We start from the raw sequence: 288,358 nt of genomic DNA, 5'->3' as shown, positions 1-288,358 counted from the left end.
CCATGCTTCTCTGTTTTCATAAGTTATTTATTAAACCTAATTATAAATGAACTTTTAAAATGCTAGAGCTCTCTCATTTTATGTTTGAAATATTTAATTTTTAAAAACATTAAATCAACCCAAGCATAAAATGACAGTAATTTATCATGTTAGACTTATTTAATTTCAATATTGAAAAATCTTTTAGAAGTAAGCTTGTCTAATTCCCTCGTTTCATAGATAAATTTAAATCCACTTAATTTTTCACTATTTCTTACTTTTTTGTTTCAGGTTACAACCAAAAAGCCATGTAATAAAAATAACAATATGCCACTTTAAAAAGCCTACCAGAGGCTATGAATTTTTTCTCTGAGCAGGATTTGTAATTTCAGGAGCTTATGAAAGAAGATAAACTTTCATCAGTTATGTAATTTTGTTCAGTGATGCGATAACAAAATATTAATTGTTCAGGTTGTTTCTCTGAACTATTCATCTCTTAACTGGATCCACCATTTTAATAATGCTCTCATTTTACAGTTTCTAAAAGCCTTACAATTTCAGGCCGAATTTAACATGGCTCAAACTCTATCCGAGATAAATAATGAATAAAGTCTAAATTAATGATGCCACCGTTTTCAGCAATACCACAAAAAATACCAGAAATGCAACTTTAGTGAGCAGAGCAAGTTGTTACATCTAGCTAGCCAATTCTTGAGAACTCAAGTGTCAGCCTTCTTCAATTCAGAAAACAGAGGCCTCTTAAGTTTAGATTGGGAACAAATGCTGCCCCCCTGTTAACAAGCCCGTGGTAGAAAGAATATTTATTTCCTGGTTATACATTTTCTTTACCTCATACCAAACCAAGTCTGATTTCCTTTGCCACATCCAGACCTTCGTCAACTCAGAATTGAAAATAAAGAGGATTCAGTTCAGACTGTGCAAGTTTTAGAGTACGTCCTTATGAGCCACAGTTTTAGTTCTAAAAACCAAATTAAAAAGACCTCTTTCCTAAGGCTATATCTAAAATGAGAATTAAAAATGCCAGCCTTAACTCTTTCACAGGATTGTTTTGAAAAATATCAAGTATTACATGCAAAATTTAGTTTGTCCTACTATTATTAACATCCAGAGAGTTGGAGTTTGGAAATAATCCCAGAAGTTACTTACTGGTGCATCCTCCCAGTGCACAAGCATCTTCTCTCAGACCCTGTCAAATAGCTGCCCAGTTTCCATGTGAACACGTGCTTGAGCGGGAGAGGACAGCCTCCTCCGGCTGCTTGTTCGGATGTTGGACAAATCCTCTTGGGATGAGCATTCACTGGCCTCAGTTAAGCCAGAGATACTCAGAACTGAGTCATTTTTCAGACCCCTCTCCCAACCCACCATTCTCTGATGTTTTTCCTTTTGAAAAAAAGACATTTCCTTTATCCAGATAAAGATAAATCTAATCCTGTTTGTTTTCAATAATATTTTACCACTCGTTGAGTATTTACCACGTGTTAGCATCTGTACATACACCATTTTGGACCTTTATCATTATTGACGAGAAGGCTGTTATCAGTTTGCTATTTATGGGTAGTTTGTCTTTCTCACTGGTTGCTCTTAAACTTTTATTTCCTTAGTATTCTGTAGGTTCCCAATGGTATGTCTAGATGTAGATATACTTTCATTAATTTGCATTGGACTCAGAGTACTTCTGCAATCTGAGAAATTGTCTTTCATCAGCCTGGGAAATTCTCGGCTACTGTTTCTCTAAATGCCACCTCTCTTCCAGTCTCTCCCTCTGGAACTCCTGCGAGGCTCCTACTGGATTTCTCATTCTGTCTCCATGTCCCTTAACCTCTTTCATAATTTCCACCTCTTTATCTTTGCACTACATTCTCGTAATTTCCTCACATCTGTTTCAGTTCACAGATGCTCTCTTCAGCTAGGTCCAATCTGCTGTTTAACTCACCTCTTGAGTTTTTGTTGTTGTTATGACTGTTTTCTCATTTCTACACATTCTATTTGATTCATATTAACTATGCCTCAGACTTTGTCATAGTGTCCTGTTCTTTCTCTGTGACTTTTACTCTTTTATCTCTCAAATTATTTTACAATATACTCTATAATCTCATTCAGAGTGTTCTTTTAACTCAATTACTTGGGTTGCTAATTTTTCTGTCTGTTGTGTCCACTGGTTTTCTCTTAGTGGCACACTTACTTTTTATTGTGACCTCAATGGCAGTAGAAATTGTTTTTCTATGGACATGCTACAAGTCACAGCTAGTGGAAGTATTACTACAGCACAGCTTCTGCCAAGTGCTCCAGAGATCTTATGTTCAGGTTTTTGCACTTCTTTAAGAGTCCTAGCTTTGTGCAAGAGTCTCTATATCCACTTGTACATTTAAAACACCTCAGGACTTATATCTGGTCCATTGCATCAGTGAAGGCTTTTTGCAGGTTTTAATATCTTTTTTGTTTCTGGCACCAGGGATATTTTCCCTTTCTACACTCTTAGAGTCCTCTTCTCAACTAAACATACCTTCAAATTATTTAAAATTTACTAAGCTCATATAACCTGCAGGCACATTTAATATATGGCATCCAGAATAGAACAGTTTTCAAAAAACGGCTACTTACTCTAATTTGGACACTAAATCCTTAATCTGTTCTAGCTGCCACATCATACTGTTGACTCATATTAGGCCCTACTCACTTAAAACTCATAGATCCTTGATATGGGAACTACTACTAAAACAATTTTTTAATTGAAAAATGAGACTTCATATTTATCTGCATTGATTTCTTTTTTACATTTTCACACAAAACTGAGTCAGTACTACTCAGCAGGTTGGAAACTTTAAAACACACACACACACACACGGCTTTTTGGGAAAAGAGGGATAAGATTATTTCTATGCATAATGTGTGTAATGAACCCTATTATTTCTTCCTGTGCAGCACCCCATTCTTATAACAGAACCCCTCTACTTATGGGAAATTTATTCCACGTAATTCGGATAGAGATTACCCTGCACAGGAACAGGGGATTGGTTCTGAGACAGGCATTTACCCCAAGTTATAAGACTAAGAGCCATCCCTAGGATTCTTGCTGAAACTTTCCCCCCAAAAGGCTCTCTCTCTTATGAAATTGTAAACACTAAATACCATGTAAGCCTGGAGATGCTGCAACTACACAGAAAGAAAATGTGTCTGAGAATAAAACTGATAGAGAAAAGCAGAGCCAAGATACTAGAAAAGACCCTGTCTTGATACCGTAATTTACTGTAACTGCAAAACCTCTGAAATTCTCATTACACAAACCAATATTATTCCATTTACGTTTCTCAAACTGGTTTGAGTTCCATCTGTCTTTTAAGCAAAATCTTAACACAAAGTAAAGTAAGCTTAACTGCTCCTTATAGAAAGTTATCAGAGAGCTCTTATATTCCACAAAAAAAAAAAAAAAAAAAACCACCGTCTCTTTTGTAGCACTCATATCAAATTTTGTGAAAGTACCTGCTACTTTGAAAAGACAAGAGGCTTAGTTTGCAAAGGCTTTAAGACTAGATGCTTTTCTAAATAGACTCATGGTGAATCTTGAAACACATCTGCAGAAACAAATTAAAAATCACCAACTATGTTCACAAAATAATTTTATAGCATTTGAAAAAAAAATGTCTATTCTTTTCTCAACCAACCTGGTTCCAAATAATGTGATTTTCTCCTTTTCTCTTCACTACTCTCTTCCCCTTCCCCAAATCCCGGCCCCAGTTCATGGAAAGATTCATATTATCTTCCAACTCTATTTTTCCACTAGCTTTTTGAAATGCAGTCATATATTTCTAAAAATTATTCTAAATCCAATGGGAAAAAGTATATGCACTAAGATATACACCACCATATATAATTCTTTTAAAATTATTTTTAAAAATAAAGCAGCCAAAGTGTTCACCAAGAATGGAATAGTCAAGTAAACTATATTCACAGCATAAAACGTTTTACAACCATTTAAAATGAAGTTTACAAGGACTACGTAACATAAAAATGATTTATATTAGGTTAAGTTTAAGAAAAGAATATAAAATTAAAGACACATAATTACAACAGTGTGAAAGACATCTGAAGGATAAAGGCTTGAAGGAAATACAATATAAATGTGAAAGGCAATTTTGTTTTGGTAATGGCCCTGGATGATTGTTTTTCTTCTAATTTTGGCAATCTTCTAACTTTTCTTGAAGGACCATGTATTGCTTTTCTATTTAAAAAATTAAGATCAAAGCAGAGGGAGAAGTTGTCCAAGTAGAACCCAGAATCATTCTTTCTTGAAATATCCAAGTCTATTGCATATCAGTCTGAAATAATGCTCCGTTTAATATATTGATCTTTGACCTATCCCTTTAGCTATCACTTCAGATGGTGGTAACAACAACCATCATAAAAAACAAGCTTCAAGACAGCAGCCTAAGCACATGCATTTATCACCTGTCCCTACTGAGAACCCACTGAAATAAACACAAAGAAGAGCCAAGAGAAATAAACCCCATGACGGTAAAAAGAATAAAGGAGATCATCAACAAAAGAAAGGTTTCAAAATTTCCTGCAGGATAGGAGAAAATGGGATTAAGTCAAAGGATAAAATAGGTAGAGAGAGCCACAGCCTAGAATCTGTTACTGGGGCCTGGGAAGCCAATCTGCCTGATAGAACCTGAGCTGTCCACCTTATACTGTATACAGAACTGAGAATAAGTGTGAAAATAGATTAGTTGAAGATCTGTATATAAAATAAGTAATAGATGATATCACCCTCCCCCTCCCACAAGCCCAAGCACAAGGCAGTGAGCCAGGATTTCCCTCCAGCTAAAATACTGGATGGATAATCACTCATGCTAAGGCAAAACCTATCAGTCACAGATTCCCTTCCCCCGACCCCACCTCCACGCAAAGATCTCCCACTCTTTTTTTTTTTCCATATTTTATTATTTTTTTACATTCTACAATGTTGTTGTAGAGCAGTTGGGAGGGAGGGGGAAAGGGGAAAGGGGAAGGAAATGGGATGGAAGAAGGAGGAAGGAGGAGGGGTGGGATTGAGGCCTGTGGCACCCACCTCATTCCCACAGGGGAGAACGGTGGGCTTCCAGTGGTGGCCTGGTCATTGCCGGGCTGGGTGCAGATGTCAAGAGGGTGTGGCAATAGCCCTCGCCCCCCCACTACTACCCAAGCCCAAGAACTCAGGGCCCTTCTTGCTGGTCAGCACTGGGCTAGTTGAGTGTGGGGGGGGCATGGCCGAGAACCTCAGCCCCCCACCACCCCGTCTCGGGAGAGCCGGGTGTGCCTCCTGTAGCTGCTCAGTGTCATCACTGGGCTGGTTGCTCGTGAGGGGGTAGGGCGTGGAGATCTCCCACTCTTAATTCTCATTTGAGAAAGAGATCTAACAAGAAAACAGTCCTTCTTACACACAAAAAAGTCAGAAATTATGTCAGATAAGCACCTTTCTTAAACATGAACAACTTTAAGTTTTAGCAGGCATGTGAGGGGAGAAAGCCCAAGATAAGCAAACAGAATTATTCACCCAGGAGAAACAGATAATTCAGAAGATGACTTTTAGAAAGCTCTAATTTAGTATAGAGAAATTCAATAAGATTAAATTATTACAAAAAGGACAGGATCTATGAAGAAACAAAGTAATTAAAATGTTCTTAAAGATTAAACATGATTGCTGAAAATAAAATTTTCAAGAGAAGAATTGGAATATATAGTTACAGAGAATTTTCCAGAACAAAAGAAAAAGAGCTGAAAAATATAAGAATAAGTAGAAAAAGAATTTACCAAAGATAAAAAAGATTTCCCAGAGATTCAGGACATCAGTCTAAAACAATGTGGCAGCCAGAGAGCACTAATCAAACTTCCTTGAAGAGAAAGCCCGTTAGGAGGAGTATAGTTAGCTGACAGCCTCCAGCTGCTGCACCTTCAGCACTCGTGCCAGAACCAGGTTCTTCCCAGGAGCTGCTCCAAGACACAGACAGAGCACCACAGCAGGGTTACTAGAGTACCTCCATTCCTACACCATGAGTGACTAATCTAATGGGCAATCTTTGCCCTGGGAATTGCCATTGCCCCAGCTAAGACTTTCTCAGAGCTGCGCTGTAGTCTAAAACTGTTGCTGTCCAACTTCCTTCCTTCCCTTTCTCCATTCACAGATGTCAGACCTGAATCAGTCCAAAGGTCCTTTCCACCTAATTCCATAGAATCTCCCCTTAATCCTTCACAGGTATTCTTCATAAATAAATCTCTTTAATGTCTAATTTCATCTTGTAATCTGTTCCTCAAAGGATCTGGACTAACACACAATGAATGAAAGAAGTCTCACATGTAGACACATTACATTGTGATTTTCGGAACACCAAAGATAAAGAAAAAGGCTGGCTTGTTAGTTCAGCTGGTTAGAGCAGGGTGCTTGATAACACCAAGGTCCAGAGTTTGAACCGTGTACCAGCTGGCACCAAAAAATAAAAAAGAAAGAAAGAAAGAAAAAAAACTTTAAAAATTTCTATAGGAAAAAAACAGGTATACACACAAAGGGAAGAAAATCAAACTTCCTTTAGACTTCTCATTAGCAACAATGGATATTAAAAAGCAATATATTGATATTAATTAATTGATATCAAAAGAACAATATACTCAAAATTTTCACCTAGAATTTTTTTTTTTTTTTTTTTTTTTGGTCAACTGGCCTGTACAGGGTTTGAACTTTTGACTTTGGTGTTATCAGCACTATGCTCTACTGAGTGAAATAACTGGCCAGCCCCTGACTTAAAATTCTATACCTGATAAACTAATACCAAAAAAAGGGAGTGGGGTATTACATTTTCCAGATATCAAAGCATTCACAAATTTTACATTCCATACATCCCTTCTTAGAAAATTACTTGACAGTGAATTCCAGTGAAACGAAAGACTTAAATACATAAATAAATAAATAAACAAACCAACAAGTAAATAAATAAATAAAACATCAAGACAAGGGATCCATGTGGAAAAGAAGAGCAAACCCAAGAAATGAGTAAAAAGGCAAGCTCTGTTCACAAACGTAGAGAGCAACCAGTCTGATTTGCAGCAGGAGGACAAAGTCCTCCAGGACAAAAACTTTAAGCAAAAAAAAAAATTATACCCAATGGAAAAGATATGAAAGAGAATGTTTTTTAAATCAGGATATAGTAAGGATATGAAAAGAAAAAAAAAACAAAGAAATCACATTAGAAAAGAGAGATGAGGTATTGTGTACTTGGCTCAAGTATAAAGCAAACTAAAATGTGTCATTACTTTAGGCTATTATTGATAAATGGGGGAAGAAAGAGGTAAGAAAAAATTACTCATTTGACCTTGAGATTTATGAACATTCTCTTCTGAGTGACCCAGAAGTTACACTGGGATTCATACAGAAATATAAACTCAGTATACGATTTGGCCTGATAGTTGTGAGAAATGCCCTCAGCCATCCAATGCCAAAGGATGGACACAGAACACCAGGTACAGCAAAACGAGACTTTAATAATGGCCTTGCAAGTCTGGGTGTCTGTGAATGGGACAGGCACAGGGAAAGCGCTGTAGCAAGCAATTTATTCCCTAGTGTGCAAGTCTCTCCCCCCACTGCCTCACTGACTGAGTACTATGGGATGCACAATCTTCCAAAAGGATGCCTAAAATTTATTACCCCCCAGCAAGGAATTCCTTTGTCTGGGGACTCAGGACAAGCCTGCAAAAAAGGCCTGCCAAAGCCCTGTGCAGGGAGAAACACCAGGGAATGAAGAAAACAAAAGGAGCTAGCAACTAATTACCATCTCAAGGAGAGCCTTATCTGTTTAGCAACTCTCTGGGAAAATGAAGAAAACAAAAGGGGCTAGGAACTAACTACCATCTCAGTAAAACACCCTCAGGTAAGTCATTTCTGAAAATGAATCACATTTTCTTACAATAGTGAATAATATTTAAATAATTATAATGATGTAAATGCTATTTATTGATTTTCAAATTTTAGATCACCTGTGGACCACACATAGAATATAGGTTATGCTGACGGACATAATATAAATTATTAGTAAACTTGAAAATAAAAATGTGTAGCTAAGTGAAAGGGTACTGGTCAGGGCAGGGGAAGAGGGAAGGTTAAAGAGAAAGGCTAACACAGGTTTAAATATATTAAAATTACAAAGGTAGTTTTGTTGCTGGAGAAAGGAGAGGAAAGGACCCGCGAGGAGCAGCTGTCCCTGAGTCAGGGCCACCCGCCCGGCACCCTCCTTCCCGCGCGTCCTCAGACACGTTCCAACCGTCTGTGGACACATGGCAGGTTCCTGTGACGTTCTAGGCGTGCAGACAGGCCTCACCAGGCGCTGAAGTGGCACCCAGATAAAAATCCTGAGAATAAAGCAGCAGCAGTGAGAAAATTCCAGCCACGTGGCATCGATGACAAACACGGCAGAGGAGGGCTCAGCGGTGGAGGCGGGAGGTCGTCTTGACAATCCGTTCGCGTTTGGCTTCACGTTCCGGAACCCAAATGATGTCTTCAGGGAATTTTCTGGTGGAAGAGACCCGTTTTCATTTGATTTCTTTGGAGACTCATTTGAGGACTTTTTTGGGAATCGAAAGGGTCCCCTGGGAGGCACGGCGTCGTTTTTTTCCTGCCTTCAGTGGATTTTCTTCTGACACAGGCTTTACCCCACTCGGCGCAGCAGGTCACGGGGGCGTCGCTGCATTCTCTTCCACGTTGCTTGGTGGGCGTGGGATGGGCAACGTCCGATCTGTATCAACTTCCACCAAAATAGTTAATGGCAGAAAAATCACTACAGAGGGAATTGTCGAGAATGGTCAAGAAAGAGTAGAAGTTGAAGTTCAAGTTTAAGCCAGATAAAGTCGTTAACGACGAATGGTAAGGTGCACCTGCTGCGCTTGGAGAACAGGTAATTCGTCGCACGCATTTAACAGAAATGTCGCTATAACAAGCACCATTTGAGGATTAACAGGAACTTTTTTTGAAGATTTCAAACAAACTCGATTTTCAGTATAATTGCACGTGATCTAAAGTATTTACAAACAGCTCATCGGAACCCGTGTTTGTCACAGATTTTTGAGTTTATTGTTGGGACCACATAATAGGACCTTTTGTGTGTGTGTGTGTTAAAAATTGTTGTAAATCTGTGTAGGCACTTTGCTTTTTTATTAAACGTAATCCAGGGTGAGCCGTGACGTTTTAGTAGCGGTCGGACAAGACATGGACTTGCTTTTCCACTGTGTTTGAAATATGAGCCAAGTAGTGGGCCTGCTGTGAAGTTAACATTGTCAGGACGAATCTTATACAGAAATAATTTCAATTCTTTTCAATATACAGTAGTGAAAGATATTAATGCATTAATAGTAACACATTTCTGGTTTAATATAAATTAAGGATGTTATACTTGTGCATGAATGCTGGCCACTAGTTTTGACAATTGTTCAAATATGTAATGTTAAGCTTAGGTTAGAAAAGTAAAGCTGGTAAACTAAGTCTTTGTCATTAGCTTAAAAAAAAAAGATAATAAATGCGAATGTGGTGCAAAAGTAAATTGAAAAAATAAAATTACAAAGGTAACAATACAAAACTTAAAATTGGGATATATATCAAAACGAAGAGGAAAGGAAAATGGAGATAACAGTATAAGTGTGTTAAATCCAAATTTTCCATCTCAAAGAATCAATTCAAATTGATGAATTTAATCAAGTTGATAAATCAGGAATCACAGGTATATCTTCTAAAATTCTAGAATCAACAGAATTGAATAGGAAAAACAGTTTAAATTGTTTTAAATTTTAAACAATTTAAAATTCTTTTAAAACAAATAAGAAAGTAGGATATATAGCTGGGGATAAGTAAATGGGGAAAACTTACTATTCATCCTAAGATACTCTCTATCATTTGATTTGCTCCCATTTGGTTATATTACTTTAATATAAATATTTTTTTTCTTTTTCTTTTTGTTTTCTTTTTTTTTTTTTGACTGGTAAGGGGATTGCAACCCTTGGCTCGGTGTGGTCTGCACCACACTCAGACAGTGAGCGCACCAGCCATCCTTATATAGGACCCAAACCCGGAGCCTCGGTGCTACCAGTGCCGCACTCTCCTGAGTGAGTCACGGGGCCAGCCCCTAATATAAATATTTTTATTATTCATTTATTATCGTTCATTTATTCTAGAAGCCCAGAGTATTTTAAGCTACTCAGCCTATATCAAGCCTTGCTGTCTTACACTATGTTGTCATCCCATGTTCTCCTTGCCTTCTCTATGGTTTTGTTCCTCAGTTTATTCCTACTCTCTATTATGTTTGATTTGCCTTCTCCTGTCCTTCCCTTCAATGTTAAGCCATGACAGGTCTCCCCTATCCTAGGGCAAACAAAAAGAGTTCAGTTGATTGGAATGTCCTGTATAACTCCTGTTCTATTTCACTTCTACCTTTCACTTCCCAACTTTAAAAAGTAGTCTTTATTTCTCCTGAAATCTGGTTTTAAACACTGTATTAGTCTGTTTGGGCTGCTATGACAAAACACTGCAAACTGGGTGGCTTATAAATAACTAAAATTTGTTTCTCACAGTTATGGAAGCTGGGAAGCCCAAGATCAAGGCGCCTGCAGATTAGATGTCTAGTGAGGGCTTGCTCACTGTCTGACAGATGGTGCCTGCTTGCTGCATCCTCACATAGGGGAAGGGGTGAATCAGCTGCCCTGGGCACAAATCCTTGTATAAGGGCACAAATCCTATTCATGAGGGCTCCACCCTCATGACCTAATCACCTTCCAAAAGGCCCCACCCCATAATACCATCACTATGGGAATTAGGATTTCAACATATGAACTGTGGGCAAACATTCAGACCATAGCAAGCACTAAATGTAATGATGCTTTCATAGTCCTCATTCTACTTAATATCTTATCCAAGCATTTCACATGGAGACTTTCTTTTTAGCCTTTTTTTCCTGAGGTGAGAGTGAGAATGGAAGGGGAGTGAAAACATCTCACAAGACCAGTGTTCCAAGCAACATCTGGAGAAATGTTGCGTAAAGTGTTCTAATTACAAATTCATCACTGCTTTGTTCAAGAATACTTAATCTTCTGTCTTTTGGCACTGAAGAAAAAATCTAACTAAAAACAACCAACTGTTCAACACAGTATTGAGATACTTATCAGCTATACTTCATTGCCTTTCCTTCCATAATATAAACTTGTAAGAAGACTAATAATAGAATACAAACTTGATTTAGGAAAACACTCTAAAGATATCAAACTGGGCCCAAAGCTAAAACTGATGACATATTCCCTCAATACAGCTTTCTTGTAGTAAATCTCAACATTTCCCACAGAAAACAGTAAATATCTTACAAATGAAGAGGAAAAACAAAAAAGAAAACTGTACAAGAAAACTAGTGAATGAACTAAGAAGATAAAGATTCTGAAATTCACCATTAGACAATATTCTGGTTTTCTTTCAAATATAACCAATTTTGACTTTTAAAAGTATATTAATTTGTTGCTTTGGGCCATTCACATCTATTTGCAAGAAAGAAGGCACATTTTTGGTAAGATAATCAAATCAAAAAGACCCATATAAAGCTTTAGTTTTGAATCTCAAAGTTATAGGTACAAGGAAAAAAAACTAATTAAGGGAACCATATTTATAAAAAAAAAAACTAGCTGATTTTATTATTATTATCAATACTAAACAAGTCTTTAAATCAATTAAAATTTATTTAATTAAGCATAAAGTTACCTTCACATTTGTCTACAACCAGAGTAAATACAATTCTTGGCATAAAGACGCAGGCTTTGGAGTTTAAAACATCCCCAACTGCAAGATTACATATATAAAATTCCCATTATTGTTTATGTAATAGTGGATTAGTTAATCAAATTAAAATAATTATACTATCTAGGATAAAATAAAATGAAAATAATTTACTCATAAAATTCATATTTAAATCATCTTTATTTACAAAATACTATCCTGAGAATTATAATTCCATTAAGTTTCAATTTGAGCAAAAGTTTAATCATTTAAGTAACAGTAGTTACTTAAACTAAAAATGAGAGATAAGTCAAAAATTATTTATGAAGAGAGACCAAAAATATTGTCAGGCTTCTTGTTGTGGTTCTGGATTTCAGTAGTAGGCTCATTTGAAGGTGGACTCGACCTTGAAGGGAACTCACTCCTACTTTCAGAATGCGGGGGTGGAGGGAAAAATCCAGCTCTTGGAGGAACATAAGGAGGTAAACCCCTCGGTGAATAGACATTTCTCACTGTTCAAAGAGATTGGAAAAAGACATTTTTTAACTTTAAGAACCTGTACTGCAGCCCTAATAAATCACTAGCATATAATTTCTAATACCTATCTTTATATTCAGAAATGAGGTAACAAATTAAGTTTTACAGTGTTGAGAAAATGTATTTTCTTCAACTACACATGATTAAAGGGATTATCACTAATTTTAGACACAATTTTTGTCCTATTTTAACACTTCAAAAAAATTAAGTTTTTTTCAAAAATACAAAATATATAAAACTTACTTTAAAAAACATTTTCATGTAATATAATTTTCATCAGATTTAAAATTCAGAACAGTTATTCCCAATTCTGATTTGATATTATATATACTTCAACATTCCAGTTAGATCAAACATCGTCTTAAAATTCCCCAAATAAAATTCATTTTAATTCACCTTAAACTTTAAAAATAGAGGAGGAATGAGGGAAGGAATGATTACAAATAGATTTTTGCCTAGTATTTGGTAAGCGTATATTTATTCTGCAGAAATCTATAGTTTTAAGTGGTAAAGTATAGATATAATAGTAATAAATTACTACTTTTTTCTTATGTGAGACTATTAAAAAATTACAACAAATTTAACGATTAGGCCAAACATGATAAACACATTTTAGGCTTTCATTAAGAAGTATTACATGGGAACTACTTATGAAAAAGACTTTCAAAAACACATCGGTAGTAGTTTTAATGCTAAAATATAAATTATAATTATTTTACCTAATTGCTATAATAACCAGTTCATTTCAAATAATATACAAATAATTTTAGTTTTAACTTTAAGACTTGCAAAAGCTAATGATTTTCTTGATTACTAAAATATAGAAATAATTTCATATTATTAAAATGAATCAAGTTGAAGTCTTATTACAGTCTACTGTTGCTGTCTGCCTTCCCAATTTGGAAAAACATTGAAATCTTCTTTGCTTTTTGTTTTTGTAGCTGGCCGGTATAGGGATCTGAACCCTTGACCTTGGTGTTATCAGCACCATGTTCTAACCAAGTGAGCTACTGGGTGGTCTGCCCCCAATTTGGAAAAGTAACGGTATACTCACAGAACATGAAAAAATTTTTTCCTCCACTGTATTACTATATAAACAGATAGTAAACTTAATATCTCTTATTTACTGTATAAAACATATTACATTTTTAAATAAAGCATACTTGCAAATGGAGGAGGTGGCTGAACAGGGAAAACCCGTGGTAGAAAATAATTTCGAGGAACTCCATACATGCTTCCTGGAGGAGGTGGAGGAAAAGGAGGTTCTCTTCTCAAGAATGGACCCCTTGTATCCACTGGAAACAATGGACCTCTGATTGCAGGAAAAGGTGGAGGAACAAAGCCAGGGCCAGTTGCTTCACTTTCAGCAGGTAGAGATGAATTAGGCACATTTACATTCTATAACAAATTGACATATGGAAGTCACCAAAACAACAGCAAAATTTGCAATAGTTTTACTGAAAATCTTAGGCTCAGAAAGAAAGCACCTGGGCACCTACACAGAGCAGTTCATGACAGTCTTAGAAATCTCCAGAGGAAGATTCAAATGGTTTTCTGTATTAACATATACAGGTTTTTAGCTATCACAGATATTTTAATTCAACAGAAAATAGCTTTAATCAACAAAGTAATATTCTGGCTAAAGATAAAACAGAAATATAATCCAAGAGTACCAAAGTATACTTCATTTTATCAAGCACATACTGAAAAAAAAAAGGTATGATGCTTATGTTTATATTTTCAATACTGTAAATGTAACAAACAATATTGTAAATGTAGTAAACAAAAATATACTTTAAAACATTCAAATAAAAATCCAAGGGGGAAAATCCGAAATCCTGTTTGAATAGTAAACTAACTCAAATCCCTAGTCTACAAGTTGTACTTTATCACCATAGGTTACAATCCAGAAAAGAAACAGCTTTAATGCTAAGTAGGAAGTACATTTGTTAAGAGAGAGAAGCGGCTTTATATCAAAAACTAGATTATTAGCTATATTTCTATTCTACTAAGCCAAGAGATTAGAAGGCTCCTGAATACATGGATAAAATAACTTTCAATACTTACACCAAGATCGTCTTTGGTATCATTTCTATTGGATTCCATTTGAGAAGACACTGGACCATCTAGACATAAAAGTTAAACCATGAAAAATACATGATTTATCATTGCATTCCTAGAATATTTCAGATCACAAAGGAGACTGATATTTTCCCACCCCCCTTGTTGGCACATAAACCAGTTTGACACAAGCATCCTATATTGGGGCCACAAGAAGAGCTTGAGGTTCCTGTAAATTTTGGCAGATGCAGAGTTCTGCAATAGCATGTGGCAGTGATTTCTCCAGCTTGTTCCTTAATCCAATCCTGCTGCAGCAGCATCACAAGGAGACATCTGGGAGAAAACACTGGAAAAAAAAATATTTTTTCCTCCTCTCCCTCCTTCTCACTCTTCTGTCTTTCCTTATTCCTCCATCAAGTAACACAGACTAGCCACTTGAATTTAGCCACTGTTTCTAAATAAATGTTCCAGGACTTTGTTATCATCAAGAACTGCTCTGTCTCTGAGGACATAAATTCAAACAACCCCCTCTGACCACATCTACCTATTCTCTATTAGCTTTCCCACCTAGTCACTCTCACTACACCTGTCCTTGGATGTCACTGAGGCTTTCAGTCCTCTGAACTAACTCTCAGTTTCCTCCTTTTTTCACTTCCTTCCCTAATTAACTAGACTCCAAAGTCCATCACTAGTCACTCATCAATATCCTCATCCTGTTGGCCATTTTTCACTTGTGCACAACAACATTCCAAGCCTAAATTAATCCAAATCTCTGCTTCCACTTTGCCTGTACATGAGCCACCTATCACTGCAGCAGATAAAAAAAAAAAATCACAAAGCCATGCACATGTTACCACCCAAGCGGACGCATCTCCACCATAATTCCAGTTGCACAGTCTGGCCTTCCTTCTGTGCCTTTTAAGCCAGTTTTCTCCTCAGCAATTTCAAACCTCCATTCTCCTCAAACCTACCACACTAGTCACTTAGAAATGCTCTTTCTGTGATCAAACATATAAACAGCAACTCTATTCCTATGACCTTTCCTCCTATTATCATGTAAAAGAATCCTTCTAGACAATCTATGATCCTGATCCTGTGTTGAGAATCCTTCTCCTCCAGCTTCATCAGGAACCTTCCTCTCTCTGTTGGCTCCCTCCTCCCTTTCTGCTAGATCCAAGTCTCTTCTGTCTTTTTAAAAATGAGAAAAAGAAAATCCCCCTCCAACTACCTCTCTCCTTCACCATCAGGAATTGTTCTATGTATACACTCATACTGTTCAGAATTCCCTTCACTTAGTCCTCATTTTACTGCAATCTATTTGTAACATCCACTGCTCCACTGGAATTACTTCCCCCAAGATCAAAAAGTCTCTTTTTCCTTTGCTACATTAAAATAGACACTTTTAGTCTTTATTTTACATTACTTCCCACCATTGCTGTCTACTCCCCACCTCTTGAAATGCTCTCAGCCTTCGATTTCAGTGATCAGACCCATTCTTCTCTTTAGCTCTCTTTTCTAGCTGCTGCTTGGCAGGCTCCATACCTCTGACCATCCTTAAATGGTGGCATCCTCAAAGTTCCACCCTCAGCTCTATTCTCTTCTCATTCTCTCTTTGAGAAATGCCATCCACTCCTATGTCTTTAATTAAATATCTACTACTAATGACTTCCATATCTATTATTCAGATCCAGATATTTCTCCCAGGACTTCAAAGTTTGGCCTGCCTACTTGAATAGTCATACAGGTGTATCACAGGTGCTGCTAATTTTGTAAATTCAAAATGTAACATAATCTTTCCCATCAAACTTGCTCCTTGTTCCTTGTCTCAGAACAATGAATGGCACCTCTTTTCACCCGGGTGCCACAGCCAGAATCTTGGGCATCAGTCAAGACTCCTCTCCAACACCTCCCACACACCTCCAAACCTAAATCTTTCCAATTCTCTTTTCTCTCTGTCTGTTCACATTGATCTATCCCCTCTGCTAAATCACGACCATCACTCATCTAGATTCCTGTCAAAGTCTCCTAAAAAGTTACCCCACCTCCAATCCTTATCATTCCTTCTCATCTATTCTCCAAAATGAAACCAGAGAAACTTCTCTAAAATGCGACTATAATTATATTATTTCACTGCTTAGGGTCCTTTAATGTGTTCTCATTATCCTGTGAATAAGGTGCAAATTTCTGAACAGGGTTTGAAAGGCTTTGCAAAATCTATACAATGCTTATCTCTTCAGCTACTTGTTTCAATATAGTAGTCCCCCCTCATCCACAGGGGATACGTTCTAGGACCCCCAATGGATGCCTAAAACCGAGAATAGTACTGAACCCTATATATACACCATGTTTTTTCCTATATATACATACCTATGATAAAGTTTAATTTATAAATTAGTCACAATAAGAGATTAACACAATAAATAATAATAAAACAGAGCATTTATAATGATATACTATTCACAATTTCATGGATAGAAAATTTATTCTTACTGTGTATCTTCACAACCTCAGGATACAATTTTTTTTCTTTCCTTATTAGGTCGAGAATGTTTGCCTTTTCACTTAATGGAAGCACTTTCAGGCTTCTCTTTGGCACATCCAAATTGCCAGCATCACTACTCTTGTGCTTTGGAGCCACCATTAAGTAAAATGAGGGTTATCTAATCACAAGCACTGCGATACCTTGACAGTGGATCTGATAACCAAGAAGGCTACTAAGTCACTACGAGGGCAGGTGGTGTCTACAGCATGGATACCTTGGACAAAGGGATCATTCACTTCCCTGGGGGGGTACAGGGGGACAGCACAAGATTTCATCATGCTTCTCAGAATGACATGCAATTTAAAACTTATGAATTGTTAATCCTGGAATTTTCCATTTAATATTTTTGGCCCATGGTTGACGCTAAGTAACAGAAATCACAGCAAGTGAAACTGCAGAAATGGGGGGCGGGGGCCACTGTATTCACTGACACACACATTCCATATTGCGGCCATAAGTTACCAGGCACCTATTAGGCCTCATGGCTAGTTTAGCATCAGCATAGCCAGGCTAAGCAAGTTCCCCTCCTTCCCCCCTCCCCTTTCCCTTTTCTGCTCTGGAAACTGAGCAGCAAAATTCCTCTCCTGGGAAGGGGTAAACATGACTGTTATCATCAAAGGAGCATCTTATGGGTTGCTGTAGCCAGCTTCGGGCTGGAGCCCTTTACACTGATATAGGGGCAATATTAATTAGAAGCCTATGCCCTAACCAACCAGGTGTTAGTGGACCATGAGGGCTGTGTCACCTTGCATACCACTGATTTCAAAATTACCCATTACTCTGCCAGAACCCTCAAAGGCTTATAAACCCTGCTTTCTTTTGTTTGGGAGAACAGATCTGACTCAGTCTCCCTCCACATTTGTGGAAATAAAGCTGCTTGGCTGAAATGGCACCTGGCTTGGGTCTCTCTCTCCCTTTTCTCCATCTTGCCAAACCTAATATTTATTGGTGCCCAACGTGGGGCTGGGTAGTTTGGCTTCAAGGCACCCAGGCCACGAACCTGGCAAGGCACCCTCTTTTCTCCCTTTCTCTGAGATCGCCCACTAAAAGGAGGCATAACTGACGGCAACTTGAAGGCCCTGGAGATTTCTCCCTTTCTCTTCTGCTTCGCCTCATCTATCCTGTCCCGAGACTCAAGCCAGCTGCTTTTCGCCACCACATTCCATTGCTGATTCCTACATCCAACACAGACTACTGATCACTGCTTAGGTGAGTGAATTCTTGTTTCCCTCTCACTACGGGACCCCATTCACAGACAGTCCAGGACTGTCCTCAAAACCCCGGTGCCGAGGTGGCGGCTCTCCTCTCAGCCACAGTGGTGTCTAGACACCTCCACATTTAGGGACACCTAGTGTTGTTGGTTTGCCTTTCACTCTCAGATCCTCAATGATTTCCAGGGACACCTGGTCTTTGCTGAAGGATCTCAGGGACCTGAATTTCTCTTAACCCCTAAATTTACATTTCATCTCATGGGCAATCAGGCCTCTCATACTACTCTCACCTGATATCTGCCCAGAATGACATTTTCTTCTGCAACACTGCCTGGCCACAATACAAATTGGATAATGAAAGCCAGTGGCCAGAACACAGCACTTTTGATTTCCAAATTCTCCACAATTTAGAAAGCTTCCTCAGGTGCAATGGATAGTGTTCTAAAGTCTGCTATGCCCAAGTCTTTGTTTACCTTCATTCTCGACCCTCTCTCTGTTGCTCCTGAACTACTTTCCAGATACTTCTTTTACAAACCAATCCCAACTCCCCATCTTGGGTAACCACTCCCTGTCTTGGGGTAATGCTATGTGGCCCATGGCAAAACTGACCACTCTGTCACTGGATCACAAACCTCACCACTTTGCATCAGGCTACTAGGATAGACACAGAATATACAGCAAATTAGGCTATATGCTCCCATCACGCAGTCTTACAGGCAAAGGAAAAAAAAGTTCAAAGGAGCTAGTCTCTGGCAGGGTTTGTTTAGAAACCACAGGGATCATTTAACAACCTTCTATGTGTAACATTCTGAGCTACAGGTGGAATGTGGAATATTTCCTGCAGTGACTGAAACAGTTTCAACTTACAGCCTGCAATGGAACTCAGTAGCTAATGGTTGAAAAGGAGTAACTACAGCTGCGAAAGTAGTGGAGGAATAGGCGACCCTCTCTTTTCTGTGTTCCTTCGCCAAATGCTTCGCTCCCTAGTTATGCTGAACGTTGTGTACTTTGCATTCTTCCTCACTTTTCTGTTCCCTTTTCAAGCATCTTCTCTCTGTAACACTCTTTTTACGCTGTTTGTCTAAAAGGTACCATTTGGGTGTAAAAAATGACTCAAGGATAAAAAAGCCAACATTTTGTATGTTTGGGAAAGGTCAGTACACTTGGGTTTGAACAACTAAGTTTGTGCCTTTTGGTCATTTAAAATCTGGTGACCAAAAAGTTTTCTCACTGAGTTTCTCTGGGCAAGTCTGAAAAACAGAAATTGATCTACAAAATTACAATTGGCTACATCTCTGGACGAAACATATCTGTACACAGAGTTCTGCAGACGTTAAAAGACTGCTAAAGAAAGGAGTTAAAAGTTTAAAATCATATTGCTATGAAAAATGTTTTCAGAATTATCAGCTTATATCTTTGCCTGGGTTTTCTAATCAAATGGGATTATATTTGACTTTGCTAAAGGCATTTAAGGTTAAAGTTATTTACCCAGCCCAAAACAAAAAGATCATTTTAAATCAAATTATGCATATGTTTTTCTAAAAATTTAACATTAATATCAAAGGTACTCTGATGCAAGGTTAGAGTTTGCTCTCCTACATTACAACAACTAGATTTCCTGAAAACACTTAACTGCTCTTAATAGAAAATTGTAAGAGGTTTTTTATCTTTTAGATAACTGGCCTAAAAAACTTATTCTGTTTTACCAAAACAATTTCTTGTGCTCTCTGCCTTTGAAATCCTTTGTAACTTTGGTTTTATTTTTATAGCAATTTGTAATCTTATTTAAGTATTTTAAGCCTTTGTTATTTGACAAACTTTCCAAAACCAAATTCTGAAAACTCAAACTTTTGACTTGAACTAACTTTGAGAGGTTCCAAGGGCCCTGGAGCTTCTCAAAGGATATATAGAGAGAGGTGTATCAAAACCAATTGGTTTATTTGATAAATTAGACTATATGGAAAGCATTGTCAAAACAAAATATAATGTTTGACCCTCTCTGTGTTATACTAACAGGTTATTAATATGTGTCCCAAAATTGTGTAAGGTTCTTGGAAATCCATCTCTTGATATAAAAGTTATCAGTCATAATCTTGGTTCAGTTATAATTTTAAAGTGTTTATGTCCTAAACTAACAGATACAGGTTCCTGACAACTTTGAGTTTGTACCATTATTCTAATGAAAAATCTAATGGGTTTATAAAATTACTAACCACGGTCAAAAGAACAAAAGTTAATTACCTAAAACTGAATAAACTGATAAAAAATGGGGTTTCTACAATTTCTTTAATGGTTCTTTTCAACAATTAAAACATTTCCTTCTCTCTCTACTAGATCCCTCCAGTATTTAAAAACTATTCATGAATATTGTTATTTTATGACAATATAGTTACTTACATAAGTTCAATAAGAATCTGTTCTTCGTATAACAGAACACAATTGGAGACACTGGTTATTTTTCCAAGGCTTTGATTGGAATGTCAGATTTTCAGATATGACCAAACTGCCGGGCTACTGCCTGCCCCCAGCACTGCACCTCCCCCCACTTCTCTGAGATGTAGCAGAAACTGAGGACATTATTATGATTCAAACAGAGAATCATATGATTCAAATAGAGAAGCAATTAAAATCATATACTACAGATCCTTCTCAATATATAAAAGAAAATTCTCACTTGACATGACATTTATGTTATTCTCTCTTCTACTCTAAACCCGGAAGAGTGGAACAAGTCTGGACTGCAGCCCAAGCCCATACAGACAACATGCACACTCAGCACCCAACTCAGTATCCTCTGGGTCCCGCAGTTGTCCCACAAACTGACCCAAATTGGAACTATCAACTAAAATCTCCAGATAGAAGAAGGAGAGGTCACATGGCTCACATGTCTCATAAAAAGGATAAAAAAGGCTTCCTTAAAAGCAGTCAATTATAACAAGATCGAGTAATTTACTCAGGAACCTCACAAAAGCCCTGCATTTTTTATGTCTTGCCTCACCAAGGCTGTAACATAATATACCAACCTTGACCATGAAACAGAGAGGAGGAATCTAAAACTCAAAAACTAAAACATGACCAAATCAAATGCCAGGTGCTGGCTGCTGCTATCCAGGAAAATCAGAAACGACAAACATCTCAAGGCTCAGGGTAAGCCTCCCATCGCTCCCCCAGGTAACTGCTCCAAATGGTAAACCAGGTCTAGGCAAGTGCCTGCCCAAACCCAAGGCCCCTGTCCCCTGTGTGGTGAGAAGGGGCACTGGAGAGTGAACTGTAGTAAAAGGGTCTCTGGACCTGCTCCAGTCCCTCCAAAAGCCCCTACTGAGCCCAGTTTGGAGCTATCTGACTTGCTGGGACAAGCCGCTGGAGACCCTGACTGACGGTGCCCGGGGCTTACAACGCCTGCTGCCATGCCTATCACTGCCTCTGAACCCCTGGTAACAGTAACAGTAGCAGGGGCAAGCTCATTTCTTTCTTACTACATATGGGGACCACACACTCGGTGCTTCCAGAATATTCAGGGCCAACTTTTTGATTCTTCCATTTCTGTTGTAAGGGTGGGAAGAATTCCATGCAAACCAAAGGTCACCTCCCCTCTACCTTGTATTCTTTTTGAAGTAATTTTCATATACTAATTTATAGTCATTCCACATTGCCCTACTCCTATTTTCTAAAGGGACAGCCTCACCAAGTTCCAGGCATCCATATACTTTATTCCAAACCTACCTAAACCTTTTACCCTTATGCCGCCCAGACGTGCTTCTCCCCTCTAACCCCCTACCCACTGATATAGTTGACCCCAAGGTTTGGGATACCACTACTCCTATCCCTAAACACACATTCTCCCCCCCCCCCCGCCACCCTCACCACTATAAATACAAGTAAAAATATTTCTGTGCTCCCTCACCAAGCCCAGCACCCAGTCAGTAAAGAGGGACTCCAGACACAAGCACTCCTGGCCGGTCTTAAAAAAAAAAAAAAAAAAAAACCCCATCTTCCCAAAATCTGTCACCCCCTTCTTGCTACAGAGTAGTCAACACCAGCCCAGTCACTATCTGGCTCTCTTGGATACCAGAGGAACAGGCTGCTGCAGATGAGCACCGGCACAGCTGCCTCAGTCCTCGACCTCTTCTCACTGCTGGGCCTCTGACTCTCTTCACACTTCGATCCCACTGCTCACCTTACTATACCTTGTATTGCTCTAACTGATATGTCTTTTAAATCTGATTACGAATCCCATTACTACTCCAGACACTCCTTACTTCCTTGATTCTGTGCTAAAGGATCTAGACACCTTCCTTTATATCCTACATCTCAACCTCTTAGTACCCTTTACAACACCCTCCCCCCACCACAGCAGATGGACTATGGGCCGTGAGTTATACCTCCAGGGAGAGTTCAGTAACTTCCATTTAAATCAGCTACAGTGTTTTACTTTTATTACCTGCATCCTCCTATTTGCCAAATATACTCCACAATGCTTGGGCTACTCCTTCTACTCATCCTTGCCACAAATATTCCCACTCCTCAGTCCAGCCATCAAATCAACAGCTGGATCCCTTTCATAAACCTTACACAACTCCTAATCCAGTCACATTCTCCCCTGTCAACTAATTGCTGGATCTTTCTACCCAAACTCAACAAACTCACTCACAGAATAGGATCCACCCTGGTTTGGGAAAACAACATCTGCTTCTCAGGCTCCGCATTCATCTGGAATAAACCACCTCTTACCACCACCTCCAAACCAACAACCACATACCCTCTCTGCAGACGGAGGTCACCGTGTGTCTTACAGAAATGAAGGCCTCAGTGGAAATGCTCCGACCAGCCCTCCTGCCTTGCTTTTTCTCCCTCTCAACACGTCTTCCCAACTACAACTCATCACAGACAGCACCCACTTCTTCCTCTCACTCACAAACCAAAAGCGGTTTTGTCTCTTCCCCCACCAGCATTCCCTACCAGCCCCTAACTGGCACCACCCTCTCCAGATCCTGCTCAGCCTGGGACCTAGAAAATTAACAAGTCTCACGGCTAGTGCTTTCACCTACAGTTTCTGTCTTACTACCCCACGTGTCTGCTTCCTCTGCGGCTCCTCATCCTACCTCTCTCTGCCTTCCCTTTACCTGGCCTGGCACCTGTCCCTCAGTGTTCCAGCTCCCCACTATTACCTGACTGCCAAACAATCAAACTATTCAGGTTCTCCTTCCTGCAACAGTTCTCTCTTCTACGGCCCGTCATAATTGGGCTGCTCCACTCTTCATTCCCTTACTGGCTACCCCTAGGAATTTCCACAGCTCTAGGGACAGGAATAGCCGGTGTTAACAATGCCACAACCTATTTCCAATGATTTTCAAAAGCCCTCTCAACGCTCTAGGTGAAATGGCCTCCATCCTTACCACCATTCAAAATCAAAGAAATCCACTGACAGAAATGGTTCTTCAAAATAGATGGGCTTTCAATATCCCAAATGCTGAGAAAGGAGGTACTTGTCTCTTCCTAGAGGGAGAATGTTGTTTTTTATGTGAACCAGTCTGGAATAGTCTGAGATACAGCAAAAAACTACATAACAGGACATCTCAAATTCAACAAACAACAGACACATCCTGGTCCCAATGGCTCCAGTGGGCCCCCTTTCTAACCCTGTTTCTAACTCCTCTTGTGCTTCTAGTTCTAGGCTTCACAATTGGATTTTTTATTCCAGATGTTCATCACATTCATCAAACAGACCACGGAATCCATCACTGCCCAGCAGGTCAAGACGGCCCTCACACTTCAAGCCATCCAATACCAATGATTACCATTGAGCCCCCTAAATGCTCCTAATGTTCAACGTCCTTAATCCGCTCAAAGAAAATATAGACGAAAGAGACCCCCATTTGAACTCCCCTGTCCCTTCCTTCATATATATATATATTCACAAAGGGAGGAATATTAGGCCTCATGGCTAGCTTAATATCAGCACAGCCAGGTTAAGCAACTTCCCCCTCACTTCTCCCCCTCTTCTTTCCCTTTTCTGCTCTGGGAACTGAGCAGTGAAGTTCCTCTCCTGGGAAGGGGTAAACATGACCATTATTATCAAAGGAATGTCTTGTGGGCTGCAGTAGCCGGCTTTGGACAGGAGCACTTAGCACTGATATAGAGGCGACACTAATTAGAAGCCTATGACTTAGTGGACCACAAGGGCTGTGTCACCTTGCATACCACTGATTTCAAAATTGCCCATTACTCTGCCAGAACCCTCAAAGGCTTGTAAACCCCTGCTTTCCTTTGTTCAGGGGAACTGATTTGGCTCCGTCTCACCTCCATGTTAGTGGAATAAAGCTGCTTGGCTGAAACGGCACCTGGCTCAGGTCTCTTTCTCCCTTTTCTGTCTTGCCCAACCTAACAGCACCTTTCCCTCTAAATCTTTAAAGATGCTATTCTCTCCTCCTAGGACATCATCACCATCACCTTGCTATAGCTAATTCCTCCTTTAATTCTCAGTTTGCATGCCACTTCCTCCAAGAAGTTTTTCTTGACTCTCCCACTCTCGAAACACTAAAACTCATCTGGGTTAGTGCCCCACATGCCCCCCAAACATTCTGTACTCATAACTGTATAGTGTAACTTCCTTTAGGCCTTTATTAGACCTCAAAGTATAAGGAACACTGAGCTCCTGTCTCCTGTTTACCACCAAAATACAGCAACTACCATAATGCCTGTCATATAGTAAGCATTCAATAGATATTTAGTACATCAGTGGTGGGTTCACAACTCTCTCATTTCAATAAAGTACAGGGATCAAGACCACAGCTCTAGAGTCAGACAGACATGGGTTCAAATCCTGCCTCTGATACTTTCTGAGATCTTGAGCACCTTTTTGGGCATCCGTTTCTTTATCTATTAAATAAGGATAAAAGTATCTACTTCATAGGATCATTGTGAAGATTAAAGGAGATAATTCATTCTCATTCCATAAACGTTTACTGAGCACTAGTGCTAGTCAACACGTTTCGATCATCTCTCTCACCAATCTCCTTCATGTATGGATATAAACTGACATAAACATAGTATAACTGCATATATTGACTAATAATGTATTATGCTTATATAAAACTTTTCTATTTACAAAACACTTCCACACATACTAACTCATTAAACACTCATAACAACCTTGTTAACTGATAAATATGTTTTACACCCATTTATCCATCAATGACTCATGTGTCTCTTTTCTTTGTCTTTGCTTATGCTCAATTAATTTTTCAAATTTCCTCAAAAGCAGCTCAAATGTCACCTCCTTCATGGACTTTTTCTTCATCCTTCCGCTAGACTGTGGTTCTGTCTTTCTCTCAACACAGCATACTCTCTAATGGGACTTATGATTCTGACTAGTATTAGTTAAGCATATATATTTGTCTTTCTCCCCTATTTAATTACTAACTTCTTACAAACAAAGACTACACCTTACTATAACTATATCCTATGCCATTTCATGCAGGGTATCTTCTAAAGAGTAGGTACTTAAAAATTACTTGCTAAATTAGAAATTGTTCAACTAGAAAAAAAATGAGACATGTTAAAAATTTTAAGTAGCGTCAGTTTAGAAATGGATGCTTAATCACAAATATACTTTCATTCCACTAAGCTTGAATTAATGAGGGGAAACAATTTCAAAAGCTAAACAGAAAGATTAACTTAATAATAACAAACTAATAACAGAAATCCAGACTGTGGGTCTGTTTCTTTGCTTGTTATTTTAAAAATATTGATTTTCTAAAATAATAAATATCTCAATGGGATAATTCCACCCTCCCAAATATATGCCCTTTCCTGAGGAAACATTTTACCAATAAATTTAATTTGCTACTTTTTGAAAAATCTTTTGGAGACTGGCAGGATACTAAGTTGGTTAGAGCGTGGCCTTGTAACACCAAGGTCAAGGGTTCGGATCCCCGTACCAGCCAGCCACCAAAAAATTAAAAAAAAAAAAAAAGATCTTTTTATTTTCTTAATGTTATACATTTTTGATTGATATACTGGATACATGTATTTCCCGACTTTAGTAGATTGTTATGAGTAAAAGAGTGCATGACAAATAGTAGATTGCTCAGTAAATGTTAATTAAATCTATCTAAGTATGAAATATTTAAACAAGGTAACTGATTAAATCATCAACAGAGAATGCATCCAAATTATATTTCTGATGGATTTTCATATATCCATTCACATGTGCTTGCCTAATTTCTCTTATTACTAAACAGGATCTATGTAAGTGAATGGAAAAATTAGAGAATCAGTCACAAAACAGAGTAAAGCTGACCATCATAGGTAAATAGATTACCATAATGCTCAAACCAACCACAAACGTATATTTGAAAGCCAGTCTGTGTATAACAGAACAAGAAATATAAAACCAGGAAGTATTCAGGAAAGAGATTTTGGCTTTAAGAGCTACCAGAGACAGCAATTATTAGTCCTTTGTTCAGCTTCCAGTTCTTCAGTATGCCACCGTATTTTAAAAAGAAAGAAAGAAAACACAAAGAATTTCTTACCCACTTTATCCACAGAAGGTATATTAAAACTTCTGAGTTCTGCTGGTCCGGACAGCCTACCAGAATTAGAATTAAATCTGTCTTGCCTTTGTGGAAGGAGAGCTGGATCAGAACATGGTTGGCCTAGAAAACAAGTTTTTAAAATATCTTTATGACTATAACCATAAATCAAGTTTTCTTAAGTTTCATATATTGAACTTAGACATTTCTCCTGTTTCCTATAAGACCCATATTCCTGCCAGACAATAGAAAACAATTTTAGAAAAATTATATATTTTATTATAGACATAACTGCCTTTGTAGTAAACACAAGTATAATTTCCTACTTTGGATTCTGAGAGATTCAATTGCTATGTGTAAACTAGAATATGTAAAAACAGAATTTAGTGATATAAATTCATTTATCTTTCAATTGTAATAGTAGTGGATGAAAGTAAATACATCAATATATCAAAAAAGACTAAGGAGACAGCTACCAGCATAAGATTAAAAAAACAGGAAATGTAAGCATAGCAAGAAATTTAGCAGAACAGGTATCAATCTGTCACCAAAGCAGAGAGAGTGCCATTTGGAAGTCATCAGTGGTCAAATTTTCAATAACATCAACATTTTGGAATTTTGCATGTATCCCAAACTAAAGGGAAAGATCTCTGACTTGATGAGTAGAAGGTTCACACTGCTGAAATTAAGGACATCTGGATAGACACAAATTTGGACACAGACTATGACTCAGGTACTTCTACAGCCACCCTCCTTTGTCTTTAAGGGTCATTTATGATAACAAAATGGTAATTTCTGGGTCCCTGTAGAACTCATCATTCTCGAAAAAATATAAGTCATCTACTATCTCATCCTTGAGAGGTGATGGCATACTTTGATAGATTAGGTATGCATATGTCTAACTCCAAATTGCCTTTCATGACTGTCATAGGCAGTGGTTCATTATGTGAATTTCACAGAATCAATCAATGTTGGATATGTCACTCCTCAAGATATGTCACTGCTCCTCTCATTCAGCCACATGGAACCTTACTGACACACCTTTCCCACACAAAGCCAAAAGAAACCACCTGGCATCAACCAGAGTCAATGAACAGAATTATATTTTATGTGCTTCTAGGGGTCAGGGAATGTGATTGAGGACAGAAAGATCTAGATAGTCTTGAAAGTTCACTTATATCCCCTTTCAGAACCTTAGCAAAGAGCTGTCTCAGCAAGTATGAATTATCCCAGTGGAAGAAAACGCCAATACTAACCACTGTGTTCTCTCTTTCTACTTCAAACATAGGATTAATTAAATGGTGCGGAGTTGTGCAAGGGGGTGAAATGGGGAAACCTGAAAACTTCCAAATCTTTCTTAATCAGGTCTCAAGATACTATATCATTATTTTGCTTCTAAAGTACATTCCAACACGTCAGCAACCTCAGAAAAAAAAAATTGTCACAAGATTACTATTTTATAAATTGTATACCTAAGTTGCCCTCACTGGCAAAAGTAACCATTCCTTAAATCTACCAGGGCCTATTATTATGAGGCAGGCACTAGTGATACAATGTTGATCTTGAAACACTCCATGTCCTTACCATCTAATGGTGATAGAAACAAGTAAATACAATATGAGTAATGTCTTAATAAGAGCAATACAGATAATATAAGAGGTAGCCTATCTAATTCTGATTGGAGAAATCAGAAAGGGTGTCACAAAGGCGGCAAAGCCTGCCCTGAAAGAAAAGTAAGGATGAACAAATAAACAACGTATTCTGGTCTCTCTCTGTCTATCACCCCCCCCCCAAAGCTATGCGGAGGCATATGATCAATGAAAGACTGAACTGAAATATAGCAAATAAGGATATGATGGTTCCTTTCTTTCTTTTTTGCTTTCATACCTTTGTTTTCTACCACACATAGAAGAGATAATTAAAAGAAAGAATAGGAGAAGGAAAAGGATCAGAGAAAAAAAATGAATGAGGGGTGAAAATAAGTGTACAGGGCATTCTGAAGCAGTTTCACAAACTAAAAACTGCATTGGAGAACTAGCTACTCTCATATACTTTATTCATAACTACTCTTAAGGACAACGAGACAATATCTAGTAAAACTGAAAATATACGTATCCTATTACCCAGCAGTTCCATTTCTTGGACTCATCTCTAAAGAACATATGTGCGAAAAAGGTGTTAACTGCAGCGTTGTTAGTAACAGGGAAACACTAGAAACACTCTAAATGCTCATCAACAGGGACTGAATAAATATATTGTGGTTAATTATATAATGAAATGCTATACAGCAATTAAAGTAATAAACTTTATATATATTAACATGGAAAGAATTCAATAACATAATGCTGATAAGAAAGCTGATAAAACAGAAATGAAATTATTTAAAAATCATATATGTACTAAAAATCTACAAACACTAAACTCATAAGTAGTTGCTTTCAGGAAAGGAAGAAAGTAATATGCCCAGGAAAGGAAATGGAAAAGACATCAACTCATTTATACAATGTGCTATTATTTCCTTTTATGTTTTAATTATACATTTCATACACATAAACACACATATACATATACCCCCCAAACACATAAACATACATATATCTGAATCAAATATTAATATGTAAATTCTCAGGGGTGATATGCAGGATTATGCTACACTATTTCCCCTTGTGATTATTTCACCTCTCTGTGCTCTTCATCTGTAAAACGGGAATAAAAGAACAACAATCTCAGAGTTTGAGAATGAGTAATAAAAAGCACTAAACATCTGGCACAAAGGAAGCCTTCAAAAGTAACTGTAATAATAAGTTTAGTATATTAAAAATGTAACTCTCACTGGTCTCATTCAAATTTATGACCACAAATTTCAAATTGATGCTCAACAATGCCCTATAATTATACTACATTTCACTGATATTTGAGTTCCTTCACTCTCCTAAATGGCTACTGTGTACCTTTTTCTCTCTTCAAATCTCTGACAATCCTCTCCTCTCCCAACTCTCTCAGTTAATGATCTTGCCACGTCAAGACAACTGAAGCAACTGGACACCACCATTTATCCTCACCCTGTCTCTACGTTTGTGCCTGCTTGCTCTGCTTTCCTTCTTTTTACAATGGATAAAGTGATCCAGCTCTTAATCTGTCCAGTTACACTCTGGATCCCATTCTTTCTGTTTACTACTCAGGTGTTGTCACTTTTATAACTATACCCTTTTCCATACATCATTAATTTCTCCTCCTATCCTGGATTACTACCATCAGCAAATAAATATGCTCTTTATCCATCTTTAAAAAACAGAAACACCTCTCCCTCCAGCTATCATCTCATTTCTTTCATTCAAAGCAAAACTTTTCAAAAAGTTGTCTGTATTTGTTCCCACATCCTAATCTCTCTCAACCTACTCTCTTCAGGAAGACTGACAAATTAAACATGGATTTTTAAAGTTTATATAAACATACACAGCAGTAACTTGTCAACCAAATACTAATCATTAGAATTTATAAAGGATCATTATAAAAGAAGATCTAAGTGATTAAGAGATACATATACTCCCAAAAAAGGGGTAGCCCTCAAATTTGGGAACAACTTTGAAGTAAAAAATCATCCTCTGAGAGGATTAAAGCATAAATGAAGATTTTGTGACACCTTATTAAGTTTATGAAGACTCCAAAACTCATCACGGTGATCAAAATGAGCCTAACTGAACACAAACTATAATTCTAAATGAATCTTGTCTGAAAGAATGTTCTCAATGCAGAAGGACAATGTTCTACAAGTGTCTACAAATCAGAGCCAGTTAAAAAAAAATCTATGCCTGTGCATCCAAAGTGATCCAAAATATTTTGAATTGCTCAGCCTGTTTTTGTTTCTCAAAGGAAAAGTTAAAACTGTCCTCATCAATTTGGCTGAATTTCTCTTATTTGCTGAGTTCTTTAAGAAAAAGAAACAAAAGAGAGTTTTTAGATATCCAAGGCTGGAGACCAGACTTAACTCACAAATATACCACCAAGGTATAGTTCCTTAGTCTAGTTGCTACCTCTTACCTAAAATATTTATCCAAATCAGTACAAAAGAAGCAATGACAAAAATAACAAGACACATACATACTCCTTGTTCTTTTAAACAATTAAAACTGAGAATATCAAAGCTCAAAAAAGTATGAAGAGGGTTAAGTAACATATCTCCACTTAATTCATATCTCTCTGTTATAGGTAGCATGATATTTGCTGAGGATTAAGATTCTTCATTCTTCTCCATTACTTCTCCATGTAGGAAAAAGATGCTGTAAGACTAGATATAGAACAGAAAAACACTGCAGTTGGAGCTCTGAAGATCAAGAGGACCACTGAGAGATCAAGAATTCCAAAGAATAAGAAAATGATAAAAACAACAAAACCTTGTTTCTTTAACTTACCTGTAGTTTTCTTAAATATTCTTAAGTTAAACACACTACCAAAATAAAATATTTACATGAACTTAGACACAATTACTATATCTTTCTTGTTAGATTAATAAATACAAGGGTACTTCAAAAAGTTCATGCCTATTTTTCCATGAACTTTTTGAACTTTTTGTTGAAGTACCCTCATATAGTCATTTACACATAATGAATCACTACTCTGATTAAATCACTACCCTATAAATTATTCGTAACTGCTCTGTAGATACAAGTCTCAAGAATCAGTTAAAAAGCTAAAAGCCAAGAATTCAGCAGATTCATTCCCTCACAGTCAAGAAGCTTCACTTAAATTCTAGCATTACTTTTCTTATTTCATTTATTTGCTAATATTGTTGAAACATATTTATACAAGGAATGCAAGTGTTTTAATATTCACACCTCTTAAACTTTATTAGTAACTACCAAGAAAGGGAGTTATGTGAGCACATTTTAAGATTTTCTAAAATCTGCTTTAAATTATTATTCTCCAAGATTATTTAATATATGCACAGCTTTGTAAACAAAAGCAAATGCAAAGAAAGCAAGGCAATTACTTAGGAGCCATCTGTTGGAAAAACTGCACCAAGAAATTATACATTCCTTTCTACCATAAAGTAATTCTAAAATCTAAGAAATTATATTATATAAGTATACTTTTTAAACTACAGTTACAAAGTAAGTAAAAATACATTATAAAAATATAATGGTAGATTGCATTCATGACCTCAATTCTTTCTGTAATGTGAACAATTACCTGTGATTATTCTTTTTGGAAATTTGTTATTGCTGTTTCCTAAAATGTATCATTATTTTTCTTAAGACAGGGCACACATATACTCCTCTTTTCTTCCATTCCTATATGTTTTACATACTGCTGACTTGCAAATACAAATAACTGTCTTACCTGGTGGAGGGATCATCGTCCTCCGGTGCTGTTCCCATGGAGGTGACAAGGATCCAGTGTCAGAAAGTGCTCTATGAGAATCAGTTGACCTATCACAGCTTGATTCTCCTCTTTCATTGGTAATCTGATTGTCCAGAGTATTCTCTGGGCCTCCTGAGCCTAATTAAAGAAAAAAAAAAAAATACAATCCTGTTGTATCCTAAAAAGTATTATAAGACCTATCATCAAATAAAATCAAGAAACTCTAAAAAGTGAAAACAAACTGATTCTAACAAAGTTTCCCTACGATATATTTAGACTATAATTCTATCCTACAAAGCCATTTTTAGGACAAGGGGAAAATCATTTTGCCATGTGCGTAAACAAACATTTAACGATAAAGTTCATTTTTAAATGTTATTACCAGCATCATTTTACACATAAATCAGTGATTAAATCATAAACTATAAATACAAAGTCTGAAAAATAAAGGTGTAGAAAGTAAACTGCAAAGTAAAGATTTCTACAGCAGATGAAATAAGATAATTATAAAAGGCAGTTTTTGTTGCTTAAACTAATATGTCAATAGTCAAAATGAGCATGATTCCTTTAAAATGGTCCTCTTAGGGCTGTATACCTATTCAATAATTTTGCTACTACTCAAAATATTTTTCAGAATAACTCGTCTGGAAATGTACTCAAATTAACTTAAGAGCCATGTAAAAAACTGCATCTCAAGGTTGTAACATGACTCTCTACTTCTGCCCAAAAATGATTAAATCGACCTGATTAAAAACTTTATATCCACCAGGTACATTTAGCTCTAAATGGCTTTCAGTAATTTCTAAATATCAAATTCACATTCAAAAAGAGAACTCACAAGCTCTGAAGGCAAGTACAAAACAAGAGTTTTGAAAACAACAGGACTATTGAAATAAACACTTTAAACAAACAAGATAACATTCATTTGGATAAGAAAACCTGGCATGTTTATATTTATAAAGGGAAGAATCATTTTAAAGTTCCCTTCCTATGACCACAGAAGTTATAGTACCTTAATTAAAAGCACATATTCAATTAAAATGAAAAAAGCAAATATAAAAAAAAAAAACTTTAAACATTCAGTAACAAAATATATTAATAATTTCATTTATCTGTCATTGAAGGGAAAATGATGTCTTCTCAAAATTATAATGTCCAGAACTCAAAAGCTTATTCCTTTCAAGGAACAGCTTAGAAATAAAATTTTTTTCAAAAAAGCCTTTCTAAAATGGTTCCCCTAAAGGAGCTGGGGGATAGGGAAAGCTTGGTCAATGGACACAAAATTACAGATAGATAGAAAAATAAGTTCTAGTGGTGTATAGTAGGGCTAGTAATTTATAATTAACAATAATTTATTGTATGTTCTCAAATGCCTAGAAGAGAGGAGCTCAAATGTTCTCATCACAAAGATACAATAAACTTTTACGATGGTGAATATGCTAATTACCGATTTGATCAACACATTGCATACATGTATTGAAATATAATTCTGTACCCCATAAATATGTACAATCAATATATGTCAATTAAAAATAAATTTAAAAATAAATAAATAAAATAAAATACTTCCCCCATTTCAGTACCTCTAAGAGAGGAGACCAAAATTAATTTGACCTTCTCTTGGTGATTTGTACAAATCAGTAAAAGCACTAATTTTTTTAATATACAGTAATATTTTCTTAAAATTTTCCATCTATTTCCTTTTATAGAGTCAAGAGTCAACTATCATTTTTCCTTACAATTGTATATTTTATTAAATTTCCCAAAACTTTCCTTCTTGCTTTTTCATCCTTCTAATCAGTTCATTAGAAAAGGAAGGCTGGGAAAAGCAAAAAATGTGCAAGAGTCAGTTAGGCTGAATTCACCTAGAGTGAAGCACAGAGCTTTAAGGGAGACAAAGGCTTTCTCCTGACTGCTTCCTTCCAGAGGACCAAAGCTACAGGCTGACTGACTCAACCAGGTGAAAATTACAAACTTGAAAATGCTAAAGGTTCAAGTTTGTCATTCAGACCAAAAGTTATATACAATTTACTCTAAAAAGAAATTGGTTTCCTTTACTCAACATTATTCAAACTTTCAAATTTAAAAAGATGAAAAAAGGAAAGGAAAGAAAGGGCAGTCTTCATCCTTCTTTCTTTGGTGGGTCATAAAAACTTCCAGTCCAATGCAACTCTTTTAAAACCTAATGATAACTTACCTAGAAGTTCCGTAGTTTTTTTTCTTTTTAACAAATAGTAAAACACCTATACGAATAATCTAAACACATTGTATCTTGAAAGCAATTAAACAGGAGAGAAGAGGAGAAATCAAAGGTAAATTTTGCTCTTAGTCCAAATATTCAATTGACTACAAGCAACCCTTGACTTATATAACTCAACTTCCAGTGATTCACATTTGTGGTTTAGCCAATTATACCCTTATTTCTAGGGCATTATTTTCAGACTGCTAGCTGCTACCCATTTGTGGTATGTGAAATTAACTTAGTCTTAATTAGCATTTTTTTTTTAAATGAAATAGAATAGAACTGAACAGAAAATATGAGAAAGCATCAAAACTGTAATGGTAAGTATTATTTCATGTAACTGGTTTCAATCATATTTATGTCGGTGTGTGAAATGTGACATGATATAAAATATATTTCTTAATTGAAATAAAGGCTAAAATTTGGGGTAAAAAATGGACTTAAGGCACTAAGCGCTCAGCCTATAGCAGACATGTGAATTCCAAAGTTAGTCCCCTTCCTGAATGGCCCGATGCAAAGCTCCCCTAAGGCTGTAAGTTATCAGTCTACAGAGCAGCCCTTTTCCGTAGGACCTTCCAGTTCAAAACTAACACAAGCAAAGTATCTCTCGGAAGTGACCCTGGGCTAGGGGCCCATCTGTGGGGGGACCATGAGGTGGGAATGAACAGTTCTAAGTTGAGCAAACTGAGGATGGAGAAAAAGGATATAAACATGATCATAAAGTAGGAAATTGATTTTCTCATATTCTTTGAAGCCAATTCCAAAGGAAGAGTTCTAAAAATATTTAGAATAATGGCAGCTTCAACTGAGAATTACACAGCCTCTTTGAGAGAACACTCAGATGAGCAGTATCCATTTCAGTGTATGAGCTTTGGTATGTTGAGTTTAGGTCAGTGTTTTGATTTAGTCTCATTACTTTATGTTCTTACCTCAGATGCAATCTGTGAAAATTACCGATAAAAGGTTTGGGGACATTTCACTGGTGAATAATGCCAACAGCTCTTACAAAACACAGACTTGGGACTGAAAACCTAAGACTTTTGATATGGGAATAAGTAGGACTCTGTATCTTTGAATTTTGCCACAAATCAAGGAAAAACTTTAAAGCAACTTGACAAAGTGAAGAAAGTATGGTAGTGATCAAAAGAGGAAAACTTCAGGCACACAGGAGTTTTCAAAGGCACAGGGCCTTTTATAACACCACGGTGATGCTGATGATGTAACTGCAGAAAGGCCAACAGCTAATACTTAGCCTTGAGGCAGCTAAAGAAATTCTCTACATGTAAGGGAGTAACAAAGCTGCCAGTCCTGGGTTGGTTTCTCAGAAACAACTTAGGTCTCCCTAAACGTTCCCATTAAAACTCTACCTATAACAGTACTTCTGCATTCTTTGACTCTAAAAAGTTAGATCGTTCACTTTCTGATTTTCTACAATAAAAAGATGATAAAGTAAAAAAAAAAAATTTTTACTGTCTACATTTGATAATGTTTCACCAAAACACAATTTTATGCTATGTTATACTGTTACTGCATTTTATGTATTCTTTGTTAGGTTTTATATTATGTAGTGTAAGACATAGTTTTTAAGAAGTCAAAATATGGTTTAAAAAGATATGCATCAAGTCTTTTATCAAAATGCAATCTAGTATAACAATGTTCCTAAGAGAAAAACATATTAAAATTAGATATCACAGAGCTCCTTTTCCAAAAAAAAGTAACCCTCAATAAGTGCAAGGAATGCCTGTACTGTCCAAATGTTTATTTTACAGATCATTTTAAAGGTAAGTTGAGATGAAAATATAAAGGAAGAAATCTAGAGTAATAAAGATGCTTAAACAATATACCTCTTCCTCCTCCTCCCCCTGGAGGCAAAGGTGAGAGTCTGAGTGGACCCTCCAACAAAATTGGAGGAGAGAGAAAAGCTCTCGTTTCAGATGAAGGCCGACCCAATGGTGAGGGACCATATGGGGAATGCTCTGGAATAATTAAAACAGCACGTTTAAATTCATAGTTTCAGTTAGCTACACTACACAGTTAGAATTTTATTTCAACAATTACTATCAGGTAATCCTATTGACAATTTAAGTTTAATTCATGTCCTAAACACTTACTATGCCTTTGGTTTTGCTAATATAGGACAGAATTAAATATGACCACTGGTGTTTTTAAAGTTTGTCTACCAAATAAGACACATTAGTCAATAAAAACATTATCCTCTTGTTAATTAATACACTTAAATAACTATACATATTAAACAAAGGATACTGATGATACATTTTGGAGTTACAGGAGGATTTGGGGACATGAAGTTTGTTTTATTTTGTTTTTAAAGGCAGTATGCTTCTAGACATTTCAGCTGGTGAAGGCTGCAACATTGAAGTGCTCAGTTTAAATCAGAGCCAGATAGGCTGTGTTGGGCCACAAATAGCTTGAGTAAAGCTCAGATTTTAGAAAAATCCATAAAATACTCTGAAGCACCAGAAATTACTTTTGATTCAATACCCATGAAAAGTCAGTTTACATATACTAATTCATCAAATAAATCATTATTTATTTATAATCCATAAAACCAAGAGTTCTATCATTTTACAAACTTCACCACTCCCAAATAATGGTTATGCTTCCAAATGTCAAAAATTAACAAAAAACAAACAAACCTATATATATACCACCAACATAACACTTTTTAAACATGTTAAGTTTTATTGAGTGTAACTGATATACTATTCAAATCAGTTACAACAAAAGATCAAGGCATCATTTATCCTCCCTGAGATTTTTACATTGGGTTTAGAGAATAATTCCTGCTGTATACTTCCTCCCACTACAAACTTTGCTACTACTAAAAATTCATAATAATCTCATATTTTCTAAATGTAGAAATAAATTTCAAATTTAATGAAATTTGACTCTCAAAAGTGATTTTTATAACTTTCCAAAGGTTACTGAAACGGGATTCTACCAATATAAACTTATTTTCACTGCCTCAGAAGCTTAATTCTAATTCAGTCAAAATTATTTTTTAAAAGTTAAACTATTTGGAATAGTTTGAGATCATTACAGATCCTAACTCAATAATGAATGGACCTTAAATACCCCTTACAAAGAACTGGTCCTCCATTGGGAGTAATTAAAGTAATCAAACTCATTTTATTAACTTTTTCCCACCTTTTAAATTGAAAGTTTTAAATAATTATAAACCAACTATTTTGATTCTCATTTTTATAATTCAAGCAAATTCCAAAGTATAGTTAATATGTAAACAGTCACAATGCTACATTTAAGCACTCCTTAAATCCATTCTCCCCCCCCCAAAATAGTTACTTTACTATACGCCAAGCACTTAGCTTTTCAAGGAGCTCAACTATATATCACCTATATATCAACTATATATATATAGCTCAACTATATATCACCTTACAAAATCCCACTGAGAAAGGGAGCGATAATTTTCATTATTGCTAGAGAAACAAAACCCAGAAACTTGGAGGCTGTCAGAGACCTTACACTAGAACCCTGGCTCCAAAATCTAATTTATTAATAATAGTGTTAATTTACATTAATATAAACTATGTGTGCAATATATAGATATATAGATATATAGATATATTATGTATTTTAAATGAGGGGTTAAAAAAAAAAGACTACCTCTGCCAAATGCTGTATTTGGAACATCAAGTGCATAAAGATCTTTTTCTAAAAGTTCAAATTTAAACTCTTTTTCAGTTAATCTGCAAATAAAGAACAAATATCTCTATGTTACTCATCCATGAGGAAAACCCACATTTCAAGAAAAATGCTACTGCCAAGTACAAACTACTCTTCACTATCTCAGTATCTGCATAGAAAAAACAGATGCTCAAAAATTATTCTGGACCAAAACTCCTTTATTTCCCACCACTTATTGTAGGGTAACTGGTTTCTTGTTGCCTAGGAACAGTGATGTTTTGTTGAGATTTGGAATTGTTTTGTTTCTTTTTCAAGATCAGACTACACGAGTACTATATCACAAAATCCAAATTATCAAAATGGAAGAGTTCTCCAAGTTTAACAAGTTCAAGTCTACATTTTACAACTAAGGAAACTGAGGCTAGGAGTTTAAGTGATTTATTCAAAATGAAAGTTCCAGGATTAAAACACAGGGTTCCTGGCTCTGCAACAGGTATGCTTTCCATTGTAATGTGATCTGCATGATTCCAATATTAACATAAAATTGGAAATACCATTAACTCTTTCTACTATTTTAATCCTGAACTTTTTATCTTAAAAATGTGACGTTTTAAAAGAATCTTATTCTAGTTCTTTGACTGTCAGATCTGAAAAAAAACACTTAATCATTTTATTTTAATTTCTGAGAGTAGAAAAGACAAGCAAGAGGACTAAAACTAATATTGGATAATGTTAATAGTATATTCTGGCATGAAATCGTAACACTCTGGGAAGACTATTACTATCCTCATAGAAAAGCATTTACTCTTTGAAAAGGGGTCTTTGAAAAGTTCGTGGAAAGCTTCATATTATCTTTTAATTTCATTTTTCCATGAACTTTTTGAAGTACTCTCGTACACTGTACACTTTCATTCTCCCTTTCATTTTATTATGGTGAAAATATGCTATCCAATACAACAAAACCAGTGGATGACAGAGATAATAAACATTTATTTTGTCTACTTAACCATTAAAAGATGCGGTACTCTGAGTATTACTATGTCAGAGAGATTCATCCTTTCTCTTTCCATCCATTTTTACCTCCCTTCACCTATACTGGTTTAAGAAAATTTTTGTTACATTTTTTTACAGAAGCATCTGTGAACAGTTTCCTTCAAGTGCTACTTCAGTGCCCTCTCTAAGTATTTCAAACAAAAAAACTAGCCACTCCTAGTAAAACTAACAAATATTTCACAATGGTACATGCTGAGTTCACTGCAAGTTTTCTTATTTACCCTTATAAAAGCATAACCTAATTAATATATAACAACTCATTGAAAGTTTTTAAAGTGTTCTGACTTAAGATACTTACTTTTGTCTCTTGTAAGCATTTTCTTTCTTTAAATCACTGAGGTATCGTTCAGCAGTCCGAGCTGCCAACTTTAAAAAAAATGAATTTAAAAAATACATTTATACAAACTTAAAATAAAAGATAAGTATAGGTATCACGGTAATGGCATACAAATATCACAGTCACTTGAGTAAATAACCATTTCAGTAAACTCAATGCAAAACATTTTAAATTTAGAAAATTATTTAAAAAGGGAAATTAGTTTCATGTAAGCAGAAGACATGAGCCTACTAAGACTGGAAATTAATCATGTAATTGCCAATGAAAGTAGCTATCAAGATGTAAAATCAAAGATTAGCATTATTTGATTCTGTAAATATCCAAACAACATGATAAAAGCTATATAAGAGGATGCAGGCTTAGGGCAATGGGAATGGAAACTCAGGGTCATTATGTATGATAGTATTGGCTATGCAATAAGGTACTTATCTATGGAGAGAAATCACTGGAGTTCTGTGAAACCATAAAAATCTAAAATAGTTTCACAGCATGCCAGTACAGGCCACTTTTTTTTAAATGGCTGAATATAATCAATGCATGTTGCACGTCTATTAGGTATACAGCACTGTACAGATCATATTCCTGTAAGTCTTACATTTGTTTAATAATATTTTACTTAATAAAAGGTTAAAAATAAGAATATATGTTATAGAAAACAAAGCTTACATTTATAATAAATACCAAGAACATGCATATTCCCCAATAGTTGTTGGCAAAGGTTAAACCTGTCTGCTGTACTGCATGTTTGTCATTCTGTGGATTCTGAAGATGAGGTGCAGCAGTGTGTGGAACATCAGATGAAAACTAATGCAACCCAAGAGGGTAAGTATATCTACCATACTCTATAACCATAGCTTTTTTACAAGTAAAAGGAACCACACTATCATATTTGGGTTCACTTAAAATTGTGAACTACACATTAATTGACTTTATCTGGCCAAAGAATAAATTATGTAAATATTCACAAAAAGCATAGCTTAAATATATTTTAGCATTCCCAATCAAAAACGATTCCATGTGTAAATCTTTTTCCAACATGTAATCATATAATCAATTCTGTACTAACAAAAAAGAATGTAATGCCAATAACAATTTTAGTTAGTGAAATATACCAATTCATTTAACTTTTAACAATGCAGAACCAAAATTACTTCCAAATGTTTTCTACACGGTATACTGGCCAGCCGCAAAAAAAAAAAAAAGTGTTCTAGATGGTACAGAATAACATGTCTAAGTATAAGGCACAAAAAATCAGAGTAAGCTACCAATATTAAAGATAAATTACAAAAGATATATATATATATAAACAAACTGATGGCAAATGATTACAGGCTTTTGAAAAGCTTACACCCAAAGGTTAGGTAAAAGTGTAATTTCAATGAATGATCATACTATATTCTAAAACGCTGTATTAAAATATTGAATAATTATAATATGCAGAGCATTTTGTTAGGTGCAGGTATTAAGGAGAAAGAAATAGTCCCTATCTTATGGAGCTCAAATCTTGTGGTAAGAATATGAATGACCACAGTAAAAAACAGGATACTTGCCATGAGATACATAAAAACAAAGTACTACTTGAGTTCAAAGGAAGAAAAGATTAAATCTCATAGGATGGAGCAAAGATATGCTTAATGGAGAAAGTAATATCTGAAATTATAACAGTAGAGAAAATAGAAACAAACTAAAGTTTTATCAAATGAGAAAGGTTCTCCTAAATTATGAAACATTCATAAAACTCTATGATATATTAAGTTAAAAAAAGCAGGTTATAAACATTTAGTAAGATATAATATATTCAATTCCTTTTTTAAAACATATGCTTTAATGTCTAAATGCATTAAAAAGTATGGCATAAATGAAAGTGATATTGATGATTACTTCTTTGTACCTCTCTATATGGTCTGAACTTTTAATAAGTATGTATAATTTTTATAAAATCTGAAAAATATCTTTTCAGTAAGACAGAAAGGGCATATTTTCTGCATGTTTTAATTTAAAGTCAATGCCATATTTACTAAACAAGAAACTCAATGAACAGTAACAGAAAAAGTACAAGACAGAATCTGAAAGATGAGAATTTTGATCTCTACCCTTCACTCCCTAATTACCTGACATTTGGCTGGGATTATAATGCCTATGTTACAGCGTTATCAAGTAAATTAAATGAGTAATATATGTAAAATGCCTTTAAGTACAGTGGCTATAATGTAAGAGACTTTAATAAACATCCTCTTCATCTTTAAAAAATAATCTACATGTAAGTATTTAGAAAGTGGTGAGGAGGGATGAAGAAGACTAAATTCATTTCCAAGCCCAGCTTAATTCAGTAACAAATCTTTATGTGAACCCTCAATATCAATGAAGCACACAGAATCTTAGAATTGGGAAGGACCTTGACATTCAACATACTTAATCTCTCACCATATGCTGGAATCTCCATTCCAACATGTCTAAGAAACATCTACCAAGCTTCAGTATAACAACAATGATAACAACAGTTAACATTTACTGAGTGCTTATCATGTGTCAGGCACTTGGCAAAAACCTACATGAATCATCTCATTTAATCATCGCAATAACCCTATGAAATAGGTACTACTGACATCTCTATCTTATAAATAAGGAAACTGGTAGTAAGTGATGGAGCCAGATACAACCAAGACAGGCTAACTCCAGACCCTATGTATTCATCCACTGTGCAAGCTGTCTCCCCTTGAAGTCTCCTAGTGACAGGCACCACACAGGCTGGCCATTACGACAGTCCTACATGTTAGAGAGGTCTTTCCTATAATTAGTCAAAATCTGCATTCTTACCACTTCCTCATACAGTTCCTCTGGGGCAAAGACATATTATTTCTCACGATGGCCCTTTTCTTAATGTATACCAAGTAATTCAACACCAAGAATCACATAATAGAATTGTCTGACTTTTAGAACCAGAAGCGGCTTTAGATAGCACTTAGACTGATCCCGTGGTTTTACAAATAAGCAAACAGGTCAGAAAGTATGTCCACAACTAACCAGTGGCAATCCAGTGCCCAAAAACAATGAGTCCATGAACATTATGTCACCTCCCCCAGAGAGTATAAGCTCCTCGCAAAGAAGCAATGTGCTGACAGCAGAGAAGAAAAAATCAGATTTTGTGAAAAACTGTTATAACAAAGTATTATGTTCCTTGTGAAATTAAAAGAAACTCATTTTTAAAAATATTACCTTATTTTCACCTAAGTTATATGAATAGTGTATCTTTTGAAATGAAAAAGCATAATTTGACAAAAGAGCCGTAGGGGAACTTAAAACTCACCCAATTATCATGCGCTTTTTTCTCATAGGAAACAATCTGAAAAAGAAAGTCATTAAAATACTACTGACAACTATTTTTCTTAAGAAAAATACATTCACATCTATCACTATGATTTAGCACACAACTCATAAACTCAAAAATAACCCAAGCATCTCTGAAGAGTCAGAAAGCAACACTTTAAAAGGAAATTTTCATGTAAACACGATCTACTCTACTATACTTTGAAAATAAAAACTGAATGTAAAGATAATTAAACTTTTTGTCAGTGAACTTCTTTATGCAATGATCAACTACAACAGGAGTGGCCAATTAACAGATAACTAGCATGACCGAAAATGAGACCTTAATGCAGATGATATATGTTTGTTTATGTTATGCAATACACATTCCCAAAGCAGCAAGAGACATGGCAAATTTTTTTTTTTTTTTTTTTTAAAGATGATTGGTAAGGGGATTTTAACCCTTGGCTTGGTGTTGTCAGCACCACGCTCTCCCAAGTGAGCTAACCAGCCATCCCTATATAGGGATCCGAACCCATGGCCTTGGTGTTATCAGCAGCACACTCTCCCAAGCCACAGGCCGGCCCAGACATGGCAACTTTTTTTTTTTTTTTTTTTTTGTCGTTTTTTCGTGACCGGCACTCAGCCAGTGAGTGCACTGGTCATTCCTATATAGGATCCGAACCCGCGGCGGGAGCGTCGCCGCGCTCCCAGCGCGGCACTCTACCAAGTGCGCCACGGGCTCGGCCTGACATGGCAACTTTTAATAAGATTTCTTATTACGGAATCTCTGACTCCCTGGAAATGTTCCATAGCCACATGCAACACCTCAAGAGAGGTGTACAACTGGTCAAGTAATTATATTCCTGCACCAATTCAAACAAATTAGATTTATTTTAAATTACACACACATACATACCTGCCCTTGATAAGAACGAATGGTTCTCTCCAATTCTTCTTTAAGATCTTTGGCTCGGCTTCTATAAGGAGCAAATAATTATCCTACTATTAATATATAAAAAGAAATGACAGAACATACTCTCTACTAAAAAAAACTCCATACTAAAAAATATTAATTAAAACACCAAAGTGCTCTGTATCATGTAAAAAATAACTCCAGAACTCAACATGTTAAGAAATAATCACCTTTGAGAGGTTCCAAACTAATTTTAACATTAATTAAGCCTTAAGAGTACTACTACTTGAGTTTACCTAAACCAAAGGTCATGCAAAGAATCATATGGTATAGTAGTCTCCTATTTTTAAGAAGCATAATCCTGGCAGATTTATTCAGAAATCTATCATCTTCATAGAATTATAGAAAATTAATGACCTTTGCAAAGTAAGATGTTATTATTACCTTTATAAGACTAACAAGATAATTCCTTCTTTCAGATAAAACTGAAGCTTACTCTTCCTAAGGTAAAATAAAATATCACAACTATTAGGGATACTGTTGAATCTTGCCCCTTTTTTTCTCTAGATTTTCTATTATTTCCTTGGATCCAGTGAGGATGGAACCAAGGTAAAAACAAGACTTACAGTCTTATATACACTTCTTCAGAACACTAACTGTGGCTCACTCTTCTTTTTGTGGCACACTTATTGAATTCATTAATATTGTATATATTCTTCCCCATTTGAACCAAAGATAAAAGACCTAGAAATTAATATCTATTCATAAATTTCTTGACATTAACATAAAATAGGATTGTCCATATTCAAATGTGAGATATTTAAAAATCACACACCCTGAAAAGAAAACATTTTTTTTTCCTTTTTATATCTTCTGTATAATTGCACAATATTATGAGAGAAATCTGAACAAAAAGTAATACAACAAAAATATGGGATTTTTTTGGTTGCTTTATTATTTTTTCTGGTATTGAGTTTTTAGATACCCTCCTCACCCCAAATAGAAAGGGAGAAAATGAATTAATACCTATATGTCTCCAGTTCTTCAGCTGCATGGCTGATCTTTTCATCTACCTTGGAAAGTTTCTCCTCCTTCTCTAGCCGGTAATTTTCTTCTACTGTTAATTTCCTTAAAACAAAAAAGTGTTTTATTTCTTTCAATACATGTCATAAAATAATCAATTACATCTTTTTAATTGTATCAAATCTGTGCTTCCCATAAAATGATTTCCATAATGCCACTAAAAAATCACATGCAAGGAAAAAAAGTACCAATGTAAATATTCCTGTTGTGGAATTTAATATTATAAACTCAAATTGCAAAACATCATGTCTAACATAGTACTATTAATATAATAGTCTCAACAGTTTTCTATATCAATCTATCATGAAATAAGATTATCAAAGATAAATATTAATAAGAACTATTATGACTATATAGCATTTACCAAACCTTCCTGTATAAAGAAGCATGCTATTTGTTAGACAAGTCGCCAACTAAAAAGGTGTTTCAGTAATTTTTAAATTAGTTGTTAAAATAGTAATTAGGTTTCCAGGCCAGTTCACTAAAACAAACAAACAAAAACAACTTATAATGGACCCAATATTAGTACTACTCCTGTCTTTTTATAGTAAGAGTAGGTAACTTATTGAGCCATTAGTATGTGCCAGAAACTGTTCTTAGGCCTTTCAATGTATTATCTTATTACTATAGCAGCTCTGCAAGATGGGTACTATTATTATTCCTATTTTACAAAAATGAAAATGAAGACCAGAGAAACTAAATAATTGGAACAAGTCAGAGAGCTTGCAAGTAGTGACTCCTTAATGCTATATTACTCATGTTGTTTCACATAGTGCCATTAATAACACTGATCCCTCAAGAAATATTTATTGAATATCAAGGGAAAACACACTTGGAGTCCTAAATCGATGACTCCTCTCTTTCATGAACTCCAGGAAGGAACATGACAAACTACTGAAGAAATCCTATGGGGCAGCGGGAAATATTCCATATTCTACACACTACATTACCTTTGCTTAGAAAGCACTCCTCCAGGTCAGTAATTTCATAGGTGTTATAAGAAAATAAAAGTCATCTACTTAGGAAAAGTGTGAAAGCATAATGAGTATGGATATGTAAGAGATGTGTATTTTTACAGACTGTGTAGATTGAAGATAGCCAGAAATTCTTTGACACCCCTCCCATTGAGAGGTGAGGTCTATGTACCCTCCCCTAGAATTTGGGTGGGCCTATTAAAGATGGAAATTACACTGTAAAAGTAAACCCAATGATATGACTAAAACATAATCACATCTCAATTCACATATGTAAAGCAACACAAGCTTCTAGGTTCTACCATTTTACTTCTCTCCAATATTAAATTTGGGAAAGTGCTAGTACTGCACTATATCAGTCATGAAAAACATCAAACCAGCATCTAGAAAATGACTATACCAAAATTATACTGTATGAAGACAAGAATTTAACATTTTACTGGTACTATCAACTCTATATTCTACTCTTAAAAATATCCAGTTGCATAATTTATTAAATTTGAATAGTGAATAGTTTACTTTAAGTGTAAGAATGGAATACATGATATTTTGAGAATTCAAAACATTTCAAACTAATGAATAAAGTCACAATGTGAACAACAAACACAGTTAGGATACTATTCAGCTTCCTATCCTTGCTTTGAAAATCTATAGTAAACATCTTTTTCTCTTAGAAATTTTAAACATTACTCATTAAAATCCTATAATCAACCATATACCTGTATTTTTTGTTCAAAATATACACTCAAAAGTATTTCTCTCATCTCAAATAATCTTTTATGTCTAAGATTTACTTATTACATCTTTCATTTTAACCTAAAAAGAAGGGTCCATTCCTAGGTTTTCTGATTAAACTATGAGGCTCTACTGCCACCCTTCCATTTAGTTAAGTTTAATTTCTCTTTCATACCATGAGCAGTCTCAAATGGCCCAAAGGTACATGATGTACAGCAAGTTTTTAATTTTGAATTGAATCCAAAGCATGATTGAGGTATAGACCTTGGCAGTGAATGAACCTAACCAACCACCCAGCATCTTGATCTCAATGGAGTATTAATATTCACTAGCAGTTTCCAAATATATAGAGCAGATTCTCGTTTCTATAAAGTTACTATAGAGCCACCACAAATCCTGAATTAGCAAATACTGGATCATTGCTCTTAAGGGTAATATAGGGCTAAGTTCCTGCTAGCCTATGGTCACAATGCTTTTATCAACCAATCAGTATATAATCTTATTTTATATGTGCTTCTGTTTAAAGACACCTCATTTAATACACGTTGTTGATTCGTTAACATTGAACTCATGTACAACAGCCTTATAACTGACCCCTAAACAAAGTTAATCTGACACATGTATTTCCTCCATAAGACACATCAGAGCCTTCTTGTACTTAGGAAAACTAGACAGCACTAATCTTGGGGTATATTTTCAACAGCTAATCAAAAAAAAAAAACATAAAAATGTGAAAAATGTGGCACTAAATATACTGTGAAAGGGACACTTATTTATACAATAAGAGCTGAAAAAAGAAGGCAGAGCATGACCTTAGCTGGCAATATGCACACTGGGTAACTCAAATTTCTTGTCATTCTGAGCATGTCCACAAACAGCCCTGAAATCTCTGTGAGTACTTATTTGGGGCTACAAATAAATTTTAGCAAGTAGGCGAATTTGCAAATACAGAATCTATGAATAATGAGGATAGACTGTAATGACTTTCATTAAGTTCCTAAAGGGCCCTGAAAGTCTGTTACACTTTATTGCCCTTTATGATAAAAATATATGCTTCAGTGGTTTTTTTGCTGTCATTGTTGTTGCTATTTATTTATTTATCTTTGGCCATAAAACAAGTCTTAATACATTTAAGAGACTAATATCGTAGAAAATGTTATCTGACCATAATAACAGAAGAAAATTTAGAAAATTCACAAATGTGTAGAAATTAAACAACACTCTCATAAATAAACAATGGGTAAAAAGAAAAATCACAAGGAAATAAGAGAGTACTTTGAAATAAAAATCAAAGCACAATACATCAAAATTTATGGGATGCAGGAGTCATGCAGTGCTTAGAGGAAAATTTATACTTATAATATTAAAAATAAGAAAATATTAAAAATAAGAAAAATCTCAAATCAATAATGTAAACTTCTACCTTAAGGAAATAGAAAAAGAAGAGCAAACTATACCAAAAGCAGATATAATTAGGAAATAACAAAGATTACAATAGAAATATATGAAATAGGGAATTAAAAAACACTAGAGGAAAAATCAACAAAACCAAAAGTTGACTCTTTAAAAAGATCAACAAAATTTGCAAACCTTTATCTAGATTGACCAAGGAAAAGAGAGAAGACCAAAATTACTAAAATCAGAACTGAAGCATGGGCATTATTACTGAAGCATGGTTTTTTGTGATGGTAAGATTTAGTTTCTTTTTTTTTTTTTTTTTTTTTGTGGCTGGCCAGTACAGGGATCAAACCCTGGACCTTAGCGTTATCAGCACCATGCTCTAATCAACTGAGCTAACTGGCCAGCCCTTTAGTTTCTTTCTCTTTCTCATTTGCATTTTTGTTCTACCAGTGGGTTTTGTTCTTTCTTGTGTATTTGTGGTAGTGACTATCATTCTTCAGATTCCAGATGCAGGAATTCCTTGAGGATTTCTTGTAGACTGGTCATGTGGTAGTGAACTCCTGCAGTTTTTGCTTGTCTGGAAACATTATTTTTCCCTCATTTCCAAAGGACAGCCATGCTGGGTCTATTATTCTCGGATGGCAGTTTTTTTCTTTTAGTGTTTCAAATATGTCATCCCATTGTCTTCTGGCCTGTAGTTTTTGTTGAGAAGTCTGCTTTTAGTCTGACAGGGGCTCCCTTACAGGTGACTTGATGCTTTTCTCTTGCTTCTTTTAAGATTCTCTCTTTGTCTTTGAGCTTTACCAGTTTGACAATAACGTATCTTGGAGAGGGTCTTTTTGAGTTGAATTGGTTTGGGGATCTTTGAGTCTCCTGGATGTGAAGGTCCACGTCTCTCCTTATACCTGGGAAGTTTTCCATTATTAGTTTGCTAAATAGGTTTTCCATGCCTTTTCCTTTCTCCTTCCCCTCTGGAACACCCATGCTTTCAATGTTTGTGTGCTTAAGGTTGTCTGCTAGCTCTCTCAGATTTTCTTTTAAAATTCTTTTTTCCTTTTTTTGGTCCACCTGGGTTATTCCAAAAAGACTATCTTCAAGATCAGAAAATTCTTTCTTCTGCTTGTTCTAGCCTGCTGCTTAAGCTATCAATTGTGTTTTTTATTCCAGTGAGTGAGTTCTATGAGTTCTGATGAGTTCTTTCACATTCCGTGGATTCCATTACATTCTTTTTTAACATATTCATCTCTTTGCAAATTTCCTCCTTCATATCCTGGATTTCTTTTTCTCATTTCATTATGTTTTCTAACTGAATATTCTCCCATCTCAATGAGTTTCCTTAAGATTGTTGCACAGACTTCCTTTTCAGTCATTGCAAGGGTTTCCTGCTCTATAGGGTCTGGTATTTGAGAATTACTGTATTCTTTTGGTCGTGTCATATTTTCTTGGGTATTTGTATTTCTAATATCTCTACGCTAATGTCTGATCATTTGGTAGAGCAGCTGCTTCTTCTATTACTCTGGAGTGGGTTTTGAGGAGAGAGACATCCTCTTTTTCCATTCTCCACTCGTGACTCTCCTTGTGTCACTGCAGTAGAGCATCTGGCAAGCCACATGCACAGTGACTGTGGCTACTGCTGTGGTGATGAGCCACTTTTGCAGCAGCCATGACTGTGGCAGTGGTTGTGGTGGGCCACCTGTGCTGAAGTGGTGTTTTTGGCATGCTCCGTTTCTTGCCTGCTTCTGGGCAGAGTGGATGGCTGTCCTTGGCTCCTGACTAGGATCCTAGGCATGCTCCATTTCTTACTTGCTTCCAGGCATTTGGGGCAGCTGTCTTCCTATAGGGGTATTTGAAATATGGAGTCTCCAGATAGTTATCTCAAGGATCTTCTGTATACCTGCACATTTAGGCATCAGCATACACATACACACATTTTTCACTCCAACATGTAAGGGAACTAAACATATTTATTGATATATTCAATAAATACTTATTGAACAGCTATCATGTGCCTTATATAGTTCTAGGCACTGGAATACAGAAGAGAAGAAAATAAAGTCATTCTCAAATGGAGTAAATATTTAAAAAAATAAAAACAATCATCAGAGGACAATAAGGGCTATGAAGAAAAATATAGCAAGGTAAGAAAGACAGGTATTATTTTAGTTAGGGTAGTCAGAGGAGGATTCTTTGAGGCAACATTTGAACCTAGACTCAAATGAAATGAAGAACTGAACCATGCAAATATATAAAGGAACATCATTCTAGGCAAAGAGAGCAAGTGCAAAAGGCCCTGATGAATAAATGGGTTTGGCATGCTAATGATCCTCAAGAAGACCAGTGTGGCTGGAGGGGAGTGAGGGAAAAAGAAAACGAATAAGCAAAAATTAAAGACATAGCCTGGGGTCAGAACTTAAAGGGTCTCACAGATCAAGATAGAGACTTTGGATTAAATTCTGAGTGGGATACGAAGACATTTGGGGGTTCTGAGCAAGAGACTGACAATATCTACAATTTATATTTTAAGGGTCATCCTGTGCATTGCATAGAATACACAGTGCAGGAAGTTAAGGGTGGAAGAAGGAAGATCACTTATGAGGCTACTTTAATAAACCTGGTCTAAATGAAGATAGCTTGGACCAGAGTAGCAGTATGGGAGGTGGTAAAAAGTAGTCAGATTCCGTCTATAAGAATCCTGACAAGATATGATGATAGAATGAATATAAGATATAGAAGAGAGAAGTCAAGAATGGCTTGGACATCTACCCTGAACAACTACGCAAATGACACTGCCATTTACTAAGACAAGTTACACGTGGGCAGGAGCAATTTGTATAGGGGAGAGGAATAAGTTTTACATATATCAGACATGGAGTTAACGGGTAGCTCAATCAAGCGTGTCCACTCAGATTCCCTGACCTAGCCTACCAGTATTAGAAGGTTTAGGTAATAATTTGCTGACTACTTATTGGAAGTTAAAGAAGATTTTGTGAACTAGCTTGGAAATCCCAACATCATTTACATCATATTCTTCTTTGAAGAAAAAGTATTTCAAGATCAAATAACTTTCTTAAAAATGAATTGATGAAATATAATCCAACCATAAATTGAGAACTTCCAATAATTACAGAAGCTGAATATGCAACATATACCTTTAAAGCTATTTTACTTGCCATCCAATGGAATTAGCAACATCATTTTAATTACCTGTGGAGTTTCATTTCATTTTCTTGATACAGTTCAGTCATTACTTCAAGTTTCTGCTGAAGCTTCTGATTCTCACTTTCCAACTGTGTATTTTCTGACTGTAAAGATGCTTGTTCCATCTGGATATTTTTAATATGCTCTATAGAAAATTTTTAAAAGTCATAATAAAAAGAGTAAATACTCTAAGTTGCACATTAACATTTCAAAAAGATAAAAATTACTAAAAATAATAATTATAAACTAAACTGTAACAACAGAAAATCTGTAAGATATTTTGTCTACCTAAATGCTTTTTAATATTTTAACTTAAAAACTATATAAATTGTTTTAATTTTTTAAAAATTATTTATAGGAGTCCCAAAACCTTCAACATTCTGATTCTAGCATCATTCTGGGAGCTAAAAGCCACTAAAGTTCTCAGGAAGGTATTTGAGATGAGAGTATTGAAGACAGATATTTTAGTTCAACATTCCTTGTAAAACTGCTCCCAATATAAATACAGCTTGTTTTTATCTAGTAAAAACTTGACCTCTCAATAATACTTAAGTTCTACCCAGCCATTCCTTTTAAGCCAAAATTTTTACATATGCTATAGGTCAAGCCAGAAATCTGGATCTTCCAATAACAAATGCTCAAAGTCTTCCTAGCTTAAACCAGATCAAGACTGGGGAGAAAAATATCAACTTTAGCTTTGTTTCAACTGTTAAACCACCTAAAAGAATCATCTATAAAAATGAAAATTAATAATTATAAATAATTATAAATGGTTTACAATTAGTGCACCAATTATTTTTAAAAGCTCATTTCTCTTCCAACATTTAACCTCAACTCTGAACTCCAAGATTAAAGTACTAACTCTGAACTCCTCTAAATTTAAGCTATGGACACAACTTCAACTCTGAACTCCTCTAAGATTAAGGTACCATTGCCCAAAACACATGTATGAATCACCACCACAAGTCTTAATACAAGACAAAACTCATTCTGCCAAAGGAAGGCAGTTTCAAAATCATGTAAACAAGCATGAAAATTTCAGTAATTGTATGTAATGGTATATAATTATTCTAAAATACCCATTAATTAAATGTACACACCAAAAGGACAATTTAAATAAATATGTTAACATTAAATGATTAAATGCATAGGAAATTGTGCATATCTGTCTTTCCACGGATATTTTTAAATCTACATCAGAAAAAAATTTACTGAGTTAGGCTTTAAGCAATTGCCAAGAACAGTCTCTTAACAAAGAAATTAACATTGGGTATTCTCTCTGTTAAAACTGAATCATCCCTACTGCAAACAAAACAAAACTATATATCAACACTTAAATCTTTATTATATTTTTATACTTCTACTCCATTTTGTTTCAAATTTTCTGTATCCTAAAAGAGCACTGTAAATAATTACCAAAAAAGGGAGAAACAGTTTAGAAGAAAACCTTCATGCTAAAACAGAAGACCAATTATAGAAATTTACCTTTCATGACCCATTAAAAAAAAGAAAATTAGATTTGGAAGAAGGGTACAGGCAAACATAGGGTCTCCAAAATATTAGTTTAAGAAAAAAAAAAGATTTGCCAAGAAATTGTATTAAGGAATGGGGTAACTGGTGAACAAATTCCTTGCTACTATGGCACTATCCACACATATTTTCTCACTGAAATTGTTAATATACTAAAACACAGCTTCCTGAAAAGAAAGCTTCATATCTTTTCCTTCTGTGAATCTCCCATGGCCTTTAGTACTATGCTTTACATATAGTAACTTTTTTTAACTTAATACTAATGTTTTTCAAAATCCAAAAATAATCCAACTACCAAAATCATGTGAGTAAGGCTATAATAATTTTTTAAATAACCTTCATCTTCAGTGGTACAACCATTTAAAACAGTGTTTTATTACAAATATGGTTCATTTATTGTAAAAGTTTTTGAAAGTACTGATAAGTGAAAAGAAAATCTGCCCATAAACCCATACTCAAAGAAAATCATTGCTGACATTTGAGTATGTCCTTTCAGTTTTTTTTATGCAGATGCATACTGTAATTTTAAAAACTTTTTCTAAAATGAGGTGTTATTTATACCAATTTTAAAAAATTGCAAACTGACAGAACTTGTTTACTTTTTAAAAATACAAATACTATCAGCAAAATAAATAGAAGTGTTTTCAATAAAATTTTCATTTCTATAGGTTTAACATCACCCCTTTATGTATTAATATATTATGTATGTACATTAAAGGAACAAACCATACTGCAAGTAGTACCACTACTGAAAATAAATTTGGCGATTAACAAAGATTAAAAAATATAAGTTTCAATTTGCTATTTTTTAACATCTAAACCATACCAAACATATAACACTGTAATTCAAAGATAAATGCGGCTTTACACATTTTCAAAAACAATTTCATTATTTTAATTTTACATATAGAGGAAATTGATATATTTTTATCAACAACAACAACAACAAAATCAGGACTGATTTTTCACAAATAGCTAACAAAAAGCAAAAGTAAAAAAAAAATCAATTGGATCATCCTAAAATCGATTCAATTAATGATACCATTCTCTATAAGGATATGTATTTATTTAGAAAAACTGTAAAATTATATAGATTACCCACCTGTAAGCTCTTCCTTTGTTTTATCTGCTTCAGATAATTGAGTGCAAATTTGGTTTCTTTCTCCTTCTAGGGTTTTTAAAGAAGCACTTAACTTTAAGGAATAGAAGAAGTAAAAAAGGAACATAAGTCAATTACACAATAAATAAATAAATAAATAGATAGATAGATAAATAAATAAATAAATAAATAAATAAATAAATAAATAAATAAAACCTCAATATACCATCCCCAACCCTTTTGAAACTATTTTATTATTTTGATGAAATTATCACGTAGAATGCAGAAACCAACAAAGCAGCTTCCATCTTAGAAAGCTAGTGAAGTTATTAATAGGTGTAAACCTTAGAACAGGGACAGAGAAAACAGTGAATGCTTTTCACTGGAAGCTTACAACAGTGGCTACTCTCACTTTATTTATTTTCAACACAAGTTTTGATTAAGGAAGCCTTCAAACTACATTACTAAGACTTCACATAGATCAGCAATGATCTGTATACCACTAGTAGGGTGGAAAAGAGAAGGAATAAACCAGAAGAAAATGAACCTAGTATTTACTTCTCAGAATAACTTATGGGGCAGTAGGGAAAAGAAAATACTGAGACCAGAAGAAAAGGAATGTACCAAGGGAATTATGAGATAAAGCAGAGTAAACATTTTAAACATATTCCTTATCTGAAGAAATGAGTGCAGAACTTGAAAGTGTTCATCTTGATAAATTGTAGAAATTAACTATATGAGTTTTTAAAGTTAACATAAAGTATAAAAGCAATTGATAAGGAAAATTCTGATCACTTCCTAAATACACCTATATGGGAACAATAAAATGGACTTTTAAAATAGTTACTAAGGACATATAGGTTTAATCCGTGTTCTATTTCTTCCTCCATATTCTTTGCATTTATGTAATAATGCAAACCTTAGCAGCATGAATCAGTTTCTTCAAAGCTCCTTTTGGCTGATTATCTATAGTGAAAAACAAAAACATAACAATGATTTTGGAAAACAGTCCAGTACCACGACAAACATCCAAATGATTTTATTAGTCCATTCAATCCCTCTTCTTACTACAATAAAGAATTTGGTATAAGGCAAAACAGTTGGGCCTGCTTCCAGGAAGCTAAACAATAAAAGCATTGGAAGTGCCATATCATTTGGCAAGGTTCTTCAGCACTAACTCCAAGAAAAGAGTTATAACAAGGATTCAGTATTGACCTAAACATAGACCACAGTCTGAACTATTCTTTGATTCTTACAGCATCCAAATATGAGTGGAATTATAACCCAAATTAAAATAACAATAAACAAGCATGAGTTTTCTCTATTAGAAAAAGAATTATTTCTCACATGATAAAGTAGAAGTAAAAAAATACAAACAGAACTTTATATATTTACTTTGGGAATGTAATTTTCTCCCAACATATTAATGCTACTGTAAAAGAAAAATTTTTTAGATAATCACACCTGTTCCTCCGTAATAAATTTATTAATTATACAAGGGATGGGGGAGAGAAAAGAGAAAGGACATAAAAGAGGTACCTCTGGAGGATACTGGGGGAAGGGGACATGAGACCTTTTGTACCATATTTGCAACTCCCTTGAATGTATGAGAATACTTCAAAAACTCTGTGGAAAAATAGAATTCAAAGATAATCCAAATTTTTCCATAAAGTTTTCAAAGTACCCTCATATCATTATTTCAAAATAAAAAGTTGGTATTTTTGAGGGGGGTAATTTTAATTTATCAATATACAATGTAGTTGATTTTCATGTCCCTTTTACCAATTCCTCCTTTTCCCTCTTTTTTTTTTTTTTTTTTTTAAGAGAAAGGAATCAGCTTGAGAACACAGTGAGTGGCTATAGTGAACCTAACTTTTGCCAACTCCAGACTGCAACCAGCAATGGCAATAACAATTTGGGATGGCCAAAGGTTAAAGTACTGTAACCATCTGAATGAACTCTTTGACTACAGCAAAAAAAGTATCCCGAAGTATTCATTTATGTAACAATCATTTTTCAGACCAGTCACCCAGCCATGTGATTAGCTTACAGTACTGGTAAAAAGAGACATACAAATGATTATGATGCAATTTTGAAAACTGCTGTAATGAAGGTATATGTAACATATAAAGAGAAGAGAGGGAAAAGAGGCTGTAAGTCTGTCTGAGGAGTTGGAGAAAGAAAGATTTACTGAAAAGGCGGTATTCAAACTGAAGCTAAACTATAAGGCATGATGAGAGAGGGGCAGAGTGTTGCAGACAGATGGACAGAATGTGCCAAAGTACAAGTGTATAAAGAACATGTACACATGGGAACAAAAAGGAAATAGAAGAGCTAATCACCACTTTAGCAAAAGAGGATAAGTCATGACTTAATACCTAAGTGAGCACCATTTTGTGATTCACTCTTCATTTCCAGTTCCAAGTTATCATCCATTACTTCTTCTCCAAGCACAGCAGCCCAATCTTTCATCTTTAGCAAGCGTTCAGTCAGAGACTTGACATTTAGCAAAAGGGAGGAAAAGAGAGAGAGTAATGCCTCATGCTCATGGCTTTATAACTTCTGAATGCACAGTTGTAGTTTAAAAATCGACCCACATAAATAATATATGAACTCTTATTTTCCACCTGTTAAGATATATAAATAACCTTAACAACTACAGCATTTATTGACTATTAAACTCTATGATTAAAACCCAAACAAGTTATTCCTAAATCAGATACAATACTTAATAATGGACCATTCTTGCTAAATATATCATCTGACTACAACGTAGTAAAATATTTTCTTGTATGACATTTCTCACATATCACAAATAAGAGTGGCCATTAAGATGAGAATAAATTTTGTGTGATATCAAACAAATCTGCAAATGAGACATATGATGTATAAACAGATAACAGATTTTTACTTTATTCAAGTAAACAACTAGCTAAGGAGTTTGAAATAAAGAAAAAGATATTAAAAGAGAATCTAAAAGGAAACATTACAGGTTTTCCAAGAATGCTTTTTAAATTTTCTTGAATAAAGGAAGATTTACTAACACTATAAATAATCAAATGGCCGGACCCATCTAAAAAACCCACCCTGCTCTACAATTTTCATCCTTCAATCTCCTCCCTCTCTTCAAAATTCCAGGCACAAATAATATGGCCTAGAGCTTTGGAACAGAGCTTGAAGTTAGCATCTCATTCTTGTTCTGTGTAGGAAGAATCCCAAGCCCATTAGTAAAGTAAGTTTAGGGTAAAAATGTAACAATATGCCAAATTATTTTTTTTTCCTTGACCAGTAAGGGGATCACAACCCTTGGCTCAGTGTGGTTTGCACCACACTCAGCCAGTGAGCGCACTGGCCATCCCTATATAGGATCCGAACCCGCGGCCTCAGCGCTACAAGCGCCACACTCTCCCAAGTGAGCCATGGGGCCGGCCCACAATATGCCAAATTCTGAATAAAACTCCTAAAGCTGGGATCTTGAAAACATTCTTAGTAGCAACAAAACTAGCATAAAGGCATAGCTTTAAATATGTCAACATCTACTTCACTGTGTGGACTACAGAATATTAGTTTTACATCTCATTACTTGATACTCACACGGGAGTATCTGTGTGAAGCTTGAAAGGGTAAGATTTAAAGACTATGTCAGGAAAAAGAGGTTGGGAGCGGGGACAAGAAGTACAAAAGAGTAAACAAATCCTAACAGTAATATCAATCATTTTATTCCTATGATTAGGGTCAAGTTTCAATTAAATTTATTTTTTTTTAAATATTCATCTTTGTGAAAATACATACACAAGCTAGTCTAAGTATTAAAAACATTCAGTCAAAACATGTAACTTTAACTATCTGTCCAATTTCTCAAACTCTTTCCAACCTCTTCTTACCAACAGAAGCAGATGGTGGCCTAAAGAGAAAAGGTAAAAACTATTCCTCTTTTTTTCTATTTAATAAATACCTAGGCTAAAATTCAGAAGAGAGGAAAAAAGAACACACTGAATGTTGATATATATGCTACAAATCTGTAAGTCTTCAAGCAGTATTTGAAAATCTGGCCAAATACATTATGAAAATAAAAGGTGCTAAAAACAAAAGTTTTCAAATTTTAGAGTTAGTATAAAATTCTAGACAAATCAGTCACTTAAACCAGTAGAGCCACTTACCTTGATGTGATTTTCTTTATCACTCAGAATTTGCTCTGCATGTACTTTGGAGTCTTCAAATGTTATTTTCTGTTTATTAAGTTCATTCACTTGTTCTTTCAATACTTCAGCTTCTTGCAAAAGCTGAAATTGAAATTTAAAAAAAAGCAACTTATCATACTTAAGTGTAGTTGCACTTATTTATATATTTGGGTGCATTGTTAAGAGATATTGAAAAGGCATTGTGCTGCCATGTTAAAGAAAAAAGACATGGTTCCTGTTTTCAAAGAATTTTCAAAATAGAGGTGTGTAAAATAACAGACACAAACATTTTTCAACTGATTTACATAATAAATTTATATCAGCTAAAAGTTTTTCTAACTTATATACACATATCTGTTAGATTTGGTCATTTCTTACCATTCCTTATATCCCATATAATATGCCATACCTCACTTGCATTAAAAAAATTTTTTTTAATCATTGTGCTGTCTTATAGTTAAGATAACTAATCTTTAGGAATACCATTAATCTAGAACAGATCAATTTCTTCATAAACAACATTCTATATAAACACTTTTTTACAGAAAAAAAAAACCTTTCTGAACATGACACAAAAAGTAAAGATCGTGACAAAAGATAGACTTGACTATAGAAAACTTAAAACCTTCACAAATCAAATTATGACACAAAATTTAAAAACAAATAACTAGAAAGGAATTCTTAAATGTAGCAAAGGGTTAATAACCTTAGCATACAAATAGCTCTTAGAAGTCAGTAAGAAAAATAAGCAAAATAAACAAACAAATCAAAAACTGAGCAGACAATTCACTAAAGAAATGGCCCCAATATAGTCAGCCCTCCGTATCCATAGGATCTGCATCTGTGGATTCAACCAAACAGGAATCAAAAATACTTGGAGGGAAAAAATTGTCTCTGTCCTAAATATCTACAGACTTTTTTTTTTTTTTTGCCATTATTCCCTAAACAACACAATATAACAACTATATACATAGCATTTACATTGTATTAGGTATTTTACATAACCCAGAGATGATTTAAAGTAGGATGTGCATAAGTTATATGCAAATACTATGCCATTTTATAAAGAAACTTGGGCATCCTCAGGTTTTGGTATCCAAGGGAGATCCTGGAACCAATCCCCCATGGATAGACACCAAGGGACAACTGTACTCATGTATGAAAGAAAAGTCCATATTTATTTAAAATCCTTAAAACTCTATTCTATCAAACAGTAATTACTGGATTTCTCTGCAAAATTAAGGCTTTATTAGCATATTTCCTACCACACAAAGAACTAATCCTTTTCTATACACACAACAAAACAGATGATACTGACAGGTAAAAACAAATGAGGATTAAAGAAAAAATTTGGATTTGGCGATTAGATGGTCTCCAGTAAGTAACTACTAAGGAGGTTGAGTATACAACATATAGTCTTAAAAGGTTAGGAAAGAAGTGTATAGAACATGGCATCAGAGAATACAGAACAGTTTTTGTTTCAAGACTTTGGTGATTAAAAAGGAGTTAGATGAAAGCAGTTGTAAAGAGTAAGAAAATCTACATGAAATTTTTTCTCAAGGTAGAAAAGGACACTTTTGATTATAACATGGCAAATTTAACACAGTGTTTACCACCTCTGAAATCTACTAAGATAACAGAAAAGAGGTTTTTCTTGTTTTTTTTCTTTGAAGGCATAAACTCACAAGGAAAAAAGAATAGGAGATGAGACAAAAGATAATTGAAGAAGTAGAGAGTGGAAAGAGATGGAAGTGTGGTAAAAGACTCAGCAGACCAGAGAGAGCTGAAATCCAAACCAGAAGATGGGAAAGCAAAAAGCAAGCTGATTTGAAACAACCTAGAAAAGCTCATAATTAAAAGGCACAAGGACTAGGGGTATAAAATGGACTGGAAAAAAAAGAGGACTGGCCAAAAGTCTGTATAAAGAGCCCCCCATATTATCCCAGCACATGTATACACACACATTCTTATTCTGATTCTCTCTCTCATTCATTCTCTGTCTCTGTCTCTCTCTCTTTCTCTCTCTCTCACACACACACACACACACACACACACACACACACACACACAGGTAAAAGTCTAAAGAGTTATTTTTTAGAGAGGTGGAATCTGATACTCTAGGACATCCAGCCCAGGTGAAGGCAGGAGTAAAATACTGAAAATATAAAAGTATTAAGTGAAAGTCGACTTCCTGAACAGTATGATACCAGCATTCCTCACCTCACTGAGCTGCAAGACTACTGGCAAACAGGCTTACACGTCCCAAATGGGAACTGTGGAGGAATCATCCCCGTGAAAATGTTCTTCAGATAACAACAACTGGGAATCTTCCAATTAGAAACACCCTAGCCAGATTATTCTACAGAAAAGCCCACCGGTGACACACATGGAGCTTCTAATTAGATTTAGATAGCTTCACTATTACTAAAATCAACTCAAAATGGATTAAGGATTTAAATATACACCCTGAGACAATAAAACTTCTTAAAGAAAACATAGGGGAAACACTTCAGGAAATAGGACTGGGCACAGACTTCATGAATACGACCCCAAAAGCACGGGCTACCAAAGGAAAAATAAACAAATGGGATTATATCAAACTAAAAAGCTTCTGCACAGCAAAAGAAACAATTAAAAGAGTTAAAAGACAACCAACAGAGTGGGAGAAAATATTTGCAAAATATACATCTGACAAAGGATTAATATCCAGAATATATAAGGAACTCAAACAACTTTACAAGAAGAAAACAAGCAACCCAATTAAAAAATGGGCAAAAGAGCTAAGTAGGCATTTCTCTAAGGAAGCTATACAAATGGCCAACAGACATATGAAAAAATGCTCAACATCACTCAGCATCCGGGAAATGCAAATCAAAACCACATTGAGATACCATCTAACCCCAGTTAGGATGGCTAAAATCCAAAAGACTATGAACGATAAATGCTGGCGAGGCTGCGGAGAAAAAGGAACTCTCATACATTGTTGGTGGGACTGCAAAATGGTGCAGCCTCTATGGAAAATGGTATGGAGGTTCCTTAAACAATTGCACATAGATCTACCATACGACCCAGCCATCCCACTGTTGGGAATATACCCAGAGGAATGGAAATCATCAAGTCGAAGGTATACCTGTTCCCCAATGTTCATCACAGCACTCTTTACAATAGCCAAGAGTTGGAACCAGCCCAAATGCCCATCATCAGATGAGTGGATACGGAAAATGTGGTACTCTACACAATGGGATACTACTCAGCTATAAAAACGAATGAAATACTGCCATTTGCAACAACATGGATGGACCTCGAGAGAATTATATTAAGTGAAACAAGTCAGGCACAGAAAGAGAAATACCACATGTTCTCACTTATTGGAGGGAGCTAAAAATTAATATATAAATTCACACACACATACACACATACAGACACAAACCGGGGGGGGGGGGAAGAAGATATAACAACCACAATTATTTGAAGTTGATACAACAAACAAACAGAAAGGACATGGTTGGGGGGGAGAGGGGGAGGGAGAAGGGAGGGAGGTTTTGGTGATGGGGAGCATTAATCAGCTACAATGTATATCGACAAAATAAAATTTTTAAAAAAATAAATAAATAAATAAATAAATAAATAAAAATAGATAGCTTCACTATTAAATGAGCAGACAGCTATAAATCACCAAACATCTGAAAAAAGAACCTTTTAGATAAGACATAGACCAAAACAGAAAATAAAGGAACTCAAAGGAAATCAGGCAGCTCAGGGAACAGAAAAATACTTTTAAAAAACCCTACAAATGTCCTCGGCAAGATAAGACAATTATATCCATGAAACAAGAAAAAGGCATAATCAAAACAAAAAGAATCACACAAGTGAAAGGTATCAGAAAAAATGAAGTTCCACAGAGACAAAACAAATAGGACATTTTCAAATAATTATATAAATTATCCCCCCCCAAAATGCATGAAATAATTCAACTAAATTTCCCAGAACTACATCAAGAGCAAGAGTCTCCAGACCGAAAGTAACCAATACAGAGTATGAAAACAGACACACACCAAGGCACATTATCAAGAACTGGAAACAATGAACAGATATTAAAAGCTTCCAGGAAAGAAAAGAGCAGATCACAAAAAAGGTTCAATAATCTGAATAGCACTTGACTTCTCAAAAGCAATACTGGAAAGTGACAACAATGAAGCGATAACGTAAAAATTTTGAGAAAAAAAAAATTTCAACCCAGAAGATATCTAACCAAAATATCAAAAAGTATGAGAAAAAAAAACAAAACATTTTCAGGCATGCAAATTCTAAAAAAAAAAATTACATCCTAGACCTCTTTCTCAAGAAGCTAATCAAAAGAACTGGCCACAAAAGAGCAACTCTTAGATACAGGAAAGAGAAGATCCAACATGGAAGAAAGACAAGTGGAATATTCATTAGGAAGGTGAAGTGAAATCTCAGGAAAACAGAAGCATAACAGACCTAGAGAACACGTTCTTATTGGACCAGGAAGATACAAGGCCCCAGGAAGAACTGCTTCAAGAAAAAAATGAAATAAATAAATGAAATACTTTAAACCAAAGCATCTGAATGCATGAATAAGATATTTACAACTCTGGAAGAGAACATACAGATAAATTACAGATAGATACGCAGAAAACAAAATAATTATAAGTCTAGAGAAAATAAAATGTTGGATAAGACCAAATATGTCATCAGAGCACACCAAGTGGCTCAGATATGAGTAATGTTTAGAGAATCAAAATAATGTTATCTCTGGGGCCGATCCCGTGGCGCACTCAGTAGAGTGCGGCACTGGGAGCGCGGCAACGCTCCCGCCACGGGTTCGGATCCTATATAGGAATGACTGGTGCACTCACTGGCTGAGTGCCCGTCACGAAAAAAATAATAATAATAATAATAATGTTATCTCTGAAAAATTTTCCTACAAAAAATTATAATTATACTGGGAAAACAGAAGAGAAGAAATAATATGCGGGTGTGTGGGAGTGTCTATACAAGGTACTTCAAAAAGTTCATGAAAAGATTTGTATTATCTTTTAATCCTGTTTTTCCATGAACTTTCTGAAGTACTCTCATAAATGTGGGGAAGAAAGAGGGAAAAACCTAAATCCTCATTTGATCTGCCACCAGAACTTCCATTTTTAGGGCCCTGAACTGTAACTTCAATAATCTTCCATGGTATTTTTTGCCTTCAGTCTGGCTTTGAGGAGTTGGTGATAAATGCTATTTGCTATCTTAACTAAAATGCTAAATGCCCTGGCTTATTTTCACTCCTGAGGGAAGAGGGTGCGAGAAGTATTCATCTTTGTATTCTGTACAAAAGAGACACCAATGTACGTGTGGGAAATTGTCTTGCTCTCGTGTTCTCTGACACTAGCATGGGTCAGTCATGAGTGTGACCAGAACTTAATTAACTTTTACAAGTTGAAGAATCCCTATAGAATACAAACCTGTTTCTGGCTTTCCTGAAGTTGGGAATTTTCATTCAAAGCAACTTTTATTGCCACCTTCAGACGTTCTTCATTCATTTGAAATATTTTGAAGGTTGTTTTGGCCTAAGCAAAACAAAAAATATCAAGTTTATTACAATTAATTTAACTTAATATAATAGCTCATCTTTACATATACCCCCTAGAACATGGAATTAAACAAAGGCAAAATGATGCCAATATTAATAACAGAGGCAGCATGGTATACAGAAAAGTGGCTGGCCTAGAATCAGGGTCTAGTCCTGGCTCTGCCACTAACTTGCCATGTGACCTTGGACAATGATTTAATCTCTTGTAACCTTCTATGTACTATGCAGCAAATTTTGTTAACTATTTATTCTGTGTCTCCACTACTAAAATTTAAATTCCATGAGGGCTTTTTTGTCTATTAATGTTAAGTGCCAAGTACCTTCAACAGTGTTCAATATATAGCAATAGCTCAATAAATACTTATCCATTGAAAAAATAAACTTTTTCTGAAGTAACTCATGGAAAAAAAACTCATGTCTAAGACTGCCTATTTCTCAAATCCTAATATCTTATTCCTTAATAATAAAAACAACAATAAAATTATATGATTTTCAGAAATATAATTTTAGAAATTAGTCTAACAGACCTACTACACGAATTCGACTTACTTCAGCTACTTGTGATTTGATGCATTTTGATTCATTTTCTAGGGACTGTATCTGTTTCGAAATATCTGCCATCTGTGAAGACAGTATCAGTCAATAAACAAGTATTTACCAAACTCTCAGTTTCCAAGGTGCCACATATACATATTAGATACATTGTTAACCTGGCTGGCCGGTTAGCTCAGTTGGTTAGAGTGCAGTATTATAACACCAAGATCAAGGGTTCAGATCTCCACAATGGCCAGCCGCCAAAAAAAAAAAAAAAAAAGCTAGATATATTGTTAACTTAACATTTTTGCTCCATAAGTGAGGGCTCAAATTAAAAACCTTCTCAGTTCATTTAGCTAGATGATTAAAGGAACTTTATATGAAAGTTACATAACAATAGTATCTCAACTTAAATATTATTTAAGCTCAACATAAGTCCACCAATATCATATTTTACTAAAGATATGATGCTCATACATCAAGATTTTCCTTAAGCCAGATTTTAAAATAGAAAGACTAAGTTATAATGTTCTTAACATACCTTTTAATAAAAAATATCCACTATGTATGTGAATATTCAACTCAAATTTATTTCTATACACCACTTCCATAGTGCATATAGAAAATTTCTGTAAGAATATGCAAGAAGCTTAACATTTAACATGATAACATCTAAGAAGTGAAAAGAGTGTATATGGAAAATTTTGCTCTCCTGCATTCTTTGCATTTTTTACAATGCATGTAATACTTTAACCAATATATTAATTTTTGAAAAAGAAAGTTACTGAGTATATTTTCCTCAAATATAAAAACCTACCAATTCATCTTGTTCAGAGTGTTTAGATTTCTGTTCTTTTAATTCTTTTTCTAGAAATAGTATTTCATCCTCAAGTTTAGATTTGGACTTGTTCAGCTTTTCATAGGTTGCCTAAAAGAGAAAGCCAACTTTATAAAACAGATATGGGAATTTTTGATTACAGGAAATCAGATCAGTATAATCAAACATATATACTAAAAGTTAAATAAATTTAGCTTATATATTTGTTCATTTTTATAACATTAAAATAACAACAACTCTAGGGATAAGCAAACTTCTTCTGTAAATTGCTAGAGAATAAATAATTTAGGTTTATAGGCCATGCAAACAACTATGTCACTGTAGTGAGGAACAAAGACAATACCTAAACAAATGGGTATGTCTGGGTTCCAATAAAGTTTTATTTAAAAACAGATGAATAGCTCACTAAGCATAATTTGCCAACCTCTGCTCTTAAAGCATTAAAAATTAAAAAATGAGAAATAAATCCAGTTTAATATAAATAAAGACATGATAACATAAAAAAATTAATTCAAAAACCAAAATAAATAAGATAAAATTAAGATTGCTTCATGGTAATATTCCACATTAAATTAAGACATATTTTCTATGACCTTTTTAATTTAAAATTATTAAGTTACTGGATTACTTAAATATAATTTTAAATACTTTACTAAACATACCTCTGATATTTGTGATCCTTCAACAAACTTTAAAAAAAAAACCCAAAAAACCAGAAGATTCTAAGAATTTAATGCAGAACTTGTTTATATATATTTTCCCAAATTTATCTATTTCGTTATAGGAATTCTCTGACTTGAATGAAAATTACTCTATTGGTTTGATTTTATTTACACATTCAACCATGAAAATTTTTTTAAAAGCATCACATTATAGTTTATAATCAATTATGATTACTATTCCTAAAAAGAAATACCATGTTAAAAAAATTTCTAAAATCAGAGAAAAATTTCCAAAATGTTCAATTCAGCGAAAAATTCAGCTAATTTTACCACTAGATTATCTAAATTCATTGTCTTCAGAATAAATTGGTATATTTTATTTTACACCAATATGACAGCACTTCAAAAAGTTCATGGGAAAATGGAATTGAAAGACAACAAGAATCTTTCCATGAACTTTTTGAAGACTCCTCGTGCTACCAAGCTTGAGTAAATGTCTTTGCAACCCAGTTTTTGCTCGTTAACTTGCCAAATGCCTTCTGAAATTATTTTTATTTATCAACATAATAAATTACTACCGAGATAGTAGTTAAAACAAATAAAATCTAACAATTTCAACAAGTTCTTGAGGCTATTAATAGGTAACAAATGAAGAAAGAAAAGATTAAGAAATTCATTTTATTTGAAATCCAGTTTATAACTTCCTTGGATTCTGCTAGGAAAATTCTGAATCATGACTCATTAGACTTTCTGATGATTACAGACATCAGTGATGGAAAACTGCCAAGCTGGACTGACCATGTACACCAAAGGCACAAGGTCTACTGTTTTATACTTCAATGCTAGCAGAAGCAGGCTTCCCCTCCTGTCCTTTGTCACTACTCTGCTTTTTATACCACTTCCATTTCTGAAGAGTAGTAAGGCACTCCTATCACTCTAATCTGTCTTAGTTTAGCTAAATTAGAAATTTCCATACTTTCTTTCCTTACAATTATCCAACTTACATCTAGCACAGTAAAGACAACTGAGTATTTCTCTTCCAAACTCCTCATTCAGTGACATTATGTTGTTAGCTTAAAACTGGCCACGGTGGCAGTATTTCTACCCCAGAACTCAGCAAATGCTACAAATAAAGTTTTCTGCTTTTTAGAGAGCTAGTTGTTAAACATTTACCAGCACACCACTACTTCTAATATAAACTTTGGTCTAACCTTTGGCTAGCTCCTACTATCCTGGAGATGATGTAACAATTTACATACTTTATTATTGCCAATCATTCCTAAATTTATGAAAATAAACCCTCTTTTTCCTTCTTGGGGCAAACTGAGTCAAAAAAGGAATGGTTACCATAATGCATTTCCCAGGAATGAAGAATAAAGAGCTCCACATACAGTTCTTCTATATAGCTCTAGATTCCAACGAACTGAATGTCTCACTCAAAACAAGTTAGCAACAGCAGCTCAAATTTTTAAAATATTTTGTGCTACCTACTAATGTTCTATTTCCTATATTTAACTTTTTTATTTAAGTTTTAACATACAGAGATGCTCTTTCACATTTCTTTAAAGTATTTAGTTTCAAGAAGATATATTACTTTTAAAGTTTATGTTATTTAGTAAGAATCTTTTCTCTGATTTTTGAAATTAAACCATTTGATTTTTACCTCCAAACTTTGTGCCTCTGTTGACTCTTTCTCAAAGCTGGCATCCTTCAAAGCTGACTCTAAGCCTTCATACTGAAACAAAACAACACAGTAAGTAAAAACTCTACAAATTAGTTCAAATTTTATCTGGACATATGCCTAGAAAGCAGACAGAATACATTTCTACATGTACATTAAATTTATTTGGATTTACTTAGCTTTAAGTTCTTCAAATCTGACCATCATAACAAACAAAGCCAGAGCAGCTAACACATCACAACTCACCAGCTGGGGCAACAAATGGCAGAGCCTCACCATTAAGACTAAGAAAGTTGTCCAATAGCTGCTTCTCAGAGAATACAGGATTATAACTCATATTAGCATTCTTTACTTAAAAGAAGGTGAAAATTCTAATGGCAAGGTTATACTAAAGGTTATCCAAAGGTTTACTCATAAAGTATATTCTTATGTAAGTTGTCTATTATCCCCTCTGACAAGTAAATCTCCTCTTTAAGCCTGTTTATTAAAAAGAAATTTATAGTAACTGGTCATCAGAAATTTTCACTTTTAATTCATATATTTCAACAAATAAAGCATGTAGAGAATATAAAATCTTTAAAAGATACAGAACAATCATCAACAAATGAAAAATAAGGACAGTAAAATATACAATGCTATAAGATTAAGCAAAATGCACTTACTTCAATGCTTAAAAAGAAGTGATTAAATTGAAGACTAGGTTGTTTTGGATCAACCTGCTAAGAACAAAAAGCGCTAGACAAAAATACCAAAAACAGGGGGCCGGCCCCGTGGCTCACTCAGGAGAATGCGGTGCTGGCAGCGCCAAAGCCGCGGGTTCGCATCCCAGAAAAAAAAATAATAATAATACCAAAAACAGGATCTGTCTAAAGGCCTCAGAGAGCTATCAAAACAGTAAGAATTTGTTACAGCAGAAGGAATTCCCAGGAAGACAAGTCTAGCATTTCTTTTACCCTGAAAGTAGAGGCTGATAGGCTGAGAAACTGAACACAGATTTCAGAAGAATCAGAAGCTGAGAAGACAAAATGTCGAGTTCAGAACCTGCCAAATAAGAGGAGTAAGGTAGGTCAGGCTTTAGGATGGGACCCTGCGCTTGGCTGAATAATGACCTTTCTAAAGATGCTTATGTCCTACTCCCCAGAATTTCTAGGTGTGATTAAGTTAAGGATCTTGAGAAAAGGAACGTATCCAGAATTATTCTGGTGGGCCCAATATAATCTCAAGGGTCCTTACAAGAGAGAGGCAAGAGGACCAAAGTCAGGAGAGAAGATGATGTGAAGACAGAAGCAGAGATTGGAATGATGCTACTATAACCCAAGAAATTCTGGCAGCCTCTAGAAGCTGGAAGAGGCAAGGAACAGATTCTTTCATGAAGCCTGCATAAGAAAACTGACTTGCTGATATTTTAATTTTAGCCTGTAAAATTAGACTTCAGGCCTCCAGAATTCTAAAAAAAATTAGTTTGTGTATTATAGCACTAAGTTTGTGGTAATTTGTTACAGCAGAAATAGAAAACTAATACCAATCAAAACTGGCTACCTGAAAACAAAGTCTAAATCAGAAAGACTGCAATATTGTGAAAATATATATTTTGTCTTCATCCATCTCCTGGCACACAACTCCTAAAACCCATAGAATCTCCAAAGTGCTGTCTTATTGTATGCTTATGAGTTGATCATTGGCTAGCAGCCCCTAGGTAACTTCAGGATGGGATCTGGTCACAGAAAAGACCAAGGCATTCCCACCCCAGCAACTTCCAGAGAGGGGAGAGGAAGTAAAGGTTAAGTTGCTCACCAATGGTCAGTTATTTAATCAATCACACCTATGTAATGAAACACCCATAAAAACTCAGAGTGATAGGATTTGGAGAGCTTCCAGATGGCTGAACACACGGGGGTAGAGGTTCCTGGAGGGTGGCATGCTCAGGGACAGCAAGGAAGCTCCGTGCCCCTCCCCCCTTACTGCACCTTATGCATCTCCATCTGTATCCTTTATACTATCCTTTATAATAAACCGGTAAACTAAGTATAAGTGTTTCCCTCAGTTCTATGAGCCATTCTAGCAAACTAATCAAACCCAAGGAGGGGGTTGTGGGAACCCCGATTTATAACTGGTCAGTCAGAAGTTCCAAAGGCCTGGGCTTGAAACTGACATCTGAAGTGGGACAGCCTTGGGGACTGAACCCTCAACCTGTGGGCTCTGATACTATCTCTAGGTAGATAGTGTTGAAATTGAATTGAATTAGAGGATATCCAGCTAGTGTCCTATGGAGAATTGCTGGCTTGATTGCTGGTTGCGTGAAATCTCTACACATTTGGTCACAGAAGCCTGTCTTTTGTGTTGATGATTGTGTCGTAAGAGCAGGGGAAAAAACACCTCATTCCTAAACACAGACTAATCCTTTGAACTGAGACCCAGCTTCCAAACATCTCAATCTGTTATTAAAGTAATTTAAGACTTCTAATGTCCCTAGCCTAGTTGCCTATGAGAAGCAACAGTAAATCTTCACTGGAGAAACACAACATTGCCCACAGCTTCAAAATTAGCTCTGCAATTTTTATTATCCTATCACTGATACTCAGTATAAAGTAACCTGGCATTCAGGAAGAAAACACTTGTCTGAGAACCAAAAGAAAAAAATGAGCAATAGAAATAAACTCCTGGAGGGCTGGCCAGTTAGCTCAGTTGGTTAGAGCATGGTGTCATAACACCAAGGTCAAGGGTTCAGATCCCTGTAATGGCCAACTGCCAAAAAAAAAAAACAAGAAAGAAAGAAACTACTGGATTATGTACATAATGGAGTTGTCAGTTGGACATTATACTAAGGGAGCTTAATATGTAAAAGGTACTAAAAAATAACATTGACCCAGAGAAAAAGAACTACAAAAAGAGCTGCACTGAAAGAGTAGAACTGAAAAAGGCAATAAATAAATATCTCAATGGATGATTTAAAAGAGGATCAGATATAGATGAAGACAAATGGAAGATAAATCAGAAAAAAGAACCACACTCAAATGTGGACCAAAAAAATGGAAAACCCAGAAAAGAACATAAGAAACATATGGCAAAACAAAAAGTTAAAAATACACATATTTAGAGTTCCACAAGAAAAAAGGGGCAAAAACAATAACTGAAAAGGCAATGATCAAGAGTGTTCCAAAATGAATGAAAGCCATTAAGAAATAGATTCTAGAAGCATCATGGACCCCAAGAAAAATAAATAGAAGAAACCACATCTAGACAAACAATAGCAATACTGCTGAAAACTAAAGACAGAGGAAATCATAAAAGTAGCCAGGAAGTTTCTTATAAACTTAAGCTATATCTGCCCTAATAACCCACCAATCCCAATTCTAGGAGATATTTACTGAAGAGAAATGAAAACACATACCCACACACAAAAAAATCTTGTACAAGAATGTTCACAGAAACTTTATTCATCATAGCACAGAACTAGAAACTAAAACACGCCAAGATGTGAATGGATAAACAAATTTTGGTATATTGATACAATGTACATTTACTTAGAAAAAAAAAAGAACTATGAATATATGCAACAACACAGTGAATCTCAAAAGTATAATGTGGACTGAAAAAAAGCTAGACACTAAAGAGTATTTCATTTATACAAATTCTATAAAGGACAAAAACTAATCTATGGTGCCACAACAATTCAATTGAGGAAAGAAAAGTCTTTTCAACAACTAGTACTAGGACAACTGGAAATCCACCTGCAAAACAATTAAGTTAAAGTCCTACTCACACCATATATAAAAATTAATTCAAAATGGATCAAAGACTTAAACATAAGAGCTAAATCTATAAAAACTTTTAGAAGGAAACAGCTGTAAATCTTTGTGACCTTGGATTACACAATGGTTTCTTAGATATGACAGCAAAAAGCAAAATAAAAAATAAAAAATAAACTGAACATTATCAAAATTAAAAACTTTCATGCTTCAAAAAACACCACCAAGAAAGTGAGGAGACAACCTACAGAATGGGAGAAAATATTTGCTAATACATGTCTGATAAAGAGCTTGTACACAGAATACATAAAATCAAAACTCAGTAATAAAAAGATAAATAATCCAATTTAAAAATAGGCCAAGAAACTGAATAGACTTTTCTACAGAGAAGATACACATATGGCTAATAAGCACATGAAAAGATGCTCATCATAAGCCATCAGGGAAATGCAAATCAAATCGACAGTGAGATACCACTTCACACCCCTAGAATGGCTATAATCAAAAAGATAACAAGTGTTGGGAAGGATGTGAAACAACTGGAACACTCACAAACTGCTGGTGTGAATGTAAAATGGTGCAGCCACTATGGAAAATAGTTTGGCAGTTCTTCAAAAAGTTAAATACAGACACAGCAATTCCATGCAGTATTAGTCAGTTTTCTGTTGCTTATAACAGAATATCTGAAACTGGGTAATTTATAAAGAAATGGAATTTATATATACATTTCTTACAGTTTTGGAGGCTGGGAATTCTAAGGTCAAGGGAGTACATTTCTTCTGGGTGGGAACTCTGCAGAGTCCTGAGGTAGTGCAGGGTATTACACGGTGACAGGGCAAGAGCATATGTTAACATGCTCACTCGCTCTTCTTAAAAAGCCACCAATGCTGCTCCTGTGATAACCCACTTATCCACTAACCCATTAATCCATTAATCCACGAATGGATTAATCCATTTGTAAAGTCATAGCCCCGATCATCTCCAAAGGCCCCACCTACCAACACTGCCACATTGGGGATAAGACTTCCACATGAACTTTGGGCAGTACAAACATTCAGACCATAACCATAGCACACTCCTAGGTATATATTCAAAAGAATTGAAAACATATGTCCACACAAAAACTAGTACTTGAATGTCATTAGCAGCATTATTTATAACAGCCCAAAATGGAAATAACCCAAATAACCATCAACTGATAAATGGATATATAAACAGTGGTATGGAAGATTACTTGGCAAGAAAAGAAATTAAGTACTACAACAGAGATGAAACAACAATTCTTTGGGGTATACACTTAGGAGTAGAATTGCTATGCATGAGTTTAACATTATGTTGAGTGAAAAAAGCCAGTCATGAAGATTCACATGTTGTATAATTCCATTTATGTGAAATGTCGAGAACAGGCAAATCTATAGAAACAGAAAGTAGATAAGTTACCTGGGGTTTTGGGACGGGGGGGATTGGGTGAAGAATGAGCTCAGGGGTTCAACGTTTCTTTTTTGGGTTAATAAAAATGTTTAAAGGTTGACTGTTGTGATGAATGCACAACTCACAAATATACCAAAAGTCATTCATTTACACACTTTAAATGGGTGAATTGTATGGTATATGCTATGGGTTGAATATGTCCCCCAAAGGGTCATCTATTAGAAACTTAATCCCCACTGTGACAGTGTGAAGAAGGAAGGAGATCTTATTATGGTAATTGAAAGGTGGGGCCTTTAAGACATGATTAGATTGTGAGAACTGTACCCTTATTAATGGATTGATTCATTCATGGAGTGATGGGTGTGGTTCTGATGGGTTTATAAGGAGAGTGAGTGAGCAGATTAACTTTCTCTTGCTCATGCCATCTCTTGCCATGTGATACCCTGCATCACTATAGAGTGACCACCAAGAAAAAGGCCCTTGCCAGATGTGCCACCTAGACACCTCCAAAGTGTAAGAATTAAATTTCATTTCTTTATAAATTACCTGGTTTCAGGCAGTCTGTTATAAGCAACAGAACATGGACTAACACAGTATGTAATTATATCTTAATAAAGCTGTTAGAAAAAATATATATACCATTAACAATAGTTTCCAAAAACATCATATACCTGGGAATAAATCTAAGAAAAGATATGCAAGACCACAACACAAAATGTATAAAACAATGAGAGAATTTTTAAAAGACATAAATAAAAGAATGTACCACAGTCTATGAGTAAGAACTCAACACTATAAAAATGTCAACTTTTTCCAAATTGATATATATAGTCAATGTAATCCCAATCAAAGTCCTAGCAGGCTGTGTATATGCATGCAAATGTGCGCGCGCGCGCGCGCGCGCGCGCGTGTGTGTGTGTGTGTGTGTGTGTGTGTGTGTGTAAAGTGATGAACTGAATTAAAATTTAGACGGAAAGGCAAAGTGCCAAGATAACCAACACAATCTCGAAGAAAAATAAACCTGGATGTTTATGCTGTCAGAGAGCAAGACTTGTTATAAAACTACAGTAGATTAAAAAAAAACATGGTATTGGCACAAAAATTTTAAAAAAGACCAACAGAACAGAAGTTATCACAGATCACAGAAACAAACTCATGTATTAGGTCACTTGATTTAAGAAGATGAAACTACACAATAGGTAAAAGAGGGTCTTTTCAATAAACGGTATTAGCTAATTCAATATCCATAAGAAAAAAATTGAATCTTGACAACCCCCTTCCCCAATTACACCATCACAGATTCAATTCCAGATAAAGCAAAGATTGTTATGGACTGAACTATGTCTCCTACAAATTCATATGTTGAAGCCCTAACCCCCAAAACCTCAGAATGTGACTGTATTTAGAGACAGAGCACTTAAAGAGGTGATTAAGTTAAAATGAAGCCATTAGGGTAGACCCTAATCCAATCTGACTGGTGTCCTCATGAGAAAAGAAAATTTGGACATACAGACAAACACCATTAATGTGCACATGTACAGAGGAAAGACCTATGAGGATACAGCAATAAGGCACCATCTGCAAGCCAAGGAAAGAGGCCTAAGAAGAAACCAAACCTGCCAATACCTTGATCTTGGACTTCTAGCCTCCAGAACAATGAGAAACTAAATTCCTGTTACTTAGGCCACCCAGTCTAAATGAGAAAAGTAAAACAGCAGGTTTCTAAAAGAAAACACAAAAGAGTATTTTCATATCCTTGTGTAGGTAAAAAATATATTAAGTAGGAAACAAAAGGCAGTCATCATAAGAAAAGATTGACAAATTCAACTATGTTAAAATAAACTTCTGCTTACCAAGACAGCATTTGAAATAAAAAGGTAAGCCACACAGTGGAAGAAGATATTTGCAGTACATATATCTGACAGAGCACTCACATATAAAATACAGAAAATTCCTACATATCAAAAAGGAAAAGGACAGATAACCATACCTTTAAAAATGTGAAAAAGACTTGAAAAGGCAAGTTCACAGAAAGAATATCCAAATGACCAATAAATAAACATATGAAAAGGTGCACAACCTCATTAGTCAGGGAAACACAAATTGAAATCACAATGAGACAATACTATATACCTACTACAAGGGCTAAAACTAATAAGATATATTAAGTGTTGAAAATGAGGAGCAACAGAACTCTTATACTCTGCAAACAAAGCATTAATACCTTAAATTGATATAAAAGCATGAAGTTCCCTAATGTGAATGTTATTTTCAAAAATATCTTACCTCCTCTTCAACAACGCTAAATTTTTCAAGTAGTTTACATTTTTCTTCAATTAGTTTAGAAAGCTTTACAGCAAGCTTTTTCTCTCTTCCTAGAAAAAAAAGTCAATATTAACATGAGTGAATTATTTACTATAAGTTTTTTAATTATATACAATGATGAGATCTAAAATAGACAAAAGAGCTTACCTACATAAAGCCGGCTTCTAACCTGAAATAAATTTTTAACAAAAATAGCATTAAAACAAATATACATTCATGTAAATCTTATTTATTTAATTTCTACTGCCAACTTAAAAATAATGGGTTTCTATTGCCCTAGTATGAATATCAATTAGCCAAAAATGTTCTATTTCCAGTGAGGAAAACGCTACATATTAAAGACTGTGTGTTAGCATATTAAAAGCTCTGAAATAATTTTTACTGTAAAGATACCTATGTAATTTCATTTAACCCATTGTTCCCAAAACATATCTGTCCCTAAAACAAACTGCTTCAGGAAGCCCCTACTATCATCTCCGCTAATGCCAATATCCAAAGTAAAGCACACCTGAGAAACGTCACCACAGAGATAATAGACCTGATCTGACTCTAAAGAAACAGCAAACCAAAACTTTTTCTTCTTTAAACTCTTTCTTTCAAATAATGCAGTGGAAAAAATCCATTTTTAAGAGAATCAGACTTAGGGCTGAGGTAACATAACCAGGTAGAAAAGACAAATGGGGACTTAAATCATCTACAGAACATCTATAGAGACAGAATTAAAAGAGAAAAAATGTAGAAGTCAAGGTACAGTAGAATGGGTATAGATGTAGGGTAAATTAGTCAACTAAAACATCTGATTGAGAAATTCTCTCAAAAAGTAACGAGAATCATAAAGAAATTGAACAATAAAAGTTAAGAGATATGGAAGTCAGAAGTAGAAGGGCCAACATCTGAAAAATAGTAGTCCCAAAAAGAGAAAAAAATTTTAAATGCCGGAGAAATTTCCCACAAGTAAAAAAAGCTGAAAAATCTCATATTAAAAGAATTCAGAGAATTCTAAAGGAGAAATAAAGGTAAAAAATCATATCTAGACATTATACTGAAATAAGAATATCAAATCAAAAGATTAAAAAGCTTTCATAGTCAACAGATCACTTACAAATGAATAAGAATCACACTGACATTAGACTTTCAATCAGTAACATTAGATACAAAAAGACAAGGGAATAAAGTTTTTAAAGTACTAAAAGGATAGAACTTTGGACTTAGAATGCTTATATCCGAACAAATTATCATCCCAGTGAGGAGTTAATTCAAATATTCTCAAGAATTCAAAATAAAGTCTCAGAAGACTGCCTAACAAAGACCCACACTAAAATCAACCTTGAAAAAAAGTATTCAAACATTAAAAGAACTAAATCCAGGAAACTCTGCAAGAAATATGTCAATTAAGGGTTACCAAATACCTTGGTAATATTTGTTGTTGTCTTGAAGGTGGGAAAGGGGAGGAGGAAAAAGTTAAGATTAAAAAAGAAGAGAAATATTTCTTTAATAATCCAGAACTGAAAGTCTAGAAGGTACCAACATGACAGAGGTTAGAAAGTGGAAGAGGAGACCAAGGGATATGAGAGAGTGCCGAGCTTCTTAGTTTCCTGGCAGAAAGATTTACTTATCAATGTGAAAAGAATTTAAAAGAAATATATAAAAAGTGGAACAAATTAATAAACTAAGCTATAAGAAACTAGTCCAAACATCAATAATCAATAATCACAATATATGTGGCTAGACTGCACTCAATAGTGAAATAGAGATTGCCAGATCAGATATTTTTAAAAATTCATACAATACACATTAAACAGAAGACCATGGAAAGGAAAAAGACATCAACTACCACTCAAAAGAAAGTTGTATGCCTATATGAAGATCAGATAAAAAAGAACTTACAACAAAAGCATCACTATAGTTACTGAGGGTCACTAAATCTTGATAAGGTTATATTCACCAAGAAGATATAGCAATTCTAAACATAACAATAACCTCATGTAAAGCAAGAATTGACAGAAAAACAGAGAGTGATAAATCCATCATAACAGTCTTCATTCTTGATAGATGAAGGAAATAAACAAAAGATTAATAATACATAACACACAAACACCACAGATAGTCAATTAGGCAAGCTTGACCTAATGGATAGATACCGAATGATATACATGTATCTGCTTTCAAAAATAATCAACGGAATAGAATAATGAGTGCAGAAAAGGTGCAGAATGAGTGCAAGCTAGGCCACTGCCCCAAGGCCCCACCAGGGTTCTAAGGCATGGAGCAGGGGGAAGCTGAACTCAGCCGCACTAGGTAAAGAGCACACCAAAAACACCATTTCCACGCAGGCAGTTGTAAGGGCTGCCGCACAAGCAGCTCATCTCTATAGCAGCAATCAAACACACTGTGCAGAAGCACGCCAGACTCTCAACTGCACTGACAGAAGGAGAGGCACCAGTGGAGACCAAAAAAACAAAAAAAGAAGAGGTCCTCTCTCTCCACAAAGCACACTCCAGAGTAATAAAAGAAGAATCTGATTTACAATAATAGGGGAGGACTTGATCACATCTATCTCAGTACTGGACAGATCATCTAGGCAACAAACCAACAGAGAAACAGTTAATCTATCAGATGGAGAGAACAAATGTATGGTTATTAGAGGAGGGAGGGGAAGGGAAAGTGGAAGGAAGGAGAGGGAGGGGGAAGTGGAGAGATTGGTTAAGGGGCAAAAATAATAATATTTTTTGTAACAATGAATATGCTAATAAAAAATAAATTTAAAAATAAATAAATAAATAAAATGTGGCATGGCAGATTCAGTAAATGGAGCAGGAAAATAGTTATTCCTTGGGGAAAAAAATTACACTGAATCCCTACCCCACAGACAAAAAATTAACTCAAGATGGATCAAGGACTTGAATGTTAAAAGCAAAATTTTTAAATTAAGAATTTCTGTTCAGCAGAAAAAAATTCCAAAGAAAAATGAAAAGATATTTCATATTGGGGCATTTGCAATACACATAACCAACAAAGATAGCATCCAGAATATATAAAGAACTCCTATAAATAAATAAATAAATAAATAATAAACTACTCAGAAAAATTGGCAAAAGACATAAACAAATATTTCCAAGAACAACAAATACATATGGCTAGTAAATTTATTAAATCTCATTAGTGATCAGAGAAATTCATATCAAGACTGTGATAAGTACCATTTAATACCCACTCAAATGGCAAAAATCAAGAATTTCAACAAGAAGTGTTGGAGAAAACATGAAACAAATGGATCTCTAGAGTTTCTTACACACTGCTGATAGGAGTGCAAACTGGTACAGACAATTTGGAAAAGATTTTGGCATTACCTCTTAAAAGTAGAACTTCCACAAAACGTATAATCTAGTAATCTCATACCTAGGTATATTCCCAAGAGAAACTCTTACAAATATACAGCAGGAGACAAGTATAAGAATATACACAGCAGTACTGTTTGTAATAGAAGAAGCCTGAAAACAACCCAAAGGCCATAAAAATGTATACATAAACTGCAGTATATTCTTATAATGTAATATTCTAGAAGAGTCAAAATGGAAAGAACTATAGCCCATTCAAAAATATGTATGAATCTTAACAATATAGGATAGAGTAAAAAAAAGTTCCAAAGAAGACATATGGTAAGATATCAACTAAAATTACATACTATACTTTTGGAGGATAGATGTAAATATGACCCCCCCACTCCCAATTTTACATGCATGGGAATAATCAACACAGGATCCAGAACAGGGTTACCTCTAGTGCAGGGAGGCAGGGAAATGAAATGAGGGAAGGTCACCTAAATATAAGTGACAGTCAATGTTAAGTGACACATTCACAGATGTTTAGTATGCTGTTAAAAACAAACATAGATCAAAATAAATAAGAAGAAATAAAGGTAAAGTTTTAGTATTAGTGAAGAATACTTCTACAAAGAAATTCTTAAAAATTTTTATACTGAAAAAAATTCCTCTGAATCCATATTCAGTTTCTAGTAGCCACACATTAACATGAGTAACCCACATAACTACAACCTAACTTCTTTCCTTAAAATAACAAATGTTTCTCATATTACTTGTTCAACCTAAAGCATAATGAATATTCTCTTAGAATAACAATGGTTACTTACCGATTGAAAACCTCTCCACGAAAACAAGAGAACAATAAAAAATCCAGTAATTGCCACACATGTCACCAATTCCCATGGAAAACCATAGAGATTAGGGCCTGGCCTCAGATCTTCAGGCAATGCTGCCACAATCTTCAAGACAAAGAAAATTAAGTCCTTAAAAATGCACTTTTGATAAAATATTGATTGCAAACATAGGTACAAGTTTAGATGGTCCACTCTTTTCAGGAAATGGGCTGCCAGACTGACACCAAACAGAAGGTATCAGAGTATATTTTTCTGGCAACTTTCAACCACTATCACACTAAGTGTTGAAGAACAGCAGGGGTGAAATGGAATAGTTTCCAAACTGGAGTTCTACTGAGTGCCGCAAAGCTTCCAAGGATGAGAACAAGAAAGAAAGCCAAAGAAAATAGCCAAGCAACCTGGGATTCAGGTGCTCTTACCCTGATTTCAACCAGTTTAGGTTTTATCTGTAGAGTATACTAATTTCCACATAAGATTTCCCTACAGGAAAAAATAAAATGGATCTGCGGCTTAAGAAAAAAAAAAGAAAGATAAGTTTGAAAACTGGGCTGGCCTGTGCCTCACTCAGCAGAGTATGGTGCTAACACCAAGGCCACGGGTTCGGATCCCGTATAGGGATGGCTGGTTTGCTCACTGGGTGAGTGTGGTGCTGACAACACCAAGTCAAGGGTTAAGATCCCCTTACCGGTCATCTTTTAAAAAAAAAAAAAAGTTTGAAAACCACTGATAGAGTTCTGGGTTTGGAATTTGAATCCTTCCACTCTATCTCTGCGAGTCCCTTCCTTCTCTTATCCGTAATGAGAATAATGCTGTTTGGACATGCAGGACAAGTACTCCATATGGGGTAACTATTCCTATTATTTCTCCTCCAAAGACCATTATCTTACAACCATGGCCTTTCCACATTACTTCTCTCCCCAGCAGGTCATCAGCTCAACAAAGCAAGACTTTTGCAGTTGCTTCTGTATTTTACCTTTCTCTGGGTCAGCTCATTGCTCATCTCACCCAATTGGGTTATTCTGTTCTTTGTTACCAGACCTCACATATTACTCATCACAAAGAAAGGAGAAAAGCAAGGGCAAAAGAGAAAAATACCTTTTTCCGATCAACCTGAAGTAAGATCAGGTTTGATTCCTTCCAGGCTTCAACCCAAAACATCTATAGCAAATCTCCCTTCTTAGGCCATTTCTGCCTGGAAAAGCACCCTTTAATAGTTACTCTCTCCAAAGTCTTTTTTATAACTCTAGTCCACATATACACTCCTTCCAAGTTACTATCTATAGTTCATTAATCTGTATCAAATAAACCTAATTATACTTTTTTGAAAAAAAAAAAAAATCCCTTTACCCCAATCTCTGCTTCTGCCTCTTCCTACATTACCCCAGTAATGTAGTAATTACCAGTTCACAGAATTGTGGTATCACAAAGTCAATCAATAATTAAAATATTTATTTTTGTCTCTGGGAAAAAAAGGGGGAATTCAATACACAATACTGGGTAGAAAAGAAGTTTTCTTCACAATTTACATATTCTCCAAACATCTTGCTTTTGGCTAACTTATTCAACACCTGTGACACACACTACTTCAAAAATCTAATAATATGATTTCTTTACAACACCATACACTTTAAATGACAATTCTAAAAGCATCTCTCATATCAAACATGTAATTATCTTTAGTACAGTGATATTTCTTAGACTTGATAGTATTTTATTAGCTCTTCTACTCTAAAAGGAGATGGTAAATTCTAGGCTTAAAGCCTTAAGGCTGGTTGGATCTGATGGACTGAGGAAAAGCAATGAATCTAAATTTAAAGGATTCACCTCAAATCCATTGCTCTGGTCTTAATTATTTTGGCTTTCTCATGGGGATTTTTCACCCTTAATTTTAACTACAACATAAAACCTTATCTCACAAAAATACAGAAAGAATAACCAAACTTATCAAACATCAACAAATATAATGCAATACAGAATTATATGTGATTTGGTAAACTGGTAAAGTTTAAGAGTGATGGGTAACTCTTCATGAGTTACCCTCTATAAAATTTGGTAGTGATTAGTCACAGAATACTTAAAACTTATTCCCTTCCCAAAACATCAATACTAAGGATTTCAAGACCAAGTATCTTTAAAAAATCAACTAATCAAGCTGACATAATGTACTGAGATTAAATTAAAATTGTTTTTCATCTCAAATAAACATGATATATATTAATAAAGAAAACAATAGAATGTCATTGTACAGACTCTTAAGATACCTGATTATAATGCAAACTTATATGAAGGTACACCTCTCCAAGATACAAACTTGAAAATAATTTCCCCTTTACACATTAGTCATGCTAAACAATTGAGGATTTTTTCCTGCACTTAACTGTAAATCCACAAAAAGTTTCAAAGAAAAACAAATTCATTCATTACTCATAAACAAGTTTGATGAAAATTATTTTTAATATGCCTCTTAATTTTCTTAGGACTTTATTTTATATAAATATAAACTGGTTACCATTTTTTTGAAATCTCCCTTTAAAATGGGATCAAGAGAGACTTAGATTCAATTGGTCTAAAAAGAGCTAAAGTAGAATGTTAATTAAGTCTGACCAAGGAGAAATTGGATCTGTAAAATGAATAATTATCTCACAAGAAGCTGTTAATATTCATCATTCATTCATTCATCCATTCATTAATTCCACATTTATTCACAAGCTATATTCCAAACACATTTTTTAACATACTTTCCTTTAGATTTTATCCATTTTCATGTTTTAACTACCACTTTAAAGATAATTCATTGATGATAATTTTAATGATAATCTGTGATTCCAGCTCTAAGTTTTATGATACCCATTTATTGGATAAATCGAATTGGATGTCCTGGAGAGGTCACTGTACAGAAGGACCATCTGCTACAGTCTGTGTTCTACTGAAGTGGGGAAACCTCCTGCAAATTGTTATAGTATTCCTTGATATGGGGAGAGAGGTAGGTCTAGCTGGTATGTAGTATTGTTCAAGTTTCCTACATCCTTACTGCTCTTCTGTCTAGTTGTTCTATCCACTATTGAAAATGGGATCTTGAAGTCCCCAATTATTATTGTTAAATTGTCTATTATTCTCTTTAATTCTGTCATGCTTTACTTCAGGTATTTGGGGGCTATGTTAGATGAAATATGATTATAATTGTTACATCCTGATGGATTGAGCCTCGTATGTCTCCTTTGTCTTTAGTAATAATTTTTGTCTTGAAATTTATTTTGCCTATTGGTACAGTCACTCCAGCTGTCCTTTGGTTACTGTTTGCATAGAATATCTTCTTCCATCCCTTTACTTTCAACCTGCATATGTCTTTAAATCTAAAATTTCTTTTATAGAAGGCATGTAGTTGTATCATTTTTTTTTTCCATTCTGCTAAATGATAAATTGGACTTAATCGAAATTGAAAACTTTTGTGCTTCAAAGGACACCATCAAGAAAATGAAAACACAACCCACAGAATGAGAAAAAATATCTGCAAATTATATATCTCATAAGGGTCTAGTACCCTGAATGTATAAAGAACTACTATGACTCAACAATTAAAAAACAATCCACTTTTTAAAATGGGCAAAAGGAAATGGATATTTCTCCAAAAAAGATATACAAATAGCCTATAAGAACAGGTAAAGATGCTCAAAATTATGAGTCATTAGGAAAATGCAAATGAAAACAACAGTAAGATACCACTGTACACTCACTAGGGTGGCTAATTTTAAAAATTGAAAAAAAATATATCACAAGTGTTAGAGAGGATGTGGAAAACTGGAATCATCATAAACTGCTGGTGGGGATATAAAATGGTGCAGCCTCTACAGAAAACAATTTGGCAATTTCTTAAAAAGTTAAACATGTGGTGAATATGAACCAACAATTCCACTCCTGAGTATATACTCAAAAGAACTGAAAACATATATTCATATAAAAACTTGTACACAGTAGCATTATTCATAATAGCCAAATGGTATTAACAACCCCAATGTCTATAAACCATAACATAAATATGGTATAGCCACACAATAGAATATTTCTCAGCCATAAAAAGGAATGGAGCACTATTACATGCTACAACATGGATGAACATTGAACATGCTAAGCGAAAGAAGAAATACACAAAAGGCCACATATTGCATGACTCTATTTATATGAAATGTCCAGAACAGACATTTTCATAGAGACAGAAATTAGATTATGGTTATAAAGGGATGAGGGGGAAGGGAGAATTGGGACTGCTAATAGGTATAGGGTTTCTTTTTGGGGGTGATGAAAATGTTCTGGAATTGTGGTGATACTTGCACAACAGTGAATATATGAAAAACCACTGAATTGAACACAATAAAAGGGCGAACTTTATGTGAATATATCTCAATTAAAAAATCAATTAAATAATTTTTAAAGCTAAAAAAATAAATAAAAACCAGAGCAATCTTGTGTCATCTTAAATGCCACCACCCTTAACCCAGGCCAGTGTGGTAAGGGTGGTGGCATTTAAGAAAAAAAAAAAAAATCCAGGTAAAGATGTTGTTCACCGTACTAGGGAAAATTGTGGCAAAATCTGGCTGCCCCTCTCCATGTATCTCTCCATTGACTGCCCTATAAAAACTAAGTTTTCACCATTTTTGCTTTTAGTGAAGAAAGGGAAATACATGCAACTAAAATTATGTCTCACCCCATGTTTCTCTTCTTATATACCCTATCTAAGTGAATAGCTACGTCGCCATAGCCAGAAACCTGGGAGTCATTCTAAATTCCTTCTCTCTCACTCTTCATATCCAATCAATAATATATCATACCCATTGTAGCTTTCAGCTCCTAAACATTTCCCCATTCAGTACCTCTTCTCTATCCTTACTACTCTGTCATCTCTCCCTTAAGCCCTGTTTCGTTTTGTTTCCTTGACATCTAACCTACATGCTACTAATCAAGAAGATCTACCTAAACCAAAAATCTAACCGCCCAAAAGCCTCCAACAGCTGTTCTGCACCTACAGCCTTTGGAACTTACTTATGTCTCCAGCAAACATCATTGCATATCACCTCCTGAGCCCACTTTATACTCTAAGTAATACAGCTTCTACTTCCCAGCACACACCATGCTGTTTCATGCCTCCTCTGCTTAAACTATTTGCTCATCATGGAAAGATGTTCCTAACCAAGAAAAAGTAACCTCTCCTACCCATCAATTTCCCTAGCATTCTGTGTGTATGTTTCAGTAAGCACTTCAGTTTCTACTTTTTTTGTCTTCTCTCCTTTTACAGACAGCATAATGCTAGTTGTCAAAACTGTCTTAGTTCACTTAGAATTTCTACAGAGCTATCCTTTACACACACACACACACACACACACACACACACACACACACACAGTGTATACATATATACACTATAGTTGAAAAAAATGAATGAAAAGAAAGGCAACAGTACTTTTTAATTCACACAGCAAGAAAACATAACCATAACTGCCTCAGTATTTAGATGGTCTTTTTAAAACGTTAATACCGTTTTTAAAAACACAGCGACATAAACGCCCCTAAACATGTCAACAGAGACACCTATAAACGCTGGAGAAAAATCTCTGCAACCTGATTATAAACTGGACCTGAAAAAATTTTTGAACACTGAGAGTTTTCTATCTCTAGACTTTACATTAACACGACCTCTTACACTAACAAGACACAGACGGAAGCGAAGAACAATCTCACTTACTATAAAGCATCTCAAAAGGACATTCTTTATGGAAAGAAAATGCAGAATTAGAATCCCACCTCCCCGCTCAAGCTTAGGTGTCCTTTCAAGAAAACAAGAAGTTTCATCACTAAACGGAACTCATTTCCGAGGATCAGTCCTCAAGTTTCTCACAGTTGGAAGAACCATGTGTCAATGACTCCTGCTCAAAATAAATAACATAACGGGAAGGCTAATTCGTTTTAGGAATCGGGAAACATTTATCATATGTTTGCAAAGTCCAGCTTAAGCAAATGCCTTCTTCACCTTCCTGATCTCCAGGTCCCTTTCCATCACACGAAAAACCACCCAAGTACCCTACGAACCTGGTCACTGCCTCGGACACAGGCCGGAGCCGGGTGGCAGGTGAGGACTGGCTGGCTTCGGAATCTCCGACCACTGCAGCTTAGACCCCAAAGCCAAAGTCTGCTGCTTTCTTCCCCCGGCGGCCCCCGGGGCCACGTAACCCTGATCGAGCCCTGACTCACCCTGTGTAGCTTTTCCAGTACCAGCCCCAAGTACGGCTGAGGGGCAGCCCTGAGCACCTCCATGGCGCCAAGGCTGCTTTGGCTGTGGCTGCGGCAGCCACGGCTTGGCCGGGCCACAACCAGCAGCTGAGAAAGCACTGCGTTCTGTCGGGAACGCGAACCAGCCCCCGGCGACAGCAGCAAACCACTGCGCAGCCGGCTGTGCGGGGAGCCGGGGAGCACTGGCGCCAACAGGCCTCAGGCGTCCAAGATGCAGACCCTGGTAACCTAGGCCCCTTTGTTACGTTTTGCTTACGTAACACAGGTCTGAGCCCGCCCCGCACGAGCCTGTGACGCACCCCCTCCTCGCCACCCCTCCCCTCGGCTTGGTACCGGCCAGGCGGCGGTGAACTTCCCCTCCTCCTCCGCGCTAGCTTCGTAGACGTGTCCTAGTTGTTCGTTCTTAAAGGGGCCGACGCACTACCTGGCGAACCACCCACCCCTGGAAGTCGAGGGGCTCGGGGCTGGTGAATGGGATTTGACCTCAGGCTCTGCGCGATGGTGTGGGCTGCAGGGCCCAAAGACCAGGACTTTGGCCCAGGACCCCTCGCCTCGGATGGCCACAGGTGGAAGCTTCTCCCGGGGGCCCCACGGCGCGCCCCCTTCGGCCTAGGGGCCAGCACCAGGCACGTCCCCAACCACCAGAGCTTTCCACTCTCAGCCCCTCTAGAGCTTGCTATCTGCGCCTCATGGAAGCCCTGACGGCGTCGTACCCCGAGGGACCCTGCCGGCCCGGAGAAGCCGTCTGCCGCCTTCATTCCAGTCTGAAAATGGCCTGCGGGGCACGCACGGTGGGCCCTGCCAACCGTGTCCGGACTTTGGATTTTGGACAGGAAGGCATCTCGGATCAGCCATAGTCTGGTCAAAGTTTAACCTCTCCCAAAGAATATCGATCTGGTCTCCTCTGCCGAATGGAGGGCTCCGGGGGTCTACTCACTTACCTGAGTGACCTGGGCACTCACTAGGCAGAACTATCCTAAACTACTTGAGCCCCTAGTTACCCAAATGCTAAATCAAAACCGGGTGAACCTGGGGCCAGCGGGTGCTGTTTTCCTCTGAGAAGAGGAGCTAAAAGTAGCAACTTGTTCTCTAAATTTAGGACCCTATTTTTAGGGTTGTTGAATGAAGTACAGAGGGCTGGATTTGTTTGTGGGAGACGGTTTTAGCTGACAAGGGTAAGGGGTAACCTATCACTTACATACAGGTATATGTCTTTCTTCCCATCATAATCATTCTCATCAAATTCTGCCTTCTAATTCAAGCCTTCAGTGAAGCAACTCAAAAAGGTGTGGATACCTCTTCCTAAACAAATCCCCCAAGAAAACTCAATAATGAACAAAATCTTAAATACTTAAGAATTTTCCCTAATGCAAGCTTTTGCAGCAACAAAACTGTTATATCATTATAAATAAAAAACAGGCCCAAGTTTACAGCAAGCGATTTTTCGTGACAAAAATGCGGCCTAGTGTTTCCAAACTCAAATTGCTATCTCTCCTTGCCACATCAGCCTGAAGAGTTTCAGGAACTGCCAGTATCAGAGAGTAGCAGAAATTGCTTAATAATTCTCCATTTTTAAGGTATTACACAACCTTCATATACATATTGGACAGTGTAAACTGAAATTACATTATGCGAATAATTATTAAAATCAAAACAGAAGCATAAACAAAATTTTACGTTTAGAATTTCAAAGACTCTTAAAACAACATATGTCTTGATTAGATCATTGTATTACTCAATAAAATTCTAACATGAGTCTGAACATTTTCAGGGGATTTCAGAATCATTTGCAGCTGTTAGGACTTTTGAGAAAAAAAAAAAAAAATCCCTTTGCCTTCCCTAAGTCAGCCTTTGCCCTTTCCCAATTTCCAATAATTACCATTCCAAATATTAGAAACGTAGGTTAGGGACAAAATAATGAATGAAATGTAAAAAAGGAAAAATCCAAGTTTCCCCCATAACAAAAACACAGTAAAGCTCAACAAATTTTAAGTGCGAAATTCCAAACCTGATTTCTTTTCTATACACTTAATAGTCGTATAGAAACTTACCTCTTCCTCCAAATCTTTCAATTCCATTTCTTAAAAAGCTCATGTTAAAATATCATAACATGTAAGTAAAGTTCTGCTAAGCACCTCATATCCTTGAGAAAGATTTCAGGTTCTAATATATCCTGCACTATTCTGTTTCCACGTTGTGATCCTGTTTTGACACTTGTGTGGTAAAGGGGTGCTACAGGTGGAGTTGTGACTACCAACCCATAATCTAATTTCATGGACCTCACTCTTTACTAAATATATATATACACACACATATATATGGATGTATATTTTTTAATATATGTATCACTACCCTCTTAAAGTCAACAATTGGAAAGAAAAATCCTGAATTTGTAACTGATAAAAACTAAATTGAATGCTTTATTCTATAGTCTATTCATATAGAGTACCTGATTTCAGCCACATGAAAGATGTTCAAAGATTGTTCTAATAGACTTGAAATTTTACTGTCTTAAATAGGACCTGCTTTGAAGGAGATGGAGAACAAATGCTGTTAGTGTTTGTGACAGCTACTAGAAAACATCCAAGAACACTGGAAACACGCTAACCTGTAAACTTTATCCACAACCTAGACACAGATTTCCCTTATGAGGGGCCCTGTTGCAAAACTGTAAGTACTGGTTACTCCCATTTAATTAAACAGGCAATGTCACAGGCTATAAGATCTAGTCCTTTGGAAGAAAATCAAACAAAATCGTTGAAACTCTTCATTCTACATACTAGTGATATAAGAATTGTTCTCAGAACATATTGAACAAGAGCTGGGCAATTTCCATTGTTTATTCCACGTGTAAATTAAGCATTTTAGTTAAGAATATATGAATGTTAGAATTCAAAGAGGCTCCTCAGTTGTGAAATAAAGTAGATAAAAAAGTCACATTCATGCCTATTACTTGAATAATACAAAGAAAGTATATTCTGTACAAAATCTACTTGAAATTACCAGTGAATTGAAATAATTACCTGAACATTTAAGCAAGAAGAAAAGGAAACCCTTTCACCTAAATTTAACTAGAAAATTGCTCAAATTTTACATTTACTGCAGTTATTCAAATCTATATTATGGGTGCTTAATAGATTCATTCAGATTGTTAGAATTCTAGATCTGGCAGGTACTCTTCAGAACATTTAGGCCAAGGATTATGAATTTAAAGCTGTATAGAGGCCAAGAAGTTGAAATAAATGTAGAGAATTGAGGGCCGACCCCGTGGCGCACTCGGGAGAGTGCGGTGCTGGGAGCGCAGCAGCGCTCCCGCCGTGGGTTTGGATCCTATATAGGGATGGCCGGTGCGCTCACTGGGCGGCCGGTCATAAAAAAAAAAAGAAAGAAAAAAAAGAAAGTGATATTGAAAACAAAAAATGTAGAGAATTGAAGAGTGCATATCTATGTAAGTACTTATTCAGCCTGAGCTTCTTGTTGCCATATAAGAATGGGAGATTATATAATACAGTCTTCAGCTTTTTCCAGAGAACCCAGAAATTCAGAATTTTATATGAACTCACCTTATAAATGTTGAAAACTGATTCATAATTTTCTTAAACAATGCATAAGCCAGTTTTGACCAGCAGCCTGTAATCTAGTCTCCGCTTCTGATATTAGAGTTTTAAAACTGAGACTCCTTCCCCAAAGAATAAGTGACTTTCCAAGATCACAAGATAATTAACATAAATTTTAATTCAATATTTTCATGTCTGAAAAATTTCAGCCAAAATGGTTCAAATAAAATGTATTGACTATGTTTACTGAGTCCACAAAAACAGCATACTTAGTATAGACTATTAAATAAACACTTTAGATAGAGGCAGATATTATGTACTGATTAGTAAATTACATTTTCAATTCTGTAACTTCACTAGTATAATTTGCAGGAGAGGGGATTAAGAGGTGGGGGCATGTCAGCAGGACATACCAATAAGTAGAATTAATTCCATAGGGAGTTAAAAGTTTTATTATGACTATTTTTACAAATATCATTAAATTAGTTTTTCTTTTGTCCTAACCTGGAGCAGACTTTTGACTAACATTTTAATCAACATCTTCAAGACCAAATCATACAGAGAAAATTAATGACTTCTCTAGGCTTATTTATCATGTAACGTCAACTCTCTGAAACCCGGCAAAAGAATAAAGTGAAAAAGAGGCCTCTGGAAGCAAAACAATGTATGTTATTAAGCCCAGTTTTCAGAAAGAGTCATCACAGTCAGTGGCACCACCATCTTTTGGTCACCCTAACTAAAAACCTTACAACAGTTATCCTCACTTTTCCCTTTGATTCTCCTTGCTACTTTCAACCAATCATTAAATCCAATGGTTTCTATCTACAAAAGATCAGTCCATTTTGTCCTTCCAATCATTTCAACAACCACCATCAGATGATATAGGCCAGAGGTTTAAAAATGTGGCGAGGGCTGGCTGAGTGGCTCACTCAGGAAAGTGTGATGTTGATAAAACCAAGGTCAAGGGTTCGGATCCCCGTACTGGTTAGCTGCCAAAAATTTTTTTGAAATTAAAATGTGGTTAGTGGGCCAAACCCAACTCAGCTTTCACACAAAAAATCCAGATTTCTAGCTTTTTTTGAAAATGAGAATATCTGGGGGGAAAAGGCTGAAGGTAAGTAGTTATATCCTTTAGACAAATTTATATCCAAGTTGTGTCCTTTAGACACCCCGAGATTTAGACTCTCACCATTTATTTACCATACTAATGCAATAGCTTCTTGACTGGGCTTCCTGCCTCTGGTCTTTATCCCTTCAATCTTAATTTGACGATGTTCACAGAGAAACTTTATAAGTGAAACTTTTTTATTTTACTGCTTAAATTCTTCAATAGTGACCCCATCGTTTACAACATAGAGTTGACCTCCCTGTTATAACATGCAAAGCTATTCTTGATTTGATCCCTGTATACATCTTCAGCCTCACTCTATGTTCAATCAGACGGAATTGGTTATAATTCTCTGAAAAAGCCATGTTCTCTCCCACTTCTGTACTTTTAAAAATGCTCTCGCCTCAACCTAGAATGCCCGTCCCTTCTTTGTCTGGCTAACTCCTGCCTTTCCTTCAAGATCAGCTCAGGCATGATCTCTGAGACACTTTCCCAGGTTTCTCCTTCCCACTGTCTCTCTACCTACCACTTCCAATCAATCTGTAAGGCAGCTCCTCCTGTACATCAATAGCATCCTGTGGCTATTATTGTACTGTGTTATAATTACTGCTTTTATCTGTTTCTTCCAACTAAAGTGAGCTCCTTGAAGGCCACCACTGTTAAATTTCATCTTATAAATGAGAAAAGTGCTTCCTCAATTACTTCTATGGTAACAGTAGATGAGAAAAGGAACTAATATTTCTTAAAGGCCTCCAATGTGCCAAGTACTACAGCTGGATCCTTTTGCAATATCTCATTTAATAATAAGATTTATAATAAATGGAAAAGTGAAAAAAATGTGGAAATTTAATTGCAGCTTGGTTATTTCAGATATTAGTTGCTTTTGTGTACTGACATTACACCATTTTGAGGTCACAGCTGTCGTTCTGATACTAATATTTTGCTTAAGACTCATTTTTACTTCATATTATTTCTGAGTTAACTCATTTAGTATAACTTTCCTTCATTTGAAAAAACAGGGAGGGCGGGGAACATTGCTCCAAATCAACAAAGCTTAAGGAAAGATTTTTAAAAATTTTTAACAATATCCATGCAACAAAGCATTCGTATAAAGAGAGATTTACATGTAAGATTTCATGGAAAGAGAAACATTATATAAAGTTTTTATAGGGAAGGTTCACTCAAACAAATTTTGCAGCCACTCCTGTATTTAGTAAAATAGGTAAAATTATCGTAAAAGATTTAAAAGGCCAACTTACCCTTTCCGTAAGAATTACAATTGGTGAAAAAGCAGAATTCATGAAATCATAAACATCAATTTGAAATAAATATTTCAGAATCTGAAACTCGGAAGCAGCTTCTGTTGATTTATAAATAAAAATATGTTATCACTTGATATTATGTAACTTCTGAATCTAATTTCTTCTTAAATTTATGCATTAGAGAACAAAATACCTGTTTCTTACCTTTTTGAGGAATGGTTAGCAGGGTATTTTCCGTAGATCTGTCTATTTCCACCTGAGCAGGCCCTTCTGTGTCTACTGATGAATTTGATTTTTCATCATTGCTTTCAGAAGACAGTGTTTTGAAATGTACTTCTCCATGAATTTTCATAGGTAACTCTATTTTAGAGACCATACCTGCAAATAAATAAAGAGGAATGTATTTTTTTTAATACTTGCTTTGTTGTGGGCTTCTCTTCTGTTTTCTAGGCAAGTCATTTTTTGAACCTTTCTGGTCATTGTGACATTTCGTAGAGAAAGAATGCACTAAAACATAAATTGCAGCCTGTATTAGTTCCTATTTCTGGTATAATAAATAACTGCGAACTTAGTGGCTTTAACCATACAAATTTATTCTCTTATGGTTCTGGAGGTCAGAAGTCCTAAAACCAAGGTGATGGAAGGACTGCATTCCTTCTAGAGCATCTAAGGGAGAATTTGTTTCCTTGGTTTTTCTACCTTCTAGAGGCCTACTGCATTCCTTGGTTCATGGCCCCATCCTCCATTTTCAAAGCCAGCAGTGTAGCATCTTCTAATCTGTCTCTCTCTTACTCTGACCCTCCTGTTGTACTCTTATGAAGAACTTTGTGATATTAGGCCCATAAGGATAATCTCTACATCTTAGTTCCTTCAATTAATCACATCTGCAAGGTCCTATTTACCATGTAAAGTAACATATTCACAGGATCTGGGAGTTAAGACATATACATCTTTGAGGGGCCTTTACTCAGCCTATCACATAACCCTTTCCTTTATTCCTTGGCCCAGGAAGAATTATAAAAACTATATATGATTCTATTCTCCACAAGGTCTTTTTGTCTTAAAAACAAAACTAACATAACTGTCAACAACTCTCTATAAGCGTATGACTAAAAATGGGACAATAAATAGACCCCCTTAAGATTTCATTCCTTTTAGACACATTAATTGTCCAAGAAGGTATTATATCTAAATGACAATTGCAAAAATACGTATCCCTGCCTTTCAAGAAAATCAGTGAGATAGATTTTTCTTACTTTAACTGTTCGAGAACCAGAGTCAAAATGACCAATATTATTTATGGTATCTATAGACTACTTGATATTGGTGGTTAATTGTATTTAATAAACAAAACTAACAGGTAGTTGCACAAAGAAAGGCAGAGTTAGAACTTACAGAAATTAATTTCCAAGTTCAAAAATCTAATCCACTGGATCATGCATATCTACAATACATATTTGCTAATATGCATTATTAAATATAAAAATCATATCACTAAAACTTTCAATGGGGTTACTCCAAAGGCAGAAGAACCACCCCACTACTAAAGAAACCATATTAGCCATTTGCACAGGAAGATGCCAATATTTTTAGGATATTAGAAACAACTTTAAAAATAATAAGGTGTTAATGAAATGTCATGCATTATTGTAATTTTTCTTTTCTCTTGTAGCTTTACTAATTTCAAGTTCCTTTGTTTCCCCCTATATCCTATATCTAGTATATTACACTATTATATGTCACATCAAATCATATCATATATCATATCAAATCACATCACATCACACCATTCAAGGAAAGTATTAAAAGAAACAATGAATAAAGCTTTATAAACTCCACAATCAAACAAATACTGTACATTAAGTGAAAATTTTGAAGGAAAATATCATTTAGAGTAATTCTTATTAGCATTTACAGTATGTTTTATATTTTAGAGTACACTATGTTATTTGCTAATTTACTAGAGTGTGTTGTATAAAACAAATATAGAAATGTGAGTCCAAGATATATTTTTGACACCATTATTTAAGATATCTTAGTAATTATTAATTTATTTTAGAAATTATCAATAAAATGTTTGTGGGATTAAAATAATGCTATTTTGTATGTTTGCATTGGCATCGTAGAGGAGAAATACTGTACTATAAATAGAATATAAAAATAACAACTATAAGCTATTCTCATTTAACTGCTAAAATACATACTTCTGTGACTACATACAAGTATATGCTTATTTTCTCTTTATCAGACCCAATACAGCAAAAGGCAATGCTGAGAAATCAAGTTGAAATCAATACTAAATTGTATTTTGAATCATCTCTATGCCATGAGTGTGTCTGGCAAAGACAATATTGCATGTAAGATTGATATCTCTTTAGTTTGGTGATCTCATGAAGGTCACATATTGCTTCAGTAAGATAAACATATCATAAATTACTATAAAGGGAACTCAAGAAATTATACATCTTACCACTCTGCTTTTTTTTTACAGAAATCAGGTAAATCTCTTCTATCAGATAAAAATTCATGTTATCCAACTGATAAAATGATCTTTACTTTAAGGAAAAATATAAGTTTTATTTTGCATTTCAATGAAACAATGCTGATAAGAGATTTAAGTAAAATGTTCCTGATCTTTCTGCTTTTATGCTACATATTAAATCTCTAAATGAACTATAACATACCTGAATTCAAATTTAGAATGAAAATATGTATGCATATCCCTTGAGAATTTTCATTTAAAAATGATTACCCTTCCCCAAGGTTAATAAAAAGCTTCCAATTTGAAACATATATAGGTCAAAATTCGCCATGTTTGTAATGTTGCATCATATACTTATATCCATGCCATGTCAAAATAGCCATCGATTTATTTTAATGAAATTAATTTAATTTTCAAACAGTTTAAACTGATCACTTGATTGAACTGACTAATCAAAAAAGGTTTTAAAAAGTTCTAACTAGTCCTATCCTGAACTACAGTATTAAAGTAAACTGTGGAATCTATTTCTCACATTATTTTTTAAGACAAGGATAAAAAAGTGTCAGTGTAGTCCTGAAAAGCAATAGTAAAGAGTGGTAAGTGAATTATGCAATGTCTAATTTTGCTCTTTGAGTTTATGATTCTTAACATAGCACTTTGATGCTGCATTTAAAATAAATATATTTTAAGAAAATGAATATTCCCTATTGCATTTTAATATTTAGTTACAGTTTTGAAGTATTATTTTCACATGAATTAAACCTAAGCTTTAAGAATTACATTATGGCTAGCCAGTTAGCTCAGTTGTTTAGAGTACAGAGCTGGTAATACCAAGGTCCAGAGTTTGATCCCTGTACTGGCCAGCCACCAAAACAAATAAACAAAAAATTTATGTTACATACAGATATGCCTTTTTTTTTTTTACAATAGTTTATTAACAGAATTTTAAGTCAAATAAAATAATTTTTTTTAGTATTTAACTGTACTTTGGAAACTTATTATTTAAATAGGCCTAATTGGAGTCTTTTTGTAAAACAGTTACTAATAATATAATATAAATAACTGTTTCCTAATTTATGTTTTATAAATTCTTATATCAGCATATTAGTTTCTTTGTAAATGCAGTTATCTCAAGTCTCAGCCTTTCACAAATACTAATTCATAACCAGTGATTCATTTATCTTATGCACTGTTTCTAATTAAGGCAAGTTTTCATTTGTTATTCCCTGAAAGAGTTGCTGAAATTATTGGAGAAGATTGGCTGTTTAAGCTATTTCTCCAATATCCAGAAAATATGATTTGTGGCTTTATTTAAATCCTTTTGTAGAATTTTTTTTTTAAAAATTTTGTATGATTAAATTTTATTTTAAATATTGGTAAAGGGCCACAAAAAATGTTTACATTATACAATGATTAAATAAATAAATAAAATTTTATTGTAAAATACCTTAAGATCTTCTTGGAACACCAGTGCATCTCCAATCATTCTGTTTCCCTTGAGATTTTATTTAGTAATATTAAGATTTAAGTCCCAGAGTAAACCAGAAATTGATAAAAGGGTGGTTGTTGATTATTGAGTATTTTGAAAAACTGGGTTTCTGGACTTTTTCATCTGATTTGTACTTATAAAAATAAATTATGTTAAAAAATAAAATACAGTGAATTATATTATAGATATTTTTATACCTACCTGACTGACTATATCTGCTTTTCAACCTCATAACTTTCATATTATCTGTGGGATAATTTTCAACTGAAAATTCTTCTGTTTCGTCATTTTCAACTACATTGTTTTGATCCAATATCTGTTTGGGAAATGGCAATTCTGCTTCCTTTGGAATGTTCTGGAAGCTCCAAAGGTTGTCAAATTTATGCAAGAATTTTTTGAAATATGGTAAAGTATCAGAATAATGTGTTTTCTTTAAAACTCTTTTCTTGTCTATTTGATGTTCTGTTTCTGTAATTTTCATCATTTTTATTTCTTGTTTCTTATCAGGGTCAAATGCACTCACTGAAGGATGTTTATGTTTATCTCCCCCAACATCTTCAGTTTTTCCATCATCTGATATAATTTTATCTTCATTGACATATGCAAAGCCTAACCTACCAAAACCAAAATCAAACCAACTCTGCTTGAGAACTGAGCTATCATTAGTGATTATATCTTCTTTTTCTGTTAATATTTCTGTGGCTTCTTCATCAGGTGATACGGAATTGGGAACATCTTGTAGTGGTGTATCATTTTCTTTGAACAATAATTCATGCCCTGTATCCTTATCTCCAAAACCTAAATAACTTGTAAATCCACCACCAAACCAACCACTGGCTTGAGGTTGGAGAAGATGCTCTGACTTAGATGCTTCAGACTGTTTCTCTGGCACTGAATCAAATTCTGATTCAGGTTCTTGCTTATGTTCTGTTTGGGGCTCACCATTATTTAATTCCTTTAGGTCATTCTCATCTTCCACTGCTATTTTTCTACTTTGCAATGAGCTTTCCTGTACAGGTTCTATAACTAATTCAAAAGCCCTCACTTCAACTTGTTCTCTTCCCAATCCAAACCATCCTCTTACTTCAGGCACAGCTGAGGATGGTGAGACATGATCCACTTCTGGAATATGATCCTGTTCCACACTTCCAGCTTCTATTTCTTCCCAGTCCTTTGATTCGCTAGTAATTCTGACGTCTTTGAAAACCTCTGATGATGGAAATTGGTCTTCAAACAAGGTGCTTTCAGAAGTTGCATAAAATCCAGGTTCTATTTGAAAATCATTTTCATATATACTAGATTTTTGGTCTTTATCTTCTTCATATGAATATATATGTTCACCATTATTACTGTTTAACTCACTATCTTCATTTTCAAATGTGTAGCTTACTCCAAGACAAAGAAAGTCAGATTCCTAAAAGAAAAAAAAATTATCATAGACATATATGAACTAAAGATCCTTGTTTCTCCCTGAATTACTTAAAATAGACGACTGTGATTTTCCCAAGACCACACAACTAGCTCAACAGCAGAACAAAAACTAAAATCAGATCTCCTAATCTCAAATACTTCTATCACAACCAACTTTTGGGGATTAATGATATAAACCTAAATGAAAATCCTTTTACATTATGATTTATTTGTATTAACTAGCTGAAAAATTTGAGAAGCAGAGACAATCCATGCTTTGAGTATATTCTGTGAATAAACTCAGATGAAAAGACATGCATGTCCACAAAATCTTGCACCTCCTAAGAATATGCTGAGTGGACACATGCATCTGTGCAGTGATTTGAGAGAGGGTGCTAGGTTTGAATGTGTCCTCCAAAAGCATGTGTTGAACTTAATTCCCAATGCAGCAGTGTTTTGGAGATGGGGCTTAACAAGAGATGATTAGGCCATGAAGGCAGAGTGAATGGGTTAATGCCATTATCACAGGAGCGGGTTTGTTACCATGGGAGTGAGTTACTTAAAAAAGGATGAGTTCAGCCCCCTCTTGCTCTCTCTCTCTCTCTCTCACTCTCTCACCCTTCCACCTTCTACCATGGGAGAATACAGCAAGAAGGCCCTTGCCAGATGCCAGCACCTTGATATTGGACTTCCCAGCCTTCAGAACTGTGAGAAATAAATTTCTTTTCTTTATAAGTTACCCAGTATCTGGTATTCTATTATAGCAGCACAAAATGAACTAAGACAGAGGGTAATTTTATAGCATATGGTCACAGCTCAGACAGATTAAAGACTCTGAAGCATGAAGTCCTGGTTAAAAGCTGCACTAAAACATTTAGACTTCTTTTATTGAGATATTGTATATAGCCAGCGGAAGTGGGAATCTACTTGCTCATCTCACAGAACAACCAAATCATTAAGAAGAAAAATGATGAAGCCATTTTTTAAAAGTCTGAAGGCTAGACAGAGTGATGTATATTGCTCCTTGGATATTATCACTATGAAATAAAAATGAAGTTCATACTTTTAAAGAATAAACTTCAAATTTGCAATTTTACAATATTGCAATATAGTAGGTGATTAAGAACAGACTCTGGAGTCAAACACTCTGGGTTCAACTCCTGACCCTGCCATCTACTAGCTCTGTGACCCTGGCTAAATTATATGACTATTCTATGCCTTACTCTCCTTATCTATAAGGTGGAATAATGACAGTACCTACCTTTTAGGATTGTTGTTAGGATTAAATTAGTCCAGTTTCTCAGAATAGTAACTGTCTCCAGTTAACACTACCCTACCCTAGCCCAAAGTTATACTCTCCCAGATATAGCCAGTGATGCAGAAGTAAAACTCCCAACTCCCTTCCCTCTATTCAGGACAACTCTGAAGGGCCATCCCAGCTTCAGAGCTCCTTATGGAATTGACTGAGACCTTTGTTGCAACTGCATCACAGTTCAACTTCTCTGTCTACCCAATCCTGATTTTCTTTTATTCCTTCACAGGTGCTATTTTCAAGAGTACTCCCCAGTAAACTTTTCAGATGCAAAGATTCAACTCAGTGTCTGTTTCCCAAGGAATTTGTCATAAGAATTAGAGGCATCTGTATGCTTATTATGTGCCTGGCACTATGCCAGGTGCTGGGATTCTGTAGTAAAATAGGAAAAAAACTGTAAATTGCAATAAGCACTATGGAGAAAATAAACAGGAATCTGTAATTAAGAAGCAATAATTTCTTTAGAATCATCACGGAAGGCCTGTGTCACTGATTTTTTTTTTTAAATTTGCAAACGGTATACTTTTTTCCAGCTTTATTGAGGTATAATTAGTATACAAAAACTGCACATAGATTATAATTAACAATTTATTGTATACTTTCAATTAGCTAGAAGAGAGGATTTTGAATGTTCCCAACACAAAGAAATGACAAATGTTTGAGGTGATGGATAGGTTGATTAACCTGATTTGGTCATTACACGTTGTATACATGCATTGAAATATCACATAGTAGTACCCCATAAATATGTACAATTATTATGTGTCAATTAAAATTTTTAAAAAGAAAAAATTAAGGTTAAAAAATAAAAGTAACAAACTATTGACACACACAACATTTTAGATGGATTTCAAGGAATATATTCTGACTGAAAAAATTTAATCCCAAAGGTTATGTATAGTATGATTTCATTTATATACTGTTCTTGAAATGACAAAATCATAGCGATGGAGAACAGATTAGTGGTTTATAGGGGTTCAGGAAGGGGTAGGGAGGGAGCTGAGTGTTGTTATAAAAGGGCAGCACAGTCGTTCCTTGTAGTATGGAACTGTTCTATATCTTGACTCTGGTGGTGATTACACAAATGTACACGTGATAAAACTGCATAGAACTAAGCCACACACAAACACAAATAGTTGCATGTAAAACTGGTGAAATCTATATAAAATCAGTGTATTTTATCAGTGTAAATTTTCTGGCTGTGATATTGTACCATGGTCATGCAAGATGCTACCACTGGGGGAAACTGGATGAAGGGTACATAGGATCTCTATGTATTATTTCTTACTCCTGCACAGTAATCTACAAATATTTCAAAATAAATAGTTTTATTTTTAAAAAACTGCACATAATAAATGTATAGTGAGTTTGAACATATCTCCACAATACAGGTACTAAACTATTCATTACCTCCAAAAGTCTCCTTGGAGGAACTGATGTTTAAGCTGTGCCCTAAAGGATAATAAGTAATCAGCCAAGTGAAGAACTTGTGGAAAGCATTCCAACCAGAAAAAACATCCTATTTGGGTCCCTAAGCTGGGAAAGAACTTGGCATGTTCTAAGAACAGTGGAAAGGCCAGTTTGGCCAGGAGCGTGGTGAATGAGGGACAAGATAGAGTCAGCAAGGAGGGCAGAAGTAGACCACATGGGCCTATGAGGTCAGGGTAAGGACTCTGGGCTTTATTCCAGTCCGGTGAAAAGCCATCAAAGGGCTATAATCAAAGGAATGACATGATTTCATTTTTTGTTTTTGTTTTTACAAGGTCCATTGTTATTTGGAGAATGAATTGGAAGAGGGCAAAAGTAGAGGCAAGGAGAACAGAAGGCTATTGTAGTACTATAATCAAGAGATAATGGTGCCTTGGGTTAGGGCTATGATAAAAGTGGAAATGAAGAGAAGACAATGAACTCCAAATGTATTTTAGAGATAGAACTAACAGAACCAATTACTCTACAGTAAATGGACAGTTAATCCCAGAGTTTGAGCTGGGAAAGAGCCAGAAAATGGTTTGTTTAACTAGACAGACTCAATTCACACTGACCTCATTTAAGGTAAATTAGCTTAACCTGGAATCTGAATTAAATGGGTTAATCAAGTTCATATATTGAAAAGACACATTCTGATTCCTTTTAATGTTATTAAGCCCAACATTATCAAACTCATTAGAAACTCCAGGAGCAAATGAGGTTGTACAATTATGAGACCTAGGGAGTGTGGTGGGAAATAAACTTTGGTACTTGTAGGACAATAGTGTTAGTAATTATATGTAACATACAGCACTAAGTGCTGTTCTATGTACTTTTTTTTTTTTTTTTTTTTTTTGCTGCTGACCGGTACAAGGAATCTGACCCTTGACCTTGGTGATATAACACTGTGCTCTAAGCAACTGAGAAACCGGCCAGCCTTGCATATATTTTACATCTACTAATTTGTTCCACAATAAAGTTGAGGTAGCATTATATTATACTCATCACCCCATTTTACAGATGAGGAAATTGAGGCATACAAGGCCACATAGCTAGTAAGTGGCTAAGCCAGGCTTTGAACTCAGTCCATCTCCAGAATTCATTCTCTAAACCACTACACTCTACTGGCTGTTAATTGCTCAGAAAGCTAAATCCTTTACCATAATCAACTTTGTCTTGCTGAATTTTATTCACATATTCAAACTATTCCTAGAGTAAGCTTTCAGACCAAGTATTATGTGCATTCACTATACAAGGTACATAACCAAGTGGTACTTAAATTGAGAAAACTGATTTAGCCAAGAAATTTTAAATTCGATTAATAACAGAGAATGAGTTTACTCACTGTAGCTGATATTTGGATTTCCTCAGTTATGAACACCTCTTCAATTTTGACTGCTTCTCTGGGAAAATATCCAAAATCCTTTCCTTTCTATCAAAATGAAGAACAATGATTATCAAGGAAGAGTGATCAAAGCAGTAACTATTGAGCCTAATTTTGTCCCATGTCCTTGGCTTTAATCTACTTCAAATCACAAACATTAATCACAAACAACAATTTACATCTAAAAGAAAGTGAGTGAAATCATATTCTTTTGTTATTCCGAAGAACAGCATTCATTTAAGAGAACAAAGAGCCAAACAGTAAAATGCTGCTGTTTCAAACTTCAGAAGTTAAAGCATCCCACATACGAATTTTCCTCCTTTTTCTGTTCTTTAATGACATTCCTTGCCCAGGTGGACCAAAGATTTACACTAGTAGACCTGGTGCTATGGGTCACATGTGTCCCCCCAAAGTTCATGTGTTGGAAATGTAATCCCCACTGTAACAGTGTTAGGAAGGTGGGAAATCTGATTATGATATTTGAATGGTGGGCCTTTGAGAGGTGAATGGATCATGAGGACTGTGACCTTATGAATGGATTAATCCATTGGGTGAGTAATGAGTTATTATAGCTGTGGACTGGTGGCTTTATAAAGAGAACATGAGAGAGCTGGCCATTCTTGTCATATGATTGCCTGTGTCACCCTGTAGCAAGTTCCCACCCAGAGAAAGGACCACTCAGATGTACCCAATGGACTGTGGACTCCCAGCCTCTGAAACTGTAAGAAATAAATTTTGTATTTCTTACAAAATATTTACTTTATTATTACCCAGTTTCAGGTATTCTGTTATAAGCAACAGAAAAAGGACTAATACACCTGGGAAATCAAAAGGCAAGGCAATGGCAGCAGTAACCAAGCTAGATGGAGCTGTAACACATTCAGCATTTTCAGGATGTCAAAATCAGGTAAGAAGTTTAAACTCTGATGGGCCACAGATGAATTCATCAAGATAGTAAAGGTCCTTGAGTCCTTGGGGGAGGATTTGGTTCCATTCAGCTTTTCTGAGGCTTCCTTGATAACAGAGAGCCTCTTAACCCAGCTCAAACACACTTAGGATGTCCCCTGAGAGTGAAGGCTGCACACAACCTCTCTCAGGACATTTCCTATCTTTGTTAAAGTTTAAAGAACACATTTCTTTTGGTCCTCTGATCTAGCACCATTAAATCTCAATTGTGATTCTTCCAGCTCTCCAGGTGCCACAACTATTTGTGGGTCCACAGTGTGGCTCCTTTAACATATATCTTCATACACTAAAAACACCTAATGCACAGAACTAAGTGTGCCTGAAATTTCACCCTGGCTCTACACATTAAACACTGCTTTTGTGTGGGACTATTATTTTCACACATAGTAAGCAATAAAGAATGCTTTCTTTGCCTCTTATGACACCTACCATGACATTTTCCCTACAGCTGCATTGGATGCCTCTGACACATTCAAAACATAGACTGGCATTTTTAAGGCACCCTAAGCAGTAAGAGATTTGGGGAGCTGCAGAGACCAGGCAAACAACTCTGGCCAGCAGTAGTCAGAGGTTCAGTCATATAGTCCCTGATGGGAAGAAGCAGAATTCCAAACAGAATCTGCTCCTTCAAACAGTGACCACAGAGGCTACACCAGGGAGAGATCTGATGCATATGCAATATGGAGATAGTGTATGTATCAGGTTAATCATGGTTGTTCAGCTTGGGAGTAAAATCACTTATCATAGCATCTTTTCACTATAAAGCATAATTATGCAACCAAAGACACAAACTTTTTCCAATTGAAAGCATTAATTAATCATTAATTTTCCTATGTTATATATTCAGAGAGATGATTCAGGCTTCTAGGAATTTCAGTGCACAAGTACTTTGGGCTACAAAAAAGCTTCTCACAGTTGTTATTTTTTTCCGTAAAAAATTCATACACCTAGCTTCCCTTGACTACCCACCTTTCTGAGGATCTCTTCAATAACAACTCAGGCCTTTACTTGCTCAGAAAAACATGTCTTTTAATCAGATTAACTAATACTTTCCAGTCTCTCCAAAACTCAACCATTGACAACATCAAGAGATGACTGGGGTTGCTTCACCATCCCATAATCTCCAATAGCCTCCCTAAAATCTCTCCAAATAAATATAAAATCTAAGTTTAAAAACTATGCATGCTATGAAAAAAATAATTTCAATGCCTTCTCTGAGCCCTCCATCCAAACCAGACTACCTTCCCAAACCTCTTTTGTAGAAATTTTGGAGCCACCACTGAACATGACCATTTTTTGTTTGTTTAAATACGTTAAGGGTTTTTTTTAACATTAATACAGTGCTTTGAAATTTTTAGATTAAGTTCCTTTAGAGATGAAAAATAGTTATCCTTTGCAAGTCGGTCATTTCTTCTGCATTCATTCAATTTTTAAGACTAGATACTTACACTTCCTGCCCACAAATCTTCCCTTTCTCCTGCAAGTTTAACATAAACAGATATCTCTTCTCCCTTAGAGAAGTTCAGGTATCGACAGTCAGGTCCTCTGTAATCTTTCATGGATGAGACTCTGCTTATTAAAGCTATATAAACATATAAAGAAACACACACACACTTTAAATTAAAGTGTTAGTTCTCCCCCTTCCATTTTGCCCTCCTCCAATCCATCGTGAATACTTCCACATGCTAATTTCATTATATAATTCATGGCCTCAAAAACCTATATAGACTACCCAATGCACACAGAATCAAGTCTAAGCTTTTTGCTTGGTACCCCAGGCTGTCCATAACCCAGTCCCCCTTCCCTATCTAAAAGGACCTCCTCCCATTTCTTTATACAGATTCTGGGCTATCATCAAGCTTGTCTATCGTCCCTGGAATATGTCATTATTATTTTCCAGTATGTAGAGAAAGAAAAAATAGTTTTTCTCCTGGCACCTACTGTGTTCCAGGCATTATGACAAGCACTTTAGCGTTTTTATTATATTAAATCCTCAAAACAGATCTATGAGATAAATAATCTCATCTCAATCTAACAAATGAGCTTTTAGCTAAAGTTCAGAGAGTAGGTCATACAGCTCTGGTGGAGCCAGATTTGCACTGAGGTTCTTTTCATTGTGACATCCCCTTCTTTAGTCTGAGCTTTCCTTTGTGCTCCTTCCTCAGTCTACAAATCCTTCATGCTCAATTCATATCCGACTTCCTCTATGAGGCATCCTTGATCATTCCAGCCTACTCTTATTGCCCCTTCTCTGAACTTCAGTATTACCTATTATCTTTACTATGTTGTATCACTATTTACTGTTTCATATTGACCTGTCTTGTCACCATTTACTGGAATAAAAATTCGTGGAGGGCAAGAAATTTATCTTACATTTCATTTTATTCCTCTTACAAGAATAGCACCTACACCCCAGGCTCTGCACATAGTAGGCCCTCAATAACGATGAATGAATCACAGCTACATATGCTAGATTCAGCCGTTCAACATAGAAAGTAATATACGTACCATGTTAACTGTTGTAAGTATACTAACATGTGTAAAATAAAACATTTTGATTAAGTCATGCAATTAAAGTTAAAATTGCTATAAATTTGAATGTTTCCTCTTCATGTTTTGTTTCTGGCCCTAAGGATACTAAAGGTTGTACTGTCAAGAATGAAAGAAAGATTATTATAAACCATGATCTAGTAAACTTCTCTATATATTAAATTACATATCCAAAAGTTTAAGGAAAATGCTTATTCATAAAAATGTTACTTATAAATTATTTATGTTCATACTAATAATATTTTGTATTTTTAATTTGCATGTTGCAAATTAGAAATAATTCTTCTATACTAGAAAGGTAGAACTTATTTAAAAGAAAGTCTGATATATTGGGATGCACTTCATTTTGCACCATAATGGTAATAACAAAAAATAAATCAAGTTCTTAAATAATAGAAAGGAAATTAATTCTCGGTATAGTAGATAGAAGAAATTTAATATTCGATGATATAAATAAAATTACATTTATATCCTAACACTGATTTCAGTATTTTTACATAATAAATGAACACAGAAATGATTAACATTTAATAAAGTTTAGACAGAATAAATCAAGATAATTTGAAATAAAAATATTTTTTAGAAAACTTAGAATGCAAATTTCTGATTATGAAATAGAAACTAAAAAGTAGAAAGACTTTGTAAATAAAGAACTATCAAGTGGTCTGATTTTTTTTATACCAATCAATTATATTTATCTTTAAAAAAAATAAAAGGGCTGATTAATTTGTTTTTGAGGTATGGATTAAATATCATTATAACCTCTGATAAATTGCTATATCAGGCTCATCTTCACCCTTTGTATATTTATATTAAATACTATTACAAAATGCTTTGTGTCTAGCATTTATTTTTTATACTGAGCTATACTTTATAATTCAAATATTTTTCAATGACATTAATTATCATTTTTTATCATGCATGTCCACAATAACATTTTATGTCATTTCAGAGCCTTTCAGTTTAAGAGGAGAAGAAGAGGAAAAAATCAAACTTACTTTCACATTCCAAGTCACCACATTTTTTAAGGTCTGCCAGCAGTTTTGTAGCCACCAGACATTTTGTCACAGAAATAACGAAGAGAAGGATTCTGTGAACTCCAGCCTCCGCCATGCTAAAACAAGCAACCAGGAATCCCAAACAAGATTTAAACCAATTGTTTAGCGTATACGATATGCCAGCCAAAACAGAAGGTAACCTACTCTTTTCAATAATAGAAGAGAAAAAAGTTTGAGGTTTTTTAAGTTTCTTGATAACTACATTTTTCTATCAGTGTGTAAACTTAACTTGAGGGACAAACACTCCCTGTTCTCAATCTGCAGTGTCAGGTATCCAGATAATACATAAGGGTTTAATAATTAACAGGAATTTTTAGTTGGACTAATGTCTTATAAAGGTAGCCAATGTAAAACTGTCTCACTTAAAGGCACCTTGCATTCGGCAGGACAGTTCTTAAACAGACTTCCACAAAAAGGTAATCTCTGTTAAAGACATCAGGTGGATCAGTCAACAAGTACAAACCAAGTATTTGTTACATGCAAATACCAGCTTCAGTGGAGAAAGTTTTTAGTTGTATGTAGAATCAGAAATAATTTGTTAAAAGCATGGTTTTGAAATATTATGATGAAAATTATTTGAAAAAATATTCCCCTTTCATATTTAAAAACTCCTTAGGGTTAGTACGAAGTTAAAACTTATTGTATTTAGTTAAGAATAAGAGTTAAAACATAGTAAATACTTACTATGCTCCAGGTATTGTCTTAAGTACTTAAATATATGATTTGATTTAGTCATACCAACTCTCTGAGGTATGTAATATTATTCCTATTTTTGCATGAGGAAACTGAGGTACATTGAGATGGGTTAAATCACTTATCCAATGTCATATAGTGAGTGAAGAAGAAATTTAAATCTAGGGATTGTAACACCCCCTACTCACAACCACTGTGCTTTACCAAGAATCAAGTCATCTGCCACAGAAAGATGTCTACTCCATCTGCAGCAATACTGTTGCAGAAACAGCAGGTAGAGTATTATACCATGTATTTAAAATTGTGTGAGATTTTGTTTCCTAAATTCTTGCTTAGACACCAAGACTCTCTTGGCTCAAGACAGCTCTCTAAACAAGCCAGTATTAACAAATTGCAGGTGCAGTTGCACCCAATTCAAAGAAGGTCATTTAAAAATTCTCATCAATGCTTTCAACCAAAAACCTTACCTAGGTATGCTACCAAACAAAAACTTGCTTTAGAAATTGACACTGAAGAGTCAAGAATTCAGATTTAGTTTCAGAATCAAAGAGTTAGGCACTGACTTCAGAAATGATTAGATCTTAGGGAGAGTTTAGAATCAAGCCAAAGTCATGAGCAAGGTCACCTTGAAGAACAGACTCAAACTAGAGCAGCCAGACAGTCATACCAACTACAGCTCCTCTCAATTACACACCGTCATCAAGGCATTTATGAACAACCCTTATCCTGGAATTGATTTCAGAGAAAAACTTGCCAAAGAAATTGGAGTTCCATAGTCAAGAGTCCAAATTTGGTTTCAAAATCAAAGATCTAGATTACATGTCCAGAGAAAAAGAAAACCTGATGAGTCCTTAGAACAAGACCGGGGCAGGATATCTGAAATAGAGTTCAAGGTACAGAAGATACACAATATATCACGAACCTCACTAGCAACTCTTATTCTCTGGATCCAGTACATGTTGGACACAGAGACAAATTCAAGTTCAGTGTGTTTGATATCATCATCAATCATCAATCCGGGCCCAAAATCTCTCTCACGGTATTCCTGGGAATCTACCCTTCTGCTGAGAGTACAAGCTAAATTTTCTGAAGATTGTAAACAGGACTTCAGGAGTCAGAGATCAGGTCAAGAGGCACCACACAGCCCTACTGACCCAGCCTGGCTTCAGAATTCAGCAGACCTCGAGACAATGAAAATAAACTTTAAATAATTAAAAAAAATTTTAAATAAATTATTATTTAAAAAATTATTTTTAGTCATCACAGTAATGATTATTCAAGCAAAAATCATCAATTGATGTTAAATTCTTAAAGTAAAAGCCTGATGAAGAAGATATGGATACACCATCTCAAAGAATCTCTTCACACATACTTATTAATTACAAAAGGAAAACTGGTAATTTTGCAGTGGAGAAACCTGTCCTCTACCTTTACCAAGTGGCTGAAATTCGCTTCCCCAGTAATGGCACAAACTAGTGTGAGGTGCCTCCTGATGTGACACACTATCTCTTCTGCAGTATTACTGACAAAAAGTAACCTGAAACTGATTATGAGGAAGCACAAAGCAAACCCAAATTGAGTGACAATCTAGAAGTAACATCCCTGTACCTTCAACAATGGATTGAATAACAACAATAGGAATGGAGAAGAGGTAGGTTGACTCAGAAATACTTAGACAGTAAGTCTCCTGAAGAGAGTTCTCTTTTATATGCAAATGTCTACCATTTACATTAAAAAAGGGGGGGGGGTAGTAACATTCAGAGACCTGTTTGTGCCCGGTTGTGTCCATTTTCCTTAGAGAAAATAGGATTTTTCAAATTGTGGTAAAATATACGTAACATAAAATTTTTGATCATTTTAATTGTACAGTTAAATATACTCACACTGTTGTGAAACCGTCACCACCATCCATCTCTAGAACACTTTCTATTTTGCAAAATTGAAACTCTGTACGCATGAAACAAAAACTCCTCGTTCCCCACCTCCCCCAGCCACTGGCAGTCACCATTCCACTTTTCGTCTCTGCAAATTTGACTATTCTAATTACTTCATATAAGCAGGCTCATACAGTATTTGTCCTTTTGTGTCTGGCTTATTTCACTTAGCATAATGTCTTCGAGGTTCATTTATATTGTAGTATGTGACATAATTTTCTTCCTTTTTAAAGCTAAATAATACTCCATTGTACAGGCATACGATATATGTAATATATTTGTATGTATTACACAACACATAGGTTGTTTCCACCTTTTAGCTATTGTGAATAATGCTGTCATGAACATTGGTATACAAATACCTGTTTGACTCCTTTCAGTTCTTTTGGTTACATACCCAGAAGTGAAATTGCTGGACCATGTACTAAGAAAATTTTAAATAAATAGATGTTATGAAAAAAAAATTGTATGAATATTTCTGTAAGTGGAGAGAGAATGAGTGGGAGAGAGATGTCTGAAAAATGCTCTTCCATGTGGTGGAAGCATATAGTGTAATTTCAGGAGGAACTCACTTTCTTTGTAGTTTTTCTATATTGTTTGGTTTTCTTATTTAAAATCAGTGAGCATATATCATTAAAAATAATAATGCTATGAAAATCAAGTCATTTGAATGTTATCGTTGCTTAAAAAAGGATCAATGCCAGATATTGAATTTTTTGTGTAAAACCCTAGATCTCAGTATGTTTTGGGAAACCACTGTTGTCCCACTTCAATCTTGGGAAAATACTTTTCTGAGCCCTTCTTTACTATACCTTTTCACTGTATTTGAGCATGCCAGTGTGAACACGGTATGCAGGTTCTCAGGACAGAAACTAGCACTTGTGTGACACCACACTCCCATCTAGTGCCTGACACAAATAAGACAAACACCTAGCACCTGAGCAAGCTAAAGTGAAGGACTTTTACTCTCAAGGGACTTAAAAAAAAGGAAGTGTGTTTGTTTTCCAAAAACAGTGATCAGTAGGAAGCTTGCTCTCTCGGAGCTAAGATTTTTATGTCCTTTGAAAGAATCTGATAGATCACGCATTTGGGGGTCATTTGACTTGCAACTGAGCACTGCATAGTTATACACATACACAAACAAAAATGTGTAGGTTAACTTCTTGAATACCTTACAAATCTATAAGCTCTGTTGTCAAAGATATTTAAAGAAGGATCAGCTCTTCAGTTTTAAAAGATGCACAGGATTATTTGCATAACATATTACCAAATCCAATATTAAAAAGAACATTTAGGGCCGAGCCCGTGGCGCACTTGGGAGAGTGCAGCGCTGGGAGCGCGGCGACGCTCCCGCCGCGGGTTCGGATCCTATATAGGAATGGCCGGTGCACTCACTGGCTGAGTGCCGGTCACGAAAAAGACAAAAAAAAAAAAAAAAGAACATTTAGTAATTAATGTAGTTTAACTATCCTTGTTTTGTATTCAATATTAAAGACATTCTAGCTAAATTCAGAACTAATTAATTTAACCATGTTCTAAGTTAAGAACAACAAGATCTCAGCAAAATTTAAATTTGTCTATTAATTGGCCTGAAGGAGATTTGAGTCGAGAAAGATTCTTGCCTAAAATACCAGCCTGGAGAGATTCGCTCCTACCAGAAATACTCCCACACTCTTGCTACTCAATGCACTCAGATGATCTCATTGGTGTTCAGATCATTATTTAAGTATAATTTAACAAGATATCTGAAACTGTTGGTAGCACGATATTGGTTTACTGTCTAACAGAGCCAGGTGAAGAGATGGTACATGAGGGGGACAAGAACATTTAGTCAAAAGAAACCAAAGTATGATTTTCGCTATAAAAACATCATATTAACTTAGCCAGATATTAATTAATTACGGATGCATTTTGCAGATTAAATATGTCAATATTCAAATATAATGCTAATACTGAAGAAGGTGTCATGATAACACAACTCAGCCAGGATACTGATTTAGAAGGCTTACAGCATTTTTCACAATCCACATAGGAGGTGAGAGTACCTAACTGTGTAAAATTAAAGAATGAATCATCAAAGCCATACATATTTAGTATCTTAGAGTTAAAATCACAAAGCCACCCTTTCCATGAGGATATAAAGACATAATCACAAATACTGCACTTCTGTTTGGTGATGTTATTTCTGATACCATGTAATACTATCTTCTCTCTTAGTACCTCAGGTTTCCTAAAATGGGAACACATTTCCTTCAGCTGTCTGCCTGTTACTCTCGCAATTTATAAGGTAGAGAACTTTAATTAGAAGGTAGTTGGGATAAGCAGAACTGATTAAGCTAGGGTTTTTTTGTTTTTTTTTTTTACCAGGAATGGGGTACAACAGCAGAGCATTTGGAAACAGTTCTCATGGTGGACTGGTGCACAGTGAGAGATGGGCCCAGGAGAGACTGAGATTCAAACTGTTGTGAAAGATGTGGCATGACCCCCCACATTCCCACTTCAGGGTAGGGAGTGCATTTAGCAGACAGCTTCCAGAGGGCAGCTATGTCAGGATCTGCCTCAGCTGCACAGGCCACCTTACTCAAGATCACCCCTTCCCGGGTGATCTAGTGAATCTAGTGAATAAACAACAAGGGATTACAAAGGCAGGGTCATGTCAGCCTAATAGGGAGCAACCTACCCAGTATTTCTCATCCAGAACTTCCTGTTGGGTTGACTGAGGCTTTGTAGGGCCTGCATTCCCCTTTGTAGGGGAGACTGCATTGACTTCTGCCCAACCCTGCTTTCTCCCCCTTCTTTTCATAGTTGTTAATCCCTTGAATGCCAAACTCCATCTCAGCACCTGCTTCTAGAGTACCCAACCTCAGAAGCCGTGATACACAGGCGCAAAAAGAGGAGACAGCAGAACTTGAACATTTTGGCCCATTTTTTGTGCCAGTCACTCCATGGCTCTTCCATGTTTGTTGTTTTCGTGTTGCTGAAGGCCAAGTTGTATCTCATTCTGTCTGTATCAGTCAGAGTTCTACCAGGAAACTGATGGACATTCAATTTTGAGAGGATGCCCGCCCCACCCCCCCCCTTGGTTGAAGAAAATTTAGTGAAAGGACTATTTACAAAGGTATAAGCAGGGTTAAGGGAAACCAACAAGGGATGTCACATCCCCAGGCATGAAGGAATAGTGACCACTACCTGGAGAAAACTACAGCAGAGGGCTGCCCAGCAGGAACGTGTAGACTTCAGTAAAGGAACTCAGTCAAGAGAATCTCACTCTGCTCCCACCTTCTGATCTGATGGTGCCTCAACTGACAAAGCCCAGCCAGGTGCCAGCGAATAAGGGAAACCTTTGAAGGAGTCCTAAAGTTCTGTGTTCTGGAGACACAGAACAGAGTGGCAGAGTGAAAGGTGGGTTAGGAGGAGCAAAAAAGAGAATGCTCCACCTATTGTTATTCCTTTACTAGGTATTTCTAGAATAATAGTTTACAACATCCTCTGTATCCAAGGTAGTATGTGTCCGATATTTGCTGATCAGGGAACTGAACTGATTAGTCTCATCAAGAGGTTGGAAAGGAAATTAATGTTCATTGAGCACCAGCTTTGAACCAGTGAGCTTAATATTTCACATACAAATCACACCTTCCAAGGTAGGTATTACTTGTTGAATGTCCATGAGGCACTCTTCTAGGGACTGGAGACAAGAATAAACAGAACGAAGTTCTTGCTGTCACGGACCTTGCATGCTAATGAAGGGAAACACACAAGAACATGCAAACAAATGAACAGGACAACTTCAGGTAGTGCTAAATTATTATGGAAAAAAATGTCTACTTAGATAAGGTTGTTAGGGAAGGCATTTCTGGAGAGTGACATTTGACTTAGATGGGTGAGTGAAGAGGCAGAACATTCTGTGCAGAGGGAAGAATTAATGAGGAGTTCATACTTCATTGTCTGAAGTTCATTACCACAGATTTAAAGATAAAATGAAGGTGTTCCAGTATGTCAGAATCAAGGCCTTAAGGTGGAAACGAACTTGGCATATGTATTCTGGAAACATACAAGGATGTAGAGAGTGGTAGGAGATGAAGTAGCAGACACAGACAGGAATCCAATCATGCAGGGACCTATGGCAGTGGAACTGTGGAGGAAAGTTTTATTCTAAGTGAAATGGGAAGCCATAGGAAGTTTTAAGAAAGAGACATGATTTGTGTTTTAATCATATAACTTCACTTTTTTGCTTATCTAACTCCTACTTATTCTTCAGGTCTTTTAGGTTAAATCATTTAAATACATCACTCAACAAGTTTTTATTGAATGAATGAGAGAATACATGCATGAGTGAATAAATTAACTGATTTCTTTTTAAGGGAAAGTCATGCCTCATGAATAAATGAAAATCTATATTCAGCTGTGTAGCTCAATTCTCCCTCATTTTGAAAAAGAATTCAAGTAATCCTTTTAATTAAATTTCCTCTTCTGTAAGAAATTTGGACAAAAAGAATTGGATCTAGCTTTTCCCATATTTATCTTTGTCGCTAGACTGATATGAGCAACAGCAGTAAAAGTCTCAATGTCCAGCACGCAAAGCTATGAAAAGCCTTTGGATTCTCAAATACTGCAGAGGATGCTTGGCAAGTTGCTATATATGCGTAGGTTAATGAGCAACAGTCTAAAAATATTTGGTATTCCTACTAATTTCCAATTATCAATAATCTATAAATAACCCATATAGGCCAATTTAATATACTCTTACACCATCCTCTCCAAAATCATCTGCCTTCATTCCCTGCTGCCATCCCTCCCTCATTTATGTACCCTTTCCTCCCCACTACCTTTTTTTGTGTCCACATCCCTAGATACCTCACGCTCACAAGCTTCTTTAAGGAAAAAATAAACTCATAAAAAAGTCAGTAACTTAATGTTTATGCCTCCCCTAGATAATTCTATCTTAAAAGCAGTTTATAGTATACAATTTCTTCATGGAAATGAATAAGTTCTTTACAATTATTATTTATTTTATCCATTTTTTCAAAGACGTATAAAATAAAAATACATTATTCTGATATGATTATTTTCCTTATTTTTTTTTCTCTCCTCCTTCTTCCAGATTTCCCTAGGAGGTAGAAATAAATGCCCCCTTCTAACAATGAATTCATGCTAGGTCTTGGCAAATTACTCAGCCTCTTGGAACCGCAAGGTCCTCATCCATAGAATAAGAGATGTGGAGTAAACCACCTCCTCAAGTTCTTCCAGCTCGCATATTCTCTGAATTTCACCGACTTCTGCAAGCAGAACATCTAACTGGATTTAGTAAAACTTCTCTTAATGAGGAGATGACACTTGATTTCTGAAACTTGATTACCACAGACTTAAAAATAAAGTACCTTAGATAAATAAATAAAGTACATGGATGCATCCTACTATGTTACATACAAGGAGATTGGGATGTGAAAATACAAGTAAATAGTAACACACACTAAAATATGCACTCATTCTCTTATTTAACCAATAGCTTTTTGTCGGGCCTTAAAAACTAACGCCACCTTGGGCCGACCCCGTGGCGCACTCGGGAGAGTGCGGAGCTGGGAGCGCCGCAGTGCTCCTGCCGCGGGTTCGGATGGTGCGCTCACTGGCTGAGTGCGGTGCAAAAAAGACAAAAACAGAAACAAAAAAAACAAACACTAACGCCACCTGAAGTGACATTGCAAGTGGCGCCATTATAGGCCCACAAGAGCGTATTAATGTGGCAGCCTAAGACGGCGCGGGGAGGAAGTAGGGTGGGGGTGTCTGTGGGAACCTTGCCTTAGCCCTTATTGGCCAAATACGTGCTTCTGCGCTTGTGAACACTGCGTGGTTGCAATAGCTAGGCATTGAGACAGGATGCATGCCCTTGACCGTTAAGCTGATTGGATTATGTTAAAACCTCCCCTCCCTATCTGCCTATAAAAGCAAGTGCTTGTGTGATAATAATTGGAACTGCTCGACAGAACCCGCCACCATGTCTGAGTGTCCTTTAACCGGGCTGTTTTGGGAGGCTGGCGGCTGTGCTCACCTCTCTTCACGGCTCTCTTCCCCGGTCTCCTTCCAAAGGGGACAGGAGGGAAAGAGGAATCCCGGGCCGTTCACTCGCCCACCAAAAGGAACGAGGCTAGGGCTATTCGGGTTGGCCGGGGGCGGACCCGACAGCTTTTGAGTGCCTTCTATGTACCAGGTATTGTGCTCAGTTATAGAAAACATCGGGGAAAAAAGCAGACAGTACCCTTGTCCCCATTGAACTTATAATCTCTAAGGGAAGACAGCTAAATTCAAGAATACAAAAGAGAAGACAACTAAATTCAAGAATATGGAAGAGATATTCAGGATGCAGGGATTAGTGATTAATTAGGGAAAAGTCAAGGATGGTTCTCAACTTTCTAGTTAAATGACTGAGAGCATGGTAGTGTCATTTACTGAGACTGGAACATGGGAGAGGAGTAGGTTTGGAATAGAGGCAGAGGGAGACCACGAGTTTGGGTTAAGACATGCTGAATGAACAAAAGTAAAGCAAATTATTTGCAGAAAAAATCAAAATTTAATGATTTTTGAAAGTTACTTGTAAGCCTATTTTAATAAGGAATTTTAAAACTTTTTATTTTGAAATAATTTTAGATCATCAAAAAATTGCAACTATAGAGATTTCCTGTATAGCCTTCATGTAGCTTCCCCTAATAACTATCACATATCTATCAAAAACTGAAAATTAACATTAGTACAATATATTAACTAAACTACAGACTTTATTGTGATTTCCCTAATTTTTCAACTAATGTCCTTTTTCTGTTCAAGAATTTAATCCAAGGGCCAGCCCATGGCTCACTTGGGTGAGCGTGGTGCTGACAACACCAAGTCAAGGGTTAAGATCCCCTTACCGGTCATCTTTAAAAAAAAAAAAAAAATACAGGATACCACATTGTATTTAGTTTTCATGTCTCCTCAATCTTCTATAATCCATGACGGTCTCTTGGTCTTTCTTTGTTTTTCTTGACATTGACATTTTTGAATGTCCCTCAATTTGGGTTGTTTGATGCTTTCTCGTGATTACACTGAAGCTGTAGATTTTAGGGGAAGAATACCACAGAGTGGTGTGCCCTGCTCATCACCGAATCTCAGCGGGTACACGTGATATCAATGTCAAATTACTGATGTTTTTAACCTGGCTTACTTGGTTAAGGTAGTGTCTTCCAGGTTATCTCCAATGTAAAGTAACTATTTTTTTTAGGGCTGGCCGGTTAGCTCATTTGGTTAGAGCGTGGTGTTATAACACCAACATCAAGGGTTTGGATTCCTGGCCAGCTGCCAAAAAAAAAAGTCTTTTTTCCACACTTACTCTATGAGGGTACTTCAAAATGTTCATGGAAAGATTCGTATTATCTTTTAATTCTATTTTTCCACAACATTTTTGAAGAACCCTCATATTTATTTGAAGGAAGTTACTAAGTCCAGCCCACTTTCAAGAGGGGAATTTAGCTCTACCTCCTGAAGGGAGAAGTATCAAAGACATCAACAGTAAGTTCTCCAGCAGTAAGAAACCTACTCATTATCTACAACTACTTACTTATTTGTTCAACCCTAGTACACATGTAAAGTAGTTTTAAAATTGATAACCCATACCCTGTGATTAATGAATTTACCAGAGTTAGATGTTTGTGAACAATTCTTTTTGTCTTTAGCCTTGTAGTATCTGATCAAAACACTTTGTTACAGAGTTATTTAGATCAGCTCCTTTCTTCCCCACCCCTTTTAGTATGGCTATGTCATACATTTCTAACACAATTAAATTATTTGTCACAGCCTACATTCCATCTTGGGATCCCCTTGCAATCCTAGTTGATTTTTTATATTTACATACAGTAAAATTAACTCTTTGTGGTATAGGTATACAGTTCTATGGGTTTTAATAAATGTATAGTCATGTATGTGCTACCACTATCCCATACAGAACAGTTCCAATTCATTTTTTTTTTCCCCGTGTGGACAAAAATCATTTTAAAGTTAACATTTAAGCCAAAAATTTATTTTATCTGAATTATGTGGAGAATTCTTAACTTTGCTGATGCTCTTCATGAGGCTTATTAATCCATTAACAGAATAGAAAGATACTTAATATATAAGAGCATTGAAAGCAAAGTAAGTATATGTTTGTCTCTTTTAATCTTTGCAAGATAAAACTCCAACAAGTTACCTTTGAGCCTTTCTTCTGGTTCAAAGTTGAGAATGCTTAGATAAAGTGGCCTATCTTTTGTAGCTTTTTGTCATTGGTTAGGAATCAGATCAACCACACAAATCTGACACTGAGTGTACAAAAAGAAATGCAAAATAAAAATTAATTATTACACACCTCAAATTTTGTTAAAATACACTTAGGAACATAATTGCCTTTAAAAATGTTCCTTACAAAAATAATTTTCACAAGTCACTCTGGTCCCAAAACACTGCCAGAAAAGTGCCTGCTTTTACATAACAGTTCCTCCAACTAGGCTTGGCTCCTAATGAAGTGGTGGCAGAAAGTGGCAGTGCAGAGGGAAGAGAGAAGCAGATTAGAAAAGGGCGGGGGGAGGACAGAAGCGTTAGTCTCTGCAGCCTCAGGTGGGGACTGATTGAGGTGCGGGGTGCAGCAGACTCTGCAATGTAAATATGAGCCTCACTTTCCTGGGTGGCCTCATGGAGCAGAAGTGACTGGAGGAGTGGATCCAGCACATGTACCCTTATTCAAGCACACGTATTTATTCTTCTCCTAAACCTATATCTACAGGGTAACACTCAATGACTCACCACCCACGAGCCTACTAGTTTAAATAACAACAAGATATACACTCCGACTAACCTAAAGAATAAGCATATGATACCATTTTAATTCGTCAAACTCTTATTGATTAACAATGTACAACTGATGATGAAGACAACAGGAAATGATTTGAGAAGGTGCTTTCCAAGACTTTGACCACTAAAAAGACTTAATTCACTAAATTCATTATAATTTTACCACTAAAAATACCCATTCTTTTAGTCTCAGGAGTAATCATGACCTGAGCTTGTGATAGCTTCTGAGAAAGCAATCGCATAAGAAATGCCTCAAACTTTTTTTATTACGATTACTGTAGAAATTTATCTTACATTTCCTCAAGATTCAAAATATTTTCAAACAGTATTTACCATTTATGATGTGCATAAGTCTACATTCTTCACTACAAAATTTCACAGAACGACCTTAAGTATATATTTTCTCCACCAAATATTATTTTACTTTATATCAAATCGGGATCCAAGGCAACATTTACTGACTTAGAAAACTCCCATGGGAGGGCTGGCTGGTTAGCTCAGTTGGTCAGAGCACAGTCTTATAACACCAAGGTCAAGGGTTTCGTTCCCCTTACCTGCTAGCCACCAAAGGAAAACAAAAAACTGAAGAAAACTTTTGTGTGGCATGATTGCTAGCAGAGATTCGAGCAACATGTGGCATGATCAGTCTGAGAAGTTGACCATACATCACAACTTCTGATTTCTTCCTGGGACCCGAAGTATTATGTTTCATTTATTTATCTCCTACAACGTGATGAAAGAAGTATTGGGAATTCATCTTTACAAGCCACACTTTTTCAGGAGTTACCTGAATCTCGTGGTTATTGTGGTTGGTTTAGGAATGACAAATTCCCTTTCTACTTATAAATTTGAAAAACATGTTAATTATTTCCTTGCTCATTTCAACTTTGATATTCACTTCAGTATCCCTGAAGGAGACTCCAAAGGGTCCCCACTGTTTTATCAACTCTATTACTCCTAATAATTTTTTCATTCTATATGATTTTCCCTCTGGACTAAGCAGTCTTCTCTAACTGAAGGAATATCTGACATTAACTTTCAGTTAAACTCATTAACAATGACAGTAATTGAATAATTGATATTTGGATTTGGAACATATTATGAAATCCTGGGAAATAATTGTCATTACTTTTCTAGTAACATTTTTCTTAAATTTTTATTAAAATGAATTTTATTTCTCTGTACACATGTGAACTGATGGCAAGAAGCAGCAACTTGAAGGTTTTCTTGGGGGCAGGGGAAATTGGCTGGGATTTAAAATTTCCTGCAAATAACCACAGAAGTCAAAATTCATATTACATCTATTAGGTAGAATGCTTAAGGCTTGACTTTATTACAATTTCTAATATTTTTTTCAAGATCTCATAGCTGTGCCATCTTAAATATCTCATTCCCAAAAGCCACAGTGCAGAAATTTTGTAACTTTCAGCATTCAAAGACTTCTGACCACTCCTCTTATACTTTTAAGTATGTGCATTATTAGAAAAAGCACAATTGAAGGGCCGGACCGTGGCTCACTCAGGAGAGTGCGGTGCTGATAACACCAAAGCCACGGGTTCGGATCTTACATAAGGATGGCCAGTTAGTTCACTGGTTGAGCGTGGTGCTGACAACACCAAGCCAAGGGTTAAAGATCCCCTTACCGGTCATCATTAAAAAAAAAAGAAAAAGCACAATTGATGACCATGATATTGCCAGTATTATATAACTGAGGTGTATGATTCTGTTATTCGGCCCAGCAAGACAAAGTACAGAGATATCCTCTGAAGTCTTGGGAGAGTAATGAGTTACTCTTTAGATGTCTTCTGTTTGCCTATCATTCTTTGTGGCCTTCATTCCTCCTCCTACCCCTTTCCCACCTCCCCCTTCAAAAAAGTATAACATTGGCTTTGTGAAGCACTGGTAGCCTTAACATGAATCTAAGATTCTGGATCAAATGTCATTTCTCACTATAGCTGGGGGATTAAAATATAGAAATGGGTTGTATTCATGTGTTTATAAAAGAATTTTACACAGAATAGCCTCATTGATTTGTCATAAATATAAATACTATATAGACTATAAAAGCTTCAGTAATAGAGCTAGCCTTGATCCATAATTAAAATTCCTAAGGTCAAGGGTTTGGATCCCCATACTGGCTGACCACAAAAAAATTAGTAAATAAAACAAAATAAAATTCCTATTGGTTACAGAATAAATAAGTGAAACAATGAAAACAATAAACTAACAAAAAAGGCAGAGGAGTTCTGCCTTCATTCTTCAAACTTCCAGAAATACTCTGATTTAACAATGTGACTACTCAGAAGAATCTGAGAGCACAGTTCGAGGTAATCAAAACTTAGTTGAAGAAGCACTTTCTATTTGGGAAAATATGAAGACCTTGAAATTATGAACAAAAACAAGTGAAGAGCCACCTGTTCTATTTTTGTTTGTTCAGAATTTGTAAGTATCCAGTTTCCAGTAGATCACTAAACTACAGCTTCACATAGCTATAACAACATTAATCATGCCCCTCTGATATGAATTTATAAATAATCACATCAGCCCCCAAGGACACATGGACTATTTCAATATTTTTGTATTATATATATTTCAGGAATTGTTCACCTGTTGGATAATGGGCATATGTACTTTACAAATTATAACAATTGTGCATAATTGGAAATAAACTTACCCATGTGGTTACCAGAATTAAACTCCTAAGTAGTCATTAGTAAATAGAACTATATTAGTTACGGTAAGCTATGTTGTGGTAACAAGTAAACCACAAAATCTCTGTGACTTAAAACAATAATGGCTTATTTCTCACTCTCAAAGCCAGTCAATCAACTTTCCTTGATAACTTTCCTCCAGGTGGTACCTCAGGGATCCGGAATCCTTCCATTCTATGACTTTGCCATCTTGATTATGTAGTCTCTGAGATCATCACAGAGATGAGAGAGAATGTGTAGACAATCATTCATGGACTTTTATGGCCAGGCCTGGAAGCATATTCTCTCTGCCCACTCCTACTGCACAGAGCCCAATCACATTGTTACAACCTAACTGCAAGGAAGGCTAAAAAACGTGTGCCCTGAAAGAAGAAATACTTGGTGTCAATCTAGTTAGCTTCTATCACAAAACCTCTGTACTATGGTTTTGTGCAAATATCTACTGTTAGTTCTGAACTGGGCCTACAGAAAGATGTGTAACATTTGTTTTTGCCTCTAATTTCAGCAATGATCATGATTTCTTTAAACAAACATTAAACTGTGATTTTGTTCAAATTGGTAAGTACTAAAAAACTGTGGTAAATCGGAGGTAATATTCCTTGACTATGTATATAATGTCACTGTCTATATTGCCTGTTAAGTGCTGAATCACATGTTTTATGACTAAGCAGGGTGAAGGTAAGACGATTATCTTATGAAAGCTGAGGAGTTCAAGAGGTCAAATGAGTAAATAGAAAGTCATCTTCTAGTCCCATGCTGAAAGTAAGCCAAAGGAGGGCTTGAGGACTTGAGAGCCCAAGAGTCTTCTCAAGAAGCAATTTTGCATTTGCTCCAACACACAGAATGATCACGTCATCAAACTTCTAAATCAGCATTGTTCAATAGAAATTGAGTGAGTCACATATGTAATTTTCTGGTAGCCACATTTTAAAAAGTAAAAAGAAACAGGTGAAATCAACTTCAACAGTATATTTCATTTCAGCCAATATATCCAAAATAATGTTATTTAAGTATATAATTTTATTCATTTCCTATTCACTGCTTTAACAAATTACCACTAACAGTGACTTAAAACAAATTATTCACTCATTCATTCATTTTTTCATTCATATTCATATTCATATTTTTTATTCATATGTAGGTCAGAAGTCCAATGTAGATCTCACTGGGCCAAAACCAATGTATCAGCAGGGCTGTGTTCTGTTCTGGAGGCTCTAGAGGATAATCCATTTTCTTGTCTTTTCCAGCTTCTTAGAGGCCAGTAATGTTGCACCTCTGCATCTTTTTTCTATACATCTCCCTTTCCACTTGTAAGGACCCTTGTGATTACATTGGGACTACCTGGATAATCCAGGATATTCTCCCTATTTTAAGGTCCGCTGATTAACAATCTTAATTCCATCTGCAATCTCAATTCCCCTTTGCCATGTAATGTATGCAACACATTCACAGGTTCTCAGGATTGAGAGAGATCTTTAGTGGGCCCTTATTTTGCCTACCACAATAATCAATATAAAAATTATTAATAAGGTATTTTACATGTTTCCTTCTTTTCATACTGTCTTTGCAATCTAATGTGTATTTTACACTGACAACATATCTCATTCAGACTAATCATAGTTCAAGTGTTCAATGGCTATATGTGGCCAGTGGCTACATATTAGACAGCATAGCTCTAAATAATAACTAATATTTATGAGCAATTTGTGTAGAACAGTGCTGTCCAATAGAACTTTTTAAATTACTGAAAGGTTATTTGTGTTATCCATGTGGTGGTTATTTAAGCTGAAGTTATTTTAAATGAAATAAAATTTAAAATTCTGTTCTTCAATCAAACTAGACACAATTCAAAGGCTTAATAGCCACATGCGACTAATGGTTACCATATTGAACAGCACTGGCATAGAACATGGCAGCAACAATATAAGTCTAAAAAAATATGTTAACCAAATGTTCGTATCAGTCATTTTTTTTTTCACATGAGCATTAAAGCACCCACAGAGTAAATCCTTCAGGATAAGAATTGCAAAATGTATGCTTAAGTAACTGAATTAAGTGACTTTCTATATTGGTTTAACTGTAAATCCACTGAAAGTGGAAGAGCTAGTGTTTATAATGGGCTTTACAGTTTACAAAACATTTCACATAGATAAGAAAGTCTGGTTAATTACCTGTTTTCTCACGGAGATCAGATAGATAGGAGATAGTATGAGGAGATATGACACAAGCACAGATTTTGTCCACTTCCAGGGTGCCCAGTCAAACTGGGGTTGCCCCACTCAGACAAGGCCAGCCATTCAAGGATAGCCAAGCTTAAAACCGGCCACATTTTTTCATTTTTCAAATTGTCATTGCCTCTTCTAAAACTTAAGTTATACTTCTAAAATGGAGTATGCCAACACAGGGGAGAGAGTGGGAATGGGAAGTGGATTTGAAGTCTCAGGATAAATGCAGTACATTCTCTTGGATTGTCAATTTAACTCTGATTTGGGGATCTTTTTAAATCACACTATTCATAAGCAAAATAAGCATAATATTAATATCCCATGCCATACAATCTCATAGTATCAAAGAGCAGAAAGGTGATATCTGCAGTTGGTACTTTTGTGGTATCAGGGCCCCCAATGGTGTTAGTGCTCCATTCACACAGAAGTGAGGAAAATGCAGTGCATTGGGGATGGAGACTCATGTCACATTACTAACGTTCATCGGCTGCACTAGATGAGCTGGAAGACTTCACAGTTGCACAGACAGTGAGATTTCTGAAAAGGGGGTTTGCTATCTTATGAACCAGGGTTTTTTACTTTTGATTACAAGAGAAACTGGGCTGGCCGGTTAGCTCAGTTGATTAGAACACAGCCTTGTAAGATCAGGGTCACAGGTTTGGATCCCCACACTGGCCAGCCACCAAAAAAAAAAAAAAAAAAAAAAAAGATAGGAAAGAAACCACTGTCTTCTATAAATCTGATAAACTATCAATAGTTATCATGCTGAATTATACATTTTGTTTACTAAATGGCTGACACTGAGAGATGGTGATAGGATCTATGGAAACTCCACCAATCCACCAATTACAGGATATAAAACTTCCTTAATGGCTACAGTGAATTGAAATGTCCCTTCCCCCACCCCCAAACTCACTACTCACTGCAGTTTAATCCCCACTGTAACTGCTGAGGGTGGGAAATCCTATTATGATAATTGAAAGGTGGGGCCTTGAACAGGTGATTAGATTGTGAGGACCATGCTCTAGTAGATGGATTAATAAGTTGATGGTTTGATGGTTGTCATGGGTGTGGTTCTGAGGTCTTTAAAAGGAGAAGGAGTTAGCTCTCTCTCTGCTCCACAATTCTGCCATGTGAGACCCCTACATCACTATCACTAACAAGGCCTTCATCAGATGTGTTCCCTGGACTTTGGACTTCCCAGCCTCTGAAACTGTAAGCAATAAATCTTCTATTTTTTTATAAATTGCCCAGTTCTAGGTATTGTTATAAGCAACAGAAATGGACTAATACAATGGCAAAGATTATGGAAATTTAGGGAGGTTATACAAAGCAGAAGTTAATATAACAATCCCCACAGTGTGTATTTATCAGGGTAATTCATTAGCTAAGGTTGCAGATAAACCACAAATCTCAACAGCTGGCTTAACACAATAGAAGCTTATTTCTTGTTCACATTAGTCTCATTTGAACTGTCCTTGAAGCAATTAACCCATAGCAAAACAATCTGGAATATGAAGCATCAAAGGTCACGATCAGAGAAGAGAGCTAGAGAACTATATTCAATGCTGTGAAAGACTAGGCCTTGTAGTGGTTTATATTACTCTTGCTTACGTTCTATTGTTCAGAAATAAGTACATGGCTTCACCTAATTGCAAGTGGGAGGAGGGGAAATATCATCTTCCTGACTGCTCAGGAAAAATAATTACACAGCATTGCCTCTGACAAAAAAGTAGAGCTTCATAGATCCCAGTTTCCCAGTAGGAACATGGACTTCTGGATGATAACCTTACAGAGTGTGAACTCTGCCAGGCTCAGGTTTCTTTACCATTCTCAATGGAGCATCTTACCATCTTGGCCTCCACTCTCGTCTAACTGTTGTTCTAGTGTGTACTAACTTTACATTCTTATTTTCCATTGCAAATATGGGTCAGGGGTTAGAAAACATTCAACCCCCTGGAAATGAAAATACTGAGGGAAACAACCTGAAATCATAAGATTTATGGCAGATAACGATGATGTTCCTTTAAGATGTCCAGCTAATGAAGGTATACCAAAGAAGTTAATTTGTATTAGTTAGGGTTCTCTAGAGAAACAGAACCTATAGGAGATACATTTATATATATATATATATGTATATATATGTGTGTATAGAGAGAGAACGAGAGAGCAAGAGAGGAGATATATAGAGAGAGGAAGAGAGATATGTGTTATAAGGAATTGGTTCATGCAATTATGGAGGCTGAGAAGTCCCAAGATCTGCAGTCGGCAAGTTGGAGACCAGGAGAGCTGAGGCGTAGTTCCAGCTGGAGCTGGAAGGCCAGAGACAAAACTACATGGAAAATTAGCATATGAATGGGATAAAATGTTCTAAGGGTCTTGCACCATGTTTGGGTGCATGTTGTAAATTCTAGGAAAACCACCAAAGCAAGAGAAAGTGTAAGTATCAAGTTAATAGAAGGAGATAACAGAATATTAATTATTCATCCAGTTTGAAAGAAGTCAACAAAAGAAAAAGAAAAAAATCAGAACAGGCAAGAAAAATAGAAGGCAATTAGTAAAATGGTAGATTTAAACCTAAATATATCAATAATTAATCTTAAGCAGACCCCTCCAAATGAAAGACAAAGGCTGTTGCAACAGTCTTTTAAAAGTATTCTGCTTGTAAGACACGTTGTTAAGGATTACAGAAAGCCTGAAAGTAAAAGGATGCAAGAAGATAATCTATGCCAGCACTATCCAAAAGAAAGCTTAAATAGCTATTCTAATATCAGGTAGATTTTAAAACAAAAGCATTGTTAGAAATAGACAGGTGAAAACTCCAAAAGGATTAATTCACAAGAGAGATGAAGCAATTTCAAACACATATGCACCTAGTATAACAGCTTCAAAACATATAAAATAAAAATGGAAATGAGGAAAATAAACCCTCAAATCATAGTGGGAAATTTTAACATACTTCCCTTGGTAACTGATAGATAAGCCCACAAAGAATCAGTAAGAATATAAAAGATTTGAACAATGCAAGTAATAAAATGGACCTAATTGACATAAACTGTACATAATAGCTACAGAATCGATAGTTTTAAAGCCATATGCCTTAAGTTTCCAAACTTAATCATATGCAGGGCCTAACAGCAACTCCTAAGAAATTTTAAAAAATTGAAATTACACAATATGGTCTTTAACGATAAAGTTGTGAGGATTCAATAATAAAAAGTTAACCAGAAAATTCCCACACATTGGGATTCATATTTGGTTTTCAAAAGTTTTTCTATGATGTACCCAAGTGTGATTTTATTATGTTTATCCTACTTGATGTTCAAGACCATAGACTTGCTGAGTTTCTTCGGTTGTGGAAAATCCTAAACCATTATTCAACTACTACTTCTCAGAACTTTTTTTCTCTTGCTTACACTGTTCCAGCCACGTGTGCTGTTTTCTTGAAAAGAGGATCAGTACTGCCTCAAGACCCCTGCACTTGTTATTCCCTAGCTTGTTATCTCCTTTTCTCCCCGATATCCAAATGGTCTACTCCTTTACCTGCCTCAGATTTCTAAATGTGACCTCAGTGAAGCGTCTCCTAACCATCCTATTTAAAACTACAAACGCTTTCCACCTCAGTATTCAAACTTCCTTCACTTTCTCTCTATAGCATTAATCACTCTCATTTGCGACTCCCGATCCCCAGAATGTAAGTAAACCCTATAAGGGCAGAAATGTTTTTGTTCACTGTTCTAACTCAATAACTAGAACAGTGTCTGGCATAACAGCATGTGCTAAAGAACTAATGATTAAATAGCATTTTCTTTCCTCCTTATTCTTCCATGTAACTTCATCTGCAAAGTCTTCCCTGGTGACCCAATTATCACATCATTTGCATGAGAACATTTTATATTTCTAACACAAAGGTAGGTAGCCTTGAATCTACTGCTCTGTGGATATGTACCCATAACAGAAGTGCATACAAAGAACTTTGAGAACACAGAGGTCCAACACCACGTGATACTGAATGCCACAATAAAATGCCATTCCTTTTAGTCAAGGTACCAGCTGTTATCAAAACGCAAACTTTTGGAAGGATCAGCTTATTCTGATGTACAGTCCAGAACATCACAGACGGCAGGTCTTAATACAGAAAACTGGAGGAGAGAATTGTGGCTTGAGTGAGTGGGTACCTGGTTAAAAGAAGTGGTTGGTCTGAGGGTATCAAAGGCAACTAAATTCACATACTTAAAGTAAGGAATTAGTTATTTATCCTGGTTTTATTTTTCTCTTTTTAAAAATAAGCTGGCTATTCAATTTCCATCAGAAGATATTCTCCTGGTAACAGCTTCTCCTGTTGTTAAAGCAGTTACAAATTTCAGGCAGGTAAGAACCTTCGTATAACTTTCTTAGTATTAATTTGAAAAAGTTGTAATAACTTGCATAGCAGTTAGAGTAACTGTAGTTTTTTTTTTTTTTACTTTTGCTAACTGACAACTAGAAATTGTGTATATTTATGGTTAAAAAAAGAAATAGGTTTAGAAAATAATTAGAAAAGAAAAACATAAACAAGATATTAGAAAAAAATTAAATTGTGAGTTCTTTATAAGAAGCTAATGTGTAATTAGTAAGATCATTAAACTAGAGGCCATAAGTAAAATTGTCACCAAGAATGCTCTTTTAATTGTTCCACCATAATTAAATGTCAAATATAGAGTGAAGTTCATCTTATATTCAGTGGCCTCTGTTGCCATGATAGAAGAAAAAAATAACAGTAACCAGAGTTAAAACTCTCACAAATTTTATCTGATAAGTAAATGGGAAAAGCCTTAAAAATATAACTTTGTCTTGCAGGGTTTTTTTTTTTTTTTTTTTTTGCAATTTCTTATGATTTGTATATACTGTTGAAAAAAAATCTGCTGTTATTTAAGTATATGTTATCCCATGCTAAATTCCGTTTTAAGTCTAATGCATTATCTATAGATTACTTCTATATAATTTGGAAACATGAACATGCAATCTGTGATAAAAAAATAAAGGAATTAGAGAAACACAAGCCCTTTTTGATCTTCATTTCATAATCTTTGCTACTAATTTTTCTTCCCATCCATGACAGCAGAGGTGTACCCTCACATTTAAACACATAACACTGGTTCACTAGGACAGCAGGGATTCTTTAAGGGAGGTGGGCTGTATCTAAAATCTCCAAAAAGGCCCAGTAATTTGACAGAGCCTCAGATGATTTTCATTACTCCTCCACATTCCTTGTCAGATTCACTTCACTATGGTCACCCTTTAGTTACACAGAACACAAACTAATGTATTTACAAAAGAAGCTACAAAAACTATCTCCATAATTTGGAAAAAAATGGGGACAAATTTCAGTATCTAAGACTCGGCTCACTGTTTCAAGCAAACATGTTTGGATATGCTGGAAAGAGGTAAGAACTCAAGTTAGAAGGACAAGCAGAGAGCAAATCACATAGCCATATTAATTCATGATAATATTGAATGTCTGTTATATGCAAGGTCCTATTCTAGGAGTCTGAAATAAAGCAAATAGGAGGAAGAAAAATCCCTTCACTTGTGGGGGCTTGCCGTCTACCAGAAAGCAGACAATGAACAAAAATATGACTACACAATATGGTGCCAAAAGTAATGAAGAAAATAAAGCATGAAAATGGGACAGTGAAGTCAGGAGTGGCAAATTTTAATAGGGTAGTCAAGCATGGTATTGATAACATTAAGGTCAAGAGTTCAGATCCCTCAACCATCCAACTGCACACAAAAAGGTAGTTATCAATGAGTTGAGTATTATTAATTTCCTTTTTGAAAAGATCATGCTAAGTGAGACAAAAGCTTAAGAAAAACACTCTCAGATACTACCACAGGTTTATTTTTACCAAGTTGCAGTCTCCCCCACTGACTGTTAAATTTGTCAAGACATTGCTTTGGTAGGTTTTGCCTAATTCAAATTTCTAAACACTTCTGCAGATATTGGAAATACACATCACTGAAGATGAAACTATCTTCTATTTCCAGTGGCTGTCCAAACCTCAGAATCTCAGAGTAAACGAGATGTTTGCTAATTAGCACCTTAGATGTCTTAGCCTATCCCCCTTCAGCTCCTAAATTTTTGATGAACACTGTCATTACTTTTACATTCCAACTACTTCCTAGTATCGCTGCAAGTAAACAATTCCATGGTTCTCTGAACCTAAGTTCCATAAAATTTCATTTCTAAAGATAAAGCATCAATCACAAACATCAAAAAAATCTAAAAACTTAATGTTAAAACTTAAACCTTCCAATTAATAAATGCACACCACTCAAAAATGCTAATAAAATTAAGGTTATTAAAATTCTTTCTGTATACTACAATCAGTAGAGCTTAACTGAAATAACTGGAAATTACTCCTTTCCCCCCATGCACTATAACTCCAACAATTGAAGTTAAAGGCCAAACTAGTACAAATATTCATACAAATATATTCATCCCTTTGTTTACCAACCTTTTCCCAGTCATGAAACAGGGAAGTAACATTTTGCTAGAGTATTGCAAACCGTGCATGAAGGTACTCTTGGTGGAAACAACTGTCTCGGGGATGCAGCTGACTCTTAAGGTTGTGAAGTCCTGCTCATTTACTGTTTTAATAAATATCCCAAAAGGATTTTTTTAAGAGAGTCCTTTTAACACGTTTACTTACACTTATACAAGTGAGTTATAATAGACACAAAAGCTAACTGGAAATGCTTGTTTACATTTTCATTGTAACCACTTACTTGTCAAGGGAAGGCATAATGAATATTGAAAGTCAAGCCTAAAGCTACAATGTTAAATCATGAGCTCAAAAAAGGTCATTTGCAATTTAAGTGCTCTTGTATAAAGCATTGAAAAAGTTAATACAAGTACTAGTCTTAAGCAGGCACACAAGTCTAAGCCACATTTATTTGCACATGTATAGTAATGGGCAACAGACACTTCAATTTCATACAAATTTATAAAACAACAAAGTTAATAATCACTTGGTACACTTGTGTGTTATCTTGCTTACATATTCAAGTCTAGATGAACTTCCTTCATTTTGTAAACTTTCATACAATACTTCCTTAAACAAAAATTCTTGAAAACACATATTGGCATGTTTCAGTTAGAGCCAACACAAAAGTTAAGACAAGACCACAAACTCAAAAATCAAGTTTAGAAGATTACTTTTCTACCTCCCTCCCCTAGAAAGAAGTGATTATTTTAACAGATGTATATGCTGTATCACACAAGTAACCACGAAGACAAAAGAATGATGCTCCCATACTCAGGAAGAAAATGTCAACCAAATCATACTGTTTCAAGTTATCTACCAAATATATGGTTTCAATATGAGAAACAAGAAAAAATGCTTAGATTACAATAACAAGGGAGATTAGAAAACAGTAAACAATATTAAAGAGAACTGTTCCCCTTCCAAGCTCAAAGATCTGGATCTGACAACTCAAAATAATTGTCTAAGGCAAATAAAAGTGAGGAAACCTTCAAAAACATTCTAATGATGTTCAGTATCTAGTGATAAAAGATGAAAATGATATCAAGAAGATATTTATTATACAAGTGTCAACAAGGACATCCCCAAAATAAAGAAATGCACATTTATTTCTACAAAAGCAATGTATGATACAGAAATAAAAGGGAACAGACTTAAAGAGTTACTTATTAAAATATACAGATTCTTACTGAAGAGTTTAGGATATTTAAAAAAGATGACAAGGGATGTTAATCTTTTTTTATTATTATTATTTTACATATTTTGGAACCTCACATAATTTTGATAAATAACTCTTACAAAATTATGCAAAAAGTACAAGAATGTCTGGTAAACAAACAGTCTGTATTTTCCAAAAAGATTTTTTACAACATGCAATTCTTAAGGCAGCATCCTCCTTACAAGGAAAGGTAATCCTTTTACTCATCAAGAAATCTTCTGCTGCAAAGAATAGGCTAAGGAAGCCTGGCTTCTTCCATTAACGCCTTTTGTCTTTCCTGTCTGATTTTCGGTCTCTTTCACTTCTTGAAGATCTTTTGCCTGATCGACTACTCTCTGATATAGACCTCTTTCTGTCAGACCGCGAATTCTTATCCTTTGATCCTTTTGTATCTCTACTACTCCCACCTTTTGAAGATTTGTGACTTCTTTCTAGTCCTGAAGGATCCCTTCGCTTCCGATCCACGCTCCTTCTGTGCTTTCTATCTCTATTATGTCCCCGGCCCCTACTCCGACTTCTACTCTCACTGCTACTAGAAGTGCTGCTGCTACTATCTCTGCTGCTGCTGCCACTTGTACTAGAGCTGCTACTGGAACTACTTCGACTGCTACTACTGCCACTGCTGGAACTGCTTCCACTGCTACTACTGGTTGAACTGCTACTAGAACTACTACTGCTACTGCTTCGACTTCTACTCTTGCTTGTTTTATTTCTAGCTCGACCTCTACTTCTGCTTCTAGTTTTGGTTTTGCTTTTGCTGTCTGCATGTACTGTCAAGAATGGCTCTACTGGCACCTCAGAGAGTTTTACAGTCTCTACAGGAAACTCCTTCCTTTCAGGTAGTAAATGCTCCTGAATAACCTGAGGTGGTGGCTGTAAAACAGCTAATGGCAAAGTTTCAGGCTGAGAGAGAGTTGGGGGCTGGAGTATTGGTTGGGGCTGAGATTGAGGCTGGGGCTGGGGCTGGGGCTGGGGCTGAGACAGGGGCTGAGGCTGAGCCACAGGCTCAGGAAGGGGCTCAGATTCTCTTTCTTCAGACTCCTTTTCCATTTCTAGAACACTAACATTCTCTTTCCCAGGAGAAAGAGATTTACACTCTTTATCTGGCTCAACTTCAAATTCCATCTCTGGCTCCAATTCTTTGCTAGTTTCGTTTTCTGAAGGCTCTACACTTTCAACTTGATTTATTTCCATTACTTCCTGCTCAGCAATTACAGTTTTTACATTCTCAACCATCTCTAGCACATCCATAACTTCTTCTGGCTGACTATCCTGCTGCTTCTCACTTTCCCTTACCTCAGTTTCTTCCTCCACCTTAACTTCTAATTCCTGTTTTTGTTCTTCCTCCTCTTGTTCTTTTTCTGCATCACTATGAACTATACCTACTTCCTTTTCCTCTTCCTCTCCTGGTTCCTCTATTTCTACATCATTGTGCTGATTACCTGTCTCCTCCAACTCTTCCTCTCGCTGAGCCACCTTACCCTCTTCTTGTTCCGCCTTCTGTTCTTCATTACGCACCACCTGATGCTCTTTTTCCTTCATTGATTGTCTTCTAGGCCTAGCCTCCATTTTATTTATTTGTTCAGCAAATTCGATGCGTCTACCTTCAAATAAAGCTAAAGAATAAAAATTTACATGTGTAAAATTTACAAACTATGATTTAAAAAATTCAAAGTCACAATTTTATATTTGGTCACAAACTGTCATTAAGCTTCATCTAAATGTCTTTTTGTAAAGAGATGACAAAAGATTGATTATGGCAAAGTAAGCTGACATAAAAATGACAAAAACAAAGATTCACTGGAAACCTATAAACTAAGCAATTACCAACTGGCAAAACTAAGCCGCATTATCTAACTGATTGAAAAACAAGTCATTCTTTTGCATCTTAACTTTATGCTAAATGAAAAATAACAAAACTTCTTTATAAGAGAACCAGTTTTACGGCATCGTACCATGCACTGATTTTTCTGATCCCAAGCAGAGAAAAATCATCTAATCACCATCTTAGCAGTGTATATACTTCTTCCATGTGTGCTCCCTCTACGAATTATAAATGTCACTTTTGTCTTGCTGCATCAGCATTTTTATCTGGCTACTAAGAGCAGCAAGCGAAAAGAAACAACCTTACACAAATGCTTAAGAAAAACACGTGTAAGCACCACCTACAAAATAAATTTCAGGTTAAACTCCATCATAAAACAAATATTCCTGCACTCCAAACTCATTAGCATCTCAAAATATCTTTAAAAAAAAATCAACTATTGAATCACAATTATTTTAGAAAACAAACAAATGTGTATATGTGAATGAGTTACCTTACCCATCAAGAAAATGAACCTCTTCATGTACTTACCATTCATTTTTCTCTGAGACTCTTCTATTAGTTTTTGGGTAGCTGGACACATTCTTCCAGGAATATAAAACAAATGGGGCTTTGTCTTAGTTCTTATATATTTAATTATCTTGGCATTATGCTCATTCCATTCTTCTTGCTAAAGAAAAGTTAAAAGGTCAGTGCTTTTGTAAACATGAAGGATTACCAATCTTAGAATTCCAAAACACTACTCACCAGCTGCGCAAGCTCAACCTTCTGTTCCAAAAGCCGCAGTTCTGTCTGTTTAGCACGCCTTTCTTCGAACAGTTCTCTCCTCTCATTTTCAACCTGCTTTCTCTCTTCTTCTGCCTGAACTTCAAGTTTTTGCTCAATTTCCTGGCGCCTCTTTTGCTAAAAATAAGTAATCTGCCTTAATACTTGTTTTTTAACAGATAAAAAATAATCAAATTATCTGCTTTGAATTCTGCTCAATTATAATAAAAAATTAGTACACATCCTGATTATGTGAAATATCACAGTTTTATAAGTAAAGTTACCTACATGTTTCACATTTTCAATTCAGGACACCAACTAATTCAAACTTAGCATTCGGGAGTGGCTGCAATTCATCTTTCAGGAAATGAGGACTAAGTCTTTTTCACATAAACATATAAATGTCAAGGCCATTAGCCATAAGAACCATTCTATTATAATGTTTAAGTAAGATTCTTTCATGAAAGCTAACCTAAAAAAGATGGGCACTGTCTTTAGAAGTTATCTTCAGAGTTATTTCCCCCCCCACAAATCAAAGAATTCGACAGAAGTTCTAACGAAGTAACTAACAAACCAGTCATACTTTCTGCCTATTTCAGAAAACTAGCAACTTCTTCAAACATTAAAATACATTTAAACCCTTTATATTCTTAGTTTGTAAGAATCTGTAATAAAAACTTACTAATCTCTTGTAACTGGATTGTCATCTCCCTTTCTACTATAGGTCTCTCCCAGAAGCAATAATTTGGGGTGCAACTCCATAGACATAATTTTGCAGCTTTAACAAAACAAAAACTTCTAGAAAGGTGACAGTCAAACTGTGGAGGGCAGGGAATGTTTATGCTTTTTGTTTCTAGAGTGCTAAGTATTGCCTTTGAGTGTATAAATAAATCTTAAAAATTAGCATCACTGAACTAACCTCAAGATCATAAGTTCACTTCTCTTGTTTGAGAGAAAGCACTCTGAGAACTAAAGAAATAAAGGGACTTGTCCAAGACCAAACAATGAGACTGGTACAGAGTTTAGACCAGAAGCCCAGTTCTCAGGAGTTACAGGCCAGGGCTCTTTGTAGTACAAACAGAAGTTCACTTAATTCACAGCACCTTAAAAAACGACTGACAACATAACAACACCAGAAAGTTATGTTTTTACTTGCTTTTAGGTTTGCAATTAAAATATCTTTCAAGGCTTGCAATTAAAACAGCTATTAAACTCTTTTCAAAAACATTAATCCACTACTTTGATAACTTAAATAAATGAAGCAGGGCCGGCCCGCGGCTCACTTGGGGAGAGTGTGGTGCTGATAACACCAAGGCCACGGGTTCGGATCCCATATAGGGATGGACAGTGGGCTCATTGGGTGAGCATGGTGCTGACAACACCAAGTCAAGGGCTAAGATCCCCTTACCGGTCATCTTTTGGGAAAAAAAATAAGAATAATAATAAATAAATAAATGAAGCAAAACAAAAATCACACAAATACCCTTTCGGTAGCGACAGTGGATTCTTGTTTAAATTTTTGAAGGGTGCCCATCAACAAGCCAAATATTCGTCGGTTTCTAAAGAACAGAAAAAGAAAATTCAATTTCAGAAAGATCTATTTCATTTAAACCCACCATTTTCCAAGAGATACCACAGGCACTTGAACAATCCCTTAATTTTTTTAAAAACTGCATTATTTGACAGGAGTTTCCCCCCTGAAAGGTTACTAAAGATACCTTTGCTTTCCCTTTTCATCCATATTTTGATCCTGGATAAGGTCTCTACGTGTGCGCTCTTTGGAGGTAGCTACAACTGAAGACTGCAATGCTGGCTGCAGGAGAAAAGAAAATCTCAGTTATTCAGTTATTTAACTAGCATATGGGTGCATGCTTTTAAATGTAGTTAGGGTGAAAAGTACTACATTAATCCTCTAACAAGTTCTTTTAATCTCAATACCTTTTTAACATCATCATCTTCTGGATCGCTTTCTTGGCGTGATTCTCTTCTCGTCCGACGCTCCCCGCCCAGCCTGTCAAAGGGAAAATAATTTAAACGACCATTGCAGAATTTGATGTAAGTGCACACTAAGGGCAAATGCCTACTTTTTCTAGGACTCATTTCCAGAAGCCTCAGTTTATTAGTCTCAATCCCACTTTACTCTTTCCTCAGGCCATGAAAGGATAAAATGTGTCAACCAATGCCCAAACCAAACTTTGATTTCCTATAATATCTAAATATTCCTCAGGCTGGTTAAGTATTTTAATTACAACACAGAAAAAGTGGTACAAATTGACAATTTTCCTAAAGTTATTCTTCTAATGACGTTTACTTTGAGAAAATTTGGATTATCATAAGTGAAAAACTGAGTTTTGAGGGAAACTGGCTGTCTAACTCAGTCAAATACCAAGGAAACTCAGGGAAGTGGTATACTACTCAATTCTAACACAACCTAATTCAACAATATTTATTAAATATTTGTGTGCTATCTCAGAAAATAGAGCATACAAGGATACCTTCAGGAATCTTTTTATACATACCTACTGGCAGCCCCTTCAAGGTCTCTCTGTTTGGCTGGGGGTCCTCCTCCACTATCTGAGAATCCACGCCTGCAATTAAAAACGCCCAACGTAAGGCATTTGAAATATCAGATAAATATTGCTTTGACAAGAGAATTTAGTTGAATTTTTAAAAATTTTTCCAATTAAAGTAACCTTAAATGGACACTCTAAAATGCTTTTTATAGCTTTTTTTAAACTACAAGAGTAAATTAAATTTACACAAAACTAGTACCATTGGCTCTATCACAAATTTTGTTCAAACCAATACGTTAATTTAGCATAAAAGTACCTATAGTTCCAGCATGAGTTAAGGCTTAAGGAATTCTTACCTCAGCAATAAACTACCACGTCCTCTACCTCCACCAGGACCAGAAAGGGCCAGCAATCTGGCTTGGATGGGCCTATGAGAGATTTTAAAATCAGCAAAAATCATATGTAAACACACGTAATGGCACCAAATATTTCCACAGATGTGGTACATCATAAAGAAAAAATAAGAAAAGTTCTAGGGAAAAAAAAAAAAACCAGTTTAAAATCCACATGCTTGACACTGGACCGGAAATAACTATTTCACGTAACTTGTTTTTCCAAGACCAATACCACAAAAATTGTATTTATTTCAATGCCATTACACATTAACAATCCTGGATCAGGTCCCCATCCCGCCATCCCCGAGGAAGCTGCATGTGGGCAAGAGCCTGGGGATGAGGCAGCCGACCGCGTCCCAGGAGGCTCTCCAGGCCAGTCCCCCAGGCCGGGCGGCCGCCCCAAAGGAAAGGGGCTTTGTGCGGCAGTTACGGGCCTGCAGGGCCGAGGGCGCGAAGCGGCAGCCCGGCCCCTCTCAAAGGCCAAGAAGCCATCCCGGCGCCCCAGGCCTCGCTCTCCCACCTCAAGCACCGGAGCCCAGCGCCCTACGGCGGGGACCTGGAATCTCTCCGCCTCACGGAGGACTGGGTTCTACCGCCACCCGGGAACAGGCCTCGATGTTCCAGCCTTCTCAGGACCGGCCGCCCTCGCCACCCCCAATTCACCCCGCCGTGAGGGCTGCCTCTCCGAGTTCGCAGTTCCCGTCCAGCCTTTACCTCACGTCATTCGGATCCCGCCCGGTGAGCTTGCGAATATTCTCATCCACGTTCTTTAGGCTCTCTTTGGCCTTTTCTAGCTGCTCCTGCAAAGTTCTCACTGCGACCGCCATCTTCTCCCCGCAGCAGGCTTCGAGACTGCTCTACAGGCAGCGCCGGGTTGTGCCGCGCCGAGCCGCGAAACGCGCGAGGACTGACGGCCGGGCTCAGCCAATGACGATAGGCGTTGTTTTTCGGCCTCAATCACTCAGCGACCGGAAGGGGGAGAAGCTGCCGGCCTTTGTGACTCTGGGCCAATGGAAAGTCGGGCAGGCAGTCGCCTCCCTCCCCAATTAGCTGCGGGTGGCTCGGCTCGGCTTCTAGCGCAGAGCCGGGGCGGATTTGAGCGTCCCTGGCTCCTCGGGGACGTGGGCTCGGGGGCTCGCAGTTCTGGGAAGGAGAGCGCGGAGTTTTCCAGTTCGTTTAACCTGTGATGGGACGTGCTTTATATCGTCTTGACCACCTAATTACATCAGGGTGGGACGGAGGCGAGTCTACGTTCCTTCCTTCCACTCACCTTAGTCCATGATTCAATTAGGAAAGGGCGCGGCCATTCTGTTGGTGCGCATGCCCAGAGTGAGGCTAGGCGCATGCTTCCCTCAATTAGGCTAATCTAAAGTGAGGAGAGTGAAGCGAAGGAGGGAGAATATGAAAAGTCATTAATCTTAACAGCTAACAGTTGTTAAGGGCTGGTCTTGTTCTGGACGCTGTGTTAAACGCTTCCGTCCTTCCCCGCCCCCAATCTAAAAGCCTGCTATTACTGATAAAGAAATTGAGACGAGATAACTGTCCCTAGGTCAACCCAGTAGAGTACCACCTTACCATTGGACCCGTGAAAGGCTGGATTAGAAGAAAAAGACGATGAGGAGACAGACGAGGCAGGCATGGTTGACTCAGTGTTTTAACTCTGGTTGGTTTAAGACCGGGTTTAGGGGAGCAGACTTGGTGGGGGGGAGGTGAATGTCCTCCAGCTTCTGGTTCTGCTCTACCTGCACTGCCAACGTGGGAACCAGATTTGTTCCAGAAATACATGTACAAATTTGCTGTGGATTAGATGTGCCCCCCCAAAAGTTCATGAATTGGCAACTTGATTCCCATTTGTAACAGTGTTAAGAGGATGGGAAATCCAGTTATGGTGTGTGAAAGGTGGGGGTCTTTAAGAGATGATTAGGCCACGAGGACTGTGCCCTGTGAATGGGTTGATCTATTCATGAAGTAATGAGTTGTCATGGGCATGGTTCTGATGGCTTTATAAGGAGAACAAATGAGGGTGACTCTCTTGCTCATGTTATTTCTCATCATGTGACACCTTGGTTGCCATGGGACTCTGTAGAGAGTTCCCACACAGAAGAAGGCCCTCACCAGATGAGCACCCTGGATCATGGACTTCCTAGTTTCTGAACTGTAAGAAATAAACTTTGCTTTTTATAAATTACCCAGTTTCAAGTATTCTATTATAAGCAATAGAAATGGACTATTACAAAATCGTACCTCAGAAAACATTTTCCCACAGAAACAATGTTATGAATAATCTCAGCCAGGCATCCTCCTTGCACTAAGCATTAGTGGGCTGACTATTTAACTCTAGCTACCACTTAATTCATCCAGCCACCTTTTAAAGCTGCTTGGTATCAGCAGTAAGCTAGGCTCTGAAGATAAAGTCTAGAACAAGATATTTGTAGTTCCCGCTTCTGTGGAGATTACAATCTGAGTGTGAAGGAAAAAAGGTCATTCCTTTACCCAGCAAATATTTACTGGGCATCTACTATGTTCCAGAAATTCTTTTAGGCACTTGTATACACCAGTGTACAATAAAGATCTCTGAAGAAGCTTGGGGGGAGGAAGAGTATGGTGTGGAGATAATGAACATAACTAAATTATGTAGTATGTTAGAAAGTGAGAAATGCTATATGGATAAAAGAAAAAGTAGAGCTAGGTAAGAGGGATAAGGATTGACAGTTTTTAAATTCTGATTGTAAGCATACTTAGTCTCATTGATCTTATTACAACCTGTGTACAAACTCAGGCAGTACCAGAGTGATGAATGTGGTAATAGTAGAACCTAACCAAGTGTAACCATGTTTCCATGGGAAAATGCATTTAGAATTAACCAAAAAACATAGGGTCTATTCCTGCCTCCCTATGATCTTCTCCTGGAATCCTGGGCAATTTGATAGGGAGAGTATCAGTGGGATGCTGTGTTCAATATTTAGTAGATCCTCAACGAAAGTTTCCTTTCTGTGCTCCAAATGATTCTAAAAATCCCATGTTATCATGGTTTGAGGAATCCAGTATAGTAAGTTGGTCATTTGCTTACCTTTTGACTTCTGGTGGGCTTGGACTTCTGTTCCTTGATGGTGGTGATGAGTGTGAGAATGCAGTCCAGACAGAAAGGACCTGATTTCACATTTGGTAAATTTTAGTGCTGGGAAAATAAAGATTATGGTGGCAAAATACTCTTCAAAATTACTGCTGTGGATTGGATGTCCCCCTAAAACTCATTGAAACTTAACCCCCATTGTGACCATGTTAAATGGGTGGGAAATCCTATTATGGTAATTGAAAGGTGGGACCTTGAAGAGGTGATTGGATTGTGAGGACCATGCCCACTAAGTGGATTGATCCATTCATTGAGTAATAAAGTTGATGGTTTAATTCTGGTATTGGGTGTGGTTCTGATGGCTTTAAAAGAGCCAATGAGGAGGTTAGTCTTTGTCTAGATCTGCCAGCCTCCATGTGACACCCTGCATCACTGTGAATAGTACCACTAACAAGGCCTTCACCAGATGTGTTCCCTGGACTTTGGACTTCCCAGCTTCTGAAACTGTAAGCAATAAATATTGTTTCTTTACAAATACCCAGTTTCAAGTATTTCTGTTATAAGCAACAGAAAAGGACGAATACAATTACACTATTTAGTGTTCTCAGAGGTTTAAGTGGAACTTTTATGCTTGATGTATGTGAAGAATGGAAAAAAAAGATTCATTAGAAAGAACATGTTTTTTAAAAAACTACCATAATTACAATTAAAGAACATGATCTTAAATTCCTGCAGAAGAGCATGAAGAGTTGAGAGGTTGTTAATAATCCTTGTGAATCACAGTTCTATAGGGAAAAACAAACAATTTGAGAAAACCCAAGATGTTAACTTGTGGAAAGCAATGAATTTAATTGGAAAAAAATATGCCTTGTGAATAACCAAGAACTAATCACAGGTGATGGAGTTTGGATGTGTTGTCCCCACCAAAACTCATGAGGAAATTTGATCACAATGTGGCAGTGTTGGAAAATGATTGAATCATGGTGGTGGATCCCTTAAGAATGGATTAGTGCTCTCCCTAGGTGGGGGGAGTAATGAGTGAGTTCTCTATTAGTTTCCGCAAGAGCTGGTTGTTTAAAAAGACCCTGGCACCTCCTCTCTCTCTCTTGCTTCCTCTTGCCATGTGATCTGCTTGTACCTGCCAGCTGCCTGCCACTTTCCACCATGAGTAGAAGCAGCCTGAGGCCTGTGCCAGATGCAGCTGTCCCAGAATTGTAAGCCAAATAAACCTCTCTTCTTTATAAATTACCCAGTCTCAGGTATTTCTGTTATAGCAACACAAAATGGACCAATACAGAAAACTGGTGCCGAGGAGTGGGTGTTGCTATGCAGATACCCGAAAATGTGGATGCAGCTTTGGAACTGGGAATGGGCAAAGGTTGGAGGAGTTTGGAGGACTTAGAAGAAGACAAAAAGAAGAGGGAAAGTTTGGAATGTCTTAGAGACTTATGTGGTTGTGAGCAGAATGCTGAAAGAAATGTGGACAGTTAAGGACATGTGGATGATAAGATCTCAGATAGAAATGAGGAACTTATTGGGAATTGGACAAAAGATCACCCTTGCTACACCACAGCAAGGAACTTGGCTGCATTGTGTCCATGCCCATGGACTTTGTGGAAGGTGGGACTTAAGAGTTATGTACCAGAGCATTTGGCAGAAGAAATTTCTAAGCAGCAAAGCATTAAGGAAGCTGCATAGTTACTTTTAACACCCTACTCTGAGTTATGGCAGCAAAGGCATGATGTAAAGCCAAAATTTAAAAGGGAAGCAGAGTGTAAAGATTTGCAGCCTGGCCATGTGGTAGAGAAGTAGATAGAGAGCAGGAGAAGAATGCAAGGGTGAAGCTGATAAACTGGTTGCTAAGGACATTATCTTGGCAGTGAGGCAGCCAGATGCTAAGAACCAGGACAATGGGAAAAAAGCCCTAAAGGCATTTCGGAAGTCTGGAAGGGTGCCCCACCCATCACAGGCCCTGAGGCCTAGAAGGACTGAGTTGTCCCAGAGGACTGACGTGGGGCACAGCTGCCCTCAGGAACCTGCTTCCTGCATCCCAGCTGCTCTGGCAGTATTGGCCCCAAGTGTGGTTCGTGCAGCAGCCCTGGAGAGTAGAGGCCTGAAACCTCGGTGCTGTCCATGTTGTGTTAAGTCTGCAGGCCGGCAGGATGTGAGATCAGTGGAGGCTCGGCAGCCTCCACCCAGATTCCAGAGGATGTATGGAAAAGCCTGGGGACCCAGGCAGAGACCTGCCGCAGGGGCAGAGCCACTGCAGAGGCCATCTACTAGAGCAATGCCGAGCAGAAAAGTGGGGTTGTAGCCCCCACCGGGAAAATGTCTAGTAAAGCCAAGGCAGCTGGGCAGCCGCCAGGACCCCAGAACTCTGGGGTCACTGGTAACTTGCAACACAGGCTTGGAAAAGCCACAGGCACCAGTGCAGCCCACTGGGTTGCACCTGGCAGAACTGTGGAGGTGAGGCTGCCTGATGCTTTGGGGGCCCAGTTGGCCAATTGTGCCCAGAATGCAGGACTTGGAATCAAAGAAGATTATTTTGGAGCTTTAAGACATAATGTCTGCCCTGCTGGGTTTCAGACTTGTTTGGGGCCTGTATCTCCTTTCCTTTCCCATTCCTTTTGGAATGGGAACGTATACCCAATGTCTGTTCCACCATTGTATCTTGGCAGTAGATAAATTTGGTTTTGTTTTTCAGGTTCACAGCTGAAAGGACTTTTGCTTTTGGTCTCAGATGAGACTTTGGACTTTTAAGTTGGTGCTGGAGGAAGCAGACTTTTGGGACTGTTGGGATAGAATGATTATATTTTGTATGTGAGAGTGACATGAGTTTTGGGGGGCCAGGGTCAGAATGCTGGAGTTTGGATGTGTTGTCCTCACCAAAACTCATGTGGAAATTTGATACCCAATGTGGCAGTGTTGGAAACTGATTAAGTCATGGGGGTGGATCCCTCATGAATGGATTGGTGCTCTCCCTAGGTGGGGGGAGTAATAAGTGAGTTTTCTGTCTATTAGTTCCCGTAAGAGCTGGTGTTTAAAAAGACCCTGGTACCTCCTCTCTCTCTCTCTCTCTCTCTTGCTTCCTCTCACCATGTGATCTGCTTGTACCCGCTGGCTGCCTGCCACTTTCCGCCATGAGTAGAAGCAGCCTGAGGCCAGTGCCACATGCAGCTGTCCCAGAATTGTAAGCCAAATAAACCTCTGTTCTTTATTACCCAGTCTCAGGTATTTCTGTTATAGCAACACAAAATGGACTAAAACAACAGGCTAAGCAACATGTTTAAGCCAGAGCTTGCCACATAAGTTGTAATATGATGTAGCATATGTATTTGCATCTCTGTAGGAGTTGTCTCACATCTGCCATAGATTTTCAGGAACTTCATCCCCCAGTGACAGTCCATTCACTTAATCCTCTGTTTAGTTTGTATTTTCTGGTTCAAGTGTGTATATATATATATATATATATATATATATTTTTCCCCCTTATTTTACTACCTTGTCCTTTGCACCCCACTCCCAGTAAACATTTGGTGGCCAACAGCTCTGAATATTTTTGCGTATCCTTAATCCAATACGGATTGGAGTAACTTCTCAATATATCTAAGATTTACAGTCTGTAAACCGATGATTTATTAACTCTTTTTACAACTTTTCATATTGAAGAACGTATGGCAGGAAATGGAAGCTTTTGATGAAGCCAATAAAAATTCATGTCAATTTTTCTAACTTTAATACCTAATTAACGGGAGATGACAACGGGAGTGCCTTACGTCTTAATTTACTCTCCACATCCCCCCCCCACCGACATCATGGGGGAGGAGCCTTCCTCCTGGGCACCAGCGGTTCACCCCGGGGTTGGAAGAGGAACTGTGCGATCATAGAGCGGGCGGAATGCCGGGCTAGAAGGGACCGGAAGTTGTTTCTCCGCCCCCAGCCCAGGGGCTGGATCGGGTCTCCGCGGGCTCGGTTTGGTTCACGTCGCTGTTTGGCTCTTTCGTCTAGGGGTGGATTCTCCTCGGCATTGGGTTCACTCCAGTACCGGCCTTTGGGAAGCTGAATGAATTCGTCGGTCTCCTAGTAAAGAGAGACAGGGCAGCGGCTGGAGAGGGCAGCGGCTGGAGAGAGCAGCGGCGACGGTCAAGTCGCTCAGGCGCAAGCCGGAACCCTCTGGCCCCCGCTCCCCCAAACGGGGGCCAAAACCCGGAGCTTGGAAGAATAAGCAGGAAATGGCGGACGAGGCGTTGTTTTTGCTTCTCCATAACGAGATGGTGTCTGGAGTGTACAAGTCCGCGGAGCAGGGGGAGGTGGTGAGTGCAGCCACACGTCCTTGAGGTCCTTTTGCGGTGACACCCCTAGTTTCCCTTCAGTTCTTTCTTCTTACCCCTGTCCCATCGCCACCCGATCACTCCCGAGGTGTAGGCAAACTAGTCCACTTCCAGGTATCCTAAACTCTAGAACCTGTCGGCTGTCTCCTTTGATATTTCATCTTTCATCCTTTTCTTTTTCATATCTTTTACTATTTGATTTTTTTTTGTCCCCATACTTTTGTCCCACAGGCCACAAATTTTCTTACTTTTAGTGTTGTCCCTACTATCATTTACTGCACTCCTACTTAATTTTACTGTCACTGCCAGTACTTCTGAGCCGTCCACTGGACAGACCTGTCCCAGCCTGAGAATCCTGTTCTTCTTTCCCCATCCCAAACTCTCAGTACCACTCCACACAACGCGAGGCCTAGTAAGGTTTGAGGTAGAAGCAAAGAAGTTTGCAGACGTTACGATAATTAGGAAACACCATTTAAATTCATCAATTCAGAAGATACTTATTTAGTACCCATTATGTCAGAGCTAGTTCTAGGTGCTGGGGATGAAGTAGTGAGTGAAACAATGGCCCCATCCTCGTGAAGCTTACATTTAATATGTGGGAGTCTTCATTCACTCCGTGATTCTTTCTGAAAACATTTATTAAGCATTTATCGTGGGCCCAGCACTATGTGAGAAATAAATAAGCTAAAACTCCTGCCTCACTGTCTTTGGGGAATAGGGATTTAATGAATAGCTAATTAAATATTGGGTGGTAAATAGGTATAGAATCACGGAGTTGTAATGGATTTTAGAAATGAGATATTCCAGGGCTGGCCTGTGGCTCACTTGGGACAGTGTGGTGCTGATAACACCAAGGCCGCGGGTTCGGATCCCATATAGGGATGGCCGGTGGGCTCACTGGCTGAGCGTGATGCTGACAACACCAAGTCAAGGGTTAAGATCCCCTTACCAGTCATCTTAAAAAAAAAAGGAAAAGAAAGAAAAATGAGATATTCTAAAGTCATACTCAAGTCAAGAGCCCTTTCTGTAATGCTGTTGATAAAGAGGGGTGGAGGGTGGGGGTAGGAAAAGCATCCTAGGCAGAGGTGAAGTCATAGAGGTATGAAAGAGTAGTGTATTAAACGTGCTTAATTTCAGTGTGACTAGATTGAATAGATGGAGAGTGAGAATTGAGAGCGGAAATTAGAGCCTTGTGTGATTAAAGAATTTGGACCTTCTCAATGGAGAATTTTTTAAAAGGGCAATGATGTTGCATTTTAGAAAGATAATCCAGTGTTTGGGCTAGAGAGGGAATATCTTTGTAATAAGAAGGTCCATTATTGCTGAAGTCATGGCAGGAGATGATGAATATCTGAACTAAGACATGGGTAGTGAGAACAGGAGAGAACAGCTTTGAGAGGTAGGAGGTAGAATATATAGGACTTGGATACGTATGTGAGTGGGAGTTGAAAATTATCCCCAGGCTTTTAGCTTGAGCAGCTGGGTTGGATGGTGGTGATGTTAATCAGGAAAGGGAATAAGAAGAGCCACCTTTTCAGTGTGTGTTTGTGGAAGAGGAGGGGGGAAAAACAGAGATAAGGAGGTGAAGATCATGAATTATCTTGAGGCATGTTGAATTTTTGAGGTACCTCTAGGACATTAATCAAAGGTGCTGCTAGTTTGTGAAGTAGAAGAATAGGCATAATACATTTGGAGATATCATTAGGAATACACATCAGAAGAATATTGGAAATGAAGCAAATTCTGTTCTTATTCAGACCCATCTGTAACAGAGACTTTTTCCAAGTTACAGACTTTTGGCTCTACCATCATCAATGTTTGCTATTTGTGCAAAGCTAGTCTTGGCTTTCCTCTGAAGAACGATTAACAACACATTCCTTTTACTGTTTGATCTTATCCATGCCTGCCCCTCCTGTGTGCATTCAGTTCTCTTCACTCTCCTCTCCCTACTTTCCCTCTTCTAACTCTTGCCCAGGGAAAATCAACATCATGTTTTTGCTTTTTTTTTTTTAACTCTCTCTTTTTTTCCAATGGGTTGACCCAAGAGTAAAATGAACAGAACTGTTCTACTCATGACTGATAATTTTAAGAGCTGTGCTACTCATATAAGAGAAAGGAAATCCATAAGTTTTGAATCATTTAAGCTAAAAATAACTTGTTTTTCCTATTGTAATATGTTAATGGTGGGGATAAAAATTGAAAGTACTTATGAGCAAAAATGATTTAAAAAAACAGTTATGAGGGCTGGCCGGTTAGCTCAGTTGTTTAGAGCACAGTGTTATAATTCCAAGGTTTGGATCCCTGTACCAGCCAGCCACCACAAAAACAAACAAACAAACAAAAAACTGTTACGTGACAGTCTTGATAATTAGAATCCATGTTGGAATCAGGGTACATGAGTATGAGGGTTCATTGTACAAGTTTCCCTACTTGAGAGTGCTCAGATTTTTTTTTTTTTTTTTTTTTTTTTTTTTTAAAGGTGACCGGTAAGGGGATCTTAACCCTTGACCTGGTGTTGTCAGCACCATGCTCACCCAGTGAGCTAACTGGCCATCCCTATATGGGATCCAAACCTGGGGCCTTGGTGTTATCAGCACCACACTCTCCGGAGTGAGCCACGGGCCAGCCCCATGCTTGCATTTTTTTATAATAAAAAATGTGAAAGAAAGATAAAAAATCCTGTCATCCAGAAATGGTTTTTATATATCATTTCAGACGTAAACAACATGGTTTTTATATATCCTTTTATAACCATTTCTGGATAATGGATTATGTATCTTTGTTTTACATTTTTTATTATGAAAAAGATTTTAGGTGAAATAAAGTTTGATATACTTTCAGGAAAGTGAAATAAACTTTCATAAGTTTTGAAGTGAAATAAAAGAGCCAGTGATCTCACCCTGCAGTGATTTTTCAAACTATGCTTGAAATGGAATTAAATCTCTAAATATTGATAGGTATTTCCCAGTTTGTGGAGACTGGATTTTTAAAAAAGTTAATGGATTAAATATTCTCAAGTTTAATTTTTCTTAAAAATTTGGTGCCTATTAGTGAACACTCACAGATGCCAAAGTGAATGAACAAGTAGCAAAGTCAGAAGGTATTTTTTATGGCTTAATTCAAAAGCTCATGTGATCATAGGATTTGAGAGTGTCAACTTATAAGAGTATTTCCTGCTAATAAATATGTTCCTGGGTGATTGTACAAAGAGCAGATTGTTCCACAAAGCATTTTATGACTTATAGGTACTCATTCCACCTGGACATGTTTGAGAACAAGTGTGGAGAATAACAGAAAACCCAAAGGTTGTAATAAGTATAAGAACAGATGTATGTACAGTTTTATGACAACATAAGACCTACAGTGTCAGGCAAGGCTTCTGGGAGGATGTGGTACTTGAGCTGAATTTAAAAAGGATGTGCAATGTAGAGAATAGCATGTGGCGGAAGAGAATGTGACACTCTGGAGTTGAAGAAATTTCAGAGTGGTAGAATGAAAGGATGTTTGTGGTATGTGGCTGTTAATGAATCTGGTTAACTAGACAGGAGTCATTTAAAGAAAGGCACATAATGCTATGCTAAGGAGTTTGGACTTTATTTTGAAGAAAGGGGAGGGCACTGAAAAATCCAGTAGAGAAATACCATGATTTGCTTTTTAGAAAGTCTACTACCAGAAATATAGGAAATGACTAAAAGCAGGAGAAAACTAGAGACAGGACCAGTTGGAAGGCTGTAACTAAAAACCAGGAGGGAAATGATAAGGCCTAACTTAAGCAGTAAGATGCAGAGAAGATAGATTTAGAAAAGTATGTGAAAGATAGGCTCAACAGGACTGTAGTGTGAGGAGGTGCTGAGAGCAAAGAGTTAAAGAGAATGGAAGTTTTCTGGTGGGGGTTAACTAGGTGAATGGTGGTACCATTAATGAAGTTAGGGAATTTTAGAGGCAGAGCAGGCTGAGGACATTAAGGTAATGAATATCATTTTGGATATGCCTAGTCTGAGGGTCCTGAAGGACCCCTTATAGCTATGTTTAATAAAGTCTGTACTAGAAATACACATTTAATAATTATAGCACCATAAGTGGTTCTGTAGAAGAAAGTTCGGCAAATAACGAGACCTGTGGTTCACTTCTTAGTGGGAGACAAACAGGCTTTGGAATATGCAAAAGTATCTGCCTTCTTGGAGCTGTATTCTAACAGAGGGTGGGGATAATGGGACATGGACAATATAAAATAGTAAAATACGTAGTATGTTAAATGATGAAAGAAGTTCTGTGGAGACAAATTAAGCAGGGAAGTGGAATAGAGCATCAGAATCAGTTTTAGAAGCCTTGTTAAAACACAGATTTCTGGCCCAACACCCAGAGTTTCTGATTCAGTGAGTTGTGAGTAGTACTAGAGAATCTTCATTTTTAGCAAGTTCCCATATGATGCTGATGTTGCTGGTCTGGGGCACAGTTTGAGAATCACTAGGATATAGAGTTGCTGAAGGGAGATGATGTCGCAGTTTTTAAAAAGATTGTTAAAATGGGCCTCATTGAGATGGTGACATGAGAGCAAAGATTTGAAGGAAGTGGGGGAATTGGTTGTGTGAGTATCTGAAGGAAGAGCCGCCAGCGCATGTTTAAGGGACAGCAGTGAGACCAGTGCAGCTGGAGCAGAGTGAGTATAAAGAAGAGTAGAAGAGTGAGGCCACAGAAGTATAGGATCTGAATTTAGGGCTCTGTAGGTCATCCATAGGACCTGGAAAATGTTCAGTTTATATGGTAGTGTTTAAAGCCTTAAAGAGTGGATGAAATCATCAGAAGAAGAGCAGAGCAATTGCATGATTCCAGGTGTAGGATGGTTATCAACTAAGAAACACTGAGGGAAGCCTAGATGACTCTAAGAGACATTTTGAAGCAAGGAACAATAGAACGTAGTGACAGCATGTGAAAGGAGTGACTGACAGAAGAAAATCAAATATGATGCCTGGTTTTATAACCTAGGACGGAAGAGGAATGGTCGAAAATGGGATTTAAAAAAAAAAAGGGAGAAGGGAATAATTAGGAATAGGCTTGGCATTTCTGAAAAGTAATTAAGCAACAAACTTCTTGTTTATCTTATAGTCTTATGAAAATGGTTAGTACTAAGAAAATTCAAGGATGTCTTATAATCCACTTTTTCTTAAAATGTTCCAGCGAAAAAAGTATAAATATTTACATTAATATTTTTAGCCAATATTTTAAAACAAGTTTTGAATACAAACATCCTGGCATTTTAAAAGCATTCAAAACTATTATTTTTTAAAATAGGAAAATGGACGATGTATTACTAAGCTGGAAAGCATGGGGTTTCGAGTGGGACAAGGATTGATAGAAAGGTGAGCAGTATGGATTTGAAAATTTTCTTCCAGGTAGGTTACAAACAATCATGATCCATTTCAAAAAATTGCATAAAACTTGAGACATTTTAAATTTAATTCCTGAATTTTAATTCTCCTCTTTTCTTTCATTTACAGATTAAAATTTATTTTTAGATCCAGTGCTTTTTTAAACTCAGTTATTCAAATTTGCTATATCATTAGACTAATTTTAGGCTCTATAGTTATGTAACAGAATGTGAAACCATTGGGATAGGATCTGCTTTGCTTGGTGCTTGTCACTTTATGACTGTCAATAAATGTTCAATGCTGTTCTGGCTTTTAGAAATGAGTTAATAATTTGCCCCTCTTGCTTTCTTTGGAGGAAAAATACTGTATTACTTTTAGTTGATCTTTTTAGGTTTACAAAAGATACGGCAAGGTTCAAGGATGAGTTAGATATCATGAAGTTCATTTGTAAAGATTTTTGGACTACAGTGTTCAAGAAACAAATCGACAATCTAAGGACAAATCATCAGGTATTTAGATAAATTAAGGCCTATTTTTTAAGTCCTTTAACTAGTGATTTGCTAATTATTTAAAACTTAAAATGATTTCTGGTCAACATTAGAATGTTTCCCTTATGTTATTAATAAGTCATTAGTTTTTTCTCTGGGTAAAGTAAATAAAAGGGGACAGTTATCAGTAATGATAGCTATTCCTTTTCCCCAATTATATAAGGTATGTTAAATTTTAATAATTTGCAAATGTCAGAATGATAAAGGTTTTAGTAGTATTACTTAGTAGTGATAATATGCAGGAACACAAATATATCACATTTATGTCCTTAGAGTAATTTCTAAGGTCTAATTTATAGAGAATATTTAACTCTTAAAAAACTCTTGCATTGTTTATTATTGCTATCATATTTTCTATTCTTAAAATATGTTATTACTACAAAATCAGTAGATTGCATAGAAAGCTATGCATTAAAATAGATTGACTATAAACCTCAAAGTGGATTTGGCATTTTGATTCAGTAAAAAATTAATGTTCTCTAGTACTACCAGTAGATTTCAATTGTTAATTAGCAGTACTTGAGATGCTAATAGAAAGAAGTGACTTTGATTATTGACTTTCTAAACATAATTTCATAATATATAACAGCTAATTTCACATGGACATGTATTAATGATTCCTTTGCACTAGACTATGAGTTCTTTAAGTGTAGGGACTATGTCTTGCGCACCTTTGTATCTTCAGTGTATAAAACATTAAGTTAATATGAATGTTAGGAAGTGCTGAACTCACAAGTGTTCAGCTTGAAAATTGCAACACTCTTTAAAGAAAATTTGACCAATGGAAAAGAGAATTTTAATAACTTTTAAAAACTCTTAAATTGTTTTGTAGGGATGAAATAATTTTTAAGGACTATGGACTACGTTGACTTTGGATATTTTTCTGTTTTTGGAACACAGGGCATCTACGTACTTCAGGACAACAAATTTCGTTTGCTTACTCAGATGTCTGCGGGAAAACAGTATTTAGAACATGCATCTAAGGTATTTAATGGAATAGAAGATTGGGGTTTTCTACTCAGAGTGGAACTACAGGGAAAAGTCCAATGCCAATCATAACAGACTCTTGAACTAAAAATAGATTTTAAAGTTCTTTTTTGTTTAAACAGTTTTCTGTGAAATAGGAGACATATGTTCATCATGTTACAATAACCTATACTGAACCTGTAGCTAAATAGGCTTATGGTGACCAATTAAAGAAACATTACAACTAAATGCCAATGAAATGTAGATTTATGGTAGATTCTTGAATATTGCAGAGATACGTTAGTAAAGTTATTCAGACTCATGAAACTGACATTAACTATGCAAAGTTATTCACCTCAGAGTTTCTATTTATGATCTCCTTTAGTAGATTAAAAATATTTTTAAAAATATAATTAACATTTGTTCCTAAGAATACATGTTTTGTGTTAAGTTTATCTGTGTTTTTGGGTTTTGCATAGTTTTTGATTTTTAATTTCACACAGGAATAAATGAATAAATAGATGTATTAAAGAAAGCTTGACAAGTGTTAATGTAAGAGTTTCTTTGAAGTGATTAAAATATCTGGGCAAATATAAGCTTTTATCTGTAAAAGTTTGTCCATACCTAAATTATCTAGCCGAAAAGGAGCACGGGTATAATGGAAAGATCATGGACTTGGGACCAAATAAATCACGTTTTAAGCTAAGCTCTACAACTTATATATTTACGACTTTAAGTAAGTTACATAACCCCTTTGGACCTTGGTTTCTTCATTAATAAAATGAGTATAATCAAACCTATATTATAAGATTGTCTTGAGATTTAAATGTAAATAAAGTGGTGCTTTGCACATGGGAGATATTAATGATTACTATTACAGCTGTGATATGTCAATAAAATGAGCCTAGAAATGGACATGATACTTTATTCTCATAACTTAATTTCACTGATCCAAGATTGCTTATTTTCTGTATTTTGGGGGATGTCCAGGCTCTAATTACATTTTTATGGTTTATATGTATATATATTTTTCTACTAACATGTCATTTTAACATTTCTGGTTCTCATTTAACTCTTTGGGATCTTAATTTATTCAGCTGTGAAAAGAGTAATTTGTACAGTGATTTTTAACTATTTTGACATCTTTGAGAATCAGAGCACCCTTTTTCATAAATATGAGTATGCACATACTTGTATACATCATTTTTATTTTCATGGGGTTCACAGATTCCCAGGTAAAGCCCTCTTAGGATAAACAGCCTGTAAGTTCTCTTCTAGCTCAAAATTTCATGACTCAGATCTTATTACTTATCAGCAGCCATTTATGTGTATTAATTATAAAATATTCTATTATTCATATATAGTGTTATTAAACATCATGCAGTACAAAAATGTAGACAATAATAAGTTCCTTGGATTATTAGTTTTTCAATCCCCATTCTTGTCATGACTTTCCCTGCTGTAGCTCAGTCCCATTCCCTTTCTTTGTTTCTATAGGAGAGGATTTCTCAACATCCGCAGTAATGATATTTTGAAATGGATAATTCTTTTTTGTGTAATTTAAACCTGTAAGTCTTGAAAAATTCAAGATTCTTGGTTGTAGATAGTAGAAACCAAATCTGTCTGAATAGAATATTGTTAGGCAGCTTATAAAATTGACAGGAAGGCTCAGAAAACAGGCAAGAACCACAGGAGTTTAAAGCAGACACAAAGAGCCAAAATCATTCCACAGAAAGTGTGTAGTTGGAAACCTGCAGGCAGCACAGACAGTAGACACAAGCCACCTTTGCTGCCTCTAGAACTAATTCTAACCTATTTCTGACTTATTTTTGTCACTCACTCTAGATTCAGAGTCCTGGACTGAAGCACCTGATTGGCTGACCTTAAGTCATGCGTCCATGGAGCTTTAGTTGCCAAAGAGCTGGGAAATCTTCTAACAATCATATTTTTCAGTAATTTGAACAGTTCTTCCACAACACTTTTTTAAAACATCAATGACTTATTGATAGCATGGCTTAACTAAATGTCATATTTATTAATAGCTTTACTATTTTAGTAAATCTGTACTATTTTTTATAATTTTTTTCCTTTTAGTATTTAGCATTTACATGTGGCTTAATCAGAGGTGGCTTATCAAATTTGGGGATAAAAAGTATTGTAACAGCTGAAGTGTCTTCAATGCCTGCATGTAAGTTGCATTCACTTTTTTTTTTAACAAATGTTAGTGGTTTTTTTTTAATTTAGAGGAAATTAAAAATGCTGAAACTACTTCATTTTAGTTTTATCAATTTAACATTTGGTGTAGTAATATGTAGCCTACTATATTCATATTCAATGATTTTGAATTCATAATGGACAGTGATTTAGAAAAATTTGGTAAAGAAATCTAAATTTATTATAAGACAATTTAAGGGATGATTCTTAACTTTGAAAGGGAAATTTTCTGCAGTCTTCTTTTAAGATAACAAATTTCCCTATAGCATTGAAAATACTTTTATTTTTAAACATAAACATTTAAAAAACATTTTAGAATATTATATAAAGCTAAATAAAACCAACTAATCTTTTATAACTAATCTCCTTCCTAAAAAATCTTTTCACCAGAGCTACCAACCAAAAATTAAATTGACTTGAGCTTCACTGTGTTTCCTTTCTATTCACAGTGATAACTAGCAATGAAATACCTGAAAGGTAGGAATCACAAAGAAAAACAGAGGCATCTACTCAACAAATTATATAATCATCCCATAAAAATGGAATTTATTGAATATTGTGAAGCGTATGAAAAGTTGACATAGCAAATTTTTTGATTAAAACAACTTCCTAAGTAGAACAGAAAATTGATGTTTAGGCTTGTTTTCCTTGCACCTAAAATCAAAGAATGATTTTTATGTTTTCTTTTTTAGGCAAATTTCAGGTGATGATACAGAAGCTGTAGAACGTACTGAAATGCAAGGCTTCAACAGTTTAAAGAGATAAATTATTCATGTATAAAGTATTTCAACTGGCAGTGATTTAATTACATTGTACAGGAGTAAGAGTGTATTTCATCAGTTTAACACAGACCAACTTAAAGCAGATAAAGGGATATTCTACCATGATATACTGAAACTATTTAAAATGTGAACCTGATTTCAAATAACTAGACACCAAGATGTATGACCCTTATTTTAAACATTTTTATTTGCCTAGAGTGATTTAACCACAGATGGAGAAGCAAAACTCAGGGTTTGTTGAATTAGCATAAAGAAAAGCTTGCATCAATCAGAATCATTTGTGTAAGAATGAACAAATTTTGATAAAGTATGAATTTGTTTTATTTATAAAAGTAAACTACATTAAATTAAATTAAGCTTAATTTTTATTTTATTTCTTATAATTTATTTTAGAGAATTTTTATGCCTATATCGGGATTTCATATATACATTGTGTGTGTGTGTGTATACAGATACATATATGACTGCCTAAATCGCTTAAAAACTTAATTTCACTTTAGTAGATTTCATTCTTTGAAAACTCTATTAATATAATCAAAGTGAAATACAGATTAGTTTGAATGTGAATTCAGTGACTCCAGGGCCAAAGAATATTAGGTATATTAGGAAGGAATTTTTTATGTGTTTTCCTGTTTACAGTTTTGACTTTCAACTTCTCTCCTTATGCATGGAAGTCCTGGTAAATATTTTAACATCTTTGTCTTTATTTCTTTATTTACTCTTTCATAAAGGGCAGAGATGTGGTTGATTAGATTAGTCACATTGACATTCACTGGACTATATCTTCTCAGTGGGTTGGAGTCTATGCTTATCTAGTATATCTCTTACCACTTCTACTTACTTTATCTTAAATTTATCTGGCATAAGCAGATATCTTCAGTCCAGCTTTTGTTAGAACTCTGCATATTGAGGTGTCTGCACTTTGATTATTACAACTGTACTTTTTTCCCAGTTATTACCCTTGTGCATATATTTGTTTGACAGGGAACTGTGCAGAAAAGGTTGATAACTCTGTAGAAGGGGTTGATTGACATGCCAAACAAGATGTTTCACTGGGTTCTCTGCCTTAAAAATGGCAGATTAAGAAGGGTGACTCCTTGTAATAAAAAACCAAAATATTATATTAAAAACATGAAATAAAAAGTGTAAAAGTTTACTTTAGGACATAAGGGAAAACTCAAGTTAGGGGCATACCATTTTCCTTTCATAGAAAGGTGCAGTATCAAAGATGTCAGTTTAACTCACGTTGATTTATTAAATTGGAGCAATCCTAATTCTGTAATGATTTGGGAAAAAAATTTTTTTCAGATTTTGAAAAAATAAATTCGGGAAAGATCCTACCAAATATAAAAATATAATGTAAAGCTTAGTGATTAAAAAGGGTCATAATGATCCAGGAATAGCTAATAACACAGAAATGGATCAGAGTGGAACAAAATAGAGAACTTTAAAACAGGTGTAGCATATAGGAATTGTATGTATGAGAAAGGTGTTATCTCACATCAATGGGTTTGTTAGACACTTGTTTTCCTACCCATCAGCCATTTCCCCCTTCCTTTCTTGCTGACAATGCCCCATTTTTATTTTGGTGTTAACACTCTATGACTGTCTTGTACTATAGTGTGCTTTCCTAGTCCCAGAGAGGGTGAGTTTTGATTAGATGCTAAGCCAATCATTTTAATTGGCTTATCTTTTTTTTTTTTTTTTGCGGCTGGCTGGTGCGGGTATCTGAACCCCGTTACCTTGGGATTATAAGGCTGCACTCTAACCATCTGAGCTAACTGGCCAGCCCCAATTGACTTATCTTGATCATTTGATGAAATCCTGGCTGAGACAAAGTGGGGTAAGTCTAAAGGATTTTTAGGACATTTTTTGTTGCTCTTAAAAATGGATACAAGGTAAAGATTTGCCCCCTTCCCTTATCTGCTTCTCAGTGAAGATATGTGATAATGGATGTTTGGAACTAATCTCCAATAGCCTTTGAATGACCGTGAAAGGGCAAACATGAAGACGAAAGACATCACACTGAGGGTAGCAGGATGCAGATAGAAAGCACCTGAATTATGCTTCTGAATTAACCAATCCTGGAACTGCTTTACCTTTGGGCTTTTTGTTATGTGAAATATTAAATTACTTATATTATTCAGTCTCCTTTTGGTTGTGTATTTTGTTACTTGTAGCCAAAAAGAAACCTCTCAGTAGAAACAAAGGGAGAGTTTGGTTATTCAAAAAAAAGTATCAGATAATTGAATATCCTTTTTTATGGGGGGTTTGGGGAGATGCAGACTTAAAAGTTTACATGTAAAACAATAAAACCGTAAAGTACTAAAGAAAACATGGACTATTATATATTATAATCTTGTGGAGAAGACCTTCCCAAAACACAACGTAGAGAATCATAAAGGAAAACAGTAAAAAAACTAACAACATCTCTTCAACTAATGGTGTGGGGAAAACTGGATATCCACATGCAAAATAATGAAATTGCATCACTATATATATAGAAATCAACATTATATATAAAAAATCAATTTAAAATGGGCTGAAGATTTAAATGTAAAATTCGCAACTGTGAAAGTCCTAAATAGAGGGAAAGCTTCATAACATTGGTCTTGGCAATTATCTCTTGGATACCATACCTAAAGCACAGGCAGCAAAAGCAAAAATAGACAAATGGGACTACTTCAAACTAAAAGGCTGTGCAGCAAAGGAAACAGCAGAGTGAAAAGGCAACTTATGGGAAAGAAAGGCCATAATAAAATGAACTTTGAGCAGGAGAGGACAGATGATGGAGTTTGGATGTGTTGTCCCCTCCAAAACTGGTGGAAATTTGATCCCCAATGTGGCAGTGTTGGAGAGTCATGGGGGTGGATCCCCCATAAATGGATTAATGCTCTCCCTGGGGGAGGAAGGGTAGTGAGTGAGTTCTCGCTCTCTTAGTTCCCGTGGAGAGCTGATTGTTTAAAGAACCCTGGCACCTCCTCTCTCTCACAATAGCACAGAGGAGGAAACAACCTAAATATTTACAGAAAAATGGATTAAAATTATTTGGCCTTAGAAAAGAATAACTTCATTTCCCCACCTTTGTGGTAGTTAGGGGTGATCACGAGTTACACACTGTGGCCTACAAATAACAGAAGCTGGATGTGGATTTCTAGGGAATGTTTTGTTTTTATGAGAAAAGAATCAGATGTGGAAGGCTCTGCCTCCTTCCTTTTTCCAGTCTTTAATACAGATACATTGCCTTGAACTGCAGTGGCCTATTGTCACCATGAGGGAAGAGCTAAAGGAGTATCACTGACATTGATATTCAGTCAGTTATGTCACTTCTTGTTATGTGAGAAAAATAAACCCCTATTTGAATAACCATCACTTGCTACTTGGATCTTGTTACTTAAAATAGAAAGTATTCCTACTAGATATAGAAATAGATAAGTTATGTGATAAAAGATTTGACAGAAAAATTAAAAGTTGACCTATTAGTATTATGAAAAACTATTTGTTATAAAGTTCTATGTAATAAAGCATTTGAAAATAAAAGTACTAAGCTTATTATTTCTGCATTTGAAGAAAAAAAGTGTTGAGCTTAAAGGGAAAACCTGATTAATTTTATTGTTGACTATAACACATTTGCCATTTAATCTAGATTATTTTTATTCTAATAATAAGGACATCCATTGTCTTTTGCTCAAGACCCAAACAAAATTTTAGTAACCAAAACACATTTTTAATAAAAATTTTCTATGTATATAGGTAAATAAACAATAAAACAGCACCAAGGACCTCCATAAAATTTCATTATTCAGTTTCTATAAATGCTGCTTCACCATTAAATGGCACTCAATTTGTTTTAAATGCATGTGATTCTAGAAAACTGTTCAAACTTTTCATCAAAAACCAGGTGGGATTTCCCATAGAAATTCCAAACATCCAAATCAATACAATCTGTGATCTGAATATCAACTTGAGTTGCACAGGTTAAGATGAGGACCCTTCACATAGTGTTGGAAGATCTGATGCAGTCTGTATTGAACTGGCATTGTACTTCTTCAGACTTAGGCTGCCTTCATCGGAAATATCTTCTGTCCTTGAGAGATCAGTTACATCAAGATGGCTCATCAGCTAAATCACGTTGGTCAAAATACCTAGTAAAAAAAAGTATGCATAAAGATATTAATTGCACCATTCCTTGTAATAGCAAAAAACCACATATAGCTCAAATGTCCATTAATAAGGGAACTGGTTAAGTAAACTACAGTACATTTATACAATGAAAGACAACGAAGCTATAAAAAAGAATGAGGGAAATATAGTATTTACACTGCTATGTGATTTCCAATATTTAAGTGAAAAAAACAAGATACAAAACAGACTGGTATGCTAGATTGTGTTTGCAGGAACAAATATATTTACACATATTTCTTTATACTTTTTAAAAGAGATAATGCATGGATAAATAAAAAATTAATAAAATGATTAACTATAAAAGGGAGAAAAGAGGCTAATGAGGATAAAGGTAGATGCTAAAATTATCCAAATGTACCTTGAATTATAATTTTAACTGTAGACAATGTAAATATTTTCTATAATTATCAAGATTAAAGTTTACTTATTTTATCACTATACAATGTAGTTGATTTTTGTATCCCTTTACCAATTACTCCTTTTTTCCCCTCCCTCTCCCCACTCCCCCCAACATCATATCTGTTCACTTGTCTTAATAAGTTCAAGTAATTGTTGTGATTGTTCTTTCTTCTTACCCCCCTCCCCGTTTGTTTGTTTGTATGTTTCTACATTTATTTTTATTAGCTCCCACAAATAAGTGAGAACATGTGGTCTTTCTCTTTCTGTGCCTGGCTTATTTGACTTAATATAATTTTCTCTAAGTCCATCTATGCTGCTGTGAATGGTACTATTTCCTTTTTCTTTTATAGCACAGTAGTATTCCATTGTGTAGATATACCACAGTTTCCTTATCCACTCATCTGATGATGAGCATTTAGGCTGGTTCCAAGTCTTGACTATTGTAAATAGATCTGTAGTAAACATGGGAGTACAGGTATCCCTTCGACATGATGATTTCCATTCCTCTGGGCATATACCCAGCAGTGGAATGGCTGGGTCATATGGTACATCTATCTGTAATTGTTTGAGGAACCTCCATACTATTTTCCCTAAAGGCTGCACCATTTTGCAATCCCACCAACAGCATAGGAGGGTTCCTTTTTCTTCACATCCTCACCAGCATTTATCATTCTCAGTCTTTTGCATATTAGCCATACTTAACTGGAACGAGATAGTATCTCAAAGTGGTTTTGATTTGCAGTTCCCGAATGTTTTTTTTTTTTTTTTTTTTAAAGATGACCGGTAAGGGGATCTCAACCCTTGGCTTGGTGTTGTCAGCACCACGCTCAGCCAGTGAGCAAACCGGCCATCCCTATATAGGATCCGAACCCGTGGCCTTGGTGTTATCAGCACTGCACTCTACCGAGTTAGCCACGGGCCGGCCTCAGTTCCCGAATGTTGAGTGACGTTGAGCACTTTTTCATGTGTCTGTTGGCCATTCATATATCTTCCTTTGAGAACTGCCTATTCAGCTCCTTTGCCCATTTTTTAAATGGGTTATTTGGTTTTTTTGCTGCTGCTTGAGTTCCTTGTATATTCTGGATATTAATCCTTTGTCAGATGTGTATCTTGCAAATACTTTCTCCCACTCTGTGGTTGTCTTTTGCTGTTCTTTTGCTGTGCAGAAGCTTTTTAGCTTGATATAATCCCAGTGGTTTATTTTTCCCTTGGTTGCCTGTGCTTTTGGGGTCATATTCATAAAGTCTGTGCCCAATCCTACTTCCTGAAGTGTTTCCCTTATGTTTTCTTTAAGGAGTTTTATTATTTCAGGATGTATATTTAAATTTTTAATCCATTTTGAGTTGATTTTGGTATGTGGCAAGAGGTATGGGTCTAGTTTCATTCTCCTACATATGAATGTCCAATTTTCCCTGCATCATTTACTGAAGAGGCAGTCTCTTCCCAGTGTGTAGAATTGGTACCCTTGTTGAAGATCAGATGGCTGTAGGCGTGTGGGTTGATTTCTGGGTTCTCTATTCTGTTCCATCGGTCCATGTGGCTGTTTTTATGCCAGTACCATGGTGTTTTGGTTACTACAGCTTTGTAGTATAGTTTAAGTCAGGTAGTGTTATGCCTCTGGATTTATTTTTTGCTCAGGATTGCTTTGGCTATTCATGGCCTTTTTTTATTCCATATGAATGTTAGAATTGTTTTTTCTGGGTCTGAGAAGAATGTCATTGGAATTCTGATGGGGACTGCAATGAATCTGTAGATCATTTTGGGTAGTATGGATGTTTTCACAATGTTAATTCTTCCAATCCAAGAGCATGGGATATCTTTCCCTCTTTTTGTGTCCTCTTTAATTTCTCTCAACAGTAATTTGTACTTTTGTTGTACAGATTTTTCACATCCTTGGTTAACTTTATTCCCGGGTATTTCATTTTTTTGGTGACTACTAAAATGGGCTAGCTTTCTTAAATTCTTTTTCTGCTAGTTCATTGTTGGAGTATAGAAATGCTGCTGATTTTTGCATGTTGATTTTGTATCCTGCAACTTTGCTGAAATTGTTTATCAACTCTGACTTTTTTTGTAGAATCTTTAGGCTGTTCTATATATAGAATTATATCATCTGCAAACAGGGACAATTTGACTTCATCTTTTCTAATCTGGATGCCCTTTAATGCCTTCTCTTCCCTGATTGCTCTGGCTAGTACTTCCAATATTATGTTGAATAGGAGTGGTAAGAGTGGACATCTTTGTTTTGTTCCTGTTCTTAATGGAAAAGCTTTCAACTTTTCCCCATTCAGGATGATATTGGCAGTGGGCTTGTCATATATGGTTTTAATTGTGTTGAGATACTTTCCTTGTAAACTCAGTTTATAGAGAGGCTTCATCATGAATGAATGTTGAACTTTGTCAAATGCTTTTTTAGCATCTATAGAGATGACCACATGGTTTTTGTCTTTGATTCTGCTGATATGGTGTATTGCATTTATTGATTTGCATATGTTGAACCAAACTTGCATCCCTGGGATGAATCCCACTTGATCATGATGTATAATTTTATGTATGTATTGCTGTATTCTATTAGCTAGTGTTTTATTGAGAATCTTTGCATCTATATTCATCAAAGATATTGGCCTGTAGTTATCTTCTTTTCTTGTATCTTTATCTGGTTTTGGTATCAGGGTGATGTTTGCCTCACAGAATGAGTCTGGGAGAATGGCCTCTGTTTCAATTTTTGGAATAGTTTGTAGAAAGTTGGTATTAATTCTTCTTTAAAGGTTTGGTAGAACTCTGCAGTGAAGCCATCTGGTCCTGGGCTTTTCTTTGTCAGGAGACTGCTGATTACAGCTTCAGTCTCTGATTTTTATTGGTCGGTTCAGATTTCCTATGTCTTGGTAGTTTGTGTGTCCAGAAATTTATCCATTCCCTCCAGATTTTCAAATTTGTTGGCGTATAGTTGTTTGTAGTAGTCTCTAATGATTCATTATATTTCTGAGGTATCAGTTGCAATATCATCTTTTTCATTTCTAAGTTTTGTTATTTGTTTCTTCTTTCTTTTTTCAGTTTGCCTTGCTAATGGCTTGTCAATTTTATTTGCCTTCTCAAAAACCCAACTTTCTGTTTCATTGATCTTTTGTATTGTTTTTTGTTTCTATTTCATTTAGTTCTGCTCTGATCTTCTTTCTTTCTTTCTACTAACTTTGGGTTTGGATTTTTCTTGTTTTTCTAGTTCTTTAAGGTGAAATATTAGGTTGTTTACTTGCCATCTTTCCATTCTTCTGAAGCAAGCATTTATTGTGATAAATTTCCCCGTTAGAACTACTTTTGAAATATCCCACAGGTTTTGGTATGATGTGTCATTATTTTCATTAGTTTCAATAAATTTTTTGGTTTCCTGTTTAATTTCTTCTTGGACTCATATGTCATTAAGTTGAATGTTGTTTAATTTCCATGTATTTGTATAGTTTCCAGAGTTTCATTTATTATTGATTTCTGGTTCTAATCCATTGTGGTCTGAAAAAATACATGGAATAATTCCAATTTTTTTGAATTTGTTGAGACTTGATTTGTGACCTAATGTGGTCTATCCTGGAGAATGTTTCATGTGCTGATGATGTCTGCCAAGTCCAACTGGTCTAAAGTTCTGTTTAGATCTTCTATTTCTCTGTTGATTTTTTGCCTAGATGATCTGTCCCATTTTGAAAGGCAGCTATGCTCACCACTATACCACCAACGCTATCTGTCCCATTTTGAGAGTGGGGTGTTCAGGTCCCCTATTATTACTGTATTAGTGTCTCTTTCTTTCTTTAGATCTAATAGTGTTTGCTTTATGTATCTGGCTGCTCCGATGTTGGGTGCATATATATTTGATTTTTATGTCTTCTTGTTGGATAGATCCTTTTATCATTATATACTGGCCTTCTTTATCTTTTCTTATGGCTTTTGATTTAAAATCTATATTATTGATATAAGACTAGCTACTCCAGCTTGTTTTTCATTTCTATTTGCATGGTATATCTTTTTCCATTGTTTCACTCTTACTCTATGTGTGTCATTACAGGTGAGGTGAATCTCTTGAAGGCAGCATATTGTTGGATCCATCTTTTTAATCCAATCAGTCAGTCTGAGTCGTTTGAATGGGGAATTTAATCCTTTTACATTACGAGTTATTACTGAAAGGTGCTGATTTATTCCAGGCATTTTATTGATTTTGTTTGGATATTTTAAATATCTTTTGTTCCTTTCTTTTTGATTTACTGTTTGTCTTTTGTGTTTGTTGGTTTCTTGGTATGGTAGATAAACTTTTTTCTCTTTATTGTTACACTTTTATTTTACTGGTGGATTTTGTTCTTTCTCCAGTATTCATGGTAGTAATGGTTGTTTTTCAGGTATCAGAACCAGCACTTTCTGGAGAATTTCTTGTAAGGCTGGTTGTGTGGTAGTAAACTCCCACAGTTTGTTTGTCTAGGAAATATACTATTTGTCCTCCATTTCGGAAGGATAGCCTTGCTGGGTAAAGTATTCTTGGCTGACAATTTTTGTCTTTTAGTATTTTGAATATATCATCCCATTCTCTTCTTGCTTTTAGGGTTTCTGAAGAAAATTCTCATGTTAGTCTTATATGGGCTCCCTTATAGGTGACTTGATGCTTCTAAGATTCTTTGTTTTTGAATTTTGCCAGTCTGATTATAACATGGCTTGGAGAGGACCTTTTTGAGTTAAATATGTTTGGGGATCTTTGAGTCCCCTGAATCTGAAGATCTGTATCTTTCCCTATACCTGGAAAGTTTTCTGCTATTATTTCATTGAATATGTTTTCAATGCCATTTCCTTTTTCCTCCCCTTCTGGAATATGCATGATTTGGATATTTGAGCATTTAAAGTTGTCTGCTATCTCTCTTAGATTTTCTTCAGTTTTTAAAATTCTTTTCTCTTTTTTTTGTCTGCCTGTGTTATTACGAACAGGCCATCTTCAAGATCAGAAATTTTCTCTTCTGCTTCTAGCCTGCTGTTGAAGCTCTCTGTTGTGTTTTTTATTTCATTGAATGAATCCTTCAGCTCCACAAGCTCTGCTATATTCTTTTTCAGAGCACTGACTTCTTTGTACATTTCCTCTTTCAGATCCTGTATACTGTTTCTCATTTCATTGTGTTGTCTAACTGAGTCTTCTTGCATCTCATTTAGTTTCCTTAGAATTGTAGGTCAAAATTCCTTGTCAGTCATTTCAAGGACTTCCTGTTCTACAGGATCTAGTACTTGAGAGTTATCATATTCCTTTGGTGGTGTCATTCTTGTTCTTTCATATTTCTAGTATTTCTCTGCTGGTGTTTAGTCATCTGGAAGAGAAATTACTCTGGAGTGGGGTTAGCACACCTCTTGCAGGTGTGTTTTATAATGATGGTTGAATGGGGTGCTCTAGTATTAGATCCAGGTAGACACCATAGTGTAGTCTCTGTGAAGGTATTTTGGCTGAATTCAGTGTTGGTGTTGTGTACGAGTGCCACTGTGACCTATTCCGAAGGACACTTATTATTTCTTTGCTGAGGTTGGTGACTCTATATTGGATTGTCAGGAGATAGGCAAGTTTTCAAATTTGGGGAATAGCGCCTTGGAGTCTTGTCACTCTTAGGTTATAGTGGGTGCTCCTGGGCAAGACTGTTGGCACTCTGGCTAGCTCCCTGACTCTATTAGGTGCACTGGGGTATACTAGCACTCCTCAGTTTAAATGGGTGACTCCAAATGGGTTTTCTCTTTTTTCTTTCTTCTTTCCCTGGGCTCTGCTGGTGTCACTACTGTCTATGTCGATGAGTGGTCACCAGAAAACCTACGAGGTAGTGGTGGCTGCTGTTTTGGCAGCAAGCTGTCCTTATAGCAACAGTTACTGTGGCAGAGGCTGTCATGGTCCACTCATTTTATCCTGGTGTCTGCAGTAGTGGCAGGAAGTGTTGCTGAAGCTTGGCTACCTGTTGCTCTCTCAGGGCTTCAGGGTCAGTGGAGCAGGCCTCTCAAGGGCAGGGTCTTGCCTGGCCAGGTTCCTGTGGAGCAGTTTCGGAGGCTAGGAAGTCCAAAGTCCAAAGAACATATCTGGTGAGGGTCTTGGTGGTTGCAACAGAGACCCAGGGGTCTCACATGGCAGAAATGGTGGAGCAGAGAGCAATAAGATTAAAGTTTTAAAATCAATAATCAAATTCCACCAAATGAATTTCACCATGTATCAAGTTGGCATACCACACAGCATAATTTCAAATGAATTTAAACACTACATTCTGACTGTATGTCCCTAATGAGATAAATCAGAGACAAAAAGAACTGAAAGAAATTCTTAAATATTTCAATAGTTGTACTTTCAGTAACACTGCTATTATTATTCTGAAACTATTATACATATTTTAGAATAAAGCCAATAGTTATGTTAATGTTGTTAGAAACCAGAATTTTCAGCACAGGAAAAAGAAATATAACATTAAAGGAAAAATTATTTAATTTTAAATTTTAACTAAAATTTTAATTTGAACTCAGGATTTTATTTGTCTTTTGCTAAAAAACATTTCTTAGCTCTGTTGACTGAAAAGGAATAAAAGCAATGACTAGCTTAATAAGAACTAGCTTTCCTAGTGTCCAAATTGTGGTCTCTAAATACCATTTTTTACTTTAACAAAAAGGAACCATCACTCCCAGGAGAAAAGACTGATTCCAGATCTGGAACTGGAAATGCACAAGATACATATGAATCATCTTGGCATACCAGGAAGTAAGAAAGCCATAAAAGACCACTAAGGGTCGTGTCAAAAGGAGATAGGAATTGACCTCGAGTGTTCCAACTGGCCAAAGATAGAACAATTTGAGCATCAAAAAGAATGATTAAATAGATTGAAATTGAGTTGGCCTTCCATATCCGTGGGTTCCACATTTGTAGATTCCATCAACCGTGGATCAATATTCGGGAAAAAAAAAAAATTCCTCTGTATTGAACATGTACAGAGTTTTTTCCTTGTCATTATTCCTTATACATACAGTATGCAACTATATAAAGTATATGAGAGGATGTATCTTCAGTAAATTGGTTATAGGACCCCTGTGCATACCAAAATCCACAGATGCCCCAAATCCTTGATATAAAATGGCCTAGTATTTGCATAATAACCTATACATAGCCTCCCTCCTGTATACTTTAAATCATCTCTAGATTACTTTTTAATACCCAACACAATGTAAATGCTATGTAAATAGTTGTTATACTGTATTTTTTTATTTGTATTACTTTTCATTGTTATTATTATTTTTTTTTAAATTTTTGATCTATGGTTGATTGAGTATGCAGATGTGGAAACTGTGGATACAGATGGCTGACTATACATCAAATGTTAAAATTCTAAAGTGCAAAATGATAATCCAAAAATAGATACAACCTTATTGGTCATCTTTAGAAACTGCTAGGCCACCTCTCATTAACCTAAAAATTAGTAATTAAAGAGCAAGAAGCTAGCACATATCCTGGTTTATTTGTTTGTTTTATAAATTACATTTCAAGGTAACCATGTTGTTGAAGGGAAGTTATTTTTTTATAGAAAAATTCTAGCTAATACATGAGTAGGGAATGATAGAAAACACAGCATTATTTAATTGCCAGTGAAATAATGGATCTAAGAAATAATCATCAATGGCTGTCTAAACCAACTGGTAAAAGGTATGAATTTTACTAAACCCAGTGATCAATTTTATCAACACTAAAGTAGAACAACTGGATATATGCCTCCTGATGTGACACATCAGCACCCATGGAGTCTTGTCAAACAAACAAAAAACACTCCAAATAATCAGGCCTCTAGACCTACCTACCAGTTTACTGAAAATATGGGGGATAGATGAACACATTAAATACCATGAGACATAGTCAATCCAGACCAGGAGAAATTTTACAAGTCAAATTTTACAGTTTCTTCAACAAATAAATGGCAAAGGAAAAAACCCAGGGGGTTGGTGAAGAGACTTAAGAGACATCTCACACAAAAGCAATGACTGAGGGCCGGCCCGTGGCTCACTTGGGAGAGTGCAGCGCTGATAACGCCAAGGCCGCAGGTTTGGATCCCATATAGGGATGGCTGGTTAACTCACTTGGGAGAGCGTGGTGCTGACAACACCAAGTCAAGGGTTAAGATCCCCTTACCGGTCATCTTTAAAAAAAAAAAGCAATGACTGGATCTTATTTGGATCCTGATTTGAACAACTCAAATGTAAAAAGACATTTTTGAGATAATTAGGGGATATGAAACATGGACTGGACATCAGATGACACTATGGAATTATTATTAAATTTATTAGGTTTGCTACCAGTATTACAGCCATGTTTTGTTTTTTTCTTTCTCCTCCTTACTGGGGTACAGTCATGTTTTTAAAAAGTCCTTATCAGCTAGATACATACTAAAAACAGGAGAAATGATATGTCTGGGATTTGTATAAAGTACATTAACAAAAAAGATGGAGAGAAATGAAATACCCTGGTGAAGAGTTAATAATCATTGAAGATGGGTGATGAATGGGTCTTGAGGGGGGTTGGTTATTCTACTATGTTTGTGTGTATTTGAAAACCCACATAAGAAGAAGCTTAAAAACGATAATTATTATTGGTAAAATAATTAAGATGGATAAACATGTAGCTATTTGATCCCAGTCGAATAGGATTTTACTCATTTGAATAGGTGATCTCTATGAATTAGCAGTTAATGCCTTAAAGCTATCAAAACAAACAAAACTAATAAGAAAACGAGACTTACAATATGTTACTTATGTTAAAGCTGCTAGTGCAATGAGAATCAAGGCCTTTTTTCAAACTTTCTATACTCTTCTATAAGTCTTCCTTCATGAAGCCTATTAACTTCAGAACTTTTTGTATTCTAGAACTTTTTCCAATTTTATGTAGCTTTTTGAGGAAAAAAATCATAACCAACACACTTGACTATCTTTTTCATAGTTGCACAATATTGTGAAATCTCAGTGGATTAGCTGTCAGAAGCTATGTTTAAATCTCTAAGTTTCATTAATTACTGGTTTACAGAATCATCAATTTCTTAACCTTTCTGAACCTGTGTCATCTGTAAAAAGAAAAAAAAAACAAACCCTACATTGTTATAAGGATCAGACATACTGAATATAAGGTGCCTAGGGCATTGCTCTATCTTCTCATTTAATACTTACTACCAACATATGAGGTATAGGTAGTAGCTTCATTTGTGATCAGCATAGTTAAGAGTTTAACTCTGGACTAAGCTGCCAAGGTTTGGATCCTAGCTCTAACATTTAATAGCATTGTGATGGTAAGAAGTTATTTAACCTCTCTCTGCCATGGTTTCCTCATTTGTAAAGTGATAAAAGCACCTACCTTACGGGGATTAAATGAGTTCCCTACTACGAAGCACTAAGAAAAATGTTTGGCACAAAGTGCCCAGTGTTAATTATCATCAGCAGCATAATCATTATAGATAAACTAAATGTTGAATATATGTATGTTCTGAAAAAGTGTCTTGTTTAGGGGAGAATGAACACAGGATTACTTACCTTCCCAATATTTAAATATATTAAAAGCTTTAAAAAGGTACTGGCATTGGAATAAAAATACTGATCAATGGAACAAAAATATGCTGAGGAAAAGACCTAAAATAACTGTGTGTTTTATTTAGAATTTAGAATATGAAAGTTTTAAAAAAATTCCAGGTCAAATTTTGATGTAAGAAATGAAATCAAACATATACTAAATAAAAATATACCCCAATTGAAAATCAACAAAGGACACAGACAATTAAAAAAATACAAATGCAATAAAATTAAGCACATTCTATCCCCATTGATAATTGAACAAATAAGCAAGAAACCAATTACATATCTGTACCTGCTAACCAAACAGATTAATAAATTCAGAGCAGGAACCCTCTCATCATCTTTGCTGTCCTAGGGGGGGAAAAAAGATAATTTTAAATACAGTTTGTTCTCCCCTAATATTTTTAAAATAAGTTTCCTTTTAAGATGCAAAACATGAAAATTTTATTAGATGATAGTAATCATCACATCCAAATAGCAATCCTCAGAGAAAAAGGGGAAAACTGTAATTTCTTGAGAAACATCTAAGATCATCTTTTAAAGAGCTTCTGAACAAGAAAAAGAAATAAGTTGAAGGCTCTAGGAGGATATCTTGGAAGAAATTCTTTTTCCTAGTTTCTATCAGAGGAACAATAAAAAGCCTACGTCTTGAATAGAAAGTAATAAAAAAATTCATAAATATTTTAAGGAACTAAATTGAGAAAGAGTGAAATCCTGGCTTCCGGGATAAGACATACCAGAAAATATTCCAGATCAGCGTTCTGAATCATGATGCAGGTAATATCTGAACTACACATTCTAGAAAGTTCATTTTAAATATTTGTTAAAGTGACAGGCCCAAGACACATGGAAGGTAGTCTTACAGAGTATGAAATTTATGTTTACACATTTCAAGGGAAAGTCACAATAACTTATTGTGTGTTGTTATAACTGACAGGTCATATGCAAACTTGAAACACACTTCCACAATATTACCACACTTCAATTCTTCTATGTGCCAAGCACTACAAGAAATGAAGCTGAATAAATGTAATGTCTGCTAATAGCACAGAAGATGAAATATCCACATATGAGATTTAATAAAAGGAAAAATGTGTAAAGTACCATAAAAAGGATACAAAGTATGCTAAAAAACAGAGGATGGAGAGACTTTCTCGTCGTTCGGACCAGGGAAAGCTCCATAGCAAGTGGTGGAGTATGAGCCAGATTATGAAAATTATATGTCATTTAGGTGCAAATTGGAAGAGAATGAAAAGGCACTTCTGCAGAGGGAATAAAGTCTAGGGATAAAGCATGGTGGATATTTCATGAACAGCAAGTAAATTTTGCTCGGAGCACGGGCCCTATAAAAGTTAGTTGGGCCACATTATGAAAGTTCAATGAAAATATTTTGGAGTGGTGAATGGAGAACAAATATACGTTTTGGGGAGGGAAGCAGGGAGGAAAGACAAAAAATCAGAACTGGGCTATAGCAAAGCTGCAGGCATCAGTTAGAGGAAGGGTCTAATTGGAGAAATTCAAAACAATCATTGTACCAGGGAATGTTTGTTGGCCACTCTAGCTTCTTATTTCCCTTTACTATGTAGCAACAGAAGCTTATTTTTAGCTAGGCATACTGCCACCCAACCAAAAGTAAACATTTCCTGCAGTCTCCTATAGCCATGTGACTGAATTCTGGCCAATGAGCTAAATAGCCAGAATGCTTGTGGAATCTCTGGGAAGGTTTAAAGGGGATGGATGATGGCTTTCTTCTCTTCTTTCAAGCCACTTATAATAAAATACAGTATAATGGCCAAAGCTCCAGCAGCCATCTTGGATCATGACAGGAGCTTGACATTGGAAACCACATATGGCAGAACTCAAAGTTCTGAGTTACTGCCATCTTAGACCTGTCTGCCTACCTTCAGACTTCCTATATCTAGAAAAGCATCTCCATTTTATTTAAGCTACATTATTTTGGGTTTTCTATTACGTGGCCAAATCTAATCCCAACTAATAAAATATTCCACATGTTTTCCTATTTCATTGGAATCCTGCTTTACCACCATATAAATTGGTGTGTGCTTTCAATTTGAAATAGTAAGCAACAACTTACCACTAAGAGCCTCACTTCAGAGCACCTTCTTGCAAGCTGCCGAATCAGTGAATGAGCCTCAGGTAACAAAGGTTTTTCAAGACAAGCCAACAAAGCATAAAGCCATCTTCCCTAAATAGAATTTTGAAAAGTAATAATCAGACAAATACTGAACCATAGTTTAACTTGTTTTTAAAAATGTCTAATGTTGTGCCTGGTTATTTTCTATGAATAAATCCATAGAACGTTTAACTATCTTATGTTTGGATATAGACAACAAAGGATCATTTGGACAACCAGGTGATATCTTGTATCTTGTAGACATATGACACTGGATACTTTAAAATATTCCCTGGCCTCCAAAGAGTTCATTTCAGAGATTCTTACTACAGCTAAAGTTCTCATTCATAAGCAGAAAACTACATTAAGATGTGTATAAATCCTTGCAAAACTTGAGATACACTTTTTTCTTTGCCCTCTGTGGACAGATAAACAAATCATTTTGTAATTTTATAATTTTGTCCCCTGGATCCATACAAAGGAACAATACTGTAGATGAAATATCATGACAGGCAGAATTTATCCCTGCTCCCTTTTAACATGGATTTTTCTTTTCCTTTACATAACTAATATATTCTGTACTCAATGCAGAAAAACAATGAAGAACACCAAAAACACAAAGGAAAAAACAAACCTGTAGTCCCATCATGCGGATAAAATTTTTGCTAATTTCTAAAATGTTTGTCTTTTTCCTATGTATCTGTACAACTTTTTTTCAATAATCCTTCAACATTATAACAACATTTTGTAGCTTTTACTTGTAATGCTTAATAAACATTTTCTATAATAATAATACATAATAAATAATCTCAACATGGAACTTAACATTCCCTTCTTAACCCCATTTAACAACATGGGAAATGTTTATTAAATATTACAAGTAAAATGGTGGTGTCAAAGCATATGTATGTTCATTAAAGTTTCTGAGATATAATTACCAAATTATACTCCAGAAAGGTTATACCAATCATATTTCTACCTGCAGTGTATATAACTCAGTTTATTCTGAGTAACATATCCCTTTGGGGAAACCTAGAGAATATTAGAACAAAGTTTAAATAACAATTTATGCAACACACTTGGTTCCTCAGGGAACCCCAAATCAATAATAAGACTTTTTCTAAAAACATTCACATCCAGGTTTCTTTTTACAAATATTGAAATTCTCTTTTACAGTTTAAAAAAAGAAAATCATACATTTAAACTTGAATCAAATCTTCAGGGATAAATTTCATATATAAAGACAGCATTCAGGTATTCAAATATCCTCTACACTCAGAAGTTGCTCAAAACTTCTACTGACTGTCTAAAATGAATTTATACTGAAAGGTTCTTTCTCTCAAAGTCAGTGAACACACTGTGAAAATACTAAAAAAATTTTTAGAAACCCAAAACCAAAATGCTGAAAATCTTTCTGAATAGCTTCAACATTTGGATGGTAAAATAAGGCTGTATTTATCAAAAACATATTAGAGGGCTGGCACGTGGCTCACTTGGGAGAGTGTGGTGCTGATAACACCAAGGCCATGGGTTCGGATCCCTATATAGGGATGGCTGGTTAACTCACTTGGGAGAGCGTGGTGCTGACAACACCAAGTCAAGGGTTAAGATCCCCTTACCAGTCATCTTTAAAAAAAAAACAAACATATTAAACAAATAATACTAAATAAAGAAAAAAATAAAAGGTCCTTTCTTCCTTCTGCTAGTTTATGATAAGCAAATATCCTGTAACACAGGTTTTTACTCTAAACACTGATATTCTCAGTACTAGAATTCTGACGGCATGGTTACTTGGATAGAGGAATCAAACACCTTTGATTTAAGAGTCTCATTACTCAAAATAAGATTTAAAGAATTAGTCAATGTTAAAATTTAGTGAATCAGTTGTCAGTTACTCAGGAACACTTTAATGGTTCCTCTGGCAAACACAACTACACTTTTTGGTAATATCCTTTCACTAAATAGCAGGCAAAACCAAATTTATCACCCTCTTGACTGGGTAATTGTTAGAAGCTTCTTTTGCTTTTAAAAAAAAAAAAAAAAAAAAAAAACCTCTCACAACAAAGTTAAAAAACAAAAAAAGGAGGAAAACAGATCAGATAAATAATTTGAGTAAAGGGTCACTATCAAACATAGAGGATTGACATAAGGTTTTACATTCCATTTCTAGTTTTCAATAAACAAGCAGCTTAAGAACACAAAGTTATCGATCAAAGGTGTAGCTAATATACCAACAGATGGGGAAAACACTGTTTCACTGGTATTGAAAGAAATGTATATTATATTTAATTTGAAGTATTACTACACATTTACTAAATTTGAAAAATAGAATGGCTGGTTAGCTCAGTTGGTTAGATCAGGATGTTATACACCAAGGTCCAGGGTTCAAATCCCTGGACTGGCCAGCCAAGGAAAAAAAAAAAAAAAGGAAAAATAAACATAAATTATAAAATTAGAGTGAGCCATATGGAACTGGTATAATCAAACATTTTAAGCTACAAAAATGGCAATTTCATGTGGTTCAACTTAAAGTGGGGTTGCAGAGAAGAGAAATAAATGTAAGTGTCCATTACTGATGGCATTATAAACTGGTTTGTTTCTTCTGGAGACCAACCTGGCAAAACGTAACAAAGGCTTATAAAATCTTGATCCTTATAAAACCTTGATCCAATAATCCTAATCTAGAAACATCCTGAGAAATTAATAATAAAAAAATAAGTTAGTATAAATGTTTGTAATTTACTCGTGATTGTAAAACATGAGGAAGAACCCAAATGGTTGATAATAAGAGAATCAAAGTAAACTAAGAGACAATAAGACAACTGCAATTATGTGAATTACATTATCCTATAGAAATATATGTAAGAAATGTGAGCTAAAAAATATACATACACACACATTGATTACAACTATGTAAAAGACATGTATAACCATTGAAAGAAGCTGAAGAAGTAATCTTAAACATATACATTTTTTCCCTATAAAAAGTATATGGTATATAGTACAGATTTAAAAGGATGAAGACATAAAACTGTAAAATGAAATGTAGTGATAAAGAATATGGTCATTGTACTTATTAAAGTGATTTATCTAAGCCATTTTGCTGAAGTAAGCTGGGAAACTTAATACACCCTACAATGCAATGTTGGTTTATCTGTCTTTCCCAGGAGACTATAAACTTCTGGCGGGCAAAGATTATACAGGTCTCAATAGGTAGCTCTGGAGCCTCAGGTAACAGATTTATATAATACCCACCAAATTTATCCAATTTTGAAGTTGAAAAATAAGCTGTGAATATAAAGTATTAAAATAAAGTATAGTGTAGTTATTAGGAGTACAGATCCTAGAACCAGATTGCATGGGTTTGAGTCTTCCAGCTACGAGCTGTTTGACCTCAAGCATATTACGGAACCCTTGCCCTGTATGCTTTAATTTCCTTATCTGTAAAATGGGATAATAACATAAGTCATTGGAGGGTTCCATGAGTTATTACATTGTTCCTTAGAACAATGCCTGGCATGTAGTGCTTGCTACTATTGTTATTTCTGATATTCTTTTTTGAACTGAATTTTAAGGCCATTTTAGAAAATGCATTTCAAACTTCTTTAAGCCAGTATTACTCAAAGTGGGGTCTGCAGACTGGTTGCCAGTCTGTGACCTATTTGTTACTGGTCCACAACGAGATAAGTAGCTTGTACCAGGATAGGAATCAACTCTTTAGTTGACATTTTTTTCTCAAAGTAAGACTTTTTTAAGAGAGAGTAGAATGTTGATTATTCTGGTGTAAGTTCCTGATATCACTATAAAAAAGCATAGTTCAGATTACATGTACAGTTCTATACATACTAGGGTACTTCAAAAAGTTTGTGGAAAAATGGAAATGAAAGACAATATGGGCTGGCTCAGAGGTTAAGAGTGTGGTGCTGATAATATCAAGGTCCAGGGTTCAATCCCTGTGGCCAGCCACAAAAAAAAAGGAATCTTTCCATGAACTTTTTGAAGACCCCTTGTGTGTGTGTATATATATATATCTACACATACACATACACATATATAAATATAAACACTGTAGAGTCACGTCTCATATATAATATATAACTTTGCCTGCATTATGAAAATAAAAAGATGCAATACTACCAGTTCTGGAGTAAAGTCTCTTTCTCCAAACCAATTATTCAGGTATTCCAAAACACTAGTTACTGTTGCCTAAAAAACAAACAAACAAACAAACAAAAAAACAAGTAGTGGGGAGGTATTGTATCAGTAATAAAACACTAACAAGTCCAACATAAGTTCCATTAAGTTTACTTAGAAATCAACTCTGATAGTCTCATTCTTCAGACTTCCAAAGAAAACTGTGACTCTAATCAGTAATTTGATTAAATGGCTCACCCAATAAGAAGAGGCTTTTAAGACGAATATTTTTACATTTTCATATATCAACTAATGCCTTGGTTTAAATCCTAGGATTTAGCTTGTAACTACTTGAAAAATTTCACATGGTCTTAAAAAAGGAGTCTTTGCATTAATACTTTCAGTTTATTTCCCAAGTCAAACTAAATCAAAGTACAAATCTAAAGAGAAAATTAGCTAGAGAAAGAACTGTTTTAAAGCTATACAGACAGAACTTACCAAACTTTTGAAAATATTCCCTGGCTTACTCAAATATAGTTGAATGCTTTCAAACAAAAGAATCACACTGATGGAATTTACTACAACTGCTACAATGTATTAATGTAAACGATCAAGTAAGTGAAATTGTCAGCCTGTGTATGATTGCCACCCCCAGCCTTAGCAGACGAATTATGCATGATTTAACAGAGTATGAACCTCAAAAAAAAAAAAAATCTTTCAAGAGATGAAAGCACCTTCCAAGAGATGCTATGTGAAAGCAAAACAGAAAAAAGTTTTTATTTGCCTTTTAAATGGATAACAAAGAGTCCCTGCTGCTAAAACACTGAAAACCAAACTCCATAATTCTCCCCTTTTGATCCAAAAAATTTGGTATTTCCATCTCGATGAAACGTGTAGGATGTCTAGAACTGGAAATGGCAACTGACCTCAGTACTTAACTCAAACTTGAGAATCTAAGACTTACAATTAAAATGTACACAACTGAATACTTTAGCACCCTAATAGCATGAGCTCTGGAGTTAGATCTACCTGGCACTGAAATTCAGTGTTGCCATTTACTTGCTGAAAACCACCTCCAAATTACTTAACCTCAAATTTTGTTTCCTAATCTAAAAGAATGGATATTAATAACAACTCCCCATGTAAAGTTGTAGTGAACATTAAATAACCACTGAAGAGCTTAGGACAAGGTCTTCCATACTGTAAGTATTCAGTAAATGTATTCAAATACTTGCACAGACATTGCAAACAGAAGAATGCATATATCCTTATAATTACATGGATTTTACCTGATTCATTCTGCTAACAATACTAAGCAAGGGGGGAAAACCAATCTGTAAGAAAAAATGAGAATGAAATTTACTAAATGATGTTTATAGGAGGGGCTTCATTTTTTTTCCCAAAATGGTGAATTTCTTGCCATACTGTTGTTTACAAAGAATAGATAAAAGACAATGATTTCATTGCCCATTATAAGAAGACATTCCAGGAACAATTATGTTGGTAATGTGAAAGAAAATAACATCTTGAAATCTGAATATATAAACTTTAAGTATGATTTTAGTAACTAAAATGTTAAAGTACGAAATTTTAAAAAATGATACTACTTGAAAAAGTTCAATTCTTATCAAATATATTCAATGAAATTATAACATACTATGTCATTAATATGTTGTACATACACATCATTTCAAAGTCTTCAGCTAAGGCTAACATTTTCAGGAATTAAGGGTACTTGAATTAGGATGATATTCTTCAAACCTAATCTGATTAGATTCAAAGTCTACTTTGGAGTTTGATGCTGACAACTCTGATCACGAAAACACCACTGACTTGTGAGAAACTTAGAAGATATGCATTAAACTCTCGCTTCCTTAAGTGGTTTTTTAATAAGGTATATTTTACTTGTATGTATTCTGTAATAAACTAAATAAATTTTAATTCTTTATTTAACTATAAAAGCTTTGAAATGTAGCATACATTAAGGATATTACCCAACAGAACAATACATTGTATGAGAAACAGTGCCAAATTATCTTCTCCAAATATTTGAGTGTTATACTCTTGCACCATGTGTAAGAGTGCCTGTTTTCCCAGCCCTTGTCAACACAGTATATCGAACTCTCTTTGCCCCTGTTACCTGAAAATAGCAGTTCAGCATAGTTATATTTTATATTTCTATTACAAGTGAGGTTTGGCATCTTCTCATCTAAGTACAATTTGTATTTCAGGTACAGGGATCAAACCCTGGACCTTAGTGTTACCAGTACTACTCATAACTCGTTATTTGACCCATGCTTATTAATAATTTCAAAAAACTGAATCCTATTTAACTAATAAAATTATTACACAGATAAAACACATGAGATATGAAGCCAACCTAAAATAAGTGACAGTAAATTGTTTCAGAAACTGGGATGCCACTTTTTAAGTTTAAGACCTAATAAACTAAGTTAGGAGTTGGCAAACGTTTTCTGTAAAGAGCCAGAGAGTAAACATTTTTACTTAAACATTTAGGTTTTGCAGGCTACATACAGTCTCAGTCACATATTATTTGTTTGTTGCTTTTTTACAACCCTTTAAAATGTTAAAACCATTCTTAGCCCATGGGGTATACAAAAACAGACTGTGGACTGGATCTGGCCCAATTGTAGTTTCTGACCCCTTATACTAAGTGATGCAGCAAAATAAGAACGTTTTTTGTTTTGTTAATCCACATATCACCTACTTGTACATAATCAATTCCAGGACTTTCACTGGTAGCTGGTCCAATAGCACCTTCAGCATATAACTTTTCACCCAGACAAAATTTTTTCCAGCCTTCTTCATCTTCGGATTTTGGCTGGAAGAAAAAAATAAATTTACTTATCCACATTTATTTTTATATTGAACAGTAAAAAAAAAGTGAGGATTTTCAAAATTCTCACTACCTCAATACAAAGATACAGTATCGATTATGGGCAGAATTGTGTGTCCCCAAAATTCAGATGTTGAAGCCCTAATGTCCAGTTTCACAGAATGTGACTGTATTTGGACATAGGGCCTTTTAAAGAGGTGGTTAAATTAAAATTAGGCCATTAGGGTGAGCCCTAATACAATCTGACTGGTGTCCTTATGAGAGGAAATTTGGACACACAAAGAGACACCAGGGATTCGCCCACATACAAGCTCTCACGCACAGAGGAAAGACCATGTGAGGACACAGGGAGAAGGGGCTACCTGCAAGACAAGGAAAGAAGCCTCAGAAGAAACTAACCCTGCTGACATCCTGTTCTTAGACTTTTAGTTTTCAGGACTGTCAGAAAATAAATTTTTGTTCTTTAAGTCACCTAGTCTCTTATGGCAGCTCTACTAAATACAGTGTATAAATGGTCACACTGTATGTGGTATGTGTTTAATTGGGATCACACTATAATGGACACTGACAAGAAAAAGTATATGCAAAAGAGGGTGATAAAGATGGAAATGAGTCTGGGAAAAAATGCAATAAGAATGTTTAAAGGACAGAAGGATACCAGGTAAGGAAACATGATTACATACTTCATATACTAGTACTCTATGTTGCTAGTTAGAAAAAGCAGGACTAGTAGAGGAGAACATTCAGCTTAATGTAACCACCTTTACAAAACAACTTTTATTTATAGATATCACCTTGCACATTATTATGCATAGGTGCATTTTTCCTCCCTGAGGATAAGCAGCTTTTTTTTATTAGATTCTCAGGATGAACATGAGACCTCTAAAAGGTTAGAACCTATTGTCCTGCAACAATGTATCCACTGTTTCCCATTACTCTATTAGGTCAGAGGCTGTTTCTGTTTCAGTTAATAAATAACTGGATAAATCAATAAATAAATGCTCATATTAACATAGTTGCCATCAGAGTGTGATTTAAAATTTTTTCATTTTATTAATTACATAATGTTTACATTTGCCATGAGAAATATTTACAACTGATACATAATATTCTACTGTTCTGATGGACTATTATTTATTGAATCAACTATGTTAGGTCATTTCCATTTCTGACAAAACCATATTATCATAATGTAATTGATGTGGCTTCTTTTTGAATTAGGGGGCACGTACCCAAAAGTCCTTACACTGAATAAGAAGAAAATATATCTATCTACTTACCTCCCCACACCCACCAACACACACACACACACGCACACGCACGCAAGCACGCACGCACGCACGCACGCACGCACGCACCCATCTTGCAGGAAGGCAATACTGGATAGTAAAAGAAACAAGCTTTAGAGAAAGGCAAATGTGAGTTTGAATCCCAGCTACACCTTTTAGGAGTTAAATGACAGGGGCAAGTTATAAGTTAGTTCCCTTCAAACTTTTCGTAGAGCAGAGCTTCCAACTGGTATGCAGAAGCATACAGAGATGCCATACATTGAATCAGCTTTCAGCTGGTTGTCTCAGGAAAGCTATGCAAGCAGCCATTTATCCCAATGTGTCCTAGAGGAAGTTTCTAAAATCTTAAATCTATGAGCCACCTCAAACTGTGTGCAAAATTTTGTGCATAGGTGCATTTTTTCCCCTCTGAAGATAAATCGCTTTCACTAGATTCTCAGAAGTAAGAAATTCCCTAAAATGTTAAAAACTATTGCCCTGGAACATGTATCCACCTCTTCCCTAACTCCCTTTTTGAGTAGTCTCCGTATAACATAGCTACTAAAAAGCATAAAATACCTGATAACATGTAGGAAATACTACTTTCCAGTATGCTTGATAGCCTTCACTAATATGTCACTAGTATTGAGAAACGTCGCTCTGTGTAAATGTGGGTTTACTGCATGCAGCCATTACCTCATCGGGAAAATCCGATAAGCCTTTATTCAATCTTTTCATAAACACTGGAAATATATTTATTTCCTAAAAAGTAAATGTCTAGAAGAACCCTTAAAAACTTGTAGAGGCCTAAGAGTCACCTACACAAAGTATCCCAAGATACTGTGGATTCAAACTGCCATGAATATAACAATTTGCACTACAGATTCTATACTTTCCAGGCACTGCTGTGGACTGAATTGTGTCCTCCAAAGTCCATGTATTAGAAACTTAACCCCCACTGTGACAGTGTTACGAGGGTAGGAAATAATATTATGGTAATTGAAAGATGAGGCATTAAAGAGGTGATCATATTGTGAGGACCATGTTCTAGTAAATGGATTAATCCATTGATGGTTTAATGGTGTTCATGGGTGTGGTTCTGATGGCTTTAAAAAGAGAGAGAGTGGAGGTTAGTCTCTCTCTTCTGCCAGTTTCACCATGTGATACCCTGTGTAACTGTGGAGCCACCACCAAGAACAAGACCCTCACAAATGTGTTCCCTGGATTTTGAACTTCTCAGCCTCTGAAACTATAAGCAATAAATATTGTTCCTTTACAAATTATCCACTTTTGGGTATTCTGTTATAAGTAGCAGAAATAGACCAATACAACTACTAATATAATGGAATTGTTACTATTAATGGTATATGGAAAAGAATGAAAATAACAAGGACTAAGCAAGTGAATCTTTAAAGATAAAGTAAATATGACTACTGCATTTCAAGTGCATGTACATTGTATAACTTAAACTGAGAATCTTACATACCATAGTCACATTACTATCCAACTGTTGTGATTTCCAGTGATTTCTATGTTTGTTCACACTCTAAAAGAAGAAAAGTTAGACAATGATCTTCAAAGAGTGGATAACTGAAAAAAAATCAGTTTCTGCACATAATTCTAACCATCATAAAACTTGGAAAATGCTTAAACTGTATTATGTCTAATGATTACAATAATTTCGGAGCTGGCCTATTAGCTCAGTTTGTTACAGCATGGTGCTGATAATACAAAGGTCCAGGGTTCAATCCCTGCACCAACCAGCTGCCAAAAAAAAGAAAATTGATAATTCATGAATATTCTGTATACTTCAGAACCATAAATCTTATTTTTCCAACTACAGTCTAATTAGAGAAATAAATCTGAAGGGGGGTTTTAGTTTAGCTAAATTTGACACTTACCTGTCGAATAGTTGAAAACTGTGCTACTTGCTGCTGTTGCCACTGAAGTGTTGGGGAATAACCTTCAGGGGCAGGCTGGCATCCTGAAAGCTAGAGAAAAGTACATAAATGTTAGGATCAATGTTAGTGGTATACTCGGAATCTCATGCCTTTCCAAAGTAAAAGACCAAGATAAGGAGTAAGGGGTAATCAAGACTGTACAAGGGGCCGGCCCGTGGCTCACTCGGGAGAGTGCGGTGCTGATAACACCAAGGCCCCGGGTTCGGATCCCATATACGGATGGCCGGTTCGCTCACTGGCTGAGTGTGGTGCTGACTACACCAAGTCAAGGGTTAAGATCCCCTTACCGGTCATCTTTTAAAAAAAAAAAAAAAGACTGTACAAGAACAAAGAGTACTGTGCTGATGTAAAAAAGTGGGCATTTCACTTTATGATTTATGTCCCAGTTAAGAACATTAGGAACAGATCCTTACTCATTTTAATAAGATAAATCTGGAATGGTTTATAGTTGGAGTTTCTAAGAAACCTAAATGACATGAGCCCTGAAGATAATAGAATGATAATCCTACCTTTCTATAATATCAACAGTTAGAAACAAAAAGAGAGATATACTCCAAATAAAATATTTCAGTATAGGCAAAATGTACTCAAATAACTTAAATATACTTGACTTTAAAAGGTCTACTTCTCTTTTCTAAAACAGCAAATAGTTCACAACTGATCACACATTGCCTTGAAATAAAACTTTGTGGGGACACTTTTTAAAAATTAGGTATATAAACATCATGTTCCATCAATTAAAAACTTCTGAAAAGGAACTATATAAAACATTATAGTGTCTGAATTAAAATCTCCTAATTATTTATTCATTTTTTAAAAAGATGACCGAGATCTTAACCCTTGGCTTGGTGTTGTCAGCACCACACTCAGCCAGTGAGCTAACCGGCCATCCCTATATAGGATCTGAACCCGTGGCCTTGGTGTTATCAGCACCACACTTTCCCGAGTGAGCCATGGGCTGGCCCTTAAAATCTCCTAATTATAATTATCAGATAAATTACTTAGAAGATAAAAAAGGAAATTATTATCAAAATTTTTCACATGCCACTCTTCTTTGACCTTACGTTAAATATCACCTCCTCAGAGAAACGTTCTGTGGCTACTCTAACTAAAGTATTTGTCCCTCTTATTTACTGACCATTTCATATGTTTGTTTTCTTAATAACAACAGTAACAATGTGTAATTATTTAATTTGTTTGCTCGTTTACTCTCTGTCTTCCTCAGGACAGCATAAACTCTACATGGGTAGGGAACTTTTCTGGTTTATCCTCTGTTGCATTCACTGTGCCTGGCAAAATCTAGTTGCTTAATTAAAAATGTGCTGGATAAATAAATGAAAGAAAATGTCCAGTGTGTAAGTAGCTAGAAAAAAATAAGACATTTGTGTTTCATTCTTAAAAAAAGAAACCTGATCAAATTCAGAACATGCAAAGTACACTAAGATTAAACACCAGTCCAATAACAATTACAAAGACAAAACTGGGAAGTTTCCTTATAAATAAAGGATAGAGCGTGGTGCTGATAACACCAAGGTGAAGGGTTCAGATCCCGTTACTGGCCAGTCGCCAAAAAATAAAAAAATAAAGGATAGCATAAATAACCTACTTAAACACCTGTTTAGAATTGGATCATGATCCTAAAGTAAAATGGGCAAGTCTCCACAAATGCCAGAGTTACTGAAAGCCTCTTTGGTGACAGTAAATGCCAACTGTCCTGGAGGAAAAAGTACAGCAAATGTCCAACTTCGTAGGGAGTAGTCAAATCTTACCTACACCATAATTGATACTGGAAGATACTATAGGAAGACCCTTAGTCTTTTAAATTTGGGGGACGAGGGGATCCCCAAACGGTTGATAAAACTCACAGAAACATTCACACTTTGCTTCCTTTTCAACTTCTTTGGGTCAATTTGAGCTACCACAACATCTGGACATTGAGCTGCTTCGATCCTACAAATAAGTAACAAATGCAAGTAATTTAATTATTATTACGCTTTGCTCATGGGTAGTAAAACAAGCGATTCATTTCCATACTTCATTATGAAATCAGAAAAAAATAAAATAAAATCCAGACTTCAGGAGTATAAACAATATACCCCTGAAACTATCTGGATTAAAAGCAAAGAAATCTGAGAGCACAAATCTTGATACGTGCAATAGCATTCTTGGGCAGAACCGAATAAGCGAAACTGGGGCGGCAACAGAAGCGGGGCTTTATCCCCCCCAGGGGTCGAGCGGGGCACCAGGCGCTATGCCCAAGGGCAGGGCAGACGACCAGCCCACCCGCTCAGGGACAAATCACTCACTGGACCCGCCTCAAGTATTCCTGAGGAGTCCTCGGGGGTACCGAGGGATCGAAACCTTCCGTCAAGTCGCAGGGCTCTACCGGCAACAGCCGGGGCATTAACTCTTCCACTGCAGACTCCGCCGGTACCCACGCCATGGTTTTCAATCCGGCCAGCGCCGCCGAACGCATGCGCTCATTCCAGGTCATAGCGCAGGCGCACACGTAGGCACCTTGGTGCGGCGCGAAGTCAGCGGCCGTTTGGGGGTGTAACTGCGCATGAGCAAACGTACTGCTTGCCCCAAGGTTAAATCTACGGTGGTGTAAGGCAGTCACTGCGAGTTTAATTCCTGGGGGAAGTGGTTTTAACGTGGTTTCGAGAGAACCCTCTGTTCTTTCTTCTAAGGCTAGGGTAAAGAGTGAGGGTTATTAACTTTTATGCGTCCCTAGTAGTGAGGGATCCTTAGATGTTTTTTGAGTTAATGAACATTATTTCTGTAATTATTCATGGCATTCTAAATTCTAAAACTACTGGTGAACACGCTACACGCATTTTCTTATTTAGTTCTTACAACAACCCTGTGAAGTGGGTGGTGGTATTCCCGTTTCGCAGGGGAGGAATCGACCTACTGTGACTTTCTCCCAAAGGGAGAAGCCGATTCCAACCCACATTTATGTTGACGCCAGATGAGTACAAAATTCATTTTCCACGGGAATTTCTTATGCTTGGCCACTTCAAAGATCACATATTTATCGAAATGAATATTACTCTTAGGGTAGCTGCACTTTTACCTTTCTTTTCTTATCTTTTTTTTTAGAAAAATATATTTGCTTAAATACAAATAGTGCAAAGGATAAAGCTAATGCCAACACCCAGAAATTACCATTATTAATGTCAGGTCAATCTTGTGAGGTAGGTACTATTATTGTCTCCATTTTACAGGTGAGGGAAAAAGGCAGGAGTGGAACGAGCTGGGTCACAAAATGCAAGAAACAAGGGAAGTATTATATCTGATTCAAAACAACTGAGTGAATACAATTGACCTTTATTTTCTTACATTTATGTTTATTTTTAAGGCGGGTTGTGTGTTTTTGTTTGTTCGTTTGTTTGTTTTAAGTACTTCCCTTAGCTTGCAAGGAATTGGCTTCAAACCAAATGTAACTCCCTTAATTGAAGGTAAAGTGAGGCTAGTCCTTAGGCTGAGAATTAAGGAATTAGTGCTTACAAAGTAATTAAACAGTTGGGAGACTTGGAAAGACACTGACTGCAGTCAAACTAGAAAGTTTTTTGTTTAAAAGATTTTTACTGATTTGCTGTTGGTCAAAAACAAATTTGAAAAAGCAAGCAGTGGCGTCATTTCTCACTTTTCTTACAAAATACCTTTATTTTGACAATGTAAGTTGTTAGCAATTTCCCCATATCTTTTTGGAGAAAAGAAGTGATCACTGACCACCAATGGAATAATGCTTAACATTGGATCTATGCATAAGTACATGTCATAACTACACATGGATCCAGAAAGAATGGAATAAAAGTTGTCCTGTGAAACAAATTATTTTCCAAAAGAAGACGGTGAGTAATAAAATACATAATGATTCTGAAATTTTAATTACACAGCAATGAGTTCATTCAGGAGAAAGGAAAGTAAATTAAATAAAAGTTTTGTAAGGATAGCTTTCTGCTACTGCAAATCTAATCTAACTTAAAAGAATTAGCAATGAGCTTTGCGATGGATTTTTAATATGGTTATAAACAGTAAATTGCACTAAGTATTTTTGAATGTTTTCGGTGAGATGGGACAGCTGAGAATAAGCTATATTGGTTGACTATTATTCTGAAAAAATATTTCATTTTTGGGAAGCTGAACTTCTAAAACAACCATTTCATCTAACCTTTTCCCAGGAGGAACTATTCCTAAGGTACTGAACTACTTCTGGTGCCTGATTTTTAGAGATTTCCAGTCATTTTTCAATTTACAATGGAAAGATTTTTGTTTCAATATTTCTCACATTGGTGGTTGTCTGTAGGAGTTATATGAGGCTTGTGAGAATAGAACACACTGTTGAATGTTTATTGATGATGTGGCATACTGATGATGTGGCTGTTTATTGATGATGGTGGTATCTGTTGAGTCAGCCTTACACAGCTAAATGCAAACGTCTGTTTTCTATCCCTTTAAGCAGCACAGTTTTTTCCCCTCTCAAATGTTAGTGTGTATAAGAATCATCTAGAAGAAATTATTTAAAATACTGACTCCTGGGCCCTATAACTCTTTCCTCCAGAGCTTCTGTTTCTGTTGATTGGGTATGGGGCTTAGAAATTGACATTTTAAGATCCAATCAAGATGGCAGAATAGACGGTCCAGCGTCACTCTCTCCCACAAATCAACCAATTTACAACTATAAAAATGTAACATCAGCCAAGCCGGGGCTGCTGGAGCACAGGGGAAGGGGAGGAGAGACCTATGGAGTTCATGAAGTCTGGAGAAACTACGATGACAGAAAGAAAAAGCTGCTTTGATCATTTCAGGCCATGGCTGCTTTAAGGCTGGAGCTGATGAGCCCATGGAGCAGGAGCCGGCAGAAGCCGCAGCTGTGCCCTTCAGATGGAGTTACTTGGAGGCAGCAGGAGAGAAGAGGGCCTTGGCGGCCCCCAAGACAGCAAGACGACTAATAGGGTTCTCATGGACCCACGCAGGAGCGAGGAGCCAGAACAACTGAAAAAAGGGAGCCATTCAGAGGCCAGTGAGTCATTGCAAGGGACCAGCACAGGGCCTGTCCCATGGGAAGTGTTTGGAGCATGGGTGGTGGGGGAGACAGGCCCACCAGGGGATCACTGGGGCACGGCAAGGACAGCTGATCTGCCCCCCAATCAGCACAGGACCACTCAGAGGAGACCGGTCTGGAATGCAGAATTGCATGGGGTGCAGTTTGACGAAAAAACTCAGGCCCAGATCAGAGATTCTGCAGAATACAGATCCACCGGGTCTCTGGAGAGCCGGAAGTACCTATAAGGTCAACCATTAAACCTTGAGCTGTACAAAAAGCCTTCCCTAGGGAAACAGCAGCAAAGCAGCAATTTAAATAACCACACAGCTCAAGTATTGGTTCCCACAGGAAGTTCCCCCATGTTAGAAGCAAAGGACAAAAACATTAGTTCTGGGCCAGGCACACCACCAGCACCTTGGGGCCTGCCTGGGAACTGGAGGCTTGGACCTGGGGACTGGACCCCAATCCCACTTCCAGGCAAACTGCACCAGTGCATTGGGGCCTGCCTGGGGACCTGAAGCATGGAGAAGAGGGTGGACACCCTTCCCACAACCAGGCAAACCACGCCAGCACCTTGGGGCCTGCCTGGGGACCTGAGGCAAGGAGAAGGGGACTGGACCTCTCTCCCACAACCAAGCACATTGAGCCAGCTCGTTGGGGCTCACCCAGGGACCTGGGGTATGGAGGTGGGGACTGGACCTCTCTCCCACAACCAGGCACACCAAGCCAGCACCTCGGGGCCCACCCACGGTCCCGGGACATGGAGAAGGGGACCAGACCAGCCTCTCACAACCAGGCACACCATGCCAGCACCTTGGGCCCTGCCCAGGGACCCAGGGAATGGAGAAGGGGACTGGACTACCCTCCCACAACCAGGCACACTGAGCCTGCGCCTTGGGGCCCATCCAGGGACTCAGGGTATGGAGTTGGGGACCGGACCACCCGCCCACAACCAGGCACAACATGCCAGCACCTCGGAGTCCACCTGGGGAGCCAGGGCATGGAGAAGGGGACTGGACCTCTCTCCCACAACCAGGCACACCAAGCCAGCGCCTCGGGGCCCACCCACTGTCCCGGGGCATGGCGAAGGGGACCAGACCACCCTCCCACAACCAGGCACACTGAACCAGCACTTTGGGACCCACCAGAGGACCTGAGGCATGGAGAAGGGGACTGGACCTCTCTCCCACAACCAGGCACACTGAGCCAGTGCTTCAGGGCCCACCTGGGGACCTGAGTCATGGAAAAGGGGACTGGAACCTCTCTCCCACAACCAGGCACACCACTCCAGCACCTTGGGCCCTGCCCAGGGACCCAGGGCATGGAGAAGGGGACTGGATCACCCTCCCACAACCAGGCACACTGAGCCAGTGCTTTGGGGCCCACCCAGGGACCCAGGGTATGGAGTCAGGGTCCGGACCACCCTCCCACAGCCAGGCACAACATGCCAGCACCTTGGGGCCTGCCCAGGGACCCAAGGCAAGGAGAAGGGAACCAAACACACCCCACAACCAGGCATACTGCCAGTGCCAAGGAGCATGCCAAAAACAGCACCCCCACGTGGGTGGCCCACCACAGTCACCACAATAACCATGGCTGCTGCAAAAGCAGGTAGACACCACAACCACCACGTAGATGGTCCGCCAACCACTGGAGTGCATTCACATAAGAGTCGCCAGCAGAGACAAAGAAAAGAAGAGGATTTCTCTTTCCACAAAACCCATTTCAGAGTGACAAAAGAAGCATCTGCTCTATGATAATATTGGGGACCTGATCACATCTCTCAGCATTGGACAGATCATCTAGGTAACAAGTTAACAGAGTAGCCATTATTCTTTCAGAAGGAGAGAAGAAATCTAGGCAATTAGAGGGTGGAGGGGGAGGGAATGTGGGAAGGGGAGAGGTTGGTCAAGGGGCATAAAAAATAATTATGATTTGTAACAATATATATGCTAGTAATACTGATTTATTCAACATATCTCAATGTTCAACCCCCAAAATATGTATAATCGATTTTGATTCAATAAATAAAATAAATTATTTAAATAAATAAATAAATAAAAGCCTTTAAAAAAAAAGAAAAAGAAAGAAATTGACATTTTAAGCATTCCAGGTAACATAGCTTAACTGATCCATTTTATCCTTTCTCTATTTTTTAAGATCTACTACAATAGAGTGTCTGTTTTATCACACTTGCTCAGTTCTTTTTTCCTTGGCCACAATCTAAAGCTTCACTTGCATTAAGCTTTAATGGTTTCAGTCATCCGATTTATATATTGGTTTCCTACTATGTGCCAGGCATTGTGGCAAGCACTGGGAGTTACAGTGGTGAGCTACTTCTCGTGGTGCTTACTGTCTGGTGGACTGAGAAACATTTTAAACATTAACTGTGATAAGTACTACTAAGGAAAGGTTTAAGGAGGAGAAAGAGCCTTACAGTGTGGTAATAAGAGCAACCAGATGAACAAACAAGAGCTATTTATTCAGAGCTTGCTATAGAAAGGGAATCAGTCACCACAATTTATATTTTGGCAGAGATCAGAGGCAGGCAGAGGAGTGGAAGGATTTACAGGCATATCTTGGAGCTATTACACATTTAATTTCAGACCACCACAATAAAGCAAATACTGCAATAAAGTGAATCACGCAAGTTTGTTGGTTTCCCAGTGCATATACGTCCGGTTACAGCAATAGCTATGCTAATTGTATGGCTAGGCATTTCACAACTAAAGCCAAAATGTTTCATTATTTTAGTTAAACTAAGTTTCCATTTGTATTGTTAGGACTAGGGCTCAAACTCTTCAAGCCCATTGCACAGACTGGGAAACCAGACTCCTCACATGCAGGTCCATGGTAGGTAATTGGGAAAGATCCCAGGAGCTGTTGGCAGATGACAAGAGCTCAGTCCTCAGCAGTAGCAGCAGAAGCAGTGGCAGTGGCCTCTTGGGGCATCCCCAGAAGCACTGGCAGTAACAGCCTCTAGCAGCAGTGGCGGCCTCCCCGTGGCCACCCCCCGGGGGACATCCCAGGGGCAGGGGGCCCACCTGTAGATCAAAGCTACTTGCCCTTTATACTTAAGTCCATAACCCAGGACATCTGGGTGCACGTGCGCAATTACATTAGACAATGTAATTAGACAACCCTAATCATTTTTCTACAGTTTCCTAACTTCTGGTGACCCAGTCTGTACAACAGGTTTGAAGGGTCTGTGGGCTCTAACCCCTAGCCCGGACAATACAAATGGAAAACTTAGTGTAACTAAAATAATGAAACATTCTGGCTTTAGTTATGTATTGTCTAGCCATACAATATATATATATATGCATATATATATGATCTGGCCACTGTCGTTTGTATATTCAGTCTCTCAGCAGATAGAAGAAAAGTTTGTTCAAAACCTTCTTGCTTGCTGGAGGAAGTAGGTCATGTTGGAAAATCGAAAGGCCAGTATGGCTTACGCACAGAGGATAGGGAATGAGTGGTGCTGGCAGGGTTGTAAGAAATGTAGCTACATATAGTTAATATTTATAGAGCACCCTCTTACTGTGTGCCCAGGGACTGCCAATGCTCTTGAACAAAAGACCACTGGAAAGCTACTGTAGTTGCATCATGGGGGAACATGGGGGAACTGGGGGATGTCTCAGTAAGAGGGTGTTAGAACTAACTTACAGGACTTGAATTTTGTTAGGTGATTTGGGGGAAAGTGGAGCTTTGCTGTCAGGAAATAATTCTGAGGAGTCCAGCTCCTGGTCAAAAACCTATGTGTGATTTTTTTAGGCCTGACATAGGCAATTACAAAGGCCTTACCTGGCAGGCCTCATGAAGGAAAGCTGCTCTCCCAACACCACACTTGGGGCACAGCCATTGCATTGCAATCTCTGAAGCTGCGGACTTGACCCCCTCCTCCCCCTGCTGGCCATGCTCTCATGCATCGCTGTGTTCCTAGCCCAGATGCCTCTATTTGGAGATCTCCTTACCAGGAAACTTCCCCACTCTGACTTAGTACTCTTAACTTTTCAACTCCTAGCTGCCCTCCTTTTGTTGGGGGCTTCTTCAACATCAAGACGACCCCTACCTTTGCACTGATCCACCTGATCCTTGACCAGTGCACCATCCCATGGAGATAAATGGAATGGGGGAGGGGGTTAGTGCTTTCTCCAGGTTTAGACTCTTGCTTACATAATCACAATAAGTAATTAAAGGCTTCACTGTTACTTCTGTTTTGGCTTGTTGCTTTGTCTACTCCTACACCTGGCAGCTTGGCTGTCAACCCAGCTCAACTAAGCACTTGATAAATTCTATGATTAGGTGTCTTAATTTTTATCTAGAAGGTAGAAGAAAGAAGACAAGATAATGCTATAATTGTTAAAGCAGCAGCAGTCACTCATATTATCCAGGTTAGGGGGTATTTGGTCATTTTGTAGTTTGGACAATCTTCTTGTTTTTGTCTGAATTAGACACAATTGCAGAGTGGTATTGTTTTTGTTCTGATCCTATAGTGCCACTGAGTGGCCTTCTGTGACATTGATGTGCTGTGAGATGGTTTATGTTCAACAGGAGAACAACATGGCCTTGCTGTGAGTGCCAGGGCAACTCCTAACAATAGCTAGACCCAGGTGATATAGTCAGGCTAATTTCCAGCTCAGGGGTTGCTTTTCTATTCCTCAGGGCTAAATCTTTTACATAGATTATCTCATTTAATCTTCACAATATATAGTTATCCTAAGTGGTAGGTACGGTTGTTATCTTCATTTTCAGGTGAAGAAACTGTGGCTCAGGAAAGGTTATGTGACATGCCCAGATCATACAACTAGGAAGTGATGTCGTCGAGATTCTTTCCTGGGTGGCTGGACTTCCAAGCCATTGCTCTAAATCTCTATGCTGCACTAGATACAGCTCAGTGAAAGTAAGTACAAAGAAAGCCAAAAACCAGCAAACCCTGGGGAAGGTCCCTGTGAGCTTTTATGACCCTCTTTGCATAAATAAGAGAGAGGCAATGAAGATAGATATAGAGAGATCTGGTTTGCTTCCTAGTCTCAGTACATGCCCCTCTGGGCATGAGCATCTCCTTATCTGTTTGTCTGAGAATGCTGTCTTCAGGCTCTGGGGTCCAGATCCACACAGAGGAGTAGGAAGCTGTCTTGATGTGAGAAAATTAAGACAAGCTCTAGTTCAAAACAAAAACTTTATTCTGTTTGTACAATCAAGTGAAAAAACAAACTTTATTCCTCTTTTAAAGTAAAAATGTAAGTCTGGTTTCTTTCTTTTAAAGTGGGATTTCCTAAGCCAGGCACAGAAAGAAATATTGCATGTCCTCTCTCATAAGTGGGAGCTAAAAATAAAAATAAAAAAAGATACAACAATCACAATTCATTGAACTTTCAAAAGGAGAGAACAGAACTGAGGCTACCAGAGGTGGAAAAGGGGGAGAGGGAGGCGTGAGAAGACCGTTATTGGTAGGCAAAGACACTCGAGACTAAATTATTGATGCTTGAATCACACGGTTTGTTGATCACACACAACACACTTTCACTTTCAATTACTGTATGTCCTAGCCCGATGATCCCTTAAGGTCACACTGCACACAACTCCTATTTTTTATCTCGTTGGGAACAGATCAGAGATCTTATGTCTCTGGCGTGAGGTCGTTTCCTGACTCGCATCCACCAGGAACTGGATACATCTGATGGGGTGTAATTGATGATCCTTGAGAACGTGGCTTGAGAGCAGCGTACACCTGGGTCCCTTCTCACTGCAGCAGAGGCAGCGCTCAAAGGTCCTTAGCCTCATGGGCCAAAGGTCCTGTGGGTTTCAACAAGACTGGCTTCCACCTCTGTGTGAGAGTAGCCCACACCAAGAAGTGTCAATTCCAAACTGTTTCCATTCACTGGACCAAGGATTTGAGCGGCTGGCCAGCAACCTGCCACAGCTGACAGATGCAGTAACTTGGGGCTTTTGCTTCTGTTCCTTTATACTTTGCTTGAGGTACGTCAAGTCCTTATCAGAGTTACAGCTGAGTCCTCCCAAGTCCAGATGGTAATATCTCAAAAGAGCTGAGACTGGCAGGGGGTGTTGTTATCATGTGAGAGGTGTCCTGCTTTGCCTGCCAGGTCCATTATGTCATCAGTGATATAAATCCTTTGACCAAAGTTCCTCCACGTTCTCTAGCTAAATGTATTTCTGCTATAAAACAAACACAAACTAGTAAAAATATCACACAATTTTTACTCCCAACAGGAGGGTTAGCAACAAATTGGTAAATGGCCACAAAAAATGATTACATTGTGTAATGTTGAATATACTAATTATCCTGATTTGAGCATCACATATTGCACACAAGTATTGATAGTCAATGCTTTATCCCACAGCTGTGTACAATTATGTTTCAATAAAAGAATAAAAATTTTTAAAAAAGAAAAAATAATTCCCAGAAGAAGGAAATGAAGCATAACTGGCAACGAGGCCTGGCTTTTATAACATATTGGGAGGGAGGGTTTATTCTTGCTTTGCAGATCAACATAACCTACTGGAATAATAGCATCCATTATGCTAAAAAAAAAAAAAAGTGGGATTTCCTTCCTTTTTTTATATATATGGCTTTTAGTAATTCTTATATTCTTTACAAATCAAGTAAACATTAGGTAAAAAGATAAAAACCTGTCAGCAGACAACCATGTTTTGTTTTGTTTGGGCCACTATAAATGGTTTAAGAGCAGATCAAAGGATTCATTTGTTTAATTTGATTAAATGAATTCTCACTAATAATTCTGGTATTGGTCACAGTGGCAGGATGACGAGGTATTGGAGTATATTACTGTTGGGGCACTCTGTGGAATAGAAGCAATTGCTATTTGAACAAGAGTTAGAAATTTTAATGGCTAGCCTTGTCACCATTTAAACAGAAAAAGGCATGAAATGAAAACTCAGTGTTGTAGGTTTTAAATGGGCATCAGCACCCTGACTTTGCATATGCAACTAAACCTCTCTTCTCCTCACATTGATTTGTCTAATACAGGGATTAGACTAAATACTAAGGTCTATTTGACTTTAGATTTCTATAATTTTCATGTGTGACTTATTAATTAACTTTATTTATTATTATATTTAATATGATTGTAGTCATTGTGAGTGCAGGCTGGAACACCAGACACATATTATCCTATATATATGAACTACTGATTCTGAAAATTCAAAATTAGAAGGAATATTGCTGCTTTTAGTGGCTACTCCAAAAATAGTTGGCCAGTACCTTACTCTGTCACTATCTGAACAAATGGAAGAGAAACCATGTTAGAAAAAACTGCACGTGCTTCATTTACACTAGAAAACAGTAAACTGAAAAGAAAAAGTAGAGGTGAAAGCTCCATCTGGTGGTTAACATAAAATTCCAAGAAATTTTCATTACCGTATCATGACTGTGTAGGACTGGGATCTCTAGAAATATCTCTGGGTTCTGAATTAGGAAGAAAACTACTGACTGTTACATATTAACTCATATTTAAAGTAATTAATGGCGGAAGACAGTCTTTCATGGGATGGTTAGAATACTTTGCCCCAAGATAGTCCCTGGAAAAAACATTCCAACATCAGGTGTCTTTGAGAAATGTACTTAAATCCCACTCTTGAAGATTCCCAAAGAATATTAGCATATTAAAACCTCTGGCAAGTCAAGAAACCTATTTTACATAATTTTCCTGACTTTATTTGACCCTAGAACTCTCCCTCTCTTTTTAATCTCTGGCACTTTGAGAAATGCCAGTTTGAGGAAGTAATGATCTTAGGGGTATTTGCTTTTAAAAAAGAAAGACTTTTTTTTTTTTTTTTTTTTGTAGGGGGCTTGTGTCAGATTTTACATTTTTACAATCAGTCTGTTAATACATAACAGTGATGATGGGGTGATGATAATAACAGAATAATACTTTGTATTTTTTAGGTTATTATGCTCATTCATGAATATTTAAGAAACAATCATTTTATGCTAGGACTTGCACAAAGTATTTTAACTGAAAGCAAACAATTATAGTCAATTGTAGGTTGATAAATGTTTGACAACAAACATTTCAGATTCACACATTGGTCTCAAATGCCTTGGTTCAGGGATGCCTATAGATTAAATTAGAAAGTCAGAGAAGGTTGTTTTTGGAGATTCTTCCCTTTCTGCAATCCCGGTCTGACTTCACTTTCTCAGGAGCTCAAACATTTTTCCATCCTCTCTCTACTCTTCCTCAGTCAAAACCTCTTTAACTTTCAGTATGCCAGAAAAAATAGTCTGTACCATTTATCACCTGGGTCCAATGGACCCTTTTAAATTTTAATAGCTTTAAGTCATTTCATGATTAATTTACACAAATTAAGAGTGAAGGATATTCAATAAAGCTTTTTTTTTTTTAAAAGTAAAGGGATAGTGGAAAACAACTTTATTAGAGATTTTAGTAAGGAATGTAAACTTAGCAAATTCCAGTGTTTATTCCATATTTTCCTGTTTTTGAAGAAATAATACCCAAAATGGGCACCGCCCTCTGAACACAACCAACTGCTCATTACCTGTCATGCATAAATCTGGAACATACCCATCTTGCTAATAGTGATTGCAGATTTCAAATACGTCACTACTAGATCCTAGCTTATTGTTATTTCTCGTTCTTCTTGTACTAGCATCATCAAAATACAAGACTTAAAGCATTTTTTTGAAACCTTTGAGGGCTCATAATTTTAAGAGAGAACAACCATCTTCTCTGCTCACTAATTGTAAAAAATTTGCATTTTTAGTTTTATAAATGATCAATCCAAAAAATTTTTAATTTCTAGATCATCTGTTTCCATCCAGTCATCTTGTATACACAACTGCCATTAGCATTTGTCCACTTAAGAATCATATCAAGTAAATTTATGCATAGAAACATCATAAAAGATGAAAGAATATTGTAGTGTGCTCTTAGCAAAATGACATCTTCCAGATTCTTGTGGCAAACTATTGTGCGAAGTTATTGCAGTTGAATGAATAACTAGATGAGAATACCATATTTCCTTTTTTGCCCTTAGAAATATATTGTTCACTCATTGATTTTTGAATCTGAGAAATTCATTTAGGAATCAGTCACCTAAAGATTCAGGGATTTTGCCATTATCAGGGTCTAGAGTGCTGCTGTCTCTTTGCATTCACTTCTGAATTCTGCATACTCAACTATGTTCAATGAAAGCTAAAAGCATAGTACAAAGACCTTGAAAGATGCTGCAGTACTTTGGGCATTACAAAAAGAAAACCGAAGGATGATGCAACAGTGATGACTAATTTCACTATTGTATCATCTTAGGCATTTCTATTATTGTTCATTTTTTTATTTTAGTCTTTTTTTTAAAGGATAGTTTGGGATAATTGATGACCAAGGAAGAAATAATTCTAAGGATGATGAAGTGGCAGAATGTTTCAAGATACAGGAAAAATAAAATCACTAAAATCCCATGATGTATCTTAGGGTTTACACGAGTCCAGTGGACCCATATATTAATTGCAAATAGAATGAATTTTATTTTTTGTTGGGGGGGTGGCTGGCCGGTGTGGGGATCTGAATCCTTGACCTTGGTGTTCCATGCTTAACCAACAGAGCTAAACAGCCAGCCCTTATTCTATTTTTTAAAAAGTAATTTTTCTCTTTGTTTTTTGGAAAGCCTCTAAGAAGGAATAAAAGTCATGAAACAGAACTGAAACAACAACAACAACAAAATCCCTGAAAAATGAAAGTTGGGTTTACTAGATCCTGATGGTACATCTGAAGTTAAACTCACTCATCTTAAAGTATGTCCAGACAGATACAAATTAATTTGTTGCCCATCCTAACATCTATTTCATTGCAGTAGGGAACAAAGCCTCTGTTCAACTGAAAACAAAGGAATTACAATTTTTTAGACTTCATTGAGCTGGGTTGAGAAAGATGCCTTTTGGGGACCATGAAATGAGTGAAATTACCAAAGGTACTACACTTTGATTTATTCCTCATTGAATTCCAGGGTTCCTGTGTATCTTCTCATCTGTGTTGCTATGGTCTGAATGTTTGTGTCTCCTGAAATTCATATGTTGAAATCCTAACCCCCAAGGTGATGGTGTTAGGAAGGAGAGCCTTTGGAAGGTGATTACGTCGTGAGGGCAAAACCCTTGTGAACAGGATTAGTGCCCTTATAAAAAAGACCCTAGATAGCTAGCTAGCCCCTTTCGCTGTGAGGACACAACTAGAAGTTACCATTCAGAAAGCAAGCCCTCACCAGACACTGAATCATCTAGCATCTTGATCTTGGACTTCTCAGCCTCCAGAACTGTGAGAAATAAATTTCTGTTGTTTATAAGCTACACTGTTTATGGTATTTTGTTATAGCAGCCTTCATTGACTAAAACATGTCTGTTTACCCTGCTAATTCTTGGATCTTGTTTCTTTTTGTGAATGTCCTTATTCCACCTTTATCACATTGCCCAGTGCTGTTTACCTGCTATGCTTGGTTAAGAATCCTTGTTAAGGTAGCACCCTGAACCCACTTTGCAGACCTACACTGAATTTTGGCTTTTGATTCCCATTCCTTCTTCAAGGTTGTATTAAAATTTGACAGGAAAATTCATCCTCTTCCACCTTCCAAAACAACCTTAGCATACACACTGTAGAAAGGGAAAGAGATGCTGGATACTACCTTATTTCTCATAAATACAAGCTTTGAAGAACAGGGATTGAATCTTGTTTCCCATCTCATACAATGCTGATGGAGTTAAGCATTGCAGGATTTTAGGCGTTGTCATATCTGGAATGAATCCATGAGCAACCCCTTGCTGAAGAATGAGGTTGCCTCAGACCACGAAGGTAGAATATCTTTCTAACTTGTTGCTGTCCTGTTTTGCTTAGTTCTTTTCTTGAAAAGAGAAGCAGCAAACGCATCAAGATTAATCAGACAAAGATTGGACTGTGCCTATTGTTGGGGGTGGGGTTGGTGGAGATGAGGTGGCAGAAGCAATGTAGGAGGAAAAGAAATAAATATGGGCCGTGTGGCGCTGGGAGCGCAGTGGTGCTCCCACCGTGGGTTCGGATCCTATATAGGTGCGCTCACTGGCTGAGCGCGGTGCGGCCGACACCAAGCCAAGGGTTCCGATCCCCTTACCGGTCACACACACAAAAAATAAATAAAAAATAAAAAAGAAATAAATAGGCTGATTAGGAATGCCTAAATAGCATGTAAATTCTTCCGGGCTAGGGATTTTGACTTACTCCGTTTACATCGTATCACCAGCGTCTCAACTGCGCCTGACACATAGTAGACGTTCAGTAAATATTTGTTGCTCCAAGTGAAATAATGAACTTCTCACTTTGTTTTTTTAAGAGATATGGTTGTGCTGTACTTAGAGTCAACCAGGGCCCTAGAGAGGAAGATGCCTTAAGAGGACGCCTCCACTTCTAGGCGACCTGAGGAGTCTGAGCGGCAACAGACGTTCTCCACCCTTTCTGCGGTCTGCAGGGGATAAAATCCGCGTGGCTCCCGGGAGAAGGGAAAGGAGCTCCACCAGCACCGCCACTCCCCGGCTCCTGCTCCCCTAACCGGGTTGTCCCGGCCCTTGGGCCCCTCCGGCTCCACCCCGCACCCTCTCCTCCCCGGCCCCTCGGATCCTCCTCTCAAACTCCCAGGTCCCTCCGCCCCGCTCCTGTAATTCCTTTCCCCGCCCCATTATTTCTCACGCCCCGCCCTCTCCCCGCCCCTTATCCTCCGCCCCGCCCATCCTTCCCCATGCCCCTCCCCTCCCCCTCCTCTTGACGTGGCAGAGGTGGCTCCAGCCATGTTGGCCGGGCCCAGGGCTTCGAGGAGACGGGGGGCGGGGCGGCGCCGGCCCTGATTGCGGTGCCACTGGCTGCTGCTGCTCGGCGGAGAGGACTGATTTTGCAAGGCCGAGGTTGCGACCGACGCGGATCTCGTAGGGGGGGCACTGAGGTAAGGACCGACTTCAAGGCCGCCTTGTCGGCTGTACCCGGGGGCCGTTGGCGCTCGGGGGGAAGCCCGGGAGGGGCGGCGGCGAGTCGGGGTCTTGGGATGGTCTTGGCTCTGCCCTCTCGGCTCCCCTTGGTAGACGAGGCGCGCTGGCGGCTGCGACCGGGTGCGGGGGAAGCATTGAGCCCATAACCTGTCACCCTCTCACCCACCACCCCCTGCTTCGCTCTCCGGGACCCCGGCCCTTTCATCCAGCTGCCCTGGATTAGGAGGAAATAGGGGGGTCGGGTGGAAAAACAGCAGTTCGAGTGTCTCGCCCAGCACTCATCCACGCCTTTTGGGCGACCCGCCTTCCCCACCCCAGCCTATCGTTTCTGGGCATTTGGGCTTTTTAGTTCATTCCTTTCCTGGTCTGAAGCATCCTAGACTTTGAACCGAGGTGACTTCGTCACCCGTAATTCGGCCTTCCGAGTTAAAGGGGCTGTGGAGAAAAGTGTCGGCTAAAGCTAATGCCTTGGGCTTTGAGCATACCAGATCAGTCCTCTCCGGTTGGGCTTCCATTCTGCCATAGTGTTTTCCCGTTTTGATGAGAAAGATAGTACCTAAGGAAAGTCATAGTAAATCTTCCTGTAATCACTGGAGTGGAGATGTTGAATTCACATTTTCACATGAACTTTCTCAACCTCCACCCACCAAAGCCATGGATAACTAATCAAATGAACTTGGTTAAAAAATTTTTTTGTTTAAATATAGATTTAAACATAAGTGCATGAGATGTCTTCTCTTTCTTCTGCAGTAATAACATTATTTCAGAAGTCCAGCCATTTTTAATTGACTCAGTTTTAGAATTAAGTGGGACCTTGTAGTTTTCCTGCTGAAATCCCTCAATTTACTGATGAGAAAATTGAGGATCAGGGAAGTTAAGATGTTTAACAGGATTATGAAGCTAGTCATCAGAAGTAGTTGAAGACACGTCACTGAGGATTTTACAACTGAAAAGTAGGAGAGGCACACTTAATTGTCTAGTAGCAAATACATCTGATTGGAAAGAACTCATTTTTTTTTAAAAGGTGATTGGTAAGAGGATCTTAACCCTTGACTTGATGGTGTCAGCATCACACTCTCCCAAGTGAGCCACAGGCCGGCCCTGCAATTTTGTATTTTTTTTTAATAAGGATGTATAAAAGGGCTAAAATTGTAATATTGAAAAACTAACATAGGAAAAGCCTTTTAAAATACTGTGGGCTTGTATTTGATATACTAAGTTAAGGTGACATAATGCTTTGCCTCTTTGCTTTTAGTTCTGCAGTGAGAAGTTACTAACGTAGTTCCCACTGAAAAATTGTACTGAAAATGGGACATTTCTTTAGAGTAGTCTTTTGTACTTTATATCACTTTTTAAAAAATAGACTAGTATGTTAAATCTGCATTCTGATATAGTGTGTGAAAAATATTTGGTTCATGCTTTTATGCAAACTTGTTAATATTAGGGGAGTGTTTGTCAAATAGTGCCATATTGTGAAAAGCCAGTTTGTAAAAGGACTTTATTTTATGTCCACTGCTGGACATGGGACCAAAACTGACATATTTTGTACTTGAATTAGTAATTTTAAGATTGAGCAATTCCTACTTTGGAAAGGTGAAGGAAATCAGGGAAGTGTTGTGCATGGCCCTGTAATTGGACCAATTAAGAAGAAACAGGTGAGACTTTTCTTCAAAATACTGCAAAGAGTGTAAGAAATAAAATGAACTGCTATAAAAATAAAGAAAAAAATTGTGTCTAGGGAACAGAAAAAAAGAAGTATAATGGATGTGATTTGTCAAGCAATATTATCTTAGAACAGAGATTGAGAGAAGAAAAGTGTGAGGAAGAGAAGGGGGATTGTGCTCAAATATCACTCAGGTGATTAGTATGTCATAATGAAAAGTAAGCATGTAGAGTTACAAATTGAGTCTGTTATCTGTTGTAGAAACTTAAACCTGACTGCTGCCTGGGTGTGGATGTCTTCTGCTGAAATCCTAGAACCTTTCTCAGTGGGATTCCCTAATGGTCTTAAGGCAGTGGTTCTCAGTACCCCTTTAGGCTCTTAAGTATTATTTAAGATCCAAAGAAAAGAAACTGGCTTAATAAATGACGGGTAGGTTTTCATATATACTTCTGCAGTCTATTGAGATATATTTTGGGGGAATCATATGAAGGAAACCTGGCCTCACATAGATACAGAGTTGGAAAAAGAAGAGATATTTCAATAGCTTTTTCAGATAATTGTGCATATTCTTCTCTGATACTACATCAACATTCAATAGAGTTTTAATTGAGAAATTAAATTAACTGGCAGTGTGAAATCTGAAACCTTAGAAGTGAACTTTTTGTACCCTTACATTAAAACCAATTGGTCTTCCCTGCGCTTTGAATGGGTCATCTACCCATGCATGATATTGTGACGTTATGACTTGGCCATTTGGGAGGTATAGCTTCACTAAGTAATGTATATTCCAAACGTTGACGTGTTTCATTATACAATATCAAAAACACATTAATACTAACACTGATTTCATCAGGAAAATCTTATATAGAAAGCTGTTAAGCTCATGATAGTGGATACAAGTTTTCAAAAGTTTTAGTCTTTGCTTGAAAGCTCAAATATTATCATTGGCAGCAAATACTGTCAGCTTGCTTTCTATGAAGTAAAGAGATAGGCTCATTTTGTCCAGTTTTTGAGAAAATGTCTGCCAAGTACCTAAGTACTATCCTTGGGGGAATTGAGAAAATAGTCATTCAAAACATTTTTTGTGTCTTGTGTTTTAGATGAACAACCATGATTGGTCTAGTATGTTTTAGTGAGTATTTTAATGCTTTTTGGACATGCATTTTAAGTTATAGGTAAGATTAAATAAACAAAAAATTTCATTTACTCTATGTTCTGAGGAAATAATGGGAGAGATCGCTTAGTCCTAAAATTTATATTCACATCTGTAGCATAGAAGCTGCTGATAACTGGATCCTGCTCCCTGGTTGTTTTTCCTTTTATTGCCACCATGTTAGAACTGAGTCTGGCATCTTCTAACTCCCTTCTGACTGTCCCAGACCTTTGTTTTATTATTATCTTCAACAGCCACTTTTCCTTGAAAGCTCATACCATCCTTCTCAAAGCTGTCTTCTATATTTACCTTCAAGACAGTCTTTTCTTAACAAGTTAAGTCGTGTTTTAGGATTCCTCTTTACCCTTTATACACCTTTGAAGAATCCATGATCTGTTTTGATTAGCATAAAATTTTCTAGTTGTCTCCAAGATTCTGGCGTGATAAGAGGAAATACAGTGTTTTCTTTAATTTTCATTTTCCTTCTTTTTTAAAGAAGAGAAAGTTCTTAGCTGCTTGGCACACTTAAGATTTGTTAAGCTTCACTTTCTGTAATTTGTGTTATCAAAATCTATTTGAAAATTTTTCTAAAATTAAAATTGTTATGTCTAACATGTTTTTTTTCCAAATAATACCTCTCCTCCCCTCACTTACATTTTAGAATCAGTTTCTCATTCCACCATCATTCTTAGCAACTTTAATATCTGTGTTGGTTCTTCTGGCACCCTAGGTTCATAATTCTTCAGTTCTTTTAACTTGATGTCTTTCATATCTGCCACATAGCACTTGAAACTCAGTCTTACCATACCTTTAAATTCTTCCTCTTCTTTGTATGACTAACCACTGTTGCAGTTTGACAGCGTGAGATAGAACTGTTGCCTAGGTAGGAAAGCTGGCATCCTAGGTAGGGAGTTTAGAGAGTAACAAAATGGAGATGTCTCTTGATACTGGACCTCCCCAGAGTGGCATCTTCCTTCTTCTGAGGGTAAACTTAAATTATTAGACTCAAATTATATATCTCAAATTAGAGTTTAAAATGCCCTCATAAGTTGGAATGATAAAAATATTCTGAATTAAATTTCTGTAAAAGAGGTTAAATGATATATAAATCATGGGAAACACCAGTTATCAAGCATTTTATTTACTGTGCCACAAAATATCCTGTATTTGTGCAATAAAAAGATTACCTGCCTAAACTAGGAGTACCCGGTTTTAGGAAAATCTTTTTGTTATGCACCATTAAACATTCTGTTCTACAAAGTTTAGTGGAAACTTGTCATTTTCTGGATAGAAAACTGTATGAATTTTAGAAATTTATGATTTTGATATCTGTTTATTAGAATAGTATAACTTACAAAGCTGAAAATGAAAATATAGGATCTAGATTTCCCCCTAATTTTGCCTTTCTTTCCTGTATACCCTTAAATAAATTTTTTAAAGAGTTCATTAAAAAGTATGAAATACCTCTTATTGGGCTTAAGGGACATTGGGTTCTGTAGAGCCATTAATTATTTTATTATAGATAGGGTTATTGTTGCTTGGTAGTTTTTTCCTGAGATAAGTATTTTCATTTGGTCATGATTTCTAATGTGTTAGTATTGCTGAATGTGGGAAGAACATACTTATTTTGAATCTTCTTAAGAGGCTTCTGGATTTTTGAATATCTTTTAATTTTGTTACAGAAATAAGAATCAAGCTCTACAATGACAACCTATTTGGAATTCATCCAACAAAATGAAGAACGAGATGGAGTTCGATTTAGTTGGAATGTCTGGCCATCAAGTAGACTGGAAGCTACCAGAATGGTTGTTCCAGTGGCAGCCCTATTTACGCCACTGAAGGAGAGACCTGACCTACCGCCTATTCAATATGAACCTGTTCTGTGTAGTAGGACCACTTGCCGTGCAGTTTTGAATCCTTTATGGTAATTAAAATATATGGAAAAAACTATTGTGACAATACAATTAAAAAATGCAGATTTCCTTGCTCGCTTATGCAAAAATACCTTTGTTTTTGCTTATATTTTTTCATATTAGAACAAAGAAATCCAAAGAGCTCTAAAATTTTAGGATCATTCTAGTTGTAGTGAGTTTATAATATAAAGAGACCGAATGTAAAAGTGTTTCTGTAAAAACCGTTACATCCTCTAAGTGTTTTCTAGATACTGGTGCTGGCCATCAACCCATCTTATGTCATTAGAAAAGTCATAGTTGAGTGGCATGGTGTTTGAAAAATGTTATGATTTTTTGTTGCTTAAGCCAGAATCTCAGGAATCATCTTTTATTCCTCTCCTCTTTTGTTCAACTCCCTCTCCTCCCGTCCGGTCCACTAGGAAATCTGATCAATTGTACCTCCAGAACATTACAGATTTTGTCTCTTATACTCAATCCCTGCTAGTACACACTACTTCTGGGCAATTTCAATATCCTCCTAACTGGTCTCCCTATTTCCATTCTCATCGTTCAGCAGTCTGTTCTCTACCCAGAAGCTAGAGTTTTATGAATGGAAATCAGATTGTTAAAATCCTCCAATAGCTGCTGCTTATACTTGGAATGAAAAATCCAAACCCCTTTTCAAGACCTTGAAGCCTACATTATCTAGCCTCTCTATTTCTGCCTTCATTTCATATTATCCATTTTCCTTATTCTGATTTACATAATACCTTCACCCTATTGCTGCCTTTCTGATCCTTGAACATACCAAACTTATTCCTACCTTGGACCTTGTACAGTAGCTATGTATTCTTCCTGGTTTGCTCTGTCCCCACGTGTTCCTGTGACTGATTACTTTTCATTCAGGCCACACTTCAATTGACTGGGAAGGCTTTCCTTTAAAATAGCCCTCTCAAACACATTCTCACATCCTGCTTTGTTTCCTTTAATCTTTATCATAACTATCTAAAGTTATTTTCTGTGTTTGTGTATGTACTTGTCTTTTGTCTATCTTTCTCTTCTAGAATGTAAACTCCATGACAGTAGGGACCTTTTCTCTTGTTTCTCTTGCTGTATCATCAGCACCTAAAATAATGGTTGGTACATATTAGGCATTCAATAAATATATTTTGACTTGAATAAATGTTTTCTTGGTCTGGGTGTAGGTGTTACTAAAGTCATTTGAAGAAAAAAGTAGGATTATCTTAATTTTATTGTTTACTTGCTGTATATTAAAAATTATTGTATATTTACCATTTAGGTGAACTTGTATATATTAAAAGTATGAATTAGATGTTGGCAACATGGGTTGCTGGTAACACCAAGGTCATGGGTTCAGATCCCCATACTGGCCAAAAAATAAAAAAATAAAAAAAAAAAAGTACATGGCTTTTAAAGATCACTTTTACTATCAATTTGAATGTGTTCATCTTTTGTAAAGAAATTAATTTTATTGAAGTTAGGATCCTTGTAAAACTGAACTGCAACATGAGCTAATATATCTTTTCTTAAAACAGTCAAGTGGATTATCGAGCAAAACTCTGGGCTTGCAACTTTTGTTATCAAAGGAATCAGGTAAGAAAACCCTCATTACAGATACTAATGCTATCATACTAGTCATTTAGAAAAATGCATATTTAAAAATAAAGGTAAAATATTTTCATATAATGAAAATATCTATTTTAATAATTAAATGATTAGGAAATAATTATTTTCAGTTTTAAATTTTATTACTCTTTCTGGAAATGATTTGTTAAAAAGTTTTGTATTTTTTTCTGTTCATAGTTTCCACCTACTTATGCTGGTATATCTGAACTGAATCAACCTGCGGAGCTTTTACCTCAGTTTTCTAGCATTGAATATGTAGTTCTGGTAAGGACATAATAGCAAATATTTAAGAAGGTTTTAAATATCTGATAATATACTTTATACCAAAATAATTGTTAAATTGTGATGACTTGAAAGCCATCATGCTTAATTTTCACATTGAATTGATGGAACATTTCAAAGTAATAACTGTCAAGGTCAATTTCAGCACAATAATTTCTCTGTTGTAGTTATCTGATGGGTGGCAAAGATACTAGGTAGGGTGATATGATTTGTTATACTGAGTAGATCAGTAAACAATAAAGTATCAATCTTGCTTTGTGGTTGGAAGGTCATTTCACAGATATTTAATCAATATAATGCTGAAGTCTTTTGATGTATCTGCAAGTCTAATTAATGAAAACATTCTTGCATTGGTCCTTGTTTGGAGCATCTTTTTGCTTTTCTCTCTGTACGTAGTTATTTACATACTTAAATGTGGAAGTAATAATATCTTTTATGAACGTTGTAGGGAAAACAGTGTTATGGTTCACTTGAGGCAGTCAGCAATTTGTCCAGCCTGGCTAGTTTCTGGTTTTCTGAAAATCCAATTCATATTTAGATAATTATTTTATAAAAATGACCTCAACTTTGGGGCCAGCCCTGTGGCTCACTTGGGAGAGTGCGGTGCTGGTAGTGCCGAGGTCACGAGTTTGGATCCTATATATGGATGGCCGGTGCACTCACTGGCTGAGTGTGGAGCAGACAACACTGTGCCGAGGGTTGCGATCCCCTTACTGGTCAAAAAGAAATAAAAAAATAAAAAAATCACCTCAACTTTGCTTTAAAACTTATAGTTGTTATTTTCTTATTTTAAAAGTAGTAAATACTAGTTTTAAGGAATGAAACCTCGTGCAATTAAATAAAATGGAAAGTGAAAATCCCCTCTATGTAACTATTTTTCACTCAGTGATGATGTGTCTGGGATATTGCTCCATGACAACGTATATAACCTATTTCATTTCTGAAATGGCTTTGTTAGGATTACATTGTATGCATTATTTAATTAGTCCTCTATTGACTGTCTTATATTTTGTGCTAAAGTATTAATACCTTTTAAAAAAACCTTATTTGTTCTTATTATTGCAAAATTTTTTAAAAGCGTGGTCCTCAGATGCCTTTGATATTCCTCTATGTGGTTGATACTTGCATGGAAGATGAAGATTTACAAGCCCTGAAGGAGTCCATGCAGATGTCATTAAGTCTTTTACCACCTACAGCTTTGGTTGGACTTATTACTTTTGGGAGAATGGTGCAGGTTCACGAACTTGGATGTGAAGGCATTTCAAAAAGCTATGTCTTCAGAGGAACAAAAGATCTGTCTGCCAAACAACTGCAGGTAAACAACAACAACGGTAGTTTCAACCTATCTGTGAACATCACTCTCTATGTGTTTATGAATGCCTTCTGGATATGTGTTTCTAGAAAATATTTTTATTTTTGTATTATAACAAAGGCTTTAGGTTAAATGTTGACATCAGTTTTATTTCATGTGCCTCAAATTGTTATCACACAGATTGAAGACCCTTCACTTTTAACTGTATCTTTAATTTTTAAAGTGAAACTGAAGGTATTTTATAGAGATTTGAAATAATTACAGAAGAGTCATGCTGCAGGCTAAGAAATCAGTCACAGAATATTAGCTTTTGTTTTTTGACATCCCACTTAAGAACTAAACACTTTTAGTATTTTTGGCAAGGAGAGAGATTTTGAAACTTGGGAGTTATTAACATATGAACTATGGGTATATATATTTTCAGTGATATTTATCATTGGGGTAAGTTGAAGCTTTATTTTTCAAGGCAAGGAAGTTATGTGTAGCAAAATAGGATCATTTGGGGATAGTTTTCAAAATCTTTTTTCTGCCCAGGGATTTTGATAGCCCATGAGTGAGTGAATGTGTGTTTGTACAGGGAGGTTCTTGGGAGGGTAGGATTGTTCATCTAAGTACTTTGAAAAAACTTTCTAAGTGATTTTGTTACAACCCCCAGTTGAGAACAGTTACCCTAGAAAATGATAGATAAGCCTGGCATGAAGTAGACCATTAAAGCAGACTTTGAAGGTATCCAGATAGCCAAAATGAAAAAGAAAGGAAGAGAAGATTTTTGAAGATGACTCTGATTTGAAGCTTCACAGACTGGGATAGTGGTGCTGCAGTTAACTAAGAGAACATGATGGAGGAATCTGCAGGTTTGGATGGGGAGGATAAGGAGCAGGGAATGAGATTGTGAATGAGTAGTGAATAAGATTTGAGGAAATGGAAAACACTGAATTTGTTCTTTTAAGAGGTTTGTCTTTGAAGGTAAGGAAGGAAATAGTGTGAGAGTTTGACAGAGAACTGAGTTGAGGAGGGACACTTGAGTTTATACACAGAAGAGAAAGAGAGTAAAGAGGGTGAGTAGAACAAAAGTGAGATGAGAATGAGGTTTCGGAAGACATAATGGGGTTTCCTTCAGGAGCACAGGAAGCAGTACGTGGAAGAGCAGAATAATCTGTTTTCATGAGATGGGAGGCAAGTTTTAACCTCTTTGAGCCTTAGTTTTTTCATCTGTAAAATGGAGATGATAATTGTATCTACCTTACAGGGTGATCATGAGCATTAAATGGATTGTGCCTTTAAGTGTTTGCTTTTATTAATGTTATTATTAAATTATAAATTTATTTGGAGTGATTTAATGTTAGTTTTGATTATAGAGCACCTTTTACTTACATAATACCTATATAGCATATAAAACAGCTTCCTTTTAGCAATAGGCAAGTGAATGCCTGCAGACTAAAGTTTTTTTCTCCGTTAAAACGTTTTTATCTTCTTTCTCTGTCCATCTGGTTGAAAAGAACCTGTTCTTTGCTACCCATACAGTTCTGGATTCCAGTCTTAAACTCTTCTGGTAGTATGATCTTGGGTTGATCTCTTTGATTATTTTCTCATCCTTCATGGAAAGGAATAAACAATACATGTTTTGCAAAGTTATCATTAGTACTAAATGAAATAATATGAGACTACTCAGTATTGTGTAAACCCTTATAAGGCTTTGTACCAAAACCTGGATTAAAATCTTGCTTTGTTACTTTGTAGTTGTGTTACCTTAGGCAAATCACTTAGTTTTTCTTATTGTCAATTTTCATTTGTAATGTAGAAATTGTGAAATCTGCTTCATTATTGTTTTCTGAAGAGGTAGTATATATAAAGAGTCCAGCACAGGATCTGGCACATAATAAATCCTTAGTAAAAAGTTCTGCTACTGCTAGCAATATAGGGAATATAGCAGGATTAGTTCAATAATTTTATCTTTGCAGATCTTTAGACTTCCTGGTGTTCCGTTACATGTTTTTACTCTGTTACTTCATGACTAAGCATTTCTAGATTCAAGAAAACTTCAGTAAGATAACTTTTTCATGTGTCTAGAGAGGAATTGTGCATACATCTGAAATTCAAAACAAAACCAGCAGTTTGGTTAGGCATTAAGTTAGAAAATTAAGACACATGCAGGGTATGTGTACCTTATAACCCCACTTTATGTGATTCCATGTGCTTGTTCATAATGCTTATTACAATTGCAGTTTTACACATATCTGATGATTTTATTAATTCCTTTCTGTTTCCAGATTTTAATTTCCAAGAGGGCAGGGACTACTTTTTCACCATCGTATTCCTGGCACATAGCAGGTGCTTAAGATACAGTTGCTGAAAGGGGCGAATGAATATAAGTTAAGAAGTAGTGACATTTAAGTTACGCAATAACTTATTTTGACTATTAAAAATAAAGTAAATTTCTGAGCTAGTGTCCTTTCTCTTTGCTCACGTGACACGTTGTACTTTGCTCTGTCATGATATTGTTTTCCTGACAGTCTCCCCAACTGGACTGTTTGCTTTCTGAGGGAAGAGACCTTGTGTTTTTTATTTTTGTGTTCCTTTTGTCTAGCACAGCACCTTGCACAGTGAATAGTTGATAAATCTTTGTAAAAGTAATCAAATGGATATCACACAAATAATCTCTTTGCAGGAAATGCTGGGACTCTCTAAAGTACCGGTTACTCAAGCAACACGTGGTCCTCAGGTACAGCAGCCACCTCCTTCCAATAGGTAATAATTAAATATGGCAAAGAGAATTTTATAATTCATATAGCTATTTTAAGCATCCCATACCCTTAACTTAAGCATAGGCATTCAGTAATACTTTATTGTTAAATATTTCTAGGAATATAAATAGATGGCTTTAATATACTTTTTAAAGAGTTGAGGCAGATTCGTATCACTGAAATGGTTTGTTTTTCATCATTGCAGTGTAAGGAGTTACTTTAGTGTAGATATATTCCTGATTTTCTAAGTTCAGAAAAACTTAATTTTTGTAGTTTGAGGACAGCCAAGCAAAAATAGGGGCCCAAAAGCTTTTCATTTTGTCATCTTAGCCTTAGAAGTAGCTTTTTCCCCTAAACTTTATAATTTGAGGTGGCATTACTGAAATTGAGTTGATACATCCTCTAATTATTTCAATAACCGTAAAACTTCCCAGATTAATAAGTGAAGAATGAAGTCCTGAAATAATACTTGATTTGAGTGTTTCATTTACAGCAGTTGTACTCAAAGTATGATTTCTGGGCCAGTAGCATATTAGTATCACCTTGAAACTTGTTTGAAATGCAGATTCTTGGGCCTGACCCTAGACCTACTGAAACACTCTCTAGAACTGGGGCTCAGCAATCTGTGTTAAAACAAGCCCTCTGATTCTGATGCACATGAAGTTTGAGAATTTCTGGTCTCCTGTGAATTCAAAGTATTATTTTCTATTTTTAGGAAAGGGGACAATTTGTTTCTGAAACCCTCACCCACAAACATTTATAAATGGCATATTTAATTTTGTTTTGCAGATTCTTACAGCCAGTACAGAAGATAGACATGAATCTCACAGATCTTCTGGGGGAACTTCAGCGAGACCCTTGGCCTGTACCACAGGGAAAGAGACCTTTGCGTTCCTCTGGAGTGGCACTTTCCATAGCTGTAGGACTATTGGAGGTAGTGATGATGGTTTTGTTTTGGAATGTCAATGTGTGTGTGTGTGTATGGAATTATAAAGATACAGGAAAAAGAGAACCAAAATGCTTTTTTCCCCTATTCTCTCACTCAACAATCAACACAGAATACTTCTGTTGACCTCAGATGTGTGGGTTTTTTCCCCACACACCAACCAAGCAGTTCTGCAGTGGATACCAACTGGATGTCGTATAGTTCAATTCAGTTCTGATGCTGTCTACCTGGAGATAGTGTTAGATCCCACAGATTGAGGGCTCAGTCCCACAAGGCTGTCCACCACTTCATATGCCAATCACAAGTAGTAGATTGTCATTTGTACTTCTGACCTACTGGCTATAAATTGGGAGTTCCCATTACCTCCTCCTTGGGTTTAATTAATCTGCAAAAGCAGCTCACAGAACTCAGGGAAACACTTTACTTATATTTACCGTTTATAAAGAATATTAAAAGGATGAACAGCCAGATGGACAAGATGCATAGGGCGAGGTATGAGAGAAGGGCAAAGACTTCTGTGTCCTATCCTGGGGCCCCACCTTCCAGGAACCCCCATGTGTTCAGCTATCCCATCCAGAAGCTTACAAAACCCAGTCCTTTTGGGTTTTAAGGAGGCTTCATTATGTAGGCATGATTGATTACATCATTGGCCATTGGTGATCAACTTAGCCTTCAGCTCATCTCACCTCCGGGGAGGTTAGGGGGTGAGGCTGAAAGTCCCAGCCCTCTTATCATATCTTGGTCTTTTTGGTGACCAGCCCTCATCCTGAAGCTATCTAAGGGCCACCAGTCATTTTATTAGCATGCAAAAGATGTTCTTTGTCACTCCAGAGATTCCAGGGCTTTTAGTGATGAAGACCAAATATATGTTTCATAATATCATTGGGATGATAACTGCAAGATAATGATGAGTGAAAAAATCAGATTATAGGACAGCAAGTATATAATTTCATTTATGTGAAGTTTTATCTGCAGTATATTGTTTTGTGTATAGAAAGGATTCTGGAAATATGTTCACACAAATGTTAACGGTGGGAGAAGGAGAATTTTACTTCTAAGCAGAATTTGAAAGTTTATACTATACATATCTTACTTTTATAAGTGTAAAAAAGAATTTGTTTTGGTGGCTGGCTGGTAACAGTAATCTAATCCTGGACCTTGGTGTTATCAGCACCATGCTCTAACCAGAAAAGAGAGTTTTTAAAAAGTGGTTTTTAAAATTGGAACACTGTCAAATTTATAGAAAATATCCAAGAACTGTACAAAGACCTTTTTGTTTTTTGTTGTTGAACTATTCAAGGTTAAGTTGCTCACATGGTGTCTCCAACTCCTTGAGTACTTTAGTCTTATTCCTTGTAAATTAGGATATTCTGCTGTATAACCATAATACAACTATTAAAATCAGTATTAAGACTTGTAACATTACTACCAGCTAATAGTCAGACCCCATACAAGTTTTGCTAATTGTGCTAGTAATTTCCTTTTCTGAAAGGATTAAATCATGCATTTAGTGGTTATGTCTACATAGTCTCCTTAAATCTGAAATAATTCCTCAGTCTTTCCTTAACTTTCATGATCTTGACACTTTGCAAGATTCAGGCCAGTTGTTTGGTAGAATGTTCTTGAGTTTGGGTCTGCCTTGATGTATCTTCCTGATTAAATCAGGTCTTGCATCTTTGAGAGGAACATTACAGAAGTAATGCTTTGTTCTTCTCGTTGCGTCCTGTCAGGTGGTATGTGATTTTTATTTGTCCCATTATTGACGATAGTCATTTTGGTCACTCATTAAGGTTGTGTCTGCTAAGGTTCTCCATTGTAAAATTATTGCTTTTCACCTCTTTGTAATTAAAAGGCATTAGGTGGTGAGGGTCTTTGAAACCATGCAAATATTTTATTCTTCATCAAACTTTCAATTTATTCATTTATTAATATCACTATGGACTCATGGTGTTCTATTTTATACAGTGAATTATGATTTTTTTACTATCATTATTTGTTTTTCTTTTTTTTACTTTGATATAATTCCAAACATGTGGAAAAGTTGCAGATTCCTCAGATATTAACATTTTAGTACATTTGCTTTATCCTTCTCTCTCTCTTTTTAGATCTATCTATCTATATTTCTCTCTATATATATTCCTCCATATGTACATCTGTCTATTTTTATGTGTGTATGTACAAGGGTACTTCAAAAAGTGTGTGGAAAAATAGAGTTAAAAGGTGATATGAATCTTTCCATGAACATTTTGAAGTACCTTCATATGTATCACACACACAAATTTTCAAAAACCAGTTGAAAGTCAGTTACAGGTGTAATGTCCCTTTCTTCTAAATACTTCGGTGTACATTTCTTAATTTCAAATACATTCTCTTGCATAACTGTGGTATGGTTAACAAAATCAATTAATATTGATATAATACTGTTCTCTAGTCTGTAAACTTTATTCAGATTTTACCAGTTACCCCTTCATAGCAAAAGAAAATCCTGCATCAAGCACTATATTCAGTTGTCATGTTTCTTTAGTATCCTTTAATCTGTAATAGTTCCTCAGTTTTTCTTTGTGTTTCATGACACTGTGATTTTTTAAGAGCACAGAGGAGTTATTTTGTAGGATGACTCTGTATTAGTCCATTTGTGTTGCTTATAACAGAATATGGAACTGGGTGATTTATAAAGAAAAATGAAATTTATTGCTTATGGTTTCTGAGGCTGGGAAGTCCAAAGTTAATATGTTGGTGGCAATAGTTACCCAGGGGTTTCACACTGCAAGATGGTGGAAGCAGAGAGAGCAAAAAGACAGACTCTCCTTTTAAAGCCTTCAGAAGCAAGCCCCAGGCTGCCATTTTTAATCCATTCACTATTGCATAGTCCTACAATCCAATCACCTCTTCAAGGCTCCTCCCTTTGATTACCATAATAGGATTTCCCACTGTCTTAACAGTCACAGTGGGGGCTAAGTTTCTAATACATAAAACTTGGGGGACACAATTCAAGCTTCAGGGAGTTTGCGGGGCACATAATTCAATCCACTACAGACTCTAAATTTGGGTTTGTCTGGTATTTTCTCATGAATAGCCTTAAGTTATGCACTTTTGGGAGGAATATTACAGAATTTGCTTGTGTTCTGCTTAGAGCGTATCAGGAAGCCCATAATGTCGATTTCTTTCACGACTGTTGATGTCAGCTTTGCTCACTTGGTTAAGGTGGTTTTTGCCAATGTAAAGTTAAAAATTTTCCCATTATAATTATAAATATCTTATGGGTAGATACTCTGAAAATATGTAAATACACTGTGTACTCAGCAAGATTTTACCCACTAGTTTTAGTATCTATCGACGATTCTTGCCTAGTTAACTACTATTATTATGGGTGCCAAATAGTGACTTTCTAATTCCATCATTTCTACATTTATTAGTTGGCTTTCTACTTGAGGAAAAGATCTTCCTTTTCCCCCACTTGTATATTTATATCAGTGTAGATTCTTAGGTTCTTATTTCATACAACGGAATATGTTCCTTTACTATCCTTATTTATTTTGATGCTCAAACTGTCCCATATTTGGCTAGTGAGAGCTCCTTTAAGCTGCTCCTGGGTCATTATTAAAGCTGCTCCTGGGTCCTTATCTCTATATAGATACATGCACACATAAGTAAATATATGTGTGTGCATATGTACATATATATCAACACACTCCTACATACATCTCTATCTTTATTAAAACCACAAAACAGTATATATGTTAAAAACCAAGCATTCTTTCAGGTATGTCCAATTCCAGTTTAGAACCACAGGGTTTATTTTATCCTTCCCTCTTTCCATATTTGTAACTCCCTTCTCTGCCTATGAGAAACCTTGTTCCCATTATCAAAATATATTTACTTATATGCTCAGTCCTAGAATACACATAGAATAGTTCTAGAATTTCTGGTTCATACCTTTGTGAAAAAGAGGCTTAGGAGTTAGAGCTCGATATTTGTTCAATATTCTGAGAATGTATAGTACAAAATATATTGTGTTCAGAAGTTAACTGGACTGTGAGCTCTATTGTTTCTTTAAAAAAAATCTCATCCTTGTTTTGCATACCTCTGTGTATGTAGTGCAACATTAACATAATTCCAAATCAGAGTTTTACAAAAAGATAACATCAGAGAAGTGTCATTCCCACCCAGCTCCTTGGTTGGATGAAATTCATCTCCTAGTAAATGTTAAGAAAACTTAAGAGTACAGAATTTCCTGAGCATGTTTAAACTTTTTCTATGGTGTTCATACTTGGACAGCTTATTTAGATATTAAAAGCCTTGATTCTCATTTTCTTTCCTGGAGGTTTTTGAAAATGCTGCTCCATTGGTTTTCTTGCTTTATATGTTTTTGAGAAGGCTGATGCCAGCCTAGTTCTCTTGCCCTTGTAAATTATTTGATCATTTTCCTTGGAGGTCTTGAGGAATTTTTCTTTATCTTTACAAACTAATAGTATTAGCAGGATGATTGTTGTAGGTTAATTTTCTCTGGTACCTGGTGGGTCCTTTCTTTACATATGTTCAGGTCTTTTATTGGATTATAGTTTTAAGTATTCATTTTGTTCCATTGTTCTGTTTGTCTTCAGGAACTCTATACATAAATTGGATCTTGGCTTGCTTTCCATTTTATCCACTTTATCTTTTTATGTCTTTATTTCAGTTTCATTCTCTTGGTTATTTTTTCACTTTTTTCAGTGTCTCTTAGTAAGTGTATTAGTCTGTTTCTGTTGCTCATAACAGGGTACACTGAACTGGGTGATTTATAAAGAAAATGAAATTTATTGCTTACAATTTCTGAGGCTAAGTCCAAAGTCCATCTGGTGGTGGCGACAGTGACCTAGGGGTTTCACATTGCAAGATGGTGGAAGCAGAGAGAGCAGAGAGCAAAAGGCAGGCAGACTCTCCTCTAAAGCCCTTAGAACCCCGCCCCTGACCACCATTTTTAATCCATTCACTACTGCATGGTCCTACAATCCAATCACCTCTTCAAGGCTCCACCTTTCAATTACTATAATAGGATCTCCCACCCTCTGAACAGTCACAGTGGGGACTAAGTTTCTAATACATAAAACTTGGGGGATACAATTCAAGCTTCAGTGAGTTTTGGGGGGACATAATCCAATCCACTGCACTAAGTTTTCACTGAATCTCGCAGTCATTGTAGGCCTGCGGCTAGCTTTCCTCTTCTTTCTTCCGTGTACTTCTTCCCAAACTACCCTTGCTCTATGTGAAGGCATGCAGCGAGAGCATGGGAGATAGCTCACTGGGTTTAGTGTTTGTTTATTTATATATTCTTTACTTATAGGTAGTTTGAAGTTTGGATGTTCTTTGTGTGATAGTTTTATGAAAGTGAATGTATGCTATTACCTAAAATACTCAGAATGAAACAGTATTTTATTTAACTAGTTAGTTATAGAAGTAATAAGCATACCTTGTAAAAACATTTAAATAATATGCTAGGATGTATAGAAATGAAGACTAAAAGGCAGATTTCCTCATTCTCCCCTAGATTTGTTAATTATATGATTTTAAAAATTATCAAAGTTTATAGTACTTAAATTTTCTTCTGAAGCTACAATGTAGTGTGAAAAATATACTGTGTTTTGTCCAATAACTGCTTATAGAAATTGGAAATAAAAAAGCATTTCTAATATGATTATATAAATATTGTTAATTGTGGAATAAAGTAGAGAGATTATACATATAGAGAAGATGTAATTCTTTGTCATTGCAGTTTTGCTGCTTAATGGAGAATCTTTCATGTATCAAAGTCCTAGGATACCTTTTTAATTTTTTTCTAGATTCCCTCATTTCCTTTGGATCATACTCGTTTACCCTTTTGTTTCTTATACATTTTTTAAGCTCTTGCCTATCCAAAAATGTTTTAAAATTTTTCCCTCTCATTTCATTGGTAGTTTGTGTGGCTATAGAATTCTAGGTTCAAAATAATCTTTACTCGGAGATTTGAGCCATTCCTCTCTTGTGTTCTAATACATATTTTATTGATGATAATTTGAGGTAGTCTCGTTTTTGATCCTTTTTTTAGGAAACTTATTTTTTAGAATGTTCTCCTTAATTTTAGAGTTCTGAAATTTCATTAGGCTGTGTATAGATTTGAGTTTTTTCCTTAATTATGTTTGGTTTTTGGTAGGCCTTTACATGCTGAAGACTCCTGTCATTTTTCAGCTTCATTTAGTTTTTTGGTCTTTTTTATTCTATACCTATTAGGTGAATTCTGGACCTCTATATATCTCTTTATATCTTTGTTTTTTCTCTCACATTTTCCTTTTTTGCTCCTATTTGTGGAAGATTTCCTTTATTTTTCATATCTCTAACTCAGTCTTCACACATGCTTTTCAGCCCTCCCATTTAGATTTAAAAAAAATTTTTTTGCAATGCTTTTAATTCCAGAAACTCTTGAGAATTGCCATGTTTGCTGTGATGTTCATTGTAATATGGGCTTTGTTCTACATCTTTAAGCTCCAATTTTATGCTAAGACCCTCTCGAGGCAGATGACCTACTTTCCACAGAGAGTCATTCTCAGGAATTGTTGATGGCAGAATCTGTCATCAGCTGCTGTATCTGGAGGTACAGATACACTTTATCTTCTTTGGTCCATTTCTGCTTTTTCTGTTTTTTTTTTGACTCCAAATATGGAGCTTTTCAGGTATTTCCTTGGGAATATCTGGCTTACTTTTGGTATCTGTGATATGTTTTTTAAAAAATTTTTTGGTCAATCCAATACAGTCTATTGTTGGAATACCTCAAAATTTCTGGGCTATTGATAGAACTCTTTTAACTTTAAATTTTGTTTACTTATTTTTTAAACAATACCTTTTATCTGACTTCATTGGCATCTTGGGAGGAAGGGGAAGTAGATTGGAGTACTCAGTCCATCAACTTGAACTAGAAGTGTAAATCATGCTTATGTTTTAAACAGAGAAAACCAAAGGAAAACAACAATGAAGAATAGAAAATGCTCTCTGTTCTTCTCTCTCTACTCCTTCCAGTCTAGAACTAGTTAAGCAGGAGACATGTCCTTTATAGGGATTAGGTTTATAGATTATTTTAATATTAGGAATGTACTACTATTTAGAATAGGATTTAAAAAGCTGTTCAAGCACATACCTTGCTTTTTATTTTTATTTTTAACATTTTATCGTTTTATTTTTTAGAAAATTATGTGATTTCCTCTTCTCTAGAAAAAAATGTATCAGAATTCATTATCAGAAACGTATCCATATATTTTTTGTTTTCCTTTAAACTCTCTTGATGGGTTACTTTTTTTCAATAGTGTACTTTTCCCAATACTGGTGCTCGCATCATGATGTTCATTGGCGGTCCTGCTACTCAGGGTCCTGGAATGGTAGTTGGAGACGAATTGAAGACACCTATAAGATCATGGCATGACATTGAAAAGGACAATGCCAAATATGTTAAAAAGGGGACTAAGGTAATTTTGGTTTTTAAGTCTTTTTCCTTGTTAGAAAATAGATATTCATTTGATGGAAGAGGACGAATACAAATATTTTTTGATAGAAATCTGATATTATGAAGACTGATACTATAAAATTTTATTATAAATAAATAGTCTGTATTGTATTATATACAATAATGTATTATATGTAAAATAGTCTGCTATTCAAAACTGGAGAAATGGTCTTTTTTTTTCTTGATAACTTAATACAATTTTTCTGGTTTGAAATATTTAAAGACTTAATAGTAGGTGCCAATAGGTATCTCCTTAAAGATTACCCCGAGAGAAACCCTCTGAGAAACACTTGGTACCTTTTTAATATTCATGTTGAAAAATATCTTTCTCTGTAGGAAAAGTTTACCAGTATTTTAAATTTCCAAGAGGCAGTCCCTAATGTTTCCTCTAGATATGTATATTGTTCATAGCTTAAATAGCCGATCATTTTCTGTAAATTGTTTTCTGTTCATCTAACTTCAGTTTTTTGGGGTTTGTACAAGTTCATTTCTCTAATGTTGATTCTTTTTTCTTTTATTTGGCAATTGGCCAGTACTGGGACCTGAACCCTTGACTGGTGTTACAACACTGTGTTCTAACCAACTGAGTTAACTGGCCAGCCTGACTTTTGATTCTATTATTTTAGTTTTGTTTGTTAATGTCCCTGTTAATTTTTTTTTAAAAAAATTCTCTAGAGTTCACAGTTTTAGTTTAGTTGTGCTGTATTATCTCATAGTTATTTTTGGTAGTCATTATTATATTTTTAAAAAGTTATTAATGATAGGTAATTTTAGTGGATGCTTTTTTCTGCCAACTAATTTCCCTTTTGACCTTCCTTGAAATTTTTGTTGATTAGAGCTTCGAAAATGTTTTAGATTTTCTTATCTTACTGATTTTTAAAAAATTATTATTTTCTTGCTGCCTTTTGTATTGTCCCTCTATTTTGGATGTTTTTGTTACTTGGGTATGGATTTAGCAAGGAAAAAGAGTTCTGTGTTGTTGTTCTACCACGTTAATAGACAAAGAGCAAGATGTTCAGTATGCCTTTCTTCAAATTTAGCTCCATTTAGGGGGTTTATCTTGGAAGAGAGCTTCTTTTTCTTAATTAAAAAAATTTTTTTTCTTATGTGCCCTTTATCAAATTGATGAAGTTCTTTTATTCCTGGTTTGCTGAGTTTTGGTCATGAATGGGTGTTGAATTTAAAGTAGCTTTTAAAGAAAAGAATGTGAAGATATGAGACTTACACAAGTTATTATATCATTTTATGAGACATTATAGAAAATTAAATATAAACAAATTTAAATTATGGATTATTCTTTTAGTCTTTCTTAGATAATTTTGATATGTTAATGGGCAAAAGATTTATAGGATGATTAATGTTATAAATTACTTTGATTTAATTTAAAAAAATCTTTCGTAGCATTTTGAAGCACTGGCTAATCGAGCTGCTACGACTGGCCATGTGATTGATATCTATGCGTGTGCACTAGATCAGACAGGTCTCCTGGAGATGAAATGCTGTCCCAACCTTACTGGGTATGTATTTAAATTTTTACAGTTTTTGTAATTATAAACTAATAATGACAGTTTACAAATATAGACCAATGATGACAGTTTAGGGAAAAAAAAAAAGAGTCATTGTCCTACCACATCAGGGCAACATCTGTTAAGTTTTTGATATTCCTTTCAGTAAAACTCACTTAAAAATTTTTTCTAAAGTACAGCTGTACAGTTGCAAATTTGTAAATTTTGTTTAAAAAGCTCACTTTGATATCCTGAAGTCATTTGTTTTATTTGATTATTTTAGTAGCATTTTTGAGATATAATTTATATACCATAAATTTACTCACCTGAAGAATACAATTCGATGGCTTTTAGTTTATTCACAGATTGCACAACCATCACCATGTTGCACCACCATCACCATAATTTTATTTTAGAACATTCGTATTACCTCAGAAACTCTGTATCCATTAGTGGTCACCCCCCTGATTCCTCCCTCCCATTCTTTCAGTCCTATGCATCCACTTATTGCCTATTCTGGACATTTTATATAAATGGAATCACATGATAGCTTCTTTTACTCAGCATGTTTTCAAAGTTCATCCATATTGTAGAATGTATCAGTATTTTACTTTTTTATTGCTGAATAAAAAAGTGAAGAAGTCCAACTTGATTTAATAATATTCCATTCAATGAATACTTAACATTTTGTTTATTAATCCATCAATTAATGAACATTTTGTTTCTGCTTTTTGGCTGTTAGGAATAATGCTGCTTTGAACATTGTGTGCAGGTTTTTGTGTGGACATCATGTTTTTGTTTCTCTTAGATAAATGCCCAAGAGAGGAATTGTTGGGTCAAGTAGTAATCTATGTTTAACATTTTGAGGAACTGGCAGACTGTTTTTTAAGGTGACTGAACCAGTTTACATTCTCACTACCAAAGTATGAGGATTCCAGTTTCTCCACATTCTCACCAGCACTTGTTATTGTCTGTCTTTTTGGTGACAGCTATCCTAGTGGGTGTGAAGTGTTATCTTGTGGTTTTGATTTGCACTATTCATGATGTTGAGCATCTTTTTATGCGTTTATTTTTTATTTGTATATTTTTTTTGAGAAGTGTCTATTTAGCTCTTTTGTCCCCTTCCCTTTTTTTGGCAGCTGGCCAATACAGGGAGCTTTTGCCCATTTTTAAATAGGGTTACTTATTTTCTTTTTATGGAATTATAAAAGTTCTTTCTGGTTTAAGTATTCTGGATACAAGTTCCTTATCAGATATATGATTTACAGATATTTTCTTCTATGTGTTTTCTTCTCACTTTTTTGATGGTATTGTTTGCAGCACAAAAGTTTTTAATTTTGGTGAAGTCTAGTTCATATTTTTTCTTTTGTTCGCTGTGCTTTTGTATCTAATTTAAGAAACCATTACCTAAACCAAGAGCGTGAAGATTTATTTCTGTATTTTCTTCTAAGAGTTTTCCAGTTTTGTAGTTTTAGCTCTTATATTTAGGGCATTTGTTTGAATTTGGATATCCAGTTGTCCCAGCATCATTCGTTGAAAAGACCATTCTTTTTCCATTGAATTGTTTTGGCACCCTTATTGAAAATTAACCTATCATAAATTTAAGGGTTTGTTTATAGACCTTTAATTCTATTCCATTGATCTATGTGTCTATTCTTATGTCAGTACCACAATATCTTCCTGTAGATTTATAGTAAGTTTTGGGATCGGGAAGTATGAGTCCTCCAACCATGTTCTTTCCATTCCCGCCCCCGCCCCCCAGGATTTTTGTTTATTCTAAGATAGCTCTTTCTTTTTTCTTTTTTTTTTTTTGGGTGGCTGTCCTGTTCGGAGATCCAAACCCATGACATTGGTATTACAAGACTGTGCCAAGACCAACTACCAACTGAGCTTGTCTTTTTCTCCAAAAAAAGCAGTTGGACTTTTTGATAGAGATTTTATTGAATTTGTAGATTTTGGGGGGAGTATTGTGATCTTAAACATTATCTTGTCTATGAACATGGGATATCTGTTTATTTCGATATTCTTTAATTTCTTTGAACAATGTTTTGTAGTTTTCAATCGGTCTTGCAATTCTTTTGTTAAATTTAATCCTAAGTATTTTATTCTTTTTGATGCTATTGTAAATGGAATTGTTTTTTAAATTTTTTTTCTTTTTTTGATTTTGATAGCTAGCTGATAAGGTGTTTTTTAAATTTTATTTTCATATTGTTTATTGCTAGTGTTAGAAACACAATTGATTTTTATATAATATTGATCTTGTACCCTGTAGCTTTGCTGAACTTATTGATTAGTTTTAATAGATTTTTTGTGGATTTCTTAGGATTTTCTCTCTATATAAGATTATGTTATTTGCAAATAGGGATTTATTTCTTCCTATCTGGATGCCTTTTATTTCTTTTTCTTGCCTAATTGCCCTACCTGGAATGTCCAGTACAATGTTGAATAAAAATGGTAAGAGTGGACATCCTCGTGTTCTTATCTTAGGGAGACACCATTTAGTCTTTCGGCAGTAAGTATGATGTTGGGTGTGGGTTTTATTTCTGTTTTTTGGCAGCTGGCCTTAGCTGTGGGTTTCAGTAGAAGCCTTTTATCACGTTGAAGTTCCCTTCCATTCCTAGTTTGTTGAGTATTTTTTTTTAAATGAAAGGGTGTTAGATTTTGTTATGTCCTTTTTCTACATCTATTAAGAAAATCATATGATTTTTTGTCCTTTATTTTATTAATATGGTATATTACATTGATTTTTGTATTTAATTAACTATCTAATTAATTAATTTATTTAGAAGATGACTGGTAAGGGGATCTTAACCCTTGACTTGGTGTTGTCAGCACCACGCTCTCTGAAGTGAGCTAACTGGCCATCCCTATATAGAGATCCAAACCCATGGCCTTCGTGTTATCAACACCATGCTGTCTCCCAACTGAGCCATGGGCCGGCCCTGATTCTTGTATTTTAAACCTATCTTACATTGCTGGGATGAATCTCACTTGGTCATGGTGTACAATCCTTTTTATATTTTGATGGATTCAATTTGCTAGTATCTTGTTGAGGATTTTTTGCATGTATCTTCATAGAGGGTACTGATCTGTAGTTTTCTCGTGATGTCTTTCTTTGGTGTTGGTATCAGGGTATAACTGGCTTCATAGAATAAGTTGGGAATTGTTCCCTCTTCTTCCTCTAGCAGTCGTTATTTCTGAGATAATTTAATTAGGCTTTGAAAAACTCAGGTAAGTCAACTCATTTTTCTCATTTTTTTAAATCTAATATATTCATCTAATAAATATTATCACGCACCTACTGTGTACCAAAACGTTCAAGGCACTAAGATACAGCAGTGAACCAAACATAAAAATTTCTGTTGAGCTTATCTTTAGTGCAGGGCTCTTCAGTGTAATTTTCTAATGGATATAGTCTCTGTGCTGTGTCATTGAAACGTGGTGAGTGTGACTGAGGAACTACAGTTTTGATTTTATTTAATCTGAATTGATTTATGTTTAAATTTAATTATCCAAATGTTGGATGGTACAGTTCTAATGAGAGGAGGAGAGATAAGTACAGTAGATAGGATGTCAGATGGTGATAGTGTTAGGAAGAAAAATAAGTCAGGAATGGAGGATGGGGTTTGCAGTTCTAAGTAGTATGAGAAAGGAGGGCCTCACTGCAGGTGGTGTTTTAGCAAAGACTTAATGAAGTGAGAGAGTGAGCCACGTGCGTATATGAAAGAAGAGTGTTCCAAGCAGAGGGTAAGGGCAAAGTTGAGAATATACCTGTGGTGTCTGAGCTATACCAAGGAGGCCAAAGTAGTTGGAGCACAGTGAGTAAGGAGGGAAAATGTAAGGGCCTTTGTACTGTCTCAAGGGCATTGCATTGTATTTTGAGTGACATTGGAGAGTTTCCAGCAGAGGAATGATATATCTCACTCAATGTTTTGAAAGGATCACTGACTTTATTTGTCTTTAGTAGAGTATAGGGATGCAAGAATACCAAGTGGTGGTAGCACAGGTGGTGGGAAGTAGTTGGATTTTTTTTTTTTTTTTTTTTTTTTAAAGATGACCAGTAAGGGGATCTTAACCCTTGACTTGGTGTTGTCAGCACCACGCTCTCCCGAGTGAGCCATGGGCCAGCCCGGAAGTAGTTGGGATTTTGGATGTAGTTAGAAAGTAGAGGATATTGCAGATAGATTAGATCCTGGGGTGTGAGAAAACCAAAGGAATCTACTAGAAGGATTGAGTTACCCTTTATTGAAATGGGTAAGACTGTGGGAGGAAGAGTATTTGGGAAGAAGATTGAGGGTTCAGTTCTGAATATGTTTGGTTTGAGATGCCAGTTAGACATCCAGGAGGAGATGCCAAGGAGGCATTTGGATATTGCAATCTGGAATGCAGGAGATGGTCTGGGCTGGAGACATAACTGTGGGAGTTGTCAGAATATTGATAGATTTTTTTAAGACAATGAAAATGGATGAGATTGTGAAGGAAGTAGGAGTAGACAGGAAGTGAATATGTTTCAGGACTAAGCTGTGGCCACATATCTTTAAGGAAATGGGGAGGAACAATAAAGGACACTGAGAGCTGGTTTGGGAAGTGTGAAAACTACTGGAAGCTCAGTGGAGAAAGTGTTTCAAGGTAGACGGTATGGTCAACTGTGTCAAATATTAAAGAGAGATCCAAAATAATGAGGGGTGAAGATAGTGCAGGTTAACACACTGCAAGGTTATTGGTGACCTTACTAAGAGCAGTGAAAGTTGACCTAGAGTGAGTTAGAAAAAGAACAGGAGAAGGGGATTGGGAGCAGCTGATACAGACCATCACCTCTCAGGCTTTAACATGTATAAATCAGCTGGGTATCTTCTTAAAATATAGATTCTGAGTTAGAATATATAGGATGGGGCTTGAAACTATGATTTTTAAACAGAATCCCTGGTGATGCTAATATTGATGGACCAAGGACCATACTTTGAGTAGTAAGAGTATGGACAACTCTTTCATAGTGGTTTACTGTAGCAGAGGTCAGAGAAGTAGGGGGGTATAAGTTGTCATTAATCTAGACTGCATTATCAGGTGTTATGATAACATATATCATCATAGATGACATGTCTGTAAAGAAGAAAATCTGAAAGAGTGTACAGAAAAACTATTAGAATTAATGTGTGAAGTTGGCAAGACTTCTGGATCAGGTCAGTATACAGAGTTCAACTTTATTTTTATATATCAGCAACGTAAATACAAAACAAAATTTAAAAAGATACAGTCTCTAACAGCATCAGAGTTAACATAAATCAAAACTTTAAACAATATCAAAAGTAAAATTGCTATTAATTAGTTACACCACATCAATTTTATTCTTTTGCCTATTTTAATTATTGATTTTATCTTATTATTTAAAAATACTTAAGATATTTAAAAATATGAGCAAATATTTGTAAATATTTGTATGCATGTATGTATCCCTCTTTTTATATAAACAGTGGCATATTCTACACACCTCCCCCCACTTTACCTTTTCACTTATATCCTGGAAATCAGTGTGTAACAGTGCATTACTCCATTGTGTGGATGTATCATATTTTATCCAACTAGTCTCTAATAGATAGTCATTTGGATTGTTTCCAATATTTCATTATTATAAGTAGTGCCTCAGTGAATAACCTTGTGCATATATTTTGCTTTTTGTTTTTGTGTTGCCAGAATATCTTTAGGATAGATTCCTAATAGTGAGGTGGCTGAAGAAAATAAATATGTAATTTTGTCAGATATTTTCAAGTTCCCCTGCATTGGGGTTGCACCATTTTGCTTTCCTACCAGCAGTGTATGAGAGGGCCTGTTTTTCCACTGTTTCACCGACAGAACATGTTGTCAAACTGTGATTTTGCCAATAAGAGAAGAGATAATATCTCAGGATAGTTTTTATTTGGTTTACTTTTTTAGAATAGTTTTTACTTGCAAATTAATATTTTTTAAAACTTTTTTTAATAAAAGAAGTAGGTGAATGTTTACTGAACGAAATTTAAACAATACGTAAGTGCATAAAGTGAAAATACTCCCTTACTGTCCCTCTATTCTCATTCACTTTAACACAGAAAAGTTCATTGTGTCACACACACAGACAGTATGCACGCATATACTTGTATATGCACACGTGTATTTGTTTTTAAGAATGAGAATGCATGCCATAAATTGTCAGGTATCTTCACTAATATGGAGAACGGAGAGGCCGAGGTGGGAGAGACACATTTGTTACTGTATATCCTTTTCTACCTTTTGAATTTTGTAATGTGTGGATATATTACCTATTTAAAGAAGAATTAAAAAAAAATTACCGAGGACAAATGCAAGTGTTAGGGATACTCAAATACTCTCAGAATTGAAATTATTTGTGGGGTGGGGATATTCTCATATGTATTTTAGTTTTAAAAATTAAAAGTAGGGCTGGCCAGTTAGCTCATTTGGTTAGAGTGCAGTGCTGGTAACTCCAAGGTCAAGGATTCAGACCTCCATTCTGGCCAGCTGCCAGTAAAAAAGAAAAACATAATACAGCACATTTTGGGAAATATTTTTAAAATTTGTTGGTAGTCTTGAGAGGTAATTTATTTTTCTTGTTTTATAACATGTCAACCTAGTAACTGTCACATAACTTTGATTTTTTGTTCTTTCCATGCAGAGGATACATGGTAATGGGTGACTCTTTCAACACTTCCTTATTCAAGCAAACTTTTCAAAGAGTCTTTACCAAAGACATGCATGGACAGTTTAAAATGGGCTTTGGTGGTACGTTGGAAATAAAGGTAAGCAAAATGACGTGTATGATATGTTATCAAGAGAGAAACTTGTAATGTTTCACTGTAATGTTAAAATATCATTAATCAAATTCAGTATGTATTTTTTATATATGTATTTGTATATGTGTATATATATATTTTTAAATTTTCTTAATTTTTTATTGAAACATAACTGATTGTACATATCTGTGGGGTACAGAGTTGAATATCAATACCTGTGTGCAATATGTGATGCTCAAATCAGGATAATTAATATATTCAACATTATACAGTGTAATCATTTTTTGTAGCCCTTTACCAATTTCTCACTAACCCCCTCCTCCCTTTTTCCCACAGTATATGTTTTTAAAATAGTGGTTATTTTATATTGAAACTAGAGTTAGAGATTTTGTTCACCAGGAAAATGTCGCTATTAAATGTACAGTCAGACTTTACTTGAGCATTTCTGAGCAATTGTTAGAAAAGTAGAACAATATAGATAAATTTTTCTTTAATTCTGTATTATTTCTTTTATATAGGGTTTAAGTATGTTTATCTTTTGTAGTGTTAAATTTATGTTAGGCTAGGTTTTTTTAATGGCAAGAATTGTTATCTAACTTAAGAGGAAACTGTTCTTTGCCATTTGTATAATCAGTAATTGTTTTATGATTAGTTGTTATTTTATAATTCTGTCATTCATTTCAAATTTGGATTTAAAAAATGCAGAGATGCAGAGACTTATTGTTATTTACAAGTGTATTTATAAGCACATTGATTTTGAATTTTCATTAAGTATTTTTTATTAATCTTGTTATTTTAATTAATGCTTGCTATATGCCCAGCATTATGCTAGGGAATTGTAGTGACATCAACAGATATCTAAGGTACAGGTCTTGTTGTAGAAAAACTTAGCCTTGATAGAAAGACAAGCCCAACACGTGTGATAATGAAATAACAGTAGATTATAAAAGTGCTATAAAGGTTTAGAGAAGAAAACTGAATGTATGTAGGATACAATTTATCCTAGGGGAGTGTGATTTACAGTGGTTTTTGAAAGGTGGCAGAGAAGAATGCATTTTACTTGGGAGCCTAGTGTGAGGAGAGGCATAGAGGTGAGAATCAGCATGGTATGTTTGAGAAAACTGCCTAGTGATAGTGGATGGTTTATACTGGAATATAAGGGAAATAGGTTTAATTATGTGAGTAGTTGTAGTTTGGAGGTGTGTTTGTAGGTAGAAGTTATTGTAGGTTAATGAAGAGCAGGGTTTTGGGTAAAATTCCTCTGATAGTTGTATTCAGAATGTCAGGAAAACAAATCTCAAGTAAGGAAACGGAAATAGGCTTTCTAATTTTTTAGATGAAAGGTATTGTGATAGCTTAAAATTTGGTGGCACTGGAGACTAGAGAGAGACCAGTCTTGGTGATAGATTTTCTAAGGGAGGAGACATAGAAGATGGTGTCTAATGTTTTGGGTTAGGATGTGAATTTTTGGTAGGTATGAATTTGAATTCAGGGTGAGGTTCCTAAATGGAGACCGCCTATGTGCTGATGGAAATAAGATTAGTTTTGTGCTAGATTTCAAACTTAGGGGTTATCAGCATAGAAGTGCTCATTGATTTATTTATTATTATTATTTTTTGTGGCTGGCCTGTGTGGGTTTCCGAGCCCTTGACCTTGTTGTTATAACACTGTGCTCTAACAAACTGAGCTTACTGGCCAGTCTTGATTAATTATTTTTAATGTTAGTATATTTTCACTGGATTTTGAATTTTAAATATAGAAGAATATCTGATATTCTCATATACTTGTAGTTGAACATTTGAACTTATCTTTGAGGAAACCAAACATACTGTATTCTTATTTTGCAGACCTCAAGGGAAATAAAGATTTCAGGAGCTATTGGACCCTGTGTGTCTCTCAATTCTAAAGGACCCTGTGTATCTGAAAATGTAAGTGACCTTTATTCTAAGAAGAAAATACACTTAATTCTCAGGGCAGCATGAACAAAGACCTGGGTTGGCAGTCTATAGCATTCCTTTCAAAATTATTGTAGGGGCTGTTTTATGTGGTTTAGCTTCCTTTAGTATTCTTCTATTTGTGGTTGCCTTTTCTGAATACCGTTTTCCCATCTACCCCTAAATTAAAACTATTGCACTGTCACCAGTCTTCTATTTTTTATGCCTAAGTTATTCCTTGTCCCAGTGTTTCTTAACAAAAAATTCTCATGATTTGGAAATTTGAAGACTTCTGAAAGTTAAAATTAATTCCAAATTGATTTTTGTTACCAGAAATTTCCAACAGTGTAAGCCAGCTTACTTTTAAATTTTCCAACAAATTTAGCTAGATTTAAATTTCAATTCCTTTCTTTCTCTTTATCTCATCCAGTGGAGTTATAGCACTCTAAAACAGTAAAATCATGTAGCTGTAGAAAGGATGGTGGGACAAGTAATGCAAAGTGGGTAATCAGCTTTAAAATTGACAAAGTTAAAAAATTAATTTATAAGCAGTTTGCATAGTAAAGATCTATAAGAAGTTTTCTTGGGAATTAGACTGCTTACAATTTTCATCCAGAGAACCTGTATTCATATGTGCATATATTATGTGTTGAATCAATATCTCTTTACACAGATCCAATACTTGTTGATAGATAGAAAGATAATGTTAATTGTAATTACTTCATTAAATGGCATATGGTTTTTTTTTTTGACCGGCAAGGGGATCGTAACCCTCGGCATGGTGTGGTCTGCACCACGCTCAGCCAGTGAGCACACCAGCCATCCCTATATAGGATCCGAACCCGCGGCCTCGGCGCTACTCGTGCTGCACTCTCCCGAGTGAGCCACGGGGCTGGCCCAAATGGCATATGCTTTTAAAGACAGTAAATATGAAGAACTTGTACCAATACTTTTGTAATTTCAGTTAGCAAAATTTGAATTATTTTACGATTTTAGTATGTAAAAATTGCTAAATTTTACTTCAGGATACATTTATGATATGGTCTTAAAAAATCTTTTAACATTCAATTAGTTTGAAACATGAAAAATTTTTTTCTTAGTGTAGTTTTTTTTTTTTACCTTAATATATATTATACTCATGAATTGTGTTCTCTAGCTTTCAAACATGCTATATTTTATTTTTACAGGAGATAGGAACAGGTGGCACTTGTCAGTGGAAGATATGTGGACTTAGTCCTACCACAACCTTAGCCATATATTTTGAGGTTGTCAATCAGGTATGACTTTTTGTGTTTGAAATTAAAAAAAAATTATTTGAACAGGCACTTAACTTAGGCTATGAATATTTCATATTTTTTTCCCCATAGTAAACATGACCCAATGGTTGTCATTCAGTTTTGGAATTTTTGTTATTTTTGGTAAGAGGACATATTGTAACAGAAATGTCAGAGAAACCTGCAAACGCTAAACCTTGGGCAGCCCAACTTTCAGTTGTTTTCTTTTCTTTACTTTTTTAAAATACAAATTGAAGCATATATAAAATTGTTTAAAAATTCCTTTCTAGCTATGTACTTTTGTAATTAGGTATCTAGCTTCTCCTAGTTGTCACAAGGTATATAATGATGTATAAGTCCTCTTAAAAGAAAGTGATATATATTAAAATTCCATAGAAAAAGATTGGAAGGTTCATATTTGGAAAGATTTTATCTGCTGCGGGAGGTAATTATCAAAGAATGATATAAATTACTGACTTATTTACTGATAGTTATTAGGCATAAAATGAACCACAAAGTATTAATAGTTTACCTAAGACAGGTGCAGGGTTTTTTTTTAAACAATTAAAATTTGGGAGAAAGTGACTGTTATTGACAAAAACGTCACAACACAAAAAGCAAGAATGTCTACTGTCAAAAGGCATTAATAAAGTTTCGCTATTGACTAGTTATTTCTTTCTGATGATCATTATTATACGCCACTGTTAGTCTCTTCTCATTAATAGACTTTCATTGGTTATGTTTATCATGTGATTATCTTTCTAAAAGTTCTGCTTTCCTCTTCTATACCTAAGGGAGGAGGAGGTCAATTTCTCTTTATTCAATTATTTGTAGGCTTAAATTGCCTCACTTAGACCTTTCCTTTTCTGTTAATTTCTTTACATTCTCCCTTCACTTTCTTTCATTTCCCTCTGAATTATATATTACTTGAAAATTTGATCCCTAGAGAACTCACTCTTTTCATCCTCCATCATTTTTCCCTCCCCCAAATCCATTTCTCCTCTTCTGTGTGGCAAATCATGACTATTTTGTATGCAGTGAAAACAAACATCCTTCTAATCAATTTTAGAATGTATTTTAATAGTGTTAGGATATGTGGTCTATGATTATTTGACAACAGTATAGTAGATTTTGCTTAGTTTTTACTCCATTATTTTTACACAGCATAATGCTCCAATTCCTCAAGGAGGGCGTGGTGCCATCCAGTTTGTGACGCAGTATCAGCATTCAAGTGGCCAGAGACGCATCCGAGTGACCACCATTGCTAGAAAGTAAATTGTATTTGTAGAGATTTAATTTTCATGTCAACACTATTCTTGGGTTTGCTTCCAAACTGAGATCCTATTTTAGGTGACATCCATGACGAGAAAGTGAGCATTTATGACTAATAGCATTTTCTTTCTTTCTAACCCAGCTTATTTGCTAGAATATTCATTGTTAAGAACTGTAAGAGCAGTTTTACTCTAAAGACACAGTCTTCAAAATATTTTTTTTTTACCTTATTCTCATGAGAGGAGGAGAAAAATCAAACATTTTCCTGTAACAGGCAATAATTATATATATACAATTCATTATATATACACAAGATAATAATACAGCACAATATTGGTATTACTTTTTAATTGATGATAAAAGTTCTTAGCTTATTTTTACCCAAGTGTTATGAGTCATTTAATTTATTTATTATCTTTATTCAGCTTCTTCTTTGTGGGCTAGTTACTGTTGTGGGAGGGTGTGAATGCAAAAGACTTGGACATACTTGGTCTGTTATGTGGTGGTGTGGTATAGGCCCATCTCAAACTATCTGTGGCAAAGAGCCAATGGTGTTCTTTCCTCCAGTCTTGGGGACAGATGCTTTTATTAAATACAATAAAAATGAATTACTAGGAAAATGAAATTTTAAAAAGGTGTTCAAAGCACAAGTTTCTATTTTTTATTATTAGACTCATTTTATATAAAATTATTCTGTCAAATTGCTCAGAGTTTCTAAACGTTTATTCTCAGTTTCTCTTTTTATCTCATGGCAAACTGACATTGGTTCGCATACACACATATAAATGCTGTTATATTTACTTCTAAAAATCTTAATGTTTTAAGAATGTACAGTTATTTTTGAGGGTTTCTTTTAGGTTTGGTTATATTTTCCTGAAAAACAATGTTTTTCCTTAAAAACAATTGAAACTCCTGTTAGTAATTTTTTTAAAATGCTGATTTGTCCAGGTAATATTAGAATTTTGAAATATTGAAGTAGTTCTCTGTATCTTATAGATTTAAATCTGTGGAGTAGCCAACTATGATATTGTGAATATAGTAATTCAGCATTTCTGTGCTTTCTTATTGTCCTTAGCTGGGCAGATGCTCAAACTCAAATCCAAAACATCGCTGCATCTTTTGACCAGGAGGCAGCTGCCATACTTATGGCCCGGCTGGCAATATATAGAGCAGAAACAGAGGAAGGGCCAGATGTGCTTAGATGGCTGGACAGACAGCTCATTCGGCTGGTAAGAAGTAAACATTGTGCTTTTCTAAACCAGTGTGCTTTTATTTGCAGTAAATGTTTGTTGCATATAATCTTCAAAGTTCTTAACAGTGCACCTGAAATACCGAATGAGGGACTCTTACTCAAATTACTAAAACATCATGGTAATGAATAGCAGAACTCAATGATCTCTACCAGTGAATTAGAATGCCTTGTTTCCTTAAAATGAAAGAGTTACTATTATGTATGCATCTTTTAAAAGAAATTGGATGTAAAAATTACACATATCAACATACAAAAATATAGATAAGTCTTGATTATCTAGATCTAGGTTACCAAAGTGTGTGCTGGTAAAGTTATTGGGAGTGTTGATTTACCTAGGTTTTCAGCACGTCAGGAACCCATTACTTACATTATGACCTAGACTGCTTTGTTCAGCTTAGTTCTTAATGTTCTAGGTCTACTCTGCAACCTCTGGCCTATTATTTCCTTGAAAGTGCTTCTTTATTCACTCTTTAGCTCAAATACCCTGTTGAGAACCCAGTTAAGCTATTGAATTTCTGTATGTAGCACATGGTTTTCATGTGGTTTTTAAAAATCTTGAGTGACCTAGTCATCGATTAATAAAGTTAACCTTTTTTGTAGCATCTTCTAGAACTTTTTAAAAATTTCATCTCCGAGAGTTTTTTTTAATACCAGAACCTCTTTGTGAAGAAAGCAGCGTAATGACAATATTAGCATGTCTTTTTTAACAAGAGAGATTAAACCTCTTGTAGGGTCATTCATTGATGGGATACCATCAGTACAAATGCCAACACAGTTCCTCCAAGATGGACCTTTTGTTTCCAGATAGGAAGATACATTAAATATATTTTGACCTTTGCTTGTTTAGGGCAGCATAAAAGTTTCTTTTTGCAGAAGAAAAATTTTTTTGAATTTCACTATCATTTAGAAATCTGACATGACATTGGTAAAACCTGTTAACTCATCGACCTACAGATAAGCTTTTATTTTTCAGGTTATTATACATACCTCTTTAGTATCATGTGACATGTCATCAATGCTTTGACTTTTAATGTACTATTTTAAAATAGAACCTTCTCAGTTTCTCAGACTGTATCTTGTTCTAGCATTTTACTTACTATAATTTTACATGTTGGCTTTATTAGGTTCTCACCACCCATGTGACTTTACCTTTTCTGGGTAATATGTTGTGCTTTGAAATAGCTTGCTTCCTAAGCCTTTTCACTGAATGTGACTGCCTTAACAAATACACGCTTTATTGTTTTGAGATTCTAAAAGCTGTTTGAAGTAATCAGGATCTTTACTTGTCAAATGGCTGTGATGTATTGTAAAGTCCTTTTTCCATTTTGCTGGAGCTATTGCCCCATTTGTAGGTTGTCACATATGACACAAAATTGAATAGTACAGCTTGGATTACGAGCCTGTGCAAAGCCCACTGATAAGTACCTTTCATTGTAAAGATGGACTTTTTCTGTGTTTCTTGTTGCACTGTTGCAATGAAATGACTCAGATGATTGTAGTTCTTTAGAATTCTTAGAATCCTCTGTAGGCTTAGGTCTGGAATCTTTCTCTTCTTTTTCACACCTCAGCTTTAAAAATTGCCATCTTGTTTGACTTGTTTGCAAAACACAAACACTGAAAATACAAAACAGAAGGGCCTACTAAATAACTAAATGAGACAATTGTAAAAAGTACAGGATTACTCTGAATATAACTTATTTCCAATCTGCACATTCTACATTTTGCAGCATTTATAAAGCCATAAGGCAGTTGGGGCTAGAGGACAGGTGAGTCATGGCATAATGAAATTTTTCATATGTAGGAGCTCTTACAAATAGTAATATTTGGGTAAAAAATGGGCAAAGGCCATGAATAAGGTATTAACAAAAGAAGGAATGAAAATGACCAGTAAACATATGAAAAAAGTTACTAATCTTCCTTATAATCAAAGTTGCAAATTAAAAATGACAGTTTTTCCTTTTAAACTGGTTACAGTTAGAAAAACAGGATAGTTCTTAGAATTGGCTAGTATTCAGGAAAAAGCTTTGTAGTTTGTAGGTTTGCTGAATGAATCTGTGCCACCTTTATAAACAACTGTATAACTTTATATATAGAAGGCAGTTGGTGACTACAACAAAAACTTAAAAACTATCTTTTACTCAGAAATTCTACCTCTAAGAATTTATCCTAAAGATATAACAAGACAAATGTAAATGCCAATAATGAGGAATTGGTTAAGATAGTTATGGTATATGTCAATATATATATATAGTGGAATACTAATCAGCCATTAAAAATGAAGTAATGTGATGACATGAATAAAAATGTTCATAATAAAAGCAAAAATTTGGACATAAGTATCAGCTATGTCCTGCTCTGGGAATTAGGCTTTTGGACACCCCCAACAATCTTTTTTGTTGTCCTCATTAATCATAATATCAGATTTGTCTAATACTTCATTTTAGCAGAATTTTGGACATAATTAAAAATGTATATTTAATATTGATGGATTTTGGATGTGACCAGTGCCATTGTGCACACAGTGAGCACAAAATAGCTGCTGGCCTCATCTTCCACTCCAGCACCAAGCCCCTCCCCACTTCCCTTTACGAGAAGCCTCCAGACTTAAACAGAAAACCCTTTTGCTTCCCCAAGGATGCAGTTCTTCACCCCAATCCACATTAGCATAATGACCCTCCTTGACGGTATCAGCCAGCCTTTGGTGCACTACGTAAGCTCTACCACCCCCACACCTGGTGCTGTCCCTCATTTTCAGGGCATCCCTGGGCTGCCTGCCACTTTGAGCACAGCTCGGCAGATTTTCTTCCTTTAATAAAGCTTGAACGGTACCTGTCATCTTGGCTCACTTTCTTTCAAATATATGATTGATAGTTCGGAACAATGCCTGACATACTGGCTTTTTCACAAAATCTTTTTGGTGTATTTGATACTTTAGATCTTTTCAAGTGTTTTTGATATTCTAGATCAGCACTGTCCAGGAGAACTTTCTGCAGTGATAGAAATATTCTATAATTTGCGCTGTCCATTATGAAACTACTACCCACACGTGTCTATTGAGCAGTTGAAATACGGCTAATGCAACTGATGAACTGGGTTTTTACTTTTATTTAATGTTAATTCATTTAAATTGCCAAATATAGCTAGTGGCTATCATATTGAACAGTGAAGATTATTATCTTAATTCATAAATTTCATCAGTGAAGTATTAAGGGACGTTACAGACAACAACACTCTTATTCCCAGATCCAAGGTCTATTTTCTAAGGATTAGCTCTTCAACTATAGCTTTTTTATCCTTGGATAACTGTGATCCTGAAATGATTTTTCCTAGATGCCCAAAATGTGATCAAACCAATTATGCCTTTTTATGTGCTCTGTAAGGCACAAGTATGAGAATGATACAGTTGAACATTCCAGGTAGCAAAAATCCTGTAGTACTTGTAGCAATGAACCTTTTGTTACTTTTTATTCTTCTTCTTTTATTTGTTGTTTTTGCCCATGATTCATATGCAACTACTATCATAAACATTGCCAGGAAATGGATCAATTGCATAAGTACTATAAAACTTTTTAGGGCAGAGACTTTGCTCAAGAATAAGGGGAGGAAGCTAACATTTATTGAGTGCTTAATAAGTGCCAGTCATTGTGCTAGGTAGTTTCTCATGCAAATTATCTGACTAAATTCTCCAGATGCCTTTTGTCAAGTTATCATAGAGGGCTTGCTTCTCTGTTGCCAGTGTAGTTGTCTTCCTTTATATCCTTCTCATTTCTGCCATTGTGATTCTTCTCTGTTGATGTCTGATTTTCTTTTCCTCAACTGTTTATTCTTTTTGATATTGTTTCTGATGTACAGATTTTATACTAGCAACTTGCATTTGTAGCCACTGTGATAGTTTGATAGTGCATCTTTCTGTCAGTTGGCTTTTGTCTTTTTTAGGTAGAGTCTTAGGATGCACATGTTGAGCTTTTTTGGTCATCATTTAATAGCTCTTTATTTGCTATCAGAGACACTTAGTTCCAAACATTTTAAGGTGAGTTGTTATTGCATTGGGGCAGTGTATTGTTTATTTCTGAAATTCAAATGTTTTTCTTTGGTTTTAATCAGTCTCTTGGTAAGTCTATAAGTAATATTCTAATTTTAACCATTTATCAAGTATCTGCTTCCTAACGAGTATTTACTTTTTGTAAATAGAATATGTATGGGCAACAGTTTTAGCTCTTATACCAGGAAATATATTACTAACACATTTTATTTTATTTAGTGTCAGAAATTTGGAGAATATCACAAAGATGACCCAAGTTCCTTCAGATTTTCAGAAACTTTCTCCCTTTATCCACAGGTAAGTAGATAAAAGGTCCATGCTCTTTTCTTGTGTTGCTAATACCATTGGGTCTCATTTTTTATATTATTTGTCTTTTATTGCTCATAGGATCTATTTGATTGTATTATTCCTTTGGTTAGGTAAGTTTTGGGATAGCTAAGGAATTAATACTATGCTGTGAGTAGATGGTGAAAAGTTTATAGTACTTTTATATTGGCCTTGTAAGTAGTCATTTACTTGTGGTAAATAGAGATTTACACTGGAACTCTTAATAGGTAAATTATATGTAAGGCCGATTAGCTTTTCATCTGATAGAAGAGGATCTATTTACAGTGGTACCAAAAGGATATCATATGAGGTAATTTTACCAATTAGCTAGTCTTATAACATGGTATCATCACCTGAGAACAATTTTATGGGGCAATGCCAGGTAAATGGAAAAGAAACTAATTTGATTTACCTTACACAATATTTTCCATTTGGAGAAGTGGAATCTATCGCTCCATATTTCTGTTGATTTGATAGATACTTTTAAAAGTCTAGATTTTTAATATAATAAGTAACAGAGATAACATTTATACAGCTGAATACTATGTGCAGGGAACTTTAGGAGGATAAAGATGACTAGCACAGATCCCAGTTACAAGGAGCTTTCAGTCTCGAAGGATGAGATCTGAAATACACATAAACAGCACAGGACAGAAAGCAAGGAATGCTAGGAGAGAGATACAAAATTTAGAGAAAACTTAAAGGAATCCTTTCAAATGGATGGTTTGATACATTTTTAAATGCGGAGGCATTTTAGCTCAACTTGGAAGGAGGACTAGTATTGAAATGTGGAAATTCAAATTTTTGTCCATGAAAACTTTGTCTAAAGTTTCAACTCTCTTTTCAAAGCTGTTCGATTTTTTTGAAGATCCTTTATTGATCTGTAAACCTAAAACTCTGTGCTTTTTGAGGGAGACTCCCCTGAACCTCTGGTGAGGTTTTAGAGAATCAAGAAAAGGCAGGGTCTACTTGTCTTAACACATGCAAAGTTCTTTCTCTTTTGGGAATTCTCAGGCATCATCTTCATAGCAGAAACTGATAGGAATAGGAATGAGGGCATTAGACTAACTGTTTGACTAAATTCTTTACACTTTTCTTACGCCTTCTCTTTAGGTTTTTAGATCTTCAGAAGGATCTGGGCATCCCATTTTTTTCTTCTCTGCTAGAAATAGGAAGCAGAGGACCCAGAAATAGTTTTTTTGGGGTGGGGGGAGGGTTTTCAAAACCCCATGATCTTCTAAAAGATAGCAAACACTAAATTTAAGGGAATCTTCATTCCCAAAATAGTTACCTAAAAATTTACCATCCAGACACTTCTGTGAGTAAACAGGAATGATCGAAGTGGTAGGGAATGAGAGAGCTTCTTGATGAATTATGGATCACCACAAAAAGAAAAAGGAATGAGAATTTCAGTGATTGGCATGTGCTGGGAAAGAATTGCTGAGTGAGTTCCAGGCAGGAGCAACATGGAGGCATTTGGGACCTGAGGGGTGAAGGAATTTATGAGAAGTGACTAAAGACAAGTGGGAGTACTTTGTGGCTGCTCCTATTGATTGTATCAAAGTCCTTTATTCAGTCCTGACTCTCCCCTGTTTTGATCTCTTTCAAAAAGAGAGGAGTGAGGAATGGGAGGAGGGGAAGAAAGGGGAAAGAGTGAAACAAAGTCTGGAAAATTATTTATTAGGGATTAGTAAAACCTTAAATATTATGTAATTATGAGTGTAGATGGGTTTCTTTCTTTCTTTTTTTAAAAAAAATAACCAATGCAAGCACTTCCTAGTGCATGTTTTTGAGAGCTATACAAAAAGTAGAAAATCTGTTATTCTATTTTTATTTTCTTTTAGTGGTGGTAAAGAGTAGTAATAAAAAAGTCCAGAGATGTTGTCAGAGGGATGGGTAATGAAAACAAAGAAGGCTGATAACACACCATCTGGCATCAGACTCCTAATAACTCAGATTTCAGCAAGGGGTTTTTGTCCTTCTTTCTTTAACTTTTTTAATGTTGTAGGATCATATTTTTAAGCAGCTGATAAATATCAGGAATAAGATTCCTTTCTGAGGAATATAATTTAGAATGTTCTTGTTACACCTTGTTTTATTGTGTTGTTAATAGTTGTAATCAAATGGTTTTGTTAATTAGCTCTCATTGCAATATTAAAATCAGTAAAAGCTATCTCACATGTTTTATCTTGTAGTTTATGTTTCACTTAAGAAGATCTCCTTTCTTGCAAGTTTTTAACAATAGTCCCGATGAGAGTTCATATTATCGTCACCATTTTATGCGTCAAGATCTGACCCAGTCTCTAATCATGATTCAGCCTATTCTGTATGCATATTCTTTCAGTGGACCACCAGAGGTAAGGGGAGTGGAAAAAATAAATTGGATTTGTTACTGTGAAGAGTGGCATTAAAAAATTGAAAGTAACTAAGTTTTTTTTGGAAATAGTCGTTACTAATATAAGAATTTAAAGGAAAGAAGAGTTGAGCTATTTATGTATTCATTTAACAAAATTTATGAGTGCTTACTGTATGCTGGACATGCTAGGCTACATTAGGAAGTCATTAAAAATAATACAATTGTGATGTGGAAGAGACTTTTAGATCATTTTGTGCAGCCATGTGGTTGATTCTCTAAGGCTTTTAATTATACTTTATGCCTTTAACAATGTCCAGAAGTGATTATGATTCTATAGTCTGTAGCTTATTGGAGAGTTTAGTGTCTGACAGTTGTGACATTCTGTTTAAACAAAGTCTCTTGTTTTAATAAAATCTAATTTTCCTATGGTCTTTTGAGAACATATGATACGGTTGATTATAAAGACATATACAGTACTTAGAAGAGTGACCGTCATCCTTTAACCTTCTTAACAGGTTAAAATAAGTGGGACAGTCTGCTATCAAATGAACATTTTTTCTCTTCTATAGTTAAAGTTGTCTGTTTTACCACTTATTAGAGACTATACTTGAAAATAATACATTAGGAAAGGTCAGTATAAAGAGAATATTTATAATATCTGTGGATTGATGATTCCCTAATGATGCCCTTAACCACTGTTTTGTAAAATAGTGTATAAAATGTTTTATTTTGTTACTACAAATTTTTAGTAATTAAATCGTTTTTACTTTTCTAGAAAAATACATTTTAAAAATATTTTGGATTAGCTATATAGTTTGATCTTGTAGTTTTTTTGAATCAGGAAAATAAGTTTTATAGATAACTTCTTTTTTCTTATTTCAGAGTAAAATATGTAAATTGCAGACATTGGAAAATGTAGAATAGTGTTTAGAAGAAAATTGGAATCCTACCATCCTTAGTCCCTGCTCTATCAAATTCCAACCTTTCTGTTTAATCCATCAATCCCATTAGCTTCATTTTTCTTAAGAAATCTTTTGGAGTTATCTTTCTCTCCTACATCATCACTTTTTGTTCATTGGAACATTCTCATTAACATAGAAACTTTAACTCATAATAAACAAGAAAGCACTCATAATAAACAAGAAAACTGACCAAAAAACCCCCCCCACCTTGACCCACATTTTCTCTTATTGCCACCCATTTCTCTGCTCCCAGTCACAGTTAAACTCAAAAAGGTTATTTTCTATACTTCCTCACCTCACATTCTCTTTTCAACCTATATTAGTCACACTTTTGTCCCCAGCATTATACTGAAGTGGCTCATATCAAGACCACCAATGTCCTATGTCTTGCCTGAACCTAGTGAGACCTCTCCTTGAAAACATTTTTCTTTAGGCTTCTGTGACACACACTACAGCTAAAACCACCTGGTTTTCCTCCTACTCACTGACCCTTCCTTCTCAGTCTCCTTTTGCTGGCTTCTTCCTTTCAGACCTCTTAAATGTTGGCATGCTGCTTAAGGGCTCAGTCTTTTGGCCTTCCCTGTCTTCCCTCTCTCTAAGTGATACAGTCTAACCTCATAGCTTTAATTACCATCCTCATGCAAGTGATACCCAAATTTATGTCATCAGTTCCCTTTCATTTTATTTACAGAACTATTGCCCATGTGCTCCAAATTTGCTCTATCCCAAGCCTTTCCCATTTCACTCAGTGGTGCCACCGTCAGGCTTAGGAGTCATTTTGATTTCTGCATGACTTTATGCTACTTTTTGTTTGTTATCTCAGTTTAGAGAGATTCCTTAGAAAATTAAATTAAAATACACTGTGAGAATTGATAATAGAGATTTTAAGTAATAAAATATAAATTTAAAATTTAGAAAATATCGTGGAAAGGTCTGTCTTGTATCTTTAAGTAATTTATTTTTCCTTTTTCCTCATCTCTCCTTGTTTTCTTCATATTAGCCGGTTCTTCTTGATAGCAGCAGCATTCTTGCAGATCGTATTCTTCTCATGGACACATTCTTTCAGATTTTGATTTATCATGGTGAGGTAAGATTCCATAGCATTTACAACTATGCATGTAAAGTCTTTTTATTTAGGAAAGTTTTTCCCCTGTATTATATGACTAGTATTTCACCTATTATAAACTTTGATTTCTGTTTTTATGAAATATGTATAAAATGTGATTCTTCCTACTGTAAGTTTTTAGGCTTCAGTTGCAATTGACCCAGCTGTGGTAGTTTTGTTCATTTGTCCACATTTGATTGGACAAATGGATTCTACACAAAGCATAGTATTGAGAAAGTAAGAACACTGACATATATGTAAACATGTCACACTTTAGGGTTTTACCTGAAGACATTGTGAGGGGAAAAGTCAGCCTTTGTCAATGGGCAGTCTTTCCTTTGTATTATTTCATGTAATCTTTATGAGGAGTTATTTTAAAAAGTGTTCCATGTGATCTTGAAAACCCGTTTAAAGCATAATGAATTAAAATTTATAACTTAATTTGGTGGTAAATGATTGAAAAGAACAGAGTATTTGAGTAGCTGTTAAGTTTTAATCCAAGTATTTAGCAGAACTCTATTCATTCAGCTAATATTTAAGTGCTTCCTCTGTATGAAAACGCACTGTACTCTGGATACTTCGGAAAATACAGAAGTTCTTTTTTCATAGACTTGCACTCAAGCTTATAGTCTAGTATTTTAGTAACTTGGGCAGATTTATTTTTCTAGTTGCTTTAATTATGAATAATTTAGATTTGCATTGTAATAGTAAAAGTGTTACTCAAAATATCTTTTTCAGTAATACTCTAGGACTTCTTAAAGACTTATTGATTTTGATTATTTTTAATTGATACCAGTTTTTAATGCCATTTACTTTTTAAGAATAATACCTGTAATACTGACAGGCTTAGTTTTTTGATTTTTTCATTTTGTTTTTATGGTAATTTTTGCCTTTTCAAATAGCTTCTTGTTAATGTGCTTAAAGGAGAAATCAGAAATATAGATGACTGTTTATTAAATACAGAAACATAAAGCTGTACAGAATATATATTGGCTGATTCAGTTAACTTAGAAACCAAACCAACTTTAAATTTTTGGATGATTTAATTACATGGTTTTTAGAGCCATTTACCTTAATAAAGGAATTGATTCAGTTGCTCCTCTGCAGGTATATTATCTTTGTAATGTTATTGCTATTATTATTAAAATTTTTATGTTTATGTGTCTTGTGGGAATGTAATACCATTGGTAAAGACGTCATAATAGTAGGTCATTAATTTTGAAGTCTCTGGGAAGTCTTCTGTAATTTAACCATCCTCCCCCCCCATATCACAAGCTTAGGTAGATAGCTTCTAGCTATCATATACTTGATAAGCGTAATATTTTAAAAATTTTCTGGCTTATATAAGTATTATTTTATTTTACTTTTAAAGGAGAAGTAGTATCCTAATTTTGCATCTATTTACTTAAGAATATTTTCTCTACTGAAATTAGTATTTCTAACAACAAAAATCGAGGTAAATGGAATAATGTTCTATAATTTTCTTATTTTCTGAAGATTACTTCCTTTGAAAAAATCTTCAGTAATTGGCTACACTAATCAACCACATTGTATATTGACAAAATAAAATAAAATTAAAAAAAATAAAAAATAGAAGATTTTTAAATGGTCAAGAAATTTAAAATAAGTCCTTTAATTGTTTTAAAATTAGACCATAGCACAGTGGAGGAAGTCAGGATACCAGGACATGCCAGAATATGAAAATTTCCGCCACCTTCTGCAAGCCCCAGTGGATGATGCACAGGAGATTCTTCACTCCAGATTTCCAATGCCGAGATATATTGACACTGAACATGGGGGCAGCCAAGTAAGTAATGTTAATTTGTGTGTTGTATTGATAGGTTTGCAGTGAGGTTTTCCTAATTGCTTTCTGATTTTAAATTGAACGGACTACTTCTTAAGGCAAATGGAGGGGGAAAGTATTCAGGGCTTGGTTTTTGCATTAGCTTTGAGAGCAAAGCAATAAGACTGTTGACTAGCTGCCTAAAGCAGGCAGTTTCCTTCACCTTCTACCACCAGCTCAGCTCTCTTAACAGAGCCAGGATAGCATTGTGGTAGTATGCCAGCTTTAGTTGAGCAAGAAGATATGAACAGCTTGGGAAATAATTTATTGTTCTTTTCTTAAAGCTGTTTATTTACTGGTAAAGTGTCTGACTATGAAGTTTGTGGTAAGTTACTTTTTTCTGTTTTCCTCATTCGTTTCTCTATCATTCCAGTTTTCTAGAAAATAAATCGTCATGTAAAAGGAAAGCATTGTGGTATTATAAAAGGCTTTGTGGTTTTTAGAATTATGAGGATTAAATAAAATACATGTACATACACACCCAAATGTGTTTTGAGCCCTTCAGAAGGCTAGATTTAGGTCCCGTTAACATACTTAAAAAACACTTTTTTAGCTCCCCCTTGTAATTTTTAAAAGAGATAAAATAAATTAAGTATAAGTTGTTATGGGTTTGTGTCACTTGCATAGTGCTTAGCACAGTACTACAGAATAGGTAGCAGATATTATGAGTAATATTATTCAGAAACAATAGCAATTATTATTAGGGTTTTACTTTAAGTATAATAGGCTCTATCATGTATTGAGAATTTGCAAAGCACTTTATATACCTTATCTCATTTGATCCTCATAAGAATTCTATTATTTCCATTGTACAGGTAATAAAACTGAGACTTGTGTTGCTTGTGGCCAAAGAAACAGTAAATGGAGGAGCTGGGATTTGAGTCCTGGTGTTTTGACTCCAGAGCTAGCACTCTTGAATGTTGTATTAAACTGATTCCTTGAGAATAGAAAAAGATTTTTTATGATACTGAATTTTAGAAGATATGACTACCTGTGTTCTCCAGTATGAATTAAACACTTATGGCTAGTTCTCTCATTGATGTCTCACTATGTGTCTTGCCATTTTCCTCTTTTTTTCTGGCTTCTGTTTTTATGATAATAAGTGATAGTGGGTAGATGGGTGAAATGTTAAGTAAACTGTCTCATGTAATCACCTGTGGCTTAGAAAGTTTGAGAGTCATTGTTTAAAGTAAAAGAATATATAGATTTTCATGGGTTTTATTTTTATTGTTATTTGGGACTTTGAACTTCTGATGTTTCAGACCAAGTTTACAGTAATTTCACACTAACCTTGTCATAATTGTTCCACACATGATTTTTGTGTGCTGAGTTTTGGACTCATTTATTTGTTATTATGAATGTTATTACGATTGTATGATTTGGAGAGAAGAGGGGTACATTTATTATTTATTTATAACACATAGTGGCATACACATTTCAAAATTTAGTTAATCTTTTAAAAGTTACATTTTAATAAAATTAATTTTACCAACTCAGATAAAATCGACTTTAGATAATATAATGTATTTATTCAGCTTTAACTGTTCAAATCTGTTTTTGATGGATAATGTTATTTACTCTTTGCTTTTAAGGCCCGTTTCCTGCTTTCAAAAGTCAACCCTTCACAGACTCATAATAATATGTATGCCTGGGGGCAGGTAAGTGCAAATAGCAGGTCTTGGAAATTATTTCTTTGTGTATTTATAGTTTGTTATCTTAGTGAAAGCTACATTTTTTTCCTCTGTATTTAGTAACGATTTCTGTTGGAAGAGTAATGGAAAAATAAGAGCAGAAGATAAAATTAGAAGTGGATAGGACTATAGAAAATAAAAAGTGATCCTGTCAAATAGATAGAACCCCTTCATATCAAGCTTAACACTACACTCTTGAGACAAAAAGCAATAACATGTATAAGATGAGATAGGGAGTGATGATTCAAGCTTGGTGCTAGGCTGTGAACCATGGAAGGCCACAATAAGCCAGGAGAGGCCATGGATTATAGTTGAGCAGAAGAGGCAGGAGGCCTGGAAGTCATTATGGATATATTTTAATTTGGTAAGTCCTACCTCTTGGTATAATATATAAACATTTATCAAGTGTCTGATATATGCTGGACATTGCATGAGGACAGGAATTCTAGGTAGAGGAGACTATGGGCTAAGATAATAGAGTACACGTAGAGATGAATAGTAGAACACGAAACTAGAAATGTGTTGTGTGACCAAATTTTGGAGGATCTTGAATGCCAGGTTGAAGACTGAGAATTTGAGTCTTTATTTGGTAGATAATGGAGAGTCATTGAAGGTTTTTGGACAGAGGGGCAAATTTGAGTCTCAGATAATGTAGTTGAATCTTAAGATCAATTGGGAGCAGTCTGTATGTTGAAACTATATTTATTATAGTAATCCAATCGAAAGAGAATGAAGGCAAGATGGTGAAAGGAATAGATGTGGGAGATATTTCAAAAGTAGACTCAATGGGACTTGATTGGAAATTGCAGGAAAGTGTAATACTCCAGGGCAAGACAGCTATACAGAAGATATGAATTCTGATTGGATCGTGGATTAGAGGGAGAGAATAGCTATGAAGAACATAATTGGGATGATTTGTGAAAGTTGAATATAGACTACAGTATATCAGATAACTAGTATAATATTAAATTTCTTGAGTGTAGTGATGGTGTTGTGATTATGAAAGAGATTGTCCTTGATCTTAGGAGATACATCCTGAAGTATTTAGGGGTAAAATGTCATGATGTCTTCAACTTGCAGAAATGATTCACAAAAAGAAGAAGAAAGGAACAATACGTAGAAATGGAGAACACATGTCAGAAAGTGGGAGGGTGGAGAGAAAATGTTTGATTTTAGATACATGAGTTTGAGATACCATCTAGATGGCCTTACTGAGCCATGGGATGGCCATATTGATTGTGGCCATACTGAGCAGGCTATTGGAAATTTGGGTTTGGTGGTCAGGGCAAGAATGTGAAAGTTGATTCTAGAAGGGGGGTACTTAAAGTCATCACAGTAAATGCTTGTCTAAGGAGAGAGTACAGAGGTAAAGAGAGATGAGATAAAACTTTGAGGAAGTGTAAGTGGTAGAAGTATTTTATAAATAATCAGAGGTAAAGGAGAATCAAGAGAATACCATGTCATAAAAGGTGAAGGAGGACTTTATAGAAGGAAGAAGCTGGTAACAAACACTGAAATGCTGCAAACAGTTGAAGGAGGACAAACTGAAAAAAAGCAGTTGGATTTGATAAGTAGGAGGTCATTTGTGGCCTTTGGTAAGCAGTTTTAATACAGTGGTTGAGCAGAAGATAAGTTGTAAGGAATTAATGGGTGTAAAGAAGTAGAGATTGTAAGTATAAATGATTCCTTTGCAAACTTAGCCTGAGGATAAATAGGATAGGTGGATGATTTTTATTAGCATAGGGTACAGAACTTATTTGTAGATAAGCATAAGGGGCCAATATGGGAAGACACAAAAGAACAGATGTTTAAGATCCTTAGAAGGAACATATATGATCACAAGTGCTGTATGGGGGTTAAGCATTGGTAAGGAGGCATGATATTTCTTTCTGCAAAAGAAGAAAGTGAGAAAAGGGTGAAGAAATAATTTTGAGGTGGAGAGAAAGCTCACTTGGATAATTGCCTGTTTGTTTTTTCCAGTAATAGATTATTGCTAATAGTAAGGAAGGCTGCGGTTAAGGACTAGAAAATAGAAAAGATCATAAACAGCTATAAGGGTCTGACTAGTTAGTTCAGTTAGTTAGAGCATGGTGTTGATAACACCAAGGTCCAGGGTTCGATTCCTGTACTGGCCAGCAGAAAATTAAAAAACAAAACAAAAAACCCAGCTATACGGAATATAAGAAATCAGCAGAAGATGAATAAAAGGAGTTTACAGCAGTGGTAAGGGCCCATTTTATTTACTAACAATTTTTAGAGCATGCTTCCATAAAGTCCTTTAACCATGCTTTGTAGTTCAGGCACTGGATCAAAGATGAAAGACTTTGAAGGTAATTTAGGACTGGAGTTGAGAAAGTTGGGCACATTAGAAAAGGGGTAGAACAGTTTAAAGCCATGTTAATTTACTATGGGGGTCAGGCTGGGTAGAAAATAAATGAAGCAATAATTGGGATTAAGTCTCCTTCCCTTTGAATATAGACGTGTCTCAGAATTTTGTCCTGATTTCCATACTTTCACTGTTTCTCTGGGTGATTGTATCCACTCATGGCATTGGCTTTCATCTGAAAGCTAAGTTGCAAATCTCCATCTTTTATCTGGCTTCACATTGTGCTATAGACTTGAATTTCTTTAACTGCCTGCTGCACATTACTTGAATTTTCTGTAGATATTTCACAAGAAGAATGCCCCAACTTGACTGTCTCTCTTTTTATACCATCTTGTTTTTCCTGATTTCCTATTTTTTACAGAGGGCCTTGCCAATTCTCTAATTCCCAGGGCTTGGAACTTTAGTCTTTTACAATTTCTCCTTTCTATCCCTAATTACTCACAAATGTTTTGCCTTATTTCCCATATCCATTCCCTTTTTTCCTGTCATTAACTGAGGGTAGATCCTTGTTACTTTTCACACAAACTGTTGGAATTACCTGCTAACTGGTCTTAGTGCTTCAACTTTTCTTTGTTCTGGCAGTGGCCAGAAGGGTCTCCCTCAAGTGGTTATCCTGAATGTCAGATGTGAAATCTTCCACAACACCTTATTGAATTACAGTTGACCCTTGAACAACATGGGTTTGAACTGCACAGGTCCACCTAAACGCTGATTTTTCTCAACCAACTGTGGTATTGAAAATACTGTATTCATGGAAACCTGTGTATAGGGAAGGACAACTTTTCATATCTGGCAACTGTGGGACTTGGGTATTTTCGGATTTTGGTATATGTGGGGGTCCTATTCCCCAAGGTTACTGAGGGATGACTGTACTTATAAACCCTTTATATTGCTATTGAGGATCCTTTCTGGTTTGATCCAAATATTTTTTTCCACCTTTAGCTACTACTTAGTACTTTTAGCCAGACTGGACTTCTCATTCCACTTTGAATACACTGAGCATACTCCTATCTCTGTGACTTTATCCCTAGCACCACTTGGACGTATCCTAGCCATCCCTCAAAGCTTAATTCAAAGTTCACTGACTCCAGGAAACCTTTCCTATGATTGCATGACTGGGTTTGTGTAATATCCTTGCTCTGTGATTGCTTTTCTCCCCCAGGCATTTCCTACAGCATTTACTTCTCCTTTTAGGTTATAAATTACTTGAGGGCAATAAACTGTGTTTTCATTTTTGAATTACCACAGTACCTTAGACATAGCATATACTAAATATAGTAGATCTGGACAGGAGAGCAGAGATTAGAGTATGGGAAATCTGTGGAGGTGGTTAGAAGTTAAGGAGGTTTTGTGATATAGATAAATAAATTTGAATCTATTAGTTCTGAAAGTCTGAAAAGTGGGGAGGTTTTTATAACAAGGAAAGGAGCTTAATCTTGGAAGTGTGGAAGGTTGGTAGTTCAGAATGCAAACTCTGCAAGTTACTTCTCTTTGCCTTTACTTCCTTTCCATTTTTATGATAATTTGTTTAGGAATTGACTTTAGAATGGTAATTTTCATGAACATAATTTAATGTTTTGGGTTATTTGGAAAAATAATTTAGAGATGAAAAGATTTTTGGGGGTAACAATCCCACAGAGACTTGTCTGCAGAGTTGAACGTGTTTGATATAGACATTAATACTTTGTAAATATTATCCATTAGTTTTTACTGTAATCAATGGAAAAAAAAGTCTCTCCCTAGAAATATATAACATAGAAAAGAAACCTATTTTAAGCTTTGAAGTTTAATTATTACTGCCTGGAAGTAGGGGCATTAGAGGCATAAACAAGAGCCCTAAGTTCTTTTTTGACTTAGGATTTTTATAAGAGAAATTATGTTAATTTTTAATAAATAATACAGATTCAGCTTATTCATTATGATTATTATGTTTCAGTCCCGCTAAGATTTCTATGCACTCTCATTTAATTGTTAAAAAACTTGTAGAAGGTGGATACCATTAATCTCCATTTTTCAGAATAGAAATCGAGGCTTATATAGGTTAAGTAACTTACCCAAGATTACATAGCTAAACTGTGGCAGGGTCCAGGTTTTAAACCAGGTCTGTCTAACTCTAGACTCTGAATTTTTAATCATTAAGCTAATTTGATAATTGCAATTTAGTGAATTAACTTGGTAGACAAGCATTTTACTAAAAATTAATGGTATCTAATATTTTAGTGGGGCTTTTTTGCGGGGGGGGGGGGGTGGAGGAGTCAGAAATCAAGCACTCAGTACTAGATATTATCCATGAATGTCCTGAAGAGGGCACCACAGCAACACTGTTGTGACAGGGTTCTGGAGGCCTCCATTGCTATAGTGCTTCATATACTAAATGTAAAGCTTGGACCTTTCTGCCTAATCGTGGATATATTTTTACTTATTTATGCATATTTATTTATATATATATTTATTTATATACATATATATTTACTTATATATTTATATATAAGTAAATATATATATTTTTTTCTCATGCACTTTTATTTATTTTTTTATTAGCATATTCATTGTTGCAAATCATACTTATTCTTTATGCCCCTTATTCCTCCTCCCCTTCTAATAACCATAGATTTGTTCTCCTCATCTGATAGATTAACTGTTCCTCTATTGGTTTGTTGCCTAGATGATCTGCCAGTACTGGACAGGTGTCCTCCCCTATTACAGTAAATCAGATGCTTCTATTACTCTGTGGAGTGTGCTTTGTGGAGAGGACCTCTTCTTTTTTTTTAGTTTATATTTTTATATTTTTACTTATTTACATTTTTTAAAAAGTTTTTTTTTTTTTTTTTTTTTTTTGGTGGCTGGCTGGTACAAGGATTGGATATATTTAAGATAAAAAGGGCCCATTTAAAAAATTGAGATCAACTCACTGCTTGTTTTTGATAAAATTGAGTTGAGCATTAGTATTTATAATTTCAAATAAGATTTCTGCAGTATATAAGTTAGAAAATCCATTTCTATTTTGTCTTGACTAGGAGAAGTAGTCTTGGATTGGGTTACTTGAAGAGGGAAATTTGTAAAACGAAAAAAAAATCAGGTATAGTATGGAAGGAAAAACCAAGAGCCACCAGGTTATTATTGGTTTAGTCACATTTTTGAGACCTTTGCTTCTCTGTGTTAACTATGAAGGTAGAATAAGAAAAAGTATTTCAGTGTTGAAAATAGTAGATTTTTCAGAAGAAGTAATAATAAAAATAGCTAAAACATGTTGTGTGCCTATTGTGTGTGTGGCAGGTATTGTTCTATTTGCTTTATACAATTTAACTCATGTAATCATTTACAACTGAGTGGGATAGGTCCTGTTATTAGCCTTAATTTACAGATGAGGAAACTAAGACACAGATTAAATAACTTCCTCAAAGTCACACGGGTAGTAAGTGGCAGAGTCAGAATTTGAGCCAAGGCAGTCTGGTTCCAGACTCTGTGTCCTTAATCCCAGTGCCGTTGCCTGTCTTTATTATCAAGTTTTTCAAGGTCTTATGAATTAATATATGATAAATTGACTTTCATTTCTTCAGGAGAGCTTATGGTATGTCTGTGGCCATGCCAGACTAAAATCACAGGAGCTATAAATTCTCATCTTACATTTGCCAGTAACTTACTGATGTCTTTTGAAAATTACTTAATTTCCCTGTTTTGGTCTTTTTATATTTATTAATAAATAAGAACTTGAGAACTTGAATTCATGTATAAAATCTTCTAGAAATACTTTGCCTTGCGACAGTAAAATTTTATTGTTAATGCATTGGGTTACCAAGGTCATACTGTTAACGTGATTTTTATTATAATGGATATTAGAAATTTTCCCTAACTTTTGTTAATTACTTAGAACCCACAGAAATCAGTTTAAATGACTTGAAAATTTGATAAGCATAGTGTATTTTTAAAATGATATTATGAATTTGCTTCCATCCAGCTGGCATTTCTGTTAAAATGCCAGGGAGAAGAGGTCTGGAGGTCAGGCTGTTTTGAAGCCCAACCCTCTAATTGCATCATTCGTCTTTCTGGTGACCAGCCCCTATCCTGAGTCATCTCATCTCATAGCATAAACTCAGGTGTGATCTGAGCATCCCATGCATAACACAGACACAATTATTATTCAGGAAATGCTGAGGATTTAGTCTCCCTCCTGGGAACAAGGGACAAGTTAGGGTCTTCTTTTATTCAATGAGAGCATAGTCATTATTCTAATAACAATTTCTTTGTCTATTTTAAACATTTGCTTATACATTGCTTAATACATTCCAATGTATCACCTTATATTTTAATCATAGCAAGTATCTTTCTTTTCCTCTAGGAGTCTGGAGCACCTATTCTCACAGATGATGTTAGTTTACAAGTATTTATGGATCACTTAAAGAAACTTGCTGTGTCAAGTGCTGCTTGAAGTGCTAAACAAGTTAAGGACACTTAAGAAGACGAAATATATTTCAATTCCCCCCCCCTTTTTTTTTTTTTCCTTTTCCAGTTTATGTGTGGAAACCAACAGAGCTATCTCTCCAGACTTATTTTGTATTAGTATGGTTTGAGACAACATATGGAAAAATGTTCATGTTTGTAGATTAAGCTGGAATATAATGAGAGCAATAAGAACAAATTTGTTTTGCTTGCCACAGTATTATAACTGGTTTTAGAAATTTGCAGTCTTTATAACTTAATTATGTTTGAATGAAAATAGTCTGCCTTGTACGATAGATATAACTCATTTGTACATTGCAGACAAATCCAAAGTGGCACTGAATGTCCTTGCTGACCTTTTAAAAACTTTTTTCTTAATTTTAGCCAGAAAGTAACAAAGTCAATAGTAATGCTAAATGTGAACATTTTTGCTTATTCATTGAGTATTTTTCTGTGATTTTCAGCACTTATGTATACACTTTTTCTATACTTATTCTGTTAAGGCAGATTTATTTTTATGATTTGTTTAGGAATTGATTTTATAATGGTATTTTTCATGAACATAATTTAATGTTTTTGGTTATTTGGAAAAATAGTTTAGAGATGAAAAGTTTTTGAGGGGTAACAATCCCACAACTGACAATAAATGTGAAATTTTCACAAAGTACCCAACTTATGTGACTAAACATTTTTTTTTAAAGTGAGATAGAAAATAAACCATTTGGTCAAGAGTGCATTTTAGAAAGCCTTTGCTGTAAAATGACTGTTGTACCTACTAAACCAAATTCGGTTTTACTGCATGGGTTTGTTGTTTCCCCTTGTTTTTCTGAATTTTACATTGCGTCCTTCAGTATTTTAACATTATTTGGGGAGTTTACACATTGCTTTTTGTTTCTGTTCTTTCTTGTGAAATTTATGAAGTTGTGGTTCTTATTGAAACAGTATTATATAATTGTTTAATTATATCATGTGGTGATGCTCAATTCTATTTTGATTTATTCATTAGTATCATTCACTTTTGTCTTTGAAAGTTTACTTGTAGCAAATATGTTTACATTGCTAAAGCCAGATATGTTTTGACAATGAAATTTACATATCAAGTACTGCAATAAAAGGTGGTGCTATGATATATGTTTAGAAGGACAGTTTTGATGATTGTACTTGCATGAACACAATCATAAGATGATAAAACAGAAACTTTAAAACGTGTTATATTCAGTTAGCTTAGAAAAATTTGCTTTGTTCCATCTTATTTGAATTGAACTGTGTTTGGCCTAAATGACAATAAAATATACTTTTCTCTTTTTTTCTGGTTATTTTTAAATCTGTAAAATGTGAGAAGCATAATGTAAAATTAGAGCATTAAATCTACTATTAGTAGATGAAAAAGTTACTGATTTTAAAAATTATAGCTTTATTAAGATATAATTTACATATTATATTATGTATTATAATATTATAATTTACCATACAGTTTATTCATTTAAAATGTACAGTCAGTGGTTTTTTATTATTTTCGTGGAGTTTTGTAACCATTATCACAATCAATTTTAGAGCATTTTCATCATCCCAAATGTAGTTCTCTTATAAGGCAAATGTGTTTTGGAGTTCACTTGTTTTGAAATGAGGAAAGAGCCGGTGATGATGATACCTGTTTAATTTGCCTGACCCCTTAAGTTATGTCTTTGAAGAATGCTGTTGTTTCTTGTCTTGAATGATAAGATGATACTTACCCCTGAACTGTTCTCTACTTCTAAATCAATTATAGGCGCAGGTGCTAAAATACCTCTTTATTTAAGGAATAAGGATGAACAAATGTATCATCATACCCCTTTAGCTTTCCATTTAACAGAAATCATCCCTGGTTATTTTTGTGTATAATTCAGCTATTTCTAAATTGCTAGCTATTAAAATAGACTGTTGAAAAGATGTCTAACCCTTTGTCTTAGTCCATTTGGGTTCTTATAACAAAATGCCTTAGAATGGGCAATTTATAAACAACAGTATTTTACTTCGCACAATCCTGGAGGCTAGGAAGTCCAAGATCAAGGTGACAGTAAATCCAGTAGTGTCAGGTGAGAACTCTCTGCTTTGTAGATGGCACTTTCTACGTGTCTTCACATGGTGTGAGGGAGGAGAACAAGTTCCCGCAGGCCTTTCTTACAGGGTCACTAATCCTGTTCATGAGGGTGGAGCCATCTTGCCCTATCACCTCCTAAAGACCCCATGTCTTAATACCACATTGGAAATTAGGTTTCAACATAAGAGTTTTGAGGGGATCCAGACATTCAGACGATAGCACTCTTTTAAAGAGCTAGGGTAGATAAAGAAAATAAAAAAACCTCAATGATTCAAAAAAGAACTAGAGGTCAAATCCAGTTATAATATATCACAACAAATATCTCTAGATAACAAACCTCAGCCAATGGCCCAAATGCCTTAAGTAATAGCTTCTGTCAAGAAGGTAAGCTAAGCAAGAGGCAGGAAGATGATGCATTATTTAGTATAATTCAACCTCCTTTTTTACATTTCATCACACAAATACTAATATTGTTCTGAGAAACTTAAGTCAAAGAAATTATCTCATTTATGCTTATGTAGTGTTCACTGCTTAGCATATTCTCAATATTCTGTAACTCAGACTTTCCCATTAACAAAGCATCCCACTCTGGAATATTGGCTGTATTGTGGGTATTTCAGAATCCATGTAAGAATTATGAGGGAGAAAAGGGTAAATTGGTGGAAGTAGGATTTGGAAGGTAAAAAGGAATCCTGAAGTAACAAATTAATGTCCTAGTTCTGCAAATTGCTCTTATATCTGTATCTAAAAAGTTATAACTTGTGGGAGGGAAAGCCCAAATATAAAATAGAATATGGAACAGCAAAAGACTGAATAGCCAAAGCAATCCTGAGCAAAAAGTAAATAAAACTGGAGGTATTATACAACCTGACTTCAAACTATGCTAAAGCTACAGTAACCAAAACAGCATGGTACAGGCATAAAAACAGACACGTGAACCAATGGAACAGGATAGAGAATCCAGAAATCAATCCGGGTACTTACAGCCAACTGATCTTTGACAAAGGCACCAAGAACACACATTGGGGAAAAGACCACTTCTTCAGTAAATGGTTCTGGGAAAACTCTATCCCTGTGTAGAAGAATGAAACTAGACCTATACCTCTCACCACATGCCGCAGTCAACTCAAAATGGGTTAAAGCCTTGAGTACAAGACCTGAAACTATAAAACTAGAAGAAAACACAGAGGAAACACTTCAGGTTGTAGGTCTGGGTGAAGAGTATGAGTAAGATCCCCAAAGCACAACCAACAAAAAAATAAATGGGATTATATCAAACTAAAGAGCTTTTGCATGGCAAAGGAAACAGAGTGAAAAGACAACCTACTGAATGGGAGAAAATATTTGCAAACCATACATCTGATAAGTGATTAATTTCCAGAATATACAAGGAACTCAACTTCACAGTAAAAAAATATAATCCAATTAAAAAATGGGCAAAGGAGCTGAATAGAGATTTTTTGAAGGAAGACAAACAAATGGCCAACAGGTTCATGAAAAAATGCTCAACATCACTAATCATCAGGAAAACGCAAATCAAAAGCACAATGAGATATTATTTCACCCCAGTTAGACTGGCTATTATCAAAAAGACAGAATAACAAATGCTGGCAAGGATGTGGAGAAAGGGGAACCCTTATATACTGTTGGAGGGACTGTAAATTAGTACAGTCATTATGGAAAACAGTAGGGAGTTTCTTCAAAAAGTTACAGATAGAATTACAGTACGATCCAGCAATCCCACTTCTGGGTATATACCCAAAGGAATGGGAATCATCATGTCTTAAGTGATACCTGCAATCCCATGTTCATCACAGCTTTACTTAGAATAGCCAAAATATGGAACCAACTGAAACGTCCATCAACAAATGACTGGATTAGGAAAACGTGGTATTATATAGACAATGGACTACTACTCTGCCATAAAAAAGAATGAAATTCTGGTATTTGCAGTAACATGGATGAGCTTGGAGAAAATTATGTTAAATGAAATAAGCCAGGCACAGATAGAGAAATACCACATGTCTTGGGAGCTAAGAAAAGAAGGGAGGGAGGAAGGCGAGGAAGGAGGGAGGGAGGATGGAAGGGAACGGATGGAAAGAAAAAGAAAGACCACAATAATATATTGAACTTTCAGAAGGAGAGAACAGACCTATGGTTCCTAGAGGTAGGAAGCAGGGACAGTGTTTAGGGGAGAAATTGGGTAAGGGGCACAAGAATAACTACAGTTTGTAATAATGAACATGCTAATAATATTGATTTGATCACATATCCTATGCAAATACTGCTAGTCAACTCCATACTCCATAAATATGTAAACATGTATAATCAATTGTTTCAATTAAAAAATAAATTTAAAAAAATTGCTAAATTACGAGCAGCATTGAGAGGGTTTGGTTTATTACCCATAACTATTTCGGAATTCATTCTTGAACTTACTGCCTCCATTGGCCTTATCTCTAAAAATGACCTCCGACTTTGTCTACGTACACTCATATCTTGCTGTAACAGGATTAATTTATTTTTTTATTGGCGGATTCCAAAACTGAGCTGATGTTTCCCTATCCAGTCCCCCACTTGACAAACTTCTTTCTCTTATTCCCTAACTCAGAGGCTGCATCTGATGAATGTGCATAGTTGTCCAATTCAGGCCAAAAATCAAAGAAGCATTTTTAACTCTTACTCTCCTCCACATCTTTAGTAACCAAATCCTACCAATTTGACCTCTCTGATATCTTCGTAATCTACTGTTCTCCATCTTACTTCTATTACACTTTCATTATATCTCACCTGGTTTGGTAAAGTAGCCTCCTAAACCAGTCTGCTTTTCCTAATCTCCTTTTCTCCATCCCTCTCTTCAATTCACTTTCCACACTGCAGAAGAGTGATATTTCTGAAATAATAATCTGATGATATCATTTCCCTTTGCCCTCACAATAAAATCCAAACTCTTTGGCTTGCTTACATCACATACTATAAAATACTATCAAATAGGACCCCAGCTGTTCCCTGGAAAAATGGTACAAAGGACACCGTTGAAAAGCTGGTATCGGAGAGGGGTCTTTAGTTCTAGCTAAGCATTAACATTATGTGTGGCATTTGGGATCTATGTAATGACAAAAGTAAATGTATTCCTTATTGACTTTTACAGATGAAATGCTGTGGCTTATTGCTCTTGGTTTTATTTTAAATGAACGTGGTATTTTTTCAATTATTTTTCAAACAATGCTGACAAATTTGGTTTATTTGCTTTCTAATGCCCATCTTTACATGTTTATTTTGAATGTGCTGTTTGTTTCGTTTTTGAAGGCTGGATGGTATGGGGATCTGATCCATTGGCGTTATAACACTGCACTCTAACCATCTGAGCTAACTGGCCAGTCCCTGAATGTACTGTTTAAATGCCAGGATATGTAGTACCTCAGAAACATAGAGAGACGTAAATTGGAGACATAGACTGTGAATCTAAGGGAGTGGAAATGATTCAAAAAATCCTACTAACTTGTGTTCTAAGTGTAAGCGTGTCCATGTATCTTGGAACTGGATTGTATAACTGGGAGTTCTCTGAATTAAGTTCCATGTAGAACACAATGTTCATTAAAGGGTACGTTACAAAAATGTACTAATCAGAAGGTTACACAGCACATTATTAAAACTCAGTGGTAACCATAGCAACTGTATAGATCTTAGACTAATAAAAGTTTTTTCTAGTTGGAGTATTTTGTCACTGACATTGTTTAGAATTGCTGGCACAGGGTGATTATAAAACTCAAGCGTACTGCTCTGTCCTTGCTAGACCGCTGTGCTTGAAAACTAAAGAATCGGGTTTGACTTACTCATGAATTAAGTAAGAAATTTCAATGAAAATTATATTTAGAAATGAACAACAAAAGTACAATATGTCAAAACTTGTAGTATGTGAAAAAGGATTATTATACATAAATACGTTGTTTTAGATGCAACTGGAGAAAAATAATTGAAAAAAATCAATTTTGCCTTCAACCTAAAAAAATAACAAAGGACAACAAATAAAACTAAAGAAAAAAAAGTGAAAGGAAATAATGATAAAATCAGAATTTTAATAATATGGAAAACAAAATGAATTAATGGGGATGTTCCATAAAACCAAAAAGGTGATAATTTGAAAGTCAATAAAATAAACCCATTTCTAAAGCTAAGAAGGAAATAGAGTGTTAGTTCTTCTAATAATAGTAAAATAAGTTTTTTTAAAAGTGGAGTCTTAAATGGATAGTTATTCAAAAATTTTGTTCAGGCCAATTAAGAAGCAAAATTGTTTAGTTGTTTAATGACCAAGCCATCTACAACTTTTCCTCTAATGGATTTTAGAGAAGACTTGATGTTACAATCATACATTTATCACTCATGAATGTAGAAGTAGTTACAAAATTGAGAAATCGTGGAATTTTGGAGTTAAAAGGGTCCATTAAATCCTATTTCCTTTCCCATTCAAGAATCCCCCAACAATGTCACTGACGGTTATTTGACCTCTATAGAATGCTGTCCGTGACAAGCCAGACAGGACAGCTGTAAGTTGTTGAATGCTGAGTGACTTACACTTTTAGAGAAAAGATGTTAGTGAATTGAGAAGGATTCACATATGACATACCAAAGTAAGCTTTGGCCAGAATTCTATGGAAAAATATCTAAATCTGTTTTACATAACCCCACATTCTGAGGGGCTATAACCACTGAACTACAGAGCCATCTGGCACTCTCTGATATTGTCATTAAAAGAAAGTGGGGTTGGACCAGCCCATGGCTCACTCGGGAGAGTGTGGTGCTGATAACACCAAGGCCACGGGTTTGGATCTTTTTTTTTTAAAAAAAGTGGGGCAGCCTGTAATGCAGGAGGTATTTCCCAATCAGAAAAAGCTTCCAAGTAGAACACTATATTGTTTCCCAACTGTGATAACCACAGTATTTGGGCAGAGAAAAGTACATTGTAGAGTCTGGTGTTATGCATTTGTTTCCTACGGGAAATGTGGCCTGCTGTGCTGCAGAAATTGCTGTTTTCTGAACTGTTGCTCAGCTGCCTTAACAAGGCAAGGCATCCACAGAGTGATCCTATGTATACATTTAACCTATTTTGGGGACTGCACTGCTTGTTTTGGCAAAATAGGGAAATCCACAAAATCAACAATTTTTGTAGGGATTAGAACTTTTTCTAAGAATAACAAATCTGGAGATTACTTATGAGTAGCAGTAAAGATGTCACTTTGAGGTCATAAATTTATAGATTAAAAAACCTCCAATAAAGAAAGATCACACGTTACTTTATTTAGTGGCTTAGCACCCTTTCTTCTAGGCAATTTAAAAATAACTTAATCTGCAGAGGTTTAAAAATTAATCTTCATGAAATCCTTGAGAGATGCTGATAGGGTAAGTACTCTGCATGTCTGAAAACATTAGTGAAGAAGTAAAATTCAACAGAGATGAAAGAATCATAGGGTAGTGGTTCTCAAACTTAAGCACAATGCATGGGAGTCTCCTAGGGATAATGATAAAATGCAGATTTTAATCCAGTAGGTCTGAGATTTTGCATTTCTAAGAAGCTCCTAGATATACCAGTGCTGCTTCTTTGAACAACAATTTAAAGTGACAATGTCAGCTAAAAGTAACATTGTCATGTTTGAGACTTCCATAGGAAGAAGTCCAGTGGTCAGTTGGAAATGTGCATTTTGGAATCAGGAGACTCAGGTTTGGGAACCCTAAGCATAGAATTGAGAGCTAAAGTTATGGGACTAGATGAGATTGTTTTTCTTTAATTATTTACTAAGTACTAACAAGGTAGGTAGTGGGTACAGAGTCAGAAACAGTCTTTCTCTGTTGAGCATGGATTATACCATCATGTATGGTCTTTTGCAATGTTTAATTGTAAAATTGTATTTTTAATGAGAGCATAAGCCTACTGATTTATCAAATATATCTTTTTCAGCAAGGAAGTAATTCTATTAAAAAGGCTATCCAGTTGCTGAAATATTAATGGTAGTACAATGTCATGTAACTGAAGGGAATGTTTTCATTGAATTCTGGTTTTGATAATACGCAGAATTACGTTCTGTATTTTAATAGAGATGTTGAGAAAATAAGATCCTGAGTAATAAATTGTGAAATGGCTTAATTAATAATTGTCTTTAATTATTCTGAAGATTTTTTTTTTTAGGACCATGATACAGATTGCCAAGGCATGTTATAAAATGTTCTTGAGGTCTGCTTATTAATTGGCTATTAATTGGTTAGATAACCAATTGGTTATGGGGTACATAGACATGGCTCCACCTGGAGTTAGAAAAATAAATTTGATAGTCTCTGAGCAGACTTTGGACTACAGACTTCTGTTTTGTGTGTTTGCTATGTGGTGGCTCTTCTCGTCTTAACGTATTTAAAATGGGCCTTTTCAATTACACTCACTACTGAGTGGCATACACACTTCTGACATGCTTCCTGTAAATGACTCTAATATTAGTTTCCATTTGGAGTCTAAAGTCCAGCACAGTTTCAGGCAGCTAAGTTTTATTATCTTAGGTTCCCTGTCAAGAACATTCAGCGTGCCCTCTCTGCTTACTCAGCCCATACGGTGACATCTACATCTGTTTCTCCATCTGCACCTTTTTGTTCTAAGTCGATATCATTAGCTGTCTGTAATGCTTAAGAATCTGCCTGGTATCTGCTGAAGGAAAAGAACTGGATTGAAAACATCTCTACTTTTCTGCAAGATCTTCCACAAAATAATAGTTCTGTGGAGTGATGTGGGGATTTCTTATGATTAAATAGATTATTGGAGCTGTGATTATCATACAGATGTGTTTCAATATGTCCAGAGCTTACTTCTATTTAAGAAGAGTATAATCATAAAATGTGTTTAATAAGGATGTAGCTATGCTATATGTTATATAGCAACTCTTGCCCCATAGTATTTGCTCTGAGATATATAGTTCTTACTTCAGGACCTTTATTCCTAGTCACAGGATTTGCTTATAAACTGTTCAAAATAAACCTCAGGAACCGAATCTTTATCAACTAATTCTCTGTTCCTGTAATAGATAAAACCTGTTAGAAATACAATCTAAAGTTATCTGTACAGAGTAAAACCCCCAAATCCTTAACATTAGTATACTAGATGTGTCAGTTACTGTGCCTGTGTTCTCCCAACTGCAGCTGGCGCTCTACTGAGCTAGACAGCCAGCCTCAGCTACTTCCTTAAGCAAAGAGCCTGATCCATACACTGGCTGCAGACCTGTACAATGACTGGGCATGAAAAAGTTTCCCCGGTTAGGATATTGGTAATTAACTAGACTAATTATACTCTCCTCCTTGAAAAATTGAATAGGAAGATTCAGAAAGCACCAGCCATTCTGTAATGAAGGGGAAGAATGACAAAGAAACAAGGCGTGGAAGAGGTGTATGGATGGTGGAACATTAGGGTGATGATTCATGAACTCCTTTTGGTGGGGAGTGGTCCCTAAATTGCCCTGAATTTTGAAGCATGGCTATTTCTGGGATCCTTTCACCTTTACTTCCAAATGTGCTCATTTGGTACAATAAATCCCCATTGTTTGAGATGAGTTAAACTTACTCATGAAACAAAGATCAGTGACTATGATGATTTACCTCTTGACCTGTCTGTATTACAAAGAATAGGGATTCAATATTCAGAAAACACATCAGAAGTGAGATGCATGGCACATTGGTAAAGGGTTCCAGATGCATTATTTTGCCTTATCTGTCCACTCATACCAGATAAGGTTTACCTGGTCTTTCTAATAATATCCCACAGGATTACTAATTTACAGCTTTCTGAAGACAACAGACACTTAATATGTAATGCGAGTTACATGTGATTCACTACACACCTTTGTAACTAGTGTATTGAATGGTCAGGGAGCATGGGTTTTAATTATGAAAACTATTGTATTTTTGTCTCCAACTGTCCCCTTAACCTTGCTCAATGTGTATGGTCTTCTACCTCCCTAAATCACTTGATGAAGACTATTAGGATGATGATATTTGGGTCACTCTTATCTAGTAGACTTAGAGATTACTCTAAGTCATAGACATAGCCCTATTTAACAATGGTCAGGTCCTGTGCTAGGTGAAGCATCATCTCCTCTACATCTCCCCATGGTAGTCTATCTCATGGCTCACTTGGAATCTGCTCTCTATGTTATCTTGATATCTTAGTTCAAGCCTCTTGTGACACATTTATCCACAAGAAGAGTATAAATGATAACACACACCGAGATTTCCATTGTCATTCTCCAGTTCTCTCAGATATACTTCTTAATCAGTATGTCTTGGGAATAGTTCTGTTGTCTGATGTATTCTTTGCCTAGGACATGGAGATTTTCTCCTGGGTTCCACGCCCCCAAATCTTTCCCCATAATATTTGCTTTGGGATATACAGTTCTTACTTAAGGACCTTTATTCCTAGTCACAGGATTTGCTTATAAACTGTTCAAAATAAACTTCAGGAGCTGAAGTTTTATCAACTAATTCCAGTGAAAGGCTGTGCTTGCCTCCAGAATGCTGGACAAAGCCATCTGTCTGCTCTTCTTGTTAATGAAAATAGTAACATGATGCTGCAGCTTTCTGTAGAATGTTGTGTGTTTGTGCTCTTTCTGCCGACTGGGTCTGCTCTGCCGTGTGGGAATTCTTTGCAGGCTACAGCCAGGAGAAGGGTGTTTTAGTGAAGAGAGTTCCTCCTTGTTTGGAGTCTGAGCCAAACAGGGACACTCCTTTGCACAGTTCTATGACACCTTGTGTAACATCGTGGCTAAAAAAACAGCTCAGGGATATTATCATACAATCATTTTATATGCAATAGTATGTAGGTTACATAAGTGCTGATAGACTAGAGATAAGAATGATTTATAGAACAGTGCCTTGTGCTAAAAATACCAGTTGCTGATGATTCTAGAAAGTTAGAAATAGAACTAATCTACCAGTTAGATATCTGCAGGGAGAGAGGCGTAAGGTATTTAATCATTTATCCTCCCAAAAAACTCCCTGGAAAGGAAATCATAATTTTATCTCAGATAATCAATGGAATGTTTTTCCATCTGTTCTATGACTCATACATTAGAGTATATTGTCCTTTATTTCTGAATCTTGTGATTCAACAAAATTAATATTACAATTTAATTTCTAGCCAAATCTTCCTTACTACTAAATTTTAGAAGGGTCATGAAACAAAACTTGTCCGAACATACAAATTATTCTGTGCTATTTTTTTATGTTGAGAGATGTGTCATTACATTTCTCTGTATTATTTTCACTTTTGACTTATTTGTAGAATTGCTGAAATAGCTCTTGAACTGAGTGAACATTTTAATTAACTTTTTTGTTATTAAGCCTTTAGTGGACAAAGGATGGAATTAATAAAGAAAAAAATAATGATATACTAAAAGTGAAGAGGAAAGCATTTCAGAGAAACATATCAGAAGATGCTAAGGTTAAATTAAACTCGATAAGGTTAAATTAAACTTCAATCAAGAAGCAAATATAGTTTGAAGGCACTGACACTTTTTCACCGCAGGGAGGCAGTAGCTACTACATAATAGGAAACTCAAGTCTCCATTAATACCTTTCTCCTCCACTTTAAATTCTGAACTTTCCTAATTCTTTATGTGATTTTTCTTCTATCAACATCTGTGCTTTAGTCTTTGATTGTTGAAAGCTATTATCTACTCCTATTTGAAATAATTGGACCCCAAAAGTAAAAAAATAGTTTGCTGAAAGGGCACAAAATTGGAAAACACTTTTGTTCCACATCATGCACGCAAAGCTTTCAAAGTCTGAATTCCCAGAAGAAAATTATAAATATATGGATTTTTTTATTTGCTCTGTAAGTCCATTCTTTTAAAAGGAGCCATTCTGGACTTCATAGCACAAGAGAGGCTTGGTGGGATTTTGAGTTTACATCATCCTAGCATCTCCAGATGTGACCACATTTTTGACCACAAGAATATTTAATATTTTGAATATTAAATATAAAATTATATTAGTATATAAGAATATTAAATATTCCACAGGAATATTTAATATTTTGGCTACATTTCCATTTTTGTCTAACATAAATATAGATTTAAAGTATGGTGATACTCTGTATTCTTCACTCTTCACTAAGGGTTTTGAAATCTCTTAAGGCTCTCTTTAGCTCTCCTGTGTGCCCAGGTACACCTGATGGGGGGGGGGGTGAGGAGCTGTTCTTTTAGGCTTTCTCTGTGCTGCTGTCTACTTTGCTATAGCTGCCAGTTGGTGGAGTTGAGCTCCAGGCAGGAAGAACGATCCAGTCTTCTTTTGATTTGGGATTTCCACACTTTGCTGGAATCTCTACTATTGATCTCTCCCATCAAGCATTTTGATGTTGGATTGAGGTGAAAGGCCTCACACTCATGTCACACATCTCTCCCTTTCACTACTACCCATCTCCTACTTTCCTCTCCCTCTCCCAGGATCCTGATTTCTTTATTTGTAGTGGAGATTTCTAGCACGTCACTACCATCAGCATCATCACCATCACTGAAAGTTTATAGCACATTCCCAGGCTCTGGCTCTGTATTAGGCATGTGTTGCAAAAACAGTGTTGGTACCTGCTCGAAAACCTAATGAGTAATTCACTTGCAAGAGTCTAGGAAGTCATTCTTTTCTCTTCCTGTTTTTTGGCTGGCCGGTATGGGGACCTGAACCATTGACCTTGGTACCTTGGTGTTATAACACCATGCTTTAACCAACTGAGCTAACTGGCCAGCCCTAGGGGGTCATTCTAATTGAATAATTTTTGCTTCTTCCAATTAATACACTGGGAAAATGCAGTAGATGATACTGACGAGATAAACATGGGCCAGATTTTGAAGATCCATGTAAATCAGGTTAAGAAGTTTCAACTTTATCTTGGGCAGTGAGGATTGCATGGCAGATTTAAGCAGAGGAATGTACTATCAGAATGGAAAAATCTGGAGGTTAGAAGCAATCAATAAGGAGAGCAGTGGGAAGTACCTGTGGTCATTTAGGCAAGAGGGATAATGTTTGGAGGAGGCCAGTCAAGTCATAGGACCTGGTGATTGGTTGTGGGAGGGAGAGGAGAGGCTGCTCTGCTTGGAGTCACTTCACTGTAGCTAGAAAACTCATTCTTAAAGATGTTTTTGGCATGCTCCTTGTGCTGGCAGTGTGCCTGGTTGTGGGAGGGGGGCCCGGTACTCCGCTCCATGCCTCAGGTCCCCAGGTAGGCCCTGAGGCTCTGGCGGTGTGCCTGGGCTGAAACCAATTTTTTGCCCTTTGCTTGCTTCTAAAATGGGGGAACTTCCTGTGGGAACCAGTACTTGAGCTGTGTGGTTGAGCTAAATTGCTGCTTTGCTGCTGATTCCCTAGGGAAGGCTTTTTGTGCAGCTCCAGTTCTAATGGTTGACTTTACAGGTAGGTTCCAGCTCTCCAGAGACATGGCACACCTGGATTGTGTAAAAACTCTGATCTGGGCCTAAGTCTTTTCATCAAACTGCGTCCCATGCAATTCTGTATTCCTGACCAGTCTCCTCTGAGTGGTCCTTCACTGATTGGGGTGCTGGTCAGCTGTCCTTGCTTTGTCCCAGTGTTCTGCCGGTGGGTCTGTCTCCCCCACCACCCATGCTCCAAACACTTCCCATGGGACTGGCTGTGCACCTGGTCCCTTGTGATGACTCACCAGCCTCTGAGTGGCTCCTTTTTTTTTCAGTTGTTATGGCTCCTTTCTCCTATGTGGTTCCATGGGAACCCTATTAGTAGAACCCTGCCACCTCCAAGTAACTTCATCTGAAGGGCACAGCTGCAGCTTTTGCCAGCTCCTGCTCCTTGAACTCAGCAGCTCCAGTCTTAAAGCGGCTGCAGCATGAAATGGTTGGAGTGGTTTTTTCTTTCTCTAGTCGTGGCTTCTCCCAACTTCATGTACTCTGTAGGTCTTTCCTCCTCTTCCTCCAATCTCTAGTGGCCCTAGCTTGGTTGTCATTGCTTTTTTTAGTTGTAAATTGGTTGATTCATGGGAGAGAGTGATGCTGGTGACCATCTATTATGCCATCTTGATTGGAAGCCTGAGGGCAGTTATCTTTGCCCAAAGTGTTTGTATTCTCTGTGCTTATTCATTGCTTAAAAGGAATGACACATAAAAGGCTGTTATGAATTAATTAATAAAAAATGAATAGAATAGTGGGTGTTACCCTGTGAAGATTATAGCCAAGCCTTTGCACAAAAATCCCCATAGTGTACATAAGTGAAAAACTCCTAGATTTTGCTTTGCAGACAAAGGGCCCTGGCCCAGAGCTGCACAAAAAGAATGTCCAAGTCATGGTATTTGAACATTAGGCATGGGCAATTTGGCTTCTTGAGTGGCAAAAGTTCTTTCTGGGTTTTTAATGTGTTTGTGGGTATAAAAAATCAAGGAGCCCTTCGTTCTATGTTCCTCTGAAATGCCACCAGGAAATGCAAAGGAAGTAACGGGGAGCCACATCCACCCACCTGTATCTCAGGTGGATATCCCTTGCACTGCCTATTTGCTGCTTTGGGAATAGACCAAAATAAAAGCAACTTTGAACTACTTCAAATCTCCTGTCTTGCTTATCCTCAAAACCAAAGCAGTTTTCTGTGGTCTAGCCTAATGCATTCAATTGCATATGAGGGGTCATCAGAAAGATCGTGGAAAAATTCATATTATCTTTAATTCTATTTTTCTACAAACTTTTCGAAGTACCTCATACCTGTAGCACTTGTAATTATTAAAGTTTTATGATTTTTGCTAGACTAACTGGTGTAAAACAGTATTCCATTGTTTGCTTCAGATTTCCAAAAGTTTTAGTTTTTTATTTTAAAAAATTGCTCTCATATCTGGATTCCTGATCTTCTATGAGTACTTTCTGTCTTTGATTCCTGACTAGATTCAACAGAAATTTGCCTATTTCATTGTTTCTTTCAAAGAACCATCTTTTGGGGTTATTTATCAATTTTAATATTTTTCTGTTTTCTTATTCATTACTTTTTTCTTTTATTAATTACTTCTTTGTGCTTCTCCTTGACTTGTTATTGCTTTTCTTATAAATGCTCGGTTCATTTATTTTGACACTTTCTTGCTTAATATTTAAATAGTTTATAAATTTTTTTTTTCTGAGTGCCTCATTGGTGATATCATATCCTTCTATATGTAGTGTTCTCATTTTGGTTATTTCCAAATTGATTCTAATGGTAGTTTTGATGTTTTTCTTTTACTTAGAAGGTTTCAGGAGGTGGCTCTTGGTGTGTGGGATACATACTTTGATATAAAGGCATTAAATTGATTGTATTATATATTTCTTAAAACATAGTCCTTGTTTATTTTCTGCCTACTTGATTATTCAGGATGGAGTGTGTCAAAGTCTCCTCCCACCTACAAATTACTGAAAATGTATCCTTGTATTTCTAAGAAAATATTTCCTGTATGTGTTTCAGTACAATGCTAGTCAGCATATAAAGATTTGACTGTTATTGTGGTAATAAGGGCCATATTACTTGTTAATATAAAATGATACTATTTGCCCTTTGTAATGCTTTTGGCTTTAAATACCTCTTAAATTGATATTAGTATTTTCATTGCTGTTGCTTTTTTGTTTGCCTTTATCCTTCATATGTTTCCCTTTTCTTTTATTTTTATCCCATTTATGTCACTGTATATTACGTGGGTCTCTTTTAAAATTTTTTAAATTTTATTTATATTTATTTTTGTGGGGTACAGTGTGTTGTTTCAATACATGCATATCCTGTCCAATGATTCACTTAGGGTAGACAGCATAGTTTTGTCCCCATTAGTTCACCCCTCATCTTTCCCCCCATCCCTATCCCTCCTAGCATCTGGTAACCATTATTCTACTCTCTACTTTTTTTTTTAAACACACAAAGATTAACATCCCTATTATCGCAAAAAGAACCCTTAAAAACGAATTAGAAAAATCTAAGCAGAAATTTGGTGAAGGACATGAGCAGACAAGTCACACACCCTGAAGAAACACACGTGGTTAATAAGTACATTCTAGGAGGTGGTTGCCAGCAAGGGCTAGGCTAAGGCCCATGCCCTGGTATCAAGACCCGTGGGCATCAGCTGGCTCTGTCACCTTCCTGGATGGGGGACCAGACAGGTCTCTTAAAAATAGCAGCTTGAGGGCCAGTTCGTGGCTCACTTGGGAGAGTGTGGTGCTGATAACACTAATGCCACAGGTTCGGATCCCTATATAGGGATGGCTGGTTGGCTCACTTGGGAGAGCGTGGTGCTAACAACACCAAGTCAAGGGTTAAGAACCCCTTTCCAGTCATCTTTTTTTTTTTTTTTTTAAATAGCAGTTTGGTCTCAATCTGCAGCCCTTTGACTTTAATACATTTGGTCTTACTTGTCATCTTGTTTCATGTTTTGTTTTCATATATCTTTGCATTTCCATGCTTTTGAAGTCTCATTTTCTTTGCTTTTATCTTCCTTTGGAGACACACACACACTAATTCTGCTAGCAGTACATAGTTTTCAAGATTTTTCAAAATCGTTCTTTAACGTACATTTCTCTAACTGTTAAAGAGTAAAACCATCGCTCTGATTACCGTGTTTGAGCAGGGTGGCCTACTCCACTTTCTCCTTGCTCATTATTCCTCACTTACCCGGTGTTTTTTAATGTAATATGGGTCTTAGAATTTAGATTATTGTAGCAAAATTTTTATTAATTTTATTTATCAAGAATGTTTTGACATTGCTTTAGTTTAGTTTTTCTTTTTTAAACTCTTCTTGCAATATTCAAATCTTTCTTTCAGTCATTTTTGCAGCTCTGGGACAGTACTTCTATGTCACTAGTACTTTGTTTTCACCCTCCTTTTAGGCTTCTTCTCTTGGTCTACTGAAATTTGTCTTCAAACATTTTTTAAACAGGTTTATATATCGGTGGCTATATTTTCTGTAATATCTGTTTGTTTTGTTGCTTTCACAAGTATGAGACAACTTGGTGGCTGCTGCTATGGTCTGAATGTTTATGTACTCCCCAAATTCATACGTTGACATCCTCACCCATAAGGTGATGGCATTAGGAGGTTGGGCCTTTGGGGGAGTGATTAGGTCATGAATGAGTGATTAGGAGTGGGGGAGTGATTAGGAGCCCTCGTGAATGAGACTAGTGGCCCAAGAGAGACCCCTTTACCTCTTCTGCCATGTGTGGTTAGAATGAGAAAATCATTGTCTATGAGGAAGAGGCCCCTCCCCAGACACCAAATCTGTTGGTGCCTTGGGCTTCCCAGTCTACAGAACTATGAGAAATAAGTTTCTGTTATTAATAAGCTACCCAATCTCTGATACTTTGTGATAGCAGCCCAAGTAGACTAAGACAGCTGCATGTAAAATTCTTGGATCAAAATATGAGTTTCTCCCCGAAATCTTTTAAAAGGTTTTTGTCACCATCCTTTGGCCTTGAATGTTCCAGTACATTATATTTTAATACGGAGCAGGAAAAAGTAGGGGGCGGTGTGGTATAGTGGCTAAGAGGGCTGACCTTAGGAGATCGCAGACAGGGGTTCAGGGCTTCCATCCACTACTTACCTACGTATACTCATCAGTCATTAGGCCTTGGTAAAGTGAGACCTTGGTTTTCCCACTAGTGTGGGAAACCTAATGATGGAATTTAACCTCATAGGGTCATTGTAAGGATTCAGTGAGTTAATTTATATAAGGTGCTTAGCCTAGCACCTATCATATCCTTCTGTTTCATTTTGGGCTTTTGTTTCTGGTAACATCAGCTGTCTGAATTTAATCTGTCTATTTTCTTTCCTTCATGGTCGTCTTCTTAACCATTGTTTTCCTCTTTAGCCTTTCCCTCTACATTCTAGAAGAGTATACAAGTGTATCTTTCTTTTTTCTTTTATCAAATCTGTCTTTTCCCTTAACCTAGATTTGAATTCTGTTAATATGCTTATAAAACTTTTAAAAATCATGAAATACAATGCACATGCAGAAAGTGTATAAATCCTAAATATACACCTTGAGAAATTATGAGAACAAATTATATGTATCACCTCAGATAAGAAGCAAAACTCTGCAGCAGCCCAGAAACTCCCCCTGACACAAACACTTTGCTCCACTTAACAGTAACATTCCTCTGACTTTGACTGTAGTCACTACCTGGCTTTTCTTTCTTTTTCTTTTTTTTTTTTTTTTTTAAGTTTGACAACCTAGGTATGCATCCCTAAATATTGTAGTTCAGTTTTTGAACTTTAGTTACATGAAATCAACCAATATGAATTCTTTCATCTGGCTTCTTTCACAAGTCATTTTATTTGTGATGTTCGTCTGTGTCATTGTGACTAGCTGTAGGTTGCTGCCTTGGATTGAATGTCCCCCTAAAACCGTCCCCACTGTAACAGTGTTAGGAGGGTGGGAAACCCTATTATGGTAATTGAAAGGTGGGGCCTTGAAGAGGTGATTAGATTGTAGGACCGTGCAGCAATGAATGGATTAATGATGGTGGTCAGGGGCGTGGTTCTGAGGGCTTTAAAAGAGGAGAACATTAGAGGTTAATCTCTCTCTGGTCTGCCATGTTCTGCCATGTGAGACCCCTGGGTCACTGAGGCCACCACCAAGACCCTCACCAGATGTGTTACCTGGACTTTGGACTTCCTAGCCTCTGAAAGTGTAAGCAATAAATTTCATTTTCTTACAAATTACCCAAATCTGTGTATTTTGTTATAAGCAACAGAAATGGACTATTGTAGTTGCTCTTTTCATTTCAGTACAGCTTTGCATCGTTTGTGTATACCACCGTATTATCCTGCTTACAGCTGGACAGTTGGGTTTTCTACAGTTTTGGGATACTACAAACAATGCTGCTATAAATATTCTTGAAATCTGTGTCCTGATGCCTCTGTGACGTTTCTTAGGGTAAATGTTATACCTGCTACAGGGTTTGTCAGGTAATATAGCATGCGTATAATCAGCTTTAGTAGATATTGCCAAACCATTCACTGAAACTGTGCTGTGTGCTATGGCGTTTTTAATTTCCTTACAATCATTCATCATTTTATTGTCTCATTTCCTTGTCCTGCTTCTTTTTGTTAGAGACCGAGTCTTTTTATACTGTACTGAGAAGGCTAATCAGAGTTTGGAAATTTTCTTCTGGTGTATAAAAAGAGTTTATGTTCAGAGGTTAGCTCTTTTCCCTGCTCTCTCTTTTCCATATCTTGTAACTTTTCCCACAAACTCATGGTAATTTTTCTTCTTTCTTTTCCTCAAACAGGTGAGACAAATACAGACTCTGTGTTTGCCAACAGGCAGGGGGAATAGACTTTTTTTCCCCATGTTTTTCACAAAGATGTATTAATGTATCCATGGGTGTGTTGCTAGGGTCTCTCTTTCAGAGATGTGAAGGGCAGAAGAGTGTGCTGCGTTTTCAACCCAGTTTCCCAATTTTAAGTAGGCATTTGTTCAACGGACATGACAGCTATCTCTACTACTTGATTCTGTGATAAGTGAACCACCAAAATGAACTAAAAACTACAATCCCCAGCATTCATTGCTCCCAGGGCAGAAGCCATCAGCTGCCACTATTCCTCCCTTGCATCTCCTTCTCCCTCTGTACACAAACTGATTGCTCCACTATTGTCTTGAATTTGCAGTCTCTGTCTGGATGCAGAGATTTGGAGGAGTGGGGCGAGGGAGGGGGGTATCGTGTTTGACACATAGGGAAGCCTCCAAAGGAGCCCAGAGGGCAGCTGCTTTATTCTCCGGTTGCTGCATTCAGGGGACTGCAGGTGGGGGCATAGAAATATCTTTTCTGTTTGTGCATTCCCCTCCCCATCCTGATGGGCTTTTTTATCATAATGCAAACCAGGCTATGTGATGTGCTGAACAGCAAGTAGGATTTTCTCAGTACAACTCCAAATGCCTTGGGCTTTGTGTTGATTCTACTAAATTCTAGCATGAAGTTATTGATGATTTAGCTATATGTGTGGTGGGTTTGTCATAGTTTCACAGATGCTTTGGTGCAAATATAGGAGCAGCTTTATGTGAGGATGTTAGCCAGACTCCACTTTGATCTGGAAGTCATACACATTACATTTAATTAGCAAAGTAGAGAAACAGGAAGGCAGAGTATACATTCTTAAACTTACTGAACTACATCAGCTAGAAAATTTATAATAAAGATGCATTAGTATCTGTTCAAAGAACCAAACCTAAATCTACCTTGTCATTTTATGGGGTAATGGCACCAGTTTTAGGATGACTACTGAGATGTTTAAAACTCACCTTTTGAGATATTATACTTATTTTATACAAGTCAGTATTAAAGAAGATGGTTGATGACATCTAGTGAATTGAAGATGTTGAGATAGGCAGTCCACATAATTAAAAATGTATCATCTTTCACATATCATTAGTATAATACATACCCTGAGTAGTGAAAACTAACAATTTTCCCTGAATTAGTTGTTTTTTTGAATGGACTGAAATGGTGGTTTTCACACCTGGCTGTGCATCAGAATCAACTGGGCAGCTTGTCATAATGCATACTTATTTGCTGTCACACCCAGACTTACTAAGCTAGCATATTCACAGGTGTGCCAGGATATGGGTGTGCATTTTAAAGAGGTGACACTGGACTGGGGCACATCTGTTCTCCTCTTGCTTTTCTAAGCTTCTGGGATACTACTGGCACTGTTACCTCTGATCCAGAGAGATCATTGAGTTTGGTCTCATGTCTTGTCTCCTGGTCCCAAGGGTTTCTTACTCCAGACTGTCCTGAAGTGATAAGCAACTGTCACTGATAAAGAGTTGCTGGAATTTTGTAGCTGTTCCAGGAGTTGGGAAGGGTTTTAGAAAAGAGATGGTAGGGTGAGCCTATTAGTATCATGCATAGGGAGCTGAAATCTGGGTGTATGGTGTCATGGAAGAAGTTCAAAGTCCATGGAAAGCCAGTGGCGTAGCTGAAGCTGATGGCTACAAATGTATATAAGGGCAGCACGATGGAGTGGGAAGACCATGGGCATTATAAGTACAAAGATTTGTGTTTGAATCAAGTTTTTACACTTCATAGCTGTTTGACCTTGACCAAGTTAATTTACTTGTCAGCACTTCGGTTTTCTCATCAATAAAAAATGTAGGAAAATAATATCTACCTTATTGGGTTGTTAATGAGAAAATGAAATGTGAATGTGAAAATGACTTGATGTAGTGTCTGGGACATAGAAGTTTCTGAATAAATGTTATTTTCTCTCTTTTTTTTTAACACATTCTCCTTTTTTGCAATTACTATATGAGTTTTTAATGTCACATTTATTGCTATGGTAGTCTTGTAGCAAAAGCAAATAAATAAAGAATTCCATTCACTTATTCATTCATTCATTTATTCAGTCAACAAATATTTTCCAGGTACCAGTTTCAGTTATCCACTGTTGCATAACAAACTCAAAATTTAGTGGCTTAAAACAACAAAACTTCATTTTCTAATGGCTCTGTAATATGGGATCAGCTAGATAGTTCTGCTGATCTTACTGACAGTCACTCCTGTAGATCATTCTGCTTGTGGGTCAGTTGAGGGTTTGGCTAAATTGGGACACTGGGATGGCAGGTCCTCTCTCTAGCAGAGTAGCTCACCTCTCTACATAGTGGCTCAGAACTCCCATGGGCTCAAAAGTAGAAGTTCCAAGTCTTCTCAAGGCTCAGGCTGGGAACTGGCACAGTTCACTTCCATTGCATTCCATGATTAAATCTAGTCACACGGTCAACCCCAGTTAAATGGGAGGGAAACACACAAGTGTGGGAGCACTGGGAGTTGGGCCACTAATGTAATAGGCTCTTGCAATGACTACTGCTGTAGCAGATATTGACAAAGGGGCGGGGATACAAGGAAGTGAACTGATGTTAAAAGGTTACATTCTAGTTAAAGATATGGTGAATATACAGATACCATTAAATAACACTGAGTTAAGGCTATCAGGCCTTGTTCAAGTGCCAAATCCATGCTAAGGGAAGAGTTCTGTCTGGGGATGGAAAGCTCAGGCAAGGTCCTGGATGCTTGGTGAATGAAGTTGATTCTTGAGAGATGGGTAGGAGTTTTTCTAGGAGGAAGGTAGTTAGCTGTGTACCTCCAGGGTCATTAAGTTCTGTAATAGAACATGCCCCACATGTGGGGCGATCGATGTCCCTTCTGAACAGCTGCTTTGTTTCAGAGTCTTTCTGGGCTACCACCATCCCTCAGATGGCTTCTGATTTGTTGGGCAGAGTTAGCTCAGTGGGGAAAGAAATGTGGGCACATATATGTGGCAAGAGCAAAGAGGATAAGCTTGGCAAAGTGGAGAAAGGATGAGAACACCTGTTATTTAGGGCTTGTCTACTTTAGGGGGGAATATATTTGTATCTTCTGCAGGAACGATGCCTACATTTCCATTGTTGGGGTTTTCCAAAGGCACAACAGATAGTGGCATCTTCTATTCTTGAGATTCTCTTTGGCTCACAACATAGGATTTTCAATTTAAACTTCTGTTCTTGCAAAAAGACCGATAGCTTCACTATTCCATATCTGTGTAGATTTTAAAATTTCAGGCATAAGATAGATATCTGATGTTCACAAAGAGCCTGCCTTTACACACAATATCTCTCTCTTTGAACAAGTATCAGGGAAAGAAAAAGCATTTAGAGCCAAAGGACCTACGTTCAAATTCTTATTCTTCAAGTCCCTTAATTCCTCTCGCTGTTTCTTTACAGTAAAGTGGGTTTACATAATGATATACTTTCTCAACTGATTCCCAAGTTAGGAAGAGAATTAAATGGCATAATGACACATGAATGACACAATAATTTTTTTTTTAAATTTTATTTTGTCGATATACATTGTAGCTGATTAATGCTCCCCATCACCAAAACCTCCCTCCCTTCTCCCTCCCCCCCTCCCCCCAACCATGTGACACAATAATTTTTAAAACAGTTTGACAATTTTAGTGCACTGTGTAAAATATTATTTAGCTACCTCAATTCCTTTGTGGAATAAAGTAAAATATTCACTGGTATTGTTATCCAATGTCTGAAGCATAGTAAGCGTCCAATAAATGTTCTGACTCCCAATAAATCTTGATTGAATAGATACACAAATTTAGAAAAGCACCCCCCCATACCTCTCCATTAACTAAATATTTTGATATTCGATTTGGGGTTGAATAAATAGTAATGTAAACGTTAGATAAATTATTGATATGTTCACTGGTAAGCCAATATTCAGTATGTTAGACTTTTAAATTTGCAAAAGGTTTTTCCTGGTATCAAGCCTCTATGGCTTCAATTCTAGAAAACCCCAGTGAACATGGTTTTTGTAGGTCCTGAGACTAAGAACATATATGAAAGACTTCAGTACACTGAGGAACCATGCACGTTGGAACTTTGACTGGTTATGGCCTCTCCAAAAGTTAACCTAAAAGTGAAAGTGAAATTTGGTTTTTGCTTTCATCTTATTCCAGTAGTTATATGAAGAACATTCTAGAAAAAAATGAAATACTGTAGGACAGGGATTGGTACACTATGGCCCATGAATCAGTTCTGATGTTCTGTCTAGTTTTGTATGGCTTACAAGCTAAGAATGTATTTCTCAGTTTGAAATAGTTGAAAGAAAATCAGAAGAAGGTAACATTTTAAGACAAGCGAAAATTATATGAAATTCAAATTTCAGTGTTCAAAAATAAAGTTTTATTGGAACTCAGCTGTGCTCATTCATTTATGTATTGTATACATAAATACATAATACATAAATATTTATGTATTATGCTATTATGTATTTATGTATTATGCTATTTTTGCTCTACAACAGAGTTGAACAGCTACAACAGAGACCATATGGCCCACAAAGCCTAAAATATGTATTATATGGTTCAGACAGAAAAACTTCACTGATTCCTGCTCTAAACTCTTCAGAAAGGAAGCAGAACATTTGGAATTTCCTCCACAGCATAAGGAGTGGCCAACATTTTGGGATTTGCAGATTGAGAATCAGGAGCTGCTGGGTCTAGCACCATTGAAAACCCTGTTCATTGGCCCCACGGGTGGGGGTTTCCTCTGCTGGTTTTGTGGAGGTGTCCAGCCTGTAGAGACTGAGGTTTACACTGGGCTTCTCAATTTTTTGGCAAGAACAATTTTCTTATGCAGTGAATGATAAAATATATATTATTCACTAATGATATACTTCATACTGGTCCAGATACTGGAAGGTAGTAAAAGTTGCTAATTTTCAGGAGCTTATTGCCTAGGCAGATGAAACAAGATGCACGCACATAAATCTGGGGCAGTGATAGTGTTGTTAGCATGACTTTTTTGTGGGTGTGCCTGTCTGTCCAGCATTTCTCCTTTTGGTGTCAGAATCCCTTTTGCCCCCTGTCCCTGACTCCTTCTCATAGCATAGGTTTTGGGTAGAGCTGATCTCCACCCCCTTGCAGAGGTGAGCATGTACTTCAGGACTAGGCCTCTACCATCAGCCCTGGGACTTCTGCTTGGTCTTTGGAAAAGATGGTTCTCTTTTCCTGGGGTCTCCAGCTGCTGGGATTATATAAGCTACTTTGTGGGGAGCACTTGCCTGAAAAAGAAACCACACAGAAGGGAAGCAGAGTCATGAGCGGAGGAGGGAACAATTCTGATGATACTGACTGAACCTCTGGGCACAGCTGTGCCTTCACTCCTTTTATTTCCTGTTGTGTGCACTGATGCAGCCCATTTATTAGATTTCTTGCCAGTAGAAGAAGAGGCAATAAGGGCTTGAGTGCCAGGGTGAATGGCATGAGCAGAAATACTCAGGATATCAGAGAGAGCAAGTTGGAGGGAGGTGATGCAACTGGGGAAGTTGCTGTTAAAGGGGTGGAGTTAGCTGGGCTGGAAGGAAAGAGGTACAGGCTGGGGTGGGGGCGGGGGCTGAACAAAGGGCATTGTGTGAGAAGAAAAATCTCTTCCAATACTAAGATGCAAACTTAATAAACTGTGAGAAAGAAAAAAAGTAGGTTAAAGCAATCTCAAAGCAAAGTCAAGTCTTGCAAAGGTAAAAGTGACCTGGATTCTGCTTATTCCAAATCTTTAGCCCTTCAAACAGTTCTCTTCCATGGTAAAGGCAGATTCAATTTCTCTTAGAATAGTATTTGGAAAGAAAAATGAGATGCAACAGGAGAAGGACAGTAGTTTTTAACTATTTCAAACAGGACTTGGGATGATAACAAAAAGGAAAAATACTCTGCATCCATCTGGGTTGAACAGAGCACCTCTTCTGATTTCAGTCCAGCCGGTTGTCACAGACATGCTAATATCAGATCTGGCCCCTGGCATTCGCAAGGGGAATTTGACCTTTACATTTTAAAGGAAATGAGAAACAAAGGGATTACATAATTAAAAATCTGTTTCTGTCTCTTAAAAGCAATTCAATTTAGATCAGGAGCCAACAGTCTCCCGTTCCCTCTAATTGTTTTACCTTGGCTCCTGGTACCCTCTTCTTGTTTCTCCTGTGAGTAGCTCATTAGTGTCGGGCAGATGTCCCCATTGGGTGCACCATGTTAATGGGGAACAGCAGAGGCAGCATTGTGATCCAATAGAGGTTCATGTTGAATCCAAAACAGAATAATGAACGAGAACGTGTGTCTCCTAAATGCCTGTTAGCAACAAACACTCAGTTGTGGTTTATCCTCTATTTGACCTTCTTGGATAACCTCCCATTAAGAAGGATGGGGTGAAAGTATTCACCCATTTGGCTGCTAGGGAACTGAGACTTTCCCCTTCTACTCAGGTCATTTACCTTTTAACATTAGAAAAGAGACCAAGTAGAAATGTGGAAAAAAACCCACAAAAAAACATGCATTTGAGTATAATTAATATTAAGTCAGGATTAAACCATTAAACCAATCACATAGGTACAATCCTGAGGAAACAACAATATAAGTTAATGAAAAGCACAAAAGACTAATTAAAAATTTTGTTTTGGGCTATGTAATAATACATTTACAAGTTTTAGACATCAAAAAATATGAAGAGATTTATCTCTGTCCTTTTCAGCTCAGTTTTCATTCTCACAGGCAACTACGGGTATAAATTCCTCATTTATCCTTCCAGATAATGTTTATGTACTTATAAGCCAATCAGATGTACTTTATTTTCCTTTCTTTTGTAAATGATTGGTTGTATACTCTATACATTTTCTGCATTTGCATCTTGCTTTTTCAGTTAATAATACATGTTGGAGATGTAAAGTCTGATGCTTTTAAAAGAGAGCTACATGTGGACTCCAGAGATTTGTGTATAAATCTTAACATTGTGTCTAAGGCATAATATGACCTGCTTTTAAAGGACAGCATAGAATAGTAAATGTTGAGTAACTACTTGGATGACCATCTTCAGCCAGAGCTACTCAGTTTTCTTTCTGGCAGCCTTCTGTACTTTTTATACAAGCAAGTCATATTCCTTGTAGATAAATTAGAGAACAGAAATAAGCAAAAAGAAAGAAATCACCCATAATTTTTGCTTTTCAAGAGTATCTCTTTATATTTTGGTGTTTAAAGAGAATCTTTCCTTCCCTCTTTCTTTCTCCTTCTCTCTCTGTGTACACATACATATCCACACATACATACATATGTATTTTAAGAAAGAGATCACATCGTACATATGGGTAGTTCTGTAACCTGTTTTTCTTTCTTAACAATTTTCCATGTCAGTGCATATAGGTCTACACCATAACTTTAAATCATGCAAGCTATTCCATTGTATGTCTAGTCCATAAATTATTTAACCAACCCACTGTGGTTGAATACTTCAGCAGTTTCAAGTATTTCCAGTTATAAACAACTCATACTTTACAACATTCTTAAGTACTTAATGTCTTATTGACACCAGATTTTCAGGTACTTCCCCAAAAGACATTTATTTCTCCTTAGTACTGTCTTTTCCTTCCTTCCATCCTTTCTTCCTCTCCCTTTCACATCACCCCATCTTTCTTCTTTTGGAAACACTTCCATCAGTAAGGTATTTCGTTCTGTCCTAGTAAGATAACTGAATCAGCTGGCTTGGAGGCTAAGAGGAAGCTTTAACAGCCAGAGGTAGGGAAGAGCAGAGGTTTCTGCCGACCTGTAAACTCTCCTCAGCCATTAAGGCAGGATACAGTCCTTCCTTTACACACACCTTGCAAGCTGATGGAGGTCGTCCTTCTTTGACGACTCCTCGTTTCTCTTTCAGAGTTTGTCTTGATATAGTATTTTAACGAGAGTTTAATGGTATAAACATGCAGCCACATGGACTAAATATTTAGCCTCCCAAGTGATTATTAAGACAAGACTTATTCTGATATGTTTGTTCAAAACAAGAAGTCTTACCATTATGATAATATTAGGCATTTCACCAGGGTAGAGTCCCCAGACTGCAAGAGGTGGGAGGAAGAGTAGGACACTGGAAATTAAACAAAATAAGGGCTACTTACCTGAGTCTGTTAGAGAGGAAAAATATATTTGAATAGGGTGAGAGCAGCCATAATTACATTGTGTCTTAATTTGCATCTCATCTTCCAGGCAGGTCATGCAGGATAGCAAAAACAATTAGCATTTCATAATGTAGTAATCCTGTATTCTAGAAAAACAACCCATAGGTGAAAGCCAAATTAATTCACAGGATGATGGCACTGAACTCACAAGCACCATCTTTGGTTCAGTTAGTGCATGTTTTGTATGTTCTTACGCAGGGGAAACAGATGAGATTTTGGAGATTGGGCTTCCCTCCTGTATTAGGGGCTAATCCAGTCCTTTTATTAAATGCTCCTAAAATTACCCAATTTGAATAGACTATCTCTTCCCTGTAAGATTCTCACTAATCCTCCTCTATTTTTCTTTCTTTCATTTTTTGGCAGCTGGCCGGTACAGGGATTGAACCCTGGACCTCGGTGTTATCAGCACCATGCTCTAACCAACTGAGCTAACCAGCCAGCCCAGATCCTCCTTTTATGGGATTCTGATTCTGAAGTTTTCAGACAGGGCCTGGGAATCTGTGTGTTAACAAGCACCTCAGGTGACTCTTAAGATCTGGAAGGTTTAAGGAATCTGCTGAAGGGGTTAGGAGTATGGGATTTGAGTCAAACTGACGTGGATTCTGGGATTGACTCTCAGTTTTCGGCTTGGTAAACTTGGCTATGTTACTTAACCTCTCTGAGCTTTAGTTTCCTCATCTAAGAAATGCTTACTACCTCAGCCTATTTTTGTGCTCTGTCCCCTTTGCTCGTTCTGAACTGGTTTCCCTGGTCCTCAAGGGTGGCAAGCCCTTTTCTTCCTTAGGGTTTTTGCACATGCCATTCTCTGTCTGCAAATCTCTCTTCCCTGGTTTCCTCCAAGTCATTCTTCAGGCTTTAGCTCAAGCATCACTGTATTAGTCTGTTTCTGTTGCTTATAACAAAATACATGGAAATGGGTACTTTGTAAAAAAATGAAATTTATTGCTTACAGTTTCTGAGGCTGGGAAGTTCCAAGTCCATCTGGTGGTGGTGACAGTGACCTAGGGGTCTCACATTGCAAGCTGGTGGAAGCAGAGAGAGCAGAGAGAAAGACAGAATTTCTTTCTTCTTTTAAAGCCCTCAGAACCACGCCCCTGACCACCATTTTTAATCCATTCACTATGGCATGGCCTTACAATCTAATCACGTCTTTAAGGCTCTACCTTTCAATTACCATAATAGGATTTCCTACCCTCTTAACAGTCACAGTTGGGCAGAGTTTCTAATACATAAAACTTGGGGGACACAATTCAAGCTTCAGTGAGTTTGGGGGGATATAATTTAATCCACTACAATCACTTAGTCTGAAGGCCTTCCTTGATTTTTATAGTCTAAGTTATGTTCCCCATACTTTCTGAATTATTCTCTTACATAATTTATTTTCCTTCATTGCCTTCTCTTCTTCTTTTCTACACTAGACTGTAAGCTCCATGAAGACAGAAGGCCATGAGGGCATGAGGGCCTCTTTTGCTCAGCACCATTGTCAGGGCCAAGGGGAGATGGGGGAGGGGGGTTTTATACCTCCTATTCTCCCCCTTATCCCTTCCTGCAAACCATTTCAAAAAACCTTTCAGTCTAGATTAAAACAGTGCTCTTTTTGTGCAAGTGTGGCTTCAAGAGAAATTCCCTGGGCTCCAATTATTTCCCCTACCACCTTCTTAATAGCATTCTGTAGCTTCTACTCTTGCTCCTGTACACCCTGCTCCAAGCACAGTGTCTGGCCCAGAGCAGTTAAGATAGGTGTATACGATGACAGCTACATTTACGGTTCTAAACCTAACTCTCTCCTGAGCTCCAGCTCTGAATTTCCAATTGATTCCTAATTAACTCATTGATATCTGGTAATGGTTACTCCCTTAATTATTTTAGTGGGATTTTATAGTGCTGTCATTAAATTTAAAAAAAATTGTACCTTGTATCATTTTGAATTTAATCAAACTAATTCAATCTGCTTTAAAAAGGAGGCAGATTATAAGTTCCAAATAAATTACAAACTGCTGATTGAATATTTTCATTTAGATCTTTAGTGTCACCTTGAACTCAACAGGTTTAAAACCAAACTCACTAACCTTCCTCCAGACTGACCCCCCTCCTGATTTCCTTGAGATTCCTTTGGTCAGTGGCATTGCTGTGCCTTCAGTCAGATGAGCAGAAACCTTGGAGTCATCTTGAGTCCCCACTCCTTTCCCATATTCCTTCTCGCCGTTAGTTACTATGACTCCGTTACCATCATGAGTCTGACCAGCTTCCCTTTCCACTTTCTCTTTTAATCACGTCCTGATACTTTTCCTAAATTCTGTTTCTCTTCCCTCCCAAGCTCCCTATAACTTCCTGTTGCTTAAGAAGGAGAAGTGCATCCGGAATTCCCTTTAATGACTTTTCATTTTCTACAGAGTTCCAGCTCCCTGACCTGGTTTTCCAGGCCATCCTTAGACTGCCCCCCCCCCCGTACCAATCTCGTCTCTACCACTTTCTCTCATGCACCTTTTTCTCAGTCAGACTTATCTATTCATTGTTTCAAGATGCTGTGTTTACTTTCAGTGAAAGTAATTCACTGAATCCTTTAGTATCTTCTCTTTCCCGAAGGGCACCTGGAAGGGCTCCCTTCATGAATGGCCGTGTCCTAGGCCTAACGAAGATTTACAAAATAAAGTAGGCATGTTCCCTGACCTGGAGGAGCTGTGGGGAAAATGAGAAGAAATGGACAGGGTTAATCTCTTTGCTTTAGCTGTCTTCATAATCAATATCTGTCTCCTCTGAATCGATTTTATGAAGACTGGAACTGGTGGTTAAAAGACCAGATCGAGTACCGCAACCATATGTAAGTCCATTCATATTTTTCATGTTGGCTGGGCCAAGGGCCATACATTCTTTTTTTTTTTTTTTTCACTTTTAATGCTCAAATTATAATGGTCTCAGCCCTTAGTTACAAGAGATTTGATCTTTCCTCTGCAGTGTCTTCTTCTTGTGGTAGTCAGTCCAGGGAAATGAGTCTTGATTAATAATGCCTTTGAGGAGAAGAAATTAGAAAGGCTGATCAGTCCTCTAAATGCCCCATTCTCAACTGGTGTTTTTGTCATCATCACTTCCTGGAGAAGCTGGTGAAAACAGGAAAGCTAGAAACCCATTTAAAGGAAGGCCATACATTCTGTGTGATACTGTCACTGGGGTTAAATATATACATAAGCCATCCTTGAAATGGATTATTATTCTTCATAAAAGAGTTTTTTCAATACGAAGTGAACGCTATGGTTTCATTATGATGAGAGAAAAAAGGAGTCAGGAACTACAGCCCAGAGACAATTATATGACCTAGGTAAGATTTCTTAAAACGTTATAATGTCACTTATTTTTGCCACCCTTTGTAGTAATTAGCAACAGAAAAGTTAAAGCAAACAGAAAAGTCTCTGTGTATTTATCTTTGGGAACTGGTGGTGCGCAGGTCCTCATCTAAAGCACAGCTTCTCATTGTTTTTATGGTACCCAGTTCCTTCACTATTCTTTGCAATACTATATTTTCTCCATTCTTGACCATCTCTCTCATAAATTCCATAAAGGCAGGAACGTATCTACCCTGTTCCCTACATCGAATCCCCAGAGCCCACTGCAAGCCTGCATAGGCCTTCAGGAAGTTCCCTTCTCCCCTTCATCTTTGCAGTTGTTTTTAGAAAACTGTGGGGAAGATATAAACTCTGAACATATTTTTTGTTTCTCTCTGAAATCAGGTAGCATTCTTTGTTTTTCTGTCAGGATGCTCACAATCTTACTTAATATCACTTTCATCTCTTTATTATATTTTTCTTTTCTATTTACCCTTAAGGGAATGAGTTCGAAGTAGTTTTACACTTAATTTTTTTTTACAGTTTTAGTATTAAATACTGTACTCATAAAGCTGTTTTGTGGAGTAAAACAAAAGACTCATTTAAAAAAGGGACTAAATTAATTTAGTTTGTTTAAAACAAGATAATATTTATGTATGAATAATACATTAGTGATATATTATGTATACATCTGTGTATTTATGTCTTGAGGTGGGCTCCTTGGGGATTATTTCTGAAGTAAAACCCACAGGGAAATATCATGTATTAAAAAATTATAATTCTAGTGCCAACCTACAAGCAAATGTGTTCTTTTCTAATCTAACCAAGTGTAGCTCTTGGTTCTATTTTTCATTTTGTTTCAAGATGGATTAGTTCAATAAAGACTTAAAGGAATTATGATACATGAAAAACAGATTTTTGTTTTGTTACCAAAGCATCAAAAGGGCAAAAATTACATGTATCTTAGTGATGATAATTTATCTATTCAGGCATTTTAGTCAGAGGGTGTTAGAGTTTCTGAAGAAAAACTTCAAAATGAAATAAAGTATAATTTATCTTAAAGACCACATTAATATCACTGTTCTTACCTGTCATTTATACTTTATTTACTTGTCGTTTAGCTTAATGGATTAATTTTCAAAGGTTAACAATGATTTGGGTTGAATTATAAATTACCACTAAATAATAAGTACTTATACAATGGAATCTCTTTTTCTTGATACAGAGTGTCTTCTTAATGGATCAGGGTTAATAGAAGTAAGATCACCTGCTGTGGTTTTAATGTCCCCCCAAGCTCATGCTGGAACTTAGCTCTCAATGTGGTGGTGGAAGGTGGGGCCTTTAAGAGGTGATTGGATCCTGAGGACTGTGCCCTTGTGAATGGATTGGCCCATTCACGGAGTGATGGGTTGATGGTTTAATGGGTATTCTTGGGCATGGTTCTGATGGCTTTCTTAGGAGAATGAGAGAGAAGGTTAGATCTCTCGCTCTTGCCATTTGCCATGTGATACTCTGGTCGCCCGGGACCCTGTTGAGAGTTACCACCAAGAAGGCCCTCACCGGATGTGCTCCCTGAACTGTAGACTTCCCAGCCTTCAAAACTGTAAGGAATAAATTTCAGTTCTTTATAAATTACAGTTTCAGGTATTCTGTTTTAAGCAACAGAAAATGGACTAATACACCACCTGAGATCCCAGTGTTGCTGACTGAGCATCCAAAGATCTCTTGTTTGGCATGAGGAAAAATATGCACGTGCCTTCTTTCTAAAATGCCCATCCCTTCTTCTTTGTCTGGTTCTGTCCTCCCTTTCCACGTTGCCTGATATCTAGGAGGCACTCAAATGTTTTGTTCCCTAATGAGTACATTGAATAATTAGTGAGAGAGAAGGTTTTTAGGATTCTAACAAAAGCAAATATATCTGTGTGAGTGTGTCCAATTAATATTATACACCAACTACATTCAGATAGGATAAAGTTGTCTGGAGGCCAAAGGGACATGGCATTGATTATTTACTTTGTTCAGGCTGGCGGGGATGGCATCCAGTAACTGCCAGGGATATGGCAGGAAAAAAATCTAGCAAAGAGTCAAGGAGATGTGAAAGTGTCAAAAAGATGTTTCTTTTACCTCCCCTCTTGCTCCTCCTGCTCATTGATGCTGGCCACCGATACTGTCGAGGGTCCTTGTACAGGGTCTTGATGGCAGCGTCTGGATGTTATCTCATTGCCTAGTGGGGTTTGTTGTTACTGCTTTTGTAAATTTGCTAAATCAGATACCATTTATTTTGTAGTTTATTTGCATAGGTAGTTGTTTGGAAATAACAAATTATTTATGTTTTGTTTAAAAATTATCAGGATGCAGTGTTTTATTGGTAGTATGTAGTATATGAATTCTGATTGTATTTTGTAGAGGTCACCAGGCTGGTCACTGCAACAAACAGTAGTAATCTGAGGACTGGAGAAAATATGCTGAGTGAGGATTCTAATACTAAACCCAAAAATCTAAAAAAAGAAAAAAAGATAAATGATCCTTAGGATATTAAAAGAGGCCCTAAAATCTCCAGTCAGTTAGATACAATATGGTTTCTGCTCTTTGGCTGCACACATAGTAACACCTCAAAAGATGTCTGCTGTTTTTGCTATTTCCAAGTGCTAACTTTTAAATTATCTTTGGGCTATACAATTGCAGCTTCAAAAATAATGTTGCAAATGTTTGCCTATTTTATAAGAATATTGACATTTCTATTTTTTTGTTTAAGAGAAGGAAATCAAAACAAGACCCAATACTTACATTTATTTTCCCTTGAAGCTAGGTTGCTGTTTGATTACATTAGGCACTTTGGGGGCTATTAAATTACTATTTGAGTAGTCTGAGTTATTGTTTGGTAAAAACTCTTACTGGTTGGCAGGAGGGCAGAGGGATTTGGTGCATCATTTTAAAAGAAACCATAGCAACTCTTGACCTTGAGTTGTAAACAATGGTTTACTCTCTCTTCACTTGGCTATAGCTGTCATTAGAAGCGCATACTATCTTTTGAGTGAAAAGACAGTTATACTCATCTTGACAGATATTGATTTGTCTAGAAGATGTTAACTTTTGTTATAACCCACATATTGAAAGGAGAGGATAAACCCGTGGAAATAGAAGCAGAGTGTAAAATAAAATTTCTTAAATGCACTGATCTCAGCTTGTCATTCTTATTTGAGATGATAAAAAGATACCTTAGGGAAGAATGCAAATTCTGACTAATGATTAAATCTGAAGGCAGCATGGGACAGGGGAGTTTGAAACTCATATCATTTTATTATTGTCAATAGCAGTCACACAGACAGACAGGAACACTTAATAGATATCTCCTTCAATAAATTTATGAGCTAATCTGAATTAATTCTTTATAAGACCCTGTGAGCCATCAATACTTGGTCACTATGCCAAACAATCCAGGGGAGGCCACATGGCTTTATTATAATTAGAAAAGAGAGTTGGAGCCTAGTGTATTCTACACAATCATAAAAAAGCCTCGATTCATTCTGCTGTGATTAAAAGTCCAAGATATACAGAGAAAGAACAAAAAGTTCTATATTAGAATCCTCCATCATGTTTAAGCATGGCTTGAGTGGCTCAGACCTAAAGCTGTTATATACAAGATTGATTAGTCAAAAACAAATGCGAGCAGGCCCCAGGCTGTTGGTAAAAAGAATATGACGGCTCTAATACCGTGCAGAGGGGCGTGGGCCTCTTGACTAAATTATGAAGCAGGCAAAGGTTGGAAACGCAGTTTCCTTGTCTCTAAAATAAAGCTTTTGGATTTAGGTGATTTGTTAAGTATATTTTAGGTTTAAAATGATAGTAAGCAATGATTCTAAAATTTAGGGATTCTCCATTTTCTTGGGCTGTCTGCTGTCTTTGGAGCATCTTCTTCACCTACCAGATGTCTCCTCTTTCTGCCCATCTTCACCCAGATCTGCCTCTCATCCAGCTCTAGGTGTTTTTATCTCCAGGACACTCTTCCTTTCTTATGGATCTTTCTCCTTCAGGGCTTCCTTGACCAGCAATCTAATTTGTTCAAATGACTGTTTTAATGTTTTACCTCTTCCACAATACGTTTACGTTTACAGAGGGATATTTTGAAATATTTATCTATGCATTTTTCCTTTTTGTACTTTTTTTAGGCCTTTCAGCATTAAAATTAGACAGTGAGGTTGAATCTTATAGCCCCAGAGAAGGAAGGATACAAAGAAGCACAGAGAGAAGGAAAGATTTCGTTGAGTTTCTAACTGAAAAAACAAACAAGGCCCTCCTCCTCGGGAACCCCTGTCGAGGCCACCTCCCCCTACACCTCCAGGTATCCCTCCACCTCGTCCTGGCATGATGCACCCACCTTTGGTGCCTCCACTTGGACCTGCCCCATCTGGGCTTTTCCCACTGGCTCCCTTGCCCAACCCTGGGGTTTTAAATGCCCTGCCCAACTTGATTCAGTGACCCAAGGCGGGTGACATGAGTACAGCCACCACTGAGGAGAAAGCCACAGCAATCATCAGTGCCAAGCCACAGATCACTAATCCCAGGGCAGAGATTACCCGGTTTGTGCTCACTGCACTGAGGGTACATCGGGAGAATAAGGGGGCTACTGCTTAGAAAGTCAGAGGATGATTGGCTATGCCTTTTGCCAAAGTAGCCCTCAAATCTGGTCCTTCTCTTCCTGTCTGAGTACAAACTAAGGATGGTGTTTATGAAGCTTTCATGAAAGAAATGGAAGGGCTACTGTGACAGCCTTTGATGCTAGAACGGGGTTCCATTCATAACAGTGGTTCATGTAGAAAGAGTCTCTTTTTAAACTTAGATGAAAGAGCTACTTCCACAGCTTGGTATTTTCTAATTTCAGTTCAAGGACTATCCTGAAGTTTAGCCTTGTTCAGAATTTACTGCATATAAGAGAGGGTATTTCATTCAGAACAGGTTGGTTATTGAAGCAGAGCTGCTAACATCCACTTTCCTTCACACCATCTTTTTTCCATTCCTTCTCTTTCTCCAGTTCTTTGGAAATTTGTGATCGGGGGGATCCTAGTGACTAATTTGTTTTGACTCTCTTATGTGCTGTGGGCACTGGAGTAGATATTTCTGAAAAACCAGTTTATTTCATCTTGCCTTTTACGTTTGGGTTTTTCTAAATATTTTCCTGTAAATATTTTGTAGTATTTTACTTGTGAAATAGATCACAATGTTATTTCCTAATACAAGGCAGGATGTATGGGAAGAAAATGTATAATTCTTTGATTAAAATTATTTCCCACTGACCTAAAGTTTGAGTGTTTCATAGGAAAAGTAAATAAATGTTCTACACCAAAAAATTAAAAAAATAAAATAAAAAATAAAAAACAAACAAACACTAGTGGCAATAGAAAATCCCTGCATTTTAATGGCAAATGTGGGCTTAACTTCTGGTAATGATATAATAGCTCCTCCGAATAACCCTCCCTCAAATAACTATAAACTCTGCATAAAATAGAAAATGCAACGATCTGAAGGCCTTAGAAAGCAAACCAAAGCAGGCACATATGTATGTATTTTGTACAAACATTTGGGGAGGGGAGGAGCACTGAGGAGGTTTCCAAATTTCTTATAGATTTTAGCCTGAAGGGAAGTCTCAGTTGGTTTTGAGAAAATAAGAAGCCAAAACATGGATAGAAAACCCACAGCTTTACTACCACAATTTGAGGCAACCATAGAAGCTGAATGTAAGAGAAGAATCTTACAAAAGAAAGAACCCCAAATTTTGTTTACCAATTGCCCAGATATCTGGTCAACCCCTGAACTATACAACAGCAGGAAGATTCCAAGCTGCCCAGCTAAGGCTAAAAGAACTGAACTGATATTTCAGAGTTTGGAGTCAGAGTTTAGACTAATTAACTTTTTGCTAAAACAAAGAAAAATAAAACTCTTTGGAGAAACATAACAGAATCCAGATTCTCTATAATGTAACATTTACAATGTCCAGGATACAATCCAAAATTACTGGGTATGAAGATATAAGAAAACGTGACACTGAAGTGAAAAGACTTCCCCAAAGATAGTCAGATGTTGGATTTAGCAAACAAGGATTTTAAAGCAGCAATTATAACTATGTTCAAGGATATAAAGAAAAATATTTCTGTAATAAATAAGTAGTTAAGATACCTCAGTAAATAAATGTAAACTATGAAAAAGAACAAAGTGGAAATTTTAGAACTGACAAATATAACATTTGACATAAAAATCTACTGAATGGGTTTAACAGTGGATTGAAGATGACAGAAGTAAGAACTAGGGAACATGAAGATAGATCAACAGAAATTCTCCATTCTGAAGGACAGAGAGAACAAAAATTGGAAAAAAATAAACAGAGCTTCAGTGGCCTATTGGACAACATCAAAATAGGTTGAAAATAAATGGGTGGAAAAAGATATAGCCCGTATACCATAAGTACAAGAAGATTGAGTAAACTGTGTCAATATTGGATAAAATAGGCTTCAAGACAAAGGTTATTACAAGAGATAAAAGAAATTTCATAGTGTTAATAAGGTCAATACATAAGGAAGACATAACAATTATGTGTCTAGTAATGATTTCAAAGTACATGAAGCAAAACTGGACAGAATTAAAGGTAATGTCAAGTACCGGGCACTTGAGAATTTTCTAGATTCCCCAAAGCTCTTGTTAAATATTAAAAGTCAGAGCCTGATGGATTCCAAGAACAAAATTTATAAAATAAACCTGAAAATAGAAGGGATGAAGGATGTGGATATCTGTAGGGAATGGATTTGAGAGGGATAAAACCAGAGAACCATGCCAGATTTGGGAGAAACCCAGAGTATGAAGATTTGTGCCCTGCTTGTCACAGCATGGTGCAGGAAGATGGAAAGCAAAGGATGAATAAGCCTGGGGCAGCTTCAGTAAATTCTCATGCTTAGCAGGGCAGTACTGAGAAAGCCGCTGGACATTCCTGAGCTTGCAGGGTCATGCAAAAGTGCTGGGAGTGTTGGTAGGCTGATAGAGGGCCCAGGTTTCTGTTGTTGAGGATTCAGAGTGCACTGCCTTGAGATTGGCATCGGGTTGAGGCAGGACCTGATCATTTATGTGTCAGACACCAGTGCATGAGGTCCTGTGACCAGGTGGGGTGAGCTGCACCTTTATAGATACTAGTGAGTACAGATAATTACATGTGGAGCAGATGTCCTTCTCCAGTTGCCAGGATTTCATGTAACCCCTGCGGGAAATTATGTCATCTTCAGAGAATAAGGAAGGTCGAAGGGGAGTGGGAAAATCTTGAATTGATGGAATATTTATCCAATGAGACAGCTCTAAATCGAAAGTGACCTAGTTAACTTTAAGTGGCAAGACTAAGGAATTGCAAACATTTTTTTAATGTTGAAATCAAACATTTATAAAATGTTTACAGGAAAGCACACAAAACCTATATGTACAGTTTAACAAGTCATTGAGGTTAACAAATAGGACATGCCAAGACTTCAGAATCTTTCGTTACCATTTCTCTTCTTTTTAAAAAAAATTTCTACCACCTACTGTAAGAGCAATCATGCTATCATCATTTTTGTACAGGACCACGATCACATGCATTCACAATTCTGTAAAATAAATACCTAGAGATGATGCTGCTGGATCATAGGATAGGAACATCTTTATTCTTTTTTTTTCCAAGTGGTTCTACCAATTTTTATGCCCACCAGTAGTGTATGAGAGTTTCTGTTGTTCCACATCCTCGACAACTCCTTTTCTTGTGTGTCAAACTTTAACTTTTTGCCAAAAACACTTAAATTATTTTTCAGTCCTTACTCTCAGGTGATGACTTACCTTCCCATTTCTCTGAGGAAATATTTCAGAATAGACATGCCACAATTCCCGTCATTACTTTTACCTGCCTACTTGCATCAGCGCCCCTATACTCTGCCTTTTCTCCTATTATTATGGAGGAACTGTCTGTGCTCTTAGCTGAGGCCACTTGTACCCTAAGATCCCATCCTTTATTATCTACAAAAGGACGCTGCTCCATTAATTCTTTTTTCTTCTGCACTTTTCCCCTCTGTCTATTGGATCGTTTCCATTAGCGTATAGGCACGCAGTTATTTCTCCCAACTTAAAACATAACAAATGGTAGTTAGATCACTGCCAGCAAATGATCTATTTTTTTCTGCTTTTCTTTACAGCAAAACTTTCAAGGAGTTGTCTTTTCTGTTTCCAATTCCTGACCTCCCTTTCTCTCTTAAGCTCAATCCAATTAAGCTTCCTTCCTTGTTATTCCACCAGATCTGCTCCTGTCAAAGTCACCAATGACTACTGTATTGCTAACTGCAGGGGTCACATCTCTGTTCTTATCTTACTTGATCTATCAGCAGCCTTCGACATTACTTCCTTCATTTTCCAGGATACCTCCTGAGTTTCTTCCTACATCGTTGGTTATTCTTTCTTGGTCTCCTTTGCTGGTCTGTCTTCATCACTCTCATCCTGTAACACTGGACACTCCAGGCTGCAGTCCTTGGATCTCTCCTTTATTTGTTCCCACTGCATCGATGAACTCATCCAGTCTCATGGTTTTAAATAGTATAATTATGCTGGCAACTCCCACATTATATTTCCTTTCTAGACTTGTTCAGGGATTTCCAAATTTGTTTATTCAACTGCTTACCCAACAACTTACTTGGATGTCTAATCCCTTAACAAGCCTGAAACCTAACTCTTGATTTTACTTAGTCGTGATACCATTTGCTTTCATGAAAATTAGAAGACTTACCATCCTCTTGTGTGGGATGCACAGCTTTGGCTGGACACTTGTGCACAGCCATTTGCAGCCTCTCTATCTTCCCTTTGTGAATTTAGAAGATCTAGTGGTGAAGCTCTGGCTCAGACTTTACCAGTTGCATGACTTTGGGCAAGCCACTTAAACTTTTTGAATTGTAGTTTCTTCTGCTGAAATTGGAGATAATACTACATCCAAGTGTTGCTACAAGAATCACTTGAGATAATGTTTATGAAAGTACTTGGTAATCTGTAGCTCATAATGCAAATTAAGGCTATTTGGTATTAAGGTTTGTAATTCATAGTATGCCTATTACAGTTACAAAGCAATGAGACTTACTATACATTATATAAGAAAATTAGTCCTGTCATTTTATATTTATCTCTTTTATATATTTATATGGATCTCTTTACCCCTTGTGTGGGAAGGTGATGTACAGCTTATGATTACTTTTTGCACATATAATGGAGGCTGCAAGAACATTTCCATACTGCTCCCAGAAGGGTTATTTTTTTGTCTTGCCCAAGTCATCACAAGTGCAGACTGTTGATCTTTGCAACATAGCCTCTTAGTCTTCTTCTGCCCTGGAAAATCAGTTTGTGAAGATAATGTAGGTTAAATGCAATCAAACATTATTTTGTAGAATTCAATTAAAAAAACCCATTGTTAGTCAGTTCGTAAATAGCTGTTTTCAAAATAAATTGGGAGGTGATTTAAATCCATACTAAAAACCTTGGC

General features: G+C 36.2%; 5 protein-coding genes, 1 non-coding gene and 2 pseudogenes across 9 annotated transcripts; 4 read left to right on the top strand and 4 right to left on the bottom strand.

Moving 5' to 3' along the window:
• LOC134372740 (dnaJ homolog subfamily B member 6-like) overlaps window positions 1-8,922 on the top strand; it is an 11,623-nt pseudogene extending 2,701 nt beyond the window's left edge.
• Window positions 8,923-11,714: 2,792 nt separating this feature from the next.
• On the bottom strand, window positions 11,715-105,121 carry MIA2 (MIA SH3 domain ER export factor 2). The gene is given in 30 exon segments (XM_063088739.1): window positions 11,715-12,142; window positions 12,145-12,282; window positions 13,471-13,705; window positions 14,375-14,433; window positions 26,656-26,778; window positions 31,996-32,154; window positions 36,103-36,234; window positions 37,907-37,989; window positions 39,279-39,346; window positions 42,625-42,660; window positions 43,543-43,603; window positions 44,566-44,667; window positions 50,937-51,075; window positions 53,563-53,653; window positions 54,479-54,525; window positions 55,938-56,055; window positions 57,720-57,842; window positions 63,215-63,319; window positions 63,892-63,963; window positions 64,694-64,804; window positions 67,040-67,111; window positions 74,524-74,612; window positions 74,710-74,731; window positions 78,713-78,844; window positions 90,946-91,046; window positions 91,153-91,326; window positions 95,121-96,333; window positions 100,454-100,540; window positions 102,907-103,040; window positions 105,007-105,121. Coding segments are annotated over 30 exon segments (4,167 nt in total). The 3' UTR covers window positions 11,715-12,116.
• LOC134372739 (double homeobox protein A-like) lies at window positions 105,120-106,840 on the top strand (annotated as a pseudogene).
• A 22,416-nt stretch (window positions 106,841-129,256) lies between these two features.
• On the bottom strand, window positions 129,257-135,576 carry PNN (pinin, desmosome associated protein). The gene is made up of 9 exons (XM_063089591.1): window positions 135,438-135,576; window positions 134,685-134,756; window positions 134,335-134,403; window positions 133,754-133,826; window positions 133,534-133,628; window positions 133,299-133,374; window positions 131,798-131,953; window positions 131,582-131,720; window positions 129,257-130,841 (listed from the first exon to the last, which is right to left on the bottom strand). Exons 1-9 carry the CDS (start codon window positions 135,548-135,550, stop codon window positions 129,484-129,486), a joined length of 2,151 nt encoding a protein of 716 aa, XP_062945661.1. The 5' UTR covers window positions 135,551-135,576; the 3' UTR covers window positions 129,257-129,483.
• A 6,170-nt stretch (window positions 135,577-141,746) lies between these two features.
• Window positions 141,747-154,153, top strand: TRAPPC6B (trafficking protein particle complex subunit 6B). Its single transcript, XM_063089814.1, has 6 exons — window positions 141,747-142,109; window positions 147,420-147,487; window positions 147,888-148,005; window positions 148,945-149,028; window positions 151,105-151,198; window positions 151,917-154,153. Exons 1-6 carry the CDS (start codon window positions 142,029-142,031, stop codon window positions 151,946-151,948), a joined length of 477 nt encoding a protein of 158 aa, XP_062945884.1. The 5' UTR covers window positions 141,747-142,028; the 3' UTR covers window positions 151,949-154,153.
• Window positions 154,154-155,592: 1,439 nt separating this feature from the next.
• Window positions 155,593-181,002, bottom strand: GEMIN2 (gem nuclear organelle associated protein 2). 4 transcript variants are annotated; one of them, XM_063091144.1, is made up of 10 exons: window positions 180,833-181,002; window positions 180,392-180,476; window positions 178,467-178,556; window positions 178,052-178,111; window positions 175,169-175,282; window positions 173,730-173,774; window positions 172,444-172,512; window positions 168,268-168,378; window positions 166,465-166,523; window positions 155,593-156,151 (listed from the first exon to the last, which is right to left on the bottom strand). In XM_063091144.1, exons 1-10 carry the CDS (start codon window positions 181,000-181,002, stop codon window positions 156,112-156,114), a joined length of 843 nt encoding a protein of 280 aa, XP_062947214.1. In that variant the 3' UTR covers window positions 155,593-156,111. The 4 variants fall into 4 exon arrangements, with proteins under 4 accessions (XP_062947214.1, XP_062947217.1, XP_062947215.1 ...); XM_063091147.1 differs by lacking the exon at window positions 166,465-166,523 and having other exon boundaries at window positions 180,833-180,978; XM_063091145.1 differs by lacking the exon at window positions 173,730-173,774 and having other exon boundaries at window positions 180,833-180,978.
• A 14,403-nt stretch (window positions 181,003-195,405) lies between these two features.
• SEC23A (SEC23 homolog A, COPII coat complex component) lies at window positions 195,406-248,403 on the top strand. The gene is made up of 20 exons (XM_063089495.1): window positions 195,406-195,540; window positions 200,082-200,323; window positions 201,848-201,905; window positions 202,116-202,202; window positions 203,299-203,535; window positions 206,201-206,280; window positions 207,066-207,210; window positions 214,536-214,694; window positions 216,134-216,249; window positions 222,902-223,025; window positions 224,867-224,947; window positions 226,141-226,230; window positions 227,392-227,498; window positions 228,575-228,728; window positions 233,013-233,090; window positions 235,316-235,477; window positions 237,439-237,525; window positions 239,195-239,350; window positions 240,979-241,044; window positions 247,803-248,403. Exons 2-20 carry the CDS (start codon window positions 200,103-200,105, stop codon window positions 247,890-247,892), a joined length of 2,298 nt encoding a protein of 765 aa, XP_062945565.1. The 5' UTR covers window positions 195,406-195,540; window positions 200,082-200,102; the 3' UTR covers window positions 247,893-248,403.
• A 27,470-nt stretch (window positions 248,404-275,873) lies between these two features.
• On the bottom strand, window positions 275,874-275,947 carry TRNAI-GAU (transfer RNA isoleucine (anticodon GAU)). The gene has a single exon. It is a non-coding gene; the product is annotated as a tRNA-Ile (tRNA).
• Window positions 275,948-288,358: the final 12,411 nt, after the last annotated feature.

Source organism: Cynocephalus volans, chromosome 3 (assembly GCF_027409185.1).
Source record: "Cynocephalus volans isolate mCynVol1 chromosome 3, mCynVol1.pri, whole genome shotgun sequence".
NCBI classification, from domain to species: Eukaryota; Metazoa; Chordata; class Mammalia; order Dermoptera; family Cynocephalidae; genus Cynocephalus; species Cynocephalus volans.
Note: the sequence above shows the minus strand (reverse complement) of the source record. Positions and strands in the feature narration are given on the sequence as shown.

Bases quoted from the DNA above. Each gene is read 5' to 3' on its own strand.
- GEMIN2 (XM_063091144.1), bottom strand. From the start codon at position 181,002: ATGCGTTCGGCGGCGCTGGCCGGATTGAAAACCATGGCGTGGGTACCG. The intron at 180,477-180,832 runs GTGAGTGATTTG...ACTTATTTGTAG, and splicing joins GAATACTTGAGGCGGGTCCA to GATCGAAGCAGCTCAATGTC. The intron at 156,152-166,464 runs GTACAGATATGT...TTTTTTTACTAG, and splicing joins TTAATCTGTTTGGTTAGCAG to GTATTTTGACCAACGTGATT.
- TRAPPC6B (XM_063089814.1), top strand. From the start codon at position 142,029: ATGGCGGACGAGGCGTTGTTTTTGCTTCTCCATAACGAGATGGTGTCT. The intron at 147,488-147,887 runs GTGAGCAGTATG...TGATCTTTTTAG, and splicing joins GGACAAGGATTGATAGAAAG to GTTTACAAAAGATACGGCAA. The intron at 148,006-148,944 runs GTATTTAGATAA...TTTGGAACACAG, and splicing joins ATCTAAGGACAAATCATCAG to GGCATCTACGTACTTCAGGA.
- PNN (XM_063089591.1), bottom strand. From the start codon at position 135,550: ATGGCGGTCGCAGTGAGAACTTTGCAGGAGCAGCTAGAAAAGGCCAAA. The intron at 133,827-134,334 runs GTATGTATAAAA...TCCCTTTGACAG, and splicing joins CTTGAAGGGGCTGCCAGTAG to GCTGGGCGGGGAGCGTCGGA. The intron at 133,375-133,533 runs GTATCTTTAGTA...TCTGTTCTTTAG, and splicing joins GATGAAAAGGGAAAGCAAAG to AAACCGACGAATATTTGGCT.
- SEC23A (XM_063089495.1), top strand. From the start codon at position 200,103: ATGACAACCTATTTGGAATTCATCCAACAAAATGAAGAACGAGATGGA. The intron at 202,203-203,298 runs GTAAGGACATAA...ATTTTTTAAAAG, and splicing joins GCATTGAATATGTAGTTCTG to CGTGGTCCTCAGATGCCTTT. The intron at 239,351-240,978 runs GTAAGTAATGTT...TTTGCTTTTAAG, and splicing joins CTGAACATGGGGGCAGCCAA to GCCCGTTTCCTGCTTTCAAA.